Here is a 259,086-nt window from a genome sequence, read left to right on the forward strand (position 1 = left end):
TTCTTTCATATTCAGCAAAGGGCCAAATTCTTTACCATTAAAAAAATTCTCTTTGGGAAAAAAAATTCCAGAAGAATCTACTTTCAGATTCTGGTCGTTTTTTTTTTTTTTAATTTTTTTATTTTTTATAAACATATATTTTTATCCCCAGGGGTACAGGTCTGTGAATCACCAGGTTTACACACTTCACAGCACTCACCAAAGCACATACCCTCCCCAATGTCCATAATCCCACCCCCTTCTCCTAAACCCCCTCCCCCCAGCAGCCCTCAGTTTGTTTTGTGAGATTAAGAGTCACTTATGGTTTGTCTCCCTCCCAATCCCATCTTGGAGAAGAATAAATGAAACAGATTCTGGTCCTTAATTCAACTATCTGATGTGACACAGAGCTGAGACATTATGAGAATGTTTCCTTTCACTGGGCCTGTTCTCCAGATTGATACTTCTGAATTATAACATTGATGTCTCAAAACTTCACATACCAGTTCAACCCACAGGACTCAGTGTTCATGATGCTTTCATTTCATTTGCCAAGAGGACATGTTTATCCCACAGTTCAAATATTTCCTTTTTTTTTTTAAGACATATTTATTTGTTTGAGAGAGAATGAGGGAGAGGCCAAGAGAGAGGAAGAGAAAGAATCCTCAAGCAGACTCCTTGCTGAGCATGGAGCCCAACATGGGGCTCAATTCCAAGACCCTGAGATCATGACCTGAGCCAAAAGAAATTCCAACTTAACTAACTGAGCCACCCAGGTGCCCCTCAATTATTTCTAACAGAGATCATGTATAGACTAAACACAGCAAACAATAATAGGGGAGAGAGGGGGTAATATAGTGGTTCTCAACTAGGGTGGTTTTGCTTCCCAGGAGACATTTGGTAATGTTTAGAGATATTTTTGGTTGCCACAATTGGAAAATGGGTTGCTATTGTCATATAGTGGGAAGAAGCCAGGGGTTCTGTTAAACATCTTACAAAGCACAGGACAACTACCCATGATAAAGATTTATCAGTCTAAATGTCAACAGTGGGAGGTTAAGTTCCCATGGATGGGGGAAATGAATGGCCCAGAACACAATGGTATAAATTTAGTTATGGTCTTATCATGGGGCTAAAGGACTGGCCAACAGAATGGTCTCAGGATAGTGGCATATCTTGTATACTGACACTCAAAGAAGAGCCTCTGAACAACAAAATCATTTTTAATAAATTAATTTAATTAATTAATTAGTTAATTAATAACAGACACTATTCCAATGACTCATTTTTTGAGTTTAAGACAAACAATTAAAATGTTTTTTAAAAGAAGAAATTTTCATTTTAAAGATTTTATCTAAATTCAGGAAAATATTTCATTCATGAACTAAAAGTTACACTTATCAATCAAACATAGCATAGTAAAAAAATAAATTATAAATAAATATTTAAATATTTTAAAAAATTTCACCTCGCAATTCTCAACTGTTTCACTGTTTTCAATTTTCAACATAAAAATTCCAAGCATTCATGCAGAATAACAGAATTAGAGGAACTCAAATTTCATTTCTTCATCTTTGTAGTCAGGGTGCTAACAATATTTATTTCCAATCTACTGTTTAAAAGACAAGGACATTAAAAAAAAAAAAAGGCAAGAACATGTAGTGTCATAGCATTGGAGGCACAAAAAGTGAAAAAAGAAAACGATGAGATATTCATGGTTCTATATCTTTTTTAAATTTAATCTTAAAAAGAGTGCCTATAGCTGAATCTCGATGTGGGGCAGGTGCTGACTCTATAACTGGAGTTCCTCAATTAATTTCCATGGAAAATAGAGTTTACCTGTGAGCCAGGTTTGAAGCCAAATCCCATCACTCACTTCCACCGTATTCTAATGGCCACACAGGCCAGTCTCTTCAATGTGGGAAAGGCTTACACCAGAATGTGAATTAATGAGAAGGTGAGGATCATGGCGGGGGGGGGGGGGGGGGGGGTCCACGCTGGAGGCTGGCTACCACATTTGACAATTCAGTGTTATGTGTCAGTTTTCATGGCAGGGACCCCACTACAAACAGCAAGAGAAGTCTCTTTTTCCACCTCAATGCACTTTTTAGTATAGCAGTGAATGTTTTCAGTGTCCTGTTCACATTGCTGTTGTTTCACTAATGACCAGCTCTCATCTTACAAGACAGCAAGCTGACTTGGCAAGCAGACCGAACCCAGTGATTATGAACAAGATAGGACGACCATCATGGACAGCTCCAATTAGCAAGAAATGGAAGCAGTGACCAATCTGAATGGAGTAAATACTTAGAAAGAAGTGTTATTTCTTTTTTCACAAATATGCTTACTTTATTTCAAAATAAAAAGAACTATACTCTTTTTGGGTTTGTTTTTTTTTTTTTTTTAATTTCTTTTCAGTGTTCCAGAATTCATTGTTTATGCACCACACCCAGTGTTCCATGCAATACATGCCCTCCATAGTACCCATCACCAGGCTCACCCATCCCCCAAACCCCTCCCCTCCAAAACCCTCAGTTTGTTTCTCAGAGTTCACATTCCCTCATGGTTTGTCTCCCCCTCTGATTTCCCCTAGCTTACTTCTCTCCCTCTCCCAATGTCCTCCATGTTATTCCTTATGCTCCACATGTAAGTGGAACCATATCATAATTGACTCACTCTTCTTGACTTATTTCACTCAACATAATCTCTTCCAGTCCCATCCATGTTGATACAAAAGTTGGATATTCATCCTTTCTGATGGTGGCATCATACTCCGTGTATATACAGACCATATCTTCTTTTTTTCTTTTATTTTTAAGGGACCATATCTTCTTTATCCATTCATCTGGTGAAGGGCATCGTGGTCCTTTCCACAGTTTGGCAACTGTGACCTTTGCTGCTATGAACATGGGGGCACAGATGGCCCTTCTGTTCATTATATCTGTAGTGCAATTGCAGGGTCATAGGGTAGCTCTATTTTTAATTTCTTAAGAAATCTCCACAGTGTTTTCCAAAGTGGCTGCACCAACTTGCATTCCCACCAACAGTGTAAGAGGGTTCCCCTTTCTCCACATCCTCTCTAACACATGTTGATTACTTTTGGCCATTCTAAATGGTGTAAGGTGGTATCTCAATGAGGTTTTGATTTGAATCTCCCTGACAGCTAATGATGATGAACATTTTTTCATGTGTCTGTTAGCCATTGTATGTCTTTTTTTGAGAAGTGTCTGTTCATGTGTTCTGCCCCTTTTTTGGCATGATTATGTTTTGTGTTTTTAACATGTTATTTAGCAGAATAAAGAGAGAAGTTAATTTAATTCATGGAACTTAACATTGGCCAATGCTTTATTAACCTCCTGAATTTATACCACTTTAATATATGTTTGAAATGAATATGTTTCCATATCTTAGATATTAGTATTTGAATTGAGAATTCTCCTTTATCTTCAAATGGAAGAAAAATAGGTGGTTCAGTGCTACCATTTTACCCATATGTACTCATAGATGTTATCAGAGAGAATCTTCTAGATATTTTGTGAGGTGAAAGAGTCAGAAGACCAATACCATATATGACAAAGAATTAAAGAGTAAAAGGTTGTGAATGGAATGGACACCACCTTAAGGGAAACAAGAGGTATACACTTTCAAATCAATCATCTGGCAGTCAAGTCAACATATGAAATAAATAATATTGATTAGGTTACATTAATTGTTGAGAAGAACTTCATTTGTTCATTTATTCCAAATCTTTATTAGGATGTTCCTAGGTGCTATCCTAGGTTCCATATGCTAAATGGCTAAGTTAGGGGCCCACTAAAGATATGGCCCTCATCATGTCTTTGAAGGTGTTTTGTACTTTTTCCTGCCTTAGCCCATAATCCACCTATAGAGGCCCTCTAACTCTACCTGAAGGAAACTATTCAGCTTTATGCCTCTCGAATTGTCCATTTTATCACATGGGTTAATCTTTCATGAATTTATTTAATTCTGTTCAAAATATTTTTGTTAAATGACCAAGATTCCTCAAACCTCCAATTCACTGCCTGAAGTTACTCAGGAGGACATTGTGCCCCATCTCCTATGACTTGGCCACTTACTCACTCCACGAATTCTCCCTCTGCGCCCACATTCAGGAGGTTATCAAATATTTGCTAAATAAATAATGCCATCAAAGATTTATAGTCATTTGCATTTCATCTTAAATTTTGTCCCCCCAAAATACCAAAACATCCACTCAAATACTATGCAATCTCAAATATTATGCTGGTAAGATTAAATAACATGAGATCACTGTGACAAAGCAGAAAATCAAAAGCTGTTTTGATGGTATTTTTTTAGACTTTGAAAAAAAACAGTTATTGTAGAAAACATTGTTTGGATGAATATAATTATACATAATTATATATAATTACACATAATGGTTGTGTTTTAGTGATAGGACTAAATTGATATATTTTCCTTTTTTCACTTTTTTATATTTCTATTTTTTCCATAAGGTTTCCAACAGTATTATTTGACAGGAAGAGGTCTTTAGTATAGCTCAGTAACATAAGAAGTAAAACAGCATAGTAGAAAGAACCCGAGCCTGGGAAAGAGAATGTTTGTGTTCTAGTACCATTGTGCTGCTAATTTGTAATATCAAGTCTTTACATTTCTCAACTTCTTTATCTGCAAAAGGTGGGAATAGGGAGTACTAATCACTTCATGGATGTGCCCTGTGGTTCAAATGAGATGCCAAACACAGCGAACATATTTTCATTCTTATTTTTCACTTCTGTGCCTTGTTCTAACAATTCAGGTAGAACAATTCATGTGATTGATTAAAAAGAGACCACTTTCAGAGTAGCTTTCATTGTAAGTAGCAAACTAATCAATAAAAAAATAATTCCAAAAGTACTACATTTTCTATTGTTTAGTTTGAGAGATTACAGCTAGAACATTTCTTTTTGAAATGAGTATGTCCTGAAGACTGTTTTCCAACTGTCATGCCTTCCAGCCTCACCAGCACTAGCTCTGGCACATCTGGGTGGGTTAATGTGTCAAGCAACTTAGGTGAGAGCTCCCCACAGTAAACTACAGCTTGAGACCCAGCGATATGCACCAAAACAGACAACAGAATGTATAGAGAAAACGTCAAAAGAACCAGGAACCCATTTCTTTCTTCATTTGATTTATGTGTGTGCATGTGCACACATGTGTGTTCCACCAGTTGCTTCAGGAGAACTGGACCACCAACAACTGATCCAGTGAGCTGAAGTTCCTGCTACAGAGGAACAACTCTGATGTGTAGGCTTCCTGGTTTCCTACAAGGAAAGAATGAAGATGACAGGACTCTGGGATGTATTGATAGGATGCTCTCATTTAAAGGAGCAAAAAGGAGATGCCTGGGTGGCTCAGTGGGTTAAGCATCGGACACTTGATCTCAGCTCTGGTCTTGATCTGAGGGTGATGAGTTCAAGCCCCAGGTTAGGCTCCATGCTTGGTGTGGAACCTACTTTAAAAAATAATAATGTGGGGTGCCTGGGTGGCTCAGTCGGTTAAGCCTCTGCCTTCAGCTCAGGTCATGATCCCAGGGTCCTGGGATTGAGCCCCGCATCAGGCTCTCTGCTCAGCAGGGAGCCTGATTCCCTTCCTCTCTCTCTCTCTCTCTCTTTCTCTCTCTCTCTGCCTTCCTCTCTGCCTTCTTGTGTCTCTCTCTGTGTCAAATAAATAAATAAAATCTTTAAATAATAATAATAATAATGAAAGATGTTGAACTCTAGGAAACAAACTGAGAGGGTTGCTGGAAAGGAGGGGAGATGGGGTAAAGTGAGGATAGAATGAGTGCTGCATGTCATATGCAACTGATAAATCATTAACTTCTACCCCTGAAACTAATAATACAGTATATGTTAACTAAATTGAATTTAAATAAAGAATAAAATAATAATAATAAATTTTTAAAAATAAAGGAGCTGAAGGAATCCAGTGAGAGAGAATCCAGGGTTTCCTGTCTGGGGAAATGGATGAATAACACAGGGACTGTAATAGTTAGAAAGAAGAATTGTAGGCACCAGGAGTCACTCACATCCCCTCTACCCCAGTATCCCTGAGGCAGGGACCATAGAACTGCATGTGACTTCACCGAAGGAGTAAAGGGACATCCTAGAAGACACAGTGAAGCCCAGGGATGGAAAGAGGGGAAGGGATGCTCAGGAAAGATCAGCAAAAATGGTTAACCATGGGTACCAAGGGGAGGATGAGGAGCACAAATTCCCAGCAAACATGAGGCAGCAGGGTGATTTAAGAAAGAATGGGTGGTAAACTGTGCAAAAGTTGGCAGGAGATTAAATAAGAGGGAAGGAGGACTGAGATGCACCCAATGGTTTGTCAATAGGTAGCCACGGGCATGGGGGAGGGCGTATGTTTATAACAGAGTGGTGGGAAAAGGAGCAATGACCAAGTAGAGATCATCTCCAATGATCATGCCTCACAGTGCCTCTAAGCATACGCCAGTAAAGAGAGACCACACTGGAAAAGGCAGAATTGCAAAACTGGGAAGGAGAAATTATATGGTGAAAGATTTCAATCCAAATAAGGGTGAGATTAGGGGATAGGAAATGTATGGGTGTTGGGTGGTTTACAGCAGTAGGATGGAAGAGTTGTAAAGGGGCCCAACCTGAAACTTGAAGGACTCACGGGTGTGTGGTAGGATAGATGAGAGCTGAGCACAGACCAAGCTCAGAATCCAGTTCAGCAAGCAAGACCCAATCAATGTCCACAGAGGTTGGCAATAACCAAGCAAATGTTATCCAGGGAGGCAGACAGCATGAGAAGGGAGCACACCTGTCAACATGGTGATTCATGAAGTTTCCAACAGGTAAACTGAACCAGGAGCAGGAAGGAAGCAGAAGCATGAACTTTTCTAGGAAAGAGGTAGAAAGACAGCCAAGCAGCATCAGAGAAGAAGGGCAGAGACCGCCAATCGACCATGGTTCAGAGGCAAGACTCCAGCCCCTGGGGAGAACTGACAAAGGCAAACAGAAGGAGAGGCTGATCCAAACACAAGTGGGAGACTGAGTACTGGGCAGGCTCCCACAAGAGGTACCAGGTTCCCAAGAGAGCATGGCAGCCAGTGGCAGTCCTGGGTACAAAGTAGACCTAAGAGCACAGAGAGTGACTTGTTGCACCCAGAGTGCTTAGCAGAAACCCTGAGCTCCCTTCCCTAGGGGCACAGAAAGCCCAGGAAGCTTGGCTGAGCATCCCTCTTTGGGTCAAAGGATCCCAGCAGATGAAGACCATGGAGGCAGGGAATCAGCAGAGGCCAGAGGCAGAGTATGTTAACATAAAGTGCAGCTCATCTTAGAAACATAAGAAGAAAAGGAAGCATGCAGGGCAAGGGAGAGCTTAGGAACAGTCTTGAAGAGTATACAGTGGAGATGAAACCCAGGAAGAAGTGAGAAGGGATAAAATTCCCAAGGAATGTTTGGACTTGCTTTCCCCAGGTCTAACCAATCATGGGACCCAGAGCTGTTGCAGAAGTCTTATCCATCAAATTATATGCACCCCAAAACACACCAAATCAGAGGATTTGAGACTGATCTGTTATGAGGTCCAAAGAAGAATCTGACTTAAAGGACTGGCAAACGCCCATAGGATTCCCCACAAGTGGTTTTGAACGTTCCTTCTTTAGAAGGGACCAGAATCACTTATTCTGAGATAGTCTGCATATAGTTCTAATTGAGGGCCAAGAAATGAGTCCAACAGCTTCGTGCAGTACTCTGCAACCTATTCATTCCCTCTCCAAGTTCAGAATACTGGTTCAGAGACTTTTTCAGTGGGGAAGACTGAAAAGATGCATCTCTTCTTAGCCAAACAAAGTCTCCCACATCATCAATTCCTATATTAAGCATTTTTAAAAGACCCAAAACCCTCAAATGCCAACCACAAATTCTTTAAAACTTTCTGACTTCATGTTGGCTCCTTAAAAATTGTATGTTTGGCTTTTCTTTAAGGCAAAGATATTTTAGATCTGGGACGCCTGGATGGATCAGTTAATTAAGTCTGTCTTTGGCTCAGGTCATGAAGTCAAGGTCCTGGGATTAAGTCCTGCAGTGGGCTCCTTGCTCAATGGGGAGCCTGCTTCTCCCTCTGCCTGCTACTCCGTCTGCTGTGCTCACTTTCTCTCTCTCTTTCTCTGACAAATAAATAGAATCTTTAAAAATATATATATTTTAGATCTGCCTTTGTTAGCCTCAGATGAAAGATCTGTACCTTTGGATGAATATCATAACCAAAAGAATAAAGCATTGTGCAGCCTCAATTGCTGAGACCAGGAAACTGGGGAGTGCTGAGCAGCAACCCAGAGAAGCCCTTCAGAAGAGCTAGCACTTGGCAGTTTCCTGTTTCTTTCAAGAGATTAAATCATAAATGTCTCCTGGGGCAATCGTACTGACCTTAACAAAAGATCCTGGTAAAGAAATGAGGAGAACATCTTGACCCAAAAAAATATGGCCTATGTATCAGGAATATGGCAGGGATAAGTGAGGACAAGATTGGACCTGGAGGGGCGCCTGGGTGGCTCAGTGGGTTAAGCCGCTGCCTTCGGCTCAGGTCATGATCTCAGGGTCCTGGGATTGAGTCCCGCATCGGGCTCTCTGCTCAGCAGGGAGCCTGCTTCCTTCTCTCTCTCTCTGCCTGCCTCTCAGTGTACTTGTAATTTCTCTCTGTCAAATAAATAAATAAAATCTTTAAAAAAAAAAAAAAAAAAAAAAAAGATTGGACCTGGAGTCCAAGTGACAAGACTCTTACCTCTCTGAATCAAGTTGCTCCCAAAGAAACAGGATCTTGGACCAGATAACTTAAAAAAAAAAAAATTGGCTCCCAACTGTGCTTCATTTTGAAATGCAATAAAACATTGATTTGGCTCAAATTCCAGTAAAACAATTGAAACATGAAGTTTCTGGGATTAAGTTACCTGCACATTTTTTGAAGTCCTTTTTTTCTGCTCAATACATGTATAAGATACCTCAACATGAACAAAAACACATACATAAATAAAACAGTATATTTTTGTGGCTTATAACTCACACACTGATAAAGACAGGAATCACTCTCCAATTCCTTCTCCATCCTGTATCACCTCATGGAATCTCCCCTGCAAAAATGCCCAGGGATGCAGATGACAGTGAACTTGGAAAGGACCCATGCAAGCCACAGATGTTCTAGTTTCCCCAATGCATTTCTATTCCACCAACCCCCACACAAGCTTCACAGCACCAACTTACATCAGCACAGTGCCCAGGATCTCCTCCCTTCTCCCATCCATCTTCTCTGGTCCCTTCTATTGATTATCTCCATGAGAATCCTTTCTTCCTGATTCAGGAGCATCCTGGGACTTATGATGAGGTAGCCCTGGGCTCAAGTCTAAACTCCAACATGTAAAACTTGTCTGACCCTCTAACCCTCAAGCTTCATGTCTGTAAAACGGGCTTACAGTACAGAGGTTCCTCAAAAAGTTGAAAATAGAGCTACCCTATGACCCAGAAATTGCACTACTAGGTATATATTCAAAGGATACAAACATAGTGATTTGAAGAGACACATGCACCCCAATGTTTATAGCAGCAGTGTCCACAATAGCCAAAATATGGAGAGTCCAGATGTTCATCGACAGATGAATGGACAAATAACACACATACACGGATGTGAATGGATAATTAAGGTGTCACACACACACACACACACACACACACACTAGAATATTACTTAGCCATAAAAAAAGAATGAAATCTTGCCATTTGTAATGATATGAACAGTGCTAGAAGTTTTTTTTTTAAGATTTTATTTATTCATTTGACAGAGAGAGAGAGAGAGAGAGCACAAGCTGGGGGAGTGGAAGAGGGAGAAGCAGGCTCCTCACCAATCAGGGAACCTGATGTGGAGCCTGATCCCAGGACCCTGGGACCATGACCTAAGGCAGACACTTAACCAACTGAGCCACCCAGGTGCCCCAATAGTAGAGGGTATTATGCTAAGCATGTTAAGTTAATCAGAGAAAGACAAATACCATCTGACTTCCCTCACATGTGGAATTTAAGAAACATAACAGATGAACATAGGGGAGGGGAAGGCAAAATGGTAAGATAAAAATAGAGAAGGAGGCCTCCATAAGAGTTCTGAACTGTAGAAAACAAACAGGATTGCTGGAGGGAAGATGGAGGGAGGAATAATTGGGTGATGGGCATTAAGGAGTGCTCTGAAAATGAGCACTGAATGTTGTATGCCACTGATGAATCACTGGATTCCTCAGTATAATCGTGAATCTAACAATATAGTGTGTGTTAGCTAAACTGAATTTAAGTAAATAATTAAAAAATTGGCCTATGATACCCACAACTGATGATTTCTAGAAAGATAAAATGAGATCATATAGGGAAAGCACTTGGCGTAAGGTACTGCTCTGAGCAGCTCTGTTCCTTTTCTTTCCTTCTCAATTTACTTATAAACTAATGCTAACTGGATGAAAGAAATAGTTTGAAAAGTACTTAACATAGCTCAAGAGAAGAGTTTAACATAGCTCTTGTCCTCCAAGAAATACATAATGGATTATAGAATGTTATGGAAATGTTCAAAATAGAAGGAAAGTGCAACCAGAGGATGTAGAGGTGCCCATGAGAGAAAGGAAGGAGACCATAAATTTCCAGCTGGAAAGCCAAGAGGAGATACACAAGTTTGGATGCTACCAGAGCTACAAAGATTGGGCACGGAGGGTCAGACAGGCTTTACATGTTGGAGTTTTGACTTGAGCCCAGGGCTACCTTATCATAAGTCCCAGGATGCTCCTGAATCAGGGAGAAGGGATTCGCATGGAGGAAATAAACAGAAGGGACTCCTGATATATGGCAACATTTCCTACTTGGATCTCTCCAAATCTCTTTCTTCTTCCATAGAATGAGGATAATAATACCAACCTCAAAAGATCACAGAGAGGACTAACTTTAGATAATGTATTAAAAAAAAAACTCAATGCAATGTCTGTGTGCTAGTTTTCTATAGCTAACTATAAAATTACCACAAACTTAGTGGCTTAAACAAGACACATATATTATCTCGTGATTCTGAAAATTAAAGTCCAAAATGGGTCTTGCCTGGCTAAAATCAAGGTGTTGACAGGGCTGCATTCTTTTTGGAGGCTCTGGGGGAGAATCTATTTCCTTGTCTTTCCCAGCTTCTAGAGACCACCTGCATCCTTTGGCTTGTGGCCCCTTCCTCCACCTCCAAAGCCAGTAGAGTAGCATCTTCCAGTCTCCCTCCACTCTACTTTTCCCATTTTTTTTAAAGCACCCCTGTATTTCTGTCAAGCCCATGTGGCTACTCCAGGAAAATCTCCCCACTACAAAATCTTTAACCAAATTACAAAGTCCATTTTTCCATGCACAACAGCCTGTCCACAGGTTCTGGGCATTAGAATGTGGACAACGTTGGGGGGCACTATTCTGCCAACACAGCTCGGTATGTCGTATGTTCTCAACACTTGGAAGCTGTAGCAGGAATAAGGCAGAGGGAGGGGCAGCAAAAGAGGTAGACAAGGTCTAATGAAATTCATTGCCCAAATGTTAAAAACTTGTTCAAAAGTGAGTTCAAATGAATCTACAGATGACACATCCAAAAAGGTCTGTAAGACTAAAACCAAAAACACAAGAAATAGCAAGTGTTGACAGGGATGTGGAGAAAAAAGAACTCTAGTGCACTGTTGATGGGAATGCAAGCTTGGGGAGCCACTGCGGAAAACAGTATGGAGACGCCTCGGAAAATTTAAAATAGAGCTACCATACAATCCAGTAATTCCAGTACTGGATATTTACCCAAAGAAAACAAAAAAACTAATTCAAATAGATATACACACCCCTACGCTTACTGCACCACTATTTACAATAGTCAAGATATAGAAGCAAACCAAGTGTCCATCCACAGATGAATGAATAAAGATGTGGTATATATATGAACACACACATACACACACACACACACACTGAAATAATACTCAGCCCGTAGAAAAGAATGAAATCTTGCCATTTACAACAACATGGACAGACTTAGGGGATACAATGCTAACTAAAATCAGTCAGAGAAAGACAAACACCATATAATTTCACTCATATGTGGAATGTAAGAAACACACAAAAAGAACAAACTAAGAAAAGAACAAACAAACAAAAATAAACCCTTAAATACAGAGAAGAAACTGGTGGTTGCCAGACAGGGAAGTGGATAGAGGGATAGGTGAAATAGATAAAGGGGATTAAAAGTATATTTATCCTGATGAGCACTGAGTATAGAATTGTTCAGTCATTGTATTGTATACCTGAACCTAATATAACACTGTATGATAATTACACCTTATTTTTAAAAAAGGTCTGTAAAGGAAATCTAAGGATGTTTGTGCTATGTCATCAACCCTTGAAGGCTGGCATTACCATTAACAGCCAACTCTTTTTTAGTAAATATGTTGGTGCCATTTAAAGTCATGAGAATTTGTAAATATGTGTGGTGCTGGTTGTTAGCTGGATTTTTTTGTCTTCATTTCACCATATACATATACTTTGAATCATTATGCCGCACACCTGAAACTAATACACTGCATGTCAATTACATCCCAATATGAACACATACATAAGTATACAAGATCGTGAGAATCTTAGCAGTATTCTTCAACTCAGATCAGCATTTTTGACTAGAAATTGAAGTGGTCCATGAGCTGAAAATTGCATCATTCATCATCACCTTGAAGAGCTTTCTGCCTCTGCTTTTAAATTCTTAACACTCAGTTCTGTGCCTCTCAATAATTAACATATTCATTCATGGCAGTCCTGCTTACATGTCTAAGCATTTTTTTCTTTTTGTCCTAAAATATCTTGACCCTATTTCAGGGCATGTTCTGGGATTTTCTTATGTTTCACCTTTCAGAGCAAAGACACTGGCTCATTCAATGTTTTGTATAATGCTACCTAAAAGCAAAGAAGTCCATTCTTATATAACAAAGACAGTACTTCACAATAAGAATAGAAATGGTTTCCTTGCTCATTTACTGAATCACTGCCTTGACCGTCTATTGGCATCACTAACACTGGGCCTTCAGCCATAACGAGATTACCTAAGAGCTCACAGATAGTACCTTTATCTTCCAGATGTTTTTCCAATACGCCCCCAGCATCTGACACCTCATCCAGGCTAGACGGCTAGACGTATTCTCCAAATTATGCATGTTGTACATTGTTCAGATACCTCATAAGTTGCACGTGTGGTGAGAAAAGGGAGCTTTGATCCTAGAACACACCCCAACAAAAATTTTTATCCTAAACCTTAGAACATTCTTAAAAACAAAATGGTTAAAAAGGGTTTCTTCTCAGAATGTTAACTGAATAGAGGTTGATGGGGGAGGGGAACATTTTGCAAACTGGTCTGTAAGCCTGGGCCCCACAAATAAGTTGGACTGGTAACAATTTACGTGAAATATTATATAAAACTTTGGAGACTGTACTGGACAGTCTTGCCATGGTTTTGGCTATCAGTATCTTAAAACTTTTTCCATGTTTGGAGGTTTCTACCCACATATAGTGCCCATCATAATACCCTATCACTATAGAAGCTAAAAATGCCTCCACCCCACTTGTTCCTATACCTGGTGACAAAGGCTGGTGCATGACCTCCAGTGACCAATCAGATGCTCTAGCTGGTTTTTTGGCCCTGGACTGAGGGACCTAGCCTTATTTTTCTTCACTGTATATCACTATATTTATAGATTCATTTATTATATTTCCCCAACTGAATGTAAGGTTTTATGATGGCAGCAAATTTTGTTCACTGCTATATTCCTAACATCAGAAATAATCCCTAGGTCATAAAAGGAACACAACAAATTTCTTAAACGAATAAATAAATGGATGGACAGATCAATTCATGTACTAATAAAAGCAATTTACTATTTCCCATCCCACAGTATCATGTATAATAAAGAATTTATTTGTGCATTCCTTCATCCAACCATTATCATTAAGAGGAAGACACAGTGAGGCAACACAAGATCATTTTCTTCTTTTGTGTTAGGATGCATTCACTCCTTCCATTTCGTAACCTATTCTCCTGAGCAAAACTCTACATACTCTTTCCCCTGGTGGTGCATATTTAGAAGGATATCTTCAAAAGGGTAGATTATCACCATTTTGATGATGACAACTTCCAAAACTTCCAAGAAGAAACTACTACAAAATCATCCAAACATGGAAGATAATCAGTCACTGTCAGTCACCACAGAGGAAATAAAGAAGTATTTTAGAATAGACTCTGGCAAACAATGCCTTAGTATTTTTTAAAGGGAAGAGGATTCATAGAATACACCATAATACTTAACATCAAACTCATTAAAAATCTAGAGCAAGTTAACAAAGACATATGACAAATTCTGCATATTTTGACACACATACACCCCCATCCCACCTTATATTTTATTCTCCATGCAGAATATGCTTGGTTTCCTCCACAATTACTCTATGATATGCTTTCTAGAACAATCACCATCATAGATGTCCTCCACTTGATAAATTCCAGGTAGTCTATATCTGTTATAAATTGCATATCCAGAGCTACAAAGAGTATTCCAGATATAAGGAGAACACAGAACCATCAATCACCCTTTTGGTATCAATATATGTCTATCAAAGTAGCTCATGATTTCATTTTTCTTTTAAAAATTCTTCATACTGTACATTGAAACTGCTACCAAATCAATCATTCCGTACTATACATTTTTCACAAAAAGATGAACACATTAGACCAAGTGGCAAACATAGTATATTCATCTAATTTCCCTCCCTCTCCACACCCTTATAAATGACAGAAGAGATGGTTTCTAAAATACTGGAGTTATTACAACTGGGCAGAACAAGAAACAGTACCTAATACTAACCAGAAATTTTGAAACAAAAACCAGAAAGATAAAAATCAGACAAGATCAACTTGCTGGGGAAAAAAAAACAAGCAAACACTTGTGCAGGACAAAGCCACTACAGAGAGGAATGGGTACACCATGCTCCAAGTTCCAATCCAATGCACCCAAGAAGCAACAATGAATGGGCAAAAATAACAGGGGATTAACTGGGCCATTGGAGCAGACACATCTCTGGCTCCTCTCTGCCACTCCATACCCCACACCTCACCTTGAACTGAGTGGTAACCAATAGCAGCACATAGCACAGGTAAAAGTGATGGGTTTGGACATTTATACTTAAGAGGCATCACTCACCTGAAGCTATAGCAGTCAGTAGCTTGATGCTTACTGAGCCCATCCTCCTCTTCCTAGACACACAGGAAGCCTATATTGCCAGCTTCAGCTAAAGTTGGGTTGAGATCATGTAACTAGTTTCTAGCCCATGGATGGCAATAAAGTGTACCCTTCCAGACCTGTCCATGAAATTCTGCATGCCACCATCCCCACTTACCCCCCCTTTTTAAATTAATTTATTTATTTTCAGAAAAACAGTATTCATTATTTTTGCACCACACCCAGTGCTCCATGCAATCCGTGCCCTCTATAATACCCACCACCTGGTACCCCAACCTCCCACCACCCCCACCACTTCAAACCCCTCAGATTGTTTTTCAGAGTCCATAGTCTCTCATGATTCACCTCCCCTTCCAATTTACCCCAACTCCCTTCTCCTCTCTAACTCCCCATGTCCTCCATGCTATTTGTTATGCTCCACAAATAAGTGAAACCATATGATAATTGACTCTCTCTACTTGACTTATTTCACTCAGCATAATCTCTTCCAGCCCCATCCATGTTGCTACAAAAGTTGGGTATTCATCCTTTCTGATGGAGGCATAATACTCTATAGTGTGTGTGGACCACATCTTCCTTATCCATTCGTCCGTTGAAGGGTATCTTGGTTCTTTCCATAGTGAACATTTTTTCATGTGTCTGATAGCCATTTGTATGTCTTGATTGGAGAAGTGTCTGCTCATATCTTCTGCCCATTTTTTGATATGATTGTCTGTTTCGTGTGTGTTGAGTTTGAGGAGTTCATTATAGATCCTGGATATCAACCTTTTGTCTGTACTGTCATTTGCAAATATATTCTCTCATTCCGTGGGTTGCCTCTTTGTTTTTTTGACTGTTTCCTTTGCTGTGAAGAAGGTTTTGATTTTGATGAAGTCCCAAAAGTTTATTTTTGCTTTTGTTTCCTTTGTCTTTGGAGACATATCTTGAAAGAAGTTGCTGTGGCTAATATCGAGGATGGTTCAACATTTGCAAATCAATCGATGTGATACAACAAATTAATATGAGAAGAGAGAAGAACCACATGGTCCTCTCAATTGATGCAGAAAAAGCATTTGACAAAATCCAGCATCCATTCCTGATTAAAATTCTTCAAAGTATATGGATAGAGGGAACATTCCTGAACTTCATCAAATCTATCTATGAAAGACACACAGTAAATATCATCCTCAATGGGAAAAAGCTTGCAGCCTTCCCGTTGAGATCAGGAACAAGACAAGGATGCCCACTTTCACCACTCTTGTTCAACATAGTATTAGAAGTCCTAGCAACAGCAATCAGACAACAAAGAGAAATAAAAGGTATCCAAATTGGCAATGAAGAAGTCACATTCTCTCTCTTCGCAGATGACATGATTGTTTATATGGAAAACCCAAAAGACTCCACCCCCAAACTACTAGAACTCATACAGCAATTCAGCAACGTGGCAGGATACAAAGTCAATGTGCAGAAATCAGTGGCTTTCTTATACACTAACAATGAAAATACAGAAAGGGAAATTGGAGAGTCGATTCCATTTACTATAGCACCAAGAACCATAAGATACCTGGGAATAAACCTAACCAAAGAGGTAAAGGATCTGTACTTGAGGAACTACAGAACACTCATGAAAGAAATTGAAGAAGACACAAAAAGATGGAAGACCATTCCATGCTCTTGGATCGGAAGAATAAACATTGTTAAAATGTCTATACTGCCTAGAGCAATCTATACTTTTAATGCCATTCTGACCAAAATTCCACCGGTATTTTTCAAAGAGCTGGAGCAAATAATTCTAAAATTTGTATGGAATCAGAAGAGACCCTGAATCGCTAAGGAAATGTTGAAAAACAAAAATAAAGCTGGGGGCATCACGTTACCTGATTTCAAGCTTTATTACAAAGCTGTGATCACCAAGACAGCATGGTACTGGCATAAAAACAGACACATAGACCAGTGGAACAGAGTAGAGAGCCCAGATATGGACCCTCAACTCTATGGTCAAATAACCTTCAACGAATTTGGAATTGATATCCCAAATATTCATTAACTGAACAATGAAAAGGGTGATACAACTTTAAACCAGAGATTTTATTAAATAAAAGCAAGTAATATTATTCAAAAATTGTGATGATCTCCATAAGCATGTGATTTTTTTATAAAAATATGAATTAATCAAATTTCATCCTAGAAAGGGTAAAAACTGTGAGTAGGTTGATAAATTAGTACCTTTTTAAAAATTGAAAAGGGGAGGTGCCTGGGTGGCTCAGTCATTAAGCATCTGCCTTCAGATCAGGTCAGGGCCTGGGATGGAAACCCATATCGGGCTCCCTGCTCAGCGGGAAGTCCGCTTCTCCCTCTCCCTCTACGCCGCCCTGTGTATCCTCTTCTCGCTGTTTCTCTCTCTCTCTCTGTCAAATAAATAAATAAAATCTGTTTAAAACATAAAATAAAATAAATAAAAATTGAAAAGGTGGTCAAAGCTAGAATTCTTTCAAAAAACAAAGGAACTATGTACAAGTACTTTTATAGAGATTTTGATTCCTTGAATCTAGAGATAATCCTTAAATTGTGTATCTATCTGAAAGTACACAAAAACAAGAGAGACTCCAGACTCACTCAACACAGGCAGCATCACTGTGATTCCAAAACCAAACAAGGTTAGCACACACAAATAAAGTGAAGCCATATGAATATGTGAACATGGTTGTAAAATACTAAAAATTATATTAGCAAAACAAATTTAGTGTTATATTATTATTTCTTAATCTTAGACAAGCAGAATTCACCTAGAAATGCAAAAGTGGTTCAACATTAGGAAATTTATGATGCAATCAACTACAACAGATGTAAGGACAAAACATTACATTCATTTCAATGACACCAAAAATTTACCTGATAAAATTCTATACTATTTCCAAATTTCAAAAAAAAACCTCTTACTACACTAAGAAAGGATGTAAGATCATGTAATTAAGGGGGAAACTCACAGAAAATATTTGAATAATGAAAGAATAAAAAGTTTCCATTATGGTCAAAAACAAGACAACCATCATAGCTATTATTCATCATTGTTCTGCATGGTAGGTCCTATTTTTTTAATTTTATTTTATTTTTTCAGTGTTCCAAGTTTCATTATTTATGCACCACACCCAGTGCTCCATGCAATATGTGCCCTCCACAATGCCCACCACCAGGCTCACCCAATCCCCACCCTTTTCCCCTCCAAAACCCTCAGTTTGCTTCTCAGAGTCCACAGTGTCTCGTGGTTCATCTCCTCCTCCAATAGATCCTATTTTAAAGGAGAGAGAAGTATAAGAAATACAAGGTATAAATTGTAGACAAACGATAAACAAAATTTTCCCTATATGTAGACAAATTGTGATCCCAAGAGAATTGACAGAAATATTATTAAAAATAATATCAGATATGAAACCAGTAGCTTTATTATGCACAAGCATTAACAACTTGAAGAACTTTCATGTTTTCTTTTAATACTTTTGTAGTTCTGTGTTTTTATATTTATTTCCTTAAGCCATGTGGAATTCATACTGGCAGACTATGTTTTCTTTCTTTTGCTCTCCACAGAGAGTGCTCTGTAGAGATCTGTCCAGTGGCTGCATGACTCTCTTGCCCTTAGTCCTGTATTACCTGGGATTTAGAGGTTAAAAGAATGATACATTGCTCAGTTTCAACCCCAGTATTGCCAATTACACTTGTGCGATCTTGGGCTGTTACCAAACTCACTGAACCTAGTCTTCTCATCTACCAGGGGAGAGAATAACACCTAAGTCACAGCATTGTCAGGAGGACTAAATAAGAACATATAGGAAAAGTCACAACCATAGTGCCTGGCGGTGATCTTACCTGCTGGGAAACAAATCCCTCCAAACTCCATGGCTTAAAACAGCCATGTGCTTTGTAAATGAATCTGGCTCTGAGACTGTAGTCAGAGATACAGAAGGACACTGTATCATGCTTAAAGGCTCTGTCCAACAAGAGGCTCTAACAATTGTGAATATCTATGCTCCCAACATGGGAGCAGCCAACTACATAAGCCAACCATTAATCAAAATAAAGAGACATATTGAATCTGGTTCTGAGCAGGTTTCAGCAGGGACAGCTCATCTCTGTCCACCTAGGGTAAACTGGGGAAGCTCTGCCAAGGTGACTCTCTCCCATGGCTGCCAAATGTTCTGCCTGTTGGGTCTTCCCCATGAAAGCCTCTCCAGGGGAAGCTTGGGCTTCCTCTCAACATGGTGGCTTGGATTCCATGACTAAGCATCACCAGAGACAGGAAGTAGAAAAAGCTTTGGTCTGAAAACCAGTCACACTTCACCATATTCTACTGGTCAGTTACAGAGCCCAGATTCAATCTACCTCTAGGCACATGTAATTCACATCCCTCACCCATACAAAATACACTCCCCCTCCCCAGACCTGCCCAAAGCCACATCCGTCTAAGTCATGTCCAAGGGTAACTGAAGCTCCCTGTGTGTGGCTCTTCATACACAACGCATGGAGTACTGCTCATCACCATCTGAATACTGTGGACTGTAGAGATCACCACGCACACACAAACACACACACACACACACACACACTCCACACACAGTAGTGCCTCAAGCACAGAATATCCACAATGCATGCTCCCATTCAAAACAAGAGAGACAGGAGGCACAGTCAGTCAGCAAAGGTCCAGAGCAGCCCTGTGCTCCAACTGCATTGTTACCTTACAGTTCTTTCTGGGACCTGTTACTTATGCAGTGGCTCTTGGCTCTTGTTTCTACCCGAGCATTCTCCCTTTTCCATAAGAACACTTAATTGGTGATCCTGTAGAAGCTAGGGCTCTACTTTGCTTCTTTTGATCCATTCTGGTGATGTTTCCAGTCAATAAGTGTTTACAGTCAATAAAGTGCTCAAGGTCAATAAATTTCTGTTCCTGCTATTAATAACATGGGTAAAAAAATACAGACGCCTTACCAAACTGACGATACTTACCAGTAATTTTGGAGGACGGGATTAAATAGGTAACCCAACAAAACGAAATTTAGTAAGAGTCAAGAAAATTCCTGCATTTAGACTTTAGAAATCAATTTTATAATTACAGGATGAGGCTGGCATGCCTGTCTCCCCCACTAAGCTGTAAGCCTTTTACAGGAGAAAATTGAGGGGATTTAGTTGACAGCGAGCTCACAATGAAACAAAAGCATGAAGAGACACACACTATAAGTGGCATCCAGACAATGTAGGTTATGATCAGGATGGTGAGGAAATAAAACCACATCACAGGAGTAACTTTGAAGAAAATGAGGGACTTCAAATGGAGACGAGAAAGCCTTAGGGAACTGATAACAACTGAGGGTCAGGTTATCAGCTTTCTATGTCTCAAAGACTGTCATGTCAAAGGGGAAATGAACTTAGTTCCAGAGGACAAAATTCGTGATCTCAACATCAGTTGCCTGTTGGTATTTCATGATGAGTTTTAAATAATAGTGATGCCAACACCCTCCCTAGAACAATTCTACATAGTCACTGAGGGTGGGCCCCAGGCTGAAAAGATTTTGTAAAATTCAAAATTCAACCTTTTGTCTGTATTATCATTTGCAAATATCTTCTCCCATTCCGTGGGTTGCCTCTTTGTTTTCTTGACTGTTTCCTTTGCTGTGCAGAAGCTTTTGATCTTGATGAAGTCCCAAAAGTTCATTTTCGCTTTTGTTTCCTTTGCCTTTGGAGACATATCTTGAAAGAAGTTGCTGTGGCTGATATCGAAGAGATTATTGCCTAAGTTCTCCTCTAGGATTCTGATGGATTCCTGTCTCACGTTGAGGTCTTTTATCCATTTTGAGTTTATCTTTGTGTACAGTGTAAGAGAATGGTCGAGTTTCATTCTTCTACATATAGCTGTCCAGTTTTCCCAGCAGCATTTATTGAAGAGACTGTCTTTTTTCCACTGTATATTTTTTCCTGTTTTGTCGAAGATTATTTGCCCATAGAGTTGAGGGTCCATATCTGGGCTCTCTACTCTGTTCCACTGGTCTATGTGTCTGTTTTTATGCCAGTACCATGCTGTCTTGGTGATCACAGCTTTGTATTAAAGCTTGAAATCGGGTCACGTGATACCCCCAGTTTTATTTTTGTTTTTCAGCATTTCCTTAGCGATTCGGGGTCTCTTCTGATTCCATACAAAAATTCACCAGGTGATTACACAGGACTGCCACACTTGAGTATGTATATTGGACCTAGAGCAAACATCAATGAATGAGCTGACTCATGAACATTGGCTTGTCCACCACCAGAAGACCTCAGATGAGAAGCTAGGGGCTGTCAATCGCTATTGCTATTACAGAGAGGTGCTGTGTCAAGGGAGAGAGCAGAGGAGACCCACTCCAGAACCTACATATTAAAGAGTGGCGAGTAATTCAATCCCATAACAACAGAAAAGGAATCAGATTCCTCATTGCTGATGGAGCTGTTCCCACATCTTCAGCCCATGGTTCTTTTCCTCCCCAGTCTCCTGGAGACAGACAGATGGAGCTCCTCCTCTCCATAAAGAGGGGATCTTGGAAAGGACTCCTTTGCTCAAATGGACAGTTTGAGTCAAAGAATAATCTGTTTGGAATGGTTAATAAAATAGGAAGTTTGGGGCGGGGGAGGGGAGCAGGGGCACACAGTGGAGGGAACAGGTACTTGAGCCCATAATCTGTGTATTCTTATTTGAAACTTTATGACCTTAGTTCCAGAAGGAGGCTCTCCCATCTCCCCCACTTCTACCCACTGAGTTTCCAACCCAACTCCAGCCCTTTATATCAAGCTAAATTGCTCTCTTTTTTGGACTCATATTCCCTTCAAGTATGCGCAGATATCTAGTGTTTCCCATCATTTGCTTTTGGTAAGGCAAAGTCCTCATGAGGTATTAGTTCTTCTAAGTATAAATCATAGCCTGGAGCCTCACATACCTGATTCTCTGTCCCTCTCTGAACTCTCTCCAGTTCGATTTCTACACCTTTCTATTACTGAAGTGCACAAAATGCATTAAAACATCTCAGCAGTGTTAGAAGCAGCCGGGAATAAGAAATAAACCGTACTGGCCATACTCCTGACAAAACTGTGTTTCACAAACAGAATGCTTTCTCATTTTCTTATACCTCCCACAACAAGAGAAGACCCCACTGCAGCTGCATATTATGTAGCATCTATCAGGTGACTGTGTTGTTTATTCACATGAAATTTTTGTAATTTGTAAATACAGGTCTCCTTCACACTGGGCATTTACCAAAACTGGTGGCAAAAAAAGAGAGATTTTCTTGTAATACGAAAACTGGTGGCAAAAAAAGAGAGATTTTCTTGTAATACGAATGCAGATTAAAGAGGGAAACATTGTTATAAATCACAGCACTGTCTTCTGAAGGCCAAGTGCACATTATAAAACTTGCCCAGTTCATTTCAAGCAACTGTTTAGTTCATCAATGCTTTATTTGTAAAAGCAAATGCTTGGCCTTACAAAACATCTATTCAAACATCAGTGACTCAGAATTCTGGGACTTTCCTGCTTGTCTGGGAATTATGTTTATGATACAAATGCCTGGTTAATAAAAGCTTGCCTTCCACGCGTCAAAGACCTTTACGATCTTAAAGAAAGAGGGGAGAAAAAAGCTGCACTGGCCACTTTCCTTTATTCTTCTTTTGAAGGTTTCATTGTACTTGAAAATAACCAACCAGAGGATTGTTAGGGCGGTGAAACCTCCATATCCAGTATATGGCGGATACATGTCATATACATTTGTCCAAACCTATAGAATGCACAGAATCAAGTATGAGTCCTAAGGTCAACTATGGACTCTGGGTGATAATGGTGTGTCAATGTAGCCTCCCCAGCTGCGCAAATGTGCCACTCTGATGGGGAACGTTGCTTAATGGGGGAGGCTGTGCCTGAAGAGGAAAGGGAGAAGCCAGAGGACATATGGGAAATCTCTGTATCTTCTGCTCAATTTTGCTATGAACCTAAACTGCTCCAAAAAGTAAAATCTAGGGGCACCTGGCTGGCTCAGTCATTAGATGTCTGCCTTCAGCTCAGGTCATGATCCCAGGGTCTTGGGATCGAGCCCCGCAAGGGGCTCTCTGCTCAGCAGGAGGCCTGCTTCTTCCTCTCCCACTCCTCCTGCTGTGTTCCATTTCTCACTGTCTCTCTCTCTCTCTCTCTCTCTGTCAAATAAATAAATAAAATCTTTTTAAATAGTAAAATCTATTTATAAATAAGTAATTAAATAGCCAGTCCTGTTGAAAGTAGGCCTTCTTAGCGTTGACGGGCTCTGAAAGAATTTTGAAAGAATATTTCCTTTGGAAAGACCAGAAGGTATGGGTGCATCAGAGAAGGTTGCCTTTGGAAGTTGGGAGATTTTAGGGTTGATTGTCACTCCCTTGGGGTGTTTACACATGCTGGTCTCACTACCTGGAAATCTCTTCCCCCAGGTCTTTGCATGAATTCAATTTAAATGGCATCTCCTTGAGAGAGAAACAAGCCAAGAAACTGACTCTTAACTGTAGAGAACAAACTGATGGTCTCCAGAGAGGAGGGGGTGGGGGGAGGGGAAAAATCAGTGGTGAGGATTCAGGGGAGCACTTGTCCTGGTGAGCACCTGGTGATGAGTGGAAGTGCTGAGTCACTATACTGGACACCTGAAACCAACTTAACACTGTAAATTAACCCTGCTGGGATTAAAATAAAACTATTTTACTAAATAAACAAATAAATAAATAATAAAATTAATAAAATAATTAAAATTAAAAACTAAGTGTCATCCCCTCAGAGACGCTATCCCTCCCTCCGTCCCCACCACCCCAACTAAAATGGCTCCTAATCACCTGCTGCCACATCAGCATGTCTCCCTGCCATCAGCACCTCCCAATTCTCCTGTGGGGACTGGTTCTTTGCCCTCCTCACCTCCAGAGAGTTTTCTTAAGTGCTTTGAAAAGTGCCCCTTCATTCCTTAATATTTACTGAGAGCCAACAAGCTACTGTGAAGTGCAATGTTTGTCCCCATTATCAGGACGTTGCCCAGTTGATACAGAGGAGGACAGACCATGTTGACCATCTCATGCTGCTGTCATGGTGCATCCAGTGGCCTCCTGTTTTTAGGCAAAGAGAGCTGCAGACTACCACATCCCTGCTGGGATGACCTCAGGGAGCAGGTGGGGATAGAGATGGCTGGCCCAGATATAGCACGATTTATTATCTGGAAACAAAATGCCCTCACTTCTAAGACTTTCGGAGAAAGACTCTCATCTCTGGCTGAAACACAGCCCAGCTTTTCCAGATCAACCTAGGAGAACTGCTCCTGGAAACCACAGAGGCTCCCAACCCAGGAAGCTGGCTGGGGCATGCCAGTGGTTGGGGAATTGAAAATAAAATCACAGAGGAAATATTTAGGATGTTGTTTCTTTTCCAAGGGAGATCCTATTCCAATAGGGCAGACACTAATTCCTCAACCATTTCACAGGAGTAGAACAAAAAAGAACTCTGGGAAACCCAGATAAGAGCATTGTCACTGGAATCACTTGTATACATATGATATAGACTCACATGTAGATGGAATCATAAATTATATTTATAGAGATATGATTTTATGTGTAGAATGTATTCTCTCTCTCGCTCTCTCTGTTACAATTGGCCAATTTTTAACCCATCTCTCTGCATTTGCATCCTTGCCCAGGCTTGTCATAACCAGACTATTTTCTTGCCCGTTGACTTTGGGCTCAGCCACGTGACCTGCCTTGGCTGTGGCATATGGGTGGAAGGCAAGGGCACTGCTTCCCAGGCTAAGCCTCAGCAGCCCTGTGCACTTCCGTTTTCCTATCTCACCTCCACCATCAATGGGAAGAACAGGCCTCAATTTACCCAGAGGAGAATGAGAGACGCTGGAGCAGGGTCGTCCCAGCCAGCCATGCCCATAGATACATGAGCAAACACAATCCATTATAGTTTTCAGCCACTGAGTTTTAGGGTGTTACTACTCAACATTCTGTAAAAAATGATAAATGATCCCCTGAATCCCACACAGGACATGTGGATATTTCTTTGCAAAGACCCAAAAGCACCTAGCATATATTTGGTTGTCATTTCTTACCACTCTTCACATTGGCCTTCCAGTCCCTCAACAGATACTTTTGTGTTTTGAAATTACAGATGAGTAGAGAGAAATTTACAAAAACTGTTGTCCCCGTGCCCATAATTGCCTATGATTTAAGGATCTGTCATATTTACTTCAAACCATTCTTAACATACAAGATTACCCATAAAGTTGACATTTGCTCCAAGGTTGGGAACGCCACTCTAAACCACTGAAGATGACCCAGCCAAGCCATGTTGCCCCCGACTCTTTCCCAACTAGTTACGTTGTCCATAGCCTTAGTCTTTTTGGAGCAGGTTGGCAGGAGCTGGAAAAGGCCTGAAGGAGGGCAAAGAACAAGAGACAAAAACCATTCAGAAGTTAAGACACTGCACTGCTACTTGGCTAGGGTCAATAGTATCTACTCCTTGCAGGGACCTCCTGTCCTGAGATATCTGCAAAGATTGCAAAAGGGATCAAACATCATCTTCCTCTTGGGAAAATGGCTTAAAAACTCAGTGAAGCCATTTATAAGCTCACAAGTCTCTCAGCCAATCAGTGGATATTTTCTTTGGAGGTTCCATGATTTTCCAGCTCCCGAGAACAGAGAGAGAGAGAGAGAGAGAGAGAGCGTGCGCTGCATTCAGAGCTTTCGTAGCTCTCAGCCTTGTCAGCTGAGACCTGACGAGGAATACTCACCAGCCCTTTGCTGAGATGGGACCCACTTCTAATACACTCCTTCCCAACATCCATTATCTGGATCACTTCCCCTTCCCACTTTCTACTCCTCACCACCAAGCCACCAAAAAAGTGTACAGTGGCTATAGCTATGGTGGAAAGCCAGCAGACTCACGCATTCCTGGGGGATTTATTTGGTTTCATCAATGCATTAGACTGCACAGTGTGGGGTTGGGAGGGGGATGAACAAAGTGCAAGGGAAAGGTTGCTTTGATCCTAAATCTGGAAACAAAACACACTGACATGAAGCAGCATAAAGCCAGATACAGCCAATGAGAAACCACAGCTTGACTCTCAGCATTAAACACCATTATCACGTTTTTGTATGTCCCCTATGGCCCCTAAAAGCTCCATTTAAAAACAAACTGAAACTAAGGCCAAAGCTGAAGAGGCTCTTATAATCTGTGAGCCCACCACTGTCTGGGTGAAAGTAAACTTCTTCCTCTGCTCCCCTCACCCAGTGGCATTAACACCTGCAAGCTTCGCCCGTACATAACTCAGCCCAGCCACTCTTTTTATCTTGGCAGCCTCTCGAAGCATTTCGCCAAGGTTCTGGGCTCTTTCAGTCAACATGACCAATTCCACATCCTTTTATTAATTACTAACCATTTCCCCTTGTAGTCAGCCCTGAAATCCCTGCTTTGATCTGCCTGACATGTCACATGGTGTGTTCCTGTGAACACAACTCCTCCCGTGGCCGACTTAGAACTGGCAAGCCTAGCAGACACACACACAAGCGAAGGAGACATTTCCTGTAGACACTAGAAAAAAAGGAGTTCTACCAGGAAATCAATAGCCATAAGCAAAAACTCATTTGGTTCATTCGTTCAGTATTTGCTTAGTGAGAACCTGAAGGTGCACACTGACGATCAAAATAACCGAGGTTATCGTAAACACCCTACATCCTGTCCAGTTAGAGAAACTGTAACTTTAGTTCAAGAGAAGTCCATGATTCCAAAACAAGTAAGTCATGATGAACTGAATGACTGCTTAACCAGAAGGATTCACAGACGGGTCCTCTTGCAGCTTCTGTTAAACTTTTCCAAAGGAAATGAGTCATCCACAGATTCTGACCACGTCAGGATGCCTTGTGATGAGATGCTTGTCCTATAACCAGCACAAAAGACATGAGCCGATGCCCTTCATCCAAACCCACTTTCTTCCTTGGACCACTTTCTATGTAAACAGCCTTTCTCGTGTTTCCAATTGGCATAACAATAACCCAGAAGTCTTTCTGAGAGGACACAGACAGATCTGTTCTCTCCCTGGAGGCTGACAATAGATGATTCCAGGGAAATATGAAGGCAAGCACTGTACTGAGTTTTAGTGAAAATGATTGAATTTTCGCAGTCCACCACAAGGACCAAAGAGAAAGTTGCCATCGCCAGACTTCAGTTGCCAGGCAAGCACCTAGTATTCCGTGAGCTGAAATTGGCCACGTGATTCAAAACATCGAATAACAAATTACTTGCCTTTATTAAGTATTTAGACCATTTCTAGTTAAGAAAATCATGAAGCTTTTTTAAAAGTTGCCCTGCTTAAGATGCAGGTGAGCTAAAGATCAACTTCACTTCCTCCCGGCAACCCCCACTCAGGCAAGTCGGTAGTGCCCGTCCCACTGCAATAAAAAAATACCAACTCGACTCCGCTTCTGCTGAAATTGCTGTCTGGTATGAAGATCAAAGGGGCCTTTTTCCCCAGCAGATTACTTGTCTGCAGTTCCCTGGCCTCACAGTGTGCTCTCAACTGCTCCCGCGTGTCCCATGCTGCTTAGTGGTGAGCAATCACCACAGTCTCCCAGCTGTGTGCTGGGCTTGTAATGACAGTAATTGCCAGTCTGGTAAGTCACCTCCAACCAGGGAGGAAAATGCCCTCCAGACACTTTTCCCAGACCCACATGAAGAGATAGGAACAAATTCATAACACAAAATTATCCAGTCCTGTTTGTACAGTGCCACCAAGACGAACAGGCGCTTTTTTTTTTCCTTTTTATTAATGGCTCTCCTATCTAATGTGACTGGGCCACAAAGTGGGTAAAGGCTTGTATTTGTTCCCTCAAATGTCCTTGACCTGCTTTGACCGCTAGAAGCCCAGCAGGAGGGCAAATAACATTGCACATCTCCCAGGTATTGTGGGGCTGGGGTTGCCTTTAAGTTATATCTGCCCAGGGAAGGGGGCCACCTGGTGTTTTGTTTTATTTGGGGGTTTTTTGGGTGCAGAGCACCAGTGTTTTTATCTGCAATGGGAGATACATGAGGTATAAACCAAGTTTCAACTAATTTCTTCACTACCTTTTCTGTTTAAATTTGATCCTTTTTAGTCATTGTAGAAAGACAGGATTGGCATGGTCAAGGCACAGATGTAAATGATAGTTTCAGTCTTATTTCTTACCAATAAAGACAGTTGGATAACTAGTGTGAATAAATATTAACAGGAGCATTTTAAATATAATATCCACTGTCATCCACACAACTTCAGAATTGTATGTATATGCTAGATTCTAATTTTATACAGTTTCATAGAGATGGATTTAAAGATGTGATGACTTGGCTAATAATAAAATTTTATCTCATTTATTAATGTAATCAACTACTGTGCAGCTGCTTAAATCTATATGGGATATGGAAAACACTACAAAACTTCCTCAAAAAAAATTTTTTTTTATTTCTTTTCAGCATAACAGTATTCATTGTTTTTGCACCACACCCAGTGCTCCATGCAATCCGTGCCCTCTCCAATACCCACCACCTGGTTCCCCCAACCTCCCACCCCCCGCCCCTTCAAAACCCTCAGATTGTTTTTCAGAGTCCGTAGTCTCTCATGGTTCACCTCTCCTTCCAATTTCCCTCAACTCCCTTCTCCTCTCCATCTCCCCTTGTCCTCAAAAAATTTAAAATTGAACTACTCTATGATCCAGTAATCACACAACGAGGTATTTACCCAAGCAATACAAAAACACTAATTCAAAGGGACACATGCCCACCTATGTTTATAGCAACATTATCTAGAATAGCCAGATTATGGAAACAGCCCAAGTGTCCATAATTAGATGAATAGATAAAGAAGAGGTGATATATGGGCTATTATTCAGCCATAAAAATAAATGAAATCTTGCCATTTGCAATGACATGGATGGACCTACAGGTATTATGCTAAGTGAAACAAGTCAGTCAGAGAAAGGCAAATACCATAGGATTTCACCCATATGTGGAATTTAAGAAACACAACAAATGAGCAAGGGGGGAAAAAAAGAAAGGGAGGAGAGACAAACCAAGAAACAGACTCTTAACTCTAGGGAACAAACTGATGGTTACCGGAGGGGAGGTCTGGGAGGGGCTGGGATTGGGGAAATTGAGGATGGGGATTAAAGAGTACCCTTGCCATGACTTTAAAATATGAAATGATGTTATTTTTTTAAAAGATTTTATTCGTTTATTTGAGAGAGAGAGAGAGAGAGAGAGAGAGCATGAGAGGAGAGAGGTCAGCGGGAGAAGGAGACTTCCATCCGAGCAGGGAGCCCGATGTGGGACTTGACCCCGGAACTCCAGGATCATGACCTGAGCCGAAGGCAGTGGCTTAACCCACTGAGCCAGCCAGGCGCCCCTAAAATATGAGATGATTTTAAAAATCTGTATAGGATATGTCCTTGGAAGCTGGGTACTGACTGGAGGCTCTTGTTTCTCAACTCCACACCCTCCTTCTTTATCTTGCTCATCTCTGACCCTGAGGCAGAAAGCCCAGAAACGACATTTCTTGACAACCAGCCTCCCATTGGGTTCCACCAGTGGGAGGCACAAGTAGCAAACTGAAAGGTGGGAGTGAAGAATGTGTTATTTTTTTTTTCACCTTCTAGGGTGCCTCTGGCAATGGCAGCCCCAGCAGCAGGCTGGCATGTGTGCCTTCTGAGCTTCTGCTCACACCGCTCGGTTTTATAGCAACAACTTTTGTGGCTCAGTCAGCCTAAGGGGAGAGTCCAGCTGGTTCTCCTTCATTTCTTCAAGCCTAAGAGGATGGTGGCTTCCCGCAGTTGCTAATCTCCCCATTTTTACACCTTCATCCCTCTCATACATACGACAAATTCTCCGTATTTAATTCCTCTTCTGAAATGCCAATAGTGGTTTCTAAACAGAAAAAGGCACTGACCAGACACCAATAGCTACAGCTTATCATGTAAATAATTTATTCCCATAAACCAAATTTGCAGTGAAGCAAATCTTAATCAGATGGTATAAAGACGACCGTAAGGTCATTTCACTCGGGCTGCCAAATCCACGGCAGAATTAGGAATAAAAGTTTAATTACGTAAATTCGCCTTCTAAGATCCCATAAAATAGGCAAATGGTCCAGTCCCTTCTCCAAATAGTTTTGGCTTGCATTTTGTGTTTGCTGGTTGTGGGTTTGTCCATCTGGGCCATGTGGTGTTTTGCTGCAGGACCTCAGGCATTGTCACTGAGTTGACATGACTGTTCCCTGACCTAACGAGGCAGGTATTAAGATGCCAGCACTTTGATCCATGCTTGTGCACAGGATATAGACATAAGAGCTTCCCAAACCAACTGGATAGAGTCCCAGTGGGAATACTTCACGACATATTAATCAAAGTCAAATGGCAGAGCAAATTGAACTGGTTCATTAATTATGAAAATTCTCTCACAAAGTGACATCTTGTTAACTATGTGGAAGCTTAGCACATTTTCACGTGGTCCTTTTTGTCTACTCAAATCTAAAATGTCCCATTTAGTAATGAATCAAGGTTTTTCTTTCCTTATTTAGGAAGTAAAAGCTATTTCATGCCTAACCCACATCTAAATATATACTTGTGTGTTTACCTAAGCCCACTTGTGGACAGAGGTAGTGTGTTAGTGAAGGGAAGTTTACAGGGCCAGAATTTGTTTCACAAAGATATATAGAAGGAATTGGGAAAATAGATTTGGGATATTTTAAAACCTTTGGATCCATGTCAAATGCTTGCACACCCTAAGTTAACTGGAAAAATTCGACTGCAGTATGAAAGGTTGACCTGATTTCTCTAGGTTTGTTAACTAAAATAGTAAGAAGAATCTGTGCCTCTCTTCACTATCACCTAAAGATACTTCAGTTCCCTGGGTCTTTTCTTCCTTCAACATGTGGAAATAAGAAGTTGAAGAAATTCTAAATATTCCCTTCCTATAACCAAGCCTTTTATATAAACTGAGATGGTCATTGTATACCATTGGACTTAAAAGGATCCTAAATGTCACAACTGTCTGATCTTAGGACAACACCCAATCACCAGAAATCCTTTCGGGTCGGTTGGGTAACTGGTTTGACTGCCATGATGAAGGCCATGGTAACAGGGACTTCCGCGGATAGAAGTTTCTTTCTTTCACGTACTGGTCTCATTATACATATGTCAAGGCTGTTGTCCTCCTCCATAGCCTCAAAGTCCCAGGCTCCGTCTTGTTGCTCTGTCACATGGCTTCTGTTTTGCCAGCTAGGCCAATGCATAAAATTCAAGTAACAGCCTTGCACCCAGAACCTCAAGGTCACATCCCAGGGACCAGAACATAGTCACATGGCACTTCTCACTGCAAAAAAAGATGGGAAATGGTCTTTGTCTTGCATTTCCATGCACTCAGCATGACTAAAGAACAGACAGCAATGGTTACTAACCACCTCTGCCACATTCTTCCTCATGTTAAGGGGATGTGTGTCCCTAAGTGCACAGACAAGGCACAAAATAGATATTTATTAAATGAACAAATAAACAAATGTGTGGATGAAAATCTTAATGGGATGCTCATTTCAAAACAGATATGAGGACTCATGGTTAGGATGTTCATGATTGTTTTTTTCCACCTATTTCTCGGAAGTAAAATTTCATTTTAGTTAGATAATTGAGCTGATTCAGACAACATATATTTGTATGTGAAAGCCAGAATAGTGGTGTCAATACCATACTGATAACTTCATTATTCTTCCCCAGTATTTCCCAAACCCATATGGTCATGGAACTCTTTTGTCAGAGAACATCCATATTCATGAAAAATATTTTCCTGCCTAAAATCTTAGCAGAAAAGGAGAATTCAACCATTCATCTTTTTAGATAGGACCTTCTCAATCTGTACATAGGCAAAATACAATTTTTTAAAAAAAACAGTGAGGGACACCTGGGTGGCTCAGTTAAACCACTGCCTTTGGCTCAGGTCATGATCCCAGGATCCTGGGATAGAGTCCCGCGTTAGGTTCCTTGCTGGACAAGGAGCCTGCTTCTCTCTCCGCCTCTGCCTGCCGTTCTGCCTGCTTGTGCGTGCTCGCTCGCTCTCTCTCTCTCTCTCTGACAAATAAATAAATAAATAAAATCTTTTCTAAAAAAAACAGTGAAGCTTCTCTGTAGGATACTATAATGATGGATACATGTAATTATACATTTGTCAAAACCCATAGGATATACAACATTGGAAGTGAACCCTACTGTAAACCATGGACTTTAGATGATTATGATGTGCCAATGTAGGTTCCTCGGTCATAACGAATGTCCCACTCTGGGGTGGGTGGTTGGGATGGTGCTAAGAAGAGAGTCTGTCTAGTCATAAGGGCAGGAGGCATATGGGAAATCTCTGTACATTCTGCTCAGTGGTTTTGTGCATGAAAACTTCTCTAAAAAATAAAATCTATTTTAGAATAAATAAGTCTTTTCAGAGCACACTAATAATAGCTCCACAGTATCTTCCCATGGCTGTGGGTAACTACATAGGTTGACCTACCACCTTATGTGACATCCTAATTTCCCCAGTGATTTCCCAACAATCATGGGAGGTTAGAAATGGCCAGGACTTCAAAATGTCATCAAAACTGTCGATCTGCCTTCAGATCCTGATGTCACTACCCTACTAAGAGAAACAACATCAGAAGGAGACCTCATGACATGATCTCATTCATACCCAGGGCCTGGATAACATCATTTCCACTTTAAGTAAACACTAAAAAGGGAAGATTATCCAGACAGACAATCTTAGATGCACTATATTTGTGGAGCAAGGGATTGTAACCAGCAGTCCTAGGAAATCTGGCATTTGTTCGGAAAACACGTCTGGATTTTGAAAGGGCTCTGCCTAACACACTCAGTGTATGCCCAGAGGTCTTTGAGGAAGTGCACTCATAAAGAGGATACGACTCTGCTAGAAACTGTGATTGATCTACATTCATGCTGCAACTCTCACTTAAAAGGGAAATAAGTCCAGTTCCCCTTTGAAACAGCTTCTCAGCAGCATGTGGCTGCCAACCCCTCGGAAAGCAGGAACATGAATGTTGTAGCAGTCTCAAAATTCCACTGTTTTGTGATGATCCTCCCTTAACCAATCCAAAGGGTGTGTGAGTGAGGGCAAAGAGGGTAGAAGTTTCAGGTGACAATATTCTTTTGGAATTACGAAGCTTATATTTAAGACAGCCTGGGGCATTTGTCTCATTTCAAAGAAATGTTGTAAAATATTAATTAAAAGCTCAATGTTGGAGACCACTTCAAGGAGCATGGTTCAGGGAAGGATAGCTGAGGAGGAAGTCAGTTGAAAATAGTTTGGAGCAATCTATCAGCCAATCATCTACACTCTTCCACCATAGTTTTCGTTATCGCTTTTATGAATTCTGAGTCTCCAGAAATTAAAAAAGACTCCTTCTCCATCAGTCTAGGCGGGAATCCATTTTTTGGAGCTAAGCATGCCAACTGAAGAAAGCTAGATAATGATGGAAATAATTGTGCTAATTTTAAAAAGAAAAAGGTTAAGTTTGATTACGGTAAATAGTAATGAAAACCGTGTGTTATTCAATGTAGTCACTAAAAGGATGGAAATGTTTTCGAATGTGATTCCTTCCAACTGAAACAGGAAGGGAAGTGAAAACATGAGCATCTAACAAGGCAGTTAAACTGCTCGGTCAGAGCAGCTCTGCCCCATGAGGAGACTATCCTCCTCCTCATGAGAGCCAAACCCACTCAAGCCGGCCGGCGGTCCCTGAAGAAAGAGCCATGGCACCCCGCATGTGGACGCGCACACACACCCCACACGTGCGTGCTCATGTGTGTGCACACAGACACTGGCACGGCAACAGCCAGCCAGAGTGTAAAAGAGAGATGGCTACGCCAACACGTTGAGAACGTGGGCAGTGAAGAGACATCCTTCAGGAAGGAAAGGAATCAAGAAACAAAAGAAAAACTTATGGATAACTTAGATCAAAATCTTGTCGGAAGAGGGTTGGCACACTTCTGGATTCAGGGGTCCTGAGACAAAGGGCCTAAATGTCAGTAGGCACTTGGGGTAAGAAAGCCAGAGCACGCTCGAAAGGAAACGGGATGAGACCCCACAGAAATAATACACAGCACACGTTCAAATGTGCACACCTTGGGGATTTGCAACCTGAAGGAAATGGCCAAGAGTTATTTCTGAAGGCAGGAAAAGCACACAGAAAAACACATGCTTCTAAAAAGGGAGGGTCATGGAGTTGGGAGAAAGGGATGACCTTGCCTTCTACGAATCTATGCTCCTACTTTAATTTCCTTAACCAGAAAAATATTTTTGTGTAATGACACATTTCTTTTTTAATTTTTATTGAAATTCAATTTAATTTACATGTATTGTGGTATTAGTTTCAGAGGTAGAATTAAGTGCTGGGGGGAGGGAGTCTGGGAGAAGGGGGTGGGATTATGGACATTGGGGAGGGTATGTGCTTTGGTGAGTGCTGTGAAGTGTGTAAACCTGGTGATTCACAGACCTGTACCCCTGGGGATAAAAATATATGTTTATAAAAAATAAAAAATTATAAATTAACTGCTAAAAAAAAAAAAGAACATAATAAAAAAAAATAAAATAAAATGAGAAGCTAAAAAAAAAAAAAAAACAATTAAGTGATTCATCAGTTGCATACAACATTAAGTACTCATGCCGTCAAGTGCCCTCCTTAATGCCCATCACACAATTATCCCACCATAGACAAATTATGGAAAGAGCCCAGATATCCATTGACAGATGAATGGATAAAGAAGATGTGAGATAGATATAGACAGATATAGATATAGATCTATAGATACACACACATACAGACACACACAATGCAATATTACTCAGTCACCAAAAAGAATGAAATGTTGCCATTTGCAATGATATGCCTGGAACTAGAGGTTATTATACTAAGCAAAATAGGTCAGTCAGAGAAAACAAATTATCATATTATTTCACTCATATGTGGAATTTAATAAACAAGACAGATGAACATAGAGGAAGGGAAGGAAAAATAAAATAAAATGAAAAGAGAGAGGGGGGGCAAACCGTAAGAGAACCTTAACTCGAGGAAATAAACGGAGGGTCCCTGGAGGGGAGATGGTGGGGGATGTGTCATGATACATTTAAAGTTCACAAGCAGAAAAACGTTGCTTAAAATTGCAACATACGCATACACGCATCCTGCTGTGTTTTCCTTCACACATACTCTGCCTGTTCGTCTATGATCTGTCTCCCTTCGGTAGAATATGAGCTTCGTGAAAGCAGGTATTTTCATCCATTTTGTTCTCCCCTCTATTGCCAGTTCTCAGAACAATGCCTGGCCTGTGGTGAGCACTTAATAAATATTTTAATGAATGTGCATCCAAAATGATCAGAACAGGATCTGGCACATATGATGTGTTGGCTGTTGAATGAACGCTGAAGTCCCACCCACTCCTGAGAACATTCTTGGATTTTCTTCCACGGTTTTCTCCACCTCCCCCAAGCTCCTACAACAGTGAGGCAGGCTCTCACCTCCCAGCCCTTCATTCCATGAGCGTATTTCAAACCTTTTCTCTAAAGAGGTGATGGGTATTAAGGAGGGCAGGTATTGCATGGAGCACTGGGTATTATACGCAAACAATGAATCATGGGACACTGCCTCAAAAACTAATGATGTACTGTATGGTGACTAACATAACATAATAAAATTTTTTTAAATCTTAAAAAAAACATTAAAATGTTTTAAAAAGAGAGATTATAAAATCCCCCGCAATAAATAAATAAACAAAGAGATTATAAAAAATCCCCAAAGCAGGTGCCTTGTCTTTTAAGGGAAGACATTTTTTAATATAAACAGGGCCAGGGGTTTCCAAACATTCTGTATCACTTAATTTTCTCCCAAACACCCCACAAAATTATTTCATGATTCCAACTTGACATCTGAGGATCTAAAGTGACTAGGGTGCAAACTTACCCAAGTTCATGAGGCCTTTAAATAGCAGAGTAAGGACTCAAACCAGGTTTGACTATAATGCAGACATTCTTTCCACTACCCCACTTGACTTTTGGTTAACACAGCTTAGTGTTAAATTTTCCCAAAAATATGGAAAAGCCAAAAGAAGAAAAATAGTCATGCACAAACTCATCATCCAAAGACAATCACTATTAATATTTATTCTATGATTTGGTCTTTTTTTACTCTACACATTTTTTTTAAAGATTTTATCTATTTGACAGAGAGAGATCACAAGTAGGCAGAGAGGCAGGCAGAGAGAGAGAGGGAAGCAGGCTCCCTGCCGAGCAGAGAGCCCAATGCAGGACTTGATCCCAGGACCCCAAGCTCATGACCTGAGCCGAAGGCAGAGGCTAAACTCACTGAGCCACCCAGGTGCCCCTATTCTACATATTTTAAAATTATAATCATAATTGGTAAGGATGAAAGAGTGATTACACCACTCTTTCAACTAATATTTTTGTTTGTGTCCTGTATTTGTAATGAATATTTTAGTGATATAATTATGTTGTTTATCCATGAAAATAAACATTTCTTCATGTATTTTTTTCAAGAAGGTGTACTTTCCTTCCCTTATGAACTGTCTACTCTTTCTCTAGTTATCTCTTTGAGGTCTTAATAATTTCCTTGTACATGTTATAAAACTCTTCCTTGGCTCTTTCTGTGAATTCTTTTTTATCCTATTTCTCAATTATCTCACCCAGTAAGTGTCTAATATCATTCTGAATACAAAATGGGTGTGACGTAATATTGTTGATTAATCACATTTAAAATTATTCACCCTACCGAGTGACCAAGGCTAACGTCATCAGCGATAAGTCATATTGATATTGTGTATTCCTGACATGAGATGAGAAAGACACTTCATCTCTGTAGTATTCTTCCCCAAATTTCTTCCCCAAATTTCATGACCCAAGTCTAAGGTCATGAAAATAGGAGACAAACTCCAGTTGAGGAACATTCTACGAAATACTTGATCGGTACTCATCAGCAATGTCAAGATCATAAAAGACAAGGGAAAACTGAGAAACCGCCACAGATTGGAGAAGACTAAGGAGGTAATGACTAAAATGCAACATGGTCTCCTGGAGTAGATTTTTATAGAAAAATAACATTAGTGGAAAAGCCAGTAAAATCAGAACCAAGTCTGTAACACTATTGTACTAACATCCATTTCATAGTTTTGGTAAGTATGCCATAGTTAGATAACATGCTGACAGGAAGGGAACCTGGTTGAGGGTATATAGGAACTGCCTGTGCTGTCTTCCCAGCTCTTGTGTAAATCTCATTATTTCAACATAAAAAGGTTTGGTGTTTTTTTTTTTTTCTTTAAATGATTCACTCTGGATCCATGACTAGTGTCACTTCACAGATCACATTTTTGCCCAACACAACTTTAGCTGTTTCATCAACAACTTCAAATGACAAAATGAAAGAACTGTTTACTGGCTTCATAATAAATCAGAAGATAGCTAAGGCCCAAACAAGTATGATGTATTGGATGTGAGTTTGCCAAGTTGGAAGAGAGATCAGAAACATAATTAGGTCATGAAGACAGGTCAAAATCACCTTTCTAAGGCAGGAGAAGTAGACCAGACAAGCTAAAGTTAAGTTCCCTCAAAGCAGCATGGAAACAGCCAGCTTCTGAAGCTGAACCCTGGCACAGCCCGTGTTCAGTCGGTTAGGGACCTTAGGAAAGTAAACAACCTTCCAGAGTCTTGGCTTTTTCACATTTGAAAATGAAATAGTAATATTCCTTCCATGAGGCTCTAGTGAAGAGGTCAGCAAACTTTTTCCATAAGATAGGAAATATTTTATCTTTGGGGCCAAATGATCAGTGTTGTAGGTGTTCAATTCTGCCAATGTAGCTTGGAAAGAGCCATAGATAATACAGAGTGGCCAGGGTCTTAAAGAAGATCTTAATTGAGGAGGAAGAATAAGGAAGAGGAGATTTATGACTTTCATGTGCCACAGAATCCCCCCAAACCAATGCCAGGATGATGACAGGCGGCGCTGTGTACAGAGCTCTCTATTTCTAAATGCAAATATGGTTCATGTATTAGCACCCTGAGAATACAGGAGCTATAACATGTGTTTGCTCTATTATTTTAAAATATTCAGTAAATTACAGGAGGAAAATAGATGGAATGGATGGAACTCAAAGGACACATTACTTACATAGACAGGAAGCTACTGGCTTGTACAAAGCAGGTGAAATGCATTGATGTGTAAGTAAACTAATGTGTTAACCACAGGCAGTGAGTAAGCATATGGCATAATCCAGAAGACAAGCTGTGCTACATAGAAATAAGTTAGTCACATAGAACATGTGAAAGACAGACTAGTTTGACTTTATTATCTTAAAACGGTGATAGAACAAATAAGTGTTACCAGTAGATAGAATGGAGCACAAAGATCAAGTCATAAGACCAGATCATGAACCCTCCAAGGCAATAGCTTTTTACATTCCTAAATTGGCCACTCACTGATAATATTCATTATGGTCCCGTTCTGGCCCCATTATGGTCTGCCCTCAAAAAGCACACATTAAACCCACAGCCACCATATTATTTCTATAACAAATTACCAAAAACCTTGCAACTTAAAAGAACTAAATTTACGACCTTACAGCTCTGGAAGTCAGAAGTCTAATGTAGGTCTCGCTGGCCTAAAACCAAAGTGTTGACATGTCTCCAATACCTTATGGTGGCTCCAGGAAAGAATCTGTTCCCTTGGTGTATTAGTTTGCTAGGGCTGTGTAACAAAATACCACAGACTGGAGACTTAAACAATGGAAAAGGATTGTCTCACAGTTCTGGAGGCTAGAAGTCCAAGATCAAGATTTCAAGGGTAGATTCCTTCTGAGGGCTTTCAGGAAAGGCCATCTCCTCCTTATATTTTCATATCATCTTCCCTTTGTCTTTGTGTCCAAATCTTCCTCCTCTTATAAGGACATCAGTCATATGGGACTAGGGGCCACCCTAGTGACCTCATTGTAACTTAATTTCCTCTGCAAAGACCCTATCTCCAAACATGGTCCTATTATGAGATACTGGTGGGTGAGGACTTCAACATATGAATTCAACAGGGGTGAGGGACACAATTCAGTCCATTAAATACTTGGTTTTTCCAAATTTCAGAGGTTACCTGCATTCTTCGACTCATGCCATCTTCAGAACCAGCAATGCAGCATCTTCAAACAGACATCTGTTTCTCTGACTCTGATTCTATTATCATATCTTTTTTTTCTGGGTTTTTTTTTTTTTCAGTGTTCCAAGATTCATTGTTCATGCACCTCACCCAGTGCTTCATGCAATACGTGCCCTCCTTAATACCCACCACCAGGCTCACCCATCCCCCCACTCCCCTCCCCTCCAAAACCCTCAGTTTGTCTCTGAGTCCACAGTCTCTCATGGTTATGTCTCCCTCCGATTTCCCCCCACTCACTTCTCCTCTCCTTCTCCTAATGTCCTCCATGTTATTCCTCATGCTCCACAAGTAAGTGAAACCATATGATAATTTACTTTCTCTGCTTGACTTATTTCACTCAGCATAATCTCCTCCAGTCCCACCCGTGTTGATACAGAAGTTGGGTATTCATCCTTTCTGATGGAGGCATAATACTCCATTGTTTATATGGACCACATCTTCTTTATCCATTCATCCGTTGACGGGCATCTTGGCTCTTTCCACAGTTTGGCGACTGTGGCCATTGCTGCTATGAACACTGGGGTACATATGGCCCTTCTGTTCACTATCACATCTTAACTCTGATTTCTCTGCCTCCCACTTCCCTCAAAAGACCCTCAAAAATGTCATTACATTGGGCCTACCAACCTCTCTTTATCACATTTGCAAAGTTTCCTTTGCCATGTGAGGTTACATATTCACAGTTCTACGGACTAAGATGAGGGCATCTTTGGAGATCAGTGTTCTACCTAAAACATCCACTCAGCATGTAAATTGGTGACCTATAGCTATTGACCAGATGTCTCCCCAATAGACCAAGCATGTACTGGTTACAGCACCGTCCACCTTTTGAGCCCCTCTTTAACCTCAGCTCTAGTTCTTTAACTACATCACTAGCAGGGAGGGCTGATGCAGCAGATAGTCAAAACTCAGCCCAGGATGCTAGAATCCTGGAAGGATAGTCCTTTCATCTCGCAGGCACAAGACCCCAGGTGTATTCATTACCCCATCAATTTCTTGTTGCTTTTCAGGGGCCACCCTAGTGACCTCATTGTAACTTAATTTTTTAAATAAGCCATGTGATTTGAGCATCTCAATTTGGTCTATGAACCTTTATGTTCCATGAAAGCTAGGATAACTTGCCCAGTGGGGTATTAGAGGCTACCAATACATCAAGGTCATTTTCCACATGTCATCAGCTTTCATACAGAAGCAGATTTCTGAGTTAAGAGAATATGGTGAAATTTGATGGAGGAAGGCAAAGTTCAGGATGTGGGGCTTGGGCTCAGAGAGGGCAGTGTTGGGTAGAACCCAGCAATGAGCAGCCCACAGTCCCATGAAGGTCTCAGCATCAGAGGACAGAGCATCCATTATCAAGGAGAAGGACTCTGCCGCCAACTTCCCCTTCACACATTGTCCAGACCAGCCCTGCTACGCAGTGTTGGAGGCTCATGGCAGGCCAAATTCCAGGAGCATTGTGTCAACTTGCTTTGAGGCAGTTAGACACACCAATGAACTTGGAGTAATGTGGGAAATCTGACAGCCAGGACACAAACAGGAGGGCAAGGAAAGGAACAGCGAACAGAACTCCTGTTTCCCATTTAGTGTTGTCTCTGAGCTAGGACTTTCATAATTTGTGAAATCCAAAGCAGTAAAAGAATGTTAAAATACTGGTGCATACATAGGTTTAAAAAAATTCTCTGCCTTTTTCCAAATACCAAAATACCAAAAACAGAAATATTCCAGATTTCAAAACAGAAACACAAGCTTAATTTAATTTTTTAATAATGAACACCGTTTGAAAAACATTAAGAGGTGCTCTTGTTATATACCAAATGCTGAGTTCTAGAAATAGATTTTTCCTTCAAAAAAGTATTTAAAAAGTCAAATGAATATCCTTTTCATTCAATGTCAGTCTTTTAAAAGTTTAAAAAAAAAAAAAAAAAGAACTTTTCCCAATAGTAATTTTCACTGGAATGCTTTCAAACCCCTACATTTTGGATTTCTTATATAAAATGGGATAAAATGTGTCCTGCCTGGCGAAAGAATATGGAGAGTTACAAGGACTATGCCAAAAACCCTTCCCTTGAGATTGCAAATTCTAAGTCAGGGTAAGCCTGCAATACATGGGTGTGTCATCTACACTGAGCCCACCACAGAGACTGGAATCCAGTGTTTCGCGGGGCAATGGACATCATTAAAAATGCATCAATTGCAGCTCACCAGTCTCTCCGAATGACAGACGAGCTCATAAACCCTATGAAGCTCAGTGATTGAGTGATTGAGCTTCATACCCAGGGTTACAAAAGGCAGACTTTTTGATAAAAATCTTCAGAGTTAAGCTTTCAGGAAACAAATGATACACATTTAAGACAAGGAGAAAAAGAGCTTATTTCCAAAACAGAAGAATCTAGGTATCCTGCCACCGACATTGTCTCACAGGAAGAGGCGCTACGTGAGGAATACTTCGCAAAACTCAGATACAACCCTAGTTTCAGAGTTCCCTAATCTGACCGTGAATTGATAAAAGAATAAAGAATTCTTCCTGAGAAAGGTTGCATTTTGCTTCCATATCAAGAATACATCTGTGCTTACTTTAATTCCAATTACAGATATTTATTCTAAGGAATTAATCAGAGATCTGAGAAAAATGCATCTATAACAATATTTCTTTCAGCATCAACTCTGAAAGTGAAGAATTTGAAACAACCTAAGTGTTCATCAGTAGGAAAACAATCAAATAAAGTGAAGAACGGGCAAAAAACAATCTGAGGGGTTTGAAGTGGCGGGGGGGTGGGGAGGTCGGGGTACCAGGTGGTGGGTATTATAGAGGGCACGGATTGCATGGAGCACAGGCCGTGGTGAAAAAATAATGAATACTGTTATGCTGAAAATAAATAAATTTAATTTCTAAAAATGGAATAATATACTACCTTGAAAAACTGAGTTTTTGAAAACTATTTAATGTTATAGGAGTATGCCCAGGATATAATGCAGTATGAAAAGAAGGATATAAAACTATAAATACTGATTTCAATTTTGTCTCCAAAATAGTTGGAATTATTATTTTTATAATACTTGGCTGTTTTTTCCAAATTTTCTACAATGGAAAAATATCACTTCCATAACCAGAGAGAAAAATATATTATTCAAAGAAATGGATTTATCCCAAAGAAAACTGCCCCTTTCCAGCGCTATTTTTGCAGTAGCCCAGAGTATGGATGGAGAAGTGACTCCAAGGAAGGCTCCGGTGACCACACCCTCCAAACTGCTTGTACCCAAGCCCTAGCGAGGCTTCCCCCTGGTTAAGACTGCGTCTACACCCTCAGGGGAAATACTACTGCAGCCTCTAGAGAACCAGCCCAACTAGAACTTCATGGTTACACTGATGGCTCAAAGTCTGACCACAAAGCAGTGTTAGCAGAGGGAGTCCCCGCCCTCCACTCCCAACATTCACAGATCAGCAATTCAACAAACGCGCCATCTGCCTTGCTGGGTTCCAGTGCTGTGTGATGACCCAAAGCCTGCTGCCCAAGTGTGTGGGCAGCATGTAGGGGAGATGGGAGACGAGAGAAGAGGGGGATAGGGCGGGGGGGAAGAGAAAGGGGAAAATGTTCACACAAACGACTGAAGTCTGTGCCTGACTAATCTAAAAAGTCCCTAGCCATAAAATTACTTAGCATTTCCAGGACAGGGAGAACACATCTCGAACCCCGGCTGAAGGAGAACGTGGCCCCTCTCTCTCTTCTTCCAACCACTCAACGTGAATGTCACCAGCTTTGTCTTGCGCCTCTGGACACACAAGTAGTCTAGAGCACTGGAAACTGGTGCCCAGTCGTTCTTTCAGCAGGATTTCCCTGCCTGACTGCAGGCATAGCTACTGGCACGCGTTAACGAGTCCGCAGGTTAGTGGACATCTGGCATGGGTATGGAGAGCCATCTAGTGGCCGGTCCGTGAACAACAGGGCAACAGCCTACATGGAAGAACCAACGTATTTTGTATTTTACTTGACAAATCGTCACTAAGCATCTAAAGTGTCCCAGGCACCAAGCTAAGGAGGGGGAAAGGCAAGGATCAAGGCCAAAAAAGGAAGAATTTTTCATGATTTGTAAATATATCTCATTAGAAAATGTCTTCTTTTGTTGCCGTTTATGAAAGACAACAAAATCCCACATTTAAAACAGAACATCCGTTAGAGGAAAACCAGGTTATTTGCTTTCCTATTTCAAGATGATTATTTTCCAAAAGCTCTAGAAATTGGAGAATAATCTATGTCCGTAATTCCAAATTTGCAACACAGGCAACAGGCTTTTTCTTTGATTTTTGTAACAATTTCCCCCATATTCCCTCTCCCAACCCAGAGGGCTGAGCAATATAGAAATACTGCTGTTTCTGAGGGTTGTGAAGAAGTGGGTGGTGGGAAGTTGGGTGATCTGGTGGTGGGTATTGTGGAGGCACGTATCGCATGAAACACCGGGTGTGGTGCATAAACAATGAATTCTGGTACACTGAAAAGAAATTTAAAAAATAAAAAAAAAATTTTAAAGAAATGCTGCTTTTAAGGTGATTTTATTTTTTTATTATGTTATGTTGGTCTAAGGTGACTTTAAATGACTTTTGTTCAGACAATTTTAGAAATTACTTTCATAACTTTCTTTAGGTTTATTGGTTCAAATATCAGGCTCACAAACTAACTAGATGTATGTCCATGTTGGGACACACCAGTCGCCCGACCGCACCAGCATCAGACAGCCCCCGCTCGCCCCCAGGCCACAGCCTCCAGTCAGGAGTCATGCTGCCGTCGCCCAGGCCTGCACCCACGCCTCTCTCGGCTTCGCAGCCTGTCATAGTGCGGCCATGGCCTCCCTAGCCCAGGACAGTCCCGGTTTACACCTGCTGACCTAGCACATGTATTGTTAGCACACTCATTAATTCTGAAAAGAGCCCTGGTTTGAACAATAAATCTCATGGCCACTTCTTCTGGGGGATCTTTCTCCCCACCAGCACACCCTTCCTCTCTGTCCACTTGCAGAGTCAGCTGCGGCATGGGACGCTGGTACTTGTATATTCTCAGGAGTGCGCCCTGGCCCTCTCCCATGGCTCGCAGGGGCCGGTGGGGACGCCTTCTGGACCATCCACTGGTTGAAAAGGTAAATGGCTCACCTGTGCCTTCTGTTCTCTCCCTTCATCCTTCAAGCAGAATGAACAGAAATTGCATCAGATATTCATGTGCAAGTACATTCAACAGGAGGGACAAACAGATATGTTGGGTCCTGTCAACTGATCCATATTACAAAGTAACTATCTGTAAGTTAGGGAAGATACCCAGTGATAAGTAATGATTTGCAAAACCTTTCAAAATGTAAATGTAAACAGGAGAAAATTCACTAATATCCTTATGTGCTCCTAATCATTTAGAGAGTCTCAAGAAGGTAGCACCGTTCAGATGAACACTGGGACTGACATGTACATGTAATCAGTCTAATTCATAAAGACCATCATTCTGCCGGCCGTGCACAGGAACCTGCCACCGCGTGGTGGACACTCAGCAAGTACTTGCAGGCACTTTCACGGGGCTGGCGAGTTTGGGCAGCCAGTCAGACACACCTCTCTCTGAAACCTGGCTCCGTCCTTTTAATCTCTTCGACTTCAGTCTCGGGACCATGTTTCCTACTCTGGGAGGTCAGGGGAATAGGGACAACCCTGTAGCAGTCTTATATGAGTGCATTCAAAGTGTTGAATGCCGTGTCTGGCATCTAGTAAGACTTAAGTCCTTAATTTTATCTGATAAATACACATTGTGTGCATTAAACACCAGACCCTGTTCTACGCACTTCATAGATATTAATGTAGTTAATCTTCAAAACAACTCCCTGACAGAGATGCTCGATGTTAGTACTATTAGTGCTCACTTTACGGATGAAAACTGAGACAAGAGAGTTTAGGTTGCCGCGCACCCAGTCACTCTGGCTGCAGAGTCTACCCTCTCTGCTGCTGGGCTGGGCTGCCGTTCGATTTGGCTACCTCGGTTGGGCTCACACACGGAACCAGGAGAGCCCACTGAGCCTCACTGCAGCTGAGGTGGAAACCCCAGAGGTAACATGTGACACGTACACTCGGACACAAGGTCAGTGGATAACACAGCAGGATGGGGACCTGCTGAGATACTCGATAGCCGGACAATTCCAGCTTAACCCCAGATGGGTCCTGCGTCATCTTCTATTACTTCAGAGAAAAATGCCTTCTCTTTGTTGTCTCCTTTGCACTAATCTGAGCTGTGTCGGGGAGAAGATGAATCCAACAGCATAGCATTCTCCAGGTAAAGAACCAATGCCAAATTATTCCTTCAAAAGGGAGCATTTTTTTTTTATTTTCAGCATAACAGTATTCATTGTTTTTGCACCACACCCAGTGCTCCATGCAATCCGTGCCCTCTATAATACCCACCACCTGGTTCCCCAACCTCCCACCCCCCCCGCCCCTTCAAACCCCTCAGATTGTTTTTCAGAGTCCATAGTCTCTCGTGATTCACCTCATTTTAAAGGATTCCACTTCTTTCATTTTTAGGAAGGACACATCACTCAAACTGCACTTTAGAAATACAGAGAGGGAAAGCCCTATCTGCTGATGCCCCTGAGCTCACTCAGAAAAGTTGAGTTGCATCCTCCAAAAAAGATAGGGTAGAGTCGTTATTTAAAGATAGGGTCTTGGGGCACCTGAGTGGCTCAGTCAGTTAAGCGTCTGCCTTCAGCTCAGGTCATGATCCCAGGGTCCTGGGATCAAGCCCATCAGACTCCTTGTTCAGTGGGGAGCCTGCTTCTCCCTCTGCCTGCTGCTCCCCCTGCTTGTGCTCTCTTTCTGAAATAAAATAAAATAAAATAAAATATTTAAGAAAAAAAAGATAGGGTCTTTATAGAGGTTATCTAGTTAAAATGAAGTCATTATAATGGGCCCTAGTGAGATATGACTAATGTCTTATGAAGAAGGGAATTCTGGACTGACAGGCATACACCCAGGGAAGACAATGTGACAAGACAAGAAGACGGTTGTCTACAAGCCTCGTAATGAGACCTGGAGCAGCGGTTTCCCTATGGCCTTCAGAAGGAACCAAGCCTGCCGGTAAGTTGATGTCAGACTTCTGGCCTCCAGAACTGGGAGAGAGTAGAATCCTATTCTCAAAGCCACGTGGTGTGTAGCACTCTTTCAGCAGCCCCAGCAAACTAAGACAGACTTGGTAACAGTTTCTGAACTCGGATGAAGAACAGAAAGGGCACCCAAGAGACATCGTATGAGCAGATATTCAGTGAGACAAGAGGCAGAGACAGGAGCCAGTGGCCCCAACGGAGACCAACAGACTCCTGTGCGTGGCCATGGTGGGCAGTGGGTGGTGTTCACACGATCTGAGCACTGAGAATCACTTGTCCAGTGGAGCTAGGAGCAGTCCCCGTATGGTCCCTGTCCTGCTCAGCATCCACTGGCTATCCGAGCCCACCGCAGGCAAGCCCCTTGCTCTAGCCCCCACATGTCCATCTGTGTCTCCTTGTGTGACTGGCCTGTAGGTCTCTTGACGCCCACTTGGTTCTGATCTGGGTCAGCCTCAGCTCCTAGAAGGGGCAGGTATATGGCAATGTGGGTTTTCCTCCACGTTGATTAACCTTTCACCTAAATGGCCAAGGTATTGCACTTGGAACCAAGTGAACCCAGGGGTGTTACCCTGTAAAAGAAGAAATCCTTCTTCAAAAGTCCAGTCTGCCTTTGTCTTTGACATCAAGCCTTGCCTGATAAGTTACATATTGGCCCGTGTGCCCCCACCACCTCTGTGCCGCCTCTGACCGCCTGTCTGACCGACAACCACGCCGCACTCTGCAACCCTAATCCCTCTGCACCCTTGGTGATTTCTGGTCTGGGTCTGATGTCATGAAAGAGAAGACACATACAAGGGTGTTGCGGCTGATTTGAGCTCTGGAAAATACTGCATTTACATTCAACAACAGCTTGAGCTGAGCCCTCCAGATTTTGAGGAATAACCTCTCTTACCAAAGTTTAATCACTTCTGTGACTTGCAAAAAAAAAAAAAAAAAAGAGAGAGAGAGAGAAAACGTACAGAATATAGGTAAGAAACAAAAGAGGCAGTATCATATATCTAACTATAGTTTTCTCAATATAAAATGTCATTATTTCTTAATATAAAATATAAAATATGTAGATGCTGATTCCTTCAAATATCTCTCACCCTGTACATGCAGTATAGATGCTCTTATTTTTAATAAACAAAGGGGGAAAGTATCCTTTATACAATGCTGGCTTGGAAGCACCAACTCTCAAGCCAGGCCAAGGATGAAATAATCTTAAATTAGCCACTTAAAGCCTTAACCATTCCTAGTATAGTTAAAGAATATTTAATAATATAAGGGACATATTTGTACATCAATGTTAAAGGAATGCAGGATTCAGAATTATATATCATGCAATGTATATATATGCACATACAATGATTTTACATATGCATAGAAAAAAAGAAATATTTCAAATAATGGCATTTATAGCTGAGTAATAGATCCCAGATAATTTCTGCACCTTTACGTATTTTCCAAATTTACTATAAAATGAGTTTTCATTACTTTTTTCATCAGAGAAAAATGTTCTAGTTTATCCCAATGATTTAGCAATAATACGCATACTTTATAAGTATGGGGATACCGATCACTTTTTGCATACAAGTGATGGTAACCCACTAGGTAACATTTTATAGCCAAACTCAAAAGTCGTGACAGACTGTGTACCAGAACACCCAGAAGCATAAAATACACGCCTGCAATCAAAAATTAAAGAAAATACATGAGTTGTTATTTGAGCAGGGATAGCTTTCGGTAACTGACTCTGTTTCTGTTTGCCGCTAGAAATATATCCTCTTCATTAATGTCCTCCCTTGCTTTCTGTAGGTGTATAAAATGACAGCTTATGTGGAAATCAAACCGAGATCAGATTACCAATATTATATGTGTGGCTGGAGGTCAGAGTTGCTTTCATAGAGTCCTGAGGCCCAGAATCAATTTCTATTTATTCAGCATTCTACCTCCAATCTCGGCTGACAAAAACAAGGAGAAAAAAGCAGAAAGATTCCCAAGCTCAAGGTTCACCCTGTTTGCATGTGAGACCAAGAAAAAGAAAGATGTGGGGCGCCTGGCTGGCTTGGTCATTAAGCGTCTGCCTCTGGCTCAGGTCATGAAACGAGGGTCCTGGGAGTGAGCTCCGCATCGGGCTCCCTGCTCAGTGGGAAGCCTGCTTCTCCCTCTTCCACTGCCCCCTGCTTGTGCTCTCTCTCACTGTGTCTATTTCTGTTAAATAAATAAATAAAAATCTTTTAAAAAAAAGAAAAAGAAAGCTGTAAGCAGAAATAACCAAGCATGGGTTAGAAGTCCCTTATATTTGTAAAGGTAAATGTTTGATTGGTTTGATTCAGCTTGAATAATTCCAGTTGCATGATACAGAGAAAAGAAAGTTATACACCAGCAGATGGCAAAGAGACCCCTGATAAGCTCTATGGGCTCCCTACTTTATGTTTTTTAATATAATGGTCATCTACAATGTGCCAGGAACAGAGCTAGGAACATAGATGTGACTGGCCCTACACCCTAGGAAGAATCTGGCAACTTCTTTCTCATATATGGACCATGCTCTCTGTGTTTGGTTTTAGTACCTGCTGTGGCGCCATGATTCCTCTTCCAGAAATAACTGTCACTGACCGTAGTTTAATTGTATATTATGCCTATTTTGGCTTCAACAAAAAAGCATCTAGGTCAGGAATCCCTATAAAGATTGAAAAGTTTGAACTTCAATGTTCATAGCAGCAATGTCCGCTATATCCACAATACACACCCCCATGTTCATAGTAACAAGGTCCACAATAGCCAAACTGTGGAAGGAGTTAAGATGAGTGGATAAAGATGTGGTCCATATATACAATGGAATATTACTCAACCATCAGAAGGGATGAATACCTACCATTTGCATCAACATGGATGGAACTGGAGGGGATTATGCTAAGTGAAATAAGTCAAACAGAGGAAGACAATTATGATATGGTTTCGCTTACTTGTGGAACATAAGGAATAGCATGGAGGACAACAGGAGAAGGAAAGGAAAAATGAAGGGGGCGGGGAATCAAAGGGGGAGACGAACCATGAGAGATTATGGACTCCAGGAAATAAACTGAGGGCATCAGAGGGGAGCAGAGGAGGGTGGGGAGATGGGCTAGCCCTGTGATGGATATGAAGGAGGGCATGTATTGCAATGAACACTGGACGTTATATGCACACAATGAATCATGGAACACCACATTAAAAATTAACGAAGTACTATATGGTGACTAACATAATTTTAAAAAGCATTTAAAAAAAAAAAGTTAGACCATGAGAAATATAGCCCATAGGACACTGCCTTTCCCATCATTATCCCTCCCTTTCTCTCCTACTCCATTCAGCCTTGTGAGGTCTGTTTTTCTGGTCTGTTCAGCATAATAGAATGTCATTCTTAATGAACTTTCTAATAATGTATACTGTTTTTGCACATACCTTGCTGCTTTTTATCTCATTTGTGCTTTATGACACCTTTGAAAGATGGATGGAGGGGCGCCTGGGTGGCCCTGCCTTTGGCTTGGGTCATGATCCCAGGGTCCTGGGATTGAGCCCCGCATCAGGCTCTCTGCTCTTCGGGGAGCCTGCTTCCTCCTCTCTCTCTCTCTCTCTCTCTCTCCCTCTCTCTCTCTGTCTGCCTCTCTGCCTACTTGTGATCTCTGTCTGTCAAATTAAAAAAAAAGAAAATTGAAAGATGGATGGAGAAGAAATGTGATATGAGTTGAGACGTAGAATGTTCTAAAACCATGCAACTCAAGACCAAATCCCACTTTGACACTTTACTGCTTACTTCCATTGTCTGCTGGATGCTCTTCCCTCCTCCGCCCTAATCCCATTCCTGCTCATTCTCCAGCAGGGCACCAAAGGGCTCTTTCAAACATTCAAATCAGATCATGATACTCCCCTGCCTAATCCTCCCCAATGGGTCCATGTCACTGACACTGCTCAGTTAGTACGACAGGCCAGAGTTTCAGCCCCTCCAAAGCCTCCACATGTGCATTCCCCTCCCCATTGCTTTCACCCCACCTGGTCCCCAGAGGAGCAACTCCTACTCACCCTACAAGACTCACTGCGAGCATTCCACCTTCCACGAAATGTGTATCTTTTTAAAAAGCTTGGTTTTTAATTAGGAAAGACGTTTAAATCAGTGCCTTCTTTGGAGGGGGAAGGGTAGACTTGACCCTGGAAAGAAAGTTATACCAAACCTCAGATAATTTGTGTCTCTGCTTGTTCTTCTATCCAGTACCCACAACTCCTTCAGAAGAGGAGTCGGTAAACCAAGATGGAAGCGATGTTGACTTTGCCATCATGGCCTCAGAAAAATGGACATGGAACCAATCAGAGCTGGCGAGGTCTCACAGGAAAATGCACACAGAATCAAGAACAATATACTTTAACATTCTCTGCCTTTGCAGAGGATAATTTCTGTGTAAGTGGATCTTCCCCTTTCATCACCATCTCCAAGAACTTTTGGGGAATAAGGCGGCCACACTACGATTTAATCTGTAAAACCATCAGATAATGAGCACAAAAGAGATTCAAGAGAAAGAATAGCTCCCAGACCAGTAAGGCCCTCCCAACCAGATGAACATCTGAAGACAACATGTGTCCTTTATAGAGGAGACGTGAACCACAGAAGCTGCCCAGCCCTGTGGCATTGGCCTTCCTTGACCTGAAATTTTGTAACTCTAATCTCTGTCTCATCTTTACAGAGCCATTTTTCTCTGTCTTCTCCTCTCCTTTTTTCTTATAAGGACACTTAAAATCTGTAATTTGTCTTTGGATTTAGGGTCCACCCTAATCTGATTTTGTCTTGAGAATGTTAAATTAATTGCGTCTGCGAAGACCGAGCAAGGTCACAGTCACAGGTTCCAGGTGAACCTCTGTTTTGAGGGGAGGTGAGGGCACCATTCAACCTAAAATAGGGAGCATGCATCCCTTTACCTGAAACCTTATCACAAACAACCCATTCTGAATCCTAGCTGACCACACTTCTCTCTGATTGTGAGTTCATGCTCCAAGTAGTATGACCTCTGTGAAGTTCTTGAGACTCCAGTCTCTCTGCTGTTATATTGTTTTGTGAGAAATCAATGGATCAGAATTCTAGTTTTACACTTGAGTGTCATGAGTCAAGTAATTGTGTATTTGTGCTGGAGAGCGAAGGTCCCAACTTTTAACATGTTGACCCAACGCTCTTCCTGAGGCTGTTACCTGAAGCCAAACACAAGTGTGGTAAATTCCCTTTGGTTAGCCATTCAGGGAGGCTTCAAGAGAGAATGCCTATTGGCCATTCTGCAGATGACCATCTCCTGTGCTTAGTTATGCAAGGAGAGACCAGAAAAGACCAGAGCTACTCAGTTAGCCAGGAGACATTCCAGATCCTTCCACACTATTTCCATACTGACCATGGTGGACCTTTGAGTCAGTATCCCAAAGACAAGTGTGCAGCTAGTCAGGGTAGCAGAGGAAGTGGTAGAGAAGACCATGCTGATCCCTAACAAACTGTCTCAGAGTGAGCAACGCCCACTGCAAACATAAGTGTAATTTTTGGCTGGATGGCCACTGCTTGGGAAGCACAGACCTTCTACACTGGTCCTTGACGGGCACCCTCTCCTCCTTTAATATGCTAGGCCATACACCCCCTGAACTGAGATCACACTGCCAAAGCTCTCTCCTGGCTATTGTCCAAAGAAGCCAACAGAGATAGATCTTCACAGAATTTCTAACCTATTTTATGTTGCTGGTTTTGTTATTGCGCTTGATGTTTTTTTTTTTTTTTTTTTAAAGATTTTATTTATTTATTTGTCATAGAGAGAGAAGCGAGAGAAAGCACAGGCAGACAGAGTGGCAGGCAGAGGGAGAAGCAGGCTCCCCACCAAGCAAGGAGCCCGATGTGGGACTCGATCCCAGGACGCTGGGATCATGACCTGAGCCGAAGGCAGCTGCTTAACCAACTGAGCCACCCAGGCGTCCCGCGCTTGATGTTTTTGCATGATTTCCAAAGGATCTGGCTTCTTGGAGGAACGGGTAAGTTAAGGATTTGAACTATTCTCTGTGATAGGAGAAGAATTTGAAATTAAGATTGTAAGTGTCACAATGACACTATGTGTGTGTTCTCAGGAAGATATTTCAGCTGAGAGATGAAAAGCTTCCAAACGCTTTTCTCTGTGAGCTGCTGGCAACTATCGGTATTCTCAGACAGGGGCTGTGCTCATTACCAGCCCATGGACTCCAAAACAGGGAAGGATCAATGTGAAAGGATGAACATAAGGGCAGGTTTGTGGAACCGGACCTAAAGACAAGGAACTCGACTGTACTCTAATGGAAATCATCCTGGTTTATGTTTCTGAAGTTAATTTAATCTAAAAGTATTTTCTTCTTTAAATATGAAGCATATGGTTCTAAAATGAGTGTCCTGCCTGCCTGGCTTTCCTTCATCTTCTACACCAAACTCAGCCTAAATGCTCACTGCCCAATCTCTAATGACTTCTGGCTAAGCAAGCAGGAATGCAATGCAAAGAGCTCCAGTACATTCCTGCCCGGGGCCCCTCCCCATCCCCTGTATCACCAGACATCCATGAGACATTGTCCAAAAGTGGCAGCAGTTTCTCGAGGGGGGGTGGGGGGGGATGACCTACTTGCAGAAAGGGCCCAAGGAGGGAGTGGTGCATGTTTTGTGTTGCTTTTCAGGCCTAACCTCCCTGAATCTTTGCCTAACAGAAAAGAAAGAATGAAATATTCTGGGAAACATCAGCAGGGGAATCATTAACTCTTAGGCACAGTGTCCTAGGGACTCACCCTTAAAGCTCTTCAGACAGGAAATAACAATACCATTTCAGTAAATAGCAATGAACTTAATAACTTAACATTTCCTGTAAAGAGGGTAGAGAAAGAGAGAAATGACACGTTAAGTTTGCAAAACCTGTGGTGTCCCACATGTGCCAATTCTTACTTATCTGAAAACTTCAAAAGTCAACCCCAATGGGAATACAGAAATGTCACTGGTTGAGATGAATGTATTTATGAAATATACTTCTGTCACATTGACCCTACCAGATATCATCCAAGTTTCCTACAAGGATTTTGGAATATACTGTATAAACCAACAGTATCTTGACAGTAGATATTTTTGTTATGTTGAAGGGTTTCTCATTCAGGTAAGGATCAGACAAAAGCCTTAAGCAACTACTTTTTTTAAACCTGTCTGCCTTTTTTAATGGAAATCTTCATTTACAAAGTTGAAGTATGCTGTTTTTCATGATGGCTTTGTTGCCACCAACAGAAATTCAAAGTAGAGCTCTGAAGGTGAGTCAGGTAGGATTACCTACATGCTGTTCTTGGAATTCAGCTCAGTTTATGGAAGAATTGCCAACTATTTTCATATTCTGGCTCCCAGGAAAACATAGTCTATGTTCAACAGAAGACCATGAAATTCCAAAGCAGCCATTCAACACAAGCAGACCCAGGACGCAGTTACATTTGAGTCAACATCTTAAAGAAATACATTATCATCGTGTAAACAGGAATAATTCCAGAAAGCAGTCCTTTGTATTCCTACCTTGCATTTCACTGAAACCAGGACATGGAGCTCATACTTCCAGACAAAATTCAAATCAGCTTTGACCCTCGCTTCTACTAAGTTCAATGATACTCCAGGAAGGCAGAGAGTTGCCTGGACAAAACCAAAGAACCTTCTAGCAACCCCCAAATCCTGCTCCTGATAGTGACCTATGCAAAGTGAGCCTGAGAAATGTAATTCATCTGAGGAATGCACCTGGAAAATAGCAATACTATATCTATCAGGGAAGAAGTATTCCTGGGGATTAGTGTGGGCTCTGAAACTTGATGCCCCTCGTGCTTTCATAATTGCTCTCCCAATTAATGTAACTGCAGATACCATTCTTCTGTTCCCAGGTACAATTGTGCCTTTTTTGTGTTCACAAATTGTGCCCAATTTGTGCTCCAAAGCTCACAAAGTCATTTGCTTCAACGCTTGCCTCTGAGTGGCAGTCTCAAGGCTGACAGTCCTTCATATAGACCTATCATATACCTACTGTACAAGTGCGTTTTCTTTACATTTTAGTCATATCCCTGACCTTGGAGGGGACAGTGTAAAGGGGAATGCCTAATTAACTTTCCATTTATAAACCAATTATTTTAGTATTGGCACCTTCGTTCTGAAGTCACTGACAGAAAATCTTTTACAAAACAAAATGTAATAAATGAGAAATCGATTGGATTTTTTAAAGTTTGCTTTGAACTCAGCCATTAATAAGAGATGTCCTTTAATAAGAAAGATCTCTGTGTAGAAGTTAGTCCACATCAGAGCCCAGCTGTGCCGCCTCTTCTGAGTGAGATGTGGCCACATACAGTCAAGGCATAGAACCTCTTTTTCATTCATTTGTAACTGAATTGACAAAGAAGCTATTTCCCTACCTGAAAAGGAGGAAAGGATACTTTCATGTGGATCTGCACAAGCTAAAATTGCACCAAAAGTTCATGCAAAGTCAATGAAGGACATTTTCTGCTCGCATCACAGACTTCTGGCCCTATGACCCTCCCAGGTACTCTTCCCTGAGGGCAGCTCAGCTGCCTCCTTTGTCTCCTGCAGGTCTTCATTCAAATGCCATCTCCTGCGTGAGGACTTCCCTAACCACCTTGTTGATAACTGTAAGGACCCTGCTCCACCACACCCAACCACTTTCTCTATTCAACTTTCCTTCACAACGCTTCCATACTTGACAATCTTTACCTTGTGTCTGGCCTTTTATTTTGCTTATTGCCTGTTTCCCTCTATGGGAATGGAAGTTCCAGGAGGACAGGGAGATAGTAATGACACCTAACCAGAAACCAGCACAGAGCAGTCACTCAGTAAATACAATGATGTAAAATGTTTAAAATGGAAAGTCAAAATAAAATCATCCACCATGAACAAGTAATCATCACCCTTCTCTCCACTAAGGAAGACAGTATGATGAAGCCACTGTGCAGGTGAACCAAGGACAAAAATAGGAGAAGAAAATTTGCTCATGCCCTTGCACACCAGACACAGAGCCTTGTGCCTTCCATTCCACTTTGGAGCCCTGACTCCAGCAACAACCATCATCTCTGTGCACACCTCCACCTGATAGACTCTAGAGAGAAGAGGGGAAATGTTCCCTCTGGTTTCCAGCTTGCTTATTGAGTCACTGGTCAGTTGTTGCCAGGGACAGATTCATAAGAGTGCCTTCAGAAGGGCTCCCATGTTTGGTTTAATTTTCTGCTGTCAAGATCTTATGATTCTGAATAATTCCATCTTTGAACTTGTGTTTTGTAAGTGAAGTCCAATGGGACAGTGGAGAGTACAGTGAACAGAGAAGATTCATGAAATGAAGGGAAAGGTTTCCTACTTTAGTGCCTTTAAAAGCTCTTTTAAGCCTGGTGGTGGGTATTAAGGAGGGCACGTATTGCATGGAGCACTGGGAGTGGTACATAAACAATGAATTTTGGAACACTGACAAAAAAAATTAAATTAAATTAGGGGAGCCTAGGTGGCTCAGTGGGTTAAAGCCTCTGCGTTTGGCTCAGGTCATGATTCCAGGGTCCTAGGCTTGAGCCCCATATCAGGCTCTCTGCTCAGCAGGGAGCCTGCTTCCCCCTCTTTCTCTGCCTGCCTCTCTGCCTACTTGTGATCTCTCTCTCTCTCTGTCAAATAAATAAATAAAATCTTTCCCCAAAAAATAAAGAACAGTGTGGAGATTCCTCAAGAAATTAAAAATAGAGCTCCCCTATGACCCTGCCATTGCAGTACTGGGTATTTACCCCAAAGATACAGATGTAGTGAAAAGAAGGGCCATCTATACCCCAATGTTTATAGCAGCAATGGCCACGGTCGCCAAACTGTGGAAAGAACCAAGATGCCCTTCAATGGACGAATGGATAAGGAAGATGTGGTCCTTATACACTATGGAGTATTATGCCTCCATCAGAAAGGATGAATACCCAACTTTTGTAGCAACATGGACGGGACTGGAAGAGATTGTGCCGAGTGAAATCAGTCAAGCAGAGAGAGTCAAGTATCATATGGTTTCACTTATTTGTGGAGCATAACAAATAGCATGGAGGACAAGGGGTGTTAGAGAGGAGAAGGGAGTTGAGGGAAATTGGAAAGGGAGGTGAACCATGAGAGACTATGGACTCTGAAAAACAATCTGAGGGTTTTGAAGGGGCGGGAGGTGGGAGGTTGGGGGAACCAGATGGTTGGTATTGGAGAGGGCACAGGTTGCATGGAGCACTGGGTGTGGTGCAAAAACAATGAATACTGTTACGCTGAAAATAAATTTAAAAAATAATAACAATAATAATTTTAAAAAGCTCTTTTTGTCTACCTTTTTCAATAAGCAGTGCACAGGACTCCAACAATTATGTAGTTGGCTCTGACTATATCCACGTTATTTCTGGAAGACAACAAAATATTTCTATTGTGGCAAAATACATTCTATCTTATCATGGGTTCTCCCAACTTGAAGGAAATATGGTCATCTTTTTGGCTAACAATCACCACCACCACAAAGCTCAGAGTCAAACCAGAAATTAAGGAGAGCAACGGAGGTAATGGGGTACTTTTAAAAGGAAAGGAAAAGTAGAGAAATTTATTTAATAAAAATAACTATTGGAAATGTTAATAATAGCAGCTTGGAAACTATTTGATTGTTTGGAAACTCTTCAAAAAGTTATTTACTTCAGAACCTCTCCAACATTTGCTGTTTCTTGCCTTGGCAATTTTTGCCATTCTAACTGGTATAAGGTGGTATCCCAATGAGGTTTTAATTTGAATTTCCCTGATGGCTAATGATGATAAACATTTTTCCATGTGTCTGTTAGCCATTTATATGTCTTCTTTGGAAAAGTGGCTGTTCATGTCTTCTGCCCATTTTTTGACTTATTTGTTTTTTGGGTGTTGAATTTTGAGAAGTTCTTTATTTTTTAAAGATTTTATTTATTTCTTTGATGGAGAGTACAAGTAGGCAGAGAGGCAGGCAGAGAGAGAGAGGAGGAAGTAGGCTCCCCGCCGAGTAGAGGGCTCGATGTGGAGCTCAATCCCAGGACCTTGGGATCATGACCTGAGCCAAAAGCAGAGGCTTTAACCCACTGAGCCACCCAGGCACCCCAAGAAGTTCTTTATAAATCTTGGATATCAGGCTTTATCTGTAGTATCATTTCCAAAAATCTTCCCCATTCTGTGGGTTGCCTTTTTGTTTTGTTGACTGTTTCCTTTACTGTGTGGGAACCCTCTTACACTGCTGGTAGGAGTGTAAGTTGGTTCAGCCACTTTGGAAAACAGTGTGGAAGTTCCTCAAAAGGTTAAAAACAGAGCTACCTGTGACCCAGCAATTGTGCTACTGAGCATTTACTCCAAAGATACACATGTAGTGAAAAAGAAGGGGCACATGTACCCCAATGTTCACAGCAGCAATGCCCACAATAGCCAAACTGTAGAAGGAGCCAAGATGTCCTTCAAGAGATGGATAGATAAAGAAGATGTGGTTTATATATACAGTGGAATATTACTCAGTCACCAGAAAGGATGAATACCCAACTATTGCATCAGATGGATGGGACTAGAGGAGATTATGCTGAGTGAAATAAGTCAAGCAGAGAAAGTCAATTATCATATGGTTTCATTTATTTGTGGAGCATAAGGAATAGCATGGAGGACATAAGGAGAAGGAAGGGAAAAATGAAGGGAGCGGATATCAGAGGGGTAGACAAACCATGAGAGACTACGGACTCTGGGAAACAAATTGAGGGTTTTAGAGGAGAGGGGATGGGAGGATGGGTTAGCCTGGTAATGAATATTTAAGGGGGCACATGTTGCACAGAGCACTGGGTGCTATACACAAACAATGAATCATGGAGCACTCTGTCAAAAACTAATATGTACTGTATGGTGACTAACATAACATTAAGATGGGATTGGGAAGGAGACAAACCATAAGTGACTCTTAATCTCACAAAACAAACTGAGGGTTGCTGGGTGGAGGGGGGTTGGGAGAAGGGGGGTGGGGTTATGGACATTGGGGAGGGAGTGTGCTTTGGTGAGTGCTGTGAAGTGTGTAAACCTGGTGATTCACAGACCTGTACCCCTGGGGATAAAAATATATGTTTATAAGAAATAAAATTTTTTTAAAAAAAAATTATTTACTGGGGCACCTGGGTGGCTCAGTGGGTTAATCCTCTGTCTTCAGCTCAGGTCATGATCTCGGGGTCCCAGGATTGAGCCCCACATCGGGCTCTCTGCTCAATGGGGAACCTGCTTCCCCCCCACCTCTTTGTCTACTTGTGATCTCTCTCTCTCTCTCTCTGTCAAATAAATAAATAAAACTTTTTTTAAAAGGTTATTTACTGAAATCATAGGACAATATCTACTGCAAGTGCACCAGGTACTAAAAAAAAACCAAAAAACTGTTTAATCCATCTCTTCCCCAGGGGAAGAGTGGGAACTAGTAAACATAACCCAAGACTTCTCAAATACTGAGAGAATTTGGCCATTCAACAATTATGCAAATTAATGAAAGGCAAAGTATATCTCTAATTCCACAACTTTCTAATTTTGAGAAAACTCTATGAACCCACAGGTTAAGTTAAAATAGAAAAAATTTAAATGAGCTGCTGAAAAAAAGTTAGATGGGTCATTCATAAATTAAGTTATCATGACATCCAGGTTTGGTAACTTCCAAGAAATCAAATAGTTTAACCCCATACTCTGAACAGTATAATATTTTCCTAATTTTCCAGATATCCCCTATTTCTTTAACTCCGCTATTCTATATAAGAGGATGTAAGATGTGGTATTTAATCCAAAGACATAGATGTAGTGAATAGAAGGGGCACATGCACCCCAATGTCCATAGCAGCAAGGTCCACAACAGCCAAACTGTCGAAGGAGCTGAGATGCCTTCAATAGATGAATAAATAAAGAAGATGCGGTTCATATATACAATGGAATATTACTCAGCCATCAGAAAGGATGAATACCTACCATTTGCATCGACATGGATGGAACTGAAGGGGATTATGCTAAGTGAAATGAGTCAAGCAGACAAACACAATTATCATATGGCTTCACTCATATGTAGAATATAAGGAATAATGCAGAGGACAATGGGGGAAGGGAGGGAAAATGGAATGGGAAGAATTCAGAGAGGGAGACAAACCATGAGAGCCTCTGGACTCTGGGAAACAAACTGAGGGTTGCAGAAGGGAGAGGAGTGAGGGGATGGGGCAACCAGGTGATGGGTATTAAGGGGGGCATGTGACAAGATGAGCACTAAGTGTTACATGTAACTAGTAAATCATTAATATCAAAAACTAATGATGTACCATATGTTGGCTAAATGAACATAAAATAAATAAATAAATAAATAAACAAACAAATAAGATAGAAGAACTGGGAAGTAAAATCAAACACCTCTAGGGGCCAGACACATAACATCTATGTGTGAATTGGGCTGGAATCAAGATAGAAGGAAAGGTGGGCAAGTGGAGTTGCATGTCTCTCTTCTAAGGAGGATTTTTTTTTTTTTAAGCAGGGGCTTATGTTAGTCTGGGCCTTCTGAAAAGCAAAAACCAAGAGAGGATGACATGTACAGGTCATTTGTCAATAGAACTGCCTTAGGAGAGGCTATGGGAATGAGCCACAGGAGGCTAGAGATGCTGCATTATGATGCAGATCTGACCTGAAGGGAGGAAGGAAGTTTGAGGGGATATCGTCTGAACTGTAGAGAAATTCTACAGAAGGTTTGGCAATGCTCCTGGGGAGGGCTGGAGCCACAGTCAGAGGCATCCCATCTCTCCCAGAAATAGAGTTGCCTCTCTATCCCATCTTGCTCAGTCATGGGAAGGATGGCCTCAGTCCCATCCAGTGATAGATTTCAAAGCACAACAGCTGGGATTGTATGTTAATTTCCAAACTTACCATTGGAGGTTTGAAGCCATAATCATGGCTGCCATAGTGCCTGCAAGATATACCTGAAGGCCAACAGTTAAAGACACTGCCTGAGCCTCACTAAAGTTCATTCTTCGTCTTCTTGACATTGTTCCCTTGATGAACCACTGTCATCTTTCTATATGTCTCTACCAATAACATGAGAGTTTGGTCATCCACTACCCCATGCAGAGACACTGAAAAGATTTGTTAGCTGAAAAATGGGGCTTGCATTGCTAGAGCAAACACATTTTCAAAGCAAGCTGTCATAATAGATCTGTCAGATGTCAGTTATTGGAGTTGCCTTCAGGCCACAAAATTTGGCAGTTGTTCAGTTTGCTCCATTTCCCCAAAGTGGTCACTGTGCATTTTGCTGAATGGGGTTCTATGGTCAGATAAGTTATGCAGAAATAAATGGCATTTTTTAACTAATCAGTTGTATACCCATTTCTGGGACATAAATGAATTTCTCACCTTCTCCTTTTTATACAGAAAAGTGTTCCCCTTGGGAAAGTCCCAGGGATCTCACTGGTCCTTCCATGAACATCAGAACCAGCATCAGTGTTACATTTTAAAAACTGGGAAGACCAAACTCCCAGCACCACCACACTCAAGGCCTGTGAAAACACCAGCAGCAATGTTGCCACACAGCAAGACCAAATATGCAATAGCTGTACTCCCCAAGGTAGTCTCAAGTTACCAAAATCATTCTGCTGAAGGCTGAAAGAAAAAAAGAAAAAGGTTACCTGTAAATACAGAAACAGTGATGAGAACAACAATGACAGGGTATCCTTTTAAAAACACAAATGGAAAATGAAACACAAGGGAAGGTTAACAGCTAAGCCCTCACAGGGGGAACCAAAAGAAAAAAGACAAGTTATTGTCGACTGTCCAAAATACCACCTGAGAAAGCAGACTACAATGGGCTCATCAGGGGGAAGGAAGTCTTCTTCAAGAGGTGGCAGAGATAGGATTTAATAAAACCATGCCCCCAAAAATACATGTATGTGTTTTTTGGAAGGAAATGTGTGGAGAAATACTTTGTCAAGAACTAATGTCATATGTAGAAAAATAAAGAACATCAGACTCAGGAATGAGCAACGTTTTACTGGTATTGTTAACTAAGTCTGTGGTCCTCTAAAAATGCAATTGTGACATAATGTGTGTACTGCCTTTCCAGATCATTAGTCACTTACCAGGAAGTCCAAGAACCCCCATGTTCAGTGTGTTCCCCAATGAACACCCTGCCCTAATGTTTTCTCTCAGGAAATGGCAGCCCATCTATTCAGTTGCAATGACCAGAAACCTATCTATTTGGACAACTTTTCTCCTTCCCCCTTATACAACCCATCATCAAGACACTTGGCCTCATTTTCTCCTGAATCTATTTACTTAACCCTAACTTCCACAATGGTCCAAAAGAAGGTCACTCTTTGCCTATTCTCCAGCAATAGCACTCCAACTGCCCAAGTTGACTCTTGCTGCACACCCCTATCATTCTCCAAAGAGCAGCCGCTGATCTTCTCAAGACAGAAATGGGATCATGTTGCTCCACTGTAGTCTAAACCTCTTCAGTGTCTTCCAGTTCTGCTTTAATTACAAAGACCCTCATCCTCAATATGCCCTTTAAGATCCTGCCTGTCTGCAACCCCTCCCTCTTTAACTTGTCCTCCCATGTCCTCAGCCCCTGACGTAGCAGCAGCATGCCTCTTCTCTGAGAGGTCACAGCGTAATCTCCTAGGCTGCAGAGATCAGCCTCTGCCAACCAGGAAGCTTCAGGCCATTAGAATCTAATATTCTCAGTCTCAAAAGGCAAATGTCACCATCCACATTCTCAGGGTCTCCTCTTTCTCCATCAAGGAATTTTCTCTGACACTGAAGAGGCTTTAAGACTATACAGTCTTTTGTATTTCCTCCATCCTTCTTATCAGATCCTGACTTTTAGAACCTTCTATCCTGCCCCTGTAGGAGATGAGAACCCCCCTTAAAGCTACCACAAGAATACCCTGGCTTTCAGAGGGAGCTGCAAGATAGCAATTAGCTGCCTTCCATCCATTCCTTTCTTTTTGCAAGGCTTCCAGTGCCTTCCAAAGTGATTATCCTACATCATGATTCTTAAAATCTTCATTGCCCCAAAGTGGATCGAGTGTCACAGTGAACTCATATCTCAACACTTCACCTCCACCTCCTCCTTGTCCCCATTAACTACAGATAAAAGCTTTGGTAGCTGTGATGTTCCACCAGATGCCAGGTGTAGTTGCCATGTGCTTACCACAGCCAAAGCCCACCATAAGGTCTGCTTCCTGGGGTCAATGTAAGTTCCAAATCTTTTGGCTGGCCCCAGTTCTCTAGACAAGAGACCCTGGAGCATACAGTTATGGGCTAACACTTCACTGCAAAGTATGTTCCTAGAGAAGCAGGGTGGGGGGAGCAATGAGGCAGGGAAGAGGGAGCCTAAATGCAGAGGGGCAGGGTACCAAGCTGGCCAAAGCTCCCTAACAGCCTGGCTGGTTGTGTGACCTCATGTGATGTCTTTGGAAAGGTTGTAGGGACTAAGACAACTCAGAACAGTTGCTAGGAATAGCCTCTTCCTATCACTGTCCTCCCACTGGGTAAAGTCGGCCCATGGGGTTTTCATTTCTCCACACTTTCAAGTCATAGCCCCCAGCCCCTTCAAGTGCATCAACCTCTTCTTGCTAGTCAGGGCTGCATGGAGAGTGGCTTGCCCTGAAGCAGTGGTGGTGGCAGCAGCAGTGATCTGACTTTGTGACTTGACCAGCAGTCCAAGCCAGGCTGGACAGATGTGCAGAGTGCAGTGGGCAGATCTGGGTGGGTCCATAAGCTGAGTCTGGTATAATACCTAAAAATACTAACCTCACATTTGGGTATAAATAAAGTCAATGAGTTTGATGTAAGGAAGAAAATGAGCACAGGCATAAGATACAATGATTTGCAAAATCATGTGAAATCTTTTCACATCCTTAGTTTTGTTTTTTTGTTTGTTTCCTAAAGAAAGAAAAATGTTCATCATCATTAGTCATCAGGGAAATTCAAATCAAAACCACATTGAGATACCACCTTACACCAGTTAGAATGGCAACGATTAACAAGGCAGGAAACAACATGTGTTGGAGAGGATGTGGAGAAAGGCGAACCCTCTTACACTGTTGTTGGGAATGCAAGTTGGTGCAGCCACTTTGGAAAACAGTGTGGAGATTCCTCAAAAAAATTAAAAATAGAACTTTCCTATGACCTGGCAATTGCCCTACTGGGTATTTACCCCAAGATACAGATGTAGTGAAAAGAAGGGCCATAGGCACCCCAACATTCATAGCAGCAAATGTCCACAGTCACCAAACTGTGGAAAGAACCAAGATGCCCTCCAAAAGACGAATGGATAAAGAAGATGTGTTTACAATGGAATATTACTCAGCCATCAGAAGGGATGAATACCCAACTTTTGTATCAACCTGGACAGGACTGGAGATTATGCTGAGTGAAATAAGTCAAGCAGAGAAAGTCAATTACCATGTGCTTTCACTTACTTGTGGAACATAAGGAATAACATGGAGGACATTAGGAGAAGGAAAGGAAGAGTGAATTGGGGGAAATCAGAGGGGGAGAAGAAACGATGAGAGACTGTGGACTCTGAGAAACAAACTGAGGGTTTTAGAGAGTTTTACAGGGTTTGGGTGAGCCTGGTGGTGGGTATTAAGGAGGTCACGTATTGTATGGAGCACTGGGTATGGTACATCAACAATAAATCTTGGAACACAGAAAAAATAAAATTAAAAAAAACAAAGTAAGGAAACTCTACTAAGCTTTAATTTAAAATTAAAAATAAAATAAAAAAGAAAGAAAACTATATAGCAAGTAAGATATTGATATTGTGTTTGTGCAGACATTGAACCTAAGAAAATAACCAGTTTTCAGGGAATTATTCCTGTTTAATGAATAAGGTGAATTCAGAAAACCAGAGTTGTTTTAAATTATAAATTCTATCCCATTGGGTACCTTCTTATAGCTCACTGCTACTATTCTATCCTCCCGAGTTTGCTTGAATTAGCTGGACAAATTGCATAAATTCTGCACTTCATTTGTACTTTAAAGCCAATTAAATTCCTTTAGCTTCTTACAGTCTCATTCACCTTGCAGCTGAGGGACACCTCTGACTGCAAAGTAGCTCTGCATATGCACTAGGAGCCAGAATTGACTTGTCTGAGACTACAACTGAGTAAAATGCAAGACAAAAGGATAGAGAGGAAAGAGTAAGAGTGCTTCCCATTTGCACTTAGTAGGATCCAAATTGAATTTGAGGGACTTGGGATATTTCGGTTGTAAAATATACTATGTGTGACTTCATTATAGATTCTCTTCTTAAAGTGGCATAAAATTTGACTACACCATATTTTTTTGGACTTTTTTTTAAATTTCTTTTCAGCGTAACAGTATTCATTGTTTTTGCACCACACCCAGTGTTCCATGCAATACATGCCCTCCCTAATACCCACCACCTTGTTCTCCCAACCTCCCCCCCCGCCCCTTCAAGACCCTCAGGGTTCTTTTCAGAGTCCATAGTCTCTCATGGTTCACCTCCCCTTCCAATTTCCCTCAACTCCCTTCTCCTCTCCATCTCCTCATGTCCTCCATGTTATTTGGAATGTGAAGTGAATAAATAAGTGAAACCACATGATAATTGACTCTCTCTGCTTGACTTATTTCACGCAGGATAATCTCTTCCAGTCCCATCCATGTTGCTACAAAAGTTGGGTATTCATCCTTTCTGATAGAGACATAGTTCTCCATAGTGTATATGGACCACATCTTCCTTATCCATTCATCCGTTGAAGGGCATCTTGGTTCTTTCCTATGCCATATTTTATCTGAATTATGAAAATTAGTCTTTAAAGATACTGCATTGAATATTTCATTGCTGTATCATCTTGTGATATGAATAATCGCAATTTATTTTATCTGCTTTATATGTTTAAGTCTATCCAAAACACTTTTAGAAAATCTTTGTATTTCATACATCTGAATTTAGGACTTAATAGCCAAAACATGCTTCACCTTGGTATTAAGCAAATAACAGAAGGCAGTATAATTCAGTACAGGCCAAAAATAAGAGCAACATGTATTCAATGGCACATTTGCCATGCCTACAAAGTCTCCTATTACAACCCAAGATAATGTGCACTTATCATATCATTCTGGGTTTGCATTCAGTAAACCAACATTCCCGTGACATTTGGATGCCACAACTGGACAAAGTTCAAAAAGGAACCCTTCATTTTAGTTGTATCCAGCTATCTTTGGAGTACGTGACTTGAGTGCTGCCAAGAGCTTGAGGAGCAACAAGATTGACAGCTCAGAAGTAGAGACAGCCAATACAGTATCAACCCATAATATGAATATAGAAGGAACTTTTTTCCCCAATAAAAATATCCTCTCTTCCAACATGAATCTTTCAGACTGGATTAGAAAGGGGCTTCCTTAGGCATCCAAGCAAACAACTGATTGATGCTTCGTTGTCAGCCTTGGCGGCGCCCACTGCCAGACGTACAAAAATGGCCCCTCACACGCATACTTCACTCTAGGTTCTTCACTGTTTTCCAAACTATTCACTTTTTGGAGTAAAATGAGAAATGATATTACACAGATGAGAGAGAGCCAGGTACCAAAAAAGAACCTCACATAGCAAAGGTATCCACCAGATACGTGATGAATGAATGAAGGAATGAAGGAATGACATGACACCCTATGCATTTGTCTGCATTTAAGATCCCATCTAAATAGTCAGAGCTTCGGTAAGACCAACCAAGCAGAGTCCTCTTCATCACTGTTTTAAAGTAACATAAACAATGAATCTTGGAACACTGAAAAAATAAAATAAAATCTAAAAATAAAGAAATAAAATCTTTTTAAAAATTGAAAAAAAAGTGGATCAGGGGAGGAGTCAAGATGGCGGAGAAGTAGCAAGCTGAGACTGCTTCAGCTAGCCGGAGATCAGCTAGATAGCTTATCTAAAGATTGCAAACACCTGAAAATCCATTGGCAGATCGAAGAGAAGAAGAACAGCAATTCTGGAAACAGAAAAACAACCACTTTCTGAAAGGTAGGACCGGCGGAGAAGTGAATCCAAAGCGACCGGAAGATAGACCCCGGGGGGAGGGGCCGGCTCCCGGCAAGCAGCAGAGCAACCGTGCACAAAATCAGGACTTTTAAAAGTCTGTTCCGCTGAGGGACATCGCTCCAGAGGCTAAACCAGGGCGAAGCCCACGCGGGGTCAGCGTGGCCTCAGGTCCCGCAGGGTCACAGAAGGATTGGGGGTGTCTGAGTGTCGCAGAGGTTGCGGGTATTGGAACGGGAAAGCCGGCTACAGAGACAGAGCCGACAGTAAGCTCACAGCTCGGTGTTACCTTGAACCGGTCGCAGGTCGGTGAGCTCGGAGCGCGGCCAGAGGTCAGGCAGACGGGAGTAACTGGGCGCGGTTCTCTGAGCGCGCACTGAGGAGTGCGGCCCTGGGCTCTCGGCTCCTCCGGGCCGGAGACCAGGAGGCCGCCATTTGTATTCCCGTCCTCTGGAACTCTACGGAAAGCGCTCAGGGAACAAAAGCTCCTGAAAGCAAACCGGAGCGGATTACTCACCCCGGCCCCGGGTAAGGGCGGTGTAATTCCGCCTGGGGCAAAGACACTTGAGAATCACTACAACAGGCCCCTCCCCCAGAAGATCAACAAGAAATCCAGCCGAGACCAAGTTCACCTACCAAGGAGTGCGGTTTCAATACCAAGGAGAGCAGCAGAATTCCAGAGGAGGAGAAAGCCAAGCACGGAACTCATGGCTTTTTTCCTGTGATTTTTTTTAGTCTTGCAGTTAATTTAATTTTTTCTTTTTCATTTTTTTTTTTTTCTCGCCTTCGGGTAAAATTTTTTTTTAACTGTTACCTTTTTCTTTTTTAACGATTTTATACTAGTTTATCTAATATATATATTTTTTCTTTTTTACATTTTTCTTAGGTGTATTCTTTTTTAAAAAATTCTTTTCTTTTCTTTTCTTTTGTTTTTTTTCTTTTCTTTTTGTTTTTTTTTTCTTTCTTCCTTTTTGAACCTCTTTTTATCCCCTTTCTCCCCACTCACGATTTTGGATCTCTTCTAATTTGGTTAAAGCATATTTTCCTGGGGTTGTTGCCACCCTTTTAGTATTTTACTTGCCCCTTCATTTACTCTTATCTGGACAAAATGACAAAACGTAAAAATTCAACACAAAAAAAAGAACAAGAGGCAGTACCGAAGGCTAGGGACCTAATCAATACAGACATCGGTAATATGTCAGATCTAGAGTTCAGAATGACAATACTCAAGGTTCTAGCCGGGCTCGAAAAAGGCATGGAAGATATTAGAGAAACCCTCTCGAGAGATATAAAAGCCCTTTCTGGAGAAATAAAAGAACTAAAATCTAACCAAGGTGAAATCAAAAAAGCTATTAATGAGGTGCAATCAAAAATGGAGGCTCTAACTGCTAGGATAAATGAGGCAGAAGAAAGAATTAGTGATATAGAAGACCAAATGACAGAGAATAAAGAAGCTGAGCAAAAGAGGGACAAACAGCTACTGGACCACGAGGGGAGAATTCGAGAGATAAGTGACACCATAAGACGAAACAACATTAGAATAATTGGGATTCCAGAAGAAGAAGAAAGTGAGAGGGGAGCAGAAGGTATACTGGAGAGAATTATTGGGGAGAATTTCCCCAATATGGCAAAGGGAACGAGCATCAAAATTCAGGAGGTTCAGAGAACGCCCCTCAAAATCAATAAGAATAGGCCCACACCCCGTCACCTAATAGTAAAATTTACAAGTCTCAATGACAAAGAGAAAATCCTGAAAGCAGCCCGGGAAAAGAAGTCTGTAACATACAATAGTAAAAATATTAGATTGGCAGCTGACTTATCCACAGAGACCTGGCAGGCCAGAAAGAGCTGGCATGATATTTTCAGAGCACTAAACGAGAAAAACATGCAGCCCAGAATACTATATCCAGCTAGGCTATCATTGAAAATAGAAGGAGAGATTAAAAGCTTCCAGGACAAACAACAACTGAAAGAATTTGCAAATACCAAACCAGCTCTACAGGAAATATTGAAAGGGGTCCTCTAAGCAAAGAGAGAGCCTACAAGTGGTAGATCAGAAAGGAACAGAGACCATATACAGTAACAGTCACCTTACAGGCAATACAATGGCACTAAATTCATATCTCTCAATAGTTACCCTGAATGTGAATGGGCTAAATGCCCCTGTCAAAAGACACAGGGTATCAGAATGGATAAAAAAACAAAACCCATCTATATGTTGCCTCCAAGAAACACATTTTAAGCCCGAAGACACCTCCAGATTTAAAGTGAGGGGGTGGAAAAGAATTTACCATGCTAATGGACATCAGAAGAAAGCAGGAGTGGCAATCCTTATATCAGATCAATTAGATTTTAAGCCAAAGACTATAATAAGAGATGAGGAAGGACACTATATCATACTCAAAGGGTCTGTCCAACAAGAAGATTTAACAATTTTAAATATCTATGCCCCCAATGTGGGAGCAGCCAACTATATAAACCAATTAATAACAAAATCAAAGAAACACATCAACAATAATACAATAATAGTAGGGGACTTTAACACTCCCCTCACTGAAATGGACAGGTCATCCAAGCAAAAGATCAGCAAGGAAATAAAGGCCTTAAACGACACACTGGACCAGATGGACATCACAGATATATTCAGAATATTTCATCCCAAAGCAACAGAATACACATTCTTCTCTAGTGCACATGGAACATTCTCCAGAATAGATCACATCCTCGGTCCTAAATCAGGACTCAACCGGTATCAAAAGATTGGGATCATTCCCTGCATATTTTCAGACCACAGTGCTCTAAAGCTAGAACTCAACCACAAAAGGAAGTTTGGAAAGAACCCAAATACATGGAGACTAAACAGTATCCTTCTAAAGAATGAATGGGTCAACCGGGAAATTAAAGAAGAATTGAAAAAAATCATGGAAACAAATGATAATGAAAATACAACGGTTCAAAATCTGTGGGACACAACAAAGGCAGTCCTGAGAGGAAAATATATGGTGGTACAAGCCTTTCTTAAGAAACAAGAAAGGTCTCAGGTACACAACCTAACCCTACACCTAAAGGAGCTGGAGAAAGAACAAGAAAGAAACCCTAAGCCCAGCAGGAGAAGAGAAATCATAAAGATCAGAGCAGAAATCAATGAAATAGAAACCAAAAAAACAATAGAACAAATCAACGAAACTAGGAGCTGGTTCTTTGAAAGAATTAATAAAATTGATAAACCCCTGGCCCGACTTATCAAAAAGAAAAGAGAAAGGACCCAAATAAATAAAATCATGAATGAAAGAGGAGAGATCACAACTAACACCAAAGAAATACAAACTATTATAAGAACATACTATGAGCAACTCTACGGCAATAAATTTGACAATCTGGAAGAAATGGATGCATTCCTAGAAACATATAAACTACCACAACTGAGCCAGGAAGAAATAGAAAGCCTGAACAGACCCATAACCAGTAAGGAGATTGAAACAGTCATTAAAAATCTCCAAACAAACAAAAGCCCAGGGCCAGACGGCTTCCCGGGGGAATTCTACCAAACATTTAAAGAAGAACTAATTTCTATTCTCCTGAAACTGTTCCAAAAAATAGAAATGGAAGGAAAACTTCCAAACTCATTTTATGAGGCCAGCATCACCTTGATCCCAAAACCAGACAAGGATCCCACCAAAAAAGAGAGCTATAGACCGATATCCTTGATGAACACAGATGCGAAAATACTCAACAAAATACTAGCCAATAGGATTCAACAGTACATTAAAAGGATCATTCACCACGACCAAGTGGGATTTATTCCAGGGCTGCAAGGTTGGTTCAACATCCGCGAATCAGTCAATGTGATACAACACATCAATAAAAGAAAGAACAAGAACCATATGATACTCTCAATAGATGCTGAAAAAGCATTTGACAAAGTACAACATCCCTTCCTGATCAAAACTCTTCAAAGTGTAGGGATAGAGGGCACATACCTCAATATCATCAAAGCCATCTATGAAAAACCCACCACAAATATCATTCTCAATGGAGAAAAACTGAAAGCTTTTCCGCTAAGGTCAGGAACACGGCAGGGATGTCCATTATCACCACTGCTATTCAACATCGTACTAGAGGTCCTAGCCTCAGCAATCAGACAACAAAAGGAAATTAAAGGCATCCAAATCGGCAAAGAAGAAGTCAAATTATCACTCTTCGCAGATGATATGATACTATATGTGGAAAACCCAAAAGACTCCACTCCCAAACTGCTAGAACTTATACAGGAATTCAGTAAAGTGTCAGGATATAAAATCAATGCACAGAAATCAGTTGCATTTCTCTACACCAACAGCAAGACAGAAGAAAGAGATATTAAGGAGTCAATCCCATTTACAATTGCATCCAAAACCATAAGATACCTAGGAATAAACCTAACCAAAGAGACACAGAATCTATACTCAGAAAACTATAAAGTACTCATGAAAGAAATTGAGGAAGACACAAAGAAATGGAAAAATGTTCCATGCTGCTGGATTGGAAGAATAAATATTGTGAAAATGTCTATGCTACCTAAAGCAATCTACACATTTAATGCAATTCCTATCAAAGTACCATCCATCTTTTTCAAATAAATGGAACAAATAATGCTAAAATTTATATAGAACCAGAAAAGACCTCGAATAGCCAAAGGGATATTGAAAAAGAAAGCCAACGTTGGTGGCATCACAATTCCGGACTTCAGGCTCTATTACAAAGCTGTCATCATCAAGACAGCATGGTACTGGCACAAAAACAGACACATAGATCAATGGAACAGAATAGAGAGCCCAGAAATAGACCCTCAAATCTATGGTCAACTAATCTTCGACAAAGCAGGAAAGAATGTCCAATGGAAAAAAGACAGCCTTTTCAATAAATGGTGCTGGGAAAATTGGACAACCACATGCAGAAAAATGAAATTGGACCATTCCCTTACACCACACACAAAAATAGACTCAAAATGGATGAAGGACCTCAATGTATGAAAGGAATCCATCAAAATCCTTGAGGAGAACACGGGCAGCAACCTCTTCGACCTCTGCCGCAGCAACATCTTCCTAGGAACAACGCAAAAGGCAAGGGAAGCAAGGGCAAAAATGAACTACGGGGATTTCATCAAGATCAAAAGCTTTTGCACAGCAAAGGAAACAGTTAACAAAATCAAAAGACAACTGACAGAATGGGAGAAGATATTTGCAAACGACATATCAGATAAAGGACTAGTGTCCAGAATCTATAAAGAACTTAGCAAACTCAACACCCAAAGAACAAATAATCCAATCAAGAAATGGGCAGAGGACATGAACAGACATTTCTGCAAAGAAGACATCCAGATGGCCAACAGACACATGAAAAAGTGCTCCATATCACTCGGCATCAGGGAAATACAAATCAAAACCACAATGAGATATCACCTCACACCAGTCAGAATGGCTAAAATCAACAAGTCAGGAAATGACAGATGCTGGCGAGGATGCGGAGAAAGGGGAACCCTCCTACACTGTTGGTGGGAATGCAAGCTGGTGCAGCCACTCTGGAAAACAGCATGGAGGTTCCTCAAAATGTTGAAAATAGAACTGCCCTATGACCCAGCAATTGCATTATTGGGTATTTACCCTAAAGATACAAATGTAGTGATCCAAAGGGGCACATGCACCCGAATGTTTATAGCAGCAATGTCCACAATAGCCAAACTATGGAAAGAACCTAGATGTCCATCAACAGATGAATGGATCAAGAAGATGTGGTATATATACACAATGGAATACTATGCAGCCATCAAAAGAAATGAAATCTTGCCATTTGCAACGACATGGATGGAACTAGAGCGTATCATGCTTAGCAAAATAAGTCAAGCAGAGAAAGACAACTATCATATGATCTCCCTGATATGAGGAAGTGGTGATACAACATGGAGGCTTAAGTGGGTAGAAGAAGAATAAATGAAACAAGATGGGATTGGGAGGGAGACAAACCATAAGTGACTCTTAATCTCACAAAACAAACTGAGGGTTGCCGGGGGGAGGGGGTTTGGGAGAAGGGGGTGGGATTATGGACATTGGGGAGGGTATGTGATTTGGTGAGTGCTGTGAAGTGTGTAAACCTGGTGATTCACAGACCTGTACCCCTGGGGATAAAAATATATGTTTATAAAAAATAAAAAATTTTAAAAAAAAATAAATAAAATAAAATAAAAAATTGAAAAAAAAGTAACATAAACAAGTATCATCCTTATTTTGAAAATTATATTAAAGTGTGGGAAATAAGAAATGAAATTCTCCAAATCCTATTCTTTAGCTATTGCCTCCACTAACAGCTTCCTGTGCATTTTTCCAGGCTGCTTTCCCATGCATACATGGAACATACATGCATGTTTTTAACAAAATGAGATCCTATATTGCAAACTATCCTGTAAGTCACTTTTTTTTTTTTTTTTTTTTTTTAGGCAGGGAGGAAAAGAGGGAGAAGGAGAGAGAGAATCTTAAGCAAGCTCCGCACCCAGCATGGAGCCTGATGTGGGGCTCGACCTTATGATCCCAAGATCATGACCTGAGCCGATATCTAGAGCTGGATGCTTAGCCGACTAAGCTATCTAGATATCCCTATAAGTCACTGTTTATACCTAAATTTCTATTACAGACTTTCTTTATGTCAGAATACACAGTAAATATCTCACTCCTTTAAACACTGAATAACATTCTAGAAGTCACTTAACCAATCCCCGGTAGATGAAGCAGTAGAATTATAAGGTCACAATATAGGCACTTCTTTCTTCTTAATAGATATTGCCAAATTTGCTTCTAAAATATTAAACCTCCATCAATACTGACTACTATTAATTCTCTAAATGCTTGTTATCTGGAGGAAGTGCTTTTTAGTCTTTCCAATTTGTATTAATTTGGTTATATGTGAGATTAAGCACCTCTTCTATTTATAAACTATTTATACTTTTTCTCCTGTGAATTGCTTTTTCATATTCTTTGCTATTTTAAACTGGATTGATCATTGCTTCTTACTGATTTTTTAGGCACTTAGGCACTTCTTATGTCAATTTTTTATAGCTATATATAGTGAATATTTTCCCCACCTTCATGATGTTTTTTTTTTCTAATTGGGATTTTATTACTTTTTGCTATATAGGAGAGTTTTCTTTCAATACTATCAAATGGGTCATTCTAAAACAGTATGACTTCCAGGTCACATGTCATTATTTAAAAGGCCTTGCCCACTCCAACATAATGAAAATATTTCCTATATTTTTACTAGTAGTTTAAAGACTCTTCTTATGTTCAGATCTATAATCATTTCAAGTTTATTTTTGTACATGGTACAAGTAAGGGATATAACTTTTTTTAAAAATTTAACTTCTTAAATCTTCGCTTTATTGTTTTTCAATTTTACCCAATAACAGCCAGTTGTAAAACATAACTTATTCACTAATTCATCCTCTTTTCCCTGATGTAAAATGACCCCTTAAGCATATACCAGTGTTCCACATACAGCTGAAGGCTTTGAGAGCTAAGACTGAGGTTTTCAAAAGAAGAAGCAATTCTGCTTCTTCGAGACGGCAAATAGAAACCCTAGCTGAGTTTCCAGCTGGCCTGGCCTGCCTGCGGGATTTGGACTCAAGTGTGCAACATCAACTCTTTATTTTATTTTGCTAATCTCTTGGCTGAATGCTGGCGGGCGTCTCGCTCCTTTTTTTTTTTTTTTTTTAAAGATTTATGTATTTAGACAGAGAGCACGGTGGGGAGAGGAGCAAAGGGAAACAGAAAGAATCTGGGTGCCTGGGTGGCTCAGTGGTTAAGCCGCTGCCTTCGGCTCAGGTCATGATCTCAGGGTCCTGGGATCGAGTCCCGCATCGGGCTCTCTGCTCGGCAGGGAGCCTGCTTCCCTCTCTCTCTCTCTCTCTGTCTGCCTCTCCGTCTACTTGTGATTTGATTTCTCTCTGTCAAATAAATAAAATAAAATCTTTAAAAAAAAAAAAAAAAAAAAGAATCTCAAGCAGAATCCCCGCTGAGCACGGAGCCCGATGTGGGGCTGGATCTTACGAACCATGAGATCATGACCTGAGCCGAAACCAAGAGTCGGACGCTTAACCAACTGCACTACTCGGGTGCCCCGCATCTCACTCTCTTAATTACTATGAATTTAAATTCATTTCCACATCAAGGAAAGCACAGATCTCCCCTATTACTCTTTTTTAAAATGTTTCTTGGCTCTTCTAGTGCATTTGCTTTTCCAGATTAACTTTAGAATCAAATTTGCCACAGTATCATCATATATTTTCTGCCTTTTTACAGATCTACAGATTACTTCACTGATAAACACTTTGCTCCACGGAGCAAATGTGAGGTTCTTCCTGCACAGGGAACTTTACTCTGTGATTTTCCTCTCCTTCTTCATACTCCCAACTTCTTTTTCTTATTTATTTGCCTCTTTGTCCTTTCAGCCCTGGCCTTTTTCCTGTCTTTCTTCAGTAGTGAGATGGTTCTGGTTGATAACTCAAAGGTGGCCACCTGGCAGCTCACAGCCGCACACAGCGTCTTTGCTTCCAAGCCCTCTGTGCCTTCACAGAGAGCAGACAGGCTCCATAGCCCCGCTGCTCCTTCAGACAGGGAAACCTGAGTTCAAATCCTACCTGATCTCTTCTTCTTATGAACTTTGATAGGTTTCTTAACTTCTCTAAGATGTACTTTTCTGTTCTGCAAAATGAGGATACTAATACTTACTTGAAAGTCTTATGGAGATTGTGGAAAATGACAAATATAAAGTTCCCAGCACGGAGCATGAATTTCCTAAAACTCTGCTTCTTTTCTTCTCTTGCCCTTTCTTCTGAGCAAGAAGCCAGCTCCTCTCAGATCTTCACAGTTGAATTCCACATTTATTTATTTAGGCCTTTTCATTGGCAAACAACATACTGAAGTTTGTGAGAGAGATCAATAATCAGACAAACTAGGCAGGGAGGCAAGATGTACTCATGGGGGAAAGTTAACAGGCTATAAATAAAATTTGTAAACGTCCAGTATTTAATATTAGGCATAAGCCACAAGGAAATCCACAGAAGGAGCAAGTTGCCTACGCTCCTGGGATTTAGGCTAACAAACGACTCGGCACAGGAGGCGAAAACAGAAACTGCTCCTGCTTTTTCAGTGGCCAGGACTCGCTTGGCTCTGTCAGGCACCTTCTCTGGTCCATGTTCATCACCAGATTGCCAACTGTCCCAATGATGACAGATGAAGAGAGATTTTTGGACAGGCTCTGTCTACTCAAAGTAGATATCTCTTAGGTACTATCTGTCTACTGGTTCAGGAAATAAGACAAATATACTTTTGAATGAATGTGCCCACCCAACAGTTTTGGAAGGTCAGCTCTGGATAAGACACAACAGTAGTTACCCCAAAGGCTGTCCTAGACACTGAAGGTGGGACTGTGTCTGGTGCCGCTTTTCTCACCCCAAATCTAACCCCAGCACCGGATACGCAAAGGCTTTTGACAGAAGGTGAGAAGATTATCCCGTGGCCCTGTAAACATTGCCCATGAATGTTCTTAAACTTCTAACTGGGACAGGCCCGGCTCCTCACTGAGATTAACACCTTCAGCCTGTTCAACTGCTCACGTGGCTGTGGCCTGCACACACAGTCTAACAAAGCTCCAGCCACCATTCCCAAAGGAGAACATGAACTTGATGTGATCCTATCACATTAAGTACAAAAAAATATGCAAAATTGCCTATCAACATAATACATTCACTTGCCTAAGATTCTAGTATCAAATGTCACATTCAAAGTCCCTGATAAAAGCAAAACAAGTGAGTAGTGACTAGGTCAACATTGCTTCTGGTTCTTTCCAAACGCTCTGGTACGAGGAAATTTAAATGAATAGGAGGTGGATTGCTCTTCGGACTTGGAGGTAAACATGAGCCAATAGTGTGACATAGATGCCAAAAAAAAAAAAAAACAAGGTCTTAGAATGGGTGAATTAATAGAAGTATAGTGTCATGAACAAAGGAGGCCACAGATATTCAAATATGAATATCCAAATATGAATATACCCCCCCTCCTCTACCTGAACTGGGGGATGCCTGCAGAGTGGTATTCCTCCTTTGGGTCAGTGAGGACATTCAGACAGAAGACAATCAGAAGCACAAACACTGTGTCATCTTAAAATGCTGCAAGAACCAGTATGAAGACAGCTAGATTTTACCATTTAGTCCCCAAAGCAGGACCCAGACTGAGACAGAAAAGCAACAGACACACCATTTTCAACCAAATGTGAGGGAGACCTTTCAAACAATTAAAGCCATTCAAAAACTGGAACGCTCTCATGAGGTAGTGAGTATCCTGTCACCGATAACATTCAAATAAAGGTGTCTTTCCACTTTCTGGGCTGGGTAGAGATTTAGGGGAACAGAGATTCTTCAAGCTTCAAGCCAGGTTTTGTAGAAAGCGTCCCACAGGACAGGGAGGTTAGACTGGGTGGCCTCAAATGACCGCATCGATGTAACCAGAAATTCTTGCTCCCTCAGTTTTTTTCTCTTATTACAATGGATAAGAATTTCCTGGGTCAGATTTTGATTGGGCACCTAATCACATCATTAACGCTTCCAGTCCTTCTCCCCAGCGGCAGGTCCCCTGCTCGGTGGCATCAGTGGCTCTTCCCTGCTCCTCCCTGACCCAAGTCACACCCACATTCTCGCTAGAAGTGGTGGACGGCAAACATCATCATGTATAATGCAGAAAGGGAATCATTGATTTTGTTCGGATTAGTCATCATAATGCCTTTCTCTTATATGTACTTAATCACAGTGGTTTCTCCAGAACGGAAAGCTTTCCTCTCCATAGAAGGATCTAAATAGCTCTCTGAACAGACACCAGCTGGGCAAACAGTGCAGAGAATTTCAGCGCAGTGTGATGAGAGCGACCACACCCACGGCCAAGGCCAAGCAGCCTCTCAACACAGCTGCCAAGTAATGAAGAGCTGCAGCGGGGAGAGGCTCCTTTTGATCTAACTGTAGGGCGCTTCTATGTCTTAAGAGAATGTTCCATCCAGCTCCGTGGCTAGTCACAAAGCCTGAAAATGATTAATGGACTGGAGCACCGGCCAGTGTTTCCCTTCCTGGACGAGAACCGGACGGAGCCGAGCAGCACGGGCGCAAGCAGGAAATAAAAGGACAGCTGGAGGCCGGGCTGCAGGCCACACTGAAGGGCTTCCTGGTAGACCTCATGGCTCTGCAGCCTCCCCTTCCCGCCCTGCCCCTTCTCGCTGTGCCTGTCTCTACACGGGGATGGTAAGGCCTTCTGTGTCTGACTGAGGGATGGATGCTGCCAAAGTGGGCAATCTTAAACACAGGAAACACAGAAGCCAGCATCAAGAAAGCGTGCTCTCTGCTCCAAAGGAGAGTACCTCGCAGCTTACATGGTGCGTGTCCCCCCCACCTCCAGGGTTGGCATAGTGAACCCAGAAGCTTCTCCCTGGGCACAGGACCACCCAGCTTCTTGCTCTGTTGGAAGAAGTATGAAGCCACATCTTCAATTGGCGTTCCCTCATTTAAGTGGAGTCAAGCCCTTTTTATCCTCAGACTCTGTGGTTGCCTTGACTGGGTAGGTAGTGTCTTTACATTGTGAATTTCCAAGTTATTAGCCACAAACTCACTCATTTCTTTGCAATCTGTACACGACATAGAACACACTCAGTTGGAAGCTGAGCCACATTCTGAAAGACTGCGCTGTCCCCATGTTGTGCCCAGCTCAGGCTACCGGACTGGGCCACATGAGTCGAATGGGCTCTGCCTGGTCTGAGTCTCCCCGTTGAATACTGACCAGGCTTTCAAATGCAGGACATGGTGAAAACAGCAGAACTATGAGACCCTGTGAACTAAAAACTAAATTAGATGTGTGTTCATTCGCCTCGGAGTCGACTTGGGCATTAGCTATGTCCACATTGAAGAAGTATAATCTGCAAGATGCTGACGTCAGTGGGTAAGGCCAGGGCACTCTTGGTGCAATAATGTGCGCCTCCTCTCTCTCCTCTGAAGCCTAAGCAAGGACAGTGCTCTGGAGAGACATGGGGAGGAAGAGAAGGAGGCAGGGGGAGGCTACATTATGGGCACAGAAAACCACATCTGAGCAGAAAGGGTGTCTGCCTAGAGCATGGCTGACTACTGTCCTATGCACACAGATGACGAGGGCAGATTCAGGAACGAGTTTCTGCTACCGCAGCTTGGACGATGGGCCGGGCCTCACGAGCACCCTTCCCTAGCTGTTCTCCCCTCCCTCTTTCCTGACTTTCTTCTCTAAGAGCTTCCATTGAGAAGCAGCTGTGTGGTGGGGAGGTGGCGTAGCTCCTGGGGCCTGAGTCCCCATTCCATACACGGGCAGGAGGCTCTTCTCCGCTGTGGGGTCAGAGCAAAGCCCTGAGCACCAGTTTCCACTTGCTCCACCCCGAGAGCAGTACCAGCACTCCAGGTGGCATCTCTCCTCTTGGACTCTGCCCATCCTCTCCTATGCTATTTCTGTAGGGCCTACCCTGGGAGGTCACTTTCTTCGTTTCAAGCATCTTTCAGTCTCTTCTTATGAACTGCTCCAAGTTCTCTCTACATTGATTACATACATCCATCAATTAGGTTTTTTTGCAGAGCTTGGCTTCCCTACATTGGTAAATGCCCACAGCCATTTTGCTGAAGAACCCAGGTGAAACAGAGAGCTCTCTGGCTCCCTGTCTGTCCTCCATGATCTCTGGCAAACACATTCTCCTCCACAGGCTGCTCCCTACATGTCAGAGGCGAGAAGCCAGTGACACGAGGTGTTTCTCACTGGGTACCAAGCACATGGATTCGTGAACACCATGACAATGCAGGAGGATGAGCCAACAACAGTTGGTGAGGAGATGTGAATTGGGGGGAGGATTCCTCAATGAATCCTCAGCATTGAACTTGGATGACTGGGTAGATGCCAAATGAGGGGAGAAAGACCAAGCCGAAGAGACCTGTTTAGATCTTCCCCCCAAAGTAACAGTTACCTGGAATGTTGCTCATCATCCCCTTGCTATACATATGTGCAGAGGTGTAACGATAAATGTTTAATAACCACCTCTCCAAAAACCAAAAGTGTGTGTGCATGTGTGTGTATCCCTATATAAGTTTTTTATACATTTTTGATACAAAGGACACATAGAACACAATTTGCAAATAATGATCAAATACATAAAATCCCATACATCCTGTTTGTAAATCACAGTTAGTTGACTCACGCAGTATTTTTTTGTTCAGTTTTGCCACACCTTCATAATTGCAGCCAACCTATGGCTGCAATGGAGAAACCAATGTAGTTCCAAGATAAATGTTGGTTGATATTTTGGTTTGCATTAACAAGTAAAAAGAAAGCAAACTGAACAAAGTATATGGTAGCAAGTCACCTTCTCATCAGTCATGTGAGCAATTTCTTTGTTGAATCAGACAAAAGTTCTCAAATATTGGGAGGCTATTTCCTCAATTCCTGTGCCAGTCACGATGTAACAGCCACAGACATAACCAACTTTTAAATTCAATCTGTTCATCATTATTAACATTTTGTCCACCATTTTGTTATGTCCACATGTGTATATTGATACAGAACAATCAAGCCTGGTTTGTAGCATTAGCTGGTCTCTTTCATGTCAGTTATAAGCTCTTCCCTGGTGGCCTATTTCAAGCTACCAAGGTGATGCCACCGAACACAGAGTTTGAAAGAGATTGTAGTAGCATGCCAGTATGTAGGATTTTCACCATACAGATAGAATAGACATAAATAACCTCAAAAGCATAGATAAGAGTAAAATTCAGTAAGATAACTAGGTGATGAGGTTAGCATATTTGTTACCATTGTCTTTAGTATAACATAAATATTCATAATTTTATTTTTAATGTTTGCTCTGCTTAACAACTGGCTTGCAAAGTTCCTGAAAGTTTAATTATTGGCTCTCATAAGCCAGTTCATGCCAGCTCTAACATGCCATTGTATAAAAATGGGTGGGATCATGCCATAGGTAATCTTCAGGGAGTGGTTTCATCACGTATCATGTTAGTCTTGTCTTTGGAGCCCCAGCACCATCCCACCCCCTTCTTTTTTTTTTTTTAAAGATTTTATTTATTTATTTGACAGACAGAGATCACAAGTAGGCAGAGAGGCAGGCAGAGAGAGAGAGAGAGGAGGAAGCAGGCTCCCCGCAGAGCAGAGAGCCAGATGTGGGGCTCTATCCCAGGACCCTGGGATCATGACCTGAGCCGAAGGCAGAGGCTTTAACCCACTGAGACACCCAGGTGCCCCCATCCCACCCCCTTCTTTGCTCTCAGCTCTGTCACAGGATGTAGAGGCCTAAGAACAACTCCCAGAATCCCTTCTGAACAGGGTTTCTATTCTCTTACCAATGAGAGGTGAATTGGAGGACAAAGGTGGATTTCCTCAACCTCAGGCAGCGATAATTACATGGGCTCTGCAGTAGCAATAGTGGCTGCCTGTGCCTTCTTGATACTCAGGGAGTACCCCCACCCTTGGGTTTTGCCCCTTCCCCAACCCTTCCAATAATTTTGTAGGACCTGACTTCCTGTATTCAACCCTTCGTGCTGAAAGTATGTAGAATGGTTTCTGGTTATCTGGTTTAAGACCGGGGTTTATCCATGTCCATACATGGAGCCCAGTCCCACCATTTTCCTTGTGGTATAATATTCTACTCTGGGATAGTATCACATAGGATTCCCCCCAGTTGGGCTCCATTTCACACCCTTGCTGCCCAGCCTTTGATGCTTTGAATATAGCCAGTGTACCCAGATTATACTACCATGAACAACAAGGCTCTGTTCTGGTGCCTACCCAAATGGCTCTCATGTTTACCCATTAGAGTCATCATTCCTTGCTCTTATCACCTCCACAGTGTCTTCTGTGGGTGAGCCAGCAGGCCTTGCTTTCTAGTCCATCAGCCTTGGCCTAACACTGTGTTGAAATGTGTTGAAGGAGGGTCTACTGGTAGTAGAGAAACTTGTTCCTATGGGTTAGTTTAAGACCACAGATGCAGCATGAAAAAAAAAATCATATAATAAAAATGTATTTCACCTTCTCACAGTAAATTAATGTTATATGTAAGATGTAACATAATTAGCAACATTCCACATATGTTCACTAGTTGATCAAACTCAGTCAGAACTTTTCTAGAAGTGCCCCCTGTCCTCACATAACCTGTGATAAGATGTACAGGAGAGAAGTTAATCTATTATCAGGAAGAAAAGAGAAGACTTTTCTTCCCTTGTCTGTGGGCCCAAGTCTTATTCACCCTTCAAAACCCAGTTCGGATATCTTCTCCATGAAGCCTTCTCAAACATTACCAATCTGAGATATCTTGCTCCATATCCTCTATGCCTTGTATATAATTCTTTATACCCTTGAGGGATAAGATACTGTCTTCCCCCCAAAGAAGAAATTTGCTTACCACTTATTATTAAGAGCATTGGAATGCCCAAGTTCTGTGTTCCTTAGCTGTGCTGTAAACCCACTTCATGCTTAATATCTACCTAGGCACCCTCATGTCGCCCCATAGGACTTATGGGATAAAAGGAATCCATGTCAACATCATGCTCATTCCACTTGCTATGCCATGAATAACAAGTCCTTTGTCTTTGGCCCAGAAGCCTTGTGTCTTCTGCTGGCATCCATGAAACAGTAACAGGCTAATGTATTAGCTTGTAGGTAGATCACAACCCCAGACCATTCACATATACTTGACTGAGCTTGTGTCTTTTCATCCTCAGGAGCTCCAGAATCAAGCAGAGGTCCTAATTAGTATATACTTGGAGTTTAATCAAGTTGAATTGACTAGACCAAAGACAAGGAAAGTTTCTTCTTCTCAGTACCTTATAGCCCAATGTTTCTCAACGATAGTACTATTGACATTTGGGGCTACATCATTCTTTCTTGTGGAGGATTGTCCTCTGCAATGTAGGATCTTTAGCAACACTTGCCCCTACCCAGTTGATGCCACTTAACACCCACTCCCCTATTGTGGCAAACATCAGTATTTCCAGATATTGCCAAGTGTTCCCTGGGGAGGCAATATCACTCTCCCCCAAGAAGCGCTGGAGTAGCCTATCCCAAGGATGCAGGAGACAATTAGAAGAGCAAGCAAAGGGGTCTTAACTAAATGATAATTTAGCATAGTCTGAAACTTTAATGCATTGGAGAGAGATATAAAATACTGTATAGTCTATTATATCTCAGCAAAACTGAGGGGGAAATATTGTTCTTAACTGCTTTTTCACAGCCTAACAGTAAACACAACTACTGTAAGCACCATGGCATAGGTGCTATACAGGGGCCATCAGCTAGATCACCACAATTGTACTCTCCTGTAATTCTGTGAAATAAGCATTTCGCATTATAGGAAACTGAGAGTTGAGTGGCTCATGCAAGTGGAATAGTTTAGACTTGAATACAGAGCTGTGAATCTCCAACACTCTTGCCCGTAATTATTAACCTTGTGTTATAATCCCGCAAAGAAAGGGGATGTCAGCCTGGTGGCTGGAAGTCATGAAATGGAAAGTCAAAGTCTATCTTACGGAAAAAAAAAATCAAACTCATGTGTCAATACCAGTCTCTTCAGGGTTAAAAAATACATAACACTTTAGATATTTTAAGTGGGCACATTAAGTGCCAAAATCTTTAAAAACATACACATTAATTCCTACATAAAGTGTTCAAATATAAGACCTCATGGGCTGCTCTCTTTTCTGTATCCAAAAAAATGCCAACCATCCACTCCAGAAAGGAGAAAAGTGCCAAAACCTGTTTGAACGCGGCAAACATGAATCAGAACTTAAGTGGAGTAACTTCTCCATCTGGTGGCAGGTTAAAGAACTGTCCCTAAAACACATCGCAAAGAATGCTCTGAATGAGTGTCCAACTCATTCCCAACTGAGTCAGACACTGGTCAATATCAGATTTTGGCAATTTGGAGAACAAAAAAATTACTAATTACCTATGGAATTACTAAGCTGAGTAACTTCTAAAGAAAAACACTGTTTCAACTTTATTTAAAACTTTTCCTGAGAAACTAACATACTCAAACACCCTCCTTCCTTAAGTAGATTTGGTCCATCCAATGGATGTGGTCCAGAAGGATCGATTCCCTACATCCTAATGCTCAGAAATACTTTTAATGCACTATAGTGTTTCTTCTTGGAGGCAGAGATAGACAGCAAGAAAGGAAGTGGGAAAGAGAAGGAATGGAAGAGAGGGGAAGTCTTTGCCATATTCTATGGGGAGCCAAAAACCATAATTCTATTAAACATATATATAAGGAGGCTGCCTGGGTGGCACAGTTAGTTAAGCACCCAACTCTTGGTTTCTGCTCTGATCATAATCCCAGGGTTGTGGGATCAAGCCCCTCATCAGGCTCCACACCCAGTACAGAGTCTGCTTGAGATTCTCTCTCTCTCCCTCTCCCTCTACCCCCCTGTTCTTGCTCTCTCTCTGTCTCTAAAATATATAAATAAATATTCAAATACACACACACACATACATACATACATACATACACACACACAAACACACATACACACACATACATACATATGGGGGTGCCTGCATGGCTCAGTCATTTAAGCATCCAAATCTTGATTTCCACTCAGGTCATGATCTCAGTATTATGAGATCAAGCCCCAGGGCAGACTCCATACTCAGTGGGGAGTCTGCTTGAGATTCTCTCTCAATTTCTGCCCCTCCCCACTACATTTTCTCTAAAATAAATAAATCTGTAAAATATATATGTATATTTGCCAAAGATATAAAACTATGTAAGTCAGTTTCAGGAATCCTGAAAAATACCATCTAGAAAAATGATGACTTCTCAACTAAAATAATAAATTTATTTAAAAGTGAAATTAATGGGGGTACCTGGTGGCTCAACTGGTTAAGGGTCTGACTCTTGGTTTTGGCTCAGGTCATGATCTCATGGGTTGTCAGATTGAGCCCCAACTTGGACTGCCGGCTCAGCAGGGGGACTGCTTGGGGGATTCTCTCCCTCTGCCCCTCCCCCACTCTCTCTCTCTCTCTCTCTCTAAAAAAAAAAAAAAAACATATCATTTTTTAAAGTGAAACTAATAAAAAGAAGTTATTGTTTAAAAGTTAAAAGGTGGGGATAAATAAATAAATAAATAAATAAAAGTGAAATTAGTTCCCAATACTAAGATACACATGGATAACTCATGCTGATAAAAAAATATAAAATCTTTCTCCAATTAGTTTGTTTCCAATATAAATGTCTCATATCACCACTCCTCAAATCTTTAAATTTCACTTTCTCTTCAAAGTAATATCACAGGGAAATCTAAAACACATTTTCATTAATCTAACAAATGTTTTATTGAGCACCTACTATGGGCCAGGCATGAAGATATAGAAGGGAACACATATGTCCGTGCTATGATGGGGCCTACATTCTAACGGGGGAACAGACAATCCACAGGCTCTGTACCAAGTGTGAGGCACCATCTCATTTCATTTTCACAGCTCTGTGTGGTGGGTCTTATTATCCCCATTTTACACATGAGGTTGAGTGGCTTACCCAAAGACTCAGAGAATAAGTGGCAGGAGTAGGATTCAAAATCATGTATCTTCTCCAACGCCCAGCTCTTAAGCCCTATACCATCCAGCTACCTTTCAACAGTAAAGCAGGCAGGACACAATAAGTGCTAAGAAGAAGGAGGAAGAAGTTGAAGGAGAAGAAGAAGAATTGTGTGGGGCACAATGCCAGGCCCTAGGGGATGCAGGGTGATTCGCCCCTGCCCCAGGACCTGGAGCAGCATCTGCCTGCAGGGACAGGTACATGAGACTTCCAGGCCCAAGATCATACCCATCTGCTCACCAGCATTCACTAACCATAACAAATTCTCCCAAACTTGACTCTAGCACTCTGGGGGGAGAAATCTGTCTTAGAAATTATAACTAAAATGAACTTGAACAAAAAGACTAACATCAGGAGGGTCATCAACAGATCCTGCGATTTCCCCACCGATGGGGTGCAGGGTAGGAGGGTAGTTAGGCTGGGGCAATGGATTTCATGGGGCCTTCCCCTCCCCCACTTATTCACTGACGGAAGCCAATTACTGGAATTTTTAGGTGGCCAAATACAGAGATTGAAGTGGAGGTCTTGCTTCTGTATTAAGGGTGCATGTTGAAAGGCTCAGCGATGCAGAACACAGAATGAGGAATGAAAACTTACAAAAGACAGATGTAAAGTCACCACTTCTGTCTATCACATGCCTCCAATGGTATCCTAAATTTAGGACTTCATCTAACAAAAACCAGAGTTGACATCAGAGGAGAAACCCCACTGCCAACACCACTATTAAGGCCCATTACTCCCGACCATTTCTGGCAAACCTTTGTTTCCCACTTCTTGTCTAAAGCACACTGTTTGCTTGGCAAGAGCTAGGAGACATGAGAACCTCCTACAGCAAATGTTGATATAGAGAAAATGCCCTAAGTGACCAATGGTGTTTATCCAGGTATTATTTCTGCCACCTGTACCAAGTTTGCCAAGTAGGTGGGGTGGGTCACTCTCTTGTGTGCATTCAGTCTGAGTTTCCCAGATACCACTTCTTAGATTTAACAGGGAACACAAATCTAATTGTCCCTCTCTTCACTTAAACCATAAGGATTCCCAAGTAGGTCCTAGCTGTGAACCATAGGAATGATTCCTGTGCATTTAAACCGTCTGTGTGCCTGGCCAAAGTGGCCCCCTGAAGCCAGAGGCAGCAGGCTTTATGATCAGGATGTTCTGGGGTCTTGCAAACACAACCAACATTCCAGAATTCTCCCTGTTGGCAGACGTCCGTTTGGGTGCTCTCACTCCCACTTGCTCGATACCAACGAGCAGGCCTCTGAGTTCTGACTCCTGTTCTGCAGCCAAATTGCTGACTTCCGTTAAAAAAAAAAACCCTCATAAAGTGCCCTTTGTGGGCACAATTGTCGGTGTCCATTTACTCTGAGACATACTTGGCTTCCACAGACATGGGGGAGAAAATGTGACAAAAATAAGCCCAGGAAAGGACACAATTATAAATGTACATAGGAGCAAGCTACTCCAGAATCATAGATAAATCTTAAAATAAGATTTCTAAATGGGATGCCTGGGTGGTTCAGTGGGTTAAGCCTCTGCCTTCAGCTCAGGTCATGATCTCAGGGTCCTGGGATGGAGCCCCGCATCAGGCTCCTACTCAACGGGGAGCCTGCTTCCCCCTCTTTCTCTCTGCCTGCCTCTCTGCCTACTTGTGATCTCTCTGTGTCAAATAAATAAATAAAATCTTAAAAAAAAAAAAAAAGATTTCTAAACATCATGGAAAATGTTAAGGTTTCTTTCATGAACTTGACTTTTTTTGCTTTAGGCTATATTATCATGAACTCAACTTTTTTTTCTTTTGGCTATATTTTCATTTCATAGCACTTATCACAATTGTGATTAGTGAATTAGCTGGCAGTTCCTGCGTAGCTCAATCAGTTAAGCCTCTGCCTTTGGCTCAGGTCATGATCTTGGGGCCCTGGGATCGAGCCCCATATCTGGCTCCCTGCTCAGTGGGGAGCCTGATTCTCCCTCTCCCCATACCTCATCCCTCTGCTCTCTCTCTCTCTCCCAAATAAATAAATCTTTTTAAAAAATGAATTATCTGCATAATTTCTAATTTAATGTCAGTCTCCCTGGTTATTCTATAACTCCTCAGGGGAGGACCCAAGACTGATTTGTTTACACTCCAGCTGCCCTGTCCCCTGACTGGCATGTTGCAAGGGCTCACTATCTTTGAATAGTGCTATGATTTATTTCAATGTGTCACCTATTTCAGAATCACTATGCTTTTCATTTCCTAGCTTGGTCACCATGCTACAGTTACGCAAGATGGTGCAAGAGTGACAGGTATATGGGACTTGCCTGTATTTTTTTTTTTTTAACTTGCTGTGAATCTATGACTATTCAGAATCTTTTATTTCACCTAAACAGTGGGACTTCCATTTTCTCTCACATGCACACACCACAAAATGCTCTTGGCTTGCTGGATTTCCCCAGTGTCTTCTCTTCCACCAGTTCTTCTTCTAACATCTGACATCCTGTAGAAGAGCTAGAAGCTCCTCCTTTTTTCCCTTCCACCCTTGACAGAGCAGATCACTTTGTACAACAGTGACCCCCCTAACAGCCAGCCAAAATGCCAAGTATGAAGGCAATTTTCGTACAATGTATCCCTCTGTCATCTTTACAGGGACACCACCAAGAGCTGTCACATGGTAATTTTCAGTAAGAACAAGATGGAATACCAAGGGTCAGGGAGAGATGTTACATTGATGAGCCAATCATTTCCTCAAGACGGTTGGTTGGCAATACAGTCCAGAACATGCATGTCAAGGTTCACAGTCGATGAACCACACTCCTGAGTACTATGTGGCCACATCTGTGACAGCCTCATAATACACAAAGAATCAGGTCAGCACCCAGCTGCCAAGAGCCTCAGAAAACTGTACAAAGTTCATTAAAATCAAAATAAAAGCTGCCCATGTCACAATATTTGGATAATTCTCACCTTTCCTCCCCAAAAGCCACCTCTGGCTAAAGTTTGACACTACTGGTTTGAATCGCCCAATCAGATTCAAACCTTTAAACAAACCACTGAACAGATATTAACTTCTCTGTAGGCCTGGGAACACAATCCAGCCCTGCTGGACGTAAAGGTTGGTTCAGTAAGTAGGGGCAGAGCTGAATCAGGATTGCAGAGAGTTCTCAGGAAGTGAGTTTACCAGCTGCCCATACTGACCCTGACCTCCATCCACTCTCTGTGGTTCTTCGTCCTCCTGCTTGATGACCTCCTCCACAGGGGGGGAAAAAATCCTGCCTTAACATTAACGTCAGTCTCTGTGGGTTGGAAGACAAGAGCTGTTTGGCTTTCTAATACTGTCACAGGCTCCAAGCATTACCCACAGTTGACTCTTGTTGTAAACACAATGGTAAAGCAGAAATTCAAGGGGGAAAACAACTCTGAGAGGCTCTCTAAACAGTAAGGCTGGGTTCCCAGGAAAAAGAAAAAGAACTGAAAACTAATCTTCATTACCTCCTGGATGAAAGTGGCAGGGAGGGAAAGAGCCAAGAGGAGGAGAGAGAAATGGTCTTCATTTAAAATATTTCAAAATGGCAGCATGATCAAGACTTATGTCCCCACTTCCAGGCAGTGACTCCAGAGAGGGCCAAATGGCTCATTCGCTCGTAGACTTCTCAGCAGAAAAGTAATGTCCTTTCATATAGCATTTATAAATCAGTAAAGTATTTTCACATATGGACACTCAAAGTGTCAGCAGCCCTGAAATATTATTATACCCACTTTATAGATGATGAAACTAAGACTCACAGAGACATAGTCAGCAGGAAGTAGCAGAACCAGGAATACAGTGGGACCATTTGGCTGCTCAGTAGGGACATGAAAGAAGCAGGGGACAACCATTGTGGTATTCTTTGAGGAAAAGGAAATAAAGCATAGTCCTAACAGTTTATTTTTGCTCATTTCCCTTGCTATAGGAGACATATCTAGAAAAATGTTGCCATAGTCAATGTTAGAGAAAATACTGCCTGTGTGATCTTCTAGGATTTTTGTGATTTCAGGTCTCACCTGTAGGTCTTTATTCCGTTCTGTTATACTTTTGTGTATAGTGTAAGAAAGTGGTCCAGTTTCACTCTTTGCATATCGCAGTCCAGTTTTTCCAGGATCATTTATTGAAGAGACTATCTTTTCCTCCTTGTATATTCTTCCCTCCTTTGCTAAAGATTGGTTGACCATATAAACATTATTTCTGGGCTGTCTGGTTGATTCCATTGGTCTATGGTATCCAGTACCATACTGTTTTGATTAAGACAGCTTTGTAGTATATATTGAAATCTGAAACCGTGACACCTCCAGCTTTGTTGTTTATTCTCAAGATCATTTTGGCTACTTGGGGGTTTTGTGATACTTATAAATTTTAGTATTATTTCTCCTAAGTTCTGTGAAAAATGGTGTTGGCATTTTGATAGGGATTGTATTGAATCTGTAGATTGCATTCGATAGTGTGAACATTTTAACAATACTGATTTACCTAATCCACAAGCATGAAATATTTTTCCATTTGTTTGTGTCATCTTCAATTTCTTTCACTGGTATTTTATAGTTTTCAGAGTACAGGTCTTTCACCTCCTTGGTTAGATTGATTCCTAGGCATTTTTTGGATGCAATTTTAAGTGGATTTGTTGTTTTGTTGTTTGTTTGTTTTTTTTTTTTAATTTCTCTTTCTGCTACTTGATTGTTGGCAACCAATTTCTGGGTATTAACCTTGCTGTACACCAAAGGAAACCATGAAGAAAACAAAAAGGCAACCTACTGAATGGGAGAAGATATTTGCAAATGATATATCCAGTAAGGGGTTAGTATCTAAAATATATAAGGAGCTCATATAACTCAACACCAAAAACACAGTCTAATCAAAAAATGCACAGAGAAACTGAATAGACATTTTTCCAACAAAGACATACAGATAGCTGAGAGACACTTAGATGTTCAACAACATGAGTCATTACGGAAATGCAAATCAAAACCACAGTGAAATGCCACTTCACACCTGTCAGAATGACTAAAATCCAAAAGACAAGAAATAACAAGTTTTGGTGAGGATATGGAAAAAACATAACCCTGGTGCATGGTACAAATGTAAATTGGTGTAACCGCTGTGAGAAACAGTGTGGAGGTTCCTCAAAATATTAAACATGGAAAATCATAAGATCCAATAATCCACTCCTAGGTATTTACCCAAAGAGAACAAAAACACAAATCCAAAATGATCTATGCACTCCTGTGTTCATTGCAGCATTATTTACAAGAGCCATAATATGGATGCAACCTATGCATCCATCAAATGGATAGGGAAAATGTGGTGTATATATATACACACAAATACACACATAATGGAACATTACGCAGCCATGACAAATGATGCGCTCTTGCCATTTGTGACCATATGGATGGTCCTACAGGGTACTACGCTAAATGAAATAAGTCAGACTGAAAAAGAGAAGTACCATATGATTTCACTCATATGTGGAATCTAAAAAAAAAAAAAAAATGAAGAAACAGAAAGCAGAGTCAAACCTATAAATACTGAAAACAAACTGACGGTTGTCAGAGGGAAGGGGAATGGAGGGATGAATGGGGGGAATGGAGGGGGGGGGAGATGCAGGCTTCCAGTTATAGAATGACTGTCACAGGGATGAAAGATACAGCACAGGGAACATAGGCGATGGCATTTTAACTACATTGCCTGGTGACAGACGGTAACTACACTTGGAGAGAGCACAGCATATCCATAGACTTCTCAAATCACTATGTTGTACCTTTGAAACTAATGCAACACTGTGTGTCAATAGTCAAATAAAAATTTTTTTCAGTAAAAAATAAAAAGCAAAAAGAAAGCATTGTCCTGAGGATATGGGGGTTCATGCCCACCTTTGAGGTGGGCCTAGGAAACTACACTGCAGGGCACTACTTTTATTCTTCTTCTGACAATTCAAAGAGAACAGTCCATCAGCTGATAAATTCTCATTTCAAAGGTGATTCATAGAACATTATCTCCAACAAGAAATCCACCCAGAAATGTGAGAAGAGAGCGCTATAAACAAGCGCTCTCAAGGGCTCCAGCTGTTACTTCAATCTGTCGGCACCTCAAAAGGGACAGCAGCTTAAGCCAAAATACCAAAAGACTTTGAAGGCGAGCAGCTCACCTTGAAGTGACTCTGGAACATGAACCCAGCCGCAGATGGAGACACTGGATCTCCAAGGCCAGGCCCACGGTGGCAACAAGAGGTCAGGTCCACGACTCTAACCCAAGACTGCTTCTGACTTGGCCACCAGGAAGGGCAGGCAGAGCCCCACCGTCCGGAGCTGCCTGAGCAGCGGCTCTCCCACAGGCTTCACACAGTCCCCAGGTTTTGAAGACCTGACTTCCGCAGGTGGCCTTGGGGACAGAGTAGCGAGGAGGGGAGGGAATCGTGCAGCAGAAGGCCCCACACTCAGTGCTGCCCAGTGCTCTGCCCTCCTTTCCTGTTGCCGCTGGGAATAAAAGGGCTTGGCCAGACTAGTGTGCCAAACCCACTCTAGCCAGCGCCCTGGAATATAAAAAGGGAAAAGCTTAGTGCCATGACCCTGAGGAACTAAGTTTGTGGTGAAGCTCAACCTACGGCTGCACTTGGGGCTCTTTCAGGAGGAAGCCCTATGCTTCATCTGGCTGCCCTGCCTCGAGCTATGCACTGTCTCTACAGGCCATTCGGGAGCAGGGCACTGGGCTCTGTGCAGTTGTGTTGAACCGGGTTGACGTTCATTCCCTGCCACCCCATGCTGTGCCCATGGACTGGGTTCTCCTCCCGTTAGAGGATTTGGAGGCATCTCACCCTGGGGGAGAGTGTGCTCTGCAAGGGTTAGCATCTGAAATAAATCATGAGGCTGGAGAGAAGGGACTGGAGCAAGGTCTAATCCCACCAGCCGGGTCCCCAGGAGACCTCACCAAGCTTCCAGCATTTCACTGCTCCCAAAGGCTCTGGGAGAGAGAAAAGAAAGTCCACCTTGTTCAAGGAACGTGAAACACATACACAATCCTGGGCCCAGGAACTCATCCCACTTAGATGAGATTTGAGTTGGTATTTCTTCCATTTCAATACACCAGAAATTTGCTCTGCGAGATAACTTAGCCTCCCTCTCTTCTGCCCCTGCTTACTCTTCAGGAGGTTAATTCCAGGTTTCTCTTTCCACTGAAAAAGTTGTACCAGGTTAGACCCATTTTGTTGTCCTTCCAATTTTTTTTAATTGTGGCAAAACAATAACAAAACACTTACCATCTTAACTGTTTCCTGTTTGTTTGGGGATTTTTGCTTTTTTTTTTTTTTTTGAGGGTGTAATGAGAATTAATTTTTTTTTAATTTTTTATTTCTTTTCAGCGTAACAGTATTCATTGTTTTTGCACCACACCCAGTGCTCCATGCAATCCGTGCCCTCTCTAATACCTACCACTTGGTTAACTGTTTTAAGCGTACAACTCAGTGGCATTCTGTATATTCCCATTGTTGTGCAAATATCACCACTATTCATCTTCAGACTTTTTCACCTTCCCAAATTTAAAGTTGTCCCTGTGAAGCACTAAGTCCCCATGTGTCTCCGCAGGCCACGGCACCCACCACTCTAGTTTCTCTCTGTGGGCTTGACTACTGTAAGGACAGCATATCAGTACAGTCTTACAGTGTTTGCTCTTGGGGTCTGGCTGGTTTGACCGAGCACGATGTCTTTAGTGTTCATCCATGTCATAGCACACCTCAGGATTTCCTTCCTTTTAAGGCTCAATAATGTTCCATTGCATAGATATATCACACTGTGCTTACCTAGTCAGCCATCAGAGGACACACTGGGCTGCTTCCACTGCTCAGCTGTGAATGCCTCTGCACTTGACAAAGAAGGTTCTACTTATAGTATTGTGATGCCATATCAGAAGCTTGGGTTAAGGGTCAGTCTAAGGATTCTAAAGTCTCCCTTCAAGTTCAGTGACCTCCACCCACAATACCTAGCCCCCACCAAATAGCCCAAGAGATCACAAGACCCTCCCTCACATACCCGAGCCCTCTACCCCAACCACATCATAACCCTCACACACACTAGTTCTCATACCACAACCCTCACACACCCCAACACTCATACACCCAAATCTTACATGCCCCAACGCTCACACACCTCAACCCCCACATGCCCCAACATTCATACACCCAACCCTTACACGAACTAACCCTCACAAGCCTCAACCCCCATGTGCCCCAACCCCCATGCCCTCAAATACCCGAGACCCATGAGAGGCCCCCTTTTTCTCTAGGGACTTCATGGAATGGCCTCCAGCCTACACACAGGAACTGCAGCTGCTTCCCAGCCTTAGGGCATCATTCAGGGAGCCCCAGCATTTCCACTTCTGTCTTCCATCCTCTATTAATGGAACCACAAAATGCCTCCACCTCTGCTGCCTCTGCCACGTGAGCAAGGACAGTTCCAGGTCTCCTGGACGCAAAGCCCTGCTCTCACCTTGGACACTGGAAGCAGAAAAAAAAAAAAAAAATCCTATAAATCATCCTGTGTTATGAAGGTTTTTGTGGTGGTGGGGGGGGGGTAGTGACTCAGTCAGTTAAGCATCCGACTCCTGATTTAGGCTCAGATCATGATCTCAGGGTCATGGGAGAGAGCTGAGCATGGAGCTTGCTTAGGATTCTCTCTCTCTGCCCCTTCTCCCTCCCTGTCTCTAAAAAAATAAATAAATAAATAATAAAGGTTTATATGTACTAACTCTAGCCTCTTTGGTTCTATTTTTTATCACATTATGTTCACTTTACCTCCAAATGGAGGACTTATATAGAAAAACACATTTGAAATATCATAATTTTCCTGATGTCCCTGGGGCATAGATGGTACAGAAAACCCAGAGAGCTTTTAAGGGAGGAAGTATGTCTGTAAGATGTTCTATGGGTTAGGAGGAAACAGGCTGTGCAAATCTTATTCACACTTATATCTCCAGTGAACACTGCAGGTATATAGTTGGTGCCTGATCAGTAACTACTGAATGAGTAAGTGAAGGAGTATTTAAGGACATGAACAGATAATTCTCTAAAGAAGGCATACAAATGGCTAACAGGCGCATGAAAAAATGCTCAACATCACTAGCCATCAGATAAATACAAATCAAAACCATATTGAGATACCACCTTACACCATTTAGAATGACAAAAAATTAACAAAACAGGAAACAACAAATGTTGGCGAGGATGCGGAGAAAGAGGAACCCTCTTACACTGTTGGTGAGAATGCAAGCTGGTACAGCTACTCTGGAAAACTGTATGGATGTTCCTCAAGAAGTTAAGAATAGAGCTATCCTACAACCCAGCAATTGCACTACTAAGTATTTACCCCAAAGATACAGATGTAGTGAAAAGAAGGCCCACATGCATCCCTGTGTTCACAGCAGCAATGTCCACAATAGCCAAACTGTGGAAGGAGACAAGATGCCCTTCAACAGATGAGTGGGTAAAAAAGATGTGGTCCATATATACAATGAAATATTACTCAGTCATCAGAAAGGATGAATAGCCAACTTTTGTATCAACATGGGGATTATGCTAAGTGAAGTAAGTCAAGCAGACAAAGACAATTATCATATGGTTTCATTCATATGTAGAGGACCACATATAACATACCAAGGAGGACCACAGGGGAAGAGAGAAAAATCCAAAGGGGGAGAAATCAGAGACAAGACAAACTATGAGAGACTACGGACCCCAGGAAACAAACTAAGGGTTTCAGAGGGAGAGGGTTTGGGGGAAGGGGTAACAGGGTGATGGTTATTAAGGAGGGCACGAGCCGTGATGAGGATAGGGTGTTATAATTAACGAATGAATCACTGAACACGACATAAAAAACCAATGATGTACTATACAGTGGCTAACTGAACATAATAAAAAATAATTAATAAAAATAAAATCAGTGGGAGGTAAAGGGAGAGAATGGGTGCCCCACTGAGTGCTTATCTTCACCTTGAATCAGCCACAGTAAAAATGCTCCTTAGCAGAGGGAACTTCAGGGAAAACCTGGAGTCGAGTCCAGGGGCTGTTTGCTATGGGCTCACCGTAAGAGGTTGGGGTGAGGTGAAATTCACAGGCAGAGGACTCTGGGCGCGCCTGCCTCATTTACAGACCTTTCCCAGCATTCTTTGAATCTGTGGTCACAGGAAATGCAAGGACAAGAGTAAAGAGAATCACACAGATGCTCAATAGTCAGGAAGGGCAGTCCAGTCTTTCTGGATTGTCTTGACAGTGGGATAACTGCTGGGACAATAGCAGGTGGTTCCCACAAATGCCAACCTGCTTACTTTCCTGCTTCTGAGTTCCAGCCCTATAAGGGAAGTGGATGCACCACTCACTGCACTGGTAGGTAACCCACCCTACACCTACACCCTACACCTCCAACCTCAGGCAGTTCAAGCATCAGATGGTCAATGTGGAGAAAGGAATATACCTTTTCAGGAAGATTGCGGGGGGGGGGGGGTTCTGCTGAGAGCAGATGCATACTGACTGACTTTACAGAGACTGTGGAGAGTTACAGCCAAAGATTTGGACAAGAATTGGACATAATACAAAATAACCCACCTCCTGAGATCAAGGCTGCTTCTGAGCAGAGCTCTGAGGAAGGAAATCAGGTAGCAATCCAGTTGCTGACAAAGAAACCTGATCAGACACAGAAGAAAAGACACTCTTATCTGTCTGTCCGATGGGCCCTTTTCTGCAACCAGTATGCAGTTTTTGTCATTTGAGCCAGTATATTCAATTTTATCCCAAAAGACCCCCGACTCTGGATGCTTAAACTTGATGCAGAAAGACTGAAGACTATCCTACCCAAAACCAAGAGGTAACCTACAAGGAGCACAAAGCTGCTGACCCACCTCTTGTAGAAGGGGTCATTCTCAGTTTATTTAAAACACTAGATCAACTGCAGAAATAATTACATGTAATAAATACACAACTCCTCTGTTCAAGCAACCCCTTCACAGCAACTGAGATCCAGGAAAGTCTATCATTAAGGTTCATAAAGAATAGAAAGTTGTATCAACACTGAGGTTTTGTGGTGAGTGAGATGAAGTCTCCGTAGAGTGTGCTGGTTCTATCTCGCCAAGCTACTTTCTCCCAACATGGCTGTGGTTTGGTCTTCAAACAAGCCGAAAGATAAGCAAAAACATTTCCTCCCAGCTTATATTTGACTGCCCTCAGCATCCAGCCTGTTTCACGAATGCCAACAATATAGTAGAAAGCCACAATTCACCCACACCCCACCACAGAACTCCCATCTAGAATAAACCAGAATTTGGGCAGAGGAACCCATCCAAAGAACAAAATCAAATTTGATTGAAAGGTGATATAGTCAGCCTCTTTTAGCCACTGATCTTTTTGAAGTGGGAAATGTGAGAGTTAGGGAAATCAGATGGGTAATTCAAACCACTATAAAATCACAAATGATATCTTAGAACCAGAGGCAAAAACTTTAGAATGGATTGACAGACAAAATCTGCACTGTCCAATTCAGTATCACTAGGGACATATAGCTATTTACATTTAATTTTCAACTAATTAAAATAAAATAAAATTTAAAATTCAGCTTTTCAGTCAAGCTAACCACACATTTCAAGGGCTCAGTGGCCACATGTGGTTAGTGGCTACCATATTCAACAGCACAGATATGGAATACTTCCATCATAGCAAAATGTTCTATTAGAACAGGAGTAAAATGCAAAATGTTCTATTAGACAGAACAGGAGTAAACGCTAAGAAAGGAAGAAGGAAAGGGAGTTTAAAAAGAAATAAGAGTTCTTTTCACAAGAAAAAAAATTTTTTCAGAAACCTAAGTATTCACCATATTCCTATCTTGATGCTTGCTTCCCAAAGGCATACTCAAACACAATGAACACATCAATGACTTGATACGAGATTCTAGGACTACATAGATCAATGTTGTTCCATTAAAAGTAGTAATTGTATATGCACCATGGCTAATTATTTTTGTAACTGTTATAAGCAAGCTGAGAGCAAACCTTTCAACAAAAGGCTGATTGGTGGTCTCATGTGCATTTTGATCATCTATTCTTCTGATTTCTAGTGGAACAAGTTTCAATCTTTCTGAAATGGAACAGGAAAACATCCTACTTCCCACTTTTAGAACATGTATATTTACTGGCCCTCTTCTTTCCATAAATGCTCATCATAAATTAGGTTGTGTTTTTTCTTTCTGGAATTTTCTTAGCAGAAGCCTTTGCTCCAGGACCATACCAACCTTGAATAGTTGCTCTGGAGCAGTAGAGATTGTTTCAGTCAAGGCTCTTTGCTTAACAGTAACAGAAACAGAAACAGTAACAGTAACAGAAACAGAAACAGTGTTACCTTAATGAGAAAAGGAAATTTGTCAGATGGATTCAAGAATACTTCATGGGATCTGAGGGTAATGAGGCCTAATGAAGGACTTCTACCATTTCTCTCTGCCTCACTTTTCTGCTTCCCTTTGTCCAAATACATAATTGCTCACTCTCTTTAGAACTTTATTCTCTGCTTCTCTTATCACAGGGTGGAAAGGGCCATCCCTCAGCTCTAAAGAACATATGTGGACACTTCATGAACCTTGGATTTCACATGTCCCTTGGTGCTCAGAATTTTAGAGACTCAGTTCCATGTACCCAAAACTGATTGGCCCAGCTTATCTCTCAATGGTCCAAACAATCATGGAGGGAGAGTGGAACCATCTATGTAAACACATCAGCAACAGCTACTGAGGTGTGGGAGGCTAAGAAGCAGACAGTTCTCAGCAAGAGAAAGTCTCATAGAGAAGGTGCTCCGGGCAGTAATACCAAGGATGCAAAGGGGAAAAAAACTGTGAGTTTAAGAAACTAACCCATCTAATAGATATATCCCAATACTCAAAAATATTATAATGCAGGATGTCCATAAAATCTGAATATATCTAATATTATTTTTATTTTTAACAGATTAAAGATGTCTTTGACAACAAGTATATTCATTCACTTGTGCTTCCAGACATTATGGACAGAGTTTGCATGACACACTGCTTCATCACTACATTACTCAAAGAAAGCAAATATTTTACAAGGAGATTAAAGTACTAATAGATAAATTGTTTCCAATATACATTAAAAGCTAAGATGATTTTTATGTTTAAATTTATGAACATATATGCTTTCTTTGGAAAGGAAGTATAGACTTTTTTACAGTTTATGTACTGTTTCTATAATAGTCTTTATTTTAGAGATATTCTGTTAAGTTGATTTTGTTGCCAATTATCTCCTTAACTATTTTCTCAGAGATACTAAATACTGGTTTTCTTTGAAAGGTACTGAACAAAAACAATATAAAAGCCAAATTATCATCTTTCTATTTTTGCTATGGAAAAACTTTAAAAAAAAGAAAGCAAGTTTATAGGTCAGCTCAGTTTTTTGGCAAACATTGACACTGTACTTTAATTTTTAATAGTATTTGTCCAAATTTTTCATACTAAAAATTCATTTCTGAAGGAATACCTTTCCCTTGTATTGAAAAAAAAAAAAAAGACATTTATTTCCATTTGCATCTTTTTTTATCAGATGAGTTTTTTTCTCCCTGGAGTTCCCACAATAAAATAAATATCAGGTCATTTAAAATGGAACTCATCTGGGACACCTGGGTGGCTCAGTTGGTTAAGCAGCTGCCTTCAGCTCAGGTCATCATCCCAGCGTCATGGGATCGAGTCCCACATCCGGTTCCTTGCTCCGCAGGGAGCCTGCTTCTCCCTCTGACTCTGCCTGCCACTCTGTCTGCCTGTGCTTGCTCTCACTTGCTCTCTCTCTGACAAATAAATATATAAAATCTTTTAAAAATAAATAAATAAATAAAAATAAAATAACATGGATCCCATCAAAACTAATAATGTATTTGATGGTGACTAACATAACACAATAATAAATAAATTAGTAAACAAACAAATAATAAAATAAAATGGAACTCATCATGTAGGCCAGAATGGCCAAGGAAGTAGGTGACAAGGTGAACCTTTGTTTATCCCTTTTGGCTTTTCATGACTTTCAAGATCTCCAGAAACCCACCCAGTTTTCCCTCTGTTCATAGCTAATGGGGTAATAGGAAAAACATTTGAAGTCAAATACCATCAATAAATTATATGATTTTGAGATATTACTTATTCACACAGAGCCTATTTTCCATCTAAAAATGAACAATGGAAATCTTACAGGTTTTATATGAAGATTAAATGAGTTAACGTGTGTAAAATACCTAACCTAGTCCTCAGCACACAATAGTTCTACCTATATTAGTATTAAAATTATGACTGTTGTTGTCTTTCTCTCAATGGCATAGCTTTTAATATGTACTATCTTCCTGAAAGAGAACTCCTTTAGCTTGGTCTTGAAAGTCTCTCCTCTTCCACCCTCAGTTCCAGCCCTGGGATACAGCTCCATCCAGACACTGAAACAAAGGAACAGTAAGACGAAAGTAGAAAATTACTCTGAAATAAATTTTGGTAAATCTTTGTAAGTCTGATTGAAGAAAAGAGAGAAGGCACAAATCAAAAGGATTCGGAATGAAAGACAGAAATAGAAATATAGATTCACAAATTAAAAAAGAGAAAATTATGAACAACTTTTTCCAATAATCTAAGAACTTAATTGAAATAGGTAATGACCTAGAAAAAATATTAGTTGTCAAAAATGACTCTAGAAGGGGTGCCTGGGGGGGTTCAGTGGGTTAAAGCTTCTGCCTTCAGCTCAGGTCATGATCCCAGGGTCCTGGGATCAAGCCCCGCATTGGGCTCTCTGCTCAGCGGGAAGCCTGCTTCCCCCTCTCTCTCTGACTGCCTTTCTGCCTACTTGTGATCTCTGTCTGTCAAATAAATTAATTAAAAATCTTAAAAAAAAAATGAAATGACTATAGAAAATACAGAAAACCTGAATAGTCCTATACTATTTATAAATTTTAACCTCTAATTTAAAATTTTTTCAGCTGAGTTTGTGTGGTTTATTATTTTATTCTCTCCACTTTTTATTATGGAAATTTTTAAGTATATGCAAAAGCAAAAATAATAATAAAAATTTCTCATATAGCAATGTTTTTGCAGATAAGCTTTATCAAACATTCAAGGAAAAGAGATTCTAATATCTCATAATTTTTTTCAGATACTAGGAAAAGAGAAAACAATACAACTTACTTTTCATGCTAATATAATCTTGCTGCCAAAAACAGCATGAGATGAGAAAAGAAACTTTAGGCCAGAGAAGCTATACTGGGAAGTGGGGCATGTTGAACTTCATGGTAACTTTGCCTTTCAACTTATTAAAAAAAGCCATTATTTTAACATAGAAAGTTTTTACATCCTTCCCCTTTTATGTTGTGATTTATCTTAATTAAACCCCAATCCTTCCATTAATTCTGGATAAATCCACACACTTGCTGGGTGGTGTTGTAGATGAACGTAAAGAATAAAGCCTGTCCTGTATCCACTGATCCCAGTCCCCAGAGACCAGAGAGTAGATGTCAAGCCTCTAGCCCATGTGTTCCAAGAGAGAATCCTAAGCAGAGTGAACAGTGAGCATGTCAGTGACTCCTAATGATTTTGTTGCCCCACTTCTCCAAATGACCATTCAAAGAAGTGATTTCATCTGATTTTATGAATCAGCCAGGTGCACCCCACAACTGCCCTATGGCTGCAGCTCAGGACAAGCTAATGCCTTTCCCCTGCTTATCTCATTAGAAATGAAGCTCATGACTTGCTGCCCCTGTCCCCAGAGGTGTTCCATCAGAAACACTGAAGATTCAAAGCTATCAACTACTTTACTCCTATGGCCCTCCAGCCAACAACGTGGCCTCACTTGAGTCACTAGCCCAACTATACACTATCTTGCTAAATGAAACTAATTTTAGTAACTTCAGAAACCAAGATATTCTTGCACTTGGCAATTACATTTTCCAAGGATAGATCATTGTTAACAGAACCCATGTAGAAAGGAATGGGCATGAAATATTCAACATCTGATTGATGTTGAGTGTCCATTTGGGGAGTACTGAAAGGTAAGTTTGGTTAGACCTAGCTAAACCAAGGTAAAAATGGTGTCACTTGCTTGAATAAATGAGGCAGGAGGGGGTTCCAGCATTTTTTAAGCAGCAGTGCAATTTTTTTAAATTTTTTTTTATAAACATATATTTTTATCCCCAGGGGTACAGGTCTGTGAATCACCAGGTTTACACACTTCACAGCACTCACCAAAGCACATACCCTCCCCAATGTCCATAATCCCACCCCCTTCTTCCGAACCCCCTCCCCCCAGCAACCCTCAGTTTGTTTTGTGAAATTAAGAGTCACTTATGGTTTGTCTCCCTCCCAATCCCATCTTGTTTCATTTATTCTTCTCCTACCCACTTAAGCCCCCATGTTGCATCACCACTTCCTCATATCAGGGAGATCATATGATAGTTGTCTTTCTCTGCTTGACTTATTTTGCTAAGCATGATACGCTCTAGTTCCATCCATGTTGTCGCAAATGGCAAGATTTCATTTCTTTTTGATGGCAGTGCAATTTTAATGAATAAAATTATATATAGGTCTTCAATATATAAAACTGATGAGATCCAAGCTAGTCTTCATATAGCAGGAGGATGGAGATTCAGAGATTCATCCACTTGACTTTCTCTTATCCTCTGATTCAACCCCTTTAGACCCTAGACCCCTGCCCTTCAACACTTTGGGCCCTGGGCACACAGCTCAAAGTCCACTGCCATGTGACACTAAATTTCCACTTAAAACCATTGCCACAGGGGCACCTGAATGGCTCAGTCAGTTAAGCGTCTACCTTCAGCACAGGTCATGATCCCAGGGTCCCAGGATGGAGCCCTGCATGGGGCTCTCTGCTCAGCAGGGAACCTGCTTCTCCCTCTGCCCCTCCCCCAAGACTGCTCACTTTCTTCCACTGTCTCTCTAATAACTAAAAATCTTAAAGAAAAAAAAACAAAAAAAACCAAAACCTTGTCACAGAGTCATCCATTATTTAGAGTTGGGAGGTTTATGTAAACCAAATCTTTTGTTTTGTCAGAGAGAAAATTGAGAAAATTGTGTGAAGAAGGGTCTTCCTGACTAGTCCAAACTTAACATCTACCCAATGGCAGATGCAAAAATATTATATATATACCCTGACTCCCACCTCCTCCTATTTCCACCTCACCCCACTGAAGTTTTCACCAATTAAATGGAATTGTGTTACTGAACTTGCATCCATTACTGACTCACATATTATTAACCATTCCCATATTTCAATAATATATCTACACACTTCTGCATGGTTCTAAGGATATGTGTAACAAAAGTCCTGGCTAGGGTATGGATAAGGCCTGCAGAGATCGATGGCCCAGACATACACACATGTCATCCACTAAGTATCACGGGGGCCAGAAGCTTCCCAGAAATTACTTGAATGTCTCTTGAGCCTGGGGGCAAATAGAACAGGGCCAAGTAAGGGGAATCAACATAAGGTAGGAATAGGGAGATTGTGGGGGTCCCTGGGAAAGAGTCTCCCATACTAGATAAAAGGGTTGATCTGATGGGTCAATCTCACCATCTGAACCTAGGGGATGAGGGGAATAGTGATTCCAGGTATGACAAATGCCTCTATCTAGATGCTTCCCCAAACTTGACCACATTGACATTGTGTACATGACTTGGGAAAGAGAAGAGGTATGGAATACAGACAATTTAAAAAGCTGTTAAATCCTAGAGGAGCTAGAACCCAGCATCTCCACATCGGGTTCCCCTCCAAAAGAGATTAGAAAGGTGTTTCTCTAAAATCAAGGGTGGGAAAAAGCCTCAGTAGGTAACAGATACTGCCTTCTTCCCCCACTCCTACTCCCCACCCTCAAGCAAGTGTTAGCAGCCTAAAGGAATCACAAAGCTCCCAGAGACATGAGGCTCCAAAAGCAAAGCAAGCCTTCCCTGTAAGTCCCACCCAGAAAACTATACAAAATCACACTGACTGACCCTGCTATGTCACATGACCACTCATGAGACCACTCATCATGGTGGGAAGGACATGGTGCCTTGAATGGCATGCCCAAGTCAGTGCCTATCCTCCAGCCAGCCTCCCTGAACCACCCATGATAGGGGAGGAATGGCAAAACCCTAAAGGTGAAAAGAAGTGCTGATATTGGAGGGAGGGATGCCGAACAGACCAAACAGGAGATATCTACCACAGACTCTCAGCCTGAGAAATTTCTAGACCGTTACCTCAAAACAATCAAAAGTAAAAGGGTTAGGGGTGCCTGGGTAGTTCAGTCAGTTAAGTGTCTGACTCTTGTTTTCAGCTCAGGCCTTGATTTCAGGGTCGTGAGTTCAAGTCCCGTGTTGGGCTCCATGCTGGGCATGGAGCCTACTTAAAAGGGAAAAAAAAAGTTTAAAAAGAAAAAAAAAATTAAAGGTTTGAATAAGCTGAAATCAATTTAGAGAGGAATATCTAAAAAAGAAGACTCAAAAGAGAATTTAAGAAGGTAACCATCATATTCAAGAGCATAATAAAGACAATGTAAGAAGCTAAGACAACCAAAGACAGAAGAACAAGAACACAGAAAATAAAAGGAATAAATTAAAGATCAACAAAAGCTACCATACAGTCATACCTCCCAGCGCTACATCTGTGGTTTCATTTTGTCCTTCTCAATAGCCCTGCCTGACAAATTACCATCCCTGAGTTTCACAAGGTCAAATCAACTAAGGTCATTTAGCTCGTTCTATAGCAGAATGGAAATCAAACCCAGGTCTGAAGGACCTCCAAACCTCTCTGACCCCCTCCATGTCTCTCTGCTCTCCCGCCCGCCCCCTCAGCCCCCTCCCACACCATACTGCCTCCCATGTTCTGCAGAGTTTTAAAGCCAAATCATGAGGATTTTAGAGATGGTGTACTTTTGAAACTATAGTAACAGCCATAATTAGAAGTTAGTGTATAAGTATTCAGTAACTAATGGGAGTCTGACCGGAATGGAGAGAAGACAGTTGGAAAACCAGCAAGGGTATTAATGCTGAAAGCATCTCTGGGTGCTTGTTAAAACTACACTTTCTAGGGGTGCCTGGCTGGCTCAGTCTGTGGAGTGTGAGACTCTCGATCTCGGGGTCATGAGTTCAAGCCCCACATTGGGTGTGGGGGTCTACAAAAAAATTTTTTTTTAATTTTTAAAGAAGAAAACTGTACCTTCTAGGTCCTCATCCCCAGCGATTTGGGGTTTTTAGGTATGAGGTGAAGCCCAACAATAGCAGCTTCAATAAGCACCAGTGATTCTGAGGTAGGCCACTGGCAGAAGCATTCAGAAACACTGGTGAGAAATCAGGGCAATTAATACTAGCGGAATGTGAGAAGAATAGAAGGGTCAGCTGGGTGGCTCAGTAGGTTTAAGTATCCAGCTCTCAGTTTCATCTCAGGTCATGATCTCAGGTTGTGAGATCAAGCCCCATGTCAGGCTCTGCACTCATCGGGGAGTCTGGGATTCTCTCTCTCCCTCTTCTTCTGCCCCTTCCCCTCCTTGTGCTCTCTCTCTCTCTAAAATAAATCTTTTTTAAAAAAGTAGAATAGGAGAGAGATGTACGTGTTCCAATACTGTGTGTATTAGAAAGGAAGAAAAAGAAACACATCAAAGGCAACCACTTATCTGCTTTGGAAGGTGTTGTCTTTGTCTCAGAAAGAGAATATTCTGGAAAAACCAGGCAACTGGAAAAGGGGGAGGAGGAGGAAGTACCTTCTGCATCACTAAGTGGCAAAGTACCAAACCTAAGCAAGGCTTAAAATAATTATTAATACTTGATCTAAGGTTATAAAAAAGTAAGGAAAGAAAGTAAGAAGAAAGAATGCACTAAGTCAATGTTATTGATTTACACTCTGAAAGAAATGCCAGAACTATTATTTAGATGTCAAAATAACTCCAAGAAGAGTACAAGGCTGTTTTGATCATTTGAAACCAAATACCTGCTTTCTCTGAGATGAGGCTTTCAGACATAGAGCCTCCTTAAATACCACTGCGATGCTCTGAACAGATCACATTTCCCCTTCAAAGGTTATACTATGTTAAATTATGTGCAATTTCAAAAAGAACAAGTCGTTGTCCTACTTTGAGTCCCCTTCTCTTAAAAGCATGTTTTGACTAAGATTAATTTATAGCCCAAGGAGATCTGGGGAAAGGGAAAAAAAAAAAAAAAAAACTTGAAATTGCAAGTAAAAATAACTAAGAATTCTGGTTGCTTCTTAAATATCAAATGACGTTGTTGTTTTGGAAATAGGACCAGGTCTGCCCAGAGCCACAGGTAAATGGACAAATGTTGGGATTTGCAGTATCCAATAGACACTTCAGGGTGAAGAAAGCTAGCTGGAAGCCAGAGCTGTGGAAGAGCCATAAACACTGGGCAGTTTGCTCGGCTCTGTCCAGTGGAAAATGGTACAGTCAGGAAAACGGGGGTAGAGACGCTCACTGCCTCACAGCAGCGTCATGAGGCTCATTGGTGAGGGCTCCTGAAGCACCGAAGAGTGGACCCGCAAGGGGGATAAGCACATTCAACTTCCACTTTCTGTAAAATGTGTCGCATGGGTAACTGCGTCCTGACTCTTCTTATCACAATAACTGCAGACATGCTCATCTCTTTCTGTACTAATAGGACCCTTTACTTACTTAACAAGGTATCTCCACAATGATTTATCATTTGTGTTCCTCTTTTTATTTGTATTTTTTTTAAAGCGGGGAAGGGGCAATGGGAGAGGGAAAGAGAGAATCTAAAGCAGGTGATGTACCCTGTACGGAGCCTGATGCCAGGCTCCATCTCACAACCACGAGATCATGACCTGAGCTGAAATCAAGGATAGGACTACTCAACCAACCGAGCCACCCAGGTGCCCCATCCTCTTTTTAAAACAAATAAGAAAAAAAACATTCCTTGGGCTTTTTCATATTTTCCTCACATATGTTAGGAATCTCTTTGTCAGTCACTTATGTAACACTTGCTCTACCAAATCAGGGCAACTCATTAACTGGAGTGGCCCAAGGAGAGCTTATGTGGCAGAAGGTACTAGGGTTCACTCACTCACCTAAGAAAGAAAAACTTCCTTCTATTTCTCAGCTTTTTCCAGCATTTTTTCAGATGGTTCAGACGCAAATCACCAGAGGGGAGGAATAGGGATTAAATACTTGCATTGTGTGGCTTTGATCTGTTGGAGCATTTCCTGAGTCCTTAGATTGTAAACTGCCCAATACTTAACTTCCTTAGAGGATTTAGTAGTGACAGAATACCACAAGACTGGGGGGCATCAACAACAGACATTTATTTCTCACCATTCTAGATGCTGGAAGTCCAAGATCAAGGTGTCAACAGGTTTGATCTCTCCTGAGACCTTGCTCCCTGGCTTGTACATGGATCTTCTCGCTGTGTCCTCACATGGCCTTTCGTTTGCGTGCACACATCCCTATGTCTCCACCTCTTCTTGTAAGGAAACCAGTACTCTTGAAGTAGGACCCCAGACTCAGGACTCCATTGTATTAGCTAGAATTCTCCAAGAAGGAGACTTATTATAGGAATTGGTTCACATGGTTGTGGAGGCCAGGAACTCCCAGAGTTTGCTGTCTACAAGCTGGAGAATCAGGAATGCCAGTAGTATAATAAACAGTTCATGTTCAAAGGCCTGAAAACAAAGGCTGATCATCTAAGTCCCAAAGTGAGTCCAAAAGCCCGAGAACCAAGACTGTCAATGTTGGAGGCTCAGCTCTAGCAGAGGGTAAATTCACCCTCCTCTGCCCATTTGTTCTATTTGGGCCCTCAATGACTAGATGATGACCACCCACACTGGAGAGGGCCATCTGCTTTAGATAGTTCACCAATTCAAATGCTAATGTCTTCCGGAAACACTCTCAAACACAGAAATAATGTTTTACCAACTATCTGGGCATCTATTAGCCCAGTAAAGTTGACATAAATTTAACCATCACTCTCATTCAGCCCTAATTATCTCCTCAAAGGGACTGTCTCCAAATAGAGTCACAATGAAAATTAGAGCTTCAAAATATGAATTTGGAGGAACACAATGCAGGCCTTAACAGAGCATACACTAATACACATTTACAGAAAAGCTTGTTTCGACTAAGACAAATATAAAAACTCTATAGTCTGGTGGAGAAGTTGAAGCTATTACTCTATTTTAACTTGACCCGTAACATCAGTGTCTTTGTGGCCTAACCAATACTGGTAGCTTAAATTTTCTGTTTTTCTTTGCTTTCTCCATCATTTTCTCCTTGTTTCCAACACTGGGTTCTTTTAAGCCCCAAATCCATGCTACTTTAGATGCCTACATCTGTATCCAGTGTGTCTGACCTCCCATGAACGTTTTCTATTTAACTTCACTACTGCTGGAGAATTATAGCAATGAAGACCTACTAATAATTATTACCGAAGCGGGATGATGGGGGGTAAACAGAATTGTGAGGGATACACAAGAACAAATAGCCCGTAGAAAAGACTTGTCTTTGTAGTAAAAAAAAACTGTATGTATATGACCTATTTTATCTTCGAGTATTTGATTCAATACTTATATGGCTGGTAGTAGCATCAGAACATGGAGGACATTAGGCCCAATGTGCCCTATGTATCACATCAGATCCATCAGATCAACCTCCTGCTAACCTCCTCCACTAGCCCTTTCCAGCCGTTAGTTCCTGCCCTTTGTTTCCGTAGCACTGAGTTCAGACTTCATTCTAGTCTCGCCACCATTGTGACAGTCTTGAATAAAGTCATCCCTGGCTGTTCAACATTGTCCAGGGCAGTTTTTGCTTTGACAAGAGTTTATCGTTCCTTTAATTCTGCTGTTCATGGAGAAAAGGGAAAAACTCCCCTTCCGTTCACTTCAAAGAGTTACTCTCTTCACAAGTAGCAAGGGACCCATTATTTCTTCATGGTAAAATATCTAGGAGACATCTGCTAGTAACTGCTGACAAGCTGTTTGAGAAGTCCATCCACATTTGTTCATAGGAAACTCTAAAGATACTCCCCGTTCTCATCATTCCTTCACCAATTATTTACTGCATTGTGACCAAAAACTGTGTTTGGTCCTGGGTAGGGCCCTGGCAAGTGTGCGGCCCAGTCTCAGCCTGCAAGAAACTTCAGTCCCGCATCAGTGCTATAAGGGTAACAGTTTAGAAAGTATTGATGTGCTTTCCCGGCCCCACTTTTTTTCTTTCTCTTTGCTTTCTCTTTCTCTTTCTCTCTCTGAGACATCCATCCCGTCTAGGGGGAGAATGGGGATAGAAGACATGCAAAGAGATAGGCTGACATAGTGTTCACTTTTGTGCACTGAAAGTGATGATGTTGCAGTGAGAAATGGCCCTTCGGGCTGGGGTATTGTCCTAACAAAGGGCATCCAGTTTTCCTTATCCCCCCAGTAGCAAATCAACAGCCAGGCTTAGAAGACTGAGCCATGGGGTCTTTATCCTGGAGGCCTAGACAGAATCTGCTCCATTTTGGCCCTGAGTGAACTGTGGTGAGGAGAAGTGGGCCCAGGGGCAGGACAGCAAGATAAGTGCCTTCCTCCACCCTGGCTGTTATAAAAAATACCATAGATTGAGTGGCTTAGACAAAAAACATTTCTCTTTTATAGTTCCGGAGGTTGGGAGATCTGAGATCAGGGTGCCGGCACGGTCAGGTTCTGGTCAGAGCTCTCTTCCTGCCGTGTCTCTTTGAGACATCCCTCTTCTTGGTGTGTGTCCTCACATGGCAGAGGGAGACCAGGAGCTCTGGGCTCTTCCTCATCTTATAGGAGCACTAATCCCAATATGGGGACTATACTCTCATGACCTCATCTAAACCTAACAACTTCTCAAAGGCCCCAAAACCATCCCACCAGGAGTTAAGGTTTCAACATATGAATGGGGGCTGGGGAAGACAGAAACATGAAGTCCACAACTATAAGCCAACAGGTAGACTGTTTTTTAAGTGAGGATATCCAGGACAGAGTTCTAGCTATATAAAGGTATAGGAACCAGCTTACAGGCTGTCCCACATTCCAATTCAGGGACTGGATACATCCTGCAAAATCTGGCAGCACTGATAAGCGTGGTCATTCTAGAAGATGCCTTGAAGATCAGCCAGCCTGGGCCACATGGATTCCCGGCCTGCAGCCAGGTAGAGAATCGGGCTCAGAAGCCTGCAGGTAGCAAAAGCCAATAAGACAGAGTCAGTAGATGTGTCCCAGAGACAGTGCATGCGACAGGCTGCAAATTCACCAGTTACAGACAGAAGAACCAGCATGGGGAGGGTAGAACTGTAAACAAAAAACCCCTCCTCCCACCCAATACCATTTTAGGGAAAGAAACAAGAGAGGCTACTGGACCATGTTTCTCCTCAGGCAATTGCCTAAAGAAGCCATTTAAATTCTATTGAGGTTTTTAAAATTAAATCGGATGAGATAAAATTTAAACTGGACCGGACTAAAAGCCAGATTTTACCCAGTAACCTGTGGGGCGGGCTGAGGGGGAAATTGGATCATGCAGCCACAATGAAGGCATCACATTTTCTCAGTAGTAGGAGTTAAATTGATGCCCCTACACAACTGCCAGCCTTGGTTGCCTGCTGAGGTACATTTCATCCTCAAAACAGCCCCTGGACATCAGTACTCTGCCTGTCCCCATTTACAGATGAAGAGGAAGAAGCACAGGAGGGTGACTGAGAACTTCCCGTGGTTCCAGAACTAGTTAGTGGTACATCAGGAGCCAAACCCAAGTGAGGCTCCATCTAGAACCCAGGCTGGCAACCTATACCCCACACGGTCCCTGGTTAGAAGACAGTTAAGCAGAAGGCCTCAGAAATCAGGATGCCCATTCAAGCAAAGGATGATACCATACAAAGCTTTTATATCAAAGCAACAAGCAAAAATACCCGACCGGCAAGCAAAGTCATATAACTTCTTAGTATCTTGTGCCTGGTGGCACAAACTGCCCTCCAAACAGCAGCAGCAGTAATTACAGATGAGATGAGAACGGTTAAGAGAAAGGGAAGTTGGAAGAGGTTCCCTGCAAAAACTGTATTTTTAGGGAAAGAAAGAGAGGAGAAGAGTGATTTTTCTTCCCACGACTCTGGATCAAACTGAGGTTTGATTAAAGAATGACCTTGACCCACAGCAGAGAATAATAAAAGACAATTTCCAGTAAGTATGCTTGCTCGAATTAATGATTTACTTTTTATTTTTAAACCGAATTCAGTAGAGATTTACATGCATTAGGTTACAATGATTAACATTTGAAATTTGACCTTGAAATAATCTTTACATTGTAAATTCTTAATGATCAAAACAATGTTCTTGGTGATTAAAACATATTAGTGATTAATTATTAAAGGAGAATAATTGCAAATACACATTCCTAAAATCTCAAGGCTTTTAAACCATTTGTACAAATGACTGGACATTTTTTTACATTTACTAAAAAAAAAAAAAAACCTCCATCTAATTCACATTTTCACTGTCAACCCCAAAACAAGAGAAAAGGTACTCTAGCAAGCTAGAAATGCACATGACTACTTGTGATCCCATCAAAGCCAAAAAGAGAAAAGAAAATTATTCTTTATCAACCTGCAACAATAAGAAATAATCCCAAGAACTTCTTAGGTAAGGTTAATAAAAGGTCAGTAGTTCTGATCATTTTTCTTAAAGAAATCACTTTGTTACCAGTTTAATAACATGGAATCAGGCACGATCTTAATGCTATACCTAAGAACTATGATTGATGCCCAAGCTGCGTAAGGACAAGCAGAGCTACCAAGCAAACCTGAACAATTTTTACTGAGTAAGGTTTCAGGGAAACCTGGGCAGCTCAGTCAGTTAAGCTGCTGCCTTCGGCTTCAGTTATGATCCCAGAGTTCTGGGATCGAGCCCTGTGTCGGGCTCCCTGCTCAGTGGAGAGCCTGCCTCTCCCTCTCCCTTTCCCCTCTGCCTCCACCTGCTTGTGCTCACACTCTCTCTCTCTAATAAATACATAAAATCTTTAAGGAAAAAAAAAGACGGTTTCAAGAAATGACTGTATCTCATGCCAAAGAGAAACAATACTTAACCAGATACCGGCCCTGTGTATTTGAAGCCATCTTTCCCAATTCCATGGTTCTTCTTAACCTGGACACACTTGCCTGGAGCAGATTTCCTCTGACACAAGGAGCCCCACCCAGAGTGTGTACAAGCCAGGGCTGACTATGGCATCTCTGGGCTAAGGCCATCTCAGGGCCAGGAGGACGGCCTCTCGGGGGCAACAGCCTCCCAACAGCTGAACACACCTGGCCAACTCTTTGGGGCAAGATAGAAATGCATTCTCTACACCCTCCCCAAAACTGCCCCTTGTCTGTGGGGTCCCCTCAAAAGTGACATTTAATAGAAAAATAAATTTTTAAAAAAATTAATTTTTAAATTTTAAAATTAAAAAAAAATTTTTTTAATAGAAACATTTAATAGAAAAAAATAATAATAAAAGGCAATTTGCTGGGGAATTGATCTATATGTAATTTTCTGAGTTGTCAAACATTATTACTTTTCACAATTTATTCTACATTGATCATAAACCTAGTTTTTCAAATATAAAGGAATGATACTTGAAATGTTACCTATATTAATTTTCTATTGATGCATAACATATTATCACAAACTTAGTGCTTCAAGGAGTACCAGTTTATTAATTTCATAGTTTCTGTAGGCTAGGACTCCACACATTTTAACTGGGTTCTTTGCTCTCAGTTTGCACTAAATGTTTGTATCACTCCAGATTCATATGTTGAAACCCTAATCATCATGGAAACTCTGGGAACTAATTAGCCTTGAATGAGGTCATATCAGAAAATGAAGAGACTGGAGCTTGTTTGACAGAGCTCACTCTGTCAAGCATGTGAAGACACAGCAAGAATGCAGTCATCTGCAGACCAGGAAGAGGGCTCTCACCAGACACACAATCCACCAGGACGCTGCTCTTGGACTTCCAAGGTCTCCGACAGTGAGAAATAAACACCTGTTGGTTAAGCCGCTCAGTCTATGGTATTTTTGTTATAGCAGCCCAAGCAGACTAAGACAGTCTCACAAGGCTGAAAGCATTATTAGCCCAGTACATCGCCATTTGGATGCTCAGTGAGGGAAAGATCCACTTCCAAGCAGCTTCAAGTTGTTGACAGAATTGACTTCCTTGGAGCTTGATGACTGAGGTCCCCATTTTCTTGCTAGTTGTCACCTGGGGACAACTCTAGCTACTAGAGGATGCTCTCAAGCCCTTGCCAGGTAGCCCTCACCAGAGGTCCCCTCATACTTCAAATCTATCTCTTCAGAAGGTGCTCAGTCGCTTTTAAGGGCCCACCTGATTAGGTCAGACCCACTTACAATAACCTGTCTTTTGATTAACTCAAAGTCAACTGATTTGGAACCTTAATTATATCTGAAAAGCACCCACACTTATGTCACATAACATACCCTAATCATTGTGTTTGCAGTCCCATCCACACTTAACGAAGGGGAATTACATTGGGCATGTGTCCCAGGGGGCAAAAATGTGGGACCATTTCTATTGGCCTGGTGTTCTGCGGAACCCTGACGAACATACACGGTCATTCTGTGAGTGACAATTCAAGCTCACTCTGCCTCTCCAAATCCAATCTGTCCTTTTTTTATCCACTTTCATGCAAGTGGCAAAAATGATAAACCCCTTAGGGATTTAAGGATTTTTTAATGTTCAGGGCAGCCTAAAGGGTCTCAGCAAAGTTACATTCCATGTAAGCTTGAGGCTGTACTTGGTCCGCTTTACACAGAAGCCAGTGACTGTCTGGTCCCTTTGATGCTACTTTTCTGCAGGCACAATCTGTGTTCTCTTAGCCTGATGACATAGAAAGTGGGAGACACTAAAGAAAGAAAACAGGGAATATTCCTATTGCACAGGATGCAATAATCACTCTCGGATATTTTCAGCTGCACATAACTGAAAACCTAACAAAACTCTGAGTCCACTCATGGAATGGGTGTTTATATTAGATATACATATGTCTATACAGCTTGGAAGTAAATGTCATCCATTATACGTCATACTGTGTTGAATGGAGTTGAAATGAATCGGAACATGTACCCCAGAATATGTCACTATAGCATAGGGCTTTTTGGGTTACAGGCAATTGAGCAACAGTAGATGCAGGAAGAACTCTCTGCCCTTTTCCTTTCTGCCTAAAATCAGTAATAAAGACATGAGTTACTTCACATGACAAGAGACCTAGGATGGGGGGTGGGGTGAGAGGGAGAGTGAGAAAGGGTGGAAGGCTCCAGGGTTGATTATTCAGTTGCTCATAAAGAACTTTCTCTCTCTTCTTTTTTTTCTTTCTACGCCGCCATCCTTATGGTATTGACTTGGGATGACTCCCCTCATAGTCCCAAAGAGGCTGCCATAGATCCAGACATGATGCAGAGATGACAACACCTAGAAGCGCAAGGTTACTATTCCTTCTCACTTACCTCTTTTTACATTACAGAATAGAGATGAAAAAACCTACATTATGCTACAAAATACAGTAAAAAAAAAAAAAAAAAAAAACAATATTTTACAAATCCTTCCAAGGAAAACAAGAGGAAATACTTCCAAACTTATTTCATGAGGTGAGATTATCTAATTACCCTGATATCAAAACCAGACAAAAATATTACAAGAAAACTATAGACCAACATCCTTTATGAATATAGATACAAAAATCAAAAACGTATTAAGAAACTCAATCCAGCAACATATAAAAAGGATTATGCTCCATGACTGAATGAATGAGATTTGTTCCAGGAATGTAAGGTTGGTTGATATGAAAATCAATCAGTTTAATACACTTTATAAAAAAAAAAAAATAAGGACAAAAATCACATGATCAGATACAGAAAAAGCATTTAGCAAATTTTGAGACCCTTTTATGATTAAAAAAAAAAAAAATCAATAAAGTAGAAATAGTAGGGAACCTTCTCAACCTGATAAAGGATGTCTGCACAACCCATGGCTAACATTATACTGAAAGTGAAAGACCAAAGTTTTCCCATCACTAGCAGGAGCAAGACAAGAAAAAAGGGTGACTGCACTTACTGAGGTGAGCACTGAGCAAAGGACAGAATTTCCAAATCACTGTGTCATGCACCTGAAACAAATACAACATTGCATGTAGTATGTGCTTGCTTAATTATCTATGGACTATAGAAGGGAACAAAATCATTACTCCTCTAAGAAATAATTTATTCCTTAAAATATACTTTTAAAATTTTTTCAGTAATTATATCCTCAATATTCATTTTTACCAATAAAATGACTAGTTTTTTTTGAGATCTTTACATGCTGCTTCACTTAATATCTGGATAAATATGGTTGTAAAGGTCACCAAGAAGAGCAGTGTCATTTGTCTTATTTCTCTACAGGATTGCTTATATTTTCTAGAACTCTGAGTCCACTCATGGGATGGGTGTTTATATTAGATATACATATGTCTATACAGCTTGGGCCTAAATATCATTCATTATATGTCATACTGTGTTGTATGGAGTTGAAATGAATCAGAACATGTACCCCAGAATATGTCACTGTAGCATAGGGCTTTTGGGTTACAGGCAATTGAGAAACAGTAGATGCAGGAAGAACTCTCTGCCTTCTTCCTTTCTGCCTAAAATCAGGGCATAAATTTCTATTTGTCCCTGTACAAGGAAGAGCAGAACAACTCTTAATCACGGGGGACTCTGTGTCATTGCCAACTTCAGTCCGCGTCACAGCCCTTACTGATAGCTCTTATTTTCCATTAGTTTCCCCGTATATTTACCTTCCCAAAACTGGGCTGCCCCGAAGCCCAAACCCCTTTTCCTTTGCCTAGTCACTTCTCTACATTTATTACCTTTTTAAAAATAGTAAATAAGGTCTCAGGCCTAACTATTTCTTTGGGTTTTGTTTTCTATGCAGCCCCTGTGTGCATGTAAAATAAATGTTTCCTCCTATTGATCTGTCTTTTGGCAGTTTAAGACACAGGCCCCTGTCACTGAACTTAAAAGAGTAGAGAAAACTGTTTTCCCTCCCCTACAGTGTCACCTGTCCACAACCAAAAGAAATGTCTAAGTCATAAACCCAAGTACCTGTGAATGTAACCTTATTTGGAAATTAGTATTTCTATGGATGTAATTGAGTGAAGGATCTCAAGATGAGCTCATCCTAGAGCAACCCTAAATCCAATGACAAGTTCTCTTTTTTTTTCTTAAGAGTCTATTTATTTGAGAGAGAGAGAGAGAGAGAGACCTTGAGCAGGGGGAGGGGAGGAGCAGAAGAAGAGAACCTCAGGTAGATTCCATGCAGAGTGCAGAGCCTGAAGCAGGGCCCAATTCCATGACCCCAAGATCACAACTTAAGCTGAAACCAAGAGCCAGACGCTTCTTAAGCATCTGAGCCACACAGGTGCCCTCTCAATGAGAGGTCCTTTTAAAAGAAAAGGAGAAACAGCTAAAGAGAGAGACAGAAAACAGGTCATATGACCATGGAGGCAAAGACTGGGATAATGTAGCTATAAGCCAAGGAAGCCCAAGGATTGTTAGCAACCACCAGAACCTAGGAGGAAGGTGTGGAACAGATTCCTCCTTAGAGCCTCCAGAAGAAAACAACTCTACTGACACCGGATTTCAGACTTCTGGCCTCCAAGATTGTGACAGGATAAAATGCTTTTCTTTTTGTCATTTTTGCTTTTTTAAGTTATTTATCCATCTATCTATTTATATGAGAGAGCAGCGAGGGGGACTAAGGGGGAGGGAGAGGTTCTGAAGCAGACTCTGCACTGAGCATAAGCCTGACATGGGACTCATCTCACGACCCTGAGATCATGACCTGAGCTGAAACCAAGAGTCAGATGCTCAATCAACTGAGCCACCCAGGCATCCCTAAAATGTTATTGTTTTAAGCCACAAGGTTTGTGGTTATTTGTTATAGCAGCCCTAAGAAACTAATACATATGTATTATGGCAGGGAAAAAAAATATCGCCGCAGTAGAGATCTCGTACTTCATCATTGTCAGTCAAGCCCCTGGGAGGTAAGCTGATGCATTGGGGCCAAAAGAGTCATTCTATGACTAGAACTGGCTGTGACTGCTTTGTGTCTACCAAACACCAGGTAAATAATTAGGCCTGACTCAAAACCAGTGACCAAGAGAAGTAAACTCTCCAACAGAGCCACTAAATGTAAAACATACGTGTTCTTTAGATCCAGAGCAGCAGCCAGCAAAGTCTTTCTGGGAAGGGCCAGAGAGTAAATATTTTCAAGTTTGTGGGCCATATGGTCTCTGTCACAACTGCTCAACTCTCCTGTTGTAAGGGGAAACAGCCACAGACAATTGATAAACAAACAGACATGGCTGTGTTACAATAAAACTTTATTTATACACTTCTGGGTAACACCCAAAGAAACTGAAAGCTAAGACTCAAACAGATATTTGTACGTCCACGTTCATAGCAGCATTATTCACAACAGCCAAGAGGTAGAAACATCCCAAGTGTCCACCAACTGATGAACAGATAACAAAATATGTCATAAATACATGGAGGTATTATTCAGGAAATTCTGTTACATGCTACAAAAGTCAGTCAGTCACAAAAGGACAAATACTGTATGATTCCACCCCTGGGAGGTATCCAAGGAGAAAAACTCTTAGAAATAAAAAGTAGAATGACAGTCCCCAGGGGCAGAGGGGAGAGGGAAAAGGGGAGGTATTATTCAATGGGTATAGAGCTTCAGTTTTGCAAGATGAAAAAGTCCTAGAGATCTGTCATACAACAATATGAATATAGTTGACACTACTAAAGTGTACATTTAAAAATGGTGAAGATGACAAATTTTATATTACGTTTATGTTATGGTTATTTTATGTTTTTATCTCAAAGGAAAAAAGCAGCAACGCAAGATGAGTAAGTTCTGGAGATCTGATGTACAATGCTGTGACTATAGTTAATAGTACTGTTTTGTATACCTGAAATTTGCTAAGAGAGTAGATTTTAAGTGCCTTTACCACAAAGAAAAAAAAAAATTATATGGTAACTACGTGAGGTGATGGATATATTCATTAGCTTAATTGTGGTAATTATTTCATAATGTAAAAATATGTAAAATAAGACATACACCTAAATACTTACGATGCTTAACTCTCAATGAAACCTCACCAAAGCCAGAAGGAGCAATGAATCCCTAATACATGCCACATCATGCATGAACCTCAAAAACAGGAGGCTAAGTCAAACAAACCAGACGGAAAGGACTCAGAGTATACGATTCCACCTCTATGAAATATCTGGAACAGGCAAATCATAGAGACAGAAAGTAGATGAGAGGCTACCAGGTGCTGGGGCGGGGCCGGGAGTGGAAGGGGGAGTTACTGATTAATGGACACTGAGTTTCCCTCTGGGGTGATGAAGCTTTGGAAACAGACCTCGGTGATGCTTACGCAACATCGTACTCAATGCCACCAAACTGTAGCCTTAACGATGGTCATGATGGCAAATTTTAAGTTATGCATATTTTATCACAACTTTATAAAGTTTGCATTTAGGAAAAAAACAAACTATATTTACAAAAATGGAGAGGAGCTGTAGTTTGGGGACCGGTGATCCAGAGTTTCTGTGACACTGAGAGGACTCTTAGTGTATGTTCCTGTTCCAGAACGACCCCAGCGTAGTAGGTACAAGGTGGTAAGGACTCGCCACAAGCTCTGAGATCCTATGCCGCTTCCTTCTTAGGACATGACCATATTCCATACACATCTGGAATACGGAGGAAGACGGACTTCGATTAGGTTGTCCACGCTCTGTCATCTCACAGTGCTGTGTGCCCAGGAGAGAAAACACAGAGGTTCCGTCTGGCTGAGGGAGCAGCCCAGCAATTCAGGGCACCCAGCCCCGGTTCACCACGCTGCTGTCAGTCACATCACCTCTGCTCGGGGACCTCCACTTGATCCGAGAATCCTAATTTGCTGTATCCGAAAGCACGCCGCTTACAAACAAGACCCAGCGAGCGGGCATTACACACTCGCGGACGGCTGCCAGCATCCTTAGGCATGTTTTCATCCAGAACAGTAAACAGCCTCATAGAAACAGACATGAAACACTAGGCTCAAAGTCATCATTCAACGTATAACAACCTGCAAACCAGTACAGGTTTATTAGATGGCTAATAAAAATAAATCATGGAGGTGTTTTTAAAATGACTTCCCATGTGTTGTGGTTACTTTTCGGGCATACTGTAAATTAAATGTGAAGTGCTACTTCCTGCAGGGATTTTTTTTTTCTTCCAAATACAAAGGGGTTATAAGGCTAAAGAATGCAGACACGCATCATGTCTGCAGAAATCATAAAAAAAGATCAAATGTAATATTTTCTTTCAACATGGGCAACTGCTTTGAGATTTTCCATTCAAGCAGCCTTGAACACAGCCTCCAGCGTTTGCCAATTACTCCTGACAAATACCATTTGGGCCTGAGTGATGTTGTAAGTGAAATAAAACAGTGGGAGGGAAAAACCAGAACATGATAAAAGGCATTTTTTTTGGTCTGCTGAGAACTTACTGTAAGTTATACATTGACGAGGAAAGGCCTTGCTTCCTGCCAGTGACGGACCCCATGTGATTTTGAATTCTAAGGTGACTTTTGTTTAACATTAATAGGAAGGGAAGACAAAACTGTTTTCATGTCCCTTAAAAGGGAGTCAGCTCTTTTTACCCACCTCACAAAGGAAAAAAAAAAGTATATAAACAAAAGAAGGGACACCGGGCACTGTTCCCCATCATTCCACATAAATATGAGCTAATGCGCGGGAACAATGCCGTGAAATCGGCCTGGCCAGGATGCCTGTGGCTGCCAGCAGCTCCGCCTGGCTCAGTCTGTGAGCTAGAAGCATGTCAGAACCCGCTGCGTGGAACCAAAGCCACAAGAAAGGGAAGGCACAGCCAGGATTCAGACTGCAGTCTGCCCCCTTCCTCGCCCGCAGAAACCCATGGACAGCCTAAGGGAAGCGAATAAGAAGGCTGCCCCCATCCCCATTGCCCCATTCTTTAAGATTCCAACCAAACCCATTCCTACTCTTAATGGAAGTGTTACAGGAAGTTGGAGGGTGGCCCACAGAAATGACCTGAAAGACGCTGGATGGGTATAAAGCCCATGTGGCCTCAAGCAGACCAGGGCTGTGTCCAGCAAGGAAGGGACTTTACCTGGTGACCCACTGAGCTGGGCCTTCTTCATCTATCAGACAGAGAACAGTGCATGGCGAGGATGGAGCCCACTCATGGCTGGCACCCGTCTTGTATCGTGCTGGCCCCTCATAGCTAGGCAGTCCCTGGAAACACTATGGAAACACTGGCCAGTCTGAAAGTCCCTGCACCCCTCCAGTCAAGGCCCACCAGCGTTAATGTATCCACAGCGGCTCGCGGACATCAGAACAACACTGCCGCATTAGGGTCTAACCCCCACCCCGTGAAGGTGAACCTCGGAAATGTGTTTTAGGGAGACTGGGCTCCAACTTCCCGGCAGCTCCCCAGCATGGAGTGCAGGTGAGGAGCGGGCAGCTTCTGTGGGGCCACCTCACCTGGTACTGTGAGGGGCTTGGGAACAGTCATGGCCCAGAGTACAAGGGGCAAAACCATGATAATTGCTCTGATAATCTGGGCTCGCAGCGGAACCCGCAGCCCCGCCCCACTCCCTGCAGCTGGGCTGGCTTCAATGGAGCCTCTTATCAGGGACCAGCTGCCCCACCCTGGCTCTCCAGTTTGCTGATGGTCAGACTGATGGGCGCAGGAGACCGGTACAACTCGGCAAAACACAGTGCCTAGAGCTAGACACACCCAGACGCAGCTTTTCTACCCTTCCCAGGAACACACATCTTGTGACAGCGCAGACTCTGATTCAGTAGGGCTGGCTGAGGCTGAGGGACAGTCTGTGGTGGCAGTGGCCTCCCCTATAGACACTTGCCACTAATAAGCCACAAAAGAAAGAGGGTGGGTTCTAACGGTTGCCCACCCACTGCTGGTGTTTGGTCCTACTGGTATCAGAGACACTGTCTTCTGAATAAAGAAGCAGAATATTTCATCCTACACACAATTTCCACAGACATCTGTATCCACATGAGCAGTGGCCCCCAACCTAGACTCTCCTGTGGCTGCCTGCTCTGAATACTGACCCACAACAATCAGAACGAGCTCGTTATCCCAACCTGAAGATGCTTAAGCCAGATTTGTTTCCCGAACAGGCAGCCACCACCAGTAAGGCTACCCCAATCAGACAAACAGTCATTTGCAGTTTCCTCATGCAGGTCTTGCCAACACATTCTAGATGAAATGCCAAAGAGAAGGCAGCGTCCACTCAAGGCAAAGCCAGAATGCGTATCAATAGCAAGAGTATAGACGGAGCAGAGAAATCAAAAGGAAAGACATGGGACAGGAGCTCCCCCATCTGCAAGGCGAGTTAGTCTTGATCTAAGGACAGAGCATGAAGGCACAGAGAGTCCAGCCGACCAAAGAGTCATTTCAAATAGGACCGCCAGCCTCAGCAGTGTGTGACCCTGTGCTAGGCCACTTCACATGGCCAGCAGTCTTGGGCCGGAGGCTGTCAGCCACCTGTGGGCCAGGAAATCCAAGGACACCCTGGTGTTTTCACTCTACCTAGAAGCTCTGCCTTCAGATCAAACACACACACCTCTAACAACAGACGCACCAGCCCTCCCATCAGTCAGAAGGAACAGCTCCTGGCCAGCTCTCTCCACAAAATGCACCATTTTCTAATTCCAGAAACATCTTGCAGAAGAGAAGTCACAGGACTAGACCCCTTTCTCTGTAGGGGTGGTCAATTCAAACTCCTTTCAAAGCTACCCTTTCTCTGTTTGCCTGCCTGTCAGGACCTGAGTCGACATGCTACCAGTGATGTTAGAAATGAAAACCTGCTATCTGGTGTGAGACATTGTTTCTTTCTCAAAAGAAAGTGCTAAATATCAACATTTTTTTATGGCTTGTGTGTAGGCAAAACCAGGGCAGTTTCTGCATCTTTTCAAGCCCCCTCCCCCACCCCAGCCCCTTCCTCTGAGCTCCACACCTGGCCCCTTGTCTGGCAGCTGTCACCTTGAACTAATGTTTATCTGCCTGTGTTTCTCACCCAAGGAGATCCAACACCCCCCAGAGAAAATGAATCTCTGCATTTTGTCCCAGTAGCAACACACAGAGTTGTTTTGCCTTGTCTGAATCCTACTAACACCTGAAAAAAACAATACTCTGCAGCCTCATTTTGACGGAGCCTCAGTGACCGGAGGCAGCAGCCTCAGCCCGATGGTCTTCTTGTGCCATCTAGTGTACGAAACTAGAAGTTTCTCAACTCGTGGCAAAGTCCCACAAAGATTGAGAGATCCTCCTTGTATATTTCAGGCATCCAGCCAAACATTTGGGACACTTACAGGTATGACTTGTTTTTAAAAGAGTTGCATGAAAAGAACTAAAATACAGTGAGCATCTGTTGTGGTTGCACCCAGATTTACATCCCCTCACTAGACCAAATGTTAGAGCATTTGAGCTTTGGATTAATCTGTACTCAATATGGACTGGCACCATTTAAAAGACTAATTTAAGCAGCATAAACTTTTGTGGTCATATAGCAATAGGCACTGTGTATCCTGCCTCCCAAGCTATCGTCCTTGTAGGCACTGGAAAACCAGAGGGTTCCAGCTGGGCTAGCTAAAGCAGCTTTTCCTACAGAGCAGAGCCTCAGAAAGGGAACTGTGACGTACATCAGAGGCACCTGGGAGCTTTAGGGCCCCCAGTATCTTGGCACACCCCAGACCAATTAAATCTGAGCCTCTAGGAGGGACCTGGGCTCAATAGTTTATAAAACTCTGCCTTGTGCAAGGGAAGTACTGTCAGTCAGCAAGACGGAGGACTAGGGGATCCCAGTGCACATCATCCCCATTAAAAAACAAAGAAAAGAGTTCATAAATAACTGCCAATCAATGAAAATAACTCAGGGAAAGCTCTGGGCTACAGTTTTTAAAAAGCAAAAGCCCTGAAGAGCATAAAACCTAAGCATAGTCACACAGTAAAGGACAGGAAGGATTTTACCCACATCTCCCTTTTCTCAAGTCAAGAGTGGCTTGGTGGGATGCCTGGGTGGCTCAGTTGGTTGGGCAGCTGCCTTCGGCTCAGGTCATGATCCCAGCGTCCTGGGATCGAGTCCCACATCGGGCTCCTTGCTCTGCCGGGAGCCTGCTTCTCCTTCTGCCTCTGCCTGCCATTCTGTCTGCCTGTGCTCACTCTCTCCCCCTCTCTCTCTCTCTGATAAATAAATAAAATCTTTAAAAAAAAAAAAAAAAAAGAGTGGCTTGGTGCACCAGGGACCCATTCAGGGGCAGCTGCTCTCATGGGGTAAAGGAGAGGCAGGAGAACCCCAGCAAGCCACACCACTGCGGATGTTTGCAGCCGTTGCTACCGTGGCCTCCCACAGTCTACACCAGTGCTGTTCCCAGCTGATGGAGCTGCCCTTTCCCACCACTGAGTCCCCTCCTCATGCCTTGAGCTGTTACTGCAATAAGATCTGTCCTCAGGAGCCCTGTCACTGCTGTACCCAATTCTTTGGGATCAAGACTTCACAGTGCCTCACCAAATACCAGACGGGAGCTGCCACTGTCCTGAGCCCTGCCCTTGACTCAGGTTGCAGCTTTGCCCCCTTGCAGGGGCTATCCTGAGCCCCACCCCCACGTCCCAGGTCATATCTGTGAACCTTCATTGATGGGGCTGTGCTGACACTGCTCAGAGCCCCAGCCTCCAGGTCCCAGGTTACTGTTCTGAACCATCATCACCAGGCCAAACTATGACCGCTCTGATCCTGGCCCTAGGTTCCAGGTAAAAGCTCTGAACTGTCATTGCCAGGGGCACTCGCTCCCCAGATCCTAACTGGGCTCTAATAGACCATCACTAGGGATGTGCTTCTGCTATCCTGAAACTGCCCCTGAGGCCAAAGTTGTGAGTGACCCACCACCATCCACAGGCCCTATTGCTATGGACCCCTGTCCCCTAGGCCTAAGCCACTGCTATTCCTTGCTATCCCAGGGCCTGTGCCTCTGCTGCATTATCTACCTGGCCAGAATCACTGCAAGACCCAGAGACCCTGGTTTCACAAGGTTCTACATGACCACACCTTAGACATCAGTGCTACCGCCACAGCAAGGGAACTGGTGCCCCAGGACCCAGGCACTGTGGTAGTCCCTCAGGCATCTGATCCCAGGACTCCTGCTCTCCTATTGCTCTGAGTGCCAACATTCCAGGCTACAGGCTAAGAGGGATCCCCTTGTGCTAGAACTTCCTCCCACAGGCAAAAATAGAACAGAAGATCCAAGCAACCTTCACCTCTGAATATCCCAACAGCCTTGGTCACCATGCCACCCACAGTCTTGGCCACAGAAAATACCCACAAGTCTATGCCCACATGGACCTCAGCTGGCACAACTGCATGGAAACCACACTGCTGTGCCTTCCCAGAACAAAAGATGCTGCATTCTACAGACCTGCCACCCTTGCAGCTAACTTTAGGTCAAAGTCTTTCCCCACCAAAGCCAGTTCAAATGGCTGGAAGAGGTGAATGCACCCTCAAATGTGCAAAGATTAATAACGCAAATAATTAATAACACAAAGTCATTAGAAACATGACAAAGCAAACATGGCACCACCAAAGGAACATGATTTTCCAGTAACCAATCCCAAAGAAATGCAGATCTGTGAGTTACCTGAAAAAGAATTTAAAATAATCATTTTTAAGGAATTTTAAGGAAGCTCAGTGAGATTCAAGAAAACACAATTTCATGAATGAAGGAAAACCATACATGAGCAAAATGAGAAGTTCAACAGAGACATAAATCATACGAAAAGAATCTAACCAAGACTCTGAGCTGAAAAAACACAATGAATGAAATTAAAAATACAGAAAAAGCTCCAACATTAGGTTCACTCAGACAGGAAAAAGAATCTGGAAACTTAAAAACAGGTCAGGTTGAAATCATCCAGTCAGAGAAGAAAAAAGAAATTGGAATAGAAAAGAGTGAAGAAACCCTATGTGAATTATGGGACATAATCAGTGAAATCCTATCTGCACTATGGGTGTCCCAGAAGAAGAGACAGAGGAAGGGACAGAAAAGTTACTTAAATAATGGCTGAACACTTCCCAAATCTGGGAAAAGTACAGCCATCAGGTGCATGAAGCTCAAAGGTCCCCAGATACAACCCAAAGAGATCTTCACAAGAGTCAAAACCAAGACAAAAAGAGAATTTTGAAAACACAAGAGAAAAAAAATTAATCACATACAAGGGAATCCCAAGAAAACTATCAGCAGCTTTCTCAGCAGAAGCCTTGCAGACCAAAAGAGGAGGTAACATATATAAAGTGCTTAAGGAAAAATTTTTTAAAACTGTCAACCAAGAACATTGAGGTACATGTGCCCCTTCTTTTCACTACATCTGTATCTTTGGGGTAAATGCCCAGTAGTGCAATTCCTGGGTCATAGGGTAGCTCTATTTTTAACTTTTTGAGGAACCTCCACACTGTTTTCCAAAGTGGCTGTACCAACTTGCATTCCCACCAACAGTGTAAGAGGGTTCCCCTTTCTCCACATCCTCTCCAACATTTGTTGTTTCTTGCCAATTTCTGCCATTCTAACTGGATAAGGTGGTATCTCAGTGTGGTTTTTATTTCAATTTCCCTAATGGTTAATGATGAGGAACATTTTTTCATATGTCTATTAGCCATTTGTACATCTTCTTTAAAGAAGTATCTGTTCATGCCTTCTGTCCATTTTTTACCTTGATTGTTTTTTTCAGCCAAGAATAGTTTACCCAGTAAAGTTGTCCTTAAGAAGTAAAGGAGAAATATAATCTTTTGCAAACAACCAAATTTGAAGGAATTTATCACCATCATATCTGCCTTACAAGAAATACTAAAATGACTTACTGAGGCTGAAACAAACAAACAAAAAAACACTGATTAGTAACATGAAAACAGGTAGAAGCATAAACTCACTAGTAGAGGAAAACATAGCACCAAATTCAAAATACTCTAATACTACAAAGTGGTATTACTACAAAGTGGTATAAATCACTTTGAATTCCAACATACAGGTTAAGAGACCAAAAAAAGTAAAAATAACTATAGCAACAATATTTTGTTAATGGATAGATAATATAAAAAGATGTAAATTGGGATAACAACAACATAAACTATGTGAACAAGTAAATGGGTGGAAGATTTTTACACAACTGAAGTTATCAGGTCAAAACAGTCATAATTAGGCAGAAGGAGACAAGATGGTGGAGAAGTAGGAGGCGCTGTTTCAACCTGTTCCCTAAAGTGAGCTGATTACCTACCAAAGAACTCTGATCACCCATGAAATCAGCCTGAGATTAGAATTATACACTTCTGGGCACCTGAGTGGCTCAGTGGGTTAAAACCTCTGCCTTCGGCTCAGGTCATGATCTCAGGGTCCTGGGATCGAGCCCCACATTGGGCTCTCTGCTCAGCAGGGAGCCTGCTTCCTCCTCTCTCTCTGCCTGCCTCTCTGCCTACTTGTGATCTCTGTCTGTCAAATAAATAAATAAAATATTTTTAAAAAATTATACACTTCTCGATCTCTACGGGGGCAGAAGACGCCAGTGGACAGATAAAGAGGATTAAGAACATCAGACTGATATCAGAAAATGAACAAAAGGAGGAGGGAGCCACCAGAAGTGACCCATTGAAAAGTAATACCCCAATACTAGAGTGCCCTGTAATTGGGGACCAGCAGAGTCTGGTTGAAAGCACTCAAAAAGATCAAAAGATCTTTTGGAGGGAAAGCAAAAGATCTTAAGGGGAAATTGGAGGAATTGGTGGAATTGGGTGGTTAGGGACAGGGACTTAAGCCCACAGATCCAGGATGGCCACTGCTGGCAGGGAACAAGAGAGTGCAGTGAAGAAGCCAGGTCTTGGTCCCTGAGTCACAGGTGCACCTGAGAGCGTCTGGGTGGCAGCGCCCATGAGGGTGAGGGAGACTGCTATGGACAGCAGCCAACAGAACCACAGCCTTTTGCACTCTGCACACGCACTGTGAGACCGGGGTCTGAGTCACGCCCCACACCCTCCTCTGAGAGAGGTGCATGCAGGTGCCAACCAGTGCTCTCTTGGACCCGGAGAGTCTGAGCACTCCCAGCCTGGACCAGCAGGAAAATCTCAATGCGCTCTCTCTGCTTGGGACCTCTCTGGTGGTCAGGACCTGCCCAGACAGCCCAGCTAGTATATCTCCTGGTTTTGGGTACAAGTGGGAGTTCCTATGACCCCAGAGACCGTGACTGGGGACATGCTCTGCCAGTGGCCGAGGGGGAATTTATGTGCTCTGGAGCACCCAGAGGGGAACACACTGAGGCTTCTCTCTGAGAGGGAGGTCTGGGTGCAATTTGTTTTCCTCTAAACCCCCAAAGAACCACCAAAAGCCAACAAAAGGAGAGAAAACAAATGAACAAACAAATAAAAAAATTTCCAGAGAACAAAAGCCTGAAAAACCGGTTTCCTCAGAGCCCAGCCCCTTGATGGGAGCAGGAGGACTCAACTCTAGCGAGATTCCCTGAAAACCCACGTGGCAGGACCCTCCCCCAGAAAGCCAACAAAAAACAAAAAACAAAAAAACAAGAGGACAACCACCACTACTTCATAGATATAACATTTATTTTTAATTTGTTCCCACAATTCTGGTTTTTTCCTTTTATATATATATATATAACTTTTTAACCTATTTATCATTACAATGAGATGTTCAGTACATCAAAATTCCATAATAACCTTTTAACCTGAACTTTTTTGATACATACACCTGTGTATTTCTTTTGCTTTTCTATCTTTAAATTTATTTTATTTTATTTTATTTTATTAATATTCATATAGAGATAAGATTCAAGGTAATCCCTTTTCCCCAATCAATGCTACCCCTATACGTAAACCAGTTTTAATCCCCCTTTATCTCAGGAAAGTTGAGTCCTTTAAAAAGATATCAAGATATATCCAGGAAGAATCAAATTAACCTTCCTTGCCCATGCTGAGAATTTATAACCACCCTCCCGTCTTGTCCATCTTGTCCTTCCGTCAGTGTTTCTGTGTATTTGTTTCTGTTCTGGTAGTATATAAATCTTATACTTGGGGTTCATTTTGATGGGGATCTTTTTTTTAAATTAATTTTTCTCTTGTCATCTTATTTTGTTGGTCTTCTTGTTTCTGTTTTTGTTTGCATACATCATAAATCTTACCTTTGGGGCCCATTTGGACAGGGCCTTCTCTTTTATTTTATCTTTCTTATTTCTTTTCCTGTCTCTCTCTCTCTCTCCTTTTCTTTTCTTTTTTCTTTCCTTTTGGTGGGGACTCCTGATTGCTCAGAAGCGTTCCAGGATGTACCTTGCCTGAACCACGATTGATACATTCTGCTAAACATCCATTCAGCCATCTCTCACCAAAATGACTAGGAGGAGGAATGCCCAATGGAAGAAAAATTCAGAGACTGGGCCCTCATCATCAGGGTTTTTGGATATGGACATAAACAGTATGTCAGAAAGGGAATTCAGTCTAATCAGGCAATAGCTAGCTTGGAGAAAGCCTTTGATGACAAAATAGAATTGATTAAGGCAGAAGTGAAAGTCACCAGGGATAATGTTAACAATGCTCTCAAAGAGCTCCAATCTAATCTAAATTCTCTAAAAGCTAGGGTAACTGAGGCAGAAGATAGAATTAGTGATCTGGAGGACAAACAGAGAAAAAAGATCAGGAGGAAGCCTGGAACAAACAGCTTAGAAGCCATGAAAACAGAATTAGGGAAATAAATGATGCATGAAACGTTCCAACGTCAGAATTATTGGAATCCCTGATGGGGAGGAGAAAGAAAAAAGACTAGAAGATATAGTTGAACAAATTCTCGATGAAAATTTTCCCAATCTGGCGAATGGAACCAGCGTTCGTGTACTAGAGGCAGAAAGGTCTGCCCCCAAGATCATAGAATCTAGAAAGACCTCAAGACACCTGATTGTGAAAATGCTGAATCATAATTTTAGACAGGAGCTCTTGAAAGCATTTAAGGGGAAGAAATTCCTTACATACAGAGGAAAGCCCATCATAATAAGTTCCATGTGCACTCTTTCTGGCCAAAGAAACCTGGCAAGCCAGAAAGGGCTGGCAAGGTGTATTCAGGGCACTAAATGAGAAGAAAATGCAGCTAAGAATGCTTTATCCAGAAAGACTGACATTCAAAATGACATTCAAAAGAGCTTCCAAGACCGGCAAGGTTTACAAGAGTATGTGACCACCAAGCCGGCACTGCAAGAAATATTAAAGGGGGGTTCTAAGAAACAGGGAAAAAGCCAAGAATATCATTGAACAGAAATATATGAAGACAATCTATAGAAACAAAGACCTCACAGGTAACATGATATCAATAAAAACGTAACTCTCAATAATCACTCTCAATGTGAATGGCCTAAATGCACCCATAAAATGGCACAGGGCTGCAGATTAGATAAAAAGACAAGGCCCATCCATATGATGTTTACAAGAGATCCATTTTGAACCTAAGGATACATCCAGACTGAAAGTGAAGGGATGGAGAAGCATCTCTCATGCCAATGGGCTTCAAAAGGTGGCCGGGGTAGTGATTCTCATATCAGATTAATTCGATTTTAAACTAAAGACTATAGTCAGAGATACAGAAGGACAATACATAATTCTTAAAGGGACTATACACCAAGAAGATCTAACAACTGTAAATATTTATGCCCCCAATATGGGAGCAGCCAATTACACAAGAAAACTAGTAATCAAGATAGAGTCATATTGATATGAATACATTAATAGTAGGAGATCTTACCACACCACTCTCAGTAATAGACAGATCATCCAAGCAGAAATACAATAAAGAAACAAGAGCATTGAATGACATATTGGACCAGATGGATCTCACAGATATATACAGAACATTCTACCCTAAAACAACAGAATACTCATTCTTCTTGAGTGCACATGGAACTTTCTCCAGAATAGACCACCTACTGGGTCACAAATCAGGGCTCAACCAATACCAAAAGATTGAGATTATTCCCTGCATGTTCTCAGATCACAATGCTTCGAAAGTGGAGCTCAACCACAAGTAAAAGTTTGGAAGGAATTCAAACACCCAGAAACTAAAGACCACCTTCCTTAAGAAAGCTTGCATCAGCCAGGAAATCAAAGAAGAACTTAACAATTCATGGAAACCAATGAGAATGAAGACACTTCAGTCCAAAACCTATGGGATACAGCAAAAGCGGTCCTAAGGGGGAAATACATAGCCATCCAAGCCTTCCTCAAAAAAACTGAAAAATCCAGAATACATCAGCTGTCTCTACACCTTAAAGAACTGGATAATCAACAACAAACTAAGCCAACTCCACACACAAGAAGGGAAATAATTAAGATTAGAGCAGAGATCAATGAGATAGAAACTAGAGATACAGTAGAATGTATCAATGAAATTAGAAGCTGGTTTTTTGAAAGAATCAATAAAATCCATAAACCATTGGCCAAACTAATCCAAAAGAAAAGAAAGAAGGCCCAAGTTAATAAAATTATTAATGAAAAGGGAGAGATCATAACTAACACCAAGGAAACCGAAACAATTATCAGAAATTATTATCAACAGTTATATGCCAAAAAGTTAAACAATCTAGATGAAATGGATGCATTCCTGGAAAACTATAAACTTCCAAAATTGAACCAGGAAGAAATTGACAACCTGAATAGACTGATATCTAGTAATGAGATTGAAGCAGTGATCCAAATACTCCCAAAAACAAGAGCCCAGGACCAACAGATTCCCTGGAGAATTCTACCAAATTTTCAAACAAGAAATAACACCTATTCTCCTGAAACTATTTCAAAATATTGAAGCAGAAGGAAAATTTCCAGACCCTTTTTATGAAGCCAACATTACCCTGATCCCCAAGCCAGGCAAAGACCCCACCAAAAAGGAGAATTTCAGACCAATATCCCTGATGAATATGGATGCTTAGATTCTTAACAAGATCCTAGCTAATAAGATCCAATAGCACATTAAAAAGTTTATCCACCATGACCAAGTGGGATTCATCCCTGGGTGGGTTTCAAGGATGGCTCAACATTCACAAATCAATCAATGTGATAGAACACAGCAGTAAGAGAAGACAGAAGAACCACATGGTCCTCTCAATTGATACAGAAAGAGCATTTGAAAAATCAAGCATCCATTCCTGATTAAAACGCTTCAAAGTATAGGGATAGAGGGAACATTCCTGAACTTCATAAAATCTATCTATGAAAGACCCACAGCAAATACCATCTTCAATGGGAAAAAGCTTGCAGCCTTCCCGTTGAGATCAGGAACACGACAAGGATGCCCACTCTCACCACTCTTGTTCAGCATAGTATTAGAAGTCCTAACAATAGCAATCAGACAACAAAGAGAAATAAAAGGTATTCAAATTGGCAATGAAAAAGTCAAACTCTCTCTCTTCGCAGATGACATGATACTTTATACAGAAAATCCAAAGACTCCACCCTCAAACTACTAGAATTCATACAGCAATTCAGTAACGTGGCAGGATACAAAGTCAATGTACAGGAATCGGTTGCTTTCTTATACACTAACAATGAAAGTACCATAAGGGAAATTAGAGAATCGATTCCATTTACTATAGCACCAAGAACCATAAGATACCTGAGAATAAGCCTAACCAAAGAGGTAAAGGATCTGTACTCAAGGAACTAAAGAACACTCGTGAAAGAAACTGAAGAAGACACAAAAAGATGGAAGACCATTCTATGTTCATGGATCAAAAAATAAACATTGTTAAAATGTCTATACTGCCTAGAGCAATCTATACTTTTAATGCCATTCTGATCAAAATTCCACGGGCATCTTTCAAAGAGCAAACAATCCTAAAATTTGTATGGAATCAGAACAGACCCCAAATCGCAAAGAAAATGTTGAAAAAGAAAAGCAAAACTGGGGGCATCATGTTGCCTGATTTCAAGCTTTATTACAAAGCTGTGATCACCAAGACAGCATGGTACTGGCATAAAAGCAGACACATAGACCAGTGGAACAGAGTAGAGAGCCCAGACATGGACCCTCAACTCTATGGTCAAATAATCTTCAACAAAGCAGGAAAAAATATACAGTGGAAAAAAGGCAGTCTCTTCAATAAATGGTGCTGGGAAAACTGGACAGCTATATGTAGAGGAATGAAACTCGACCATTCTCTTACACAGTACACAATGGAAAAAAGACCTCAATGTGAGGCAGGAATCCATCAGAATCCTAGAGGAGAACATAGGCAGTAATCTCTTCGACATCAGCCACAGCGACTTCTTTCAAAAATATGTCTCCAAAGGTAAAGGAAACAAAAGCAAAAATGAACTTTTGGGACTTCATCAAAATCAAAAGCTTCTGCACAGCAAAGGAAACCGTCAACAAAACAAAGAGGCAACCCACGGAATGGGAGAAGATATTTGCAAATGACAGTACAGACAAAAGGTTGATATCCAGAATCTATAAAGAACTCCTCAAACTCAACACACACAAAACAGATAATCATATAAAAAACAAAAATGGGCAGAAGACATGAACACTTCTCCAATGAAGACATACAAATGGCTATCAGACACATGAAAAAATGTTCATCATCACTAGCCCTCAGGGAGATTCAAATTAAAACCACATTGAGATAACACCTTACACCAGTTAGAATGGCCAAAATTAGCAAGACAGGAAACAACATGTGTTGGAGGGGATGTGGAGAAAGGGAAACCCTCATACACTGTTGGTGGGAATGCCAGTTGGTGCAGCCACTTTGGAGAACAGTGTGGAGATTCCTCAAGAAATTAAAAATATAGCTTCCCTATGATCCTTCAATTGCACTACTGGGTATTTACCACAAAGATACAGATGTGAAAAGAAGGGCCATCTGTACCCCAATGTTCATAGAAGCAATGGCCATGGTCGCCATACTGTAGAAAGAACCAAGATGCCCTTCAATGGATGAATGGATAAGGAAGATGTGGTCCATATACACTATGGAGCATTCTGCCTCCATCAGAAAGGATGAATACCCAATGTTTGTACCAACATGGATGGGACTGGAAGAGATTCTGCTGAGTGAAATAAGTCAAGCAGAGAGAGTCAATTATCATATGGTTTCACTTATTTGTGGAGCATAAGAAATAATACAGAGGACATGGGAAGATGGAAAGGAGAAGGGAATTGGGGGTAACTGGAGGGGGAGACGAACCATGAGAGACTATGGACTCTGAAAAACAATCTGAGGGTTTTGAAAGGGCGGAGGGTAGGAGGTTGGGTGAGCCTGGTGGTAGGTATTATGGAGGGCACGTAATGGACCCTTATCTTATACCATTCACAAAAATTAACTCAAAATAGAACAAAGATTCAAATGTAAGACCTGAAACCATAAAACTACTAGAAGAAAACATAGGAGAAAAGACCCTTGACATGGGTCTTACCAATGATTTCTTGGATAAGACATCAAAAGTACAGGTAACAAAAGCTAAAATAAACAAGTGGGACTGCTTCAAACTAAAGAGATTCTTCACAACAATGAAACAGTCAATGAATTGAAAAAAAAGCCTGTAGGATGGGTGATAAAATTTGCAAACTGTATTATGTATGATATACAAAGAACTCATACAATTCAATAGCAAGAAAAGCAAATAATATGATTTTAAAATGGGCATAGGACCTGAATAGACATTTTTCAGAAAGAAAAAAAAAGATACAAAAGATATATGAAAAGATGCTTAACATCATTAATCATCAGGAAAATACAAATCAAAACCACAATGAGATAACATCTAGTAGGAAGCCTATTACCAAAAAGACCTGAGATCTTGAGGTTGGTGAGGATGTGGGGAAAAAGGACACCTGGACACTGTTGGTGGTAGTATAGTGGTATGACCATTATGGAAAGCGGTATTAACAGTTCCACAAAAAATTTAAAATTGAATTACCATATGATCCAGCAATCCCACTTCTGGGCATATATCCAAAGGAATTGAAGTCAGTATCTCAAAGAGATATCTGCACACCCACATTCATTACAGCATTATTCAAAATAGTCAAGATACTGGAACAATATAAAGTGTGCTTCAACAGATGAATGGGTTAAGAAAATGTGATACATATATACAATGGAATATTATTCAGCCATTACAAAGGAAATTCTGCCACATGCAACTACATGGATCAGCCTGGAAGGCATTTTGCTAAGAGAAATAAGCCAGACTGAGAAAGACAAATACTGTATGATATTACCCACGTGGAATATTAAGTCGGGGGGGGGGGGGGTGCCAGTTTCATACAAATGCAGAATAGAATAGTGGTTGCCAGGGGCTGGAAGGATGGGGAAATAGAGCAGCATTGATCAAAGGGTACAATTTTTCAGCTCTAAGAAGAGTAAGTTCAGAGGAACTAATGCACAGCATAGTGACTAGTTAATGCCACGGTACTATTTACTTGCAAGTCACTGAGAGCAAACCATAAGCATTCCCACCACAGAAAGAAAATAAAAGTTAACTATGTTAACTATGTGAGCTGATGAATATGTTCATGATCTCCATCTCAGTAATCACTCTATAATGTGTATGTGTATCAAATCATCATGTGTACACTTTAAGTTTTTACAAATATATTTGTTAATTATTCCTCAATGAAGTTTTTTAAAAATGCATCACATGTGGTTCCCATGAACAGCTAAGGCTTGGCATGGCTGCTGCCACCCTTACTATCTGAGGCTTGGGAGGACCCCGGAAGCAAAGATCTACACTGCCTGCAACAAACACACCCTTACACTTGAACCCCATCGTGAGCGACATCCTGAATTCCCTTTTATTGCAAACATTTTGAAGTTTCCCTGTATGACAAGGGCAAACTTAAAACTGGAATTTGTTACTGTCCTAATAACTACTGGGCAGACCCTGCACAGTCCTGTGCAGACTCTAAGCACCAACAGAAGGCTTTTAAATGCCCATCACCAGAGCTGCGTCACCAGACAAAGGCCTCTAAGATCAAAAGGAGAGTCTGCCACTGTCAGGACAAATTCCTCTGAAATGCGAGAAGGCTGCCTTTTGGGATCACTCACCCCTTCTCACTCCTCTGCCCCTATGGGATGTGGGTGTCACAGTGACAGGGAGAGAGGTTGTAAAATGGAAAACCACGAGGAGAGGGCTTGGCCCCCAGGGATGCCAGGGCAGGACCTCGTGGCACCTGGCTGCTGCTTGTCCCCTTTTGCCAGTCTGCCCGATGAGGTCGGGGAAGTTTCCTATTAGAACATGAAAATGAGACAAAACAAACTGATGTCAGACGGTCTATCCCCACTCTACACTGTAGGCTGCCCATTTTGGAAACAGAAATCGGTATAACTGGCAAGTGATAGACTTGAATTCAGGGACTCCTGGGCTTGAATCCCAATTGTATAATGTGGATGGGTCCCATGACCCCTCAGTCCCTCAGTTTCTTCATCTCTGGTAAAACATGGAATACTTGCCCCACAGAGCTACTGTGAAACAAGATGGGAAAATCAGATGAGAACGTGCAGGCCAGTGTAGGGAGGGGCTCAGCTCCTGTTCGTGTCTCTCCGCCCCTTCCTGGGCTGGGGCTGCCCCTCTCCTTTCTCCTCCAACTGCCTCACTTCCACTGATTCTTCTATAGAAGAATAAAGTTTGGGGAGTCCATTGGGGAGACCATCTAGGTCTCACACTACTGAAGGAGAATGCAGGGCAGTGTAATGTCTGCTAGAATCACAAAGAAAACATGGATTCTGATAGGCCAAATTCGGGGTCCAGAGAAAGCTCCTCAGCCTTTCAAGGCTTCCACAACAAAATGAGGGGGTCTGAGAGGATTATCTCAAGGCCCTCTGTCACCCCAACCCTCTGGCAAGACCTGAATTCAGAGGCCTGGCCTCGGAGTCACAGAATCTGGGGCGTGCCTAATATTTCACACGTTAAGAGTCATGAGATGACCAACTAAAATCCGGGGGACCAGCACCTCAGAGGGCACTTCTCCTCCAGAATCTCTAGATCAGTGGCTCCCAAAGGGCACGACATCACCTGGGGCCTCCATGAAAATACATATTCCTGGCCCTACCCTCAGAGATTCTGTGGGTTTGGGATGGGCTTGTAGAACCTGGCAGTGTCCGATGCCACGGTCAGGGGCGCACATCCTAACAAGCAATAAGAAAAGTTTAAACTTCCTGTGACTCAGGTAGCTCCACTCCCACCCCATATGGCTCTGGGCTCACGCTGAATACCCATGGCCCCAATACTTCCCTTCTCTGAGCCGGTTTGCTCCTCTGGAAAATGTGGCTAGTAACACCCTCTCTCAGGGACTGGGCTATCGTTTTTGAAGATGGGTTCCTTGGGCCATGAGTCTGCTCTTCAACGTATTAAGGGGTCTCTTTGCTTATCAAAAGTGCCAGGAGAAGGGCGCCTGGGTGGCTCAGTTGTTATTAAGTGGAAGGCATCGGTCTTCCACTCAGGTCACGATCCCAGGGTCTTGGAATCGAGCCCCGCATTGGGCTCCCTGCTCCCTCTCTCACTCCTCCTGCTTGTGTGTTCCCTCTCTCGCTGTGTGTCTCTCTCTCTGCCAAATACATAAATAAGATCTTAAAAAACAAAAAGTGCCAAAAGTACAGACTTAAACAGTCAAGACTGTAGCATTTCAACCCTCCAAATGTTCTTCCAAGAATGACCAATCCAGCTACACAGAGCCCTGATCAGGTGAGATCAGGAGCCTCCGTACACCTGTGTGTGCCTTCCACAAACACAATCTTTGCTGTATGAACATCACAAGCACGGCGTCTGGAGGCTGACTGAGGCTTGAATCCCAGCTCTGCCCCTCAGCAGCTACGTGACCTCAGCAATAACATTTACGTTTACAAAAAGCAGGAAAATACTTCCTCATCAGATCATGGTAAGGATGGACAAGATAACAAATGTGATGCGTGGGCATTTACAGACACTGTCAGACTGACAGCTCCTGGCCTTCCTGTGTTAGCTGCAGGTGGGAAGAGGGGTAGAATCCTAATTAGGCACTAACCTTATTTGATTAAAAAAATAGGTTTACTGACATCTAGCTCATAGGCCATACCACTGACCCATTTAAAGTGTACAATCCAATGGGCCCCAGAATTCCTGCTGAACCACGCGGCCATCACAACTCGAGAGCACTTCTGTCACCCCAAAGAGAAACCCTGCATATAGCCCTTGCCACCCAATCCCGGCAGTGCCCCAGCCTGCCCCAGGGAACCACTAATCTACTTCCCGTTGCTCTAGACTTGCCAATTCGGTGTATTTCATAAAAATACTATTATATGTGACCTTTTGTGACAAGGTTCTTTCATTTAGCATGTCTTTAAGGCTCATCCGTGTTGTGCCATATATGAGTATTTTGCTCCTTTCTGTGACTGAACAATATTCCATTTTATGGAAAAACCTCATTTTATGTATCCATTCATCCACAGATGAACCTTTGGATTAGGGCTGTTATGAACAAGTGCTATACAAACTACTATGAACATTCATGTTCAAGTTTTTGTGTGGATGTTTTCAAGTCTTGGGTAGATATATCTGGGAGGGGAATTGCTGGGTCATAAACTCTGGGCTACACCTTTGGAGGAACCGCCAGACTGTTGTTCAAAGCCGCTGCACCGCTGGACTTCTCCCTCAGCAGTGTAAGAGGGTTCCAATTTCTCTACATCCTCGACAATTTATCTTTTTTACAGCTGTCCTTGTGAAGTGTGAACCTTGCATTTTTATTAAGTTCTACTATACTTCCAGTGGAACAGAGTAGAGAGCCCAGATATGGACCCTCAACTCTATGGTCAAATAATCTTCAACAAAACAGGAAAAAATATACAGTGGAAAAAAGTCTCTTCAATAATGGTGCTGGGAAAACTGGTCAGCTATATGTAGAAGAATAAAACTCGACCATTCTCTTACACCATACACAAAGATAAACCCAAAATGGATAAAAGACCTCAATGTGAGGCAGGAATCCATCAGAATCCTAGAGGAGAACATAGGCAGTAATCTCTTCGATATCAGCCACAGCGACTTCTTTCAAGATATGTCTCCAAAGGCAAAGGAAACAAAAGCGAAGATGAACTTTTGGGACTTCATCAAAATCAAAAGCTTCTGCACAGTAAAGGAAACCGTCAACAAAACAAAGAGGCAACTCACGGAATGGGAGAAGATATTTGTAAATGACAGTACAGACAAAAGGTTGATATCCAGGATCTATAAAGAACTCCTCAAACTCAACACACACAAAACAGACAATCATATCAAAAAATGGGCAGAAGATATGAACAGACACTTCTCCAATGAAGACATACAAATGGCTATCAGACACATGAAAAAATGTTCATCATCACTAGCCCTCAGGGAGATTCAAACTAAAACCACATTGAGATACCACCTTACACCAGTTAGAATGGCCAAAATTAGCAAGACAGGAAACAACATGTGTTGGAGAGGATGTGGAGAAAGGGGAACCCTCATACACTGTTGGTGGGAATGCAAGTTGGTGCAGCCACTTTGGAGAAGTGTGGAGATTCCTCAAGAAATTAAAAATAGAGCTTCCCTGTGACCCTGCCATTGCACTACTGGGTATTTACCCCCAAAATACAGATGGAGTGAAAAGAAGGGCCATCTGTACCCCAATGTTTATAGCAGCAATGGCCACGGTCGCCAAACTGTGGAAAGAACCAAGATGCCCTTCAACAGACGAATGGATAAGGAAGATGTGGTCCATATACACTATGGAGTATTATGCCTTTATCAGAAAGGATGAATACCCAACTTTTGTAGCAACATGGACGGGACTGGAAGAGATTCTGCTGAGTGAAATCAGTCAAGCAGAGAGAGTCAATTATCATAGGATTTCACTTATTTGTGGAGCATAACAAATAGCATGGAGGACAAGGGGAGTTAGAGAGGGGAAGGAAGTTGAGGGATATTGGAAGGGGAGGTGAACCATGAGAGACTATGGACTATGAAAAACAATCTGAAGGTTTTGAAGGGGCGGGGGGTGGGAGGTTGGGGAACCAGGTGGTGGGTATTGGAGAGGGCACAGTTTGCATGGAGCACTGGGTGTGGTGCAAAAACAATGAATACTGTTACACTGAAAATAAATTTAAAAATTTTAAAAAGCTGATGAATAATTCATTCAAGTCAGCCTGTGAATGTTAAACAATATTGCATTACAAAATAAATCAATTATATCTTTAAAATTAAAAAAAAAAAAGACAATATCCCCTCAGGGAAAGGTTACAACAGAATGATAAAAACAGAAAGACGCCCTCTGAAAGGTGAAAAAGAACAGCACCAGAGAGGGTACACGGCATACTGGCTTTGTTGTCTGTGGGACACTGGCAGGGTTAAAGAAAAATGCTTCAGGCCTATTTCTTCCCTCTTACTGTTCCATTCCTTGAATTCACAAATGACTTTCTGGATCTGTTAAAAAAAAAATAATAATGTCTTTTTCCAAGTGAACCAACATGGTTACATGCCCAACAAAGCTCTCAATTCAAATGTCAGCCAACAAGCTGATTTGGGTTTTGTAACACTTTGCTCCTCTGGAAAAAACCTACTGCTCAACATGAACCTATCACACAGACCGCAGCTGCTGTCTGCCAACTGAGGATCTAAAATAAATTCCTGTTTCTGAACCCTAATGGCTCCTCTCAGGGTGGTGTCTAGGTGCTTCGGTGAAAGCCACTTTCCTAGAATGAACAGCTCTGATTTCCTAGGTCATTACCAATCTCTACCCTCAGGATGCCCCAATCTAAGGAGTGCTTCTTCTGTTTTTAGCTTGAAGGATTTGAGGTATGCCTCAAATAGCCCCTAACCCTCAGGCCAAATCAGCCCTTATGGGAGGCTTAGCACCCACAAACTCTGTAATCAGATGGCAACAAGGGGAGGGGGAGTTGCTGTTAGGAACCTCGGCCATGCCCAAAGCACTAGCAAGGAGAAAACAGAAAAGGAGGAAGATGGAAAGGGTGCTGGTGGAGGCAGGGCGTGGGACACTAACGGAGGAAGAAAACAGTGCTGCTGGGAAAAGATCAGCAGCACAGACTGCCTCTCCTGTTTTGAGAGATGGGTTTGCTGGCCCTCGTGATGATTCTGCAAGGACAAGCCAAAGGAGGCTGTGCTGTCACTGTCAACAATGGGTTACCCTGCGGGCCAGACTGCCTTCCAAGACCCACAGGTTTCTCGCAAGCATTGTCTACCAATGGAAAGGTTTTATTCTTATGTTTTTCAAATATGCATTGATCCAGTATGAACGATGAAACACTTCTCGTTTGTAAACATGTAATGACTTTAGTCATTGTACTTTTTTCTAAGCACTGGACAACTAAAGCAAAACTATTACCACAAGTCTGTGAAGTTTTTCATGTTAACGGGGGGCTTTATTTTCAGGAGGTATAAGGCACCTTCAAGAAGGAGCTCATGAAAAAAAAAAAAGAAGGAGCTCATGTACTATAAATTTTATACATATATATATGTACATATATACATATATATATATATATGTATATATGTACATATATATATGTATAAAATTTATATATGTATATATGAAGACAGTAAGGTCTAAATGTCCACAAATAAGAGACAGAAAAAATAAGCATGGTATAGCACAAGGGTCAGCAAACCATGGCCCATAACCTGTCTCTGTAAATAGTTTGACTGGAATGCAGCGATGCAACCTGTTTGTGTATTGTCTCTATGTTGTACAATATAGTTGGGACAAAGACCGTATGGCTCAGAAAGCTTAAAGCAATGACTATCTACCCCTTGAAAGTTTGCAGACCCCTGGTATAGCATATCCAGAAACACACTGCAGCTAATTAAAAATAAAGTCAACACCAACTATACATATGAACAGGGAAAGATGTCCAGATCCTCTGACTGCCTTCTGAAGGGAGTGGGCCCCGTTGGCTTGTTTGGGTTGTATTCCACAAAGGCAGAAATTCCAACGCTGAGGAAGAATGCAAAATTGGGAGAGAAAACCAGACTCTGACTGGGGTAGACCCTGCACTGTATGGCCCAAGTCTGGCCCCAACTTTGGAGAGGCCCAGTGGTCCCTGAAGACACCACCCCCCAACCTTGACTCACGCAGGGATCCCCTCCGGCTAAGGACTGGTGAGGGCTGAGGAGGAAACATCCCTTCTTCCCACCTGGTTCTGAAAACGATAAAGAAGAGTAAGGGGCGGAGCAAGAAGGCAGAGGAGTAGGAGACTGAGATATCATCAGGTCCCAGGAGTTCAGCTAGGTAGTTATCAAACCATTCTGAACACCTACAAACTCAACGGGAGACAGAAGAGAAGAAGAGCAGCAATTCTAGGAACAGTAAATCAACCACTTTCCGGAAGGTAGGACGTTTGGAGAAATGAATCCGAAGCAATGGGAAGATAGACCACTGGGGGAGGGATCTGTTCCTGGCAAGCTGTGGAACAGCGGAGCACAAAATCAGAACTTTTAGAAGTCTGCTCCACTGAGGGACGTCGCTCCAGAGGCTAAGCAGGGGTGGAGCCCTCTTGGAGACAGTGTGATCTCAGGACCCGTGGAGTCACAGAAAGACCGGGGGTGTCTGAGTATGGCAAAGCTCCCAGGTATTGGAGCAGGGAACTCGGCTGCAGAAACATAGCCAAGGATGGGGGGGCGGGGGGGGTCTCAGCTCAGGGTTACCTTAAACTGTGATCCAAGGCACAGTCGGGCCACTGCTCTTCAAGCAGGGACCCCACAAGTGGAAGATCCAGAGAGACCTTCTCTTTCCTCCTCTAAGCAGAGTGGCATGGGAGTGAGTGGCAGGAATCTGATGGGTTTGGAGACTCCAAACAGGGCTTTGTGCCAAAGATAGAAATGCTCAGTCACAGGCCAGGTAGGCTCTAAGTGCAGCTGGAGGCCACGGAGGCGGGAGAGATTGACTGTTTTTCTCTGACAGCGCACTGAGGAGTGGGGCCCTGAGCTCTCAGTTCCTCCAGGCCAGAGTCTGGGAGGCCACCATTTTCATTCCCGTCCTCCAAAGCTGTACGGAAAGCATTTAGGAAACAAAAGCTACCAAGAGCAAACCCAAGCAGATTGCTTAGCCTGGCCCCTGGCAAGGGTGGTACAATTCCACCTCGGGCAAAGACAACTGAGAATCACTGCAACGGCCCCTCCCCAAGGAGATCAGCAAGAACATCCAGCCAGTACCAAGCTCACCAATCAAGGAGAACAACGGAAATCCAGAGCTGGGGAGAAGTAACACATAGAATTCATCCCATGAATTTTATCCCATGATCCTTTAATCTTTCAAAGTTAAATTTTTCAAATTTTATTTTTTTCTTATTCTATTTTAGTTTTTCCTCTCTCCTATTTTAATGTTTTTTAACTATTTTATCTTATCAGTATCTTTTTAAAAATCCTTTTTAACTTTCATTTAGTCACATTTTATCCCTTCATTGTAAATACCCTTATTATTTATAAACATATAGGATTTTTTTTTCCTTTAAAATTGTGGCATACAATTTCTTCCAATAGATCAAAATACACCCTGAATCTAGTGCCTAGCTTTATTCTAGTCTCCAGCTTCAATTACAGTCTTTCTCTTTTTTTCTTTTTTCAACCAACTTCTTATCAATTCCTTTCTTAGAATCCTTTTTAATTTTTATCTTTAGAGTCATATTTCATACCTTCATTGTGTTCACCCTTATTTTTGTGTATATATAGAAGTTTTTCTACCTTTAAAATTTTGGTAGGTAGTTTCTTCTAACAGAACAAAATACAACCAAAATCACGTGAGTGTCTCTGTTCTACTCCCCAGTCTTAGATATAGATATAGATATAGATAGGTAGATATTATATCTATATACTATATAACATATAATATAATACACACACACATACACGCACACTTTTTTTTTCTTATTTTCCCCCTTTCTTCTCCCCCCTGCCCAAGTTTCAGGTCTCTTCTGATTTGATTAGTGGTTATTTTTCTAGGGTTGCTGCTACCCTTTTAGCATTTTGTTCTCATTCATATATTTTATCTGGATAAAATGACAAGGCAGAAAAACTCACCACAAAAAAAAAGAACAAGAGGCAGTACCAACAACTAGGGACCTAATCAATATGGACATTAATAATATGTCGGAACTGAGTTCAGAATGACGAATACCAAGGTGCTAGCAGGGCTTGGTAAAAGCATGGAAGATATTAGAGAATCCCTTTCTGGAGAAATACAAGAACTAAAATCTAACTAAACAAATCAAAAAAGCTATTAATGAGATGAGATAAAAAATGGAGGCTCTTACTGCTAAGTACATGAGGCAGAAGAGAGAATTAGTGATATAGAAGACCAAATGATAGAGGATAAAGAAGCTGAGCAAAAGAGACACAACTACTGGACCAGGAGGGGAGAATTCAAAAGATAAGTGACACTATAACATGAAACAATATTAGAATAATTGGGATCTCAGAAGAAGAAAGAGAGAGGGAGCAGAAGGTATAATGGAAAAAGTTATAGCAGAGAATTTCCCTAATATGGCAAAGGGAACAAGCATCAAAATCCAGAAGGCACAGAGAATTTCCTTCAAACTCAGTAAAAATAGGTCCACACCCCGTCATCTAATAGTAAAACTTACAAGTCTCAGTGACAAAGAGAAAATCGTGAAAGCAGCTTGGGACAAGAGGTCTGTAACAACGGTAGAAATACTAGACGGGCAGCAGACCTATCCACAGAGACCTGGCAGGCCAGAAAGGACTGGCATGATATATTCAGAGCACTAAACGAAAAAATATGCAGCCAATACTATATATATCCAACTAGGCTGTCACTGAAAATAAAAGGAAAGATAAAGGGCTTCCAGGACAAACAAAAATTAAAAGAATTTACAACCACCAAGGCAGCCCTACAGGAAATATTGAAAGGGGTCCTCTAAGCAAAGAGAGAGCATGAAAGTAGTAGACCAAAAAGGAACAGAGACAATATACAGTAACAGTCACTTTACAAGCAATACTATGGCACTAAATTCGTATCTCTCAATAGTTACCCTGAATATAAATGGGCTAAGTGCCCCAATCAAAAGACATAGGGTATTAGAATGGGATTAAAAAAAAACAAGACCCATGGATATGCTGTCTACAAAAAACTCAATTAAGACCCAAAGACACCTCCAGATTGAAAGTGAGGGAGTGGAAAACAATTTACCATGCTAATAGACATCAAAAGAAAGTTGGGGTGGCGATCTTTATAAAAGATAAATGAGATTTTACTCCAAAGACTATAAGAGATAAGGAAGGATGCTATACCCTACTTATAGGGTCTGTCCAACAAGATCTAAAAATTTTAAATATCTATGCCCCTAACATAGGAGCAGCCAATTACATAAACCAATTAATAACAAAATTAAAGAAACACATCAACAATAATACAATAATAGTAGGGGACTTTAACACACCCCCTCACTGAAATGGACAAATCATCAAATGATCAACAAGGAAATAAAAGCATTAAATGACACACCGGTCCAGATGGACATCAGGTAGATATATTAAGAACATTTCATCCAAAAACAATAGAATACACATTCTTCTCTAGTGCACATGGAACATTCTCCAGAACAGATCACATTCTGGGTCACAAATCAGGTCTCAACTGGTACCAAAAGATTGGGATCATTTCCCTGCATATTTTCAGACCACAATGCTCTGAAGCTAGAACTCAAACACAAGAGAAACATTGGAAAGAACTCAAATACATGGAAGCTACAGAGCACCCTACTAAAGAATGAATGGGTCAACCAGGAAATTAAAGAAGAATTGAAAAAATTCATGGAAACAAGTGAAAATGAAAACACAACTGTTCAAAATCTGTGGGGCACATCAAAGGCAGTCCTGAGAGGAAAGTATATAGCAATATAAGCCTTTCTCAAGAAACAAGAAAGGTCTCAAGTACACAACCTACACCTACACACCTATACAACCCTATACCTAAAGAAGCTGGAGAAGGAACAGCAGAGAAAACCTAAACCCAGCAGGAGAAGAGAAATAATAAAGATCAAAACAGAAATCAATGAAATAGAAACCAAAAGAACAGTAGAACAAATCAATGAAACTAGGAGCTGGTTCTTTGAAAGAATTAATAAGATTGATAAACCCCTGGCCAGACTTATCAAAAAGAAAAGAGAAAGGACTCAAATTAATTAAAATCATGAATGAAGAGGAGAGATCACAACCAACACCAAAGAAATATAAACAATTATAAGAACATATTATGGGCAACTATATGCCAGCAAATTTGACAATATGGAAGAAATGGATACATTCCTAGAGACATAGAAACTACCAAAACTGAACCAGGAAGAAACAGAAAACCTGAACAGACCCATAACCAGTAAGGAGATTGAAGAAGCCATCAAAAATTTCCCAACAAACAAGAGCCCAGGGCCAGACAGCTTCCCAGGGAAGAACATTTAAAGAAGAATTAATACCTAGTCTTCTGAAACTGTTCCAAAAAGTAGAAATGGAAGGAAAACTTGCAAACTCATTTGATGAGGCCAGCATTACCTTGATCCCAAAACCAGAGAAAGACCCCATCAAAAAGGAGAATTACAGACTAATATCCTTCACGAACACGGACGCAAAAATTCTCACTAAAATACTAGCCAATAGGATCCAACAGTACATTAAAAAGATTATTCACCATGACCATAAGATACCTAGGTATAAACCTAACCAAAGAGGCAAAAAATCTATACTCATAAAACTATAAAGTACTCATGAAAGAAATTGAGGAAGACACAAAGAAACGGAAAAACGTTCCATGCCCATGGGCTGGAAGAACAAATATTGTGAAAATGTCTATGCTACCTAAAGCAATCTACACATTTAATGCAATCTGTATCAAAATACCATCAATTTAAAAACAAAAAAAATGTTAGGGTCTAATATAATATTTCAAAGGTGAAAAACAAAACAAAACAAAATACCATCAATTTTTTTCAAAGAAATGGAACAAATAATCTTAAAATTCATATGAAACCAGAAAAGACCCCGAATGGCCAGAGGAATGTTGAAAAAGAAAACCAAAGTTGGCGGCATTAAAATCCCACACTTCAGGCTCTATTACAAAGCTGTCATCATCAAGACAGCAGGGTACTGGCACTAAAACAGACACGTAGATCAATGGAACAGACTAGAGAGCCTAGAAATAGACCCTCAACTCTATGGTCAACTAATCTTCAAAAAAGCAGGAAGAATGTCCAATGGAAAAAAGACAGTCTCTTCAACAAATGGTGTTGGGAAAATTGGACAGCCACATGCAGAAGAATGAAACTGGACCATTTCCTTATACCACACAAAAATAGGCTCAAAATGGATGAAAGACCTCAATGTGAGACAGGAATTCATCAAAATCCTTGAGGAGAACACAGGCAGCAACTTCTCCGACCTCAGCCACAGCAACTTCTTCCTAGAAATATCACCAAAAGCAGGGAAACAAGGGCAAAAATGAACTACTGGGATTTCATCAAGATCAAAAGCTTTTGCACAGCAAAGGAAACAGTCAACAAAGCCAAAAGACAACTGACAGAATGGGAGAAAATATTTGCAAATAACATATTGGGTAAAGAGCTAGTATCCAAAACCTATAAAAAACTTATCAAACTCAACACCCAAAGAACAAATAATCCAATCAAGAAATGGGCAGAAGACATCCAAATGGCCAACAAACATATGAAAAAGTCCTCAACATCACTTGGCATCAGAGAAATACAAATCAAAACCACAGTGAAATACCACCTCACACCAGTCAGAATGGCTAAAATTAACAAGTTGGGAAACAACAGATATTGGCAAGGATGCAGAGAAAGGGGAACCCTCCTACACTGTTCGTGGGAATGCAAGCTGGTGCAGTCACTCTGGAAAACAGTATGGAGCTCTGCAAAAAGTTGAAAATAGAGCTACCCTATGACCCAGCAAACGCACTACTGAGTATTAACCCTAAAGATACAAATGTAGTGATCCGAAGGGGCACGTAGACACAGATGTTTATAGCAGCAATGTCCACAATAGCCAAACTATGGAAAGAACCTAGATTCCATCAACAGATGAATGGATAAAGAAGATGTGGTATATATATACAATGGAATACCATGCAGCCATCAAAAGAAATGAAATCTTGTCATTTGCAACAACGTGGATAGAACTAGAGGATATCATGCTGAGCAAAATAAGTCAATCAGAGAAAGACAATCATCATATGATCTCTCTGATATGAGGAATTTGAAAGGCAGGGTGAGGAGGGGTTGGATGGTAGGGAAGGAAAAAATAAAGATGGGATCAGGAGGGAGACAAACCATAAGAGACTCTTAATCTCATGAAACAAACTGAGGGCTGCTGGGGGTGGGGGCGTAGGGATAGTAGTGGGGTTATGGACACTGGGGAGGGTATGTACTATGATGAGTGCTGCAAAATGTGTAAGCATGATGATTCACAGACCTGTACCCAAATAACACATGTTAATTTAAAAAAAAAAAAAAAAAAGACAAGATTAAGGATGTAAGTTCAAATATAACCACGGCTTTAAGGCAGTTTACCTACACGGAACCCCAGAATCAAGCACACATCCCCACTGAGGTGGAGCTGTGCCAGGCTCCCCGACTGGTACACTGATGCCCACTAAAATGGAGGTGACAGGCCCATCCCATCGATGTGAACCAGATCCCCATGTCAGGACACCACGGTACACCCTGGACAAAAACACACCCAACCTATGGACCCTGGTCCCTCTGAGGGCAGGGTGTGAGGGCATTTTCACTGTAGCACACACTAGACATAGCATCTTAGGCAGTTTGTTCAGGATAATTATGAGGCTTAAATAAAACACTGCACACCAAGGCCTGAGCATATCGCCTCACATCCAGCAATGCTAGTATTTAATAAATGTTATTGTCTTATGTTTCAATCGTAGTCCAGCTTTATGACAGGTACATATTTGCTTCTGTGATATATAATACCAGTGGACTTCCTCACAGTGGTCCTGAATGTTCACTGACAGACATGAGAGCACTATGAAAAGTGTAAATACCGAGCCAAGATCTAAAAAGTACTAATTAGGGGGGCCTGGGTGGCTCAGTGGGTTAAGCCTCTGCCTTCAGCATCGGGCTCTCTGCTCAGCAGGGAGCCTGCCTCCACCTCTCTCTCTGCCTACTTGTGATCTCTACTTGTGATTTGTTTTATTAAATAAAAATAAATAAAATAAATAAATAAAATAATAAAATAAAAAGTACTAATTAGTACATGTTTTTATATAAAAACCATTCCTGGAGGGAAGTTGATAACCTCAAATATTTTTAAAGGAAAAAAAGGCGGGGCATAAAGACTCTTAATTAAAAATGTCCAACTGAGCCCAAAAATTCATCTCCTATTCCTCCCAAACTCCCACTAAAATGACAGAAAAGCAGCAGAATAAGAGTTAAACACCCACGGGAAAAAGAATGGATAAGGGACATATCTAATAAGAGATTCAAACACATACTGGAAAACTGCCAACAAAGGGAGGTCTGCTAAGGCAGGCCCCGCTCTCTCCTGTATTTAATGACTGAACTTTCATTCTGTAACGAATCAGAGACAGACAGTGCCCCGACTGTCCCTCCCACTACTGATTCCCTGGTCCCTAGTCAGTGAGGCCAACAAGGGGAGAGGCAGCATCTCCTGGGGCCTCTGGGGACATGTCCCAGACGCTTGGCCTTTCCACTGGGTCGGGGGTCAGAGCTGATACACAGGGCGTCCACCCCCATTCCTGCCCAACAATCTCCTTTCCAGACTGGAAATCAGAACCGAAAAACATGGTGTGGTTTGCTCCAGCTCAGTGCAGCTGGGGGTAACGCCCCGCTGAGACCCCGGCCAGCCCCGCACTCCCCATACTCCCCACTCAAAGCACCCACTGCCAGCTCATCCCTAAACCTGATGGTATCAGAACATAATAAACATACAACTTCTCGCCCTTTTACAGGCGCTGAGGCAGGGGGGAGGTAGGACACCGAGTGGGAGGCCCCACACAGAGCCCTCACAGTCCCCTCTCTCCTTACAGTGCGGGGCCTTCCTCCTCCTTCCCGCAGGACTGCATATCAGAGGCACTGCGAGGACGGCACATCCATCTCCACGCACTGCTCCAGAATCCGCAGAGCCTGCCCTGCCCCCCCACCCCCTCCACCTCCCCAACAGCCCCCCCCCTGCAGATACCCTTCAAAGCCTGAGAAGCAGCCACCGCTCCACCCCACAAACAAAGAAAGCAAAAGAAGTAGGATTCAGTAAACAATTGTTTAATAGAAACCATTCACTGACTATAAATGATTCTATACAAAATAAATCTTTGTTTGTCACACCCACCACAGGAAGTGACCCAACGCAACGCATTAGGTGAAGTTACCTAAAAGGCGTTTGCAAACTGTTTAGAATCTCAGCAGAGGCCTGCAGAATCTTTAGCTCTTCTGTCCACAGTGTTTCTACCAAAGTTAGTTGGTTTAGCAAAGCCACTTCTTCATCTTTCATATGAGAAACCTGGAAAGTATTTTAAAATTAATTTTTTACTGTAGTAAAATATAAACAAACATAAAATTTACCATTATGACCACTTTTCCATGTACAGTTCAATGGCATTAAATACACTCTAAGTGTTATGTAACTGTCACCATTACGTGTCTCCAGGAGTCCTTCAATGTCTCTAACAGAAACTTTGCACCCATTACACACAAACCCCATTCCCCTCACCCTCAGCCCCTGGGAACCTCTACTCTACTTTCTGTCCCTATGAGTTTGCCTATGCTGGACAGTGGAATCCTACAACATTCGTCTTCTTGTATTCTGGTTTATTTTACTGAGCATTATGTCTTGAAGGTTCATTAAAATTATTTTTCAATCTCAGTAATGTTTTCATTAAAATGAGCTGGTTTCTCAGGGCACCTGGGTGGCTCAGTGGGTAAAACTTGCCTGCCTTCAGCTTAGATCAGGATCCCAGGGTCCTGGGATCAAGCCCCACTGGGGCTCCCTGCTCAGCAGGAAGTCTGCTTATCCCTCTGCCCCTCCCCCTGCTCATTCTCTCTCTCCCTATCTCAAATAAATAAAATCTTTTTAAAAAGAGATTTTTTTAAAACTTTTAAAATTAAAATAAATTTAAAATTATATTTAAAATTAAAATGCAATCTTTTTGAAAAAATATTTCCCATTTAATGAAAACAACTACTAAATAGAAATATTTTTAAAAGTACTTGAAAATTCATGCAATAATTTTACCTACTGAATCTATAAGCACAATGTTAACAGTCAAAAACCCCAGAAATTACATCAACATTCATCTATTTAAGGCATCAAAAGAATGCAGTATTCTAGAAACATACCTTTTGCAGCACAGCATTGGTTTCCTCTATGAAATAATGGCATATTTTCTGGGCTATAACCAAACTTCTCTTCTCATTTGTATCTGAAATGATTTCCCCAAGAAGTATTTTTTTCCAGCATGTACTAAAACCAAATTGTTCAATAAGGTAATGTCAGCAGGCCCTCAAAAGATAAAGAAGGCTTTTTACACTTCAACATAACTCTTCTCCAATTTTTCCAGAAGCATAATAAACGCATTCCATTAGCACATTCCCTGAAAGCATCTAGCACATGCAGCTCCTGTTGCAGCAGACAAGGTACAGAAGGAGGAGAAACAATGGATAGTAAGAATCAAGGGGACTGACGCTTTGTAGGGAGGGACTGAATCTGATTATCGCTGCAACTGTGTCAGGCACGCGAGTGAGTGCGACATGTCCACCAGGCACGGACACAGAACAGAAGACGGAGGTGACTTCCGTCCTTAGACACAAGGACTAAGGCTGAGGAGCAAAGACAGTAGAACTTTCCTTTTCTTCAAGTGACAGTCGTTTCTAAACTACGGCAAACTGAAGAGAACACATTTCACAAGGTAAAAGGCTCTGGAGATGGAATGGAGAGTGAAGGCCTTCTGTGCAGGGAGGTCATTCCCGTTTTACACTGTGAAAATATGCAGGAAATGCGGTTCCAGGGGCACCTGGGGCCAATTCCCTTCAGGCAGAGGAGTAGAAGTGTTGCAGGGTAAGCGAGAGGGAGCCACAGCAAGATGCCGAGCCAGACAAGGGCAGAGCCAAAACCACGTGCTGGCAAGAAGCACTAAGCAGAGCGGAAGAGGGTGAAGGAATAAATTCTGGATGCTGAGAGTCCAAAGCGGAATGGCTTAGGAGGGGAAAGATAAGGTGAAAATTGCCCCATCAGAGTGGAAGTATACAGATGTCACTTAGAAATTCAGGACAGCTCATAAGCCATGGAGAAATCTGACAAGTCTTCAGCCTCAGAAACAATGGAAACCTCAGGAATAGCTAAGTTCTCAGGGAAGAAAAGAAGGAAGGAAATCACTATCTGCCCGGCACGGGGTTTCCTATAAAACAACTATCTAATTAACTCTTCACAATTACCTAGTAGAGAAGGCATTTAGTATCCCCAAGTTTGACACAAACTAAGACTTGGGAATGGGAAGGAACTCACTCTAGGTGACAAAGCTGAGGAGAGGCAGAAACCGCATGCGAACAACATTCGGCCAAACCGCCACCTGTTCTGCCGCATCACTCCAGACTGTTAGGAGGAACTCAAAGAGGGAGGAAAAGGGGCCTCGGGGTGTCCTCTCAGACCCTCTGCCATGAAGGATTTACAGAACCTTACAAGGGCACACCGGAGAGGAAATACAAGGTTAAGATGAACGGACAGTGAACACAAGACCAAAGGACAGGTGAACGAGGAAGGGTCAAATAAGCCAGGATAAAGTGCGTGCCTGAAAACCCTGCATGTCTGGACAGGCCACAAATCTGCCACTGAGTTTTCTAGCAAACCACAGAGGAAACTATCAGATACAGAATCCACAGCGGCTGTAAGATAAAAACACACCATCTGCTGAGAATAAACACAACTATTTCTGGGGTTGAGATGAGGAAGTCATTTTTTCTCTGAGTCCTTACAGCAGAAGAGGTAAGCATTATCCCGACAAGAGTTACTCAATGAGCGCCAAATACTTCGAGGCCCTGTTCCAAGGGCTAACTCTATGCATTAGCTCCTTTAGTCCCTCCCAACTGCTGGAGGAAGGGGTCAGTATCCTCAGCAACTCCTCCTTTCCTATGGTTCCTCTCATGTGAGCCTTTGCAAAGCAATGCACCCAGGCTGAAGAAGTCCCTGCACTGTGCAGTGGACAGTCCTTTCCACGCTGGGGGAGGAACCGGCAGCCTCAAGGTAACATTAAGGAGCCTAACCAAGACGTGTGTCTCCACCCAGGCTTCCCCTCTACCTGCCTTCCCCATGGAAATTTCCAGGCCTCTCCTTTAGCAGGGGGCTGGATCTGCGCACTGTGGCAGAACCAGAGCGGAGGAGCTGTTCGCCCAAAGACAAAACTTGCTACTCCGGACTTCCCCTTTGAACAGTGCCAAGGCTCACATTTTTTAAAAATATTTACTCTATGAAAAGAAATATATATATTTATTCTAGGGTTTCCTGAGGGGTTTGGTCAGTTGGGCATCTGACTGTTGATTTCAGCTCAGGTCGTGCATGATCTCAGCATCCTGAGCTGAAGCTTGTGTCAGGCTCCACAGAGCTTGCTTGAGATTCTCTCTCCCCCTCTCCTTCTGCTCCTTCCCCACTCGCATGTCACATGAGCATTCACCCTCTCAAATAAATAAATAAATAAACAAAATCTTTTTTAAAAAATCAACTCTCAACAACTGCAGGTCACCAGGGAAAAAAATACCTGAAAATAAAAAGTTCTCAGGGTCATGTATTCTGATTTTGACTCTAAAGCCAGATTCCAGAAATGGTAAAAACTTAAAAGTGAAATGCTCAGGACATGGGCAAGTTCCCTAAAGAATCAGCCTCCCGTTATACGATGGCATTCCTTTCCCCTCCCAGGCTGGGTATTTGAGTGTACGCCAAGAGAAGCCCCAAGGTTATATACAGGTTGTAACTACAGCTCACAACCAACACAGACAACACTTACAATTCTTCAGCCTCCAGACATAACAACTTAAGAGCTGTGAGTAACCTCCAAGATGGTCCATCCCATCCAAATGTTAAATTTCTAAAGCATAAAAACAAATAAGAACACATCAGTCACTTCAGTACCCCATGACACCGTGGCAAATGGCTGAAGAGCCAAACACTTTCTGAAGGGCTAAACATTATGTAATTTGTGTCTTGGTCACAAAGGCAAAAGAGAAAATTAAGTCTGCAAATACTTAAGAACAAAGCCAGAGCAGGAAAAAAAAATAATAATTTCTGTTTAAAAAGAAAATGTAGGGGCACCTGGGTGGCTCAGTGGGTTAAGCCTCTGCCTTAGGCTCGGGTCATGGTCTCAGGGTCCTGGGATCGAGCCCCACATCAGGCTCTCTGCTCAGCATGGAGCCTATTTTCCCCAATCTCTCTGCCTGCTGCTCTGCCTACCTGTGCTCTGTCAAATAAATAAAATCTTTAAAAAAAAAAATGTAAAAGGGGAGCTGGGGTGGCTCAGGTGATTAAAGGTCTGCCTTCAGTCCAGGTCATGATCCCGGGGAGTCCTGGGATCAAGCCTCACATCGGCATGCCCCCTGCTTAGTGGAGAGCCTGCCCCTCCTTCTGCTCCCTCTCCCTCTCTCTCTCAAATAAGTCTTTAAGTAAAAAAAAAAAAAGGCGGGGGGGAGGGATAAAAAAACAACTTTCCCACTGATTTCAGTAAGGAGCTACAATCTGGTTGAGGAAGCCAGAGGAAGAGGGTCAGTGCCACAGGTCCCAGGGAGATGAAAGATGAAGAATCAGAGCTCCCTGGGCACCAAACAAATGGTAACCACCACAGCCAGAGTGCCCTCACACTGCTACTGGAACCATGTAAAACTTCATTTTATTTAGAGAAGAAAATCTGAGAGAGTCTCCACTTGGCATGGAATCACCCAGCCAACACCCGCAGTCCTGCACCCCAAGTGCCTATACCATGTTACTGAGTGACTGACCAAGAGCCAGCCTGGCCTGCAGGAGCCCAATGCCATCCCACTGACCACGTATTGGAGACAAACACAGGGCTACCAATCCATACAAACAGGGCTTATACAAACAGGGCTTTCTTTTAGTACAATAATACTTCAACTTTGTATCTTATGTCCCCAAGTAAGTTTCTTGAAAAGTATCTTTACACTTTTTGTGTGCCCCACATGAAGCACAATTTACTACACATAGTAAATGCTCAATAAATACCTACCTGTCAACTGATACAGTCTGGATATATCTCGTATCTCTAGAAATGCTACCTCAATTTTCTTACCAGTTTCCTGAAGAAATAATTTTAAGAGACAGAGAAAATACTTACTCTATAAAGTCATGATCCTTCAAAATAGAAATCTTCTTGTTCATTTGTTTATCTGTTGATGGCAGATATTTAACAAGTAGATCTACAAAAAGAAAAAAAAAAGGAAACAGAAAAAGGAAATTTAGGGTGTCATCAGACAAAAGTGTGGGCCTTCTACAACTACTTTCCCTTCCACCAACAATCAAGACATGCAATGTGTGTTGTGCATTAACTGATGAACCACTGAACACTACATCAAAAACTAATGATGTATTACACAGTGGCTAAATGAACATAATTTTAAAAAGAGTAAAATAAAAATTTCCAAAAAAAAAGACATGTAAACAGTTTTTCCTAATTCACACCAAAAAGCTCCAATCAAGTCCAAATCAAGATCTTTATTAACCCCTGGAAAGCTACAGAATTTCAGGGCAGGGAGGAAAACATCCATCACCTCAACACACATTCCCACTAAGCAAATTAATCCACAAAACCTGGTAATTAAGACAGTGGCAGATGCAGGAAGTTAAACCCACTACCCATTACAAACATGAATAATTGTTTATAATGATGTTTCCAAAAGTCAGAATTCGAAACTGGGTATTCGTGATTATAATCATAAGCAATTAAAAGTGAACATGTAAAAATTAACAAAGCTTGTTGAGATAGCAGGGTAATGACTGATTTTTCTGTTTTTAAAAATCTCTTTTATATTTCTATGTCTTGGTTTTAAAAATGTAAAAATAACTAAAATGTAAATTTTGTCCAAACTTTGCAAATCAGTATTTCATGGTCAACAATATTAAAATTATTCTGGTACCAGGAGGCTAATCTCAAAGCTAGTTGTCCAAGAGACCCAGCAAGGCCCAGTTTTTGCTTTTAATTTCTATTTTGAGAAATAACACTATTATTCTGCCTATAGGACCGAGTAGTTTCACCCTGAACAAGTTTCTACTTCATACAACTTATATTAAAACTACCCCAAATTATACAGTCAGTAAATCTCTGGCCATATTTCTACAAACTACTCCTCTGCTGCTTCAGGAGAAGGGGGAAAGAAACATTTTTCTATATACTGTTATTAATAGTATATTTGGAATTTCCACAGCATTAATTTAACAGCTAAATTCTTATTTTCAAAAATAGTAATACTGATGATGGCTAATTAGTAGGTCACAGAAAAACATAAATGAAATCAATATATCATCATGGCATTAACCTCCAAGACAATAACTATGTAATATATTTATCCCTGTCATAGCACCTCATACAAACTGGTAAGAGATACTAGACATGATCTTAGCCAAAAGGCTGACAAGCAATCACACAGTAAATGCTTAAATTTAATTTTTTAAGTTTTTTGTTTCTCTAATCTATCCTGTATTTAGTGACAGTGATAATGTCTCAGAACAAAAGTTACCATTTCTTCCCATCTTTTTAATTATTAAAATATTACTATATTAATTGATTAGTAATATTAATATATTATATATTAAATGTTATATTATATTCATTTCCTCAGTGGTCTTTCTTTTCTCCCATTCTACTGTCTGACCTAATGCAACAACTTTTCTCAGCTCTTCCTTTCCTTGGTAGTGACCAGAGCCTTGTTTTTCACTTCAACATTCAAATTACATGGTCAGTGAGTGTCTTCCCCTACCTAGGGGAAAATAAATGATACACATTTTAAGGTTTGGCCATTTTTACTAAAACTTTAAAAAATCCACATCCTCAGATGGCGTTTAAAAAAAAAAAAAAAGGACTGTATCTTCGTAGTAAGAACAAAGCTGCTTCCAACCTGCTGAGACATAAACACAAGCATGAGGATTCTGGATGGACACGAATCCGTATTCCAGGAGCAGCCGCTGGTTATCATGGGGGCCATAGCAGATGAACACCTGTTCATGCTTCCTGCAGCCTGAAGCCGTTCTGACTTCATAACAGCGAGTTTCCTCATTAAATGCTGCTTTTACCTAGGCAAAAAAAATCATTAACGATTTTTTTAAAGCCAAGCATAAAACTGAAAATATTAAGTTTGCTGTATTAAAGTCAGATGCAGCTTTCAAACTCTCATCACAGTGTGAATTCAACCACATGTGGGAACATGCCGGCTCTGCACTTGGGGCTCCTGGGTGCCTCCACATCCCCGCTCAGTGAGGGGGAGGTGGCCTGCCCAAGGGCTCTCAGGATGGCCAGATGCAGGACACGTGAAAGCGGACAGGTACGCCAGAGAGTGGTTCCCTAGTCACATATACAGCCTAGGTAAGGACACCCCAGCCACACAGGGGCTACGCTTGGGAACTGTGGGACCTGCAGGAGCCACAGGAAGCAGGCTCGGGAGTAAAAGGAAGTGACCCCGTCTCATGCTGGGAGATGTGAGCGCTCGCGTGAAGAGGCAGACAGGAAGAAGAAACCATTAGGCTGAGGGCCGGGTGATGGGGCCTTTCCCTCTGGGTTGGGGGCATATCCAGGGAGAGCAGAGGAACTCACAGTCAGACCCCTGGGGCCCTGTGATGCCCAAAGATGTCAAGGCAACACATGAATTTCAGGCCTCACGATACACAGCGTTCGGGCAGCAGGATACTGATTGACACAATGATAGGGATTTTTTGACAGTTCTGTTAGTTAACAGACTGCAGAGGAAAGAACCAAGATGATCCACCTGCCCTCCACACTGAGGAGGGGTACAAGAGCTGAGGCCGCCACACTCCACAGTAAAGCCCAGTGAGGACGAGGAGGAGGAACCGGGCTGAAACTCTCAGCTTGCAACATCAACAGACTAGGGCCACGGTTTCAAGTTACTTGCCAAAAGCAGGAGGTAATGCGCTTTAGACCAAGGGTCAACAATCTTTTTTCCATAAAGGGCCAACGAGCAAGTAATTTAGGCTCTGCCAGGGCCACTGGGCCACATACCCACAGGCTGTAGTTTGTGGGGCCCCTATGAAGGCTGTCGAATCACTGGCTTAGAGCACAAACGCACTAACGGCCCGATACAAATAAAGTCACCCCAGTGAGGACTGACTCAGCCCTGTGTCCAGCACCCGTTTACAGGCACGGCGCCGACATTAATTCATCAACATCAGCCACAGAAACAGCCATCAAACCTCCATCTCCTTTGCTGAATATTGTCAGAAATGCATCTTTCTCAACAGTAGCAAGCAGACAGGCAAGGAGACTGCCTCTGCCTCAGAAAGCACAGTACAGGCCTCCCTGTGCTCGCCTCGCACCAGTACGTGGGCTAGCCGGGGGCCATCCATCTTCTCCAGGCGGGGTGCAGTACGAAGAGAAAAGCGTGAGCAAGGGCCCAGCCAGTGTACCTCTAACAGACCCTGACAGGTTACAGGTGAGCTGACATAGGGACACCTTTGCCCTCAAAGCCAGGCACCTACCTCAGCATTCCTACCCTAAGTCGTCACCTTTATGTGCGATTTGGGAAAGAGCTGCAGACGAGCTCTCTGACTATCTCCCAAAGAGGGATTCTGTAATGTTTCCCAGACTCCTTTTCCCCACAAATATTCATCCATTCAGCAAAGGTTTATCAAGTCTTTACTAGGTGCCTGACCCGCAACTGGGTTACAGGGAGAAAAAGGCACAGTCCCTTCAAATCCTTACACAGCTCAGAGACGGAGACAACAAGTCAATCACTGATCACAGCAAAGATAGATACTGACAGCGATATCACCAGGTGTAAAAAGGAATGGGACGGGAGAGCAGTCAGGACTTTAGTCCCCATACTAGCCAAGAGGAAAGAGGACTTTGCACCAAAGCTGGGGGGTGAGGGGGTGCTGCTGGTTAAGGCTGTATCAAGGGATGTAGCTCTGCTGGCCTGGAAAGCAGAGTGGGAAAACAAAAGAACAGGATGCCAGAAAGGAAAAGGGAGCTGGGAGAAAAGTCAGAAAAATACCTGGTGGGGGTAGATTTCCCTAAAGCCAGCAACACCTCCCTCCGTGGTTTCAAAGTCAGGTTCTACACGTCAGAGTCCTTCCTATCAAACAGAACATGTTTGTCTTGTGTCTCACCTGGACATCTGGGCTGTGATTCAGCAGATCCAAGTACGGGGCGAGCGCGTAGGTGTCCGGCTCTGGAGAAAAGCATTTCCTCTGCCCATGCTTCATGTACACAGCTCTGGTGTTGACCGTGCACCAAGCCCACAGGAGGGCACTGTAGCTAAAAATGTTCTCAACAGCCTCAGAAAACAGAGGCTGCAGGGAAGAGAAAAAGTCTCTGGAGGAAGAAAAGAACCCCTGCACACGGGCTCTCTGCTCTTCAGCCTTTGCCTTCAAAGGTTCAGGAAATAGATTCACCACTTTTGGCTCCAAACATACGGGGCAGGTGTAGGCCTTTGGTAAAATGTCCAGGTAAGGCTTCCAGAGAGACTGGTCCCCAGCATGCTTTTCTGAAACTAAAAAGGTGCACAGAGCCAGAAGAGGAGATGGAGGAGGCTGGCACCTTTTAAAAAATACAAGCCAGATTAAAAGAATTACTTTGATTCAAAATATGGAATCAGCTAGAGACACAGGTATCCTAGTGGTTTGTTCTGCTCCCAGAGGGACTGTGGCCAAACTGCCAGCGCACGCCCAGCTTACTCCGTGCACCAGGAGAGGGTTTTGCTTCCTCAAGACTTTCCTCTCCAGAGCGCATCCCACCGTAAATGCCCTAAGCAAGTCACACTGATGAGTGACAAGAGCTGTCTCACTACCCCAAGTTCCAGCTTTGTTTGCAAGAGAATCCTTTTTGCAAGCAACCTCTTTGTTTCTGACTTGGTTCTCCAATTTTAAAGCTTCTGCTCCAAGTTCACTTATTTTGCTTGGATAAAGGTAACAAACTTGGTGGGGGCAAAAACTGGTGGAAAAGAACCTATACCTGCCCCACCCAATACAGTAACCACTGGGTACACGTAGTTATTTCAGTTTTAGTTATTCAAAATTAAGTAAAATTTAAAATTCAATTCCTCAGTCATGTAGGTCACTTTTCAAGTGTTCAACAGGCGTATGTGGTTAACGGCCACCACAGTGGACAGCGCAGAGTGAAACATTTCTACTGCGAAAGTTCTACTGTGTGACACTAACCTAACAGAAAACTGAATCACCTCATTATATATTTGCTACAGTTCTAAAGTTTTAATTCCTAAATTTACCCACTCTATTAAAAATTACACACTGCGGTGTTTTTATTTGTTATCAATAAAAAGATTTCATGTTGCAGTAATCTTTTAGAAAAGTTTTCATTAAACCTTCAAAGTCCAGGGACGCCTGGGTGGCTCAGTTGGTTAAGCAGCTGCCTTCAGCTCAGGTCATGATCCCAGCGTCCTGGGATCGAGTCCCACATCGGGCTCCTTGCTCCACAGGGAGCCTGCTTCTCCCTCTGACTCTGCCTTCCACTCTGCCTGTGCTCGCTCTCACTCACTCTCTCTCTGACAAATAAATAAATAAAAATCTTTAAAAAAAAAAAAAAAACCTTCAAAGTCCAGATTCCTATACTGTGAAAATAGCCTGCTCAAAATTTCAGAATGACATAGAAAATGTTAATACTAAGAGCATCGCTGCTTTTACTCAGGCCAATAAAGATACATTTGCCCTCATAAAAACGTGTCAAGGAGATTAAAAGTCCAGAACTTAGACTCTGAGAAGAAACAATACAATCTTACAACCCTCATAATTTAGAAACCCCTTCTGCTACGGACCCCATTCAAGCTGTCCTCAGAAAGTTCCGCAGAACAAAGACCCACTATAACAAAAGCCAGAAAATAGTTCTTCTATTCTGGCCTCCTTTCTTCTACACTAAACAAAACTACACTTTCGTAACCTCAACAGCTCTTCGTAGTGGAGGGAGAGTTCAAGCAGATACAGTAAGGGTGAAAATAAGAGTATCGTGTGGAGCACAGGCTAGGAGGACTCGGGGCACTCAGAAGGACGGCCATCTATTCTCTCACTTTATCTTCATTTCCTAGTAAGTGATAGATGAGGATTCGAGCCCACATCCCAGGCAGCCTATTAAAACCCTTAAAAATGCAGCTTAAAATGAATTAAGAACACAACTTCGAGAACAGAGTAAACCTTCTGAATCACTTCAAACATGTATGAGGTATACAAAGGGGCTCATCCTAACACACTATGCCTTACTTAAAGGACTTTATCTGCCAATGCTGCAGACTTTACAAGACAAGCATGTGCACCAGACGAGCGTGTGTATGTTCACTTACTTAGCAATGTACGTCCCTAAGTAGCTTCTAATCACTGTGTCCGTGGTGAGCAGGCAACTCTCGGGCAACGAAATAATCATCTGTCCCTCCTTACCAAAAAGAAAGTAAAGTTTAGAACACCTGCACTTTGAGAAGGACCTGTGTCCTGCAGTCCACGATTATCTACTAAGAACCCAGGATAACCCGACCATAGACACCAAAGAGCCCACCAACCATCTGGCTCCCAAGCCCGAGTCGGCGGATGCAGGCAAGTCTGCTCCAACAGCGGGTACTACAACCCCAACAAGAATGAAGGGTTCATTATACGACTGACATCCACTAGCAGTCAGCCCTTCACCAGAAAGGAATGTGGAAACTCTCTTGACAGATCCTATCACTACTTCACTTTCTTATACCAGGAAACAGTGTTATAGGAAATAGGCAGAAACCACTCAAAGTAACTCCATCTGGTGAAATCCATGTGTCCAGTGACTACTCCCAGCAAAGGCCTACTCTTCATACGACCTGTGCCAAAACAGACTAAGAAAAGGGCTGCCCAGCCAGCACAAGGGTCTCATTTTACCACATGCAAAAGTAGAGTTTTCAGTTCCTCCCACTGAGATAGAAACACAAAGAAAAATTAAGATGTCAAGTCACAGACACCAGAAACAAATAAAGCATTAAGAAGCCTAACGTTAATTAAGATCCCAGCTTCCATTGTAATTGGCATCTAAGTTGGTTAAATAATCTCAGCCAATAATCTTCTGGGTTCCATTTCTGGTTTCCTCATGTGTGAATCAAGATCAAGATGGACAATCACTACAGTCCCTTCCTGCTCCAACACTGCACAATTTTCTGATTTTAATAACCCACTTAATAAAATGTTCTATATCCTAACTACAGTAAACCTCTTGATTAACACTTACCAAACTGGATGCTTAAAATCTGTGCATTTCACCAGGCGTAAAATATGTACCAGTTTTCAAAAAGTTTAACCAAAGATCATATTGGAAAGAGGTGAAGCAACTGCCAATTATCATTTCATAATCTAAACAAAGACTACCTACGTTTACTGCCATATACATGAGAAGTATATCTCCCCTCCCAAACAGAACACAATTATGTTTCCTCAAAAAATAAAAATAATTGCTGGGGGGAGGGGGTTTGGGAGAAGGGGGTGGGATTATGGACATTGGGGAGGGTATGTGCTTTGGTGAGTGCTGTGAAGTGTGTAAACCTGGTGATTCACAGACCTGTACCTCTGGGGATAAAAATACATGTTTATAAAAAAAAATTAAAAATTAAAATACAAAATAAATAAATAAAAATAAATAAATAAATAAATAAAATAAAAATATTGTGTGATGTGACTGTACTTAATATTATTGAACTGTACACTCGAAAATGGCTAAGATAGTAAATTTCGTCATGTATGTTTTAAAATTATAAAGTTTTAGGGGTACGTGGCTGGCTCTGTCAGTTAAGTGGCGGCCCTCATGATTCCAGGGTCCCTGCTTAGCAGAGAGCCTGCTTTCCTCTCTCCCCCGGCTTGCCGCTCTGCTTAGTTGTGCTCTCTATATCCCTGTCAAATTAATAAATAAAATCTTAAAAATAAATAAATAAATAAAGTTTTAGATTTAAAAAGCAGCCCAAGAGAAATGGAACATTTAAAAGTACCATTCTTTAGGCTAATTGTATAAGTGATCGCTGGATTTCAAAGTTAAGGAACTAAAGGGGCACCCGGGTGGCTCAGTGGGTTAAGCCTCTGCCTTCGGCTCAGGTCATGGTCCCAGGGTCCTGGGATCGAGCCCCGAATCGGGCTCTCTGCCCAGTAGGGAGCCTGCTTCCCCCTCTCTCTCTGCCTGCCTCTCTGCCTGCTTGTGATCTGCCTGTCAAATAAATAAATAAAATCTTTAAAAAAAAAAGTTAAGGAACTAAAAATAAATTAAGGAATTCTAGCTTCACAGAAAATTTGCATTAGATATCCTTTAAATAGCATAGAAAGAACTAAAGTGGACCTTGGAGATCATCTATGTCATTTACCTCCTCATTTTCCAGGTTAGGAAACAAGCCAAGGGGGTCCCACCACCAGCTGAAGATAATCCTGGGACAGGCTCTGAGGCTCTGCCCACTGCTTACTCAGGCTTATGCTTATTCAGGCTTGTACTTGGCATACTAAGCACACCCTCTCAGATGAGAGCCGCTCCCTCCCCTGGCTCTTTAAAATCTAGTCTGCTTTAGGGGCACCTGGGTGACTCAGTGGGTTAAAGCCTCTGCCTTTGGCTCAGGTCATGATCTCAGGGTCCTGGGATTGAGCCCCACAGCGGGTTCTCTGCTCAGCAGGGAGCCTGCTTCCCGCCCCCCTCTGCCTGCCTCTCTGCCTACTTGTGATCTCTGCCAAATAAATAAATAAATAAAATCTTTAAAAATATATATATAAAGTCTGCTTTACACAGTTTGCTGTGGCAGAGGCAGCTAGTTACCAATCCAACATGCCTTCTCTCCTGCCGTTAGTGCAATCCTATCGGGAGGTCACTGCACAAGGGACCTCTGTCACAGCCAGGGGGACTGTGTACCCAGTCACTGGCAGATGTGACAGGACTGGAACTTTCTCAAAAGAAGGAAACCTGCCCTTCTTCACCCCTTGTTCCATCTTGCCGTTCAAGCTCCAGGAGCTACTCCCTGGACCTGAGTGAAAGGGACTTCCTTTAGAATGCGGACAGAGAGCTTGAAGGAGTCTGGGCCTCCCACAGCCATGGGATCGCCACACCAGCCCAGGTCTGCCCATCCAGGCTTGTTTACTTGAGAACAAAATTAAGTTCCACTCTGTTACTTTGGGTTTGTCTCCTATGCAGCAAACTTAAAGCTAACGGACAAAATTATATTCAAACCTATCCTTAGGTAAAAAATGGCTGTGTATCTTAAATATTTTTAATTTACTTGATTTGAATTCACAAAAACAAAGTAGCAAAATCTACATTAGATTTCAAGGATTAGAGAAATTCTCACCTGTAGGGATGTTTTGCTCATCAGCCCTCTTCCTGTACCTAAGACACAAAGAAAAAAAAAGGTAAAAATCCTACAATGTCCAAAAAAACAAAAAACTTATAATATCTTCAAGATCTTAAGGATATCATTTTAAATAAAACATGCAATTGAACAGGGGTGCCTCGGTGGCTCAGTCAGTTAAGCATCTGACTCTTGGTTTCAGCTCAGGTCATGATTTCATGGGATTGAGCCCCACGTCAGGCTCTGAGCTCAGTGGGGAGTCTGCTTGAAGATCCTCTCCCTCTGTACTCCCCCATCCTGCTCTGGCGCGCGCTCTCTCTCTCTCTCTCTCTCTCTCTCAAATAAGTAAATAAATCGTTTTTAAAATGTTACTGAACCTCAAAATTACACCAAGCTGAAGCTGGATCTCTCTCTCATCCTTTGACTCCCAGGGGAAAGCGATCAAGAAGCTGTTCCAGAAAATGTCCTGACCTCCTTTGGGGCTTATAACCCCTGAAGAGCAAAGAGTGAAGACCTAGAGATCATCAACTTTATACAGACCTGCTACCGGGAGTGTTACCCAGTAGGACTGGGTGTCCTTCAAGCTGGACCCTTTCCCCTGCGGCCAGCCCGCTGGGCTGGGGGCCTACTCCCAATGCCCACCCAACCTGAAAAGCTAAACCCTCAAACCACTTTTACCCACTACCGAACCCAGCTTTCCCAATGATGATCTTGAGGCCTCTTTGACTGGCTGACCAGTAAATCCACCCAGCTCCCGCAAAGCTGAGTGGACTACACCCTCCCCTCCCTGACCATGAAAACCATTAGACTCTCCTTGACTGGGTGAGCTCAACAGGGGAGATCCAAGACCACCTCCTCCCTGTGAGCCAAGGCCTCGGCCAGAGCAGTCACAGCACATAACTTCACCAGCTACACTGTCAACACCACTACTGCCCAGAAATTTACCCTTCTAAGCCCAAGGCTCCTTTCCTGTAACAGTCAGCAGCTCTTCTGGCAGGCCTAGGTACACTATGACCTATAATTATCATACGGGGTACAGAATATCCACTTTTTCAAATTCATAGTCCTTGATCTTTTTCTTTCTCTCTCAACTAGGAAGGAATATAATTCAGCAAAGGTCAAGCCCTGCAGGTCTACTGGGAGCTCCCAGTTCATGGAGGGAACCCCTGCCTTGATCCTGGCTCAGATGTCTGCAAGTCTGATTTGATGAATCCTAATTCATCTACCCACCCAGACGCACACTATCTACTCGGACACCTGGTTTTGGTTTCAAAAACTTACTTAATTTCTTCCATGTGTGCCATAGCAGAGTTAATCATTTCTGTGGGCCAGAACCCTTCCTGGAACTGAGTTACTAATGGGAGGATTTTATTTCTATGGGGTCATTCTTTAAAAGACTCGTGTGCTAAATTAAGTGGAAATTTCTCTTCAAATACATGTATGAACAGAATGTGGCATATGGAATAAATCTGGAAGATACTTCACCTGTATTTCTACGATACAGCATCCAGTATCGGAAAACAAATCACAGTAACCTGCACTTACCAAGGCAAGGTAGGAAGTGGCCATTAGGATCCTATAAAAGGAATACTTATTATAGACTTTCCTGCACCTGAAAATTTCTACTATCTTAAGTCCACCTCAGAGACCCAGATTTGGCCAGTTCTTTTGGTGGCAAAAACGAATACTGGGGTCAATTCCCAAAGCATAAATCCTGCTTGCAACTTAGAAATCCTGCCTTGCTCCACAAACTAATTCCCCAGAATTTTGTACATTTTGAGAGACTCCCATAAATGTTCCCTCTTAACAGATTAAAGATAAAGGTATATAAAGCATTTTGGGAAAATATGTTGAAATCCCAACCCACAATGTGATGACATTAGGAGGTAGGGACGTTTGATAAATGTTTAGGTCATAAAGACAGAGCCTCATGAATGGGATTTAGTGCCTACTACAGCAGTAAGAGACCAGAAAGCTTGTCCAGTTCCCAGCTCTGTGTCACGTGAGGACCCAACTTGAAGATGGTAATTTGCAAATCTGTAATCAGTCCTCACTAGACCCTGAACTTGCCCATAACTTGATCTTAGCCTTCCCAGCCCCCAACTGTGAGGAAGGAATTGGTCATCACCCAGTCTATGGTAATTTGTTATAGCAGCCAAAACTGAGTAGGACAGAAGGTTCCCTGACCCCAGAACTGGAACTAGTGGGCTAGGATCATTACCAAACCATTGTACTTTAGCTGCTCTGTGACCATAAATCTGGAGGTGGGCCTGGAAAGAGTTGCACCATTAAAAATGGTTAAGTCTTCATTGCTCCAAATTATAGATAGATTATTTCTTTTTAGGCATTCCACTTAGACATATGCCAGTCCCTGCTTGATAAGTTTAATCCTATCCTTCTTAAGTCAAAGTGACTCCTGAGGCATAGATGAGCCAAAGGCATAAGTCCACTCCTGACACTATTTTCTCTAGACCACCTTGTGAAGAACACCATCCAGTAAAATCTAACAGTGTGGCTTTTCCTGTTTTTGTGCTTCTTGACACATAAAAACAGAAAGTTAAACATTCTGTTAGAGGCTGACAAAAATAGTTTACCATTTTAAATAGGAGCAGCCCTAACATGAAATGGCTCAAAGCAAGCGTTTTAGGCCAAAGTCGTCATAATGCATACGGAACAACTTTAGACACATCACCTCATTCAACCACAGCCACACAGTGATAAATCGTTTATCCTGACAATGTATAAGGAAGTTAACCTGCTCAAAGCTAAATTACCTAATGGGTATTTAATCACATCAGTCTTGAAAAGGAGCGGAGAGGCGTACAATTTAATCTTCTGTAAAAGATCCGCACCTGCCCTGTGCTGTAAAACTTCAAGGCCCTGACTGCACAACTGTGTCTACGGTACAGCAGACCCGGAATCCCTTTGAAGGCCCTCCCCATGGTAACATCCTCAAGCTCACATATGGACAGAACTGGGTGGTACTGAATGCAGGCACACACCCAGAGAATGTTCCCGAAGAAAATGCTAACCTACACTCCAATGATAAGCTCCTCAATTCCAGAAAATTATGTTAATCTACCTCTGCTTAGGTGACTGTTGAACTAAGGACACACAAAAGGCTCCTCTTCTAACACCTGGGGAGCACACCCACAAACCGGCAAAGGGAGTAGTATCTGCTCAGGCCTCCCTAAGGACATCTGTCCTCCAGCTACACCAGCAGAGAAAAGCACCTCCTTATTTTGGAAAACTGTGACTCACCTGAGCTATGGGATAATCCCATCAGCCTGCACGGCTTGAAAATCCCAAGAAATCACTATGAGTTTGATGATAAGGGTGTCACATTACAGAAGTGCCTTCCCTATGAAGACCCAATGAAGACATTTCCCTCAGGTCTAAGCTCCAGAAGTTCCCAATTCTGTTGAGTAAACAACTTAGTTTTGTTTACAGAATACAAAGACTCAGGTAACTGATCATATAAATGGACTCGCTATTAGAAAGATAAGTTATAATTTGTGGCTGATCTCTGACAAGTATGCAGGATCTTAGAATCACGGCTTTTATGTATTATTCTTATCCCTACCTTCCTCTTATTTTCCTATTCTCATTTCCCTTTTTTTAAATTTTTAATATTATTTTACCATTTTGGAATTTCTCCCCAAAAGCCATTCAATTTATTTTTTGAACAAAGTAATGTGTAAATCAATATTATAGCTACAAAGGAGGAAGTCTGACACACAACAGGAGATGTGCTCCCAGAGAGAATACCACCCATCTTCAAGAACTACCCCTGCTTTCCCATCACCTGAGCCCACATGTCTCTCACGCGAGCAAAGTCCTGAGAATTGATGCCAGACCTTACCTGGAAAACAAGCAGGTATTAAGTTTGTATCTTCAAACTTCCTGCCTTTCAGCCACTTCTTAAACTCTATGAATTCAGGCTTGCAGCTCTCATTCACTAATCAAGAGAAGAAAGAAAAAAATGGTATTAAAATCACTACATAATCAGAGCACCATTTATAAAAAGTACTGTCTCAGGGGCACATGGGTGGCTCAGTCAGTTAAGCATCTGACTCTTCATTTCAGCTCAGGTCAAGATCTCAGGGTCGTGAGATCAAGACCCACATCATGCTCCATGCTCGGCATGAAGCCTGCTGAAGATTCTCTCCCCCCTCCCTCTGCTCCTCCCTATACCCCGCTTATGCTACTTCAAAAAAATAAATAATGAATAAATAAAAAGTAACTGTCTCAGACAGATGGTCATATCTTAAAAGAGAATAAGTAACACCTAAATAATGTAAACTAAAAGTGAAAAACCATGCAATCATCTCAAAGAAGCAGAAAAAGCATCTGACAAAATCTAATATTCATGTCTGATCAATAATGCCAACAAGCAAGGAAAGAAAAGAATTTCCTCAACCTGATAATGACCATCTAACAAAAAATCTAGCTGACATAAGGATGAAAAATTGAGTGCATTCCCCCTAAGATCAGAAACAAGCCAAGGAACAAGACGCTTCCAGTCACCATTGTACTAGTGGTTCTAGCCAGTATAAATGAAAGAAAAATAAATAAAAGGCATCAATTACGGATTGAATTTTGTATCCTCAAAATTCTATGCTGAAGTCCTTCAGTACTTCAAAATATGACTTTAGAGATATAGTGTCTTTATAAGAGAAATCAAGTAAAAATGTAGTCATTAGGGTTGCCCCTATTCCAATATGACTAATGTCATTATAAAAAGGAAAAATTTGGACACAGGCACGCAAAGAGGGAAGATGATAGAAGAAACCCGGGGAAGACATTGTCTACAAGCCAAGGAGAGAAGCCTGGAACAGATGCTTCCCTCACAGCCCTGCAAAGAAACCAATCCTGCTGACACCTTAATTTTGGACTTCTAGCCTTCAGAACTGTGAGATAGGGAAATATACAGCTATAAAGGCTGATATGAAAAAAGAAGACCCAATTTAAAAAACAGGCAAAGAAAAAAAATTAAATTAAATTAAAAATAAAAATAATAAAAAACAGGCAAAGGACTTGAAGAAACATTTCTCCAATGATGGTATACAAATGGGGAATAAGTATATTTAAAAAGTTCAACATCATTAATCACTTGGGAAACGCAAATCAAACCTACAATGTGTGTCACCCCATCTCCATTAGGATGGCTACCACCACAAAAAAACAGAAAAAGTGCCAGCAAAGATGTGGAAAACCTGGAACTCTTGAGCACTGCTGGTGAGAATGTAAAATGGTCTAACTGCTATGGTGACTGCTCAAAAAATTAACAGAAGTGACCCAGCACCCAATTCTGGATATAGATCCAAAATAGAAAGCAGGATCTCGAAGAGAAATCTGCCCATGTTCATAGCAGCATTATTCAAAAATAGCCAAGAGGTGGGAAAAAACAACAAATATCTATCAACAGATAGATGGATAAAGAAAATGTGGCATATATACAATGGAATATTATTCAGCCTTAAAAAGGAAGGAAATTCTGACACATGCTACAACATAGATGAATCTTGAGGGCACTACATTACATGAAATAAGCCAGTCACAAAAAGACAAATACTGTATGATTCCACATACATAAGCTATCTAGAAGAAGTTCATTGAAACAAAAGGCAGAATGGTAGCTGCTAGGGGCCAGGGAAAAGAAGGGAATGAGGAGTTACTATTATATGGACATACAATCCCAGTTCTGCAAGATGAAAAGAGTTCTGGAGAAAGCTAGACAACAATGTGGATGTACTTCACACTACTGGACTACACTTAAAAATAATTAAAACAGTAAATTTTACAGTATGTGTATTTTACCACAATTAAAATAAAAAATTTTTTAAAAGATCTCAAGTCAGGGCGGGCACCTGGGTGGCTCAGCGGGTTAAAGCCTCCTCCCTCTCTCTGCCTGCCTCTCTGCCTACTTGTGATCTCTGTCTGTCAAATAAATAAATAAAATCTTTAAAACAAAAAAATAAAAAACCTCAAATTCAGAGAGCAAACCATGGTTGCCAGAGATGAACTGGGTGAGGTGATGGGTGAAAGAGGGGACGGGGAAGACCAGCACGCTTATCCTGATGAGCACTGAGAAAGGTACAGAATGTTCAATCGCTCTATTGTACACTTGAAACTACTATAATACTGTACATTAATTATACTGGAATTTTAAAAATTAAATGTCATAAAATAAATAAATAAGTAAAAATTAGCATTTTCAGCTCAAAAAATGAAGAATGCAAAAAATATATAGACAAGAATTTATACTAAGATAGTATAAATCAAAAACCAATGCGCAAAAATCAATAGCCACGACAAGTACAAACAAGAGCCAGTAAGAAGATGTAATGGAAAGTAATGCCTTACTTACCATAACCACAAAACAAAATTTTAAAAAGGAAAAAAATAAAAAATAAATAAAAAGAAAAAGGAAAGAAAAGGAAGAAAAAAACAGCTAATAAAAAACATGGGCAAAAGATGGAAGTCTCATGAACTGTTGAAAGAAATGTGAAGTTATACAACCACTCTGAAAAACAGTTGCGTAGTTTCTTTAAAAGATACACCTACACCCACCATACGATCCAGTCTTTCTAGTCCTAGGGATTTACCCAAGAGAAAAGAAGTCATGCATCCATGCAAGGACTTGTATGCAAATATTCATAACAGCTAAAAATAAAAACAAGCCAAATGTCCATCAACAGAATAAACAACTCATGGAATATATTCAGCAATTAAAAAACAAGGAGCTATTGATACACATAATTATCTTAAAGTAACTATGCTAAGTAAAAGAAGCCAAATACTGTGTTATTAAATCATTTGATATACTATATGATCATATAAACTATTTATCATATAAAGTATAAAATGCAAATAAATTGATAGTGACAGAAAGCAGATCAGTTGTGGCCTGGATGGGTGGGGTAAGAGCTAAAGAGGGGCAAAAGGAAAGCATTACAGGGGGAAACAAGGAAACTTCTTGAGATGGAGGGATATGTTCATTATCTTGATTGTGGTGATAGTTTCCTATGTGAACATACATGTCAAAATCTATCAAATTATACACCTTAATATTGACATTCATTGTATGTCAAATTATACCTCAATAAAACATTTTTAAAAACAAGATTTAAGGGGTGCCTGGGTGGCTCAGTGGATTAAGCCGCTGCCTTCGGCTCAGGTCATGATCTCAGGGTCCCAAGATGGAGCCCCGCATCGGGCTCTCTGCTCAACAAGGAGCCTGCTTCCTTCTCTCTCTCTGCCTGACTCTCTGCCTACTTATGACCTCTCCTTCTCTGTCAAATAAACAAATAAAATCTTTAAAAAAAAAAAAATTATTTAAAAAAATCCAAGATATGGGGCGTCTGGGTGGCTCAGTGGGTTAAGCCTCTGCCTTCGGCTCAGGTCATGATCCCAGGGGCCTGGGATCGAGTCCCACATTGGGCTCTCTGCTCAGCAGGAAGCCTGCTTCTCCTCATCTCTCTCAGTCTGTCTCTCTGCCTATTTGTGATCTCTCTCTCTGTCAAATAAATAAATAAAATCTTTAAAAAAATAAAAATAAAAATAAAAAATAAAAATATTTAAAAATCCAAGATAAAAGCTTTCCAAAATACTCTACCATAAACTAGAGAACAGATCTTACAGTAACAGCATTTAATCAGTGACTGTGCAATTAGCAACTACGATAGACACAGCACTATGTAAACCACAGTAGGGAATGTTCAACATGTTCTTCAAATACAAAAGCTGACAACTTAGTTGGGAAATAAGACTTCAATAGAAAACAACTAAAAAACCATAGGTCCTTAAGCATCATAACAAAGGGTGATGTCAGTGAAAACTGAAAATGACATTACCAAAAATGTAAGATCTCACCTCAGTCTTAAAAGTTGGAGAAAAACTGAGTAAGCAGGGAGAAGGAAAACAGATGCTCTAGACTAAAGGATTCTGAGAAACGGCACGGCAGAGGTCGACATGTGTGCGTCGTGCCCCGGGAGAGGTATGGAGAGAACATACTTCTGGTACAGGAGGGCCAGGAGGGAGCCCACAGAGACCACGCAAAAGGGAATGAATATCCCTGGAGGCTTTAACCCAAAAAAGGCACCATATGAGTAGTTCCTTAGAAAGTGAGATTCAAGCAATAAATGGATACCAGCAAGGAAGAAAAACAAGGGTGTAAGTAAACCAACAAAGAGCCACCTCAATTCATCTTCCAGTAGTGAAAGAGAGAGGGAGAAGTTAACCTAAGAAAAACTAGATGATATTTAGTAGGATCTTGGTCACAGGAAGCAAAGAAGGAAATAGTAAAAAGACTCCTTCAGATGGTGCTGACAGGCTTGGGGTCAACTAGGAGTTTTACTAATTTTTCTGATAGGCCTGGAGTCAGGAGGATTTTTATTAATTTTTATTAAAAATAACTGCATTTATATAGTACTTTCCAGCTTGCCAAGCACTTCCACATGCAATGTCTTGTTCACACTCCGTTACACTGAATCTGAAATGATGAATTTATACCCAAACACTGATATTCTACAGACAGCTGGAGGTCAGAAGAAAGGTCAGGACTAGAAATAGAAACCTGAGAGTCATCCGTAGAGAAGACACAGTTGAAAGCAATGAGAAACATATTCACAGTCCCACTAGGGACTGTACATAATTAAAAGTACATAATGGCACTATTAAAAAGACTATTCTCTAAGAAATATTCTCTTTGAACATTGCCCATGTGCCTTTGAGAAAAGCTATGTGTATCTGTCAACACCACTCAACCTTCTTTGCACCACTGGCACCAAAAGATCAAAACTGTACCTCCTCTTGATACAGAACTTCTGAAGAGTTTCTGTCTTCTGATCCGGCTTGTTCTTCCTCTTCCCCTCTTCATCCTAAAATTGCAATTTCTGTTCAGTTGTCCAATCTAAAGCAAAAGCATCTTCTTTGCCTTCCTTTCCAATTGTATGACAAACACTCTTCTTTGTACCTACAAGGATTTAAATACACAAACTTACATTATTTGGTAAACCATTTCTCTAAAAAGTGTTTTAGTACAAAAACATTTATACTGTCAGCTAAATCATGATTCTTTGTGCAGTAAGGGAATGCCTATTATATCAGTCCTTCCAAAACGGTTTTATCTTGAGGTCCTACTAAATGCTGATTAATCATAGTAATCCTGGAAACTGATTTCACAACTGCATGCTTTGGTGACGTACACACCTCCATTCTAACCAGTATCTACTGAGCACCAACCCAACACACTTTTAAAAAAAACAGTAGCCATGAAGCCCTCATCAGCCAGTAAGTCTTGGGGGGGGGGGGGATCTTCTTTAAAAAAAAAAATTCCTCTATTAATATGAAGGAAATAATGATTTGTTCTTAGAATCAGGACACTGAAATCAATAATAAGTAAAGGGGGGTTGCAACAGATTGGGGAGGGAATGGGGGCCATGAAAAGCAGACAGAACAAAGGAATGATCATAAAATCTAAAATTACCATTGTAGTTTTTACATGCTACGTCTTTAGAAGCATAAAAAATTAAATACATTAACCACACCAGAATGATAGTGGCGTGGAGTATGACGCAACCATTAATAGGAAAAAGGGATGTGCTCAAGTGTCCGAATGTTCAAGATACAGTAAATGGAAAATAAAGCTGCAGAACATTTAAAGATCCCTTTCGGGTTTGCTTTTGACACATTCAGTATGTTCATATAACAAGAGAAGTTAAGGAAGGATATTCAAAAACGAGCCTGAGGAGGCAGCTTTTACTATTACTTTTGTATCCTCCCATTCTGTGACTCACCCATACATGAGCACATAAATCACACAACACGAATATTACTTGTGGGCGTATATGTGCATTTTAACCACACAACTGGTTCCAAAGTCTACTTCTACTAATACCGGACAGAAAAGAGTAACGGGCCCCATGGAAGCCGCCGTGGAAGGCTCCCTGATCTACCCAAGGGCTCGAGCTGGGTCCCGGAGCTAACACGGGCTCGTCCCCTCCGGTGTCCAGAGCCTCGCCAGTACGGGGACGCCCGGCGACAGCACGGCTAACCCCCCGGCCTCGCTGCCACCAGCCTTGGACTCGCACTTGAGGCTGAGCCTCCGGCCCTGGAGGGACCAACTCCCGGCCGCAGGCTCCTGAGCATCCCCCAGCGCGTCTCAACCGCGGCTTCTGGGGCGACATCCGCTGAAGGACGTGCAGAAGACGGGGGCTGGGCGGGAGGAGGCGGGGATTACTGCAGCGCGCAGCTGAACGCCAGGCCCGGTGGGCGTCTGCGAGCTGAGCTGCTCTTTGCACAACAACAAACAATGAAAACAGAAGGAAAGCGCCAGCACCACCCGCGTCCCCCAGCTTCCGTCACCCCGCAAGTCCTTCCGGCTCACCTCGCGGAGAGGCGGCGGGCCCAGCGCGTGCAGAAACCCAAAGAGGACCCCAGATGAACTCGAGTTAAAGAGCGGGCGCAAGCACAGGTGGTAGACGCCAAGCGCAGGGACGCCCGCCTGCAGCCTTCACCAACCCAAGTCCTCAGTTTCCACCCGGAAGTCACGCCACGCTGTGCCGCCACCCCCGGGCGTGCGTCTGCGCCTGCGCCTGCGGCTGCGCCTGCGCCTGCGGCTAGTTTCCCGGAAGCGCTGCGGCCGGCCCTCCCAGCTGGAGTCTGGAGTATATAAACCCCAGGGCACACCAGCAGGGCACGCGGGCGGGGAGAGTGCGCTCTGTAACCTCCGCCTGCGCAGTCTTTTTTTTTTTTTTTCTTAAAGATTTTATTTATTTATTTGACAGAGAGAGATCACAGTAGACAGAGAGGCAGGCAGAGAGAGAGAGGAGGAAGCAGGCTCCCCGCCGAGCAGGGAGCCCGAGGCGGGACTCGATCCCAGGACCCTGAGATCATGACCTGAGCCGAAGGCAGCGGCTTAACTCACTGAGCCACCCAGGTGCGCCTGCGCAGTCTTATTTTTAGAAGAGGAGAGGGTCCTCCTGGGCGTGCAGCCTCACAAGGCCGGGCCGGTAAAGCAATCGGCTCCCCTCTTTGTCCCTCGGTACTTCGACCTCCGCCTCGCGCTGGGGCTTTTGCCTCCGCCCCGCCCCGCCCCATCCTCGGTCGGCCGGGGCCTGGCGTCGCCCCACGTGAGTTACAGCCTCGTTACCGCAGTCCCAGCCTTAAAGAGTTCCTGGGTATGGAGCTCAGTTTCTGCCCACCGCCTCCGCACTGTGCTTAATGACTTGCTTCCCAGGAGTACAGTGTGAAGAGGGAAGAAAGTTAACTCCAGTGGAGAAACCTGGCAGATAGTGCCTTGGTCAGGTGATGAGAATTAACGGGGATAAATCATGTTGAAAGCGTGCTCCCCAAATATAGGAAGGGTACTTCACCTCTATGGCATTCCTCCCCAAAACCCATATCCCCAGTTCTTCTTGAGAAAAATATCAGACAAACCCAAAAACGCCCAACCACGTACTTTGACACAATCATGAAAAACAAGCAAACACAGAAGCTCATAAACAAAAAATACAAAAACAAAAAACTAAGGAGACAAGACAGTTACACGTAATGGTGACAGTTACACGTAATGGTGGTATTCTGGAGAGCGTCCTGGAATAGAAGAAAGATTTTAGAGGGAAAGCTAGTAAAATCCAAATATAGCACGCAACTTTGTTAATACTACTATTGAATGTTGCTTTTTTACTTGTGACAAATAATGGATGTTAATTATAAGGCGAATTCGATGAGGAATTCTCTACTACATATGCAACTTTTCAACAAATATATTCTAAAATTAAGTTTATTGAAAAATGGGATAGGGACCAGCTGAATGGCTCAGTTAACCATCTGACGCTTGATTTCAGCTCCCGTCATGACATCAGGGTTGTGAGATGGAACCCTACATTGGGCTCTGTGCTGAGCAGGGAGCCTGCTTAAGATTCTCTCTCTCCTCCCTCTGCCCACCCCGCACCGCTAAAGCACATGCTCTCTCTTTAAAAAAAAAAAAAAAAAAAAAAACTAAGGAAAGAAAGAAAAATGAAGGGGGAACTGGAAATAGTTGGCTCCAGATTTGGACCTATGAGTCAATGCTGTCATCAAGGATCAAGGCTCTAATTTTCCTCAATGCCATTCTTGGGAAGTTAGCTACTCGCCTATTAGTTTGTTTCTTCATAGTGTCAAGACAAGTTGCTGCAGCTCCAAACATCACATCCTCGAACAAATGAATTCACGACAGGATTAAAAAGATCCAAAGAGACACTATTCCCTTTTATGGGGGAGGAAAATAATGCATATTCCCATTTTCTAGATAGGAATTGGCAAAAATTCTCTCCTTGAGGAAACTCTAGCCAGACTCTTCTGAGCCTTCCTCTGAACTAGACCTCGGTCATGACCTATAAAATCTACAAAGGCAGTACATTGATTTCATCCCCTCCCCCCACACACACACATTAAAATTATATTTTTAAAAAGCAAACACTAACAGTTTCTGAGAGCTCAAAGCTGCAACCCTAAGATGACCCTAGCCCTCTTTAACTTACTCAAGGCTGCCAAAAAGAATTTACTATTTGTTTTGGCCAACAACTGATAATAAGCCCTTCACCACCATTTGTTAGAGCATTTACTTAAAAGGATTTACAATCTGACTACAACTCAGTAGTGTTTTCTCAAGGACTTAAAAGCCATTCCTTTGAAATATCATCATCAGAAAAGATAGGGCCTCTGTCTCCCAGTCTCTGCATAGCCTACACAGCTGGCTTAAGGACATTTGCACTGACCCACTCTATAATTTTTCATTTCTCCGACTCTACTCAAGCCCCTCCATTTCCCATCCCTACTCCCTTGTTCTCTTTTTTTTTTAAAGATTTTATTTATTTATTTGACAGACAGAGATCACAAGTAGGCAGAGAGGCAGGCAGGAAGAGAGGAGGAAGCAGGCTTCCTGCTGAGCAGAGAGCCTGATGTGGGACTCGATCCCAGGACCCTGAGATCATGACCTGAGCCAAAGGCAGCGGCTTAACCCACTGAATCACCCAGGCGCCCCTTGTTCTCTCTTTTTAAAACACTCAGCCACCTCTGTACAAATCCAGGTTGAGTTCAGTTCATGCTGGAACCACTTCCCTATTTCAGTAGTATATTACTGATGAACTCTGTCCTTACCACCTCAAATAGTATCCAGTGTTATTTATCTTTAACAAAATTAATTGCTGAGAATTACATATCTACTATGCATCTCAGCTACAGTTTGATTCTGCACATCAAAACAATGCTCTACCCTTTTAAGAAGGCTTGTTGAACATCCTAAACAAGCAAAATATGTAAGAAGAAAAGCCGGTGCCAAGTGGAGTTCTATGAGTGTAAATGATCACAGGCAAGAGAAGAGCCTGAGAGCTTAACTTGTCATTTAACAGTACTGTTTTCCTACATCTTTTATGTTAACAGATACCAAAGAATTGGGTACTCTTAAGCAAATAAAATGGCTGCTTTCAGGGCACCTGGGTGGCTCAGTGGGTTAAGCTGCTGCCTTCGGCTCAGGTCATGATCTCAGGGTCCTGGGATCGAGTCCCGCATTGGGTCCCTGCTCAGCAGGGAGCCTGCTTCCCTCTCTCTCTCTCTCTCTCTGCCTGCCTTTCTGTCTACTGTGATCTCTCTGTCAAATAAATAAATAAAATCTTTAAAAAAAAAAAAAAAAGTCTGCTTTCAACCAGTGGATGGTAAAGATGTGTTTATTCCACAAGTTAAAAGATGTAATAAACATTCCTTCTCCATATAGCAGCCAGGATAATCTCAGAGTTGACTCACAACTAAGCAGTATCTTCCAAGCTAGCTCATACTACAGAGATCTGGGGCCTTCGACTTCACTCTTTTGTTTCATTTCTCAAGTTGTTCAGAAGTCAGACAAGGTGCTATGTATGGAAGTTGGTAGGGGCTTCACAAACACACCGCAAGGGCCAAGACCCAAATTTGACAGGGAGGAAAAAAATTAAAAGTTATCTGCTTAATTCACTGGCTTTAAATTAGCATGCTTTTCCAAAAAAAAAAAGTTTCAGAATGTTCCCCATGCTTAAATCTGTCCTTTCCTTTGTGATTCTTCTCATGTTCTTATGCTTACAAAGTCCTTTTCCCACAAATTTTAGTTATATTTTCTTTTACCTGTTTTATGGTTTCATTTATGTAACTGTAAATTTTCTCATCTTAGAAATTAACTGAGGACATTATGCAAATCACTCCCTTTCCCCACTACCATTTTTGCAATAATTTTTTGTTAATCTCATAATTGTTAATACCACTTTCATCATATGCTAAATTTTTACTTCTCCATGATATTTTATGTATTGCATTTTCTTGAGTGTCCTGCCTCATTGACCTGTAAAGTCTTGTGGGATCAGTACTAAAAGGATAAACAAATCAGGTAGAAGATATAATTCACGGCCCTTTAGGAATTTGCCTTTTGAAACAGCAGGCCCTCACCATGCCCAGTTTCCTGCATACCATATGCTATCTGTGAATGGCTCTCTTAGTGAATTTAATTCCTTCTAACACTGGCTCAACCCAGCTATAGAAGAAAGCAGCACGTAATGTGGAGAGAGGCCAGCAAATGACCCACCAAGTACACACTTAGATAAAAGAAAATCCAAAACAAAGATCTTAGTTATCCCAAGTTAAAAAAAAAAAAAAAAAAAAAAATCCCCAAAGGTTACACTGCACAATGCCATTTATGTAACATTTTTAAAACAATTTTTATTTTTTTTTAAAGATTTTATTTATTTATTTGACAGAGAGAAACCACAAGTAGTTGGAGAGGCAGGCAGAGAGAGAGAGGAGGAAGCAGGCTCCCTGCCAAGGAGAGAGCCCCATGCGGTACTCGATCCCAGGACCCCGAGATCATAACCTGAGCCGAAGGCAGCGGCTTAACCCACTGAGCCACCCAGGCGCCCCAAAACAATTTTTAAAATGAGGAACAGGGGCACCTGACTGGCTCAGTTGATAGGGCGTGTAACTCTCGATCTCAGGGTTGTGAGTTCAAGCCCCACATTGGGCACAGAGCTTACTTTAAAATAAATAAGTAAATAAAAATTTGGGGCGCCTGGGTGGCTCAGTGGGTTAAAGCCTCTGCCTTCGGCTCAGGTCATGATCTCAGGGTCCTGGGATCAAGCCCTGAATCAGGCTCTCTGCTCAGCAGGGAGCCTGCTTTTTCCTCTCTCACACTCTCTCTCTCTCTCTCTCTCTCTCTCTCTCTCTCTGCCTGCCTCTCTGCCTACTTGTGATCTCTGTCAAATAAATAAATAAAATCTTGAAAAAAATAAAATAAGGAACAGATTACTGGTTCCCAGGCAATGGAGTGGGAGGGTGGGCAAGAGAGAGATGTTTGGCTATAAAAAAGCAACACTGGGGGTCCTTGTACTGATAGAAATGTTTTATATCTGGACTACAGTGCTGGACAGACAAACCTACATTGATAAAATTGTACAGATCCAAATACACACACTAGTAAGTACAAGAAACACTGAGGAAATCTGAATATGATTGGTAGGTTGTTTTGATGTCCGTATCCTCATTAGGATATTGTACTATACTGCTGCAAAACCTTACCATAAAGGAAATCTGGATAAAGTATAAGGAGTCTCTGTATTCCTTTTTGTTACTGCATGTGAATCTGCAATTATCTCAATAGAAATGTAGGTCAAAGAAAGCCGGGGTCTTGCCCAGATTGTTAGTTTTGTTTTGTCAGTTTTGTTTTTTGCAACTGCTTGAAAACCCACCTTGAAATTGCAGCATAATTGGAGTCTGTCTAAAGCATTGCTTGTAACTTTCTGTTGTGATGGAAATACTGTAGATCTGCACTGTCCAATACAGCGTCTACAACACCTGTGACTACTTGAAATATAGCTAAGGCAACTAAAGACTGAATTGTAAATTATATTATTTCGATTAAATTTACATTTAAATAGCCACTAGTGGCGGTGACTCCCTTACAGGGGCGGTACAAAAACGAGATTTTATTTTTTTATAGTCCCCTATTCCTCTGGGTAAATAGGAAGTAAGAGGAAGAAAAATTATTTCCCACCACTGAACTAATTCTCGAAGTTTCTGGGGATCCATTTCCTCACTTTGAAACTGGGAAAATAAGATGAACCCTGACAAGTTAGAGTGTGAGAAAGGGCTTCAAATCCCCCCTCCCACCTATAACCTGCAGGACCTTTTAAGTAATTTGACAAGTAACTTGATAAGCCTGCAAACAACTAGGGAGGTAATCCTGTGACTTATCAGTGAATGTTCCCCACTATTATGTAAAAACCATACAGGGATTAGCAAGTAGATTTGCTTTCACGTACTTAAGAAAGAAAACAACACAACACACACATGATCCCTTGCCATGCTGCTCCTAGCTTATTCCATAACTACAGTTCCAAAGACTTCAGTTCGAGAGATTTTCTTTAAACATCAGGAGAAAGAAGAAAAGAAAAAAAAAAGTCTAGACAAATACGCTATTTCTTCAAGTGCACACGCAAATAGTTTAATGGGAGAATACGAGGGAAAACTCATGGAGAACCAAGAACAAAGCTTCAGTTTAGATCTAAACAGTGAGTGACTCGGCGAAATCGAAGAATTACCCCCACTGCAGGGCGGGGCAGTCGTCAGACGAGCCCCGGCACCCACCGCCAGTTTTGCAGCTCAACCTAGCAGCCCTACCCATTCTCCACCAGCTCGGGGGCGGTCCCGGGAAGCCACGCCCTAAGGGGGCGCGTCCGGCCCCGCAGCCCCTGGCAACCTCGGGCTTCGCGCAGGCGCGCCGAAGCCTGCCGGTGAACTCCGGGGCACCGCGCGCACAAATTCCATTTGACGGCTCTCCCGGCCTGTACTTCGTGCGCCCCCCACACAGCCATGTCGTCCTGCAGCCGCGTGGCGCTGGTGACCGGGGCCAACAAGGGCATCGGCTTCGCCATCGTGCGTGACCTGTGCCGGCAGTTCTCAGGGGACGTGGTGCTCACGGCGCGGGACGAGGCGCGGGGCCGCGCGGCCGTGCAGCAGCTCCAGGCCGAGGGCCTGAGTCCCCGCTTCCACCTGCTGGACATCGACGACCTGCAGAGCATCCGCGCCCTGCGCGACTTCCTGCGCAGGGAGTACGGGGGCCTGGACGTGCTGGTCAACAACGCGGGCATCGCATTCAAGAGTAAGGGGATGCAGACGAAGAGGGGAGGTGGACCTCCGGAGCTCCTCTTACCAGGGGTGGACGCCATCTGTTGGGAAATCCAGGCGATCTCGCTTTTAATGACTGTGGCATCCAAAATGGCCCCTTAGGGCAGGGGGAGGGATGGAGGGACAGCATTGGGACACAGGCAAAGTCCAACAGAAATTGCCTCGTTTATCAGCTGCCCTGCCTATCAGCCTGAGTGACCTTTGTGTTCCTCTGATTACTGGGGATTTTTTCCAAGTTGTCAGAAAGTTTCTGTCAGATCGGACTTTAAGGCAGTTCTCTTATTTTTACTGCATTTTGTAATAAACTAGAAAACTGCACAAATTGGTAAGGCGATCCCACACCTTCGTCCAGCCTTCCCCAATGGTGCCGTTTTATACGACTACAGCATTATCAAATGCGAAAATTGTCAGTGGCAGGATACTGTTACCTAGATGCCAGCTTTACACAAAATTCAAAACATTTCACATGTACTTTTTTAGTATATAACATTTTCTGGAATTTTCCCACAAGGCTCCTACTAACGCTGCTTCTCTCTTTTTCCCCCCGGGAAGCTAATGATCCCACACCGTTTCATATTCAAGCAGAAGTGACCATGAAAACAAACTTCTTTGGTACCCGAGATGTGTGCACAGAACTCCTGCCTCTGATGAAACCCCAAGGTGAGCCTGATGAGGGGCCCAAGCTGTGGTGTTTCGGGAATGATCTGGCCCCTGCCTCTCTGACCTCTTCTACAGGACCCGGGCCCCTCTCCTTGCTCAGCCACACCAGCCTCCTTGCTGTGTCTCCAACTGGACCCTCTGTCTCAGGACCCTTACACACTTGGCCCGCAGTCAGCAGTGCCCTCTGTCCTGCTAGTCCCTCACAACTGCCTCTGTCTTATCCTTGAAGTCTTCCTTCAGATCTCTCCTCAGAGAGACCTTTTACTCCCGCAGTGCCACTCACAGGGGATGTTCCCTAAGGATTCCTTCCTGGACCCTTTCTCCCCCACAACCCTTTCACCCAGGATTTTACTACAACTAGTGGACGCCTCACTCTCCAAACTCTCAGGCCCCCCTAACATCGGTCACCTGCCTAGAACATTCCCAGAGCTCCAGACACACATGTTTCTCTTCCTGCCTCTCCTTCTCCTCAGGATGCCCTCACAGAGCCTGTCCAGCCTGGGTGCAAGACCCTTCCCCATGGCCAGCAGAAGGCCTACACACTCACATGTGCAGAGCTAATGATGGCCACAGGCCAGAGGTACGTCTCCATGCAGATGGGACATCTGTGATACTGGATGCCTCTTGTTCCCGAAACCACTGTTCATGCCTTTATCCTCATTCCTCCCCCTCCCCCCTCTCTCTTCCACCTGATAGCCCATCCCCATTCACCTTTCAAAGGGACTTCAAGTTCAGCCTCTGTACTGGTCCTGACGACCTGCAACGACACTAGTCCAAGGAGTGCCTTCCCTCCAGTCCACTCCCATTCCGATAGGAGAAGGCTGCACAAGTCTAGAATGAGTGGGTTGTTTCAGCCGCTGCACAATGCAGCTATGTTCACTGTCCCTCCAGTTTTCCCAGATGGGGAAGGCACAATCCACTCCATTATGCCCCTAGGAATTCTGACATAGAAATTTAAAGCTATAGTCACATGGTTTCTTGATTAGAGACTATCCTTGCTTTCCATTCCTATACTTGCACCCCTCGTCCTGGGAACATGGTAAGAGTAGGAAGAAAAGGAAGTTGAGATGATGTGGGGAAGAATGGTGAGGTCAAGTCGGCACCCTCCCCGATACCCTCTCCCCAGTATCCCCAGGGAAGCAGAAGAATCTCTCCAGTGGGGATTGTCCCTTGGCACCTACCCGCCTCATATTGAGTGTGAGTACATGTTCATGAATGTGTCTAAGCCCCACATACCTTTATCTCGTGTTGAAGACAACCAAAGATTCAGATGCCTGTTGCAGTTCTCTGTGGAACCACTTCTCTGCATATGAAAATGTATTGCTTGGCCTGCAGAAATGATAAGGTCTTAGGACAAATTTCTGCAGCATCTTCTGTCTTCATCTTGCTATACTGCTTAAGCATTGGCATCTTCTTCTGGGTTTCTCCAAAGCTTGGTCCAGAAACAGTGCCTTGACTTGTCCGGACCACCTGTTTGGAGCCTCCCAAGCTACTACCTTCAACCTAACTTGCCACCTATGTGGAAGACCTTCCCCTTGGGAAATCTCTCCCATAACTATCTCCAGTCTTTGTCTCTTTTGCTGAGAAATGGAAGAGTCCTTAGATTTTGCTGGGGGGGGGGGGGGGCGGGCGTGTTGCTCACAGGGTGCAGAGTCTATGTCAACAGTTTCCCCAGCTCTGCGTTTCTGCAACTTTCCCATTTCCACTCCTCTCAGGGACCAGATGGCCATTTCATAAAGGCATACCAGGATATCCACTTCCTAGTTCCACTCCCATTCCAGTCTTCGAAGGGGTTCTTCTGAGGGGCATTGACTTGTCCAACTTTATTCTGCCCCCTAAATTGCCATAGGGACTTCCACAGGCCATGCCCTCTACGGACTTCCTTCAGTCCCCCAGTTTTCCACTGCCTCTCTCCATGACTGTATTCTCAGGCCATAACACATGCCCAAGTTCATAAAAACTCCATCATAGACAAATCACCATGCAAGGCAGGCCACTAAACCAATTTGTTTTTATCATCCTCAAACAGAGTAGCAGCCTTCCAAACCAGTTGGATCTGCCCTCCGTACACCGGTCAGCTCCTTATTTGTACAGACCTATTTGAGGCCACTCCCCATGAGATCTTCAGGTGGTCCCAAAGGTGGCCTTAGGGAGAAAGAGGGAATCCCCTCTTGAATGCAAGGAGTGTCTCCTTATATCCTCCTTAACCATGTTCTTCCTTACAGTATTTCCATTTTTCCTATGGAACATAGGCTCAGTGCCCTCCCCCTAGAATTTTTCGGACTTCATCAGAGACATCACGGGTATAACAATTTCCAAGACCATATCATAGTCTTCACACATACAGGCAGTCTTCACGGATGCGTGTAGCATATTAATAAAGTCTCAGTGGAAATTTTCTGTACAAAGTCTTGGTGAAATTGGCATTTGTCGTTCTTGAGCCTTTCGATGTAACGTTGTGTATTGTTATTTCAGGCAGGGTGGTGAACGTGTCCAGCATGGTGAGTCTGCGGGCCCTGAAAAATTGCAGCCCAGAGCTGCAGCAGAAGTTCAGAAGTGAGATCATCACAGAGGAGGAGCTGGTGGGGCTCATGAACAAGTTCGTGGAAGACACGAAGAAAGGCGTGCACAGGAAGGAGGGCTGGCCCGATACTGCCTATGGAGTGACAAAAATCGGCGTCACGGTCCTCTCCAGAATCCATGCCAGGAAACTGAGCGAGCAGAGGAAAGGGGACAAGATCCTCCTGAACGCCTGCTGCCCTGGATGGGTGAGAACAGACATGGCAGGACCTAAAGCCACTAAAAGCCCAGAAGAAGGAGCAGAGACCCCTGTCTACTTGGCCCTTCTGCCCTCAGATGCTGAGGGGCCTCATGGGGCATTTGTTATGGAGAAGAAAGTTGAACAATGGTGAGCTGAATTTATAGCTCTGTCCATGGATCCCCTTAGAATCGCCCTCCTTTGACCAAAAGGACTCTTCCAGTATCAGTAATATCCCTAACCACAGCAAAAAAGGTATAAAATATCCCTGCTGAGTATTCAATTTCAGGAGGCTACTAATTCAGGGAAGGTTCTTTTGATTTCTTCTGTGATACAGGCACAGAATGAAATCAATGAGATAATGAACTGCAGACATGAATAAATGTTTCTCTGTAAATGTTGATTTGTGCAGACTCTTTATGTGCTGAACCAGCTAAGAAGTCGTCTACACTGAATAAAATGAAGAGAAGTTAGAGTTTCACTCAAGGGTAAGCAAACATTATACAAAGAGGCAGATAGCAGTATGTTTAGCTTTGCAGGTGACACACTCCTGTCAGATCTCCTCAGCTCTGCTGCTGTAACATGAAAGTAAGCACAGACAATATACAAACCAATGAGCTTGGTTGGATGTGACATGAAGCCTGTTGTGCCAGCCTCTAGTATAGCATGAAGGGAAGATATCCCCTGTAGTCTCTGAATATCAAACTCATTGGGGAAGAAACTATTTCCAAGCGTGAAATGACAGAAGGAACTTAGATACATCCATAGGGTGCTCTGAGACAATGGAGAAAATTGAGTATGGTTTGTGTATGGACAGTGAGTGAGGCCCAAGACACCAGTGTGACAAGAAGATTCTTACTGCCCTGTCCAAGCCTGGCTGCCTGTGGGCCTCACTGAACCTCCACCACATGCCTCCCTTCACAAGAACATGCTTGTTGGAAAGGGACCTCTACTCTACTAACTATTTTTCTCTCTTCACAAAGGATTTTCAGCCTCACCCAAATGAAAGGTGGGAGACCCCCTAAAAGCAAGGGTAGGGTCCTTATTTTAAGTTTTTCCCTTCAGATGGGCTGATAATGACCTCCCTATTATTTTCCACTTAAGTGTATAAGAAAACAACTGATTTCTATGTATTAATTTTGTATCCTGCCGCATTACTGAATATATGAGTTCCAATAATCTGGGGATGGGGTCTTTTGGGTTCTCCACATAAAAGTATCATGTCATCTGCGAAGAGACAGTGTTTGACTTCTTTGCCAATTTGAATGCATTCTGTTTTTGTTATCTCATAGCTGTTGCTAGGACTTCAAGTACTATGATGAACAGTAGTGGCCAGAGTGGGCATCCTTGTCATGTTCCTTATGTTAAGGGAAAGGCTCTCAGCTTTTCCCTACTGAGAATGGTATTTGCTGTGGGCTTTTCATAGATAGACTTTATGAAATTGAGGAATGTTCCCTCTATCCCTACACTCTGAAGAGTTTTAATCAGGAAAGGATGCAGTATTTTGTCAAATGCCTTTTCTGCATCAATTGAGAGGACCATGTGGTTCTTCTCTCTTCTCCTGTTAATGTGTTCTACCACATTGGTTGTGATAGAACAAGTGTTGAACCACCCTTGCAACTCGGGTAAATCCCACCTGGTCATGATGGATCATCCTTTTAATGTACTGTTGGATCCTATTAGCTACTATCTTGTTGAGAATCTTGGCATCCATATTTATCAGGGATATTGGTCTCAAATTCTCCTTTTTGATGGGGTCTTTGCCTGGTTTGGGGACCAAGGTGATGGTAGCCTGAGAAAGAGTCTGGAAGTTTCCTTCTGCTTCTATTTTTTGAAACAGCTTCAGGAGAATAGGTATTATTTCTTTTCTGAATTGGTAGAATTCCCCAGGAATCCATCAGGTCCTGGACTCTTGTCTTTTGGAAGGTTTTTGATCACTGCTTCAATCTGATTACTGGTTATTTGTCGACTCAGGTTACCAAATTCTTCTTGTTTCAGTCTTGGAAGTTTATAGGTTTCCAGGAAGGCATCCATTTCTTCTAGGTTGCTTAACTTATTGGCATATAGCTGTTTATAATAATTTCTGATGATTATTTCTATTTCCTTGGTGTTGGTCATGGTCTCTCCTCTTTCATTCATAATTTTATTAATTTAGGACCTTTCTCTTTTCTTTTGGATAGGTCTGCCAGTGGTTTATCAATCTTACTAATTCTTTCAAATAACCAGTTTCTAGTTTTGTTGATGTATCCTACTGTATTTCTGCTTTCTAATTCATTGATCTCTGCTCTAATTTTAATTATTCCCCTTCTCCTGCATGGCTTAGACTAATTTGTTGATGATTCTCCAGTTATTTAAGGTGTAAACACAGTTTGTGTATCCAGGATTTTTCTTTTCTTTCTTTTTAAAATTTTTTTATTATTTTTTTATTTATAATTTTTTTTAAATTTTTTATTTCTTTTCAGCATACAGTATTCATTGTTTTTGCACCACACCCAGTGCTCCATGCAATCCCTGCCCTCTCTAATACCCACCACCTGGTTCCCCCAACCTCCCACCCCCCGCCCCTTCAAAACCCTCAGTTTGTTTTTCAGAGTCCATAGTCTCATGGTTCACCTCCCCTTCCAATTTCCCCCAACTCCCTTCTCCTCTCTAACTCCCCTTGTCCTCCATGTTATTTGTTATGCTCCACAAATAAGTGAAACCATATGATAATTGACTCTCTCTGCTTGACTTATTTCACTCAGCATAATCTCTTCCAATCCTGTCCATGTTGCTACAAAAGTTGGGTATTCATCCTTTCTTTTTTTTTTTTTCATTTATTTATTTTCAGCATAACAGTATCATTATTTTTTCACCACACCCAGTGCTCCATGCAATCCATGCCCTCTATAATACCCACCACCTGGTACCCCGACCTTCCACCCCCCCACCACTTCAAACCCCTCAGATTGTTTTTCAGAGTCCATAGTCTCTCATGATTCACCTCCCCTTCCAATTTACCCCAGCCCCCTTCTCTCTAACTCCCATGTCCTCCATGCTTTTTGTTATGCTCCACAAATAAGTGAAACCATATGATAATTGACTCTCTCTGCTTGACTTATTTCACTCAGCATAATCTCTTCCAGTCCCGTCCATGTTGCTATAAAAGTAGGGTATTAGTCCTTTTTGATGGAGACATAATACTCCATCGTGTATATGGACCACATCTTCCTTATCCATTCATCCGTTGAATGGCATCTTGGTTCTTTCCACAGTTTGGCAACCATGGTCATTGCTGCTATAAACATTGGGGTACAGATGGCCCTTCTATTCACTACATCTGTATCTTTGGGGTAAATACTCAGGAGTGCAATGGCAGGGTCATAGGGAAGTTCTATTTTTAATTTCTTGAGGAATCTCCACACTGTTCTCCAAAGTGGCTGCACCAACTGGCATTCCCACCAACAGTGTATGAGGGTTCCCCTTTCTCCACATCCCCTCCAACACATGTTGTTTCCTGTCTTGCTAATTTTGGCCATTCTAACTGGTATAAGGTAGTATCTCAATGCAGTTTTAATTTGAATCTCCCTGAGGGCTAGTGATGATGAACATTTTTTCATGTGTCTGATAGCCATTTGTATGTCTTCATTGGAGAAGTGTCTGTTCATATCTTCTGCCCATCTTTTGATATGATTGCCTGTCTGTTTTGTGTGTGTTGAGTTTGAGGAGTTCTTTATAGATCCTGGATATCAACCTTTTGTTTGTACTGTCATTTGCAACTATCTAGACTGTTTCCTTTGCTGTGCAGAAGCTTTTGATCTTGATGAAGTCCCAAAAGTTCATCTTTGCTTTTGTTTCCTTTACCTTTGGAGACATATCTTGAAAGAAGTTGCTGTGGCTGATATCAAAGAGGTTACTGCCTTGTTCTCCCCTAGGATTCTGATGGATTCCTGTCTCACGTTGAGGTCTTTTATCCATTTTGAGTTTATCTTAGTTTGTGTATCCAGGATTTTTTTTTGAGTGAGGCTTGGATGGCTATGTATTTCCCCCTTAGGACTGCCTTTGCCATATCCCATAGGTTTTGGACTGACTGTTACCATTCTCATTCGTTTACATAAATTGTTTTAATTTGATTTCCCAGTTGACCCAACCATTCTTGAGCAGGATGATATTTAGCTTCCAAGTGTTCTTCTAAACAAACAGTTCTTCCAAACTTTTTCTTGTGGTTGAAACTTGCCAGTTTCAAAGCACTGTGGTCTGGGAATATGCAGGGAATAATCTCAATCTTTTGGTATCAGTTGAACCCTGATTTGTAACCAGTATGTATGTGGTCTATTCTGGAGAAAGTTCTATGTGTGCTCAAAAAGAATTAGTACTCTGTTGTTTTAGGGTGGAATGTTCTGTATATATCTATAGGGTCCATCGGATCCAGTGTGTCATTCAATGCTCTTGTTTCTTTGTTGATTTTCTGCTTGGGTGATCTGTCTATTGCTGAGAGTGGAGTGTTAACATCTCCTGCTATTAATGTATTATTATCAATATGCCTCTATTTTGGTTTACAGTTGGCTTATGTAGTTGGCTACTGTCATGTTGGAGGCATAGATATTTACAATTGTTAGATATTCTTATTGGATAGATCCTTTAAGAATGATATAGTGTCCTTCTGTATCTCTGACTACAGTCTTTAGCTTAAAATCTAATTTGTCTTATATGAGAATTGCTACCCCAGCTTTCTTTTGCAGTCCATTGGCATGAAAGATGGTTGTCCATACCTTAAGTTTCAGTCTGGATGTATGTTTAGGTTCAAAATGAATCTCTTGTAAACAGCATATGGATGGGTCCTGTCTTTTTATCCAGTCTGCAAACCTGTGCTCTTTTATGGGAACATTTAGGCTGTTCACATTGAGAGTGATTATTGAAAGGTACAATTTTATTATCATCATGTTGCCTGTGAAGTCCTTGTTTCTATAGATTATCTCTATATTTTTCTGTTCTATATCACTCTTGGGGCCTTTCTCCTTTTAAAGAACTGCCCCCCATTAATATTTCTTACAGGACCAGCCTAGTGGGCACATACTCTTTCAGTATCTGCTGGTCCTGGAAGCCCTTTATCTCTCCATCCATTCTGAATAATATCTTTGCCAGATAAAGAATTCTTGTCTGCATGTTCTTCTTATTTAGTACCCTAAATATGTCTTGCCAGCCCTTTCCGGCTTGCCAGGTCTCTGTGGACAGTTTTCACATTATTCTGATGTTCCTCCTTTTGCATGTAATCTCTTCCCCTGACCTGTCCTTAAGATGATATCCTTGGTTCTAAGATTAGTGTTTTACTGCTACATGCCTGGGCATTCATTTATTATCCTTGATCTTGGGAAGTGTTCTCTCTGCCTCTAGAACACGAATGCTTGTTTCATTCCCCAGATTAGGGAAGTTCTCGGCTACAATTTGCTCCAATATTTCTTCTAGTCCTCTCTCTCTCTCCACCCTCCTAGGGATCCCAATAATTCTGATTTTGGAATATTTCATGGCATCATTTATTTCTCTAATTCTGCTTTCATAGATTTTAAGCTGTTTGTTCCAGGCCTTCTCCTGTTCCTTCTTTAATGTCAGTTTGTCTTCTAGATCACTAATTCATTCTTCTGTCTCGTTTACCCTTGCTGTCAAAGTATCTAGATTAGATTGGATCTCACTGATAGCCTTTTTAAGTTCTGCCAAACCAACTCTCATTTCTACCCTTAGAGAATCTATGTTGTCATTAATGGTTTTCTCCATCCTAGCTATTGTCTGCATAACTGTTACACTGAAGTCTATTTCCAACATCTTGCTTATGTCCATATCCAATAGTCTTATGGCAGAGATCACAGTCTCTGAGTGTTTCCTATGTTTGGAGTTCCTCCTCTTAGCCAGTTTGTTGAGGGGTTGTTGAGGGAATGTACAGAGTCCAAATTATTGACCACAACCCAAGCAAGATGCACCTGTTTTACAGGGTACTTAGGGTTGCAGGCTTCTTGTTCTTCCAGCCTGTCCTTTGGGGGAGGGGCATGCCATGCTCCTATTCAGGCAACACTGTTTGGGCATAGTTGCCCTGTGCCCTGTGGGAGGGATAGGATCAGTGAAAATCAGGTTTTGGGGACTTTTGTTCTCTGGTGACTTTCGCTGGAGGCTTTCCACATCTCTTCTGAGAGAGCAGAAATGACCATATCCAAATCTCTGTCTCAAAAGTCTGTTCTAGGGGCATGTGGGTGGCTCAGTGGGTTAAGCCTCTGCTTTTGGCTCGAGTAATGATCTGAGGGCCCTGGTCTCGAGCCCCACATCAGGATATCTACTCAGTGGGGAGCCTGCTTCCCCCTTCTCTCTCTCTGCCTGCCTCTCTGCCTACTTGTGATCTCTGTCAAATAAATAAATAAAATTAAAAAAAAAAAAAAAAGTATGTTCTACAGAGAGCTCTCCAGGCCACACTGTCTCCATTTCTGTCTTCACTGCCAAAAACCACAGGGACCTGGGTTGTGCACCCCCACAGCAGCAATTCCAGTCCTTGCTTCCAGGTCCAGGCACATCACTCCCCTTTGTGCTTCTAAAACCACCAGCTATCCTCAGTTCACAGTTTCCTGGAAACTCCAGGTTTCAGTTTGGGGGATGGGGGGGGGGTGTGTCCTAAAGTACTTTCCCTGCCGCTACCAGTCTGCAAGTCTGTCCCCAGCATGGGAGACCTTTGAGCTCCAGCAGCACAGAATCCCAGGAGCTCCCACCCCCTTCTGTTTATCTTCCCATATCTGCCAGCAGAATCACTGCTCCCTGCATCATACCTCTAGACCAACTGCCTGAGATATTCTGTTTGTAGAGATCCAGATATACCTTCTTACATCACGGGCTGATTTCATAGGTGTTCAGAATGGTCTGGCACGTATCCTGTTCAATTCAGGGTACCGCATGAAATGGAGTTCCTACTCCTCTGCCTTCTTTGCATCCCCTTATTTGCATTTCTAACCTGACAAAGGAAGAATATGAACGTCTACAAGAAGACATAGGATCTCCACTGCAAATTTGCAAAAATACTCTAAGGTCACATAGGTCTTTTTTTCCTTGATATTTTAAAACACCTAATTATATAAAATAATTTTAACTGTGACTTAAGCTCAACCAAAAAGTAGGCACTTAAGCCAGAAGGGATTATGTAACCATTAAATTCATCATTCCAATCATACTTTGGTCCATGGTGGCTTCATAAACATCCCCTGCCCACAACCAAGTCTCAGAACAGTATCAAATTCTCTATTTCTCCCTCTTGAGTCTCTCCTAAGACAGGAAGGAGAACTGTAGCTTCAGAAGCACTTTCCCTATGCCAGATATTTCACTGCATTTTGGAAGAACCCAACCATTCCAATTCTGCAGAGGATGGACTCATTCCCAAGAAAATCTATCTACTCCTTTTATTCCTTTTCAGGTTTTCCCAAAATTATTTTTGGTCAGCCACTGTGAATCTCCAGTCCCTTATGACCATCACCAACCACTTTTCTTTGGTGGGAATTTTAGTCCAACCCCAATGATTGTTTACCTCAAAGGAGGGAACCTAAGAGGGTGGACTCTGGGTTGGGCTGAGAGTGCAGCTGCTGAAGGGACAAACCTAGTATAGTGTTATTAGGAAAACTTCTAAAATATTTGGCCCCTTCTTCAATGGGGGGACAGAGGCGGGGCCTTGGACCTGCAGTGCTACAACCTAGAATACACTTCTACTGGCATCTCTGACAGTGATAGACCCACAGCAAATTGGCTCACCACACAGGGCACTGCTTGCTCTCCATGCAGCCACATCATTGTCCCTGTGAGTGGCACTAGTGACAGGGGCCAACAAGGGCATTGGTTTTACCATTGTGCAGGACTTGTGCCAGCAGTTCTGTGGTGCTCATGGCATGGGATGAGGGACAGGGCCAGGCAGCAGTGAACAGCTCCAGACGAAGGGCCTGAATCCCCGCTTCCACCTTCTGGACATCAATGACCTGCAGAGTATCAATGCCCTGCATCACATCATGATGCAATGGTTAGAGTTGGACTAAAATTCAAGAAGTACAGGGGCCTAGATGTGCTGGTCAACAATGCAGGCATCACATTCAAGGGTAAGAACACAGGAGCACTTAGGGCTGAAAACCTCTCTTACGGGACTGGATATGATCTCTGAATGCTACTGGAGGGCTTAAAGCTCCAGTAGGATCCAGAAGGACCTCCCTGGGGGAAAAATCGAGACTGGAGGCACAGGGAGAGAAGAAGCCTCTGGGGATTGCAAGTCTTTAAAGCCAAAGAACCATGGCATTGCCATGGATTAATCTCAGGGACCTGACAGAGATTTTTGCAAGCTTCATTCGGTTTGGACCACAGCCATTCAGTGCATGTTCAACCTATTTTGTAATAAACACAAATTACAAAGAGACATACACAGAAATCCCACTGGGCACACTTCCCTTAGCCTCCTGGAATGATGCCAACTTACCAAGCTACAAAGCATTAACACAGCAGATACGACACAGTGGGAAAATAGAGTTCAGTAACGCAGACATCAATGAGAATTCACCAGATTGCATGTACAAAAAACAAATGTTACTGTCACTCATGGAATGTTCTCAGATGGCTATTATTTATTAATCTGTTCTCCTCTTCCCCTAACAGCTGGTGACACCACACCCTTTCATATTCAAGCAGAAGTGACCATGAAAACAAACTTCTTTGGTACCCAAGATGTGTGCAGAGAACTCCTGCCTCTAATGAAACCCCAAGGTGAGCCTGATGAGGGCCCCAAGCTATGGTGTTTCGGGAGTGATCTGGCCCCTGCCTCTCTGGCCTCATCTACAGATGCTGGCTCCTCTCCCTGCTCAGCCACACCCTGAATCTGATTACCAAGTCTCAACCTGGACAGTGTACCTCTGCCTCAGGACTCTTACAGTCAGCAGTGTCCTCTGTCTCATTGGTCCTTCACAGCTGGCTCTGTCTTATCCTTCCAGTCATCGTTCAAAACTCCTCAGAGAGACCTTTTACTGCCTCGGTGTCACTCACAAGAGAAGATCCCCGAGGATTCCTTTCTGAACACTTTCTTCTCCCTCTCCGTCTCTCCTAGGGATTTTATCCAGACTAGTGGACTCCACACTCTCCGAACCTCTCAGGTCCCGCTAATATCTGTCACCTACCTAAAACAATCCCAGAGTTCCAGACACACATAGTTCCCTTCCTGCCTCTCCTTCTCCTCAGGATGCCCCCTGCCCCTCCCCAAATCCCACCCTTCCAGCACCCATCCTGCACCGCCATCTAAACATCTACATTTCCAAAACACTTATCATTTCCCACACACAACCTGGTCACAAACCCCACCACACACTCAGCTGTCGTTTTTGGATTATTTCAACCTTCCTAAGACACCCTGCTTCTTCAGTCTTTTCCTCTCTGAGCATTCTCTGTACTCTCTGAGGGCTCACTTGCTCCCAAAAGATCTTCAGAAGCAAAGCCCAAGCCTGAGCGTCACTTGTAGGCATCTCTGTCAGATCTGCCAAAGTCCAGGCCCACCAACTCCCCTTCCCCTGGTTCAATGCTCTGCACAAAACAAACTGCCATAATTCCTTGGTTGTCAACTACTATAATACTTCACCCCATGAGAACGTGATAGGGGGAAGCACAGCCCTTTTACTACGCTCATTAAGAGGGAAGCTGACACTTTTAGGAAGATTAATATTCTGGCTTGAATTAAAAACATGCGGGTACAGTTGACCCTCGGTTCTGCCCCCAATTCCTCTTCTGTCCTGGAGAGTTCTACTGCTTCTTCTAACATTCACTGGCTTCACTGGCATCTCAAAGGGCAGCTCTCAGATGTCACCTGACTCCTTTACTCACCACAACACTTGAGTGGGATGGAGTTCATTGTGCCACCACACATCCTACAGGTATTCCCTTAGAAAGCAAAAATGACTTCTGGCTGAGAAATTCTTCTCACCTACCGAGCAGTGTTGGTGCTTGCTGTGTGTTAGCCTTGGACGAGAATGAGGAGGTAGTGTTCTTCTGCATTTGCTAAGGCAGGCTCTAATCAAACAACTCTTCTTACCTCAGGGAAACTGGACTTCATGGACATGGAAATGCAAGCGACATTCTCAGTGTGGAAGCAGGGTTTTCTTGCCTTTGGAGGAGTTCTTCCATTATTTGGGAGGATGCCAGCCACTGCAGCCATGTTACCAGGAATTAACCCTCTTTGGGATACTATCTGGGAGAAATCCTAGCTAGGATAACCGAAAGCAAATAAATACTGTCCCTTCTCTCTCATACTTCCCAACCTAAGACATGAAGGACAATCTTGAATGACTTTACCAGCTCTCTGTCAGTGCAGAACACACTTCAGAGCCCTGTGTTTGCTCTGCTTTTTGGCATGGAAGGACAAAATGAAAGAGAATTGTGAGCCTAAGGACTATGCAGGATAGCAGATGTTGATTTTTCTTCTTTTTAAATTCTTTCTTCAAAAAAGAAAGCTTTACTAAAATAATTGATCCGCAAAAAAAGAAAATACAACAAGGTGCCCACTATTGATCGTAACCAGACAATCAATATCTAGGCCATATATATCCCATCTCACATTCCATGGATTTTCCTTCCCTTTCCCCTAAATTCACTAATTATTCTCTAAAGTGATAAACTGTTGTCCTTGTATTCCCTTTAAATTATACTATAGATTTATTTTGAAAAATATATTAAAAATATATATCCATTTAAATATAAAGACTGTAAACAACTACTCATACATGTCAATATAAGTTCATTTCTATAAATACTAACTATATTTTTTTAAAAGAGTATATATTTTTTTAAAGATTTTATTTATTTGACAAACAGATTACAAGTAGGCAGAGAGTCAGGCAGAGAGAGAGAGGAGGAAGCAGGCTCCCTGCTCAGCAGAGAGCCCGACACGGGGCTCAATCCCAGGACCCTGGGATCATGACCTGAGCTGAAGGCAGAGGCTTTAACTGAGCCACTCAGGTGCCAAAAAAAGAGTATATTTTTTTTTTAAAGTGAGAGCTATGTCAACGCTTTACACTTTTAACAGCTTTGTTGAGATACAATTCACATATCCTACACTTCACCCATTACAGGTATCCAGCTCAGTGTCATCAGTCCAGGGAGATCCTGGGCCCTCAGCTATCAGCCCTCTGATAGCTTCCCCCTACCCCAAGCAACCATCAATCTATACTCTCATTCCCCCTACCCCAAGCAACCATCAATCTATACTCTCTCCCTACGTTTCCTTTTCCGGACAGAGAATCACATAATGAGTGGTCTTTTGTGACTGGCTTTTTAATTTTGAATATCGCTGTCAGGGTTCATGCATGTTGTAGCACCAACATCATTTCTTTGATAGTATTCATTTAACAGATTTGTTTTCCATGGCTCCGTTCTATGACCATATTGCCAGGACATTAGTTACTCCTTTTGAGCCAATAAAAACCCCAGGGAGAAAACCTGTATGCAGTTCAGCCCACTGAGGTGACTCATTTTTACCTACCCAGAGCATACCAAGCCTAATGCAGTATGTACACCTTCAAGGCGCCCTCAGTTAAGTGATCAGCTCTTTGTTGTTCAGTAGACACTGATTCATAGAGCACTGCCCAAGTAACCATAAGATCGTCAGATGGTCCCAAAGAGGACCAATGAGGAAAAGTTGCTTTCTACTCATGACTACAGAGTGCCTCCTATCACTCTGCTTAGCATGTTCCTCTATAAGGCACATTCTTTTCTCTATGGAACATCTGGGCACTGCTCAGTCCCATTAGATCATTTCTCTGACATCGTCGGAGACATTATGGGTAAAACAAAGCTCAAAACTGAATCATGGGGGCGCCTGGGTGGCTCAGTGGGTTGAGCCGCTGCCTTCGGCTCAGGTCATGGTCTTAGGGTTCTGGGATCGAGTCCCACGTCGGGCTCTCTGCTCGGCGGGGAGCCTGCTTCCTCCTCTCTCTCTGCCTGCCTCTCTGCCTACTTGTGATCTCTCTCTCTCTGTCAAATAAATAAATAAATAAATAATCTTAAAAAAAAAAAACAACTGAATCATGTCCTTCAGTTACAGAGCCAGTCATCATTAATAGTGATAGCAAACTGATAATTGTCTCCCAAATGGACAAAATACTAACAATTTTGGATTTCATCATCCTCATACATGCCATTCTTTGTGACTCTTTGTGTTCTATTTTAGACAGAGTGGTGAATGTGTCTAGGATAATAACCCTCATAGCCCTTAAAAAGTGCAACCCAGACTTGCAGCAGAAGTTTATAATTGAGACCATCACAGAGGAGGAACTGGTAGGGCTCATGAACAAGTTCGTGGAAGACACGAAGAAAGGCGTGCACAGGAAGGAGGGCTGGCCTGATACTGCCTATGGAGTGACAAAAATCATGTCACGGTCCTCTCCAGAATCCATGCCAGGAAACTGAGCGAGCAGAGGAAAGGGGACAAGATCCTCCTGAACGCCTGCTGCCCTAGGTGGGTGAGAACAGACATGGCAGGACCTAAAGCCACTAAAAGCCCAGAAGAAGGAGCAGAGACCCCTGTCTACTTGGCCCTTCTGCCCTCAGATGCTGAGGGGCCTCATGGGGCATTTGTTATAGAGAAGAAAGTTGAACAATGGGGACCCCTCTATCAGTTACCTTCATGGCTCCCATCTCAAATCCCACCATGACTGACCAAAACAACTGTTACACTGTCAAAAATATCCTTATCAAAAAAACAGAAACAAAAAAAGAATCACTATCCCTACCGAGTATTCACATTGAATTGGCTACTAATTCTGTGAAGTTTCTTGTGATTTCTTCCGTGCTATGAGAGGGAAAAAAGTAGAATTGATGACAATAATTAATGGACATCACAAATAAACAATTCTAAGTAAATGTCCATGTCTGCAGAGTGTTTACATGGCAACCATCCCAAAAATCACAATTTAGTACACTAAGTTCAAGGAACAGACCCTGAGGTGGGTCAAGAAAGGACAATTTAACTCAGAGCTTGGTAAACATTAGTGAAAGATCCAGATAGTAAGTATTTTTGCCATTGCAGGCCAATGGTCTCTGCAGACCTACTCAAATCTGCTGTTGTAGCTTGAAAGTCAACACAGATGATATATCAACATATGAATGGGGCTAGGTTTCCCTGGCCAGCATACTTTATCAGCCTCTACTATGACATGGCAACCCCATGAAGAATAGATATCTTCTGTCTATCCTTCTCATTGATATCCTTAAGTATCCTTAATATATCCTTAAAAATCAAACTCACTGAGGGAAAAGAAATTGCAAGGTGTGAAATGGAACTGGGTGCCCAAGATATATCCATAAGACAAGCTGAGACAAGGGGGATGAACGTGGATTGGTACCAAGGGATATTAAAGAATGATTATCAAATCTCCTCAAGGTGAATGTGTTCTTGAAGTAGGGATAAAGGGTCACCAAGTTTGTAACATTAACTTGGATCAGCAAAATATCAACAGAAGGTGAACACATAAAGAGAAGAAAATATTCATCATTGTTGAAGCTCCTTTTCTGAATCCATGAGTGTCCAAAATACTATTCTTTCCACTGTTCTCTTGGAAAGCTATGGACACAAACATCTGGAAACTAAAAGGTCTTGTCTCTGCCACCTTACTGGGTGACCTTGAGCAAAATGCCACATGTTGCTGTATGTCAATCTCCTCAAGTGTACAATGGGGGACACCTCACAGCACTGCTGTGAGGAGTAAGTGAACTGATACAGATGGACAGGCTGAAAACAATGGCTGTGCAAAGTGTCCACCAAAAGAGTCCCTGTAGGGGGGTCTAACACATCCATGGCTCTGAGAAGTTCTTACTGCCCTGCACCAAGCCTGGCTCCCTGTGGGCTCATTGAATGCTCACCACCTCCCTCTCCTCACAGAAGCATTCATGTGCTACAGACTCCTCTCCTCTCATGATTATTTTTCACTCTTTACAAGGGCTTTTACAAGGTGATGGAATTGAAAACTGAGGGCCCATGCAAGCAGGGGTTAGTTTTTTTATTTTGAAAGTGAGGATTCCTTTGGGGCACCCAGCTGGCTCAAATGGTTTACCTTGGGACTCTTCATCTCAGGGTTGTAACTATGAGCCCAAGTTGGGTGCAGAGATTACTTAAAAATAAAATCTTTTTTAAAAATAATATAAAATAAGGGCACCTGGGTGGCTCAATGGGTTAAGCCTCTGCCTTCGGCTCAGGTCATGATCTCAGGGTCCTGGGATTGATCACCACATTGGGCTCTCTGCTCAGCAGGAAGCCTGCTTCCCCCTCTCTCTCTGCCTATTTTTGGTCTCTACATACTTGTGATCTTCCTCTCTCTCTCTCTGTCAAATAAATAAATAAATAATCTTTTAAAAAATAACATAAAATAGTGGGGAGGAGCAAGATGGCAGAGGAGTAGGAGACTTAAATTTCATCTGGTGTCAGGAATTCAGCTAGTTATCAAACCATTCTGAACACCTATAAACTCAACAGAGAATCAAAGAAAAGAAGAGCCACCTTTCTATGAACAGAAAAGCAACCACTTTCTAAAAGTTAGGATGTGTGGAGACATGAATCTGAGGTGATATAGGGGAAGATAGACTGCAGGGGAGAAGGGTGCCTTCATCAGACAGCTCCTAGCAAGTGATAGAATAGCGGAGCACAAAATCAAAACTTTAGAAGTCTCTAATGAGGGACATTGCTCCAGTGGCTAAGAGGAGGGTGGAACACTTGCTGGGGCAATGTGGTCCCAGGACCCTCAGGGTCACAGAACGACTGGGAGTGCTTGAGTGTGGCAAATTGTGGCAGGTATTGGAGCAGGGAAGCCAGCTGTAGAGATAGAGCCAAGGAGTGGGCTCTCAGCTCAGGGTTACCTTAAACTGTGATCCAAGGCATAATCAGACCACTGCTGTTCAAGCAGGGATCCCACAAGTGGCAGATCTGGGGAGACCCCCTTCTTCCTCTACTGGGAGGAGCAGCACAGGAGCATGCTGCAAGAACCTTTTGGGTTTAGAGACTCCAAATGCGGCCATGCACCACAGATAGAAATTCTCAGTCATAGGCCAGGTGAGCCCGGAGTGCAGCCAGACACCAGAAAGACAGAAGTGCTTGACTGCTTTTCTCTGAGGGCTCAGTGAGGAGGGGGGCCCAAGCTCTCAGCTCCTCCAGGACAGAGATTGGGAGGCTACCATTTTCATTCTCATCCTCCAAAGCTGTAGGAGAAGCTTTCAGGGAACAAAAGCTCCCGGGAGCAAACTCAAGCAGATGATTTAGCCTGGCCCCTGGCAAGGGAGGTGCAGTTCCACCTCAAGCAAAGACAGTTGAGAATCACTGCAACAGGCCCCTCCCCCAGAAGATCAGCAAGACCATCCAGTCAAGACCAGGTTTACCAATCAATGAGAATACAAAACTCCAACACTAGGGGAATACAGCACATAGAAATCATGGTTTTCTTCCCATGATATTTTAGTCTTTCAAAGTTAATTTTTTTTAATTTTCTTTATTTTTTTCTTTTTCTATTTTTTTTAATTTTCCTCTTTCCTATTTTAACCAACCTCTTATCAATACCTTTTCAAAAATATTTTTTACTTTTCATTTTTATACTCATATTCTATCCCTTCATTGTAATTACCCTTATGTTTTGTATACATATAAGTTTTTCCTTCTTTAAAATTGTGGGATAAGTTTCTTCTAACAAACCAAAATATACCCTAAATCTAGTCTATGGCTTTACTCTACTCTTCCACCTGACCACATTCTCTACTTTTTTCTTTTAATTTTTTCTTTCTTTTCTTAACCAACTTCTTATCAATTCCTTTTTTAAAATCGCTTTTTTTTTATAAGGTTTTTTTTTTTTTTTAGATTTTTTATTTATTTATTTGTCAGAGAGAGTGAGCACAGGCGGACAGAATGGCAGGCAGAGGCAGAGGGAGAAGCAGGCTCCCTGCTGAGTAAGGAGCCCGATGCGGGACTCGATCCCAGGACGTCGGGATCATGACCTGAGCCGAAGGCAGCGGCTCAACCCACTGAGCCACCCAGGCGCCCCTTTAAAATCGCTTTTAATTTCATCTTTACAATCATATAACATTCCTTCATCGGATTTACCCTTATTTCTTTCTTCAAAATTTTGGGAGGAAGCTTCTTCCAACAGTCCAAAATATACCCAAAATCAAGTGTGTGGCTCTGTTATGTTCACCAGCCTGATCATATATTTTCTCTCTCCTTTCTCATCTCCACCAGTTTCAGGTCTCTTCTGATTTGGTTAGTGCATATTTTTCTGGGGTCATTGTAACCCTTTTAGAATTTTGTTCCCTCAATCATATATTCTTATCTGGATGAAATGACTAAACAGATAAACTCACCTCAAAAAAAATAAAAAGAACAAGAGGAAGTACCAACTGCTAGGGACCTAATCAATACAGACATTAGTAAGATGGCAGGACTAGAATTCAGAATGACAATTACAAAGATACTAGCTGGGCTTGAAGAAAGCATAGAACATAATAGAGAATCCCTTTCAGGAGAAATAAAAGAACTAAAATCTAACCAAGCTAAAATTTAAAAAGCTATTAATGAGATGCCATCAAATATGGAGGCTCTTACACTAGGATACATGAGGCAGAAGAGAGAATTAGTAAAATAGAAGACCAAATTATGGAGAATAAAGAAGCTAAGAAAAGAGAGATAAACAACTACTGGACCACGAGGGGAGAATTTGAGAGAAAAGTGATACCATAAGATGAAACAATCTTAGAATAATTGGGATCCAGAAGAAGAAAGAAAGAGAGGGGCAGAAGGTATACTGGAGCAAATTATAGTGGAGAACTTCCCTAATTTGAGGAAGGAAACATGCATCAAAATCCAGAAGGCAGGGATGCCTGGGTGGCTCAGTTGGTTAAGCAGCTGCCTTCAGCTCAGGTCATGATCCTAGCGTCCTAAGATCGAGTCCCACATCGGGCTCCTTGCTCGGCAGGGAGCCTGCTTCTCCCTCTGCTTCTGCCTGCCATTCTGTCTGCCTGTGCTCTCTCTCTCTCCCTCTCTCTCTGATAAATAAATAAAATCTTAAAAAAAAAAATCCAGAAGGCACATATAACCCCCCAAAACCAATAAAAATAGGTCCATACCCCATCATCTAATAGTAAAACTTACAAGACTCAGAGACAAAGAGAAAATCCTGAAAGTAGCTCAGGACAAGAGGTCTGTAACACAATGGTAGAAATACTAGACTGGCAGCAGACCTATCCACAGAGATCTAGCTGGCCAGAAAAGAGTGGCATGATATATTCAGAGCACTAAATGAGAAAAATATGCAGCCAAGAATACTATATCCAGCTAGGCTGTCATTAAAAATAGAAGGAGAAATAAAAAGCTTCCAGGACAAACAATAATTAAAAGAACTTCCAACCATGAAGCCACCCCTACAGGAAATATTGAAAGGGGTCCTTAAAGCAAAGAGAGAGCCTAAAAGTAACATAGATCAGAAAGAACAGAGACAATATACAGTAACAGTCACCTTACAGGGAATACAGTGGCACTAAATTCATATCTTTCAATAGTTACCCTGAATGTAAATGGGCTAAATGCCCCAATCAAAAGACACAGGACATCAGGAAGTCTACCTATCAATATGCTGTCTACAAGAAACTCATTTTAGACCCAAAGGCACCTCCAGATTGAAAGTGAGGAGATGGAAAACAATGTATCATGCTAATGGACATCAAAAGAAAGCTGGGGTGGCAATCCCTTTATCAGACAAATTAGATTTCAAGCCAAAGACTATAATAAGAGATGAAAAAGGACACTATATCTTACTTAAAGGGTCTCTCCAACAAGAAGATCTAAAACTTTTAGATATCTATGCCCCTAACATGGGAGCAGCCGATTATATAAACCAATTAATAACAAAATCAAAGAAACACATCAACAATAATAAAATAATAGCAGGGGACTTTAACACCCCCTCTTACTGAAATGGATAGATTATCTAAGCAAAAGATCAACATGGAAATAACGGCTTTAAATGACACACTGGGCCAGATGGACATCACAGATATATTCAGAACATTTTATCCCAAAGTAACAGACTACTCATTCTTCTCTAGTGCACATGGAACATTCTCCAGAATAGATCACATCCTGGGTCACAAATCAGGTCTCAACCAGTACCAAAAGATTGGGATCATTCTGTATATTTTCAGACCACAATGCTCTGAAACTAAAAGTGAACCATAAGAGGAAAGTTGGAAAGAACTCAAATGCCTGGAGGCTAAAGAGCATCCTACTAAAGAATGAAGGGATCAACCAGGAAATTAAAGAAGAATTTTAAAAATTCACAGAAACAAATGAAAATGAACACATAACTGTTCGAAATATCTGGGATGCAGCAAAGGCATTCTTATAAGGGAAGTATATCACTATACAAGATTTACTCTTATTCTCAGAGAATAAGAAATAAGAAAGATTTCACATATACAACCTAACCCTACACCTAAAGTAGTTGCTGAAAGAACAGCAAAGAAAACCTAAACCCAGCAGGAGAAGAGAAATTATAAAGATCAGAGCAGAAATCAATGAAATAGAAACCAAAAGAACAGTAAAACAAACCAATAAAACTAGGAGCTGGTTCTTTGAAAGAATTAATAAGATTGATAAACCCCTGGCCAGACTTATCAAAAAGAAAAGAGAAAGGACCCAAATTAATTAAAATTGTATATGAAAGAGGAGAGATCACAATCAACACCAAAGAAATATAAATAATTATAGGAACATATTATGAGGAACTATACCCCAGCAAATGTGACAATCTGGAAGAAATGGATGCATTCCTAGAGACATAGAAGCTACCAAAATGAACCAGGAAGAAATAGAAAACCTTAATAGACCCATAAACAGTGGGGAGGTTGAAGCAGTCATCAAAACTCTCCCAAAAACCAAGAGCCCAGATCCAGACAGCTTCCCAGGGAATTCTACTGAACATTTAAATAAGAATCAATACCTATTCTCCTGAAACTGTTTCAAAAAATAGAAATGGAAGGAAAACTTGCAAACTCATTTGATGAGGCTAGCATTTTGATCCCAAAACAAAGACCCCATTAAAAAGGAGAATTACAGGGGCGCCTGGGTGGCTCAGTGGGTTAAGCCGCTGCCTTCGGCTCAGGTCATGATCTCAGAGTCCTGGGATCGAGTCCCGCATCGGGCTCTCTGCTCAGCAGGGAGCCTGCTTCCCTCTCTCTCTCTCTCTCTGTCTGCCTCTCCATCTACTTGTGATTTCTCTGTCAAATAAATAAATAAAATCTTTAAAAAAAAAAAAAAATAAAAATAAAAAATAAAAAGGAGAATTACAGACCAATATCCTTCATGAATATGGATGCAAAAATTCTCACCAAAATACTAGTCAATAGGATCCAACAGTACCTTAAAAGGATTATTCATCATGACCAAGTGGAATTTCTTCCTGGGCTGCAAGTTTGGTTCAACATCCACAAATCAATCTAAGTGATACAATACATTAATAAAAGAAAGAACAAGAACATATGATACTCTCAATAGATGCTTAAAAGTATTTGACAAAGTACAGCATCCCTTCTTGATCAAAACTCTTCACAGTGTAGGCATAGAGGGTACTTACCTCAGTGTCATCAAGCCATCTATGAAAAACCCACAGTGAGTATCACTCTTAGTGGGGAAAAATTGGGAGCTTTCCCCTAAGGTCAGGAATATGGCAAGGATGTCCACTATCACCACTGCTATTCAACATAGAACTAGAAGTCCTAGCCTCAGCAATCAGACAACAACAAAAAGAAATAAAAGTCATCTGAATTGGCAAAGAAGAAGTCAGACTCTCACTCTTTGCCAATGATATGATACTTTTTGTGGAAAACCCAAAAAACTCCACTTCAAAACTGCTAGAACTCATACAGGAATTCAGTAAAGTGTCAGGATATAAAATCAATGCACAGAAATCAGTTGTATTTCTATACACCAACAACAAAACAGAAGACAGAGAAATTAGGGAGTCGATCCCATTTACAATTGCACCCATAAGACACCTAGGAATAAACCTAACCAAAGAGGAAAATCTATACTCTGAAAACTACAGGATACTCATAAAAGATATTGAGGAAGATATAAAGAAATGGAAAAATGTTCCATGCTCATAGATTGGAAGTAAAAATATTGTGAAAATGTCTATGCTATCTAAAGCAGTACACACATTTAATGCAATCCCTATCGAAATACCATCAATTTTTTTCAAAGAAATGGAACAAATTTATAAATTTATATGGAACCAGAAAAGACCCCAAATAGCCAGAGGAATGTTGAAAAAGAAAACCAAAGTTGGCAACATCACAATTCCAGACTTCAAGCTCTATTACAAAGCTGTAATCATCAAGAGAGTATGGTACTGGCACAAAAACTGACACAAAGATCAATGGAACAGAATAGAGAGCCCAGAAATGGACCCTCAACTCTATGGTTTATTAATCTTCAAAAAAGCAGGAAAGATGGGGCACCTGGGTGGCTCAGTGGGTTAAGCCGCTGCCTTCAGCTCGGGTCATGATCTCGGGGTCCTGGGATCGAGTCCCGCGTCGGGCTCTCTGCTCAGCAGGGAGCCTGCTTCCTCCTCTCTCTCTCTGCCTGCCTCTCTGCCTACTTGTGATCTCTCTCTGTCAAATAAATAAATAAAATCTTTAAAAAAAAAAAAAAAAAAAAAAGCAGGAAAGAATGTCCAACAGAAAAAAGACAGCCTCTTCAACAAATGGTGTTGAGAAAATTGGAAGAATGCAGAAGAATGAAACCGGACCATTTCCTTACACCACACACAAAATGGGCTCAAATGGATGAAGAATGAAGCTGGACCATTTCCTTACACCACACACAAAGGTCAGGAAGAATGCAGAAGAATGAAGCTGGACCATTTCCTTACACCACACACAAAAATGGGCTCAAATGGATGAAGAACCTCAATGTGAGAAAGGAATCCATCAAAATCCTTGAGGAGAACACAGGCAGCAACCTCTTCGACCTCAGCCACAGCAAATTCCTCTAGGAACATCGCCAAAGGCAAGGGAAGCAAGGGCAAAAATGAACTATTGGGATTTCATCAAGATCAAAATCTTTTGCACAGCAAAGGAAACAGTTAACAAAACCAAAGACAACTGACAGAATGGGAGGAGATATTTGCAAACAACATTTCAAATAAAGGGCTAGTATCCAAAATCTATAAAGAGCTTAGCAAACTCAACACCCAAAGAACAAACAATCCAATCAGAAAATGGGCAGAAGACATGAACAAATAGTTCTGCTAAAAAGACATCCAGATGGCCAACAGACATGAAAAAGTGCTCCATATCACTCAGCATCAGGGAAATACAAATCAAAACCACAATGAGATATCACCTCACACCAGTCAGAATGGCTAAAATTAAGAAGTCAGGAAATGACAGACAATGGCGAGGATGTGGAGAAAGGGGAACCCTCCTACACTGTTGGTGGGAATGCAAGCTGGTGCAACCACTCTGGAAAACAGTATTGAGGTTCCTCAAAAAGTTTAAAATAGAGTTACCCTACAACTCCGCAATTGCCCTACAGGGTATTTACCCTAATGATACAAATGTAGTGATCTGAAGGGGCACATGCACCCAAGTGTTTATAGCAGCAATGTCCACAATAGCCAAACTATGGAAAGAACCTAGATGTCCATCAATAGATGAATGAATAAAGAAGATGTGGTATATATACACAAAGGAATACTATGAAGTCATCAATAGAAACAAAATATTGCCATTTGCAACAACGTGGATGGAGCTAGAGGGTATCATGCTAAATGAAATAAGCCAATCGGAGAAAGAAAGACAATTATCATTTGATCTCTCTGATATGAGGAATTTGAGAGGCAGTACAGGGGATCATGGGGGTTAGGGTGGGAATAAAGGAAATAAGATGGGATCGAGTGGTCTCCCATCTAATACTAACCAGGCCCAACTATGCTTAGCATCCAAGGTCAGTCAAGATCAGGTGCATTCTGGGAGGTGAGGGGGTGAGGGGGTTGGGTGAGCCTGGTGGTGGTATTATGGAGGGCACGTATTGTGTGGAGCACTGGGTGTGGTGCATAAACAATGAATCTTGGAACACTGAAAAAATTAAATTTTTAAAAAATTAAATTAAATTTTTAAAAAAGATGGAATCGGGGGGGGTTGAAAAACCGTAAGAGACTCCTGATCTCATGAAACAAACTGAGGTTTGCTGGGAGGTGGGGGGTAGGGATGGTGTGGCTGGGTCACAGACATTGGGAAGGGCATGTGCTCTGGTGAGTGCTGTGAAATGTGTGAGACTGATGATTCACAGACCTATACCCCTGGGGCACATAATACATTTTATGTTAATAAAAAGAAATTTTTCACTTCAAAAGGGATGAAAACCTCCTCCCTGTTTATTATGCATTTAATTTTTTCTTTGCATTTCAGAATTGATACATGAGGAATATTAATGTCTAGGAAAACATTGTGTATCTTTACCATACATTTGCAAAAGTACTCTGAGGTGTCATAGGTCTTTTTCCCTTGATATACTATTTTTTTTTTTATTTGACAGACAGAGAGAGACAGTGAGAGAAGGAACACAAGCAGGGGAGTAGGAGAGGGAGAAGCAGGCTTCCCGCTGAACAGGGAGCCAGGGAGCCTGATACCGGGCTCCATCCCAGGACCCTTGGCTCATGACCTGAGCTGGAGGCAGATGCTTAATGACTGAGCCGCCCAGGTGCCCCTCCTTGATATTTTAAAGCAACACCTAATTATATAAAATACTTTTTAACTGTGACCTTAACTGAACTCAAAAAGTGGGCAGTTGAGGCAAATGAGATATGTGACCATTAAATCAAAACATTCTGATCAATACCTTAGCCCATAGTGGCTTCATAAATATCCCCTTACACTCAGAGACCTTTGGAATCATGCAGAGGGAGAACCTTGCCCATAGCCAAGTCTCGCCACAGGACCAAATTCTCTATTTCTCCTTCTTGAATTTCTCCTAGGAACAGAAGGGGACCTGTAGCCTCAGAAGCACTTTCCCTATGCCAGAAATTTCACCACCCCTTGGAAGAACCCAACTATTTCCATTCTGCAGAGGAAGGACACATTCCCAAGACTATCTACTCCTTTTATTCCTTTTGAGGTATTCCCAAAATGATTTTGGGTCAACTACCATGAATCTCTAGCCCCTGATAACCCATCACCAACCACCTTTATTTTGGTGAGCATTTCATTGTAACCTGAACCACCATTTGCCTCAGAGGAGGGATCCTAATAGGGTGGAGTCTAGTTTGGGCTCAAGGTGCAGCTACTGGAGGGACAGACCTGGGATAGTGTTATTAGGAAATCTTCTAGGACATTTGGCCCCTCCTTCTATGGAGGGACTGAGGCGGAGCCTTGGGCATTAAAAGCCACAATGCTGAAGACTAGAACACATGTTTACTGGCATCTCTGACTGCCCTAGACCTGAGCACCACCAGCCCTCCGCGTACCCCACAGCACATTACCTCACCACAGAGGGTACTGCTTGCTCTCCTCACAGCCATGTCATCATCCCAGCGAGTGGCACTGGTGACCGGGTCCAACAAGGGCATCGGCTTCGTCATCGCGCGTGACCTGTGCCGGCAGTTCTCAGGGGACGTGGTGCTCACGGCGCGGGACGAGGCGCGGGGCCGCGCGGCCGTGCAGCAGCTCCAGGCCGAGGGCCTGAGTCCCCGCTTCCACCTGCTGGACATCGACGACCTGCAGAGCATCCGCGCCCTGCGCGACTTCCTGCGCAGGGAGTACGGGGGCCTGGACGTGCTGGTCAACAACGCGGGCATCATATTCAAGCGTAAGGACACAGGAACACTTAGGGCACCAACCTCCCTTAGGGGACCACCAAGGATGGGTTGGGGTTGGTGCCTGAACCAATACTGTGGGGGCCAATAAGATCTAGAAGGGTCTCCCTACAGAAGGAGGTCATACTGGAGGCAGAGGAAGAGCAGAAACCTCCGCGGGTTGCAAGCCTTTCCAACCAAAGCACCTTGGTTTAGCCATGAATCAATCTCAGGGACCTGACAAGAGATTTTTGTATGTTTCATTTGGTTTGGATCACAGCCATTCAGTTAATGTTTTTCTTTGGTTGTTCTGTTGGGTTTTTAGTTAGTTCGTTTGTTTTAAGATTTTTTTATTTATTCATTTGAGATAGAAAGAGGGAGACTACAAGCAGGGGAAGAGGCAGAGGGAAAGAGAGAAGCAAGACTCCCTGCTGAGCTGAGAGTCTGACATGGGGCTCCAGCCCAGGACCTGGAAATCATGACCTGAACCAAAGGCAGACGCTTAACCGTCTGAATCACCCATGTGCCCGCACAGTTAATGTTTAACTTAAATTTAATAAATAACAAATTGGGAAAAAAATATACACAGAAATCCCACTGGGCACACTTCCCTTAGCCTCCTGGAATGATGCCAACTTACCAAGCTACACAGCATTAACACAGCAGATACGACACAGTGGGAAAATAGAGTTCAGTAACGCAGACATCAATGAGAATTCACCAGATTGCATGTACAAAAAACAAATGTTACTGTCACTCATGGAATGTTCTCAGATGGCTATTATTTATTAATCTGTTCTCCTCTTCCCCTAACAGCTGGTGACACCACACCCTTTCATATTCAAGCAGAAGTGACCATGAAAACAAACTTCTTTGGTACCCAAGATGTGTGCAGAGAACTCCTGCCTCTAATGAAACCCCAAGGTGAGCCTGATGAGGGCCCCAAGCTATGGTGTTTCGGGAGTGATCTGGCCCCTGCCTCTCTGGCCTCATCTACAGATGCTGGCTCCTCTCCCTGCTCAGCCACACCCTGAATCTGATTACCAAGTCTCAACCTGGACAGTGTACCTCTGCCTCAGGACTCTTACAGTCAGCAGTGTCCTCTGTCTCATTGGTCCTTCACAGCTGGCTCTGTCTTATCCTTCCAGTCATCGTTCAAAACTCCTCAGAGAGACCTTTTACTGCCTCGGTGTCACTCACAAGAGAAGATCCCCGAGGATTCCTTTCTGAACACTTTCTTCTCCCTCTCCATCTCTCCTAGGGATTTTATCCAGACTAGTGGACTCCACACTCTCCGAACCTCTCAGGTCCCGCTAATATCTGTCACCTACCTAAAACAATCCCAGAGTTCCAGACACACATAGTTCCCTTCCTGCCTCTCCTTCTCCTCAGGATGCCCCCTGCCCCTCCCCAAATCCCACCCTTCCAGCACCCATCCTGCACCGCCATCTAAACATCTACATTTCCAAAACACTTATCATTTCCCACACACAACCTGGTCACAAACCCCACCACACACTCAGCTGTCGTTTTTGGATTATTTCAACCTTCCTAAGACACCCTGCTTCTTCAGTCTTTTCCTCTCTGAGCATTCTCTGTACTCTCTGAGGGCTCACTTGCTCCCAAAAGATCTTCAGAAGCAAAGCCCAAGCCTGAGCGTCACTTGTAGGCATCTCTGTCAGATCTGCCAAAGTCCAGGCCCACCAACTCCCCTTCCCCTGGTTCAATGCTCTGCACAAAACAAACTGCCATAATTCCTTGGTTGTCAACTACTATAATACTTCACCCCATGAGAACGTGATAGGGGGAAGCACAGCCCTTTTACTACGCTCATTAAGAGGGAAGCTGACACTTTTAGGAAGATTAATATTCTGGCTTGAATTAAAAACATGCGGGTACAGTTGACCCTCGGTTCTGCCCCCAATTCCTCTTCTGTCCTGGAGAGTTCTACTGCTTCTTCTAACATTCACTGGCTTCACTGGCATCTCAAAGGGCAGCTCTCAGATGTCACCTGACTCCTTTACTCACCACAACACTTGAGTGGGATGGAGTTCCTTGTGCCACCACACATCCTACAGGTATTCCCTTAGAAAGCAAAAATGACTTCTGGCTGAGAAATTCTTCCCACCTACCGAGCAGTGTTGGTGCTTGCTGTGTGTTGGCCTTGGACCAGAATGAGGAGGGAGTGCTCTTCTGCATTTGCTAGGGCAGGCTCTAATCAAATAACTCTTCTTGCCTCAGGGATACTGGACTTCATGGACATGGAAATGCAAGCGACATTCTCAGTGTGAACGTAGGGTTTTCTTGCTTTTTGAAATAGGGGAGTTCTTCCATTAGCTGGGAAGATGCCAACCACTGCAGCCATGTTACCAGGAGTTTACCCTCTTTGGGACACTATCTGGGAGAAATCCTAGCTAGGATAACCGAAAGCAAAAAAATACTGTCCCTGCTCTCTCATACTTCCCAACCTAAGACATGAAGGACAATCTTGAATGACTTCACCAGTTCTCTGTGGGTGCAGAACACATTCCGGAGCCCTGTGTTTGCTCTGTTTTTTGTTTTTGTTTTTGTTTTTGTTTTTTGGCATGGAAGGACAAAATGAAAGAGAACTGTGAGCCTAAGGACTATGCGAGATAGCAGATGTTGATTTTTCTTCTTTTTAAATTCTTCCTTCAAAAAAGAGTTTTGCTGAAATAATTGAGCCCAAAAAATAACACTAATAATAAGAGGTGCCCACCACCTTCTTGATTGCCACCACCAGGCAATCAGTGTCTAGGCCATGTACATTCCATCCCACATTCCATGGCTTTCCCAGCCCATCCTCCAAATTCATACTCCTGAATTTGAAAGTAATTAACTGCTGTCTTCCCTTTTCTCTTTAAATTATACTACACGTTTATTTCAAAAAGATATTAAGGTATACTCATGTCTAAGGAGTCAAGCAAATGTTTCAAATCGGAAAATTCTTGTTTATCAGATATTAGCTAAAGTACTAGGAAGAAATATAAACTTGTCAATGCTACACTTACAAAGGAAACCTTAAAGAAGAAGTTCTCAACCGTCATTTGAAAAGCTGCTTTGCTACATCTAGAACTCTGAAAAACCACTAGAGGAATTGGGTGGAGAAATTACAGTACTAAAGGTCTCTCTCTCTCTCTCTCTCTCTCTCTCTCACACACACACACACACACACACACACACATCTCACACACCCACATGCCCTCACACACACACTTATCACAAGGACAACAAGATGGCCCACACAGTTCTTAGAGCACAGGTGTGTGCATTCTAGTTCAGAGTCCCTGAAATGACTCTTGAAAGCCATGAGAGTAACTAGAAGACAAAATTGTTTGGATCAGAGTCTTTGCTACGGAAGCTCCACAAGTTATTTCCGTTTTCTGCCCCACTGTTTCATGTCCTGAGCTATCAGTCCTGAAGGGTCTATAGTCTCACCCAGTTCTACGGAGAAGGCCCGGCTGGTCACTTTGCCCCCTTGGGGAATGTGGTAATTGGGTGGGACAGGCTGGGGGAAGAGGGACTGGTTCTAGCATCCACATCTAGGAATTCACCTACAAGAACTTTTGACTCCCCATCAGGTTTCACTTATAACACAGGCCAATATTTTCACAGCTGATTCTAGACTTCCTGAGATAGACAATATGGAATAGAAAACAAGGCATCACTTCGTTACAAACAGTCTACAGAAAGTTAAGAGAGTTTTTCCATCTACTATCTCCACTACAGGTACATGAGAAAATGGTCCTGAGCCCCTGTGAGTAAAGGCAGCTGCCTTTCTGGTATACCAGTTACCCAGTGTGGGTCCCTCTGTCCCATCTTGTCTTATTTTTGCACTTTTGAATCATGAATATGTATTTTTCCTATTGTGAGACAGGCAGACAATATTTTTGAAAATAAATCTAGTGGTAAGTAATATATATCTGAGAAGAACTCACTAAAATTTTTTTATTTAAATTATAGTTAACATATACTGTAGTATTGGTTTGAGGAATAGAATTTAGTGATTCATCACTCACATGTAACACTCAGTGCTCATCCCAACAAGTGCCTTCCTTAATGCCCATCACCCATTTAGTCCATCCCCCAACCACCCCCCCATCAACCCTCAATTTGTTCTTTATACTTAAGAGTCTCTTATGCTTAGCCTCCTCTGTTTTTATCTTATTTTATTTTTCCTTTCCTTCCCCTACGTTCATCTGTTTGTTTTTTGTTTTTTGTTTGTTTGGTTTTTTTTTTTGTATGAGTGAAATCATATGACACTTGTCTTTCTCTGACTGACCAATTTGGCTTAACATAATACACACTACTTCCAACCACGTTGTTACAAATGGCAAGATTTCGTTCTTTTTGATGGCTGAGTAACATTGCTTTCTATATATATGTATAGCTTTCTATATATATGTATATATATATGTATATATGTATACCACATCTTCTTTATCCATTAGTCAGTTGATGGACATTTGTACTATTTCCATAATCTGGTTATTGTTAATAGTGCTGCTATAAACACTGGGGTGCGTGTGTCCCTAAGAATCAGCATTTTTGTATCCTTTGGATGAGCACATTTAGTAGTGCAATTGCTGGGTCATAGGGTAGTTCCATTTTTAACTTTTTGAGGAACCTCCGGACTGCTTTCCAGGGTGCCTGCACCAGTTTGCATTCCCACCAACAGTGCAAAAGTGTTCCCCACTCTCCCCATCCACACGAACATCTGTTCTTTCCTGAGTGGGCAATTGCAGCCATTCTGACCGGTGTGAAGTAGTATCTCATTGTGATTTGGAGTTGTATTTCCCTGATGATGAGTAATGTTGAGCATCTTTTCACGTGTCTGTTAGCCATCTGGATGTCTTCTTCGGAAAAGCATCTATTCTTATCCTCTGCACATTTCTTATGGGCATATTTATTTTTGCCATGTTGAGTTTGAGACGTTCTTTATTGATTTTAGATACTAACCCTTTATCAGATATGTCATTTGCAAATTTCTTCTCCCATTCCATTGGTCACCTTTCCATTTTGTTGATTCTTTCCATCTCTCTGCAGAAAGTTTTTATCTTGATGAGGTCCCAATAGTTCATTTGTGCTTTGTTTCCCTTGCCTCTGGAGATGTGTCTAGTAAGAATTTGCTGTGACTGAGGTTAAAGAGGTTGCTGCACACTTTCTCCTCTAGGATTTGGATAGATTCTTGTCTACATCCAGGTCCTCCATCCATTTTGGATTTATTTTTGTGTATAGTGTAAGAAAGTGTTCCAGTTTCATTCTTCCACATTTGGCTGTCCAGTTTTCTCAACACCATTTGTTGAAGAGACTCCTTCATTTCCATAGGATATTCTTTCCTGGTTTGTTGAAGATTAGTTGACCATAGAGTTGAGGGTCCATTTCCGGGTTCTCTATTCTGTTCCAATGATCTATGTGTCGCTTTTTGTGCCAGTTCCATACTGTTGATGACTACAGCTTTATAATATAGCTTGAAGTCCAGAATTGTGATGCCTCCCACTTGGCTTTTCTTCTTCAACATTCCTTTGGCTATCTGGAGTCTTCTCTGGTTCCACTCAAATTTAGAATTCTTTGTTCTAGCTCTCTGAAAAATCTGGTGTTATTTTGATAGCAATTGAATATGTAGAGTACTTGAATAGTATAGACATTTTAACAATCTATGTTGTTCCAATCCGTGAACATAAACTGTTTTTCCATTTCCTTCTGTCTTCTTCAATTTCTTCCATAGTGTTCAATAGTTTATAGCAGTACTCATTAAAAAATTTGAGAAATAGGTTCCATGAACCTCACACTTAACATCTTGTAGGTGAAACAAAGGACTAGAGTAAAGGACCCCGTTCTTTAATGGCTTTTTTTTTTTTTTTAAAGATTTTATTTATTTACTTGAGAGAGAGACAGTGAGAGAGAGCATGAACGAGGAGAAGGTCAGAGAGAGAAGCAGACTCCCCATGGAGCTGGGAGCCCGATGCGGGACTCGATCCCGGGACTCCAGGATCATGACCTGAGCCGAAGGCAGTCGTCCAACCAACTGAGCCACCCAGGCGTCCCAAAGGACCCCGTTCTTAAAGGTGTTCATCTTAGAAGACTGTTACATTAAGATAGTTTTTTTCATTCATTTTCATTCTCTCTAAACACTACTTCATAAGAGTCAGAGTGCCAGTCATTCTCTCTTCCACTGAACTTTCCTGGCACTGCCAATCCTTAGTAAGAGGGAGCTTAGAGTTAAGTGACAATGACTGTCCTTCCTGGATATTTACATTAAAAAGGAGAGCTTTCTAATTTTCTTGAATCTCTTACTGTTGGTATGATCTCATAAACTTTCTCTTTTTTATTTTATTTACTTATTTGTCAGAGAGACCACAAGCAGAAGAATCAGGCTCCCCACTGAGCAAGAAGCACAATGTGGGACTTGATCTCAGGACCCTGGGATCATGACCTGAGCTAAAGGCAGACACTTAACCGAATGAGTCACCCAGGTGTCCCATCTCAACCTTTCTATAATGCTGAAAATACTCATTTAAACATAAAAATAGGAACACCTTGGTGGCTCAGTGGGACTAGTCACCAACTCTTAGTATCATCAGCTCAGGTCATGATCTCACGGTTGTGGAATTGAGTCCACATTTTGGTATTTATCACTCTCAGGTCAGTCTCTATGCTCTGCAGAGACTCTTCTTGGGATTTTCTCTCTCTATCTTCCATTGACCAACCCTACTCATTATTTCAGTGCTCTCTCGCTCAGACTCTCCCTAAAATAAATAAATAAATCTGTAAATAATTAAATAAATATATAAAAATGGTAAACCATTTACTTATACATGTCACTATAAGTTCATTGTTACAATTGCTAATGATATTCTCAAAAAAGAGTTAGTAAGAAGTATGTCATTGCTTTACACTTTTAACAGCTTTATTGAGATACAGTTCATGTATTGCACACTTCACCCACCTCAGATATCCAACTAGGGATTTTAGTAATGGGCAGAGTTGTGGAACCATCACTGCTTCAAGACTAGCAGCACACTGTCATCAGCCCAACCCATTCCTCTGCCCCAAGCAACCACAAATATATTTTCTGTCTGTGCATTTCCTTTTTTAATACATTCATGTACAGAATCATATAGAATGGTCTTTTGTGACTGCCCTCTTTATTTCAGATAATGTTCTCAAGGTTTACCTATGCTAGCATGGACTTCATTTCTTTTTATACCATCTCCTTAACATGTCACTTTCCACTGCCCCTTTCCATGACCATATTTCCAGGCACTCTGTCACTGCCCCCAAGATATGTAATCCCAAACCTAGAGAAAAAAGCAGGCAACTCAGTCCACCGAGGTGATTTGTTTTTACCTGGCCACCCCAGAGTGACAGCCTCCCTAACCCAGTGCAGTCTGCTCACCTTCAAATGCCATCAGTAAACTGATCAGCCATTTCTTGGTTAATAGACACTTGTTAATAGAGGACTAAACAAGTGACCACAAGATCTTCAGGCGGTCCAAGGAGGACCTATAAGGAAAAGCGGTTCTCTAGTTAGAACTTCAGGGAGTGCCTCCTTACACTCTGCTTAGCATGTTCCTATATAAGGCATGATCTTTTCCTTATGGAACATCTAGATGGGCACTGCCCAGTCCCAGGAGGTCATTTTCTGACATCCTCTGAGACATTATGGGTAAAACAAGGTTCAAATCTGTATCATGTCCTTCATTTACAGAGGCAGTCTTCATTAACACTCATAGCAAACTGGTAATTGGCTCCCAAATGAATAAAATACTAGCAATTTTGGTATTTATCACTCTCAGGCATGCCATTCTTCATGACTCTTTGTATTATATTTTAGGCAGGGTGGTGAATGTGGCTAGCATAATGGGCTTCGTAGCCCTTAAAAATTGCAGTCCAGAACTCCAGCAGAAGTTTATGAGTGAGACCATCACAGAAGAGGAGCTGGGGGTGCTCATGAACAAGTTTGTGGAAGACGTAAAGAACGGGGTGCACAAGGAGGAGGGCTGGCCTGATATACAAGAAGTCCTATATGGAGTGTCCAAAATGGGCATCGTGGTCCTCTCCAGAATCCATGCCAGGAAACTGAGTGAGCAGAGGAAAGAAGACAAGATCCTCCTGAACGCCTGCTGCCCTGGGTGGGTGAGAACAGACATGGGTGGACCGAAAGCCATCAAAAGCCCAGAAGAAGGAGCAGAGATTCCTGTCTACTTGGCCCTTTTGCCCTCCGATGCTGAGAAACCTCAGGGAGAGATGATTATAGAGAAGAAAGTTGAAAAATGGGGAATCCTCTCTCAGTTCCCTTCATGGGTCCCCATTTGATATCTGCCATAATTTGACCAAAACAACTCTTACACCATCAACAATAGCCTTACCAAAAAAAAAAAAAAAAATCACCATCCCTATTGGGTACTCACACTGAATTGGCTACTAATTCTGTAAAGTCTTCTGAGATTTATTCTGTGATATAAAATAAAAAGTATGACTCTGGGAAACAAACTGAGGGTTTCAGAGGGGAAGGGGGAGTGGGGATGGGGTAGCCAGTGATGGATACTAAGAAGGGCACGTGTTGTGATGAGCACTGAGTGTTATATGCAAGTAATGAATCATTGAACACTACAAAATAAATAAATAAATAAATAGATAAACTTTTAAAAAAGAGATAAAGTAGAATTGATGTCAATAATGGATGAACATTATAGATGAATAAACAATCTAAGTGCCAATATGTACAAATCGTTTCATGCCAACAAGTCTAAAACTCCAACAGACCCTAAACCATGTCAAGAGAAGGGACAATTTAACTCAAGACTTTGTAAACATCAGTGAAAGAGCCAGATAGTAAGTATTTTTGCCTTTACAGGCCAATGGTTTTTGTTGGAATAACTCAAATCTGCTGTTGTAGCTTGAGAGTCGCCACAGATGATATATTAATTCATGAATGGGGCTGAATTTCCCTGCCCCACATACTTTATCAGACTCCACTATAACATGGACAACCCCATGAAGGATAGACATCCCCTGTTGTCTCTTTAAATTTCAAATTCACTGGGGGAAAAATAATTAAGAGGTGTGAAATGGAAGTGGGCACCTCTCAAACTCAACACCCAAAAAACAAGTAAGTCAAACAGTGGGCAGAAGACATGAACAGACATTTCTCCGAAGAAGACATACAAATGGCTAACAGATACATGAAAATATGTTCATCATCATTAGCCATCAGTGAAATTCAAATCAAAACCACATTGAGATGCCAGTTAGAATGGCAAAGATTAACAAAGCAGGAAACAAAAAATGTTGGAGAGAATGTGGAGAAAGGGGAACCCTCCTACACTGTTTGTGGGATTGCAAGCTGGTACAGACACTTTGGAAACAGTGTGGCAGTTCTTCAAAAAACTACAAATCGAGCTACCCTATGACCCAGCAATTGCACTACTGGGTATTTATCCCCAAAGATACAGATGTAGTAAAAGAAGGGGCACATGCACTCCAATGTTCACAGCAGCAATGTCCAAAATAGCCAAACTGTGGAAGGAGCTGAGATGCCTTTCAACAGATGAATGGATAAAGAAGATATGGTCCATACTGATAATGGAGTATTACTTAACCATTGGAAAGGATGAATACCCACCATTTACATGACATTGGTGGAACTGGAGGGGATTATGCTAAGTGAAGTAGGTCAAGCAGAGAAAGACAATTATCATATGGTTTCACTTATTTGTGGAACATAAAGAATAGCATGGAGGACATTAGAAGGAAGGGAAAAATGAAGGGGGGGAATCAGAGGAGGAGATGAACCATGGGAGACTATGGACTCTGGGAAATAACCTGAAGGTTTCAGAGGGTAGGGGGATGGGATGGGTTAGCCTGTTGATGAGTACTAAGGAGGGCATGTACTGCAAAGAGCACTGGGTGTTATTCGCAAACAATAAATCATGGAACACTACATCAAAAACTAATGAAGTACTGTATGGTGACTAACATAACATAACATAAAAAAGAAAAAAAAAAAGAAATGGGAGTGGGTGCTTAAGATACATCCATAAGACAAGCTGAGACAAGGGGGAAAGTGAATGTGGATTGGTTTCAATGGATATGAAAGAACGATTGTCAATCTCCTCAAGGTGAATGTGTTATTGAAGTAGGGATAAAGGGTCACCAAGTTTGTAACATTAACATGGATCAGCAAAATACGAACAGAAGGTGAACACATGGTGGGGGGAATAGTCATCATTGTTGAGGTTACTTTGGTGAATCCATGGGTGTCCACGATACTATTCTGTCCTCTTGGAAAGCAGTGAACACAAACATCTAGAAACTAAAGGTCCTGGCTCTGCCACTTTACTGGATGACCTTGTGGCAAAATGCCACATGTTGCTGTATGCCAGTCTCCTCAAGTGTACAATGGGGGATACCTCATAGCACTGCTGTGAGGAGTAAGTGAACTGATAGAGTTGGACAGGCTGAAAACAATGGCTGTGCAAAGTGTCCACCATCAGGAGTCCCTGTAGTGGGACCTGACACAGCCATGGCTCTGCACCACGCCCGGCTCACCATGGGCTCAGTGAATGCCCACCCTCTCCCTCCCCTCACAGAAGCATTCATGTGCTACAGACTCCTCTCCTCTCATGATTATTTTTCACTCTTTACAAGGACTCTTCAGCAGATGGCAATGAAAGCTGATGGCCCCTGACATAAGGGAAAGCTCTTTATTTAAAGATGGGGTTTTCTTTACAAGTTTTGCCATTTAATAGCACTGTTAATTTTCCCTTTTTCTTGTAATTCTTTTTTTTATTATGTTTTGTTAGCCACTGTATAGTACATCATTAGTTTTTGATGTAGTGTTCAGTGATTCATTATATGTGTATAACACCCAGTGTATATCACAACACATGCCTTCCTTAATGCACATCACCCCGTTAGCCCCTCCCCAACCTTCCTCCCCTCTGAGACCCTCAATTCATTTCCTTGGGTCCATAGTCTCTCATGGCTCATCTCTCTCTGTGATTTTTCCCCCCTTCAGATTTCCCTCCCTTCCCCTATGGTCATCCATGCTTATGTTCCACATACAACTGAAACCATATAAAAATTGACTTTCTCTGCTTAACTTATTTCATTTAGCATAATCACCTCCATTTCCATCCATGGTGATGCAAATGGTGGGTATTCATCCTTTCTGATGGCTGAGTAATACTCCATTATAAATATGGACCACATCTTCTTTATCTATTCATCTGTTGAAGGGCATCTCAGCTCCTTCCAGTTTGGGCTATTGTGGACATTGCTGCTATGAACATTAGAGCATATGTATCCCTTCTTTTCACTAGATCTGTATCTTTGTGGGTAAATACCTAGTAGTGCAATTGCTGGGTAGTAGGGTAGCTCTATTTTTAACATCTTGAGGAAACTCCATACTATTTCCAAAGTGTCAACTTGGAATCCCACCAACAGTGTAAGACGGCTCCCCTTCATCCACATCTCCAAAGTCAAGGGTAACAAAAGCAAAAATGAACTGTTGCGACTTCATCAAGATAAAAACCTTCTGCACAGTAAAGGAAATAGTCAACAAAACTAACAGGCAGCCCATGGAATGGGAGAAGATATTTGCAAATGACATTATGGATAAAAGGTTTATATCCAAGATCTATAAAGATCTTCTCAAACTCAACACTCAAAAAACAAATAACCCAGTTGAAAAAGGGGCAGTAGACATGAACAGACACATGAAAAAAATATTCAGCATCATTAGGCATCAGGGAAATAGAAATCAAAACCACAAAGAGATACCACCTTACACCTATTTGCTTGTAATTCTAAACTGACCCATGAGGAATGTCAATGTCTAGGACAAGACAGTAACATCTCTACTACTAGTTTGGAAATGTATCCTAGTATCGTAAAGATCTCTTTTCCTCAATACTTTAAAAATAACACCTAACTATATATAACATTATTAATTGTGATCTTAAATAAAACCAAAATGTAGGTACTTTAGGCATACAGGGGATTTTGTAACCATTAAATCAAACATTCCAATCAATACCTTGGTCCACAATGAGCTTCATAATGCTCCCCTCCAATTTGGTGGCCCCTGGAATCACGGAGAGGGAGAGCCCCGCCCACAGCCAAGTCTCAGTCCAGGACCTAATTCTCTATTTCCTCCTCGAGTTTCTTCTAAGAAAGCAAGGGGATCTCTCTCCTTGGAAGTACTTCCCCTGTGCAAGCAATTTCACTGCATCTTAGAAGGAAGCAACCATTCCCATTCTGCAGAGGAAGGACACATTCCCAAGTTAATCTCTATGTACCTTTTTTTTTTCTGTTGAGGTTTTCCAAAAATAATTTTCATTCAACTACCATGAATCTCTAACCCCCTATTAACCATGACCAACCACCTCTGTTTGGGGGAGCAAATCAGCCCAACGTGCACCATTGCTTGGCTAAGAGGTAAGATCCTGAGAGGATAGAGTCCTGCTTGTGGTCAGGGTACATCCCTGGTAAAGACAAACTTCACGTAGGGTCACTAGGAAACCTTCTGGAACATTTGGGCCCTACTTTGAGGGAGGACAGAGCTGGAGTCTTGGGTTTTCAGAGTCACTGCACTGGGTTCTACACTTCACTTGATCTTAGCCAAAAGGCCGAGAAGTGATACTGCACTGGATTCTAGAACACAGTTCTACTGGCATCTGGCAGTGGTCAGGCCCCCACAGCATGCACCCCCAATGACCCACCATGTCTGCTCTACATACCCATTACCTCACTCAGCCTAGCAGGGCTGCCACGATGTGGTACTGGTGACTGGGCCCAACTAGGCACTACTTCACCATCATATGTCCTGTGTGAGTTCTCTAGAGACATGGTGCTAACATCCATGCTTCCACCTGCTGGACATCGACACCCTGCAGAGCATCTATGCCTTGCTTGATTTCCTGTTTGATTTCCACAAGGTCCTGGACATGCCAGTCTACAATATAGTATTCCTCTCTCCTTCTCTCTGAGTGATCTAGTCAGGCTAGTGGAATCTTCACTACCTGCAATTCATAAGGCACCCCTAAAATCTGTCATCTACCTAGAATATTCCAAGATCTCCAGGCACACATATTTATCTTCCTGCCTCTTCACTTGCACCTGATGTCCTCCCTTCCTACCTCAAGTACCTCCAACCCTGTCTAAAACCAACATTTCCAGAGGACACTCATTTCTCCATTTGCTCATTTCACTGTAGCTCCTCTCAGTTTTGTGCTCATCTGGAGGACTTCAGAGTATTAACTAGATTCTGGACTTCAGTCAAATTGGTGTTTCTGTGTGAAAACCAGGGATGGGACTTCCTACTCTTCCACCTTGTTGATGTTACTCTTCAGATTGTTTTTGACATAAAGCTGCAATATCCACTCTTCCCTGGGTCTCCAGCCTACTGGTCTACCTGCTGATTTTGGACTTTCCAGCCTCCATAATTGTGAGAAATTCTTTAAAGTTCCTTAAAATAAATCTCACACACCTTTTCCCTCTCTTCCTTTATGTATGTGTACATACACACACGCACACACACACCATATCAGTTCATTTTTCTCTCAATATTCTGAATTAATCAATACTTATGGCAAAAGAATAAATAATATTCTATATTTCAAAAGATGTTTAAGTTAGGGGTTTTTTTTTTAAGGTTTTATTTATTTATTTGACAGAGAGAGATCACAAGTAGATGGAGAGGCAGGCAGAGAGAGAGAGAGAGGGAAGCAGGCTCTCTGCTGAGCAGACAGTCCAATGCGGGACTCGATCCCAGGACCCCGAGATCATGACCTGAGCCGAAGGCAGTGGCTTAACCCACTGAGCCACCCAGGCGCCCTTAAGTTAGGATTTTGAGCAAAGGAACTATCCTGGATTATCTTGCTGGGCTCTAAATGTCATCATGTATTCTGTGATAGACAGAGGCAGAGGAAGTTTTGAAGGAAACATGTGATCATGGATGCAGTAAGCAGACTGATGTAGCCACAAGGAAAGAAATACCCACAGCCACAAGGTAGAAGAGTCAAGGAAGGGTTTTACTTTTCTGGGGCTACCATAATGAATGATTACAAACTGGGTAGTTTAAAACAACAGCCATCTATTCTCTCAAAGTTCTGGAGGATGGAGGTCTGAAATCAAGGTGCTTCCAGTACTGGGCAATCTCAGTTTCCAGAGAAGATACACGTGTTCTTTGTTTATTTAGCAGCTTGGCCATATTTGTGACTCAATATAAGTTCTGGCAGATTACCCTAAAGAGCCTTCAGGTAAAAACCTCTTGCATTTCTTTCCAGCACCTCTCCTTTGGATTACAGGTTGTACCCAAGGATTGATATTGAAGAACAAGGAGTTCAGAAAGTTCCTTGCCTTCAGCAAAGGAACACACACAATCAACAATTATGTTTCTTCTGTGAGTGTCCTTGGTCTCTGTCATAGGGTTACTACCTCTCCGTACACACAGAACATGCTATCGAGTGATACAGGACACTGCTACCTCTTCAGGCAGGTCAAGAAAGGAGAGGCTACCACATGGACCTCGGTCCCAGAGCAGGCGACTTTGAAACAACTACCAGAGGACTAACTGATTCTTGGCCATCAATGACCAGTGTAGTTTCCTGAATGCAGGACCTAAACAAATGTCCATCATCTGGAAAGAGATCAGGGGGAAGAAGTGGGAACAAGAGAGGCTTTGTGCTATACGGGTTGAGTATTGTAATTCACGGTAAAAAGTTTTGTGGTAGAACCATGCATTCAATGTGGTGATATAACAAAAGCAATTTACAAAATTGTTCTGTAGGGGCGCCTGGGTGGCTCAGTGGGTTAAAGCCTCTGCCTTTGGCTCGGGTCATGATCTCAGGGTCCTGGGATCGAGCCCCGCATGGGGCTCTCTGCTCAGCGGGGAGCCTGCTTCCCCCTTCCCTTTCTCTGCCTGCCTCTCTGCCTACTTGTGATCTCTGTCTGTCAAATAAATAAATAAAATCTTTAAAAAAAAAAAATTGTTCTGTAACTTGTTCTGGAATTCTGAAAAAAAAGCCAGAATATCTCTGACTTCTGTCATCAGAGCCCCAAGCTTCTTCCCTCTTGGCTCAGCAACAGCTTGCTTGGCTTTGTGTTCCAGTAAGATAAGACTATAAACAGTAAACTGTTTAAACGCAGACTATTTCAACAACTGATCTAATTTACAAATGCTTATCAATCCCTGGCAAGATCCCAGTCTTAGTAACTCTTGCCTTAAAACCCTCATGACTAATCCCTTATTAAAAACAAAGAAACAAAACAAAACAAAAAAAATATTATAAAACCCAAGTGCTCAAATTATTGAGGAAATAATTTGATGAATTCATTTGGTCGGTGGTACTTTTGCCTGACAATTTCTAATAAACCCAGCTTGTTAGGTTTTTTGTTTTATTGTTGTTGTTGTTGTTTTTAAAGATTTTATTTATTTATTTGACAGAGAGAGATCACAAGTAGGCAGAGATGCAGGCAGAGAGAGAGAGAGAGAGAGAGGAGGAAGCAGGCTCCCCACTGAGCAGAGAGCCCGATGCGGGACTTGATCCCAGGACCCTGGGATCATGACCTGAGCGAAAGGCAGAGGCTTTAACCCACTGAGCCACCCAGGCGCCCCCCCCCCCTTTTTTTTTAATTACAGAAATTTCTCCTGGTGTTTTTATGGGGAGTTTTAATAGACATGGAGGTCCAGTGATATCTGGCCAAACTCCTCTCATTTTGGCCCAAGACCCACATCCTAACACCCCCTGAGTACCCTGATCTAAGGTCCTCAACTGTCACAGCCAGTGAGTTTTCAACATTAAGTCTGAGTTCCCATTCCTTTTCCTTGAACTCCCTAGCTGAGATTATTTTAAATTCAATCATTATCCTTCAGGAATTATTCAACTTCCAGTACATTTCTATCCAAATTCCTTGTTGGAAATCTGACAAAGCATTTATGTACCATTTTTTGTTCTTTTTGCCTGTCATGTTTTCTGTCTGTAAGAGGAAGCTCTTAGAGTAGGGGGCACACATAGGTCTGATAAGTCTACCTCTAAACTGGCCCTGAGGATAAATGAATAAAAGGTCTTATTAGTCTGACTTCCTTTCTTAGACACTCTGCCTTGAATCACCCACCAAAACTTTATAAGAGCTTTCTTTAGTCTGGTCGACATGTAAGAAATTGCTTCTAGAAAGATCTTCTCATCTAATCCATCTTCCAGGGCCATTGATTTATCATTTCAATAACAGGAAATGACTCAGCTTCAGGAGGAGGGGCACAAGACATGGGTTACAGAAACAACACTTTCTGCTGACTGATAGCCAGTTCCACATGGATTCACCTGCTAACTAATATATCTACAATTCTTTCTGGAAGAGAGCTGGATGGCTACATGGATGCTCGTTTAATCCCAACCTCTGCTTCTGTGCAATATGTCATAATTTCACCAAAGGTCATATGAATTTGCAGTGGTTACTTTGGTGAATTTTTGATATGACAAAAATTGGTCATCTAAGAGGTACATTAAAAAAGAGACAAAACAAAACCCCTAAAATTATTGGTCAACACTTTTGATTGGTATGGGTAAGTTCAAGAAGAAATTGAGATTCAAAATTGGACCTTTACAATATAACTTAGCCAAAGTTAATAAAAAAAAAGGTGAAAAGCTTAAAACTGTGTGATTAGATTTATTATGGGAAAAAACATGTATAAATCTACCTTTTCCCCCTCTTCACATACACATGTCTTCTCTCCCTTCTGTTCTTGACCTGGCTCTGACTCCCTTTATTGCCCTGCTCATCTACCTGAATCACCTTGGGTTCAATAGCCCCTTAAAGTCAGACAACTGGAAACCCTAAAGCAGACTTGAAACCACTGTCTGGGTCAGAATTCATAGCTGTCAATGACTATCTTAACATGTTACTGAGAAACTCAAAACAGTCATATGCACACTGGTGGACTCCTTAGATGTCAAATCTCAGATGAAAAAGACTCACTAGGATAAGACCACAGAGAATTTTCGGAACCCTGAGTTCCTTAGGACGGCCAATGGGGTCGGCAAGGCTATCAGAATCTCTCCTAAAGTTCACATCAGACACATTCCCTGTCAAGATTGACTAGGTAGACTCTTCCTCAGTTTTACAAACAAGACAAGATGAAAGTATAGTCAATTCAAAGACAGGTTATTAAGCAACACTTAGCATAAATGCTGGGGTCAGTTTCAGTGTAGTCCTAATTTTATTGTTCGTCAAAGAATGAAAAGCTTAATAGGCTATTTGACTAGCAAAAGCAAGTTAGAGTGGAAAGTAACCCCCTTCCCTCAACTATAGCATCCAAAAAAATCCTTATAGAGTGGAAGAGATCAAACCCAGAATAAAACTCAGAATAAACCTAAGGTTTTCCCACTTAAACAATGACATGTCTTAGGCACCTGGGTGGCTCAGCCAGTTAAGCGTTTACCTTCAGCTCAGGTCATAATCCCAACATCCTGGGATCAAACCTCCATTGGACTCCCTGGTCGGTGAGGAGCCTGCTTCTCCCTCTCCCTCTGCCCAACTCCCCCCCCTCCCACTCATGCATACAATCTCTCTCTCTCTCTCTGCACTCTTTTTCTCTCAAATAAATAAATAAAATCTTTAAAAAAATAAAAATAAGCAATGACATGTTTCCCATAGAAATAACTGTTAGGACCATAAATAAGGAGATTCCCAGGAAAGTGCACTTGCAGATACTGTAAACAAAAGGTGGGATGGGAAAAATAATTATCCTGTATTAGCCATGAACTAAAAAGAGAAAATTAAGATACCAAAACAGAAAAATAAGCATCCAATGCCCTGTTGTACCTTTGAGTTCACATGGAAACATTTATCTAAATATAAAGGACAAACACATATTAGGTTCAATAGGGTCGTCAAAAAATTCATGTCTACCCTGAGCTTGTGAATGTGATCTTGTTTGGAAACCAAGCCATTGCAACAAAGTAAACATGAGGTCATGCTGGAATTGAGTGGGCCCTACAAAATCTGGTATCTTTGGAAGAAGGCCATAGGAAGACACTGAGGATATCCAGGGAGAATCCTGTGTAACGACAGAGTCAGATATTAGGGTGGTGCTTCCACAAACCAAAGGGATGCCAAGAATTGCTGACAGTCACCAAAGCCTAGGAAGAGGCAAGAAAGGATTTTTCTCCAGAGTCCTCATAGCCCTGTCAGTGCCCTGCTCTTAGACTTTCAGCCTCCAAAACTGAAAGATTATTTTGTTTGTTTGCTTTAAGCCACCTAGTCGGTGGCAATTTATTATGGCAAACACAGGAAATGACTACAATAGGGATACTACCAAACAAAAGTGAACCTACGACTAACATACAACCTCCACTTCAGAGGTAGAGGCCAGCCAACCAATCCCCAAATCCTATGTCCAAACACATAGTCATCACTTTTGGAGTTTAACGGAAGGACATTCCTCCTTTCTTTGTGGTACCTCATCTCCCCATTTAAGAGAGAAACTCTATGCCAATGGAATTGCTAGATGAAATAAACTTTCAGAGATTTTCCCTTGAAATTCCTGAAGACCTTGCTATTTATAAGCAAGTCAAAGTTAATTTAGACATTAACTTCACACTGCCCTTAATGTTTAAATTAACTCCAAATTGAGGAACTCTGGGCTGCTTTAGGACAAAGAATTCCACTGACATTAGCAGAATTATTGGAGCTGAACTCATTAAGTTACAGATTGATCCATGTAACTTGAAATTTCATGGTATCCTCACAGACCAGAAATTAAAGACATAAAAGCCTGTAATGCAAATTGCGATACAAAGAAAATTTATCATGCCTTACAGGAATCTGATAGAGAAATCCAACAGACAAAGCTATTGATTGATCCAGGACTTTGGACAAACAGTCATATCTTATTTTCTGTGGTATTAAATCCCAATACCATCCTATCCTTAATGCTACCCAAATCACTTTCTTTAGTCATAGACCTGTCCGCTGCCTTCTTTAGCACCTTCTAGATCAAAACACCAATGCTATTTATAGAGCTTGCTAAGAGATAAAGAGACAAATTATGCAAATAGAAGATTCCTCTCTTATAGAGTTCCTACAAGGAAGAGCTGGTCTCCTTAACTATGAATTTACATGCTGATTTTGACTGTGTATTTCACTGTCTGATGCTCAGCTACACTTTTTGACTTGTGTCAAAGCTATAGGATGCAATCAGATAACCTCATAGGAGTATTTTGGCCAATAGTGGGTCACTGGATGGCCCCCAATCACTGATAATGGATTTGTCCTATGAAGGAAAATAAAGAAAGAAAGAAAGAAAGAAAGAAAGAAAGAAAGAAAGAAAGAAAGAAAGAAAGAAAGAAAGAAAGAAAGAAAAGGGGAAGGAAGAGAAGAAAGAAAAGGAAAAAAAAAAGAAAAGAAAGAAATTTGTTTGGCTCCTGCTGACAAATTAGACAGAGACTTCCCATCTCAATAAACTGATGCCCACTATGAGGAAATTCCCTGATATTCTTCTGGGTCCATTTGGCCCTCCGATTTTCCCTCTTAAGAAAAAGCAGTCTTGGGGCGCCTAGGCATCTCAGTGGATTAAGCCTCTGCCTTCGGTCCAGGTCATGATCTCAGGGTCCTGGGATTGCAAAGGTGCCTTTTACCAAGTATCTGGAAGTCTTCTCTTGATGGGCTTTAGAATCCTAGAATTTGAAAGCTGCACAGTATTAAAGAAACCTTACATTCCTAGGTCTTCATTTTACAGAGAAGGAAATTGAGACACAAAGATGTGAACACAAGGGGTGCCTGGGTGGCTCAGAGGGTTAAGCCTCTGCCTTCAGCTCAGCATCCTGGGATCGAGCCCTGCATTGGGTTCTCTGCACAGTGGAGAGCCTGCTTCCCCCTCTCTTTCTGCCTGCCTCTCTGCCTACTTGTGATCTCTCTCTTTCTCTATCAAATAAATAAATAAAATCTTTTTTTTTTTTTTTAAGTCCTGAGTGGCTCAGTCGATTGGGCATCTGCTTTTGGCTCAGGTCATGATCTCGGAGTCCTGGGATCAAGTCCTGCACTGGGTTCCCTGCTCAGTTGGGAGCCTACTTCTCCCTCTCCCTGCCCACCACTCAGTCTCAATCTCTCTCTCTTTCTCTCTCAAATGAATGGATAAAATCTTAAAAAAAAAAAAAAAAGTTTTTAAAAAATCAGTCTTTAGACCTCTTAATTCAAGGTGAAAATATGAGCCTCAATTTGAAACCTCAAATTTTAACCTCTAAGGAAAAATTCTAGGCTGTTTTATGCTGTCCTCAGGAATATCCATTTCAACTTTAAAGAAGGTCCCCAGGGGCGCCTGAGTGGCTCAGTGGGTTAAGCCACTGCCTTCGGCTCAGGTCATGATCTCGGGGTCCTGGGGTCGAGTCCCGCATCGGGCTCTCTGCTCAGCGGGGAGCCCGCTTCCCTCTCTCTCTCTCTCTCTCTCTCTGCCTGCCTCTCCATCTACTTGTGATTTCTCTCTGTCAAATAAATAAATAAAATATTTAAAAAAAAAAAAGAAGGTCCCCAAAGTGTTGCCAAAACCCCACATGCTGTGGTTCAAGGAATAACAGCAAAACCAGACAGTGCCAGTAAAGCTAAAGTTCTCATTACCTGAAAAATTTATAAGACTGACAGAGAGTAGGTTAAAACAGATTCATCCTAGACATATTATAGCCTTCTCAAGGCAGAACACATGCCATCTTAAAGAAAGAATGTTGTTCTTCCATTCTATGGAAGCTTTCTTTGATCTTTAAAGTTAATTAAAGATATCTAGAAAACAAAGATATTAGAAAATTCAGTAATCTGGATAGTATCTCATATCTCGTTCAACAAACTCTTCAAATTGGGGTAAAATCTGTTTTCTTGGCTTAAATTGCACATACTTGGTTTAGAAGTAGACTACCAGCAAAGTATTTCTCAGTGTCACACAATCAAATATCTGACTCCATAGAACATTAAATATTGCCACACAGCTGCTGTTTTATCAAACGATCTTGTTGACAGAAGCAAAGTACAATATCTACTGAAACTCAAGGGACCTCCATCATGACTAAGTACTTAAGCCAGTGGTATAGTGCTAGCTTGATCACATGGTCCAGGATGTGGTCTGTCCCATAGACATGGTTGAGGTAGTATCCAAAAAGTATGACTACAACGAAGATGAAGCACTTATATCTTGCCAACCAGATAAACCATACAGAAACCACAAACTAAATCTAGAAAGACTTTAAGCTGAAACAGCTCGAGCAAAGCTTTGCTTGATGAGCTCGTATGTTTCCAAAGAATCAGCTAAGAAAAAAACTACTCAGATACAAACTATTTCCACAACTCTTCTAGTTTATAAATTCTGACCAACTCCACTTTAGATCTCAACTTCTAATTTCTTCCTTTGACTAAGAATCTAAACAAAACCTTATAAAACTCAATAGTTCAAGACCCTAGGGGAAGCTGTTAGATGAAATTCATTCAACCAGTGACTCCCTTGCCTGGCAAGTTTCTGATTTTTTTTGTTTTTTTGTTTTTTTTTTTTTAGTAACTGCAGATTTTTCTGATGGTTTCATATGGGCTCTTTGACAGATCCTTGGGTAATAACCAGAAAAAGGTAAATAAAACTTTTTATTCCCTTGAACTTGTTTTCCTCCACACTGCTTATTGCCAGAAATTCTGGGATGGGGAGTATAAGAATGAAGAAGTGGTTTTCTCAGATTGCATATCCCATTACCTTTCCCATTCTCTAGCAAGACCTGATATGCAACCCAAAACTGAAAAGCATACGTGCAGTAAGCCAGTCAGTAATGGAGGCATGACATATCCACCAGTAGTGCTGAAGGAAAAAAAAAAAACTACTGAAACTATAAGATTATAAATCACCACTGAAAACCTACATTAAGTAGAAGATATGACAATAAATTACTACAATAGATTTTTTAAAAACTATGACTTCAAAAAGTACCTCTTGAGGTCACTGTTCTTATCTCTCTCTCTCTCGCATGTGATATTTCCTGCTTCCTGGGCAGGTGATGTGTGTGTGTGTGTGTGTGTGTGTGTGTGTGTGTGTGTGTGTGTGATGGTGGTGGTAGGAGGACACAAGGGGGAAACATAGGGAAGAAGCATCAGAGGTAGCAAGTTCACTGGAGGTGGTGTGAGGCAACATGGTGTGGGGTCTGAAACTGCCATCATTGTTCTCATTTTTGATGCTGCTAGCATATTTCCCTCCCCAATCCCATGTCCTAAGGACTACTGACCTTCATGCACATCCATTTCACACTAAAAGCCTTGAAGGACAGCTACTACTAGAAATACAACCAAGCCCTTGGCAAGGTTTGTCTTTAATGATAATTGTGAAGGACAGAGAAGCAGACAGCTTCTAAGAAAGTATTGGTTCTATATTCATAGAGGGCAAAGAGAGATCAAAGAGAGGCGAGATCAAAGAAAGAGGCAATGGCCAGATTGGCAGGTGGCAAGTTTAAAAAGCAAGGGAACCTACTTACAAAGGTTTGACTTGGGTGGCTGTTAAGATGTGTAGATCTCTGCATCTGCCCACCACTTAAAAGTTTACAGAGGCCTTCACTGGGTTCAGAGACATGCACAGTCCAGATGGTCCCTACAACATTTTACTCTCTTAAGGCTATGTCCTTAAAAACAGTTCCCACTAGGGGCGCCTGGGTGGCTCAGTGGGTTAAAGCCTCTGCCTTCGGCTCAGGTCATGATCTCAGGGTCCTGGGATCGAGCCCCGCACCGGGCTCTCTGCTCAGCAGGGAGCCTGCTTCCTCCTCTTTCTCTGCCTGCCTCTCTGCCTACTTGTGATCTCTCTCTCTGTCAAATAATAAATTAAATGTTTAAAAAAAAAAAAAAACAGTTCCCACTATGGGGATGGTAGGACAGAGCAATCCAGGACAGGTGAGGAATAAGGGGACTTCAACAGCCCAGGTATGGCTAGAGCATCAACCAGTGGTCACACCATCTCAATTACCTTCTCCAACAAAAACCTGAGATTTCTCAAATCCTTAGCATCTATGCATTAACTTACATCTCCTCCAGGATAGAGAAGATGACCAAACATGGGGAAACCATTCTGGTGTTCAGGAGGAAAATCAAAAATTTCAAACAGAAGGCACAAATGCAGGAGGCAGTTTGCAAGAACATACATCCTGCAGGATTCAAGTTGCTGATTTTGGAGAACACAGTTCTTAATCTAGTTTATGATGACTACCTAATGGTGTAGACACCCATTCACTACAAGGTGCAGAAAACCTGACAAGGAAAATTATAGAATTCTTCGTGCTTTTTGACCAATATGAACTGCAGGTTCAGAATAATGCTGTGGGCCCCAAAGGACTCCTGACCCAGCCTGTTGACATTTTGGTCCAAAAAATACCATAGTTACAGCATTGCATTTGGGACAGTGTAACCTCATCCTCCAAATCAGGATCATCTATACTCAAGATCTTCAATGCAGGTACCCCAACAACAAAATTCAGGTAGTTGATCTGAATTTCAAGGCCACTTTAGGTGGATGCTGTCAAGACCACCTTTTGGGATGTCTCAGCCTCTCAAGCAATTGTCCCTCACAAGAAGCTCCACACTGAGAGCACGGTGCTCCCTACCCAGAGAACATCAAGCAGAGGCCACCAGTGGCCAGCTTTAGCTGGAGCAAGAAGTCTTTGATTTCCCAGTAGGTGGGATCTCACCACAGAACTGGGGTGTGCTGCTACTCTAAGCCAGCTCCTCTGCCCCATCAAGATGCACAGGCTAAACTGGGAATAAAGATGACCATTCTTGGGGCGCCTGGGTGGCTCAGTGGGTTGAGCCGCTGCCTTCGGCTCAGGTCGTGATCTCAGGGTCCTGGGATTGAGTCCCGCATCGGGCTCTCTGCTCGGCAGGGAGCCTGCTTCCCTCTCTCTCTCTCTCTCTGCCTGCCTCTCCATCTACTTGTGATTTCCCTCTGTCAAATGAATAAATAAAATCTTTAAAAAAAAAAAAAAGATGACCATTCTTAAGTTCCTGGCACTATCTCCAGCACCTAATTCCCCAGAGACCAGAGCACCAAGGAGTCCTTCTGCTCAGGTCTTCATGCCAAGCAGGCTCATGTTTTCAGCACTAGTTGGAGATCAAGGTCTTTGGTACCAAGAAGATTCTAGGAATGAAACCCAGAAATAAAGTGCAGGTCCCAGCTGTGCTGGCCATTGTGAAGGGTCTTTCACATTGCCTCACTTCCCCACAGGCATAGTCAGAGTCTCCAGCCCTACAACCACCAATCAGGGGCCTCTGCCCACTGCTCTGGTCTTACTTGCCCCCATGACCATCAGGCTATCACCAACCCAGGCACAGTGACCTTTGCAGTGAGAGTCAGCCTCCTTCTTGGAGTCTTCCAGGTCACCTTCTTCAAGCTCTTTGTGCTGCTGGCTCAGACTCTGTTCTAACTGCCCCAGAGTTTGCCACCCACAAGGAATTTGCCTCCATAACCAGCCTGCAGCACAACCAGTACCTTTTCCTACAGCATTTCTAACATCACTGCACATTCGTCTAGGGTGCTGTGAAGCCCAGCCTACCCTCCTATGTATCAGCTTAAAGAGTCAAACAGAACGGATAAGCCAAGTCCTCCCAGGGACAGCCTAGAGACTGGCATGCCTCTAAAAATAGTGACACCCATGGGGCACCTGGATGGCTCAGTCCATTGAGGATCTTGCTCTTGGTTTTGGCTCAGGTCATGGATCTCCAGGCCCTGGGATCAAAACCTGAACAAGGCTCAGTGGAGAGTCTGCTTGAGGTTCTTTCTCTCCCTCTCCCTCTCCCCCCACCCTACTGCTTACTTTCACTCGCTCCCAAATAAGTACACAAAAATCTTTCAAAAAAATTTAAAATAGTGATACCCTGTGTCCACACAAGAGCTATCCCCAGGAAACCCCCTTTCTTGATGCAGATTTCACTGCCCCTTCCAGGGATATGTGGCAGCGAATATTCCAAAGACACCTTTGGTCATGACTCTTAAATCCATAAAATCTCTTTCAATATATCTGTTTCTATACTTAGCATACAGCCCCTTCCATTTAACGGCATTATCTTGAGGCTTCTAAAAATAAGAGGCTTGGGTGGGAGAACAACATCAACCATCCCACAGAACAGGGTGGAGTAGCATTTTTTGAGCACCTACTATGTGTTTTACCTTTGCTTTTGCCTTCAATTTGGGATCTTTTTTTTTTAAGATTTTATTTGTTTGACAGACTGAGATCACAAGTAAGCAGAGAGGCAGGCAGAGAGAGAGAGGGAAGCAGGGTCCCCGCTGAGCAGAGAGCCCGATGGGGGCTCGATCCCAGGACCCTGGGATCATGACCTGAGCTGAAGGCAGAAGCTTTAACCCACTGGGCCACCCAGGCACCCCTTCAATTTGGGATCTTAATAGAGCTCTTTAGGTTTTTTAAAATTTTATTTTCTGATTGGAAAATAGGGAGCCACATTTGAGAAAACATCCTTTTAATGTGTGTGGTGCTAGTTTGGGTTTCATAAAAGATGAGTTCACTAATTTCTGCTAATTGTATCATAACCCCTAAGGTATTCACTGAGAGATCAGATTTCAAGAGTCATAGATTTCTGGTATACCTTAACTTTATTTGATATGCATCTTGGGCTTGTGGAGTGGGCCCTGTTTAAGGAAATCAGTGTGATTCTAGAATAAGGTATTTCACAAAAAGCTAAATGCAAGATACAGTTCTTTCTTACCTAGAACAAACATTGCAGGCATCCAAAGATTAGTAAACTGAGGCATGGTTAGGAAAGTTGTTGGGGAAACTCATTAACCATGGAGGTGGATGTTAATGTTAATGTTAATAGCTAACAGTTATCCAGTGCTTACTAGGTGTGCCTTTTGAGAGATGTTCATGCATTTTAGAGATATTCTTGTATAGTCCTCATAATACTTCTATAAGCTGGTATTATAACTCCATTTCACAGTGGGGGAGGAAACAGGCTTCAAATTTAATGGGACTGTAAAGAAACCAGTGAAACTGGATACAACTAGTCTGTGTGCTGAAGCCTTATCATTCATCTCTGTGGGGGATCAAGATGAACACACAAGCAAGGTGAAAACCCTGTGACCAGGTCATACCAGGAAAAGTGAGAAGGTGCCATCTAGTGACAATCCTAGTGGTGAGAAGCAGTTGGATTTTTCTTTCTTCTTTTCTTTTCTTCTAAATCAATTTTATGCCCAAGTTGATCAACATGGACAGGACTGGAGGAGATTGTGCTAAGTGAAATAAGTCAAACAGAGAAAGTCAGTTATCATATGGTTTTGCTTATTTGTGGAGCATAAGGAATAACACAGAGGACATGGGGAGATGGAGAGGAGAAGGGAGTTGGAGGAAATTGGAGGGGGAGATGAACCATGAAAGACTGTGGACTCTGAGGAACTAGCTGAGGGTTTTGGCAGGGAGGGGAGTGGGAGGTTGGGTGAGCCTGGTGGTGGGTATTATGGAGGGCATGTACTGTATGGAACACTGGGTGTGGTGCATAAACAATGAATTCTGGAACACTGAAAAGAAATTTAAAAAATAAATATAAATTAAAAGAAAAAATTCTACGCCCAACACAGGGCTTGAACGCACAACCCTGAGATCAAGAGCTGCATGATCCCCCGACTGAGCCAGCCAGGTGCCCTGAATTTTTTTTTTTTTTAGTAGTATTTAAGATATGTACAGAAGACATACAATACAATATTGATGAACCACCATGCAGTTTAAGACCTTTACATTTGGAGAGAGGGGCCAGATGGCAGAGGAGTAGGGACCCTTCTTCAACTGACCCCTGAATTGAGCTGGATGTCTCCCAGACCACTCTGAACACCCACAAAATCAGCCTGAGATATAAGAAGAGTATCTGGACCTATACCAACAGAATATCTTAGGCAGTTGGTCTAGAGGTGTGAAGTGGGGAACTGAGATTCTGCTGGCAGATAGGGAAAGATAAACAGAAGTGGGGAGCCCTCAGGATCCTGTGCTGCCAGAACTCAAAAGCCTCCTGTGCTGGGGACTAGGCATAGACTCACAGACTGGAAATGGCAGAGAAAGGACTTTAGGGAAGCCCCCCAGACTGAAATCTGGTGCTGCAGGGGCACATGTGTGAACTGGGGGTGGCTAGTGGTTTTAGAAGTACAAAGATCAGAGACATGTCTGGTCCTGGAAGCAAGGGTTGGAAGTGCTGCTGTGGGTCCCATAACCCAGGATGCTGTGTTTTTTAGCAGCACAGACAGAAATAGAGACATTGTGGCCTGGAGAGCTCACTTTAGAACAGACTGTGATCTCTCCATTCTGAGACAGAGGTTTGGATATGGTCACTTCTGCTCTGACTCTCAGAAGTGATGCAGAAAGCCACCAGGGAAAGCCGCCAGAGAACAAAGGCCCCCAAAACCGGCTTTCACTGAATCCATCTCCCCCCACAGGGGACAGGGCAACTCTGCCCAAACAGGGTTGCCTGAGTAACAGTATGGCAGTCACCTCCCCCATAAGACAGGCTGGAAGAATAAGACGCCAACAACCCTAGGGACCCTATAAAACAAGTGCATCTTGCTTGGCTTATGGTCAATGATTTGGACTCTTTACATTCCCTCAACTACCACTCAACAGAATGACTAAGAGAAGGAACCCCTGACACAAGAAAAATTCAGACACTGTGACCTCTGCCACAGAACTAATGGATATGGATATAAGCAAAATGTCAGCAATAGACTTCAGGGTAACAGTTATGCAGACAATAGATAGGTTGGAGAAAACCACTAATGGCAACATAGATTCTCAAAAGGTGGAAGTGAGAGCTGATCTGGCATAACTTAAAAATGCTATCAATGAGAGCCAATTTAATCTACATACTCTGACAGCTAGGGTAAATGAGGCAGAAGAATGAATTAGTGATCTAGAAGACAAACTGATAGAAGAGAAGGAACAGGAGGAGGGCTGGAACAAACAGCTTAGAATCCACAAAAACAGAATTAGAGAAATAAATGATGCCATGAAACATTGCAATGTCAGAATCATTGGGATCCCTGAGGGGGTGGAGAGAGAGAGAGAAAGAGAGAGGACTGGAAGATATATTTGAGCAAATCCTAGCCAAGAACTTCCCTAACCTAGGGAATGAAACAAGAGTTCATGTCCTAGAGGCAGAAAGAACACCTCCCAAGATCCAAAGAGAATAAACCAACACCCAGGCATATAGTAGTAAAACTTGTAAATCTTAAAACCAAGGAAACCATCTTAAGGGCAGATTGGGGGAAGAGATTCCTTACAAACAGAGGGGGGAACATCAGAATAATGTCAGACCTGTCCACAGAGACTTGGTAAGCCAAAAAGGGCTGGCAAGACATATTCAGGGTACTAAATGAGAAGAACATGCAGCCAACAACTCTTTATCTGGCAAGGCTGTCATTCAGAATGGATGGAGAGGTAAGGAGCTTCGAGGACCAGCAGAACCTTAAAGAATATATGACCACTAAGCCAACCATGCAAGAAATATTAAGGAGGGTCCCGTAAAAGGATAAAGACCCCAAGAGTGATATAGAACAGAAATATAGAGATAATCTATAGAAACAAGGACTTCACAGGCAACATGATGACAATAAAATCATATCTTTCAATAATCACTTTCAATGTGAACAGCCTAAATGCTCCCATAAAAGAGCATAACAAATAGCATGGAGGACATAGGGAGTTAGAGAGGAGAAGGGAGTTGAGGGAAATTGGAAGGGGAGGTGAACCATGAGAGACTATGGACTCTGAAAAACAATCTGAGGGGTTTGAAGTGGCGGGGGGGTGGGTGGTTGGGGGAACCAGGTGGTGGGTATTAGAGAGGGCATGGATTGCATGGAGCACTGGGTGTGGTGCAAAAATAATGAATACTGTTATGCTGAAAATAAATAAAAGAAAAAAAATAATTAAAAAAAAAAGCATAGGGTTGAAGGTTGGATAAAAAGACAGGACCCATCCATATGCTGTCTACAAGAGACTCATTTTGAACCTAAACATACATCCAGACTGAAACTGAAGGGATGGACAACCATCTTTCATGCAACAGACCACAAAAGAAAGCTGGGGTAGCAATTCTCATATAAGACAAGTTAGATTTTAAGCTAAAGACTGTAGTCAAAGATACAGAAGGACAGTATATCTTTCTTAAAAGGTCTGCCCAATAGGAAGATCTAACTATTGTAAATATCTATGCCCCTAACATGGGAGCAGCCAAATACAGAAGCCACTTGTTAACCAAAATAAAGAGACATATTGATAATAACACATTAATTGTAGGAGACTTTAACACTCCATTCTCAGCAACAGACAGATTACCTAAGCAGAAAATCAACAAAGAAATAAGAGCTTTGAATGACACATTAGACCAGATGGGTCTTATAGGTATATACAGAACATTCCACCCTAAAACAACAGAATAGTCACTCTTCTCGAGCACACATGGAACTTTCTCCAGATTATACCACATACTGGGTCAAAAATCAGATCTCAACCGATACCAAAAGATTGAGATGATTCCCTGAATATTCTCAGACCACAATGCTTTGAAACTCAATTGAACTCAATGACAAGAAAAAGCTTGGAAGAAATTCAAACGCTTAGAAGCTTAAGACCATCCTGCTCAAGAATGTTTGGGTCAACCAGGAAATCGAAGAGGAACTTAAACAATCCATGGAAACCAATGTGAATGAAAACACATCAGTCCAAAACCTATGGGATATGGCAAAGGCAGTCCTAAAGGGGAAATAGATAGCCATCCAAGCCTCACTCAAAAAAAAGAAAGAAAGAAAGAAAGAAAGATCCCGAATATACAAATTATCTTTACACCTTAAAGAACTGAGAATCAACAGCAAATTAAGCCTAACCCATGCACAAGAAGGGAAATAATTAAGATTAGAGCAGAGATCAATGAATTAGAAACCAGAAATATAATAGAACACATCAACAAAAATAGAAGCTGGTTCTTTGAAAGAATTAATAAGATTGATAAACCACTGGCCAGACTTACCCAAAACAAAAGAGAAAGAACCCAAATTAATAAAAACTACAAATGAAAGGGGAGAGATCACAACTAACACGAAGGAAATAGTAACAATCATCAGAAATTATTATCAACAGCTATATACCAATAAATCAAGCAACCTAAAAGAAATGGATGCCTGCCTGGAAACCTATAAACTTCCAAGACTGAAACAGGAAGAAACTGACAACCTGATTAGACAAAATAACCAGTAACGAAATTGAAGCAGTGATCAAAAACCTCCCAAAAAACAAGAGTCCAGGACCTGATGGATTCTCTAGGAGACTCTACCAAACATTAAAGGAAGAAATAATACCTATTCTCCTGAAGCTGTTTCAAGAAAGAAAGAAAGAAAGAAAGAAGAAAACATCCAGATTCATTCTATGAAACCAGTGTTACCTTGATCCCCAAACTAGGCAAAGTCACCATCAAAAAGGAGAATTTCAGACCAATATCCCTGATGAATAAGGATGCTAAGATTCTCAACAAGATCCTAGATAACAAGATCCAACAGTACATTAAAAGGATTATCCACCACAACCATGAGGGATTTATCCCTAAAATGCAAGGGTGGTTCAACATTCACAAATCGATAATGTGATAGAACACAGTCATAAGAGAAGAACCACATGGTCCTCTCAACTGATGCAGAAAAAGCAACTGACAAAATACAACATCCTTTCCTGATTAAAACTCCTCAGAGTATAGAGATAGAGGGCTCATTCCTCAATTTCATAAAATCCATCTATGGAAAAACCCACAGCAAATATGATTCTCAATGGGGAAAAGCTGAAATCCTTTCCCTTAAGGTCAGAAACATGACAAGAATGCCCACTCTCACCACTACTGTTCAACATCATGCTAGAAGTCCTAGCAACAGCAATCAGACAACAAAAAGAAATAAAATATTCAAATTGGCAAAGAAACCAAACTCTCTTCACAGATGACATGATACTTAATAGGGAAAACCCAAAAGACTCCACCCATATATTACTAGATATACAGCAATTCAGTAATGTGGCAGGATACAAATCAACGCACAGAAATCAGTTGCTTTCTTGTACACTAATAATGAAAGTGTAGAAAGAGAAATTAGAGAATCGGTTCCATTTAGCACCAAAACCCATAAGATACCTTGGAATAAACTTAACTAAAGAGGTAAAGGATATATTCTCTAGCAAATACAGAACACTTATGAAAGAAATTGAAGAAGACACAAAAAGATAAAAGAACATTCCATGGTCATGGATTGGAAGAATAAACATTGTTAAAATGTCTAAGCTCCCCAGAGCAATCTATACTTTCAATGCCATCCTGATCAAAATACCAATGACATTTTTCAAAGTGCTGGAACAAATAATCCTAAAATGTGTATGGAACCAGAAAAGACCATGAACCACCAAGAAAATGTTGAAAAAGAAAAACAAAGCTGGGAACATCACATTGTGTGATTTCAAGCTATATTACAAAGCTGTGATCACCAAGACAGCATGGTACTGGCTCAAAAACAGACACATAGACCAATGGAACAGAATTGAGAGACCCGATATAAGCCCTCAACTCTATGGTTAAATAATTTTCAACAAATCAAGAAAAAATATCTAATAGAAGAAAGACAGTCTCTTCAATAAATGGTGCTGGGGAAATTAGACAACTGTATACAAAAAAATGAAACTCAACCATTTGCTTACACCATATGCAAAGATAAACTTGAAATGGATAAAAGACCTCAACGTGAGATAGGAATCCCTCAAAATCCTAGAGTCTCCTCTAGAGGTTACATAGGCAGTAATCTCTTTGACACTGGCCACAGCAACTTCTTTCAAGACACATCTCCAAAGGCAAGTGAAACAAAAGTAAAAATGAGCTTTAGGGATTTCATTAAGATAAGAAGCCTCTGCACAGCAAAGGAAAAAGTCACAAAACAAAGAGACAACCCATGAAATGGGAGAAGATATTTGCAAATGACACGACAAAGGGCTGATATCCAAGATCTATAAAGAACTTCTCAAACTCAACACCTGAAAAATAATCAAGTCAAAAAAGTCCCAAAAGAAGACCTCAAATTAAAAAAAAAGAAGAAGAAGACCTACAAATGGCTAACAGACACATGAAAAAATATTCAGCACCATTAGCCATCAGGAAATTCAAATCAAAACCACATTGAGCTACCAACTTACCCAGTTAGAATGGCAAAAAATGACAAGGCAAGAAACAAGAAATGTTGAAGAGGCTGTGGAGAAAGGGGAACCTCTTACACTATTGGTGGGAATGCAAGTTGGTGCAGCCATTTTGGAAAACAGTGTGGCAGTTCCTCAAAAAATTAAAAATAGAGCTACCTATGACCCTGGTAATTGCACTACTGGGTATTTACCCCAAAGATACAGACGTAGTGAACAGAAGGGCCATATGCACCCCAATGTTCCTAGTAGCAATGTCCACAATAGCCAAATTGGAAGGAGTCAAGATGGCCTCTTAGATGCCCATTTAGGTGTGGTCCATATATACAATGGAACATTACTGAGCCATCAGAAAGGAATACTCAGCTTGTGCATCAGCATGGATGGGACTGGAGGAGATATGCTAAGTGAAATAAGTAAAGCAGAGAAAAACAATTGTGATATGGTTTCACTTGTTTGTGGAACATAAGGAATAGCATGGAAGACATTAGAAGGAAGGTAAAAATGAAGGGGGGCTGGAAATCAGAGGGGAAGATGAAACACGAGAGACTATGGACTCCAGCAAACAAACCGAGGGTTTTAGATAGGAGGGAGTTGAGGGATGAGTTGGCCTGGTGATGGGTATTAAGAAGGGCACATATTTTTTTCATGTGTCTGATAGCCATTTGTATGTCTTCATTGGAGAAGTGTCTGTTCATGTCTTCTGCCCATTTTTTGACATGATTATCTGTTTTGAGTTGGATATCAGCCTTTGTCTGTACTGTCATTTGCAAATATCTTCTCCCATTCCGTGGGTTGCCTCTTTGTTTTCTTGACTGTTTCCTTTACTGTGCAGAAGCTTTTGATCTTGATGAAGTCCCAAAAGTTCATCTTCGCTTTTGTTTCCTTTGCCTTTGGAGACATATCTTGAAAGAAGTTGCTGTGGCTGATAGTGAAGAGGCTACTGCCTATGTTCTCCTCTAGGATTCGGATGGATTCCTGTCTCATGTTGAGGTCTTTTATCCATTTCGAGTTTATCTTTGTGTATGGTGTAAGAGAATGGTCTAGTTTCATTCTTCTACATATAGCTGTCCAATTTTTCCAGCACCATTTATTGAAGAGACTGCCTTCTTTCCACTGTATACTTTTTCCTGCTTTGTCGAAGATTATTTTACCATAGAGTTGAGGGTCCATATCTGGGCTCTCTACTCTGTTCCACTGGTCTAAGTGTCTGTTTTTATGCCAGTACCATGTGGTCTTGGTGATCACAGCTTTGTAGTAAAGCTTGAAATCAGGTAACATGATGCCGCCAGTTTTGTTTTCCTTTTCCAACATTTCCGTACCAATTCGGGCTCTCTTCTGATTCCATACAAATTTTAGGATTATTTGCTCCAGCTCTTTAAAAAATACTGGTGGGACTTTGATCAGAATGACATTAAAAGTATAGATTTCTCTAGGTAGTATAGACATTTTAACAATGTGTATTCTTCCAATCCAAGGGCATGGAATGGAATTCCATCTTTTTGTGTCTTCTTCAATTTCTTTCATGAGTGTTCTGTAGTTCTTTGAGTACAGATCCTTTACCTCTTTGGTTAGGTTTATTCCCAGGTATCTTATGGTTCTTGGTGCTATAGTAAATGGAACTGATTCTCTAATTTCCCTTTCTGTTTTCATTGTTAGTGTATAAGAAAGCAACTGATTTCTGTACATTGACTTTGTATCCTGCCACATTATGGAACTGCTGTATGAGTTCTAGTAGTTTGGGGGTGGAGTCTTTTGGGTTTTCCATATAAAGTATCATGTCATCTGCGAAGAGAGAGAATTCATCATCACTAGCCATGAGGGAGATTCAAATTAAAACCACACTGAGATACCACCTTACACCAGTTAGAATGACCAAAATTAACAAGACAGGAAACAACGTGTGTTGGAGAAGCTGTGGAGAAAGGGAACCCTCTTACACTGTTGGTGGGAATGCAAGTTGGTGCAGCCAATTTGGAGAACAGTGTGGAGATTCCTTAAGAAATTAAAAATAGAGTTTCCCTATGACCTTGAAATTGCCCTACTGGGTATTTACCCCAAAGATACAGGTGTAGTGAAAAGAAAGGCCATCTGTACCCCAATGTTCATAGCAGCAATGGCCACGGTCGCCAAACTGTGGAAAGAACCAAGATGCCTTTCAACAGACGAATGGATAAGGAAGATGTGGTCCATATACACTATGGAATATTATGCCTCCATCAGAAAGGATGAATACCCAACTTTTGTAGCAACATGGACGGGGCTGGAAGAGATTATGCTGAGTGAAATAAGTCAAACAGAGAGAGTCAATTATCATATGATTTCACTTATTTGTGGAGCATAACAAATAACATGGAGGACAAGGGGAGATGGAGAGGAGAAGGGAGTTGAGGGAAATTGAAGGGGGAGATGAACCATGAGAGACTATGGACTCTGAAAAACAATCTGAGGGTTTTGAAGGAGCTGGGGGTGGGAGGCTGAGGGAGCCAGGTGGTGGGTATTTTGGAGGGCACGGATTGCATGGAGCACTGGGTGTGGTGCATGAACAATGAATACTGTTATGCTGAAAATAAATTAAATTAAAAAAAATTACAGCCTAGATAAATGTTGATTTTAAAAGGAATATAAAACAAATAAAAAACATAAAGTTTTGCCAAAATTTTGCCAAAAAACACTAAGAAATTTTAGTAATTCATAAAATGTTTATTTTATTCTTAAAGAAATAAAGCACCCCCCCCCCAAAAAAAGAAGGGCACATATTGCACAGAGCATTGGGTGTTACAGGCAAACAATGAATCATAGAACACTACATCAAAAATGAATGATGTACTGTACAGTGACTAACAGAACATAATAAAAAATAAATAAATGGGAAAAAAGACCTTTAAATTTTTTCTTCACTTATTTTAAATAAATATAGACACACCAATAAAAATCGAAACAAATGAAAGATACAGATAGCCTGTTTAAATTAATATTTCTTATACACAGAGGTGCATACTACAGGCAGAATAATGCCTTCTCCCCATGAGGCCCACATCCTAATCCCAGAACCTGTGAACAGATTACAGGACAAAAGGGATTTTGCAGGTATCATTCAGGTTAAAGATTTTGAGATGGGGAGATTACCCCAGATTATCAGGTGGGCCCAATGTTATCATATACTAATCCTTAAAGCTGAGAATTCTAGGTTGTGGACAGATGTGATTATGGAAGAATGGTCAGGCATGCAACATTGCTGGCTTTGAAGACGTAGGAAGCTGAGGGATGCAGGCAGCCCCTAGAAGCTGGAGAAGGCAAATAAAACAAAATAAAAACAAGTAGAGGTGCCTGGATGACTCAGTCAGTTAAGCCTCTGCCTTCAGCTCAGGTCATGATCTCTGCGTACTGGGATTGACTAGCCCTGAGTTGGGCTCCCTGCTCAGGGAGGAGACGTCTTCTCCCTCCACTTCTGCTCCTCCCCCACTGCTTGCACAGTCTCCCGTGCTCCCTCTCTCAAATAAATAAATAAATTCGACTATTAATGATCGTACACCATTAATTTTTGATGTAATGTTCACTGATTCACCAATTGCATATAACACCCCGTGCTTGTCATATCACATGCCCTCAACTGAATTTAAATAAATAAATCACATTTAAATAAATAAATAAATAATTCTCCCCGAGACCCTCCAGAAGGGACTGCAGCGGCTAACACCTTAATTTTAACCCAGTCAAGACCTGTGTCACACTTCCCACCTATGAAAATGTAAGATAATAAATTTGTGTTGTATTAACCCACTGAGTTTGTGATAATCTGCTGCCGCAACAAAAAACTAAGGTACACACTATATTGTACTATGCTTTTCTCATCTAGTCTATTTTAAAGCTATTTCCATTTCACTACATTTAGAGCTGTCTTACTCTTTTTTTTTAAGTTTTTTTTGTTTGTTTGTTTGTTTTTTTTTTTGACAGAGCGAGAGACAGCAAAAGAGGGAAAACAAGCAGGGCGAGTGGGAGAAAGAGAAGCAAGTTTCCCACGGAGCAGGGAGCCTGATGCAGGGCTCGATCCTAGGACCCTGGGATCATGACCTGAGCCTAAGGCAGATACTTAACAGCTGAACAACCCAGGTGCCCCATGCTTTATTCTTTTTAATGGGTATTTATCAGTTCTGTTAAGGATGGTCATGAGGCTGTTTGAGCCACATATAAGTGAGTTCTAAATAAGTTTGTGATGTCATAATTCCTAGTTTTTCTCATATAGCACACGATATGCTGCTGTTTATATAACACAGAGAAGTGAATTGGAGGCAAGGAGGCCATTTACACTGAGCCTTGATAGAAAAGATTACAGTTTTTCTTTCTTTTTTCTTTTTAAAGATTTTATTTATTTATTTATTTATTTATTTGTCAGGGAGAGAGAGAGAGAGCACAAGCAGGCACAGCAGCAGGCTCCCCGATGAGCAAAGAGCCCAAGGTGGGACTCGATCCCAGGACCCTGGGATCACGACCTGAGCCGAAGGCAGCGGCTTAACTGACTGAGCCACCCAGGTGTCCCAATATTTTCTTAATGTTACATAATTACAGGAATATAAAACACTAAGGAAGATATTAAATTTTCAATGTATATTACACTTCTCAAATCTTTTAAATTTTTTTAAGCAAGAAAGTTCTTTTTTTCGATTAATTTTTTATTTATTAAAAATAAGTAGGGCGGGGCACCTGGGTAGCTCAGTGGGTTGGGGCTTCTGCCTTCAGCTCAGGTCATGATCCCCGGGTCCTGGGATCGAGCCCCGCATCAGGCTCTCTGCTCAGTGGGGAGCCTGCTTCCTCCTCTCTCTCGGCCTGCCTCTCTGCCTACTTGTGATCTCTGTCTGTCAAATAAATAAATAAAATCTTTAAAAAAAGATTAAAAAAATAAGTAGGGCTTATTTATTTATGTATTCAGTAAAAATAAACAGGCTATGTGCATGAAAGAGTTGATTCCCATTACTCACAGTAGTTAGTGACGCTCTGTAGAGTCCCTGCAAACACTGCATTAGTATCTACTGGACTGCTATTTCTTTTTTTTTTTTTTTATATTTTATTTATTTATTTGACAGGGAGAGAGTGAGGGAGGGAACACAAGTAGGGGGAGTGGGAGAGGGAGAAGCAGGCTCCCTGCTTGGCAGAGCCCAATGCAGGGCTCGATCCTAAGATCCTGGGATCACGACCTGAGCCAAAGGCAGATGTTAATGACTGAGACACCCAAGAACCCCAGATTGCTGTTTCTTAGGGTCAGGTGGCAGGTCAGAACATTTTCAACCCAAAGGCCATTTGTGTTATATGGATTCATTTGCCAACCTTGCAAAATGAGCCAGTTTCATTAACAATGAAAACCTGCTCTTCCACACACACACAGACACGCACAACCCTCTTCTCTGGAGACACGTGAGCCAGGCAAGAAGGGGCATAACCGTTCTCCTGACACTGGGTAACATGACTGTAAATTTCTTTGGTTTTCAGCCTCCCAACAATGCTTTCCACTGCAACTTTTAATTGTTTTTTAAAGAAGAGTCATCTCATACGTCCACACATTCAGCCCCACTTCTGTCTTCTTCGCTCATCACACTCTACAGGTGTTAGTACTTTTAGTTTAGCACTTTTCAGAGCAGCGTCCCGTACAGGTCTGCACATTTCTTATTCCTTTCTCTGCACGGACCATACTGTTCATTCATTAACATTAAACTCACAGCCAACAGCATCAAAACGTGAAGGGCCGCAGAATATACCACCCCAACACCAATTACTTTGGGCCGAAGGTACTGGAAAATAGGAGGTGCAGGGGAGACATCAATCTCCCTCCTCTGCCTGAAGAAAGCTCCTCCAAAGGACCTCAGGGTCGTCATCAGTCCCCTCTGGAAGTGCCTTCAGAAGGGAGACAAGAGACTAAAAGTTGGCACCGCACCCAGACACACTCGGTCTCTAACTGTCAAACTCCCATCTAGTCTTCTTTTTTTTTTTTTTAAGATTTTATTTATTTGTTTGATAGAGATCACAAGTAGGCAAAGAGGCAAGCAGAGAGAGAAGGCGGGAAGCAGGCTTCCTGCTGAGCAGAGAGCCTGATGCGGGATTCGATCCCAGGACCCTGAGATCATGACCTGAGCTGAAGGCAGAGGCTTAACCCACTGAGCCACCCAGGCACCCCCCCCCATCTAGTCTTCTGAGGGCCCTTTTAGCTTTCCTAAAAACCGTTTACTATCGCCCACGAGACCTATATCCCCACCCCTTCCCCTATGAAGCTGGCATTTAATCCTGAGTTCTGAGCCACGAGGGAGTTACTGGTAGTCCCCTGGATAGCTCCCACCTATACCCAAGGTGGTGTGTTAATGAGCTTCTGTTTGACTCAGCTGTAAAAAAGGAGCAATCTTGCCATTTGCGGCAATGTGATGGACCTACAGGGTATTGTGTTAAGTGAAAAAAGTCTGACAGAGAAAGACACTACCATGCGATTTCACTTACATGTAGAATCTGAAAAACAAGAGAAAGGAAGAAACAAACCAGGACCCATCAGGGGAGAGAACACGCTGCCGGTTGCCAGAGGGGAGGGGCTGGAGGGCGAGCAAAATGGGCGAGTGGGAATGGGAGGTACAGGTTTCCAGTGTCAGAGTGAGTAAGTCATGGGGATAAAAGGCACAGCACAGGGAATATAGTCAGCGGTACTGTAATAGCGTCCTGTGCTGACAGACGGCAGTGACACTAGCGGCAACACAACTCTAGACTTGTCGTACCTGAAACTCAGGGAACATTATGTGTCAACCAGTCTTCCGTAGAGACAGAGCAGAGCAAATTACAAGGCAATAAACAAATGAAACAATTTGCTCCTCTCTTGTTTATTACAGGGGTCTCACCTAAGAACCCAGAAGAGTAGAGGGACAATTGTGTTTCCTTTCCCACAAACTCTTGCCTGAAGAAAGCTTATCTAACACAGGGCTTTTCTCCATAAGGCACATCACAGCCTTCCTGGGCTTAGGACACTAGACAGCACTGCGGCTCTACCGCGGGGCCATTTCCTACAGCAGAATCGCCAATGAAAAGCACAGACATGTGGGGGACAAAAGGTCAATAAATAAAGCACAAAACGGACACCTGTATACAGTACGAGAGAGGAAACAAGAAGGCAGAGTCTTTTTTTTTTTTTTTTTTTTTTTTACCTCAGCTGGAAACCTGCACTTCGGACAACTCAAATACTTGCCACTCTGTTCACATCTGCAGCGACGGTGGGAGCCCTGGGAGCAGCCATTGGGGGTTACAGATGAATCCTAGGGAGGGGGCAAACTGCCATAAAGGGTTCATGAATAATGAGGACCCAGCGTGTATGCACTCCCTAACCAAGATGACTCTCTCAAGTTGATCTCTTCCCATTTTTTTACACTTACCACTGAGGGACAGCTTCATTTGCACAGGTAGGCAGTAACAGGGGTGCCTGAATGGTTCATTCCGCTGAGTGACTGCCTTCTGCTCAGGTCCTGCTCAGGTTGCGATCCCGGGGTCCTGGGATGGAGCCCCACTTTGGGCTCCCTGCTCAGCAAGGCGTCTGCTTCTCCTTCAGCCCCTTAAGTGCCCATGCCTGCTTGCTTTCTCTCTCTCTCTCTCTCAAATAATAAAATCTTTAAAATAATAATAATAATAATAATTAGGCAGTAACAAAAAGGAGACTGTTTCCCCATTTTCCAAAAATTCTCTGTTCTTGCCCCTAACCAGGTTTCAGATAATTCAATCGCTTTCATGCAGAGTTCAGGGAAATGACCCATTCTCTAAATCTAGAAGCTTATATTTTTATTCACAGATGAATGTTTTCTTGTGATCCTGCCAAAGGATTTTAAGTCCAGCCCAACGTTTCCATTTCAAATCAGCACTCCCCAAAAGAAATAGAATGTGAGCCATGTACATGTAACTTGAAATTTTGTAGTAGCTTCCTTAGGGTAAAAAGAAGCTGGTAAAATGAGTTTGAATGTATTTAACCCAACACCACCAAAATACCATCACTGTAGCATGTAATGAGTATGAACAGTATTAGTGAGGTCATTTACAATTTCTTAACTAAGTCTTTAATTTTAATATGGCACACCTGCACGTGGACTGGTTACATTTCAAGTGTTTGGTAGACGCTTGTCGTTGGCGGCTACCATGTTGGACTCAGCACAGCTTTATTCTAAAGTAACAGGAAGCCTCTCCTGAAACAGGGACAGATGTTACTCTACTGTCTAATTCTTTTTCAGGATTCAGTTTTATCAGACTAGTGATTGCGAGTACATGGTATCGATATCTTTTCAAAAGCTGCAGTTTTGCTTTAAAAATGCAAACTTTTCCAATATACATTCATATATATGCGCACATATAAAATATATTTCCACGTGGTCTGTGCAATATTCTTAAGTTCAAGTGTTCAGAGGCCAGCTAAAACCCACCCAGAGCTGGGCACCTGGGTGGTTTCGATGGTTAAGTGTCTGCCTTTGGCTTAGGTCATGATCCTGGAGCCCTGGGACCAAGTCCCACATCTGGTCTCCTGCTCAGCGAGGATCCTACTTCTCCCTCCCCCCCCTGCCTCCTCCGCTTGTCCTCTTTCTCTCTGTCAAATACATAAATAAAATCTTTAAAAAAAATTTTTTTTTAAACCACACCAGAGTTGACCTAATATTTACTGCCTAATGAGCAACTTCAAATCATTTTTGGACCATGTCAATCTGGGGAATCAGATGACCTTTCCAGCACAACCAGCCAAGACTGTCACACGATCCCTGCCTATTATTAATATCCTCATGTAGCTTCTTCTCACACTGGATCAGAGTGGATCTGTGTGCCCAGACAACATGTCAAAGTAATGACCTGCAACTTGTGAACCTAGACCGTAAAAGACATTTTGGCTTCTTTCTCTTCCTGGATCACTCACTGTGGAGGAAGCCAGCCGCCAGTGTGGGAGATACTCAAGCTGCCTATGAAGAATCCACTTGGCTAAGAACCGAGGCCTCCAACCAAAGCCCCAATGAGTCAGTCACCTTGGAAGGGATCCTCCAGCCCCAGGAAGCCTTTGCATGACTGCAGCCCCCCTGACGTCTAACTGCAACCTCATGAGAGACCTTGGACCAGAACCACCTAGTGAGCACATCCAAATTCCTTATTTCCATGGGAGTGGCTGGGAGGGGGCGGGTGTCAGTGGGCGGAGCATCCGGGTCCTGATCTCAGCTCTTGGTCTCAGGGTTGTGAATTCAAACCCGGTGTTGAGCCTGTAGCCTGCTTAAAAAAAATTAAAATTCCTTATCTCCAGAAACTGTGAGAAAATACGTGTTTCTTATTTGAAACCACTGGATTTTGGAGTAATAACTTATTCAGCAATAACTTAGGTAGTAATAACTTATGCAGCAATAAGTTGCTAAACCGTAGCTTTATTTTTTTTTTTATTTAATAGATATTTATTAAGTCTTACCATGTTCACAGTTCTAGAAAAGGGGAGAGAAGAGAAATGCAATGGATGAACACCAATTGTAAGTAATTGTACTGGAAACAAAACCACGTCTGAAAAGCCACGTGATAGGTCTTGGTTTCAACTTACGCCCCTTTCCATGTCTTTCTGTGAATTCAGTTCAGCAACTCTTCTCTATTTTCAAACAAGCTAAATTTTCCTATTCCCCTCCTCATTTCCAGATCCAAATTCCTTTCTGGAGTACTTTCCCATTTGTCTTTTGAACAAATATCCAATTCCATAAAGACTTTATATGGCATTTAAATTACTTTCAATTGTTTTACAATACTCAGTGGCAAAGATATGGGGACAAATGTGCCCTTCGTGACTGATAGGTACTAGCGATAAAACCAAAGAGAGCCACTCGACAACTCTGGTGTTATTTTGTGGTATGCAAATTTAGAGTAGTAAGGATTTTCTTCATTAAGTGCAGGAAGTTATTCAGAGGTGTTACATTCCAAGTTGTTAAATAGGCTTAGAAGTATTTCTACAAGCAGATGATTGATTAATGACATTGCAGATGCTCCGTGGAATTCCTTATCAGTCTTTTGTATTAAAGCTACTCATCCTTCCTACATATGTGACCTCATTTTTTAAATATTTTTTTTAATTTTTAATTAACATATAATGTATTACTAGCCCCAGGGGTACAGGTCTGTGAATCGCCAAGTTTACACACTTCACAGCGCTCACCATAGCACACACCCTCCCCAACGTCCATAACCCCACCCCCCTCTCCCTATCCCCTGCCCTCTGGCCACCCTCAGTTTGTTTCGTGACATTAAAGAGTCTCTTATGGTTTGTCTCCCTCCCGATCCCATCTTGTTTCATTTGTTCTTTTCCTACCCCCCAAACCCCCCACATTGCATCTCCACTTCCTCATATCAGGGAGATCATATGATAGTTGTCTTTCTCCGACTGACTTATTTCACTAAGCATAATACCCTCTAGTTCCATCCACGTTGTTGCAAATGGCAAGATTTCATTTCTTTTGATGAACTATTACATAGTATTATACATAGTATAGAAATACATAGTATTCCATTGTATATATATGCCACATCTTCTTTATCCATTCATCTGTTGATGGACATCTAGGTTCTTTCCATAGTCTGACTATTGTGGACATGGCTGCTATAAACATTCGGGCACACGTGCCCCTTCGGATCACTATGTTTGTATCTTTAGGGTAAATACCCACTAGTGCAATTGCTGGGTCATAGGGTAGCTCTATTTTCAACTTTTTGAGGAACCTCCATGCTGTTTTCCAGAGTGGCTGCACCAGCTTGCATTCCCACCAACAGTGTAGGAGGGTTCCCCTTTCTCCGCATCCTCGCCAGCGTCTGTCATTTCCTGACTTGTTAATTTTCGTAGCTTTAATTTTTAAAATTAGAATTGGTAATGGGGAACTATATCTGTCAAATTCTATTTAGATACAAAGTATTTGAGGAATTGAAGACATTGACAGTTTCACAAATTTGATATTTCCAAAACAAAAAAATATTTTACATCAGCCAGTTCTTCAGAACACTTTAAAACAAATCCATTTTTTTAAAAAACTAAGCATAGATGAGCAAATCAGATATTAAAATGTTTTATGTAAAACTCTGAAAAACTGACAAAATATTCACATGTGTACTTTTGAAAAATTTATTTTGAAAGCCATAAAGTCTATAATGTCTTTATTGTATCACCTTTATTATACCCAATTAATACTTTTAAAGATAAATATTTCTATGAACTAAAAGTTCATTACAGAATCTTATCAAGGGGCACCCAGGTGGCTCAGTCAGTTAAGCATCTGCCTTTGGCTCAGGTCACGATCCCAGGCCTTTGGCTCAGGTCACCATCCCAGGGTCCTGGGATCGAGCTCCGCTTCGGGCTCCCTGCTTGGCAGGGAGTCTGCTTCTCCCCCGCCCTCTGGCACTCCCCTTGCTTGTGCTCTCTCTCAAATAAATAAATAAAATGTTTGTTCAAAAACAGATAAAATCTTATCAAGAATCAAACTTGCTAAGTGTGAACTTCAAAAGTCAGTACAGCACAAATGAAGCCTGAAACATGATCTTAAGTCAAAGAAGTCAGTCATGAAAGACCACACACCTTATGGTTCCATTCAAATGAAATGTCCAGAATCGGCATATCTATAGACAGAAATTAGGTTAGTGGTTGCCTAGGGCTGGGGGCATGGGTGGAACTACTAATGGGTATAGGGCTTCTTTCAGACAGGTGACAAAAATGTTCCAAAATTGTGGTGATGGCTGCACAATTCTGTGAACATACTAAAAACCATTGAACTGTGTAGGCTTTTAAACGGGTACAGTATTCAGTATGTGAATTATATCTCAAAGCTGCTTTTCTAAAAAGGGAGGGTTCAAAGAACAAGACTTGCCAAAGAGCAGGAGATAAATATATCTTTTGACAGCCGCACAAAGATTCTTTTCCAAGGAATGTGAGGTCTGGAGAATGATTGCTAAAGAATCTTTTCTTCTGTAGACCATGGATAATTGAGTGTAGCCATCCCCAGTTGAAACCAAAAGGAACAGAAAGCAGAGACAGCTATGAAAGAAAATCAGTGTGACTACCTAGATGATTTAAAGTCTTTTTTTAAAGATGTATTTATTTATTTGCGAGAGAGCCTGTGCAAGCAGTGGGTAGGCGCACAGGAGGAAGGAGAGGTACAGACTCACCGCTGAGCATGGAGCTACAGCAGAACCGATCTCAGAACCCTGAGACCCTGACCTGAGCCAAAATCAAGAACCCGACGCCCAACTGAATGAGCCCCTCAGCCTCCCCATAAAGTTTACTTTCAAAAGGGCTCCCCCCAGCTTGACTCCACGATGTAGCAAGCCTTGTGTGACAGCGGGATGCGTTGCGGTGTGAAGTACTAAAAGCAGCAACTGGCTCTGGGCAAGAACTCAGCTGATCAGCTGTCATTTATTTTACAAGCCAGGGAGCAAGGGGGGAAAGAGAAAGGTAAGAGCCCAATTAAGCTCCTTAGAAGTACCAGAGATACCTAATACCTCATAACAAAAACAACAGTAAAGATAGCAGCTATCACCCCCAGGGAGGTAGGAAAAAAGTGTGGGTATCAGAACAGATTAGGGCAAAAGAAAACTAGCGTTCTGTATGCAGGCAAGAATCCTTATTAGTGATAAACAGCTCAGGACTAAGCCATCCATTAGGTTCATTGAAATGAATCAACAGAACAGTTAAGGAAAGATTCGGTAGGCGGTTGAATAGTGTCCCCCCAAAATTCAGGTCCACCTGTAACCACCGAACATGACCTTATTTTGGAAAGAAGGTCTTTGCAGATGTAATGAGTGCAGATGAGGTCATGCTGGATCAGGGAGGGCCCTAAATCCAATGACTGGTGTCTTGATGAGAAGGGAAGAGGGCACACGCAGACAACCCAGGGGGAGAGGGAGGGACTGAGACCACGCAGCCACAAACCACAGAACCCCAAGGATGGTCGGCAACCACCAGAAGCTGGAGGAGACAAGAAAGGAATCTTCGCTAGAGCCTTGAGAGCAAGCATGGCCTGTCAACACCTTGATATTGCACTGCTGGCCTCCAGAACTGTAAAAGAATACATTTCTGTGGTTTTACCTTTCTGTGGTTGTGGTACCTGATGTGCCGGCCACAGGAGACAGACCCAGATGCCTGAAGTTTGGCCACTTGACCACCAGAGGGGGCTGTCTACAAGCATGTCCTGCATACACGTAAACCAGAGCCCAGGATAATTACTGAAGTTTACAGAGAATGCCTTATAGTGTTCAGACAATTTAAACACTTACATTTTTTTTAAACACTCACTGATTTTTTTAAAAGATTTTATTTATTTATTTGACATAGAGAGTTCACAAGTAGGCAGAGAGGCAGGCAGAGAAGGGGGGATTGGAGCAGACTCCCCGCTGAGCAGAGACCACTACCCACCCACCCGACCCCCCACAAAGGGCTCCATCCCAAGACCCTGAGATCATGACCTGAGCCTAAGGCAGAGGCTTAACCCACTGAGCCACTGGTGCCCAAACACTTACACATTTTTAATGATGGTAAATAACTTATAATTTATCACTTACAAAAATTACAACCATCTTGCTGGATAATCTGTAACCTTTGCAACAACTTGGCTGGGAGCTTTTTAAAAAATGTCCTTGCCCTGCTGTCTTCTTGTACCTAGGAGAGGGTATCTGTAGGTTAATTCCCCCCAACAATTTCCCTTCCCAGAACAGGTGCATATTTTTTTTTTCATTGTTCCAAAATTCATTGTTTATGCACCACACCCAGTGCTCCATGCAATACATGCCCTCCATAATACCCACTACCAGGCTCACCCAACCCCCTACCCCCTACCCCTCCAAAACCCTCAGTTTGTTTCTCAGTCCACAGCCTCTCATGGTTTGTCTCCCCCTCCGATGCATATTCTTAATTTCAAAAGCGGGGCCTAGGGCGCCTGGGTGGTTCAGTTGTTAAGTATCTGCCTTCAGCTCAGTTCACAATCCCGGGGTCCTGGGTTTGAGCCCCACTTCCCTGCTCAGCAGGAAGCCTGCTTCTCCCTTTCCCACTCCCCGTGCTTGTGTTCCCTCTCTCGGTGTCTCTCTGTGTCAAATAAATCAAATCTTAAAAAAAAAAAAAAAAGGGCAGGAGGTAATACTCTGTTACATATGCCCCAGAAATGGACAAGAATGGCGGTTTCTCCCAACCTTGGCAATTCCGCTCTAGAACAAGCAGTGAGGTAGGTCCCAAGGACAGAGCTAAGGACCTTAGACCCACACCTCCTAGTTCAGGCGACTCACCATTGTGATGGATACTAAAGATCTCCGGTCTTCTGAAACTTCTCCAGCCAAGCATGGGCACAGGTGATTCCCTTTTCAGGCGTGGAGCCCAGCCTTTCAGACATCACACTTACAACGGTTCATACCACACTGTGGGGAGAAGGTCCTACTCCAAGACTACGATGTTTCTAGTAAGCAGCATCCCTTTTCCCTGAGTCCCTCTGAGCACCGAGCCCTGAAACCACAGGGACAGCCACCATGGTGTCCCCAACAACAGTCCTCACACCCAGGCATATACTATTTGACAAGGAGCCAAGAATACCCAGTGGAGAAAAGACGTTTTCTGTTCAAAAAGCAGCGCTGGAGATGGAACTGGAGGGGATCACGCTGAGTGAAGTCAGTGGAGCAGAACAGAGAAAGACAATTATCATATGGTCTCACTGATATGCGGAATGTAAGAAATAGCACGGAGGACATTAGGAGAAGGAAGGGGGGAGGGAATCAGAGGGGGAGAGGAGCCCTGAGAGACTGTGGACTCTGGGAAACAAACTGAGGGTTTTAGAGGAGAGGGGGGTGGGGGGCTGGGTGAGCCCGGTGATGGGTATTAACGAGGGCGCGTATTGCATGGAGCGCGGAGTGTTTTACCCAAACAATGAATCATGGAACATTACATCAAAAACTCATGACATACTGTATGGTGACTAACGTAATAAAAAATAATAATAAAAATAATTTTTTTAAATGGTGCTGGGATGGGCGCCTGGGTGGCTCAGTGGGTTAAGCCGCTGCCTTCGGCTCAGGTCATGATCTCAGGGTCCTGGGATCTAGTCCCGCATCCGGCTCTCTGCTCAGCGGGGAGCCTGCTTCCTCCTCTCTCTGCCTGCCTCTCAGTGTACTTGTGATTTCTCTCTGTCAAATAAATAAATAAAATCTTTAAAAAAAAATAAATAAATTGTGCTGGGAAAATTAGATAGTCAAATAAAAAAAAAAAAAGAAACTAGACTCCCATCTTACACCGCTCACAAAAACTAACTTGGAAAGGATTAAAAGTGTGTAAGTGTAAGACTAGGAACCATAAGAAGAAAAGCAGGAAGAAAGCTCCTTGGCATGGATCTTAGGAATATTTTATCATATGATATCCAATACACAAACAACAAAACAAAACAAAAAAATGAGCGGGAATACATCAAAATAAAAATCTTCTGTCCAGCAAAGGAAACCATCAACAAGATGAAAAAACAACCTGCAGAATGGGGAAAATATCTGCAAATCCTATAACCAATTAGAGGTTAATAACAAAAGTATAATAAAAAGTTGGGGCACCTGGGTGGCTCAGTCGGTGAATCGGCTGCCTTCGCCTCAGGTCATGATCTCAGGGTCCTGGGATCGAGTCCCACATCAGGCTCCCTGCTCAGCGTGGAATCTGCTTCTCCCTCTTCCTCTGCCTGTTGCTTTGCCTACTTGTATTTTCTACCTGTCAAATAAATAAATAAAATCTTTAAAAAAAATTTTAAGTATATTAAAAAGTCATACAACTTGATAGCAAAAGAAAAAAACCCACTAAAAAATAAATAATCTTTTTTTTTTTTTAATGGGCAAAGGATCTGAATAGACATTTTTCAAAGAGGATATACAAATGACTAACAGGTACGTAAAACAGGTACCAACAGGTGCTCAACATCACTCATCATCAGGAAAATGTAAATCAAAACTGTGAGAGACCACCTCACAACCTCCAGTTGTAAGATGAACAAGTCTTGGCAAGGCAAGGCACAGCATACTGACTACAGTCAACAATACTGTCTTGTATATTTGAAGTTGCTAGGAAATAGATGGTAAAAAGATTCATCGCTGGAAGAAATATTTCTAAGTAGGTGATGGACATTCATTAAACTTAGCATGGTGATCATTCCACACTGTATACATGCACCAAATCATTATGTTTCAGACCTTAAACTTACACAGTATTACACGTCAGTCTTCCTGAGTGTCTCCTGGGGTAAAATCCCCCCAGCTCTCTCAACCCGCACTGGGAATCAAGTGATCAAGGTGTCATTCTCGACTTTTCTTTGCATAGTCCACACACCATCAAGTCCTATTGTTTTATCTCCCAAAACAGATCTCAGACCTATGCATGTGCCTCCATCTGGACCACCCCCCCTTAGCTACCACCAGATCCTCCCTGGACGGCTGCAAACAGTGTCCCGACTGGTCCACTGCTTCTACTCCTGCTCTATCCAACCCATTACACAAACTGGAACCCAAGGAGCCTTTTGAATTATAAGTGGATCAAAGTAATACCTCCCCTTGCTTAAGCTCTTCAGTAGCACCCACATGCTTAGAGGAGAGTCCAAGTGCCTCACCACGGTCACCAGTCTTGCATGATCTGTCCCGCGCAGCTCTGTGACCTCTGTTACCATCATTTGCTCTTTGCATATTATGGTGCAGCCACACTCCCCATTAGGGGCTTCCCAGAAGCAGTCCTTGAGACAAGGATTTTGATTCAAGTAGATAATTCGAGAGAAGATCCCAGGCAGCGTGGTGAAGGAGTGGGTAAGTGAAACCAGGTGTATTAAACAGTGGATTACCTCTGTGAACAACTGGCCTCAGCTCCGCTGGAGACCCTCTGTGAGGACATACCTCCAAGTCACCCCAGTTCAGAGTGAAGGAGGTGGGGAGATCATCCACCATGTCCCATCTCTCACTGTTGAGCATCATTCTGGGGATGTCACTTCCCAGTGTTCTTGTCCGGTGCCCACCCAGGGCTGGGGAACACTCTTTGGAAGACACAGGACCGTGACCACCTGGACAGACTGAAGGGACCTGGTTGGAAATCTATCCGCTCCTTCAGCATGCGGCCCTCACACCAGCTCCTTTCTATAAAATGTAACCAGTCTGGGATGAGATGAGGCGCTTGGGCCAGAATGCTGATCGGCAACATCATTAAAACATGCTACTAAAGTCTACTGACATTTTCTTCACAGCAAGACTTTCTCATTGAATTAAACACTGCATACTGTGCACTCTGGAGTAAGCTCCTTGCCAGGTCATAGCCTGGCACAGAGCCACAGACTGGTGCTTTCAATAGCCCTGTAGGTTAGCCTCTGTGTGTTGCTAGAACATGTCAGGTTTATGATCTCTGTCCTCACCATTCCCACTGACTGAAGTCACCTTCCCCTGGCTCCTGCCCAGCCTTCAAATGGTCAGCATGGTCCCACAACAGGAAGGCCTCCCTGACTCCCCATGTCAAATACCTACCAACCCCCTATCCTTGGTCTCAGCACCCTACTTATCTCCTTCAAGGTGCTAATCACATTCTACTTAATCTAGGAGTTTGTTGGCTGGCATATTGTCCATCTCCCCACTTGAATATTTATGTTCAATGGGCCAGCCAAGTGGCCTATCTCCTTTGCCATCATATCACCAGTACCAAGCACAGGGTCAATGCTCAAGAAACATGGAATGGATGATGGATGGATGGATGGATGGATGGATGGATGGATGGAGTCTGCAACCAAATCCATTTATGGGATGCCTTCCTCCCATCAGAAGGTGCCTAGTGCTGATGTAACCTCCCTACTGACAAGAAATTGTCAGTAGACTCTAGTAGCATGTTTTAATGATGTCAAGGAGGAACACAGTTCCCCCACGCTCAACACTGCTCCCACAGAAGACTCCAAGTTGTAGCTCACCCACGGTGATAGCCACATCTTGATGACAGTGCCCCCACATCTGAATTCCCAAGCCCACTCCTCTTCTCCATCCCTGAAATGTAGCATACCAACACCTTTGGAGCAGGCTACCCTTGTGGTTAAAACCACTGGCTTAGGAATTAGACACACGCAGCTTCAACCCTCAGGTCTGCCCCTGACCAGCTGCGTGCCTGGGTGGTTGAGTTCACCCTGTGAACCTCGACTTTCTCACCAGAGTTGTTGTAGGGATTAAAGTAGATCCCTTGTACACAGCAGGGTTCTTCAGCCTGGGCATTAGTGACAGTTCCAGCTGGGTAATCATTGTCAGGCACAGGACTGAGGGTGCTGTCCTGCATATAGTAGGGTGTGTAGCAGCATCCCTGGTCTCCACCCACTTGATGCCAGCTGCAATACCCCCCAACATCATGGGACAACCAAACCCTGTCTCCAGACATTGCCAAATGTTCCCTGGGGGGTGGACCCCAAATCACTGGTAGCTGATAGCCACTGGTATAGAGTCTGTAATACAGTACTGGACAAGTTCATTGCATGTCATACCTCAGTTTCCTTACCTGTAAAGTCGACATAAGAATGGTGCCTAATTCACAGGTTGGTACAAGGGGTAAATAAGACAACATTAAGGATGTAAATGGGTAAAATATAACACAAAGGAGCAAATGAGACAATACAACGTACAGGCCTTAGTAGAATCCCTGGAACATGCTAGGGCTTTTATGACTGACGCGCTTCCTACTGCGCTAAGGAGGCACCTCATGCTAGGGCTTTTGAAACAGAAGGCTACTGGGGCGCCTGGCTGGCTCAGTCCGTTAAGCGTCCAACTCTTGGTTTGGGCTCAGGTCATGATCTCAGGGTTGTGAGATCGAGTCCAGCATCAGGCTCTGTGCTCAGCACGGAATCTGCGTGAGGTTCGATTCCCTCTCCCACTCTGCCCTTCTGGTTCGCTCATTCTCTCCCTCCCTCTCTCTAAAATAAATAAATAAATACAATCTTTAAAAATAAGTAAGCATGGGGTGACTGGGTGATGGACCTTAAGAGGGCCACACGACATGATGAGCACTGAGTGTTAGAGAGCACTGATGAATCACTGACCTCCGCCTCAAGCTAGTAACACGCTGTATGCTAATTAATTGAATTTAAATTTTAAAAAATATTGGGGGGAAAAGCGATAAAAGAAAAAATAAGCAAAAATAAAACAAAGGGCTATATGTGAGGGGACAGATGTGTTAATTA

The 259,086-nt window shown here is 42.1% G+C and overlaps 3 protein-coding genes, 1 long non-coding RNA gene and 1 pseudogene across 10 annotated transcripts; 3 read left to right on the top strand and 2 right to left on the bottom strand.

Annotated features, from left to right (window-relative positions):
- Positions 1–18,281: 18,281 nt before the first annotated feature.
- LOC131825349 (uncharacterized) lies at positions 18,282–96,154 on the bottom strand. The gene is made up of 4 exons (XR_009351221.1): positions 96,075–96,154; positions 93,279–93,971; positions 91,632–92,015; positions 18,282–18,569 (listed from the first exon to the last, which is right to left on the bottom strand). It is a non-coding gene; the product is annotated as an uncharacterized LOC131825349 (long non-coding RNA).
- Positions 96,155–106,792: 10,638 nt separating this feature from the next.
- SETD4 (SET domain containing 4) lies at positions 106,793–173,814 on the bottom strand. Of its 6 annotated transcripts, none has more exons than XM_059164677.1 (13): positions 173,715–173,814; positions 171,999–172,167; positions 167,053–167,148; positions 163,191–163,228; positions 160,203–160,291; positions 158,020–158,449; positions 155,799–155,973; positions 154,022–154,103; positions 152,684–152,764; positions 150,027–150,150; positions 149,060–149,190; positions 114,609–114,660; positions 106,793–114,045 (listed from the first exon to the last, which is right to left on the bottom strand). In XM_059164677.1, exons 2-12 carry the CDS (start codon positions 172,069–172,071, stop codon positions 114,645–114,647), a joined length of 1,335 nt encoding a protein of 444 aa, XP_059020660.1. In that variant the 5' UTR covers positions 172,072–172,167; positions 173,715–173,814; the 3' UTR covers positions 106,793–114,045; positions 114,609–114,644. The 6 variants fall into 6 exon arrangements, 5 of the variants coding, with proteins under 5 accessions (XP_059020660.1, XP_059020659.1, XP_059020661.1 ...); XM_059164676.1 differs by having other exon boundaries at positions 173,581–173,811; XM_059164678.1 differs by lacking the exon at positions 173,715–173,814 and adding an exon at positions 173,285–173,504.
- A 5,885-nt stretch (positions 173,815–179,699) lies between these two features.
- Positions 179,700–184,196, top strand: LOC131825351 (carbonyl reductase [NADPH] 1). Of its 2 annotated transcripts, none has more exons than XM_059164682.1 (3): positions 179,700–180,351; positions 180,930–181,037; positions 181,511–181,824. In XM_059164682.1, exons 1-3 carry the CDS (start codon positions 180,063–180,065, stop codon positions 181,807–181,809), a joined length of 696 nt encoding a protein of 231 aa, XP_059020665.1. In that variant the 5' UTR covers positions 179,700–180,062; the 3' UTR covers positions 181,810–181,824. The 2 variants fall into 2 exon arrangements, with proteins under 2 accessions (XP_059020665.1, XP_059020664.1); XM_059164681.1 differs by lacking the exon at positions 181,511–181,824 and adding an exon at positions 183,513–184,196 and having other exon boundaries at positions 179,713–180,351.
- A 381-nt stretch (positions 184,197–184,577) lies between these two features.
- On the top strand, positions 184,578–196,472 carry LOC131825701 (carbonyl reductase [NADPH] 1-like; annotated as a pseudogene).
- A 10,779-nt stretch (positions 196,473–207,251) lies between these two features.
- On the top strand, positions 207,252–217,575 carry LOC131825352 (carbonyl reductase [NADPH] 1-like). Its single transcript, XM_059164684.1, has 3 exons — positions 207,252–207,658; positions 208,461–208,568; positions 215,500–217,575. The coding sequence occupies exons 1-3, from the start codon at positions 207,370–207,372 to the stop codon at positions 215,979–215,981; spliced, it is 879 nt and encodes a 292-aa protein (XP_059020667.1). The 5' UTR covers positions 207,252–207,369; the 3' UTR covers positions 215,982–217,575.
- The last annotated feature ends 41,511 nt before the right edge of the window (positions 217,576–259,086 follow it).

Source organism: Mustela lutreola, chromosome 2 (assembly GCF_030435805.1).
Source record: "Mustela lutreola isolate mMusLut2 chromosome 2, mMusLut2.pri, whole genome shotgun sequence".
Classification (NCBI taxonomy): Eukaryota; Metazoa; Chordata; class Mammalia; order Carnivora; family Mustelidae; genus Mustela; species Mustela lutreola.

Bases quoted from the DNA above. Each gene is read 5' to 3' on its own strand.
- SETD4 (XM_059164677.1), bottom strand. From the start codon at position 172,071: ATGAAGAGGGGAAGAGGAAGAACAAGCCGGATCAGAAGACAGAAACTC. The intron at 158,450-160,202 runs GTAAGTGAACAT...ATTTTTTAAAAG, and splicing joins TTAGGGACGTACATTGCTAA to GTGCCAGCCTCCTCCATCTC. The intron at 150,151-152,683 runs GTAAGTGTTGTC...ATTTGGTTTTAG, and splicing joins TGTCTGGAGGCTGAAGAATT to TACATGCTGGAAAAAAATAC.
- LOC131825351 (XM_059164681.1), top strand. From the start codon at position 180,063: ATGTCGTCCTGCAGCCGCGTGGCGCTGGTGACCGGGGCCAACAAGGGC. The intron at 180,352-180,929 runs GTAAGGGGATGC...CCCCCCGGGAAG, and splicing joins CGCGGGCATCGCATTCAAGA to CTAATGATCCCACACCGTTT. The intron at 181,038-183,512 runs GTGAGCCTGATG...TTGTTATTTCAG, and splicing joins GCCTCTGATGAAACCCCAAG to GCAGGGTGGTGAACGTGTCC.
- LOC131825352 (XM_059164684.1), top strand. From the start codon at position 207,370: ATGTCATCATCCCAGCGAGTGGCACTGGTGACCGGGTCCAACAAGGGC. The intron at 207,659-208,460 runs GTAAGGACACAG...TTCCCCTAACAG, and splicing joins CGCGGGCATCATATTCAAGC to CTGGTGACACCACACCCTTT. The intron at 208,569-215,499 runs GTGAGCCTGATG...ATTATATTTTAG, and splicing joins GCCTCTAATGAAACCCCAAG to GCAGGGTGGTGAATGTGGCT.